This window comes from Perognathus longimembris, chromosome 2 (genome assembly GCF_023159225.1).
Source record: "Perognathus longimembris pacificus isolate PPM17 chromosome 2, ASM2315922v1, whole genome shotgun sequence".
NCBI classification, from domain to species: domain Eukaryota; kingdom Metazoa; phylum Chordata; class Mammalia; order Rodentia; family Heteromyidae; genus Perognathus; species Perognathus longimembris.
Genome location: NC_063162.1, coordinates 122,926,566 through 123,192,198, shown reverse-complemented (window position 1 = coordinate 123,192,198; position 265,633 = coordinate 122,926,566). Strand labels below are relative to the sequence as shown.

General features: G+C 36.8%; 2 protein-coding genes, 1 non-coding gene and 1 pseudogene across 4 annotated transcripts; 3 read left to right on the top strand and 1 right to left on the bottom strand.

The window, feature by feature from the left end:
- The first annotated feature begins 11,672 nt into the window (after nt 1–11,672).
- On the top strand, nt 11,673–11,773 carry LOC125347409 (annotated as a pseudogene).
- A 10,334-nt stretch (nt 11,774–22,107) lies between these two features.
- On the bottom strand, nt 22,108–148,155 carry Phf14 (PHD finger protein 14). Of its 2 annotated transcripts, none has more exons than XM_048340085.1 (18): nt 148,031–148,155; nt 147,452–147,562; nt 138,618–139,399; nt 129,710–129,854; nt 122,802–122,961; nt 117,489–117,600; nt 113,734–113,871; nt 107,825–107,971; nt 106,907–107,177; nt 106,488–106,594; nt 104,982–105,077; nt 102,912–103,015; nt 101,817–101,948; nt 97,528–97,696; nt 90,685–90,735; nt 90,446–90,567; nt 57,244–57,361; nt 22,108–22,310 (listed from the first exon to the last, which is right to left on the bottom strand). In XM_048340085.1, coding segments are annotated over exons 1-18 (2,841 nt in total). In that variant the 5' UTR covers nt 148,032–148,155; the 3' UTR covers nt 22,108–22,235. The 2 variants fall into 2 exon arrangements, with proteins under 2 accessions (XP_048196042.1, XP_048196041.1); XM_048340084.1 differs by lacking the exon at nt 148,031–148,155 and adding an exon at nt 147,718–147,952.
- Nucleotides 70,289–70,412, top strand: LOC125347469. The gene has a single exon (XR_007210238.1). It is a non-coding gene; the product is annotated as a U6atac minor spliceosomal RNA (small nuclear RNA).
- A 17,063-nt stretch (nt 148,156–165,218) lies between the features above and the next one.
- On the top strand, nt 165,219–171,525 carry Ndufa4 (NDUFA4 mitochondrial complex associated). Its single transcript, XM_048340083.1, has 4 exons — nt 165,219–165,381; nt 166,537–166,625; nt 167,756–167,816; nt 171,308–171,525. The coding sequence occupies exons 1-4, from the start codon at nt 165,340–165,342 to the stop codon at nt 171,362–171,364; spliced, it is 249 nt and encodes an 82-aa protein (XP_048196040.1). The 5' UTR covers nt 165,219–165,339; the 3' UTR covers nt 171,365–171,525.
- The last annotated feature ends 94,108 nt before the right edge of the window (nt 171,526–265,633 follow it).

The window sequence follows — 265,633 nt, the reverse complement described above, 5'->3', positions numbered from 1 at the left end:
CTCAAGAGATATAGTGCTAGCCTTGAGCAAAAGGAAGCCAGGGACGGTGTTCAGGCCCTGAGTCCCAGGCCCCACGCCTGGCAAAAAAAAAAAAAAAAAAAAAAAAAAAAAACACAACGAAATACATAGTCTAGTCTTAAACATGCAAGAGGAAGTATACAAAATGCAGAGAGAAAAGTAAGAATTAATGCCAAGAGTTATGTAATTCTTAGTTGGCAATAAAATTAGTATTGTCTTTAGTTTCCTCTACAAAGAGGAGTTGAAGCATGTCAGGCTAATTTCCACATCCCCCCGGGGAGACGCCAAGCCTCCAATTGTGGGGGACACTCGGCTCTGCGCACTGCTCCTGCCGGCGGGAGGGCAGAGCGTGTCCTGGTCAGGCTAAGCTGAGCTGGGATAGGGCTGCCGAAATCCCCGCGTGTCCCTGTAAGAGGGAGGTCAGATCTGGCCAGTGCCATCATTAGCTGTGGAGGAACTTCAGGTTGACTCCACCTCAGATAAGAGCAGAAGCCAACTCCATCTCAACTAAGCCCTCCCCCACCCTATTCAGGGAAGCTCCCCTTTATTATGATAAGTTATGTAAATTGACCACCTGAGGCCTGGGAGCTTCAAGGGAACCTGTGCCCTCCTATGAATAGGTGTATCCACCTGCATCATGTGAGCCCTGCCAAATCCATGTGCCAATTCTAACTAGAATGATAGGTTGGGTCAAATAGATACTATGAGACAGACTGTAACTCTATTGGCCACCTTCGTGCGACCTAGCGTGCTTCATAAGTGCTGTATCCTGCATGGGGCAAGTTTGATTGTGATGTTGCCTTACAACCAGGCTGGAAGGCCACACGTACCTGCGGTTCCAGCTCCCGAATCTGGGCTGCACACGTGCGGGCGGCTCCAGCTCCTGAGTCTGGGCCCTGACCCTGCACACATGGTCAGGAGTTTTGGCTCCTGAGTCTGGGCTGCGACCAAGGCCGGTCGGTTCACTTTTTGTTCACTTTTTACCTCCCCAATAAATCTGTCTTTTTGTCATCTTGTAGCTGGAGACTGTGTGGTGGACTCTTGGAGGAACCAGGAATCCCCTCCCTTGGGGGACCCCGTTTCATTGTAGCAAACCCCCACTCTACTTCAGTCCCCAGCCTCCTTTACGTTTAAGAGACGACACTCAACATGGAGATTCCTGGGGGAGCCGCCCAATGGTCTACCAGCTTCCAAAGGATTTTATTCAAGGGAGGGGTTTATATAACAGTAATGGCAGCAGGAAGAGGAGGGACTAAGTGGGTATTAACGATTGGCTAATGAACTGTCCATCATGGTGATGTTGAAGTGCCAGACTTTGAAGTCAGGCCCCACTTTACCACGTGAACCCCACTTTACCATGTGAACCTGAGATAAGCAAGCCCTGTGAGCAGACCCAGGACAAACTTATTAGGGCCCAGCCAGTCTAGAACTCTAACCGCTGGGAATGCTTAACTCTAACTGCCCCCAGAATGCCTCGAGCCCTGAGCCAATCAGATTTGCACTCATGTCCTGGTCTTGCTTGCTTGAACACCTGATTGCTGTAACTTTGTTTTTGTCTTGCTTGAACACTGGATGGTTGTAACTTTGTTTTTGTCTTGCTTGAACACCTGATGGCTGTAACTTTGTTTTTTGGCCTTTATAAGCCCTGTGTAAACACAGCTCAGGGCTCCCTCCTAACCTCCGCTGTGCCGGTGGGGAGGACGAGGCCTGAGTTGCAGCTCGCTTAAATAAAACCTTGCCTTGCTTTTGCATTTCAGAACGTCTGAGTCTCGGTGGCCTTCTTGGTGGTCGTCTCGCGACTTGGCACAACGTCACGGAACTTCCTCTATGGGCGGAGACCACAGTCCCCCAAGCCTGCCAAGCCAGCCGGCAGTGAACAGGAATCCTGACTGAGGGTGGCGAGGATTAAGGAAAAGGAAAAATAAGGCAAGAGAAAAAAGACAAGAGACAAAGATGGGGTATGGGAGGTCTGCAGCCGTAAGGTTGAAACTCAAGACTGCAGACATGTTTATTCTTAAATTCCAGCTTATATACAGTTTGACAACCAGGAAATAGCATAGGATTAACTAAGGTTTAAGAAAACAGGAAGGCCCTGAAATTGGTAAATAACAACACAAAGTAAAACAAGATATGGTTGAATGGTTTACATAACAGACTCTTATTGACATAATAAAACATCTCGGGATTAGTACTGTCCTTCAAGTAAACCATGTCCTTGCATGTCCTTGAGATAACAACATAGCCAGAGGTTAGGATGAACTTTGTTGTTGGCTCCCTAAGCCATGACCTTGCACGCCCTTGAGAGTAAGCCAGAAGTCAGGGTGAATTTCGCTGTTGGCTCCCGACACCCAAGGACCGGGCCACTGGGGTCTCCGGCGCCATTAGGAGACATGTGCTCGAAGATGAGAGGGTGGGGCTGGTTTGGCATCTCTTCCGGTAGAACCCGGAGGGAGAAGGGAGTGGCCAGCAGCCAGGTCTTAAAGGTAAAGCCATCCCCTACAGAAGCGAAAAAGTTTCTAACATGCAATTGCAAGTCAGTGAGGGCCTACCTTTATGAGAAATATCAGTGGTCATCTATTGGAACCAATTGTGGATTGATTACTCTATAGACACAAATAAGATCCTGGAGCAGTTGAATGAGGTGACCATGCCCTTCCCTTGCTACCTGCTGTGGTGAAGGTAATTCCACTCAATTGCCCCCATTTCTTTCTTTTAGGCTCTCTCTATGTGTGTTGCATATTGTCTTTTGTGATTTAAAGAAAAGAATCTTCCAGGTAGCTGTCTCTTCTATGGCCTGCAATCCATCAGGACTGTGCTTAAATCCTATACTGACATGGGTTTACTCAAGCTGAATCTTCCTTCAAAAAGATGTAATGACAAATGTCCATCAATGAGTGACTGGTTAAATAACCTATAGTAACATTTCCAAAGGAACCATTTAGCAGGAATAAAGGAGGAGGCTAATATCACCCAATAAAAGGCCACCAGAATGCCTTATTTTGTGAAAGAAGCAAGATACAGTTGAAATCGTATGTTAGCTTTGGGTAAGAAGAAAATAAGATGTGCAGACATATTATTTGTATACATTTATTGTATATATAAAGATGCATTGCATGATTTCCAAGAAATTGTTTTAAATAGTTATAGCCCTAGGAGTGGGTGAGCCCAGAAAGGGAAGAAAAAAGTGAGATGAGAGCATTCTTCTTCTTTTTTTTTCTTTGCCAGTCATGGGCTTGCATTCAGGGCCTGAGTACTGTCCTTGGCTTCTTTTTGCTCAAGGCTAGCACTCTGCCACTTGAGCCACAGCACCACTTCTGGCCATTTTCTATATATGTGGTGCTAGAGAATCGAACCCAGGGCTTCATGTATACAAGGCAAGCACTCTTGCCACTAGGCCATAACCCCAGCCCCAGATGAGAACATTCTTGTGAATATATATACTTGCATTGTTTTGAGTATGAACAATGTGAACATATCTATATTTAATATGTTTAAAGTCAAAAGAAATTTGACACATATTTGCTAGGTAATATTAGGTGCTATGGCAAATAAATCACAAAACTCAGACTAAAGTTCATAGCCATTCAGGCACCCAGGACCATTTTGGAATAGGTCTCCTGGTCCCATGTGCTTTGGAGTGTTCTGCATCTAGCTGGTGGGGGCAGAGAAGGGCACATGAAAGTGATTCCACCACTATGTCCACTTGATTTGACCAGAATTCAACCACTCCTGATTACAAAAGAAATAAACTTGGTGAATAGGCTACCTATCTCTGACACCAGTGGAGTGAAGGCTACCTGTTCCATTTATGTATCCAAGGAAGTGTGAAGAAGACCATCATTCACTTCAAACTGTTCCCCAAATAATCACACCAGTGAGGTGTCTGGGATGGCAGTCATATTTACTTAGGGAATTCCCAACACGAAAATGAGATTATTCCACTGAATCGCTAATTGAAATCTGTGAGTCCTAGAGAGGTGCATTTCCAGAGATAACTGATTCTAATCTTTCATTACCTATGAGCAAATGAGAGTCGATGGCAAATCCAATCCTGTCAATCTGCAGACCGGCAAATGAATTGTCTGGTGGGAGGAGAGCCCTCTTCTTTCATAAAAAAAAAAAAAAAAACACTTTGGGGTCCATTTGAAAATTCATTTCAATGTTCCTGATGTATATGAATGCATTTTCCTCTGGATTCTCATCCAAACCAGTTATAATACCTGCTTGGATTCCTTTTTACCTATGAATTAAATAAAATATGCATTTATTTTCCATCTGTATAAAAGTCATACTACCCTCACTTGGAACATATCTAATAATATCAGTAATTGCTGAGGATTTGTGTGTCTGACTCTTGTAATGCTGGGTTTTTTTTTCTTTCCTTATTTCTTTTCTTATTTGTTCTGTTTTCTCTTTAGGTTATGCCTATTATCAGAAAAGTTGTTATGTCATACAGTATAAAAATCAGGCAATGAAACAATTTACTATCTTCCCCCTCCACCCTCACCCCAACTATGAGGGGGCTCTGGCTGCATAATATCATCAGAAAGTCTGTTTTGCTGACATTTCAGGCTCCCACAGAAAATGCTATGGATCTTCCGGCAAGGTCTTATTTGCAAGATTTGCTCAACAAAGGGTTTGGATAAGCATCTTGGATTAAACCTTCAAAGCAGCAGGCTTTTGGTTACTTTTCCCCATTTAACCTGGAACACTTTGAAAGCTTCTTCCTTATCATATTTTTGAAACCTCTGGTTTTCATGACAAACACTTGTATAAACATGTTTTTATATATTTCCTTCTAATTAGCAGTCCCTTTATTTTGCACAAAAAAATTCCATAGTAAGCTTTATCTGTAAGGGATATTTAGTGTAAAGTATTAAAGAATTAGGCAGCTAATGGAAAATACATTTTTCCTACTGATAACATATCACAATCAGTTAGTCTATCCATTAATTTCTAGCTGCTTAGCCTCCAGGAAGCTCAGAACCAAATTTGCAACTTGACTTTAACAACTCAGTAGGACTTGCTTGTCTGCATTTTACTATTTTCTCATCTTGGCTTTCTATCCTAATTCATATTACCTGTTCCTTCTTTTACTTATTGATGCTTATTTCTTTCTAATTTGTTTGTATCCATTGGATAAGCTATCCCTTCTTTTTGAGGGAATTGGCCATATATAAAGAGTAAATTTGCATAGATAGGTTATATATGCCTCTGTAATGAGAAATTCCTGGGAAGCTAACAACTTTGTTCTTTCCTGCTGTATTTCATACAATCAATGAAGCATTCACACTTAGGTATCTTATGTAACTCCGTGGTGTGCTGTATACCCACTTTAGGAATAAAAACACGATCAAACTAAAATTAATCCATCTCTCAGTTTTAAAAGTAATTAACATTGTTTATTATATTTTCAGTGACTTGGGTGTGGTGATATACATCAATAACCTTGGCACTCAGAGAGAATGAGACAAGAAGATTGTAAGTTCAGGACAAGTCTGGCCTACAGAGTGACACTGTCTCAAAAAATAATGCAATTTCAGTTTTCATAAATATTTACCAGCATATTATCATTTATTACAAAAATACTTCTAGAATCCCATAAGTTGTGGTGTTTTTTATAAGCCTCTCCTGGGGCATAGTCTGTCATTATGTTTATAGGTTAAGAATGCAATTGAACAGGCTCACATCTGAAAGACTTGGGTAGAATCTAAATCCGGCTAGGAACCTAATGTTCTGCACATTGTAATAAACAAGTGAATCTCATAAAAAGAACCTGAAGTGTTGTCTTACAAGAGACAGCATTGGTTTCGTGCTGCCTTCTGCTGTAGTGGGAAACAGTCAGTTGATGCTATGGCATGGAAAACACTCGGGACATAAGAGCCTAAATCTGGGTTCAAGTTCAAGTTTTGCAACTCATTAAAGGGCACCTTATCATACTTATCAACAATACCTTAACTTTAGGCTGACTGTGAGCTTTAGTTTCTATGTTTGGCATGGCAACTGGGTTAACTCATCATCTGTTCCCTTTCTGCTTTGCAATACAAATTAACTAAAAGTATGCATGAACCCCAGGACTTATCAAGTCTCTTTCCCTGTGATTGACTGCCACACTCAGGCAGTCATTAGCAACCAAGCACAGGGCTTTATATTTTACATTCCTGGGAATGTGCCTAGCTGTATGCTTTGACATAATTTATTTTGTCTTAGCAATTTATGAAGAGATGTTCATCTATGCATATATTTGCCCATTTGAGGTAGATTGTATTCCAAAAATGGCCACATCAACCCCCTTCCTCCCTGTAAGATATTCTGCTAAGTACAAGAACAAGAATAAGTAAAGAATAGGAACTCTACTTGATGAAAGAATTTTATAGTCTTTCACTTCCTCATATGGACTCTAGAACTTCACGTTGTGTTTTTGATTGTCACTTACAGGCATACTAGGGATAGAAAGGAAAGGTGTCTTACTTTTTTTTTCTTATTTATTGTCAAAGTGATGTACAGAGAGGTTACAGTTTCATACATTAGGCATTGGATACATTTCTTGTATTGTTTGTTACCTCCTCCCTCATTCCCCCCTCCCCCTTCCCATTTCTCTCTCCCCCATGAGTTGTTCAGTTGGTTTACACCAAACAGTTTTGCAGGTATTGCTTTTGTAGTTGTTTGTCTTTTTATCCTGTGAAAGGTATCTTACTTTGATGAACAAAAGTAGGAATGGAAAATCACCTTGGAGTCTACTCCCTTAGAATATCCTCTTGTAGATTAGATTAGTCTGGCAATGAGAATACAAGGAAGCTGAGCTTCTGGAGTTTGGTTCCCTTATGACGGCCTGGGCAAGTACCTGTTTTAGATAGCACTTTACCTTGGAGGAGGTGGAAATGCATTTCAAAAGGTGATTACTCTTTACAACCACCTCTTGGGTATGACCATTTGAAAACCAGTCTTAGATGATATTACCTGAAGTTATGACATCAAAATCAGGCTGGGAGCCTATACTGGTTAATCTTGCCTCTCAACTTCATTGGGTTGAGAGTTGCCAAGGAGATAAGTAAGCATTCACTAGCAAGGGTCTGTAAGGATGTTTCCAGATTGAATAAACTCAAAGTTTGAGTAGACTGTTGGGAGGTGGTAGAACTGTGGAAGGTAGGGTCTAGTAGCCAGAAGTGGGTCATTTGTGGTATGTTTTGTTTTTCTGCTACAACAAAAGAAACTTTATTTAAAAATACTTTTTTTAACAGACACTGGTGCTTTGAAAAAGCTCTTTAGTTAAATTGTGTATGGAAATGAAAAAATTAATAAATAGCATTAGTATAACAGACCTCTAAACATTAATACATTGGCAAAACAAAATGGACTTCAAATGAAAATCTTAAAGCTCTGCTATTTGTTTTTGTTTTTGTTTTTGCCAGTCCTGGCACTTGGACTCAGGGCCTGAGCACTGTCCCTTGCTTCTTTTTGCTCAAGGCTAGCACTCTGAGCCACAGCGCCTCTTCTGGCCATTTTCTATATATGTGGTGTTGAGGAATCGAACTCAGGGCTTTATGCATAGGAGGCAAGCATTCTTGCCACGAGGCCATATTCCCAGCCCCTGTGATTTGTTTTTTAATGGGTTTCTTGCCCTTATTGTTGTTACTCCTTTGTTTCTTTCCTCTGACATGAGGAAAGCAGCTTTAGTTGGCCACACCTTTCCTCCATCATGTTTCTGCCTTTCTACAGGCCTGAGAACAATGCAGCCAGCTAACCATGGACTGGAACCTTTGAAGCATGAGCCAAAATAATTCTTTCTTCCGTTAAATTGTTCCTCTCAGGTATCTGTCACTGTGAGATAAAGTCTAACAGCTTAGTAATGGGAAAGAATTGGGGCAACTCTGGTCTGACAGTTTCTTCATTGTATTTGTCAAAAGGCACTGCATTTAAAGGAGACTTAAGGGAGTGGAGAAGTATAAAGTGCAACATTTTATTTCATGAGATTTAAAACTTTCTTTTAAAAAAATGAAGCATGATATGGTTATAGCATTCAATTAACATGCTTTTGTAAACACCAACCATTTTAGCTGTCTATTGCTATAAACAAATTGCCACCAACTTAGCCAAAAAAAAAAAAGCACAATTATGTAACACTGTGGGAGGATCAAGAACTTGTGTACCACTTAGCTTGGTCCTCTATAGTGCTGTAATCACAGTGCGGTAATCACAGTGCCACCCGAGGGAAGCATTTCATCCGAATGCTCAACTGGGAAAGGATTCCTTCCAAGTTCAAGTAGGTTGTTGGCAGAATTTATTTCCTCCTAGTTGTAGAACTGAAAGTCTGTTGTTTGATTGGCTGTTGGCTGTGAGCTATCTTCAGTTCCACCAATCGCCTTCATTTATTTATCTATTGGATGTTCTTTCATCAAAGCCAGCAAGTGAGCACAGTTTTGTAAACAACAGGAATTGATTTCTTTATAGTTCTTCAGGCTGCAGTTAAAGATCAAAGGATCTAACTGATTCAGTGACTGTTGAAGACCCACTCTGATCCACAGGTCTTCTCCCTATGTCCTTAAATGGCAAGGCAGTTCTTTGGGGGCTCTTTTGCAAGGGCACTAATCCCATTTATTTGGGACCCAAATTCTCATGACTTAATCACTTCCCAGCACTCTTGGATACTAATATCACTTTGGGTGTTAGGATTTCAACTTCCAAATTTGAGGAGGACCCAACATGCAGACTTTAACAAATCCTTTTACTAGATGGATTGTGTGAACATGGAATAGTGTTCACTCTCTCATTTTAATCATAATTGGTTGGTTAGAAGCAAGTGATAGGTCTTTGCCCATAATGAAAGAAAAGGGGTTGGGGGAGGGAAAAAAAGACAAATATGAGGAAGTATGAAGCGTAGAGTTAAGAACTGTGGAATTCTAAACATAAACACTCTACGTTCTATCAGAGGATAGGACCCAAAGTTTGATAAACACTAGTTTTTAAATGCAGGTAGTCTAATTATATTAGGTGACATCATCTCCCTATAGTATCCTTCAGTACCTTTCTTTTTAGCAGTAGAATTGTGTACTGTTTCCACTAGAGTGTCTCTGTCTCTCTGTCTCTGTCTCTGTCTCTCTGTCTCTGTCTCTGTCTCTCTGTCTTTCTGTCTGTCTGTCTGTCTGTCTGTCTCTCTCTCTCTCTCTCTCTCTCTCTCTCTCTCTCTCTCTCTCTCTCTCTGCATCAGCCTGCACAAAATTTTTCTTGCCACCTTTAACAAATGTCTCCTTGAGCTGGGGACCAGTGGCTCATGCTTGTACTCATAGCTACTCAGGAGGTTGAAATCTGAGATGGAGAGTCGAAGTTAGATGAGGAAGGAAAGTCCATGACACTTTTATCTTCAATTAATCACAGAAAAAGCCAGAAGTGGTACTGTAGCAAAAGGAGCCCAGGGACAGCACCTGGGCCCAGAGTTCAAGCCGCAGGAACAAAAAAAAAAAAAAAAAAAAAAAAAAAGGTGGTCATCATTGTGTTCTTCATTCTGACTCAGTCTAATTCAGTGTCAATGAGCATGTATAGATGCTATATTTCTAAAATGGGTCTTCTTCCATAATGGACATATTCCTGAAGAGTAGTATGTGTATATTTAATAAATTAACAAAATTTAAAACCAGAGAACTTTCATCTTAAAAATTAACCACAGTTAGAGATCTACAGATAAAGAAAATTAACCTAGGGGTAGGTCTGAATCTGTCTCACAGTATACCATGTTGGTTAACAGATGGACACAAATTCTCTTGGTGGAGAGGTGTGGTTACATTTTGGCACTTCACAATGATGACTAGATCTCAGATTCTCTCATTTTACTTAGAGAAACTAAGTAAAAGTTGAATAACATATCATTAACCAAGCCCTCTAAAACTGCATAGCATTCATTAATTCTTCCTGAGCAAGGAAATGCTTCATTCACCCAGCTCAAGCCAGAACTTGAACGGCCACTGAAGTACCAAAAAGGCCTAAAACATGGTTTATGTAAGAAATTAGCTTGTCTGGCAGAAGCACACACAATTTGCAGATTGTTATTTGTGTCCTCCTGTTAAAACAAAAACAAAAACAAAACAACTTCTCCAAGGCAGTGTTGGACCAGGAGTGCCAACAGCATATGTGTCCTTTCAGATGATTGCCCAGACCACAGTCTAGCCAAAAGCAGGGCCTGCTTCTGAAGGCTTCTCCTAAGGAGATCTCTCAGAGGGCCAGTTTCTCAGCTTGCTACCCAAGATTGTCCTTGCAGCTCAGTTCTCAGAGTGTGATTTGTGGGTCGTGATGCCCTAAGCCAGTAGGAGAAAGACATAGACGAAAGGTGAATGAGTGCACAACAAGAGGTTTCCGTTAATGGATGTATTTTGTTATATTTTATAAGGGAGGCTAGGAGCTATTTTATTCCACAATATATTGTAATATAAACTATGGATACTATGTGCTGATATTTCCCTTTGACATTTTGTCAGTTCAGTGAGCTGCAGAGAAATGAAAGCCTTTATAAACTAGAGAAATATATCCTCCCTGGATGTGTTTAGAATACTTAGAGACTAATTGTTGCCTAACTTTTCCTTCCTCAAAGTTTTAGAAAGTGCATGTACTTGATTTTGTCTATGTAAAAGAAATTTACTGGTAACAGATTCTGTGAGGGCATTTTGAACCAGTAATTCCTTAGTTTGTGTTATATTTAGTATTCTTCACTCTAACAATTCTGTCATAGTATTCTTAGCTTTGTAGGCTAATATTATTGAAATCTACAATAGGCCTAAAGTAAAATTAAATTCTACATCAATTTTGCCTTCTATTTTGTATTAAAGTTCTTTTCTTCTCTAATACTTGTGCCTAGTTTTTTGAGAGAATGGCTTCCAGCAAGTGAAAATAGACATTTCATTAAGAAGAAGCAACTTGTTTTAGAAAGAATGGCTGTCAAGAGAAAGAAATTTTGATTATTTTAACAGAAGAGCAATTGACTGCCAAAGTCATAAATAGGAAAAAACAAAATAGTTCTGGAAGAATGGCTCAGTGGTACTGTGTCTTTCTAGCAGTTGGGAGGGTTTGAGTTCAAACTTTATTAGCACTTAATAAAAGCTTTATCCAAGTTCTAGTGGCTCACACTTAATTCTAGCTACGTAAGAGGCTAATAGCCATGGGATCATTATTCGTAGCTATCCAGGGCAGAAAAGTTCGTGAAACTCCGTCTCCATTAACAAGTATAAAGCCAGGCTGGAGTGCTTGCCAGAGTAGCCCATATAATAACTTTGGAAAGACATAGAAAAGATTAGCATGGGGCTGGGAATGTGGCTTAGCAGTAGAGTGCTTGCCTTGAATGCATGAAGCCCTAGGTTCAATTCCTCAGCAATATATATATATATATATATGCCAGAAATGGTGCTGTGGCTCAAGTGGCAGAGTGCTAGCCTTGAGCAAAATAGAAGCCAGGGACAGTGCTCAGGCCCTGAGTTCAAGCCCCAGGACTGGCAAAAAAATTAAAATTAAAAAAAAAAAGTTTGGGGGGAGGGAGGAATGAAGGAGGAGGTAACAAACAGAACAAGAAATGTGCCCAAGGCCTAACGTATGAAACTCTAACCTCTCTTTACATCACTTTGACGATAAATAAGAAAAAAAAAGAAAATGCAAATAAAAAAAAGAACCTAGATCTCTCTTAAATCAGCAAAAAAAAAGAAAAATTAAAGAAAAGATTAGCATGGCCCCGCCCAAAGATGACATACAAATTCATGAAGCACTCCATAGTTTTGTATTCATAAACTGCTTTGTTGAATAGAGACCTCTTTGTACAACTACTTAGAAATATTTTTTAATGCCAGGCTACATGTGTTCTTTATGTGGTAGAGTAACAGCTATGAGCAAAAATGGCAAGTGTGAGAAAAATGCCCTAAGTTCAAGCTCTGGTACAAGCACAAGGTGGGGGAGACAAAAATGAAACCAAATTCTGGTGATAGTAGCTTCTAAGGATGTAGACATACATGCATAGTGGAAGTGTCTTACATGGTTAACAATACTTAATAGTAATAAGCTAGCAATCACACATCTAGGCACACAATCAAGAAAAACAAAAATTATATGCTCAGAAAAACTCTTTCACAAATGCTTATAAATGTATCCATAACTGCTTAAAAAAAAAGCAAACCACTCAGATACATCTCAGTTGTTTAATGAAAAAACTGATAGAGCTATACAGTTGAATACTACTCACAAATAAAAGGAAATGAAGTCTTGGTATGTGGAATGACATAGATGGCTTACTAAAGGGGAGGAAACCATACTCAGAAGGCTGTATACTATACTGTATGATCCTGTTTATCCCATGTTGTGAAAAAGCCTGGAACAGAAAATGATTCATGATTGCTAGAAGCAGTGAGTAGGGAGGAGGCACTGACAGGATAGTATACCGACAGCAGGGTACTTGGGAGAATTCTAGAACGATTTGCTTATTTTGGGTATATTAGTTAACTGTGTTTTGCCAAAAATGCACAAACCTGTACATGAGACATGTGAATCTTATCAAAACCGCAGCTTTGGCAACAAAGAGGAAAATAAAGGAGGTTTCTTGTCTGAGTGACAGTTGAGGAGTGATTTTAATGAAGAAGCTAATCTAAGCAGCACACGGGAAACAGTAGCTTCTGCCTCAGGAAATAGAATGTGAAGCAGGATGCAGGTAGCTCGTAATTGAAATCCTAGTGATGCAGAAGGCTAGGATCTGAAGATTGAGGTTCCAAGTCAGCCCAGGAAGGAAAGTCCATGAGACCATAAAAAAAAAAAACAAAAAAAACCCCATCAATTAACCAGCAATAAAAGCTGGAAGTAAAGCTGTGGATTGCCTTGAGCAAAAAAGAAAACTCAGGTACAGTGGACAAGCCTGAGTTCAAATCCAAGTACTGGCAAAACAAGGGAAGGAAGGAAGAAGGAAGGAAGGAAGGAAAGAAGGAAGGAAGGAAAGAAGGAAGGAAGGAAGGAAGGAAGAAACCCATGAAGTGAGTACAACTGAGGCAATTGGATTCAGTATGCATTCCGTTGTATGAATGCCCCAGAGTGTATTTTCCATTTGCCTTTTGAGGTGCATTTGACTTGTTTACAGGATTTGACTACAAACAAGGTCTCTGTCATTGACATCGTGTGGCTCCTCAGTATTCAAACAGAAAACCCAAAGATCCATTTTCCACTCAACTGATGAAGATTCCCTAAGTGCGCACCTGATGGAGTTATTCCCTGCTATGGTCTGTATGGCCTCCAATACTGACTCTGCAGCGTGGCTGTGCATGACACACAGGATGCTCAGTGCTCTGTCCACATCCAAGAATTCTGAGGTAACTGACAGAAAGGAAGCCTGAACATCAGGTTTTTTTTTAAAGCTGCCCGTAGATTTCATTATTTCTGATTTAATATTTGAAAACCATACCATTGAAGTTGAGCAGTGGCCCACATCTTATAAAATAAGGGAATCCTATCATACGGATAAACCTTGAGGAAATTATATATAAGCTGTAATAAAGTCACACACACACACACACACACACACACACAAGAAAACCTGCACGACTATTCACGCAAAGTATTTAAGGTACACTATGTCTTACAGGGTTGATGATGTTTTCCAGAGAGTAGAGAAGGAAAAAAATGATCTTTTATTCAATGGTAAAGACTTTCAGATTTTCAGGATGAAACACTCTATGGATCTATTGCACAACAATGTGCACAACTGAAACTCTTTAACATTGAGAGAAACTTGACTTCTTTCTTCCTGAAATGCCTGGAAACCATCATCTCCCCTTTTGTTTCTGAGTACTGTACTGCATACATGAAACAGTGCTGATGAGTTTTATGTTATGCTATTTTGACCATATGTGTTTTTTTTTCTTTGCCAGTCCTGGGACTTGGACTCAGGGTCTGAGCACTATCCCCTGGCTTCTTTTTGCTCAAGGCTAGCACTCTACCTCTTGAGCCACGGCACCACTTCTGCCTTTTTCTGTATATGTGGTGTTGAGAAATCGAATCCAGGGTCTCATGCATGCTAGTCAAGCATCTACCACAAAGCTACATTCCCAGCCCCTGACCACAAATTTTTAAAGGAGAAATGCATGACCTCTGCAAGAGGTAGAATGTTTTCTGCCTAAATGGTTGTGTAACATAAGAAGTGTCATTTTAAGGGTAGCTGCCATTTTATAAAAAGTTATTTTAGGAGCTGGAAATATGGCCTAGTGGCAAGGGTGCTTGCCTCATATATATGAACCCTGGGTTCAATTCCTCAGCACTGCATATATAGAAAGGGCCAGAAGTGGCGCTGTGGCTCAAGTGGTAGAGTGCTAGCCTTGAGCAAAAAGAAGCAAGGGACAGTGCTCAGGCCCTGAGTCTAAGCCCCAGAACTGGCCAAAAAAAAAAAAAAAAAAACCCACTTATTTTAGTTTAGCCACATTTTGTCAGAAAAATTGTTTTTCTGGGGGGCTGGAGGTATGGCTCAATGGTAGAATACCAGCTGAATAAGAAGTGCTTTCCTGACAAGTTCCTACTTTAGTTAAGTATCATTTGATTCCTCAGGTAAAGGCTAAAAGCCTTATAAGCTAGACAATTGTGCAAAATTGTGATCCTCCCTTCTGAACAATCAAAATGCAGGGCAGTAAATGTGTCAAGGATAGAACTTGGAAATACTTCCCACGCAGTAGGCTCTTATACTTGTCTTTTATACATGTCCTTCTGCAGAAACAAACTTTGCATTCCCCAATTCCTTTCAAGTCAGTATCTGTTCTTATGTCACAGCCCTGTACCCTGAGACATTTCCAGCACCTCTGGCTCATAGCTATGAAATGAAGGCCCAGGAATATGAAAATGAATGGAGGCATATTTAAAGTTCTGTATTTAACAACACTGCTCCTTGCAGGGCTCAGAACCAAGACTGTCTTATCTTTCTCTTTTTGGTTGGCCATGTGAGTAATTTCTCACCACTAGCCATGTGAGTGGAGACGCACAGAAGAAGCATTGGAATGTGAGTTGATTCTGTTGACTGTCCATTCTCTCACTCTCTTCCTTCCGGGTACCAATGATCTGGGCAAAGAACATGCAAATGGTGATTATGCCAGGAATCATGGAGACAGTTTTCCAAACTGCCACACAAAGAGCCACCTGATCTCTATGAGGCAGTGATGCTTCTGAGAAGTAAAGTTTTGTTAGCTGAAGCCACTGAGATTGTTTCCATGGTGTTTCCTCCATCGTACATGACTGAGAATCTATCATAGTCATCAGATGGTTTCTTGGAAGATAGAACTGAAAGAAGGGCTGTAGGGAGAAAGAGAGTTTCATTTTAAAAGAGCCTAAGAAAGATACAGGTGGGAAAGACAAGTTTTGAGCTAAGTTTTTTCTCCAGAGAAGGTAGACTGAGATGAGATGAAGGAAGGAAGTAGCAATTCCAAAACTAGATATGCTCAGGGACATTGAAGGCAAATACCATACTGAAACCCTTTCCATAAGATTATTCTTGGTAATTACAAATGGTGATGCTTGCCTGGGAATATGGCCTAATAATAAAGTGCTTGTCTCGAATACATGAAGCCTTGGGTTCTATTTCTTAGCACCACATATATAGAAACAGCCAGAAGTGGGGCTGAGGCTCAAGTGGTAGAGTGCTAGCCTTGAGCAAAAAGAAGCCAGTGGCAGTGCTCAGGCCCAGAATTCAAGCCCCAGAACCGGCTTTGAGAAATAGATAAAATCAAATAGATATCTCAAAATCAATACAGATCAAAAAGACACAGTCTCCCCCTACCAGGAGAAAAAAAAGTCCTAACCCTAAACAAGTGTTGTTCATTTGTTAATTCAATTTTTACCAACAACATGCCCTTTCTGAAGCCATTGCTCCCTGCACCAGTCTTGTCCCTTATTAATATATTCAGAAAACTATCTCAGTTCAACAATGCAGCTTCAAATAGTTCTATTTTCCTGCCTAAAGTAAAAGAAAATGCAAATATGAACTGAAAATTTGTGTAATTCTGCTTCTTATAGCATCACCATTAAAAATCCAAACAATTGGGGGCTGGGGATATGGCCTAGTGGCAAGAGCGCTTGCCTCGTATACATGAGGCCCTGGGTTCAATTCCCCAGCACCACATATACAGAAAATGGCCAGAAATGGCACTGTGGCTCAAGCGGCAGAGTGCTAGCCTTGAGCAAAAAGAAGCCGGGGACAGTGTTCAGGCCCTGAGTCCAAAGCCCCAGGACTGGCCAAAAAAAAAAAAAAAAAAAAAATCCAAACAATTGGGACAATTGGGGCTGGGGATATGGCCTAGTGGCACGAGTGCTTGCCTCGTATACATGAGGCCCTGGGTTCAATTCCACAGCACCACATATACAGAAAATGGCCAGAAGTGGCGCTGTGGCTCAAGTGGCAGAGTGCTAGCCTTGAGCAAAAAGAAGCCAGGAACAGTGCTCACGCCCTGAGTCCAAGCCCCAGGACTGGCAAAAGAAAAAAAAAAAAAATCCAAACAATTATCTCCCTTTGAGTCTCACTAATAATGCAGCCTGATGTGCATGAGACAGAATATCCTGTTATCCAGTTTTCTATTAACACATTAATCTACTAACTGCCATACACGTAAAAATAAAATATTTCTGATAGAAAAATATTAAATATATATAATTGCAAATTAATTTCTAGGAGCATAGAAACAGATATTTTTTAAAATAAAAGCAGTCTGGAATTTTCTTAAAGAAAGTCTGCTAGGATGAGGGGAAAAGGGATAAAGAGACAAAACAGACTTGACAAATAATTGTTGAATCTTATTGCACTCTACTCTGCTTATGTCTGAAATAATAAATAGCAAAGGACTTTAAGTTACAGATAAAATACCTTAGAATATTTTCACAAATTTAATGATATTGCCTAATGTCAAAAATAATAATATTTGGCAACTAACAGGTTTCCTTGTTTACAGCTCTTTACCATGTATTATTTCAGCATGAGACATGGAATGACAGACTCCTGCAGTGACAATTTACTCTTTCTGATCATTAGGTAATAAGCTGCCTTGCTCAGTTGTCTCCAATCTAAATGTCCTGAAGTAACTTATCTATTTTTTAATGCAACAATAATTTCATGTCACTGCACAAATTAGACTGTTAAAAAAAAACAATAGCTGGAATAGAAATGCAACACAAAGAAAGATGCACATTCTCTTTCCCTTATGTATGAACCATGAAATGATCATAGTCAGACTTGTACATACATCTGATTCAATCATGCATTGATTTTGGAAGCTGTTTCTTTCAGTAGAACTTGAACAAAATGGATAGGAAAATGGTGACTTCTTTTTTAAACCCCATTGATATTAGTATGAGAAACGTGTAACTGACTTTCTAGAGAGATATTTAGCATATGTAGGTGTAAATGAGTGATGTAAAATAGGAGAAAAAAGTACACCTTTCAAACATTAATGCAATATTCATTGTGTTGTTATGAGCTTAATGAAATCTAGTGCACACAAGAACACATAGGGATCATGCTGAGAAACCAATGATCTAGCGCTCATCTTTGACTGCAGGCAACAAACATCTCATCAAAGCTATAAATTTCATGAGTGTGTTCTCAAATTTAAAGCCCTTAAGGAAAATGGCTTTCATGGCTCAACAGTTTTAAAGGGTTGTTCTTACTAGACTTTATAACTAGGAAATTAATAGTTTCCCTCAAACAAATCAGAATAATACCATAGTTGCTTGCATTTTTATTCTCTTGCTCTTGGCACTTCAAGTTTTCTCCAGATAGCAAAGGGATGAATTCCATAATAAATTCATGATGAGAAAAGATGATACTCTAGGACTGAGACACGGATGAAATTTGCTCAGTCATAGTTATGCAAAACGTTATTTTCTTTTGGTTACATAAAATGGGCATTTTCTAAGCATCTTTTACCATTAGTGAGACTCTTATTTAACTTATCAGGGTAAATTGCTTCCATCTCAAACAATGTTAGCACTCAACCAATAAAAAGGCTCAGAGACTTCAGGGAACTCAAGGCACTGGAGAGGTATCAAAGCAATTCATTGAATTCATTTTTTCTTTCTCAATAAGCCTTGGAATAAATCTGATGTAGCCATGTGAGGAATGTGTTGGTAGAAAGTTTCTATTTTGTTCTGTATACGTCCCATTTAAAGAGCAAGAGTTTGTGTTAGCTGGGAATCAAGACAAATTACAATGGATGTAGGAGAAGGTAGATACAGCTAATACAGCTAACAGTCCAGGCATTCAGGAAAACCATTAGTGATGGTTTCACAGATATGTACACAATCATGTATATGTACATACGCACAATGCTTTTTGAAAAATATTAGAAATGTAAAACCACCTCGATTCACCTCACTTCACCAGGATAATCAAAAAGTTATGTGTGAAAAACTATTACCACCAAATGAGAGCACATCTCATTTGGTATAGTGTAGATGAAAAAGAAACTCAAAGCATTTATAAATACATAATGTGGAGCCTTTTCTTTCCCTTGAGCTTCTCAAGCTGATAGAATTTACTAAAAGACAAGGCCATGATTTAAATTTTTTTTAATTCTATTTAAATGGTTTTTTGTTTGTTTGGGGTGGGGGCTGTCTTGGTGCTTGAACTCAGGGCTTGGACACTATCTTTGAACTTTTCTGCTCAAAGCTAGAACTCTACCACTTGAGCCACAGCTCCACTTCTGGCTTTTTGGTGGTTCATTGGAGATAAGGGTCTCATGGTCTTTCCTGCCTGGCTTAGAACCCTGATCCTCAGATCTCAGCCTCCTGAACAATTAGGAAGCTAAATGTGTTTTTCACTAATAAAAGCAACCAAAAATCATTAAAACTGAACCTGAAATCATTAAAATGTTTTATCTTTTTGTTTTGCCAGTCCTGGGGCTTGAACTCAGGGCCTGAGCACTGCCCCTGGCTTCTTTTTTGCTCAAGGCTAGCACTCTACCACTTGAGCCACAGCGACCCTTCTGGCTTATATATATATATATATATATATATATATATATATATATGTATGTATATGTATGTATATATATATACATACATATATATATGTGGTGGTGAGGAATCAAACCCAGGGCTTCATGTGTATGAGGCAAGCACGTTGCCATTAGGCCATATTCCCAGCCACATTAAAATGTTTTAACTAAATTGAATGCTTCAAGTGAGGTGTACTGTTGGTATTTGTGAATGCTAGATTTTTAAATTTTTGGACTGCATTGATTTCTTTTTAATCATTCATTAGCATTTTCATAGGCAGTGATTATTTCCTGTGCATTATTATTACAAATGTGAGAATTAAAACCTAATTTAGTTGCTCACACTACAGTTTAGCATGGCAAGTGGTTTCTGAAAATAAAAATAACCAATATGAAGTATGATTATTTTTGTAAATGCAAAAAATAACGGTTTCACATTTGCTTCTATTATTAATATAACTGTTAAAATGTTTCCTGTACAAGCCAGGTGCCAGTGGCTCACACTGTAATTGTAGCTATTCAGGATGCTGAGATCTGAGGATCATGGTTCCAAGCCAGCCTGGGCAGAAAAGTCCACGGAGACTCCTGTATCTAATAAACTACCAGAAGCTGGAAGTGCAGCTGTGGCTCAAATGGTAGAGCACTAGCCTTGATAAAAAACAAACAAACAAACAACAAAAAAAAAAAACAAACAGGAATCCTATGTGGTTACTGTATATGATTTTGGTACACTGGGTATTGTATATATGCCTACCTGATCTAGAGAAGGAAAAGAAAAACGAGGGTGTAAGATATCACAAGAAATGTACTCATTGCCTTATTATGTAACTGTACCCCTTTTGCATACACCTTGTCAACAAAATTTAATTAATTAAAAAAATATATATATAAAGAGCCAGCACCCAGGCCCTCCATCCAAGCTTCAGGACCAACACACACACACGCACACACACACACACACACACACACACACACACAAATAAATGAAAAGAATCATGTACAAATCTTTGAGTATTTTTTCATCTCTCTTATGTTATTATGGCTCATATACTATCTGGCTTAACTTACCAAATTAATTTCCATAATGGCTTATTATTTTACGGTTCTGACAATAATGTTAAGTTTCCATTGCTAACATGTCAGAGAAGTCCAAAAGACTCCCTCTCCAAAATAACCAACTCCACCCCCCCCCCAACTAGGCTAAAGATGTAGCTCAAGTACAGTTCTAGCTGAGCAAGGAAGCTAAACAATTATGCTCTGAGTTGAAATACTGGTACGGCCAAAAACAGTCATAGAAAAGGTAAAAATTAAAATATATAGGAGAGGCAGTGGGAGATCAATGAGACAATGTAAGAAAGGCTGACGTTTTCAGAGAGATAAAAAAATATGGTATTAATAGATATTACAAAATGAATAAAGATGACATTCTGGTATAACATCATTGGGTTTAAACTCTTTTCTGCCAACTCCAAGTTGAATAACATTAGTTAACTTATTTTCCCTAATCCTCATATTGATCATTTCTAAGAAGCAATGTTATTAATCTTCTTATTGTGTAGGGACAATTATGTAGCATATTACATGCTAATACATAATGCATTTGACATAGTGCATAACAATGGTAGCTGTGCATCATGAATTACTTTCTTCCAAAAGTGTCACTACTGACATAATACCAATCTGTGCAAATCTGAATATTTGAAAAAAGATTGATGTAGGGAAAGTGTTCTCTTATTTATAAATTTGCTTATTCCAAGGAACCTCTCTGCAGGTTCTAAACTGCCTTTTTAGCCTTCTCTTTGACTCTAAGTCTTTGAACCAAAATTTTTCCAGGGAGCCTGTTCTGTGGGTTATTGTTGCTTTCCTCATCTCCATAATTAACTATTAGAGGCTATCCTTCAATGAATTCCCTGCGTTACCTACCTACTCATAGCTTTTCTCTTTCAGCTCACTATATCACAGCGGCTTGCACATCCTACTATCACACATTTATTGAGCTTGTCAGATGCATGTGATAAAAATATGGCTCTAGGCAAATACACTGATTCCATTCTCACAGTGAGGAAGTTGTATGCTGGCACTCTCTAACAAGTCTCCCAAAATTTCTGCTTCTCATTTGAAGAAACTTCAATGATCAAACAAAGACATCTGCCCAAAACATTTGGCTCTGCAAATAGCAAGTAGATTCATCACTTCTCCTGTAGTTGGCAAATGATAACTTAGGAATTCAAACAGGAACGGTGAAATGGCTGATTATTTTTTAATTCGAATAAAGATAAATATCAGAGGAATTCTGGAAAATTCCTAAGCCCCAAGATCAGATACAGATGCTGTTCTTGAAACATCTGGGGGAAATGTGTAGAGTACTGCACTCCATAGGTCCTTAGTAAATATTTTACAAGTTAAAATCACCTCTATCATGGAGAATGTTAATCTGTCATTCTTCTTCCTTTCCCCTTCATTTTAGAGCATCAGGTGGCAATAAGTTAATGAAGTTAGAAACTGGTATTTCATCTTGCAGCACTGAATGGTTTTAAGTGTTTCCATGCATAAGCATTCTCTGTTCATTTCTCAACTGGAGCCTTTTCTCATTATTGACAAAATTATGGTGAGACATGTAGACAATAGAGACTATTAGGAAAATGTAAGACTCTCAGAATTTTCTTTTAAATTACTCAGATTGTTAACATGTTACAGACAAAAGAACATGCCATGCTTTCAAATTTCAGTAAGGTATTTTTTTCTTAAAAAAAAAATTACAGGGAAGGTGCCAGTAGCCCATACTTGTAATTCTAGCTACTCATGAGGCTGAGATCTGAGAATTATGGTTCAAAGACAGCCTGAGCAGGAAAGGCCTTGAGACTCTTATCTCCAGTTAACTACCAGAAAACCAGAAGTGGCACTATAGCTCAAGTGGAAGAGTATTTGCATTGACCTGAAGAGCTAGCTAGGGACAATGCCCAGGCAGAGTTCAACCCCCATGACCAAAAAACAAAAACAAAAAAAACAAAAACAAACAAACAAACAAACAAACAAAATTGCAAAGATCAAGGATTGAAATAAAAGTTGAAGTGTTCTAAATAAAAGAATACTCATTTGAAATGCAAGCTCCTATTTCAATGACTTTATTGAGAACATTTTTGCAAATTAAATTTTACAATTCATCACTTTACAAATTAGAAATTTCATCTGCTACTAGATAAACTGCAAACTTTTCAAAACACTAAAGAAAGTCAGTTATTTCTTTGGATTTTTCAGTTCCATGTTGAGCTCCTGAGATACATTTTTCCTTTCAGCTTCATTTTCATCTTCCTATAAAACAAATTTTAGAAAAAAAACATTAAAATATAAACATAAACGTAGCTTTTTAGCCTTACTTCAACTACACATTTCAGCTGTACTTTATTTGCAAGACTATAATCATCAGTAAGTCCCAGAATTGTAAAGATCATGAATACATAGAAAATTCTGTAACATTTAATTATAATGTGTGCTATTTTATCTCACATGTTAGCTTGTATTTACTATGTGACTTTAAACACAATCCATTTATCAATGTCCTAAGAATTATCTTTAAAAATATCTGCTACTGAAAAGTGTTCAATGTAGGAGTGAACCAGATAATTTTACTTCACTGTTTGATACAAAACAATAAATTTAACTCCTTAGACACTTTATGTGCTCAGCATGGTATTTTGGTCCCATCTAGCATACTTTCTTGACAGGTCTGTCAATTTTCCAATTACTTCCACCACCATATGTTATCTGAAGATCAGTCAGGTCTAAAATAGGAAACATGGGCATGGCAGGCTGAAGAACGCTTACAGTCATCTACAGGTTCCATTCTAAGCAGTGGCCTCATAATTCACACCATGTTCCTAAGAAACATGGAGAGTAAATTAAGTGACATCATAATGCCTGCTACTATAAGTATGAAATGCATCTCATGTTTAATATGAACTGGTGACCTTCAAAGTATAAAGAATGGCAGCCCAGGAAAATTTTTCATCTTACACTTTGTAAACTGCCTCATTATACATAGTTCTTCAACAATGTCCAAGTACAAAGCAGTCTTGTTATTACTTCTGGCTTATCACACAAAATCTTTCATTTTTATTAACAAATAAAAGGCATTGTCTAACTTATCTGAGTTAATTAAACCATGAGCAGAAATTTAAGTATCTCTAGATAATAGTAATAAGATCAGCTATCAACAACATATCATGCTGTATGTCTTTATTTTGTAAAACCAAATTCAATTGAATTAAATAACTGGAGCCCTGCTTAATGAAGTGATTTTATTAGGATATGCTAATCAAGACTTACTTTTCTATGAAAAAAAACACAACCTTCACCTATAATCAGCAAAATGGAGAAATATTACTTTGTGTGCTTTGTCTCTTTAAACTCAACAGCATCTGTGATTTAGAATTTGTTGACATTAGTCAACATAATTATCAAGAGGATTTTTAATATCTTTTTGCAATGTAACTTTATGTACTTTTCCAAGCATAAAAGCCACTATAGGTCAATTAGCTTTTTCCAATATATCTCTAGCGAGTAGACGTACTGATTATGTTCAATACCTTCCTGAAGATGTCTTAACAATAGGTAGCTTCCATATTAGACAAAAGTTCCCAGAGATTACCTTTTAAGTATAACTTTAGCTATAAACTTTTAACTATAAATTTACTATAACTATAGCACTGTATTTGTCAGGATCTTTCTGAAAATAAGTTTTCATCTTCTTTACCCTATATTCCTTCCATTTAGTATCCATTTAGCATTCTTAGTATACAGTTGGAGTCTAATTTTTGGAGGCTAATTAATAATTTTCAACTATGTGAAATAGAGTAAAAAAAAGTCTGAACTAATGAGTAACTTGAAAATCATTGTTCCTATGCAATGCCATATTTTCAGCAACCTTGACTCAATGTAACAGCACTAAAACCAGAAGTAAGCAACAATGTGTGGTGATACATGACAATGCAGTCACGATGGAGCTTGAAGCCCTTGCTCCTGATAGAGAATCTCTATTCCAGGCATGCTTTTCCCAGGGATGACTTCTCCATTTAACAAGTTTTATCCTGTCACTTCTTTTTCCCCAGTAACGTTTAATGCCACCCATCATAACTCAAAAATGCAAAGGCTTGAGAATAAACCTGAGAATTACAACACCAGTATTATGAAGCAAACTACAGTGCTACACTGTTAAGTGAAACAAAATGTTGTAGTTAATTTGAATATAGTACTAAAATAAAATGTTGTGATTAACTTTAAAAATTAAGATATGGGGACTGGGAATGTAGCTTAGTGGTAGAGTGCTTACCTAGTATTCATGAAGCTCTGGGTTCGATTCCCCAGCATCATATAGACTGAAAAAGTTGGAAGTGGCACTGAGCCTCAAGTGGTAGAGTGCTAGTCTTGAGCAACAAGAGGCTCAGGGACAGTGTCCAGCCCTTGAGTTTAATCCCCAAGACTGGTGAATGAAAGAAAGGGAAGGAGGAAGGGAGAGGAGGAGGAAGGGAGGGAGGGAGGGAGGGAGGGAGGGAGGAAGGAAGGAAGGAAGGAAGGAAGGAAGGAAGGAAGGAAGGAAGGAAGGAAGGAAGGAAGGAAGGAAGGAAGGAAGGAAAAGAAACACACTGCATAAATGTGTGTCTCTTCTAGCATTATCTCCTGTTTGGGACAGGGATGTAACTGTTTCATACCATTAATTACATTGAGGACCTAAAGCATTTGTCTATGCTTTCTTTTTACTTTTAATAGTACTGGGAATTTCAACCAGAACCTTGAGCATCTAAGCAAGAACTCTACCACTTGAGAACTTCCCAGGTTTCCATTAAGTCGCTTGCATGACTAATAATAGTCAATCTATTGCTTCTTTTGTATAAGGGCAGTTAATCTAGATGTAGAATGTTGTATCCTGGTCACCTAGGACTCAAACTCAAATCACCAGCACCTCAGTGCCGGGGGTGCGAGGTCACCATCACAATCCTGGGGCTGAGGATAAAGCAATCTCTCGGTGGCTTCCCCCTATGACTGGAAGGGTTTTCCCCTGCCCCAGGTTCCCAGGGCCAAGGCCTGAGGCTGCCATCTCACTGGACACTCCAAGAAATGCAGAATCGTGGCAACCCAGGACTCACACCCACGACAAGAAAGTCACCAGCACTCAGTGGATGGGGCTAGGAATTTTTATTTAGCTGTGCACAGCGTCTGCTCTCCACCTTCCGGATGGTAAAGAGCAGGGCTGGGTTTTTAACGGTAGAAGCTACTCATTCTACAGCAGGTGGTTCTTGTAGCACAGACACAGGGGGTCAACGCAGGAGAGGTAGAGCAAGTCACAAACGGGTTTCTCTTGTACTCCCTGTGGCTGTACCCTGGATACCACTGTATCACATCTGAGTACCCTGGATACTGTTTATATGGGTATTAGAACTGGGGAAGGGAGAGGGAATACCAAAATCGAGAGACAAAGAACAAAAAGACTAACCATTCAAAAAACAACACTTACAAAACCATTTGGTGTAAATCAACTGCACAACTCTTGGGGGGGAGAGGGGAAGGAGGAGGGGGGAGGGGGGAATGAGGGAGGAGGTAACAAGTAGAACATGAAATGTACTCACTGCCTTTCATATGAATCTGTAACCCCTCTGTATCACACTTTTGACAATAAAGAAAAAAATGAAGAAAAAAAAGCTGTTTACAGAAGCAGAATTTCACAGTCAGGCTGACCTAATATCAGCTTTATTTTAACAACTGTTCCATGTTCCCCTAATATCAACTAAGCAAGCATGAGCAGGCTAAAACAATCCAGTACTCAATCATAAGTGAACCAACCTGACAGTCTCTAAGGCATTTCTGTAACTACTACTATGGTTGCTACCTAGATACAGAGAGGAACCAGGGCTACACATATTTTTAAATGTCGAACTATGAGGAACTAGTCTTATTGGTGGAGGTGTAGCTCTCTAGCATGGAGTCACCAAAATGGAGTTACAGAGCTAAGAGTAAACTCGAAGACAGTGAAATTTTACAAGTCCTATTGTTTCCAGGATTGGTTTTCACATAGAAAATGATTATGAAGTGGAATACAAGGCAATCAACTCTAACTAGGAATAACATAAAAGTGCTATGGCATAAGATGTAAAATATTTTGAAAAAACACATTCGAATTATATTACATGGTAAACTCCTGAAGGAATCTTTTAGGAAGTATGCAAATGTTTGCATTTAATATCATGGGACATTTTTTTAAACAAACTTTATAATTCATAATTAACAATTCAGTTCAGCAGGTAAATCTAATATTAATGATAAATGACTGCATAAGAAATAAAGCAAAGAAAAGAAGCTTTTTCTTCCCAAGCATTTTTTTCACTATAGGACATTAAAGGCAAGCCAAAAAAAATTTTAATAAATGGCAATCTTTTTTTTTGCTCTTAGCTAAGATAAGACATCTGTTTGTTTCCCAATGAAAGACCCTGGTTACATGGATCATTTTCTCAGTGACAGCCCTGACAAGTTTGACATTTGTCTCATGAAGTGCTCTGAGAAAATCAGTAAGAAAATATACCTTTTGAGGGTGTGGGAAGCAGACAGCTTACCTCTCATGTCAGTTTGTTCAGACTCCAGAAAACATGCTGATTCTAACAGCCTCATGGACCTGCTAGCTATGTGTGAAATTTCAGGAATAAATATTCGTGTAACAACATGCCTGATATGAAGTAACTACATGTAGTTGCTTCACCTTTTCATTCCTTTTTACTGTGGCAGAATGACAGTAAAGAAAATGGTCATTTCTAGGGACACATGAGGCATTGTAATAACGATCTAATGCTCCGGGTGGCAGTACAATGCTATCAGAGCTATATTCACACACAAAAATAAATTTTTTTTTAAGTTGCCACATTTGTCTAAGGTTAATCCTTCCACTGAATTAGACTTAAAAGATTTTGCTTAAATGTTACTCAACTTGCCATCAACTTTTTGATTAAGGACACCTTCTATGTTTCCTCATTTACAAATATGGAAATAATAGTTCACATAGTACTAGTAGGTCAAAGAATGGAGGGCAATTAATAAAACCTATTCATCTCTCTTTTCTATTACAAGGAAATTAAACCTAAGCATAAGGGGCAATTATGGTAGCACCACAATTTCAATTGTTCTGGTAGTATTTGGACTCAAACTATAGCTTCTAAATAAACATGATTTCGTGTTAACTTTGTAAACTGTTGAGTTTTAAAGGATTTCTTTTAAAGGTAAGATCACAATAATAGGCAATGTTGCATGTTGCGCCTTTACATGTCTGGAAATAGCTATATAAGGAATCTATAGTACCTTAACCAAAGAATCAAGGTTAACCTCACCAGTAATTTATGAGATGCATTAACATTGCATCAACATTGGTCAGTAGTAGTAACTTTTCCCAGCATATAATATCAATTTAATCATTAGAAAAGCATGTAATAAGGATCTATAAAATACTTGAACAGTAGTCCCCAAAAGTGTAAAGGTCATAAATGGGAAGATTTGGAGTTGTCACAAAATGGAGCAGATGAAAGCAACTTCACACCTGGCAAATATGCTTTTTGTTCATTGAGTCCCTTTTAACTCTGGCTCCGAGAACTATTTCCAGTAATAACCCAGTGATGGGGATCTATGTTCACAAGGGGAATGATGTCAGCTGCTTTTACTTTACCAAGCTTGCCAATCATTGCAAAGACACCTGATACTACAACACTAAGATGATTAGGATAGAAATAAAATCTAGGCTAAATGGTTTCTATGTTCTTTGTTTATTTATTTGTTTATTGTCAAAGTAATGTACAGAGGGGGTTACAGTTTCATGCTGGTTTCTATATTAAGATACTAAAAGGTTTTTTTTAATATATATTCCTTTCATTCAGGAAAGAAGCTCTTTAATTTGGATTTAAATTAACAGCCAAAAATATCTGTATGTTTTAAGAATGGTCTTTTAAAAAAAATAAGTAAGTACTTGTATCTTTAGGGAAACTATGTAGATAAAATCTATTATAAATGTTGGTAGTTACAGAACAAGCATAGAAAAGCAATATTGCTTCAATCTGTGCTCAAATTACCTTCTTTTGCTCACTGAAAACACATCGGCTATAACTCTCAACAGTATTTAAGACTGCTTCAGTACAGAAAATATGCTAGTGCTGCACAATGAGGAAAAATTTATCTTAATAACTGGAAAAATACTGATGATAATGAAAATGTTTTAGGCAAAATGAGCACATTGCATGCTTCAGACTAAAATTAATTAGACTTTTTAACGTTTTACAATTCCACCATAATTCTTTAAATGGTGCATTTACTTCATAGTAATAAACACTTGGATCATTAAGTAAAGTGCAGAATGTGTGTGATGTGCTACATTTAACAACCTTTGGCCTTTCTTCCTGTATTTCTGCATTCAGTTTTCCAATGCATTGAATAAGCAATGGAAGACCACAATTAAATTTCCTGACATTGCATATTTGAGGTTCTTATTTCACTTAATACAAAAGGCAATTAATCTACCATTTTACAACTGAATTCCAACTTTAGTGGGGCATGGCAGATACTGAAATGAACTTACAAGAAATGCTTAATTAAATTCATTGTAAAAAAAAAGTATATGAATTTTTTCTTGCATATTTAATTACAAATTTTAGGGCTATAATCAAACCTAAGGGGGCATTCCAAGTCAACACAGCTCAAATGTAAGTGTTGTTAAATAGAGTGAGGGGCTAGAGGTAAGAATGGGCCAGAGGGCTTGGCTAGCAGGTGCTATGCCTTGTGTTCCATCCCCAGCAAGATGTCACCACACACGCACACACACAGAAGCACTGTGGAGCTAGTTTACCATTTTTATTTGCTTAGTAAGAAATGAAAGAAATCTTTTAATTTTTTTGCTTCCAGCTTTAAGAAACACACATAAGAAAATTTATTTTATATTATAAAGTTATAACCTTTATTTTAGCAGAAAGTAAAATAGGAAAAGAAAGTGATATATTCCTAATTTCTGTATGAAGATGCATGAATATCTAACTTTTCTTTGCACTCTCATCTCTGTCTTTATGTATTATTTTGGAACAGAACTAGTAAAGCAAATTTGCTTTTCTATGTACAACTCCTCTCACATTTTATTTCTTTACGATGGTTTCAGGTAGCATAAAACTGAGAGAGCTAAAAATAACCCTTGGGATTTTTCACTGATGATTTGGGATCACAAATGAGTGTGACTGGTTAAGAAAGTCCTCAAGAATTGAGTTCAAGCTGCACAACTGACCAAAAACAACAACAACAAAATGGCATGACCATCAAGGGAGGCACAATTAGATTAGAGAATCACAAGCAGTAAGTAGAAGGAGTGAATGTGAGATAATAAGTAGGAAAACAAGAAAGCAAATGAAATGATGGTAATCACATCACAGTGAGCAAGGGTATTGTCTTTTCTATTATTATTATCTTTAACGTAGTTGTACAAAGGAGTTGCCACTTAACAAAGCAGTTTATGAATACAATGCATCTTGATCAATGTCACCGTATTCAACATTTGACCCCATCCCTCCCAACCCACTCCTTCCCTTACTTTTAATTTTATAGTAGTACATTAAGGCATTGTCTTAATGAGCCAAAAAAAAAATAAAACAATTCTAGAAGCTTCTATCTTCCATTAAGAAAAATCACGTAAGTTTTCAGGTATCTAAGATATAGTGCTAACCCCCATGGGCTACAAATATTACAGTTTTTTCCTTCTTCAAACAGATGAGTTCTTATATAATGAATATGTCTGATAACCCAAGGAGCTTTAAAATAGAAAATTCTCTCTGATAGACATCCACTATGGGGAAATTAGCTATGTGAAAAATGACTGCATTGGTAACTTTCATGTATAATGATTTTGTTTGGTTTTACAAAGAAATATTACCTTCTTGGGAAGTTCTAAGGTTTCCAAGTTCTTATATGGTCAGTACCGATTACAGGAAACATAAAAACAAACTTCAAATTCATAATGGTTCAACAGAAATTTATTTTCAAATATGAATGGCACATGTTCACTATATATTCATTAAAAGCTTATGGTAGTCTAGACATGGTGGTTCATGCCTGTAATTGAAGCTATGTGGCAGATAGAGAGTGAGAAGATCATGGTTCAAGGCCAGCCTGTATAAAACCTTGAGATCCTGTTTGCAAATAACCTAAAAGCTAAATACACTGCAACATAGCACAAGTAATGAAGTATATATGCCTAGCAATCTCAAGGCTATGATTTCAAACCCCAGTACCACCAAAGGAAAAAAAAATGTTTATGGTATATTGTGAATATGGTTTGAAGAAGTTCTTTGAAATATTGTTACAGAAATGTATGTAATGTTTAAAAATCTCAAATGTATCAATATTTAAATGTATAAAATACATATAAACTACTTCTTTTCTGATACTTAAGCATAATAGACATTTCTAAACTCAGGTTGTTTGAATTTTTTATCCTATTCATGGAGGTTTCAATTCCCAGAAGTAAAAAAACAAAATTCTATGAAATTAATATGAGGCAAAATAATATTCAAGAAAGTCTAGATGATCAGTGAAATTATAGCTCCATAGCCAAGAAATTTTAACGTTGGATAAAAATTACTGAGAGGTTCATGAAAAATTTCAGATCCATATGTTGTTTTGCATGAGCAGAAATTACTCAACAATAACTAGATTCATTACACAAATGAGAAAATACTTTAAAGCCACCAATTAGTTACTAATATTAGCCCTTACCATGACAGTGGAGTTGCCAACAGGAAAAGCAATAGCTTCTAATATGATACTTTATTTGCCTTTCACAGGACAATTAGCATTTTAGTATAATATAATTTGAAAATTGCAGTATAGATTTTAAAATATTTTCTTTTTGATTAGGCTCTGATTTTACTGTTTTATCCAAGCTATACTTTAACTCGTACACTTCCCCCAGAAAAAAAATCAGCCATAATTTTAGCTATTCTAGTTGATAACACAATTAGAAATAAGACACTGAAATACTTTGATTTCTTTACTAAATGTTGTACATCAAGAACAGTTAAGTACATATAAAGCACATCCATCAAACTGAATATATATGCACTAATATAATAATCTCAATGTCACTTCAAAAACTAAAATGTAGCAGGGCCGTGGCTCAATCCTAGCTATTCAGGAATTTGGGATCTAAAGACTACATAGTGGTTCAAAACCAGCCGGGGCAGAAAAGTCCACAATGAGACTCTTAGGTCCAATTACCCTTCAGAAAACTGGGAGTGGATCTGTGGCTCAAAATGGTAGAGCACTAGCCTTGAGCCTCAGAACAGAACCCAGGCACTGAGTTCAAACCCCACAACTGACCCCTCCCCGCACCAAAAAAACTCTAAAATGTACATTATATTTATTTAATGGAAATTAGGTTGTGTACATAGTAACTTACTTTCACTGACTCAAAAGCATAACTGCAACCAACAAATGATCTATAAATTCAAGATGTGTAAATATGGCTGTTATTTTTGACATTGATAATAAAGTATCATTATTGGGAATTTTTTCATACATAATTTTCTAAAATTGTATTTTTTTTAATTTTCTTGAAACAGAATTCGCTTTTCTTAATCCATGAAAAATTAATGTGCCATTGGAGACATGTTACTTGGGTGTCTAATGAGCTATTAATTTTCAATGAAACAATGAAGATTAGTGGATTCACTGTGAGGAAAATAGTATTCAGCTTCAAATAGCATATTTGAGACAATTTAGTATGTTCACTTGGGAATAAAGTTTTAAAATTCAGTTCCTAATAAGTTTATTTCTGATATATGTAGTCATTGGTGTTAAGATTTAGTCCTTCATGTTAAGATAGAGGATCCATTTATTTTACATGGAAAAACAATATGTTTGAAGATTCATGATACTAATCTTTGGATAGAGGAAAGATATATTATTTTGATGTCATACCTCAATACTATAGAGTATTAATGAATAAAAATAAATATTCCTTATATAATGCCATGTCTATATTTCTGCATCACACTCCTATACCTATACCTAAGTACTTTAGTATATACTTTTTGCTTGTCACTATAATGACTTGTGTGCCTGTCCACCAGATTGGGACATAAGGATTTGAAAGTCTTAAGATACTTTGCTCATCTTTGATATGGTAGCCACACTTTGCTCTGTAAATGACACACAACCATCCTTCAGATAAGAAGGATTCTAGGACTCAAATAAGCTACTTTAAAGAGTATATAGCACCTCAATGGCTAGGTACCAGTGGCTCTTGTCTACAAATCCTAGCTATTACTAAATAGTTTACCTTACTTGCTTTAAATTGTTCTTATAATGAAAGCCATCTATTGGCATGTACTTAAAAGATTTCCAAAATCACTTAGAAAGCTTGCCTGACAACCCACTCATTTAACCAATGTTTAAGAAGTAAAACAAGGTAACAAACAGTACAAGAAATGTATCCAATGCCTAACGTATGAAACTGTAACCTCTCTGTACATCAGTTTGATAATAAAAATTTGAAAAAAAAAGAAGTAAAACAGTACAAGAAATGTATCCAAGGCCTAACATATGAAACTGTAACCTCTCTGTACATCACTTTGACAATAAATAAGAAAAAAAAAAGTAAATACCAGAAAAAAAGAAGTAAATGATTTGGTTAACATAAAGTATTTACAAACAATTAATAATCTAGGATGTAAGACTATTAGGAAAATATTATTTCATGCAATGTCATTTTAAAATATACTATTTTAAAAAATATATACAGCAAGGTATATAAACCATCAATATAGGCCCCTCGAGCACCAACCATATGTGACACTGGAATAGATGCTTTTATATAACTAGGGCTAGTAAGTTAGTGAATACAATCTTCTTAGGTGGAAAATGATTGTCAAATTAAATAAAACCCAATTCTAATTAAGTCCTCAAAATTGAAACATAAGCCTTTGAGTAGAAAGGTTTGCTATTTTTGTTGTTGTTGTTTCCTGGTGTCACTGGGGCTTGAATTCAGGGCCTTATATTTACTAGTTTGGCATAATGCCATTGAGCCACACTTCCAGACTCTATCTTTCTACCAAGTCATGTGCCTAAGCCCCAGTCCATCTACTTTGAGGCTTCCTATTGCCCCTGGCACACACTATCAAGCCCAGCTATGGCTAAAGCTTTTCTGTCTGAGTTGGCCTGAGAAGCTCCTGTTCTTAGCCTCCAAAATAACATAAGCATAAGCCACGGGCACATGGCTGACTAGCAGTATTTTATTTCTTTTATTAATTGTTATTGTAAAGGTGAGGTACAGAGGGGTTGCAGTTATATAAGTCAGGTAATGAGTACATTTCTTTTTGAACAATGTCACCCTTCCCTAGTTTTCCCCCAGTATTTCTGTCCTATCCCCACCCACAAGTTATACAGTTCATTTTCTACATAGTGGCTAGTGAATATCACTGCTGCATTTGTTTACCCTTTGCCCCACCATTTCTGTGCTCCTCCTAGTCCTCCCCAAAATACATAAACTTACAAACAAGACAAAAGGTACAAAAAAAAAAAACAACAACAACAAAGGAAAAAAATGAGATATCCCTCTTGTTTCCATTTCTTGGAGTTCATTTTGATTAATATTGTTTTATATGATTATACGTACAAAGCTACTGAGCCTTTGTGATTCTCTCCTAAGAATATCATCCTTTGGCCACTGAGTAAATGTCTAGACTCCTGCATCATTTATCATGTCCAGGTGTATTTTTTTTTGTCTTTTACTATGCAATGTGTTACTTGTAGATTTATAGACACATTCTAGTTACTACAAACGAGGAAAGCCATCTACCCTATGTTTCTTTGGGTCTGGCTTAATTTTTTTTTCCAAGTTTTTCCATTTCCTTATGAATGGGGCAATGCCATTCTTTCTGATTGAAGTATACAATTCCAATACACACACAATATTACATATTATATACGTATAAAATGGTACAGTGAACATGGTTGTGCTGGTAGTTTTAGTGCAGCCTGGTTTGTAGTCTATTTGGATAAATGCACAGGAGTGGGATTGCTGGGTCATAGGGAAGCTTTATTTTTAGTCCTTTCCAGAACCTCCATACTGCTTTCTAGAGTGGCTGAACAAGTTTACAACTCCATCAACAATAATAGTGTTCCCTTTTAGCCACATCCCTGCCAGCATCTTTTATTGCTGATTTTCTTGATAATGGCCGTCCTAACTGGCATGAGGTGGAATCTCAATGTTGTTTTGATTTGTATTGTTGTTTTGATTTGATTTGCCAGAGATGTTAACATTTCTCCATGTGTCTATTGGTCATTGTTACTTCTGAAAAGACTCTTTAAATCGTTAGCCCTTTTATTAATTGGGTTGTTGTTTCTTTGAGGATTTATTTTTGAGGACTTTAATTTTTTTTTAGTATAACTAGCAGGTTTCTTTTTTACTTCCCTATCCTTTTCTCTTCTCCTTCATCCTCTCTTTCTCTTCTTTCTTTCCTTCCTCCTTTCTTTCTGTCTTTCTCTCTCCTTCCTTCCTTCTTTCTCTTTCTTTCTTTATTTCTTTCTAGCAGTCTTAACTGAAGTTTCTACCAGAGTTTTTCTGTACTCTGTCTAATATTGTTTCTAAAGATGAATATAAACTAATGATTTCTTCCTCTTTGAGTAAAACAGCACTCTTAGTTTCCTAGTTCAAATGGAAACAATCTAGGTAGGACCAATATACAAAAACAATAATGATTTTTTGTATAATTTGAAAAAAAATATGGTTTATAGAATTAAGATTCTTTCAAGAACCCAGTTACTAAAAAGGATATAATTATAATTATAAAGCTGAAAAGCATTCTTAGATCAACAAAATAATACTGCATAAAAATTTAAAATAATTTACCTTCCTGAAGAAAATGCTTAAAATTTGAGATTCTTACATATATAAATGTCCTAGTATGTAGGCATATTCAAATGAACACTATTTCAAATGGTGGAGATCTACAAAATATATGAAAACTGTGATAGATACACCATCTTTGCAGTTTTTCCAAGAACAGTAGCCCCCTTAATTCACAGGCGATGCTTTTCAGCACACTAGCTAACACATATTGTACATAGTCCTGAACACTTTATATCCAGACCAAAGTATACTTCCTGTACATATCTACTCATTATAAAGGTTCATTTAGAAACAATAATAAAATGGAACACTCTAACAATATACTGAAATGAGAGTTATGGGAATATTGACTCTTTTTCTCTCTCAAAACATCTGATTTTGCCAGACTCCTCTTCTCCATGTGATGGTGTGAGAGGACAAATGCCTGCGTTATGAGATCAAATTGCCTCTGCCAATTGGAAAGAGTCTATTACTCAAGTATTATGAATACTGTCACAAGGAGATTTGAAAACCAAGATAGTTACTAATTAATGGATGGGTGGTCTACAGTGTGGGTACCAAGTAATTATTCCTATCTCTGACAAGATGAGATGAAATGATGCAAGATTGCCTTCACCATTCTGAAGAATGTGCATTTTAAATTGTATGTATTGTTCATTTCTAGAATGTTCCATATTTGCACTTCAGGTAATTGAAACTGAAGATTGAAATTGAGAGGTTGCTGTATTCTGAGGATAGTTAGGATTTTCTGTAAAAGATTTCCTAACTCTCATAAAGCTAGAGAAACAAGAGAAAAAATATATATACTGGAAATAAAACGTTGCAAGGATCAACTTCTGAGCAACATAACATTCTGTCTTTATCTTGAGATGACTTCTCTGAGGTCCTAAAAATAAGCTCATATAAAAAAGATTTACTACCAGGGTCTCAATTTTTCTCAATTCTTTGACAGCTACTAATACAAAAGTTCACTTTTCAAAAGAAAAAAACAGCTTCTGTACATAAGAAGATTCATAAGTCTAAATAGAGTTATAACCACTCCAGACTCTATGGAATATTAGCAGTTCAAATACAAGGGGCTTAAGAGAAAAATCCAGTACACAATTAATTGCATATAAAACTGATGTAATACTTTACAAAAAATGAAGTTACGTATTTAAATATATAAAATGGAGAAAGGTCAAATGTTAATGAACTATATTGCATATATATGGAAATGTCACAATGAAACCATCCTTCTACAACTAATGCATGCGAAGAAAAATTTTAACAGGAGAAAAGACATAAAATGAATGATTTCATACTAAAAGTAAGTGGCAATCTCCCTGTCTAATTAAAAATACATTGAAGGTTTTAAAGGTGTGATTTTTTTTCTCATAATGGTGACGATCAACAATTATTCCAAAAAATAAAATTTATAATCTTTCATTGACTTATGGGACTCTTTTCCTAAAATTTAACTTATTTTTAAAATTACCAGTCTATTGTTTGCCACAGACTGAAGATATATAAAGAGAATATGTTCCTCTAATTTTCTTTTAAAATAGAAAACTGTATTTGAATGTTAACCTTCCAACATTCCTTAAAATGACTCCTTGTCTTCCAGAATTCAAAAGATTGATTAACGCAAATACATTTGAGGAAGAATAAATATTTTGAACTGTGATATTATTTTGTTCCCTCTGAACCTAAGCAGTTAGGTCTCAGGGTTCAAGGAGTCAGCTTTAAAACCACTCTGTCTTGCATGTTTCACACGTACCACAAACAATACAACAAAGATTTAATAGTATGTTAATTTCTGTCAGAGAAAGCTGGGCAACACACTTGCCTTCAGTTTATATGTTGGCATCACACACTGAAAACACTACAGCTAAAGACAAGAGCATAAAAAAATAGAGCATAGTCAATACAACCAAAAAAGAGAAGCACATGTGTTTTCTCCATTCCTATTTGATATATACTTAGAATTTTCAAAATAATTAGTTGAAACACTGTTACAAATAAAATTTGAGAACTTCAATTTATAACACAAAGAAAATCAAAATTGTGGCAGACTTTTCTTAGGCAAGGGCTAGTGGGGTAAGATCCTCCATGCAAGAAGTAACATTTGAACTAAGACTTAAGTGATTGGAAGAAACCAGGCACACACTAATCCAAGGGTAAGACTGTGCAGGCATGGGATACAAGGGTTAAGGCTCCAATACAAGAAATGAGCTCAGAAATGAACACCTGAAAGGTCAGGATATCTGGCATGAGATGAAATTCAGGACTGACTACACAAGCCAATACAGGTTATTCAAGGCGCGGTAAGTCATTGAACAGATTAAGAAACTAAAATGTTGAGATTTGAAATTTCAGGGTTATTCTTGCCACATGACAACAGGGTAGACCATAGATGAGAATATAAATATGGAAATTGGGAAGGAGGCTGATGGTGACTGTGAAGTAGTGAGATGGGAAGAAACATGGTGTACTTTAGAATTAGGGCAGCAGATAGCAGATGTGGGAGAATGAACAAAGGAGAGTAATTAGGAATAATTCCTCTCTTTCTGACCCCACAAAATAATGGAATTTTTCTGGGGAAAATTAAGAAAAAGGTACCTTGTGATGAGAGAGAAAAGGAAATAAGAAATTCAGAATTCTATTTTGTAAGCATTAAACCTGAGCTAATTTTTCAAAGGAAATATTAGGCTAAATTTGAATGTCTCTATTTAGATTTTAGGAGATGAGTTCCAGAATGGTTCTGAAACTTTGGAAATCTCCAACACATATTCTGAAACTAAAGGCAGTCCTCAAGAGATATATGTGAAAAGAAAAAAAAAAAACACACAGACTAAGCGCAAATAGTAACAAGTTGAACATAAATGAAAAGTTCAGCTAAGAAGACTAAGAAGGAGCTGCTAGTTTTTAATAAAGAAAACCAAGAGAAGAAAGGTCATAGAAATCAGGAAAAGAAAAAAAAATTCAAAAACGAAGGGATGATCAATGCTACTAAATGACATCTAAGTATGAATCAGACAAAGGCATAAATACTGTTTGACAAGAGAGATATTAAGGAATATTAATAAGAAGAACCAGTATTTTGTTTAAATAGTTTGAAAAGAGCTACTACTTCGTACATAACTCTTCCTTTTAAAGTTCAGGAATATGAGTAGAATGATCGGAGTCACAGTGGCCATCTTTGATCCATAATGGAAAAGTCAAAAGCCTCAGAGTGAAACAGTACACCAGCATGACCTCTGAGCTTTTGGCTAAGGGTTATGCTTAATATCTTTGACCTTAAATCTAACTTTTCCTCAGTATGAAAATCAGCCTCCTCTCCCAACAACATTTACAAGTGCTCTATTCTTATCTTGCAGCTTTCAGTCTGAATAAGCAATGCCAACAAAAAGCTGACGGATTAATTTGTATAAACTTAAGTACATTTACTATAAACAAAACATAATTCAGCATCTTATTTAATGATTATAAGTCATATGGCAGATTATATGGAGCTAAATGTATAGAGGCTGAATTCTATAAACACTTTTGGAAAATAATACATGCTTCCTTATATCTACAATCATAAGTAGAAGACAGGCTAGGAATGTGGCTTAGCGGTAGAGTGCTTTCTAGCATTCATGAAGCCTTGGGTTCGATTCCTTAGCACCACATAAACAGAAAAATCCCGAAGTGGCACTGTGGCTCAAGTGGCAGAGTTTTAGACTTGAGCAAAAAGAAGCCAGGGACCGTGCTCAGGCCCTGAGTTAAAGACCCAGGACTGGCAAACCGAAACAAAAAAAAAAAGGAGTAGACAGACACATAGACAAGTCCAAATTTTTTCTCAACTTCAGTCTAGCCATGTAAGAATTTCCTCATAATTATAAACAGGAAGTATATAATATTTCGTATTCGTTTAGTCAAAACATATTCAATTTAGGAGAAAAAGGAGAAGAGATGAGCCAGTGCATGTCTTGGAAAACCTTGTTCAAGTCTTCATGAACAACAGCATAGTATATTAATCCAGCAATAGCAAGTGAAGGAGAACAGATGAGTTTCTCTGAAAGAATGGGACCTAAGACAACACACCAGTCAGGAACAGTATCGTGAAGGTAAGGAGATTCCTTTTACAGGAGCAAAGTAATTTACCATCTGATACCCTTGTGGTGACAGTCTCAGACATGAAGTCGTAGATCCTATTAAAATTATTTTACTTTAAAACACTAACATGAAAATAAATATTCTATTGTAGGAGGCCTCACATTTTAACAATAGTCCAATGAAAACTGCCACAAAGCAGATGGCCATAAGCCTAGTGTTTCTACTAAAACATTTAATAATGTAAGTAATATAATTAATAATTTTATGATGAAAAACTCAGCTCAACACACTCAAGGGCTTATCTACTATTGTTTTAAAATAATTTGAATATGAAATATGCTTCCACATTATCCTTAGTTCACTCACTAATATTAATCCAACAAGTTTAGAATAAGGTAATTTCAGATGCATACAATGGAAATAAAAGAGAAAAAGATTAACATGCTTAGTCTTCTATGATGTTAATTTACTATTTTAATTAAATAGGATTATAGTAATATCCCACATATCTATAGTACATGTTACTTTTCATGTTCTTTTGTATTTCATTATTGCACAAAGCATAGACTTATTTGATTAGAAAAGTTGTTGTTCAAATAATTTGATGGAATTAAGTTTATTTACATAAATTATTGTAACAAAATTGCTATGTATGTAACTATGTTAAGGGCTTTAGGCAACAATAGTGTTGAAACTAGAAAAACAGTTCCACAAATTATAACAATTGAATCAGAAAGTTTATACTGCCATAAAATAATTTGGCAATGTTAATGTTTTTGCCTGCCTCTAGTGAAGTTACTGGCTAATCGACATTTGTACCTTTTCAACCTATTTGACTTTATAGGTACCAAAAAAAATATAGCTATCATAAAGATACCAATGTAACTTCTCACTAAAAATGGGAAGTTTTTCAGACATAAAGACTATATACACACAAGAGTCATTTTTCCTCTTTCAGTCTTACTGAAACAGCCAAATGAATTTTGAAAACAAGGTTTGGGGACAAAACGCAAGGACATGTATCTTTGCTATTCCTAGAATCAAGTAAGATTACTACCACATTCTAAGTATACCAGGGATATTTGATGGGAACTATCAAAGTAGATTAATAGCTTTAACAGAACTTTGGATTCTTCTTTTATAGCTTTCATGTCCATACATACTTGACAGACATCAAGAGGACAGGGGCATGACCTAATCTAAGCTAAAAAAAGAAAGCCTGCAGAATGGGAGAAGATCTTTGCCAATTATATATCTGACAAGAGTTTTCTAATCGGAGTATACAAGGAGTTCAAAAGTCTAAAACCCCCAAAGGATGAATAATCATACTAATAAGAGGCTTACAATTGTGAGAGCATATTAAAGAAAAAATCTAAGCTGGGCACTGGTGTTTCATGCCCATAATTCTAGCTATTCAGTAGGCTGCGACCTAAGGATCCAAGTTCAAAGCTAGCCCAAGCAGGAAAATCTGGTAAGACTCTTATCCCTAATTAATCTCCAGAAAACCAGATATGGTGCTGTGACTCAAGGCAATAGAGCAATAGACTTGAGCAAAAAAGCTCATGGAGTGTGCTCAAGATAGAATTCAAGCCCCATAACCAAAAACAACAACAAAAATCTTAATTTTTCAAATCCATACAACAGATAAACTTTCATGATAGACAACTAACCATTAACTCATTAAAGCAATGTTATCAATGGATACTGAATAGAATAACATTCTGTTGTGAGATCTTAAGTAGAAAACTCTTAACTATTAACATAATAATTATTTCAGTTACATTCTACCTTTTAGATGTTGCACAAGAACTTTCCAATTGAACACAAGACTAAATCAAAATCGTACCATATTTTATTCCCTACCAAATATACCAAGTCCTTCTTCACGCTGAGTTTGTGGTGATGATAGGTTAAATTTGTCACAAAGATTTTTAATAAAATACTTCCTTTCCACTTTAATATATGGAAGATACATCTTCAAGGAGGAAAATAATGATCTTATCTTGGTTATAAGCTTGCTGGTAAAATGATTTAGATAGTTTTCTTTTCCACACTGTATCATTATAAGGCTTTCCTTTTCAAGCAATGAATTATAGCAGATACTTCAAACCTATCCTATCTGAATCTTCTACTCCTGAAAAATGAAGAAACATACATATTTATTCTATATAAGCAGAACAGATACTGATACAGATAAAAATGATCCATTATAAAATCCTGAATAATCACTACGCATATCACAACAAGAACACAAAAGGTCATGGAGTATTTCTACTTCTTTAAACTCTTGGATGACTAATGTGTCTAAGAAAAGAGGAAACCACAGTTTTGTGCATTGAGTAATATGTATTTGAGTTTCATTATTTTCATTAGTAATAAATTTAACATCATTGTACACAGGACATTTTGGAGAAAATTCAGTAAAATTATTTGCACCTGCATTAAAACTCTCCTCCCCCTCCCCCAAAAAATGTCAGAAAAAAACTAACCTAAAAATAAAAACTAGCAAATATTTGTTTAATTATTTTATTTTTAAATTTCTGGTAATAAGTACCAGAAATTCAGCCACTTATAATTTTCCCAGTAATTAATTCTCATAGTCTGACCATTTGAGGAGAAAACACTAATACATTTTTCCTTTCATGAAGCATTTTTTTTTGTTTTGTTTTGTTGTTGTTTTGTCAAATGTGGGAGATGAACTCAGGGCCAGGGAGCTGTCCCTGAGCTATTTTGTTCAAGGCTAGTGCTCTACCACTTTGAGCCACAGCCCACTTCCAGTTTTCTGGAGGTTAATTACAGTTAAGAGTCTCACAGTTTTTTCTGCCCAGGCTGGCTTCAAGCTGTGATCTTCAGATCCCAGCCTCCTTTGTAGCTAGAGTTACAGTGGCGAGACCCCAGCATCTGGCTTTATGAAGCAGTACTTTTTAACTCTGGCACATAACATGGTAAGAAACTGTAATAAGTAGGACTAAAAATAACTACATCAACAATAAAGATATAAAAAGTATATAGGTCTTGCAAATAAACCAGTTAAAATAAGGTTTAAAAAATAAGTACAAAGGGCTGGGAGTGTGGCTTAGTGGTAGAGTGCTTGCCTAGCATGCAAGAAGCCCTGGGTTCGATTCCTCGGCTGGAAGGGGCACTGTGGCTCCCGAGGTAGAATGCTAGCTAGCCTTGAGCAAAAAGAAGCCAAGGATAGTATTCAGGCCCTGAGTCCCAAGCACCTGGACTGGGAAAAATAATATTAATTATAAAAAATAAGCACAAAAAATAATAATTAGAGATTCATATACTACAATGATGCAACATGAAACTAAAATAATAAAGTATGCATATGTGGGAGTCATGTATCAAATCAAGTTTTAGGTAAAAAGCAAACTATCACAAGGACAATTTCAAGGTAACTTATTACATATCAAACCAATGAGATTTTTTTCCTAACTTTCTTTGCATACTAAAAAGTAAAAGTAAAATGAACTGGCATAATCATGGAGCTGGCACAGTATTTGAAACTAATGGCACTCTAAGAGATTTAACTACAAATGTGTGTCATGAACACTGGACACTAGAACTATACAGGGGGAAAAAATTTAGACGCAAAAAGTCACATCTGTATCTGGTTTTGAGGACCACTTATTATGGTTCTAACCACTGCACAGACCCATCCTAAACTCTGACTGTCATTAACTGTAGGGATGAACTTGAGGAAACCAAGATTGACTTAATTAGGAGATCCATAATTTACTTCTAGATACAAATTCTAAAATTCCAACTATGCTAAAGAAATGAGTAATATAGTTTTGATTATATTTCTTCTTATAAGCTTGGAGAAATAATTATGATGAAGAAATTTAATCTTACAAGGACAAAGGAGTTGGCCAGGAATGGTACACCTACTAAGTGAAGAGTATATACTCATCTAAGAGCATCTCATAACCTCACAATCCTCAAGCTTTCACATCATTTCAATTTTACTGTGGCCACAATCAAGAAATTATATATATATATATATATATATATATATATATATATATATATATTTTTTTTTTTTTTTTTTTGGCCAGTCCTGGGGCTTGGACTCAGGGCCTGAGCACTGTCCCTGGCTTCTTTTTGCTCAAGGCTAGCACTCTGATATTTGAGCCACAGCGCCACTTCTGGCCATTTTCTGTATATGTGGTGCTAGGGAATTGAACCCAGAGCCTCATGTATATGAGGCAAGCACTCGTGCCACTAGGCCATATCCCCAGCCCCTAAATTTTATTTTTAATTCTTCTAAAAGTTTCTAAAATTCTTAGGACCTTATTTACCTACACATGAGAATAACTAAATACCTAGGTAGGTTTCACTGAAGAAACAAAATGGCTTTGTTTCCTCCTAATAGCATCTTACATTCAAACACACTCATTTATTCACATTTATTTTTAGCTAAGATATACAGAATATTTGCAGTGTACAACCTGTAGTACAAATACTGGAGAATGACACATGCAATTCTTTAATTTCCTACATTTTCTAAGATATGGCAGAAGATATGACACCTGCTGTCTTTTTTGTTGTTGTTGGTTATTAGGGCTTTTACTCTGGGTTTGGATGCTATCTCTGAGCTTTTCAGCTCAAGGCTAGTGCTGTACCACTTGAGCCACAGTGCCACTTCGAGTTTTCTGGTGGTTGACTGGAGATAGGAGTCTCCCGGACTTTCCTGCAAGGGCTGACTTTGAATTGTGATCCTCAGATCTCATACACCTGAATAGCTAGAATTACAGGCATGGGCCACTAGCACCCAGCACCTGCTGTCTTTTTTAAGGTTAAAAAAAAAGTAATAACCATGGAACACACAAAAAAAGTTAAATGCAATCCCTTTTTTTTTTAACATGTGAATGTTTACAGAATTTCTTTAAAAACCTGGACTCTCATAGTACAGAATACTAGGGCAAGTTGCTTTATTTGTGTAACTTGCTTTATTTCTGCATTAAAAAGGATCAAGGATGTTAGAATAAAGAGACAAAAGTAGCCTGCAAAGCAAAAAAGACCTAATACTGATTTTTCAGCTCATACAAATATGAGGAGCTCCAAGTCCTTTCAGCTCACCCCTTGAAAAGGATTAATTGTAATTAAAATGCTGACAGACCAAAACTATTTAGCAGCTGCTCTGCCACAATGGCATAGAATAGATTTGGCACTGTGGAAGTCACAACAGCTGCTAATTTATCAAGACTAGCACTGACCCTAGTGTGGTGAAAAATGAAGGATTTCCATCGAGATATAAGTGATGAAAACACCACAGATTTTACAAAGAAACATTTAGGCTACTATTAATTGTGTCATTTATGTAAAACAGCATCTTAACTTTTTCTGCCATTTTTTCTATATTTTTATTTATATCAGTTGCCTTTAACAAGACATCTTTGAATGTACATAAGTTAATTCTTTATCACTTTTTACACATCATCTTTTACCTTGATCGGCCAGCTGAAAATTATGTAAGCTATAAATTAGGTTTAAACAAGCTCTCAATCAGGTTGGAACTGGTTTTCAAATTAAAGAACCTTCAGTATATTACAAGGTGCTGTCATTTTATTACCCCAATCAATTCTGTATGGCCTGAGGTGAAAAGAAAATGATTTCTGTCTTCATTTGCAATGGGTTTATCTCCTACAGCAGGCTCTGAAACATAACTGCAGCAATGAATCGAAAGCTAAAGTTGCATTTAACACTGCCAGTAAAACTGGAGTCTCAATGGAAAGAACAGAAACATTTCTGTGAAAAATATATGAAAATGAAAACTTGTTTAAACTTAAATGTAAAATAACAAGCATTTCCAATCATTATAGTTAGGTATTTAGATAATTTTAAATGACATTCAAATAAAAAGTGAAAGTACAAGAGGATGTACTATTCTCAGTACTTCAGAGGTATTAAACTTGATGGTAGAGATAAAGTGAGTAAGTTCAAACAAATCTTTTTTGTTTTTAAAATCTTTTTTTTTTTTGGTCTTTTCTTTTTTGGTACTGGGAATAAAACCCAGGTCATTGTGCTTGCTTTGCCACTAAGCTACATCCTCATCGCCCCCACACAAATCTTCTAAGTGAGACTTAGATTAAGACCTGTTTTTAATTCTGACTCATGACAAGGTGAGGAAAGAAACAAGCCCCCACTCCCACCCCTCCCTGCCCTTTTCCTGGGCACTGTGTAATTTTAGACAAAGAGGTAAGTAGCAAGGCTAGCTTGTCACTTCTTCATCCTATTTAGTATCTCCCACTGAAGGGGGGTGGGGGTAGGGGAGTTGGGGAGGAGTAAAAGTGGGAGAAAAATGAGAGAGGAGGTAACAAATTTGATAAGAAATGTACTTACTATCTTACCTGTGGTAACTGTAAACCCTCTGTACATCATCTTGACAATAATTTTTAAAACTCCATATTTCAAAATTATTTCACAAGCACATCTATTATTAAAACATTTCTTTTTAAACTGTTTTTGTATAGCTGTTATACAAGGTGGTTACTGTTACATGAATCAAATACAATAAATACAGTTCTTTTTGAGCCATGTCTCCCCTTCCATCACTCTCCCAATCTTCCCCTTCTGTCCCCAACAGTAAGATCTCCAGTTTATTTTCCACGTAGTGTCCAATAAGTATCACTGTTGTATTATCCTTCTTAAAGTGAATTAGAAGTTTTTGTTTAAAGGTGTCAGATTCAGACTGCAAGATTTTTGTTTTCATATTGCTACCAAGGGTTTGAAAAATATAACTAACCCTCTTTACCCCTATTTGGGAGGTTCTGACCTCAGGAAAGACTATTACTGATAAAGGGGGAAAAAAGTGACAAATATATAGAGCTTCAAGTTGCCAAATGCTGTTTTGAAATGCAAAATATGAGAGAGAGGGAGGGAGGGAGGGAGGGAGGGAGGGAGGAAGGAAGGAAGGAAGGAAGGAAGGAAGGAAGGAAGGAAGGAAGGAAGGAAGGAAGGAAGGAAGGAAGGAAGGAAGGAAAGAAGGAAGGAAGGAAGGAAGGAAGGAAGGCAAGAAAAATTTGGAAATTTTGGAAGTTCATTTCATGAAAAAAGAAAGCTTATCTCATTGAAAAAGTCAGATACAAATTTGAGGGAACTCAGAAATAAAGGAATGGTTAAGATGATATTTATTATTCTTTTTAGCACAGTCATTAAGTTTTAAACACATTAAGAGTGACAACTCACAGAGATTCGAATGAAGAATAAGGGCAGCATAGCACTTTACCTTTTTATAAAAGATTACAAAATGTTTTCTAAAAATAAATATTCCATTCATATTCCTACAGTAACTTCCAGTGGGGAAATTAATTAATAATAATTAAGGTAATGATTAGATAATAAGGAAAATTTTAAACTGAGTTATTAAGCAACAGTGTGCTGCTGTAGATTATTGAAACTGCTCCATTAAATTAACAAAATGCAGTAATGTTGAAATATATTATTCTCTTGAGTAGTTTTAATCAATCTATACTTATTGGAAACTTATCTATTAATATATCTGATCATGTAAATTTATAAATATGAGCTTAGATATAGAATGTAAAGAAAACTCATCTTTAAAATCGAGACTGGTCCCCCCTTCTAGAACACAAAGTAAATGTACTGCTGACAAAAATGCCTTCATTCCTCTTGAACTTCTCAAAGGGATTCTGAAAGTTTTTAACCTCTAGATGCATACTCAATAAGTGTTTTCAAACCAATGAAGCAGATAATCATTTTAGCCATTACTGAGGGTACATTTAACAAAAAAAATAAAAAAAAAAAACTAACTCCAATAAAGATTCAAAACTAAAACATAAACCTTTAAGAAACCTTCAGGAGGGGCTGGGGATATAGCCTAGTGGCAAGAGTGCCTGCCTCGGATACACGAGGCCCTAGGTTCGATTCCCCAGCACCACATATACAGAAAACGGCCAGAAGCGGCGCTGTGGCTCAAGTGGCAGAGTGCTAGCCTTGAGCGGGAAGAAGCCAGGGACAGTGCTCAGGCCCTGAGTCCAAGGCCCAGGACTGGCAAAAAAAAAAAAAAAAAAAAGAAACCTTCAGGAAAAAAAAAGAACATTAAAATAGGTTGCTTCTTAGATGATCAAAGATTAGATTTAACATATAAATATAGCCCAAAGGCAAATAAATAATGTATGTAATGTACAACAACTTATAGAAATCTGAAATTACAAAAGAAAGTGTCTAAGCTAAGTTAAAATGAAAAAAGAAATGGAAACAGCATAAGAACAGTCAGCAGGGTGAGGCTGAGATCTGAGGGTAAGGAGTGGAAGCCAGCCAACACAGGGAAAGCCCAGGAAACTGTTATCTTCAACTAACTACCACAAAAGCAAAAAGAAAAAAGCCAAATGTGGAGCTCTGAGTCAAGTGGTAGGGTATTAACCTTAAGCTCTGAGTTCAATCCCCAGGACCAGCACCAAAACAAACAACAACAGCAACTATACTTTTAATATTTTGTAGATGAGGTAATAATTTCATACTATCTGTTGATTGTCTAAATGGTATTGTGTTTAGCACTGGCCCAAATTAAAGTTTCTATTAAGAGATTTTTACTGCAAAGGAATGTAGATAATGATAACAAAAAGCAGCCAAAAAAAAAAAAAAGCTAATTACTTATTGTAGATGATACTATACAACTCAAAATACATTAGACTATCTTTGCAAAGATATTGAATATGGCTAGATATCATTTCTTATCACAATATGGATTTTTCAAACAATTCATAACAAACATTGAACGGTAAGGTTTGACCCAGCTAAAATACATCTACTATTTGGCCAAAGAAATTCATTTTTAGATCCTTCCCCCATACCCCCATTTACGCTCTGCTGTGTATACATAAATCATCCTTGTTGTCAGGTGACACCTCCCTTAACATAGAAAGAAAGAAACTTAACTAATTATTTCATTTCCTACATCTATCACTCCTATATTCCATCACTTTAGGAACATTTTTACTCAATTTATTTGCTTTAGAAATAATCTCTACTGGGGTTGGAAATATGGCCTAGTGGTTGAGTGCTTGCCTCATATACATGAAGCCCTGGGTTCAATTCCTCAGTACCACATATCTAGAAAAGGCCAGAAGTGGTAATGTGTCTCAAGTGGTAGAGTGCTATCCTTGAGAAAAAAGAAGCCAGGGACAGTGCCCAGGCTCCAGGACTGAGAGTTCATGTCCCAATACTGGCACACAAAAAAAAGAAAGAAAGGAAGGAAGGGAGACAGATGGGCGGGGGGAGAGAGAGAGGGGGGGGGACAAAAGTAGATCCCACTTAATAATAAAGACATTCTCCCTTTCCCTATACTACTTGCATTTTTAATAATAGAAGAATCATATGATTTTTCACAATATGAAAATCTAAAATAGTTTTAGGATAAAATCCAAGCTGAGAATCTCTGTAATAGTGAACTGAAGATAACTATTTTAACACATAATCAAAGCTTAGTTTCCAAAATATAGGATCTGAAATCAGGCAAATCTGGATTTGAATCACTATATACCACCTTTAGCACTGTAACACTTAACTTCCTAAACCTCTTATTTTCATTTATACAAAAGATATCAAAAGAACAACTACCATAGTGGTGCACTACTGATTGCATGGGATTATACATTGCCAGTACATAGATAATGGTGGCACATAGTGGTCCTCAATACATGTTAGCTGGTATTTTCTATGGTAGCATGATATTTTCTTATTTTATATATTCAATTTCTGGTTATAAAATACAGTACAGCATTTAAAATTTAGGTTAGAAGACAATATCTAACATCATGGAAAAGAGTTACATATGTAATTATGTAGAGGGAAACTGTTGTCATATAGAAAGTATGACATGACTACAATTTTTTTTTAATGTAGGTAGGAAGCCAGTTGCTGCTGGCACACACTGTGCTCTGTACTCCTAACTACCTGTGGAAGCTGAGATCTGAGAATAGCAGTCCATAGCCAGCCCAGACAGGAAAAGTCCATGAGATTTTTCTGCATCAAAAATCTAAATATCACTTTGTTCTATTTAGTGTAAAACTCTGAGACATGAAATATTTTACTTGCTATGTACATATGTATGCACATATGCATGTATATATGTTCATATACACATATATTTTCATATATAAAAATTAAGACAAAATTGCTCCTCAGATTATTGATCAAAAACATATTCTATTTGGAAATCAGAACATTGTCACTAATCTTGAACTTTTCTCTCAGACTAAAATGATTTACTAAGGGCCTTTAATGTGTGATGTTCTACCATGAAACATTACAAACAATCAGAAGTTCACCAAACTGCAGCAACTTGCGGATGGTCACATGCATTGTAAAAGGGCAGGATCTGAATGCTGTTAGTTTTTCTCAAGCTCACGAAGCTTTTTTCTCTACACTACATGGCATCTTTGACTTTCTATATAATTTACTCCATTTCTTAGAACTATACAATGTCTCAGTTTATAAGAGCTCCATTAAGCCACATGCCAGTGGCTGATGCCTGTAATCCAGCTACCCAGTGGGCTGAGATCTGAGGATTAAGTTTGAAGCCATCCAGGGCAGGAAAGTCGGTGAGATTCTTTTCTCCAATAAACCACCCAGAAAAAGTCTGAAATAGTGCTGTGTTCAAGTGGTAGAGCACTAGTCTTGAGCAAAATAAGGACCAACACACACACACACACACACACACACACACACACACACACACACACCAACCACTACCAATTTAACAAATTTAATGTCAATTTTTTGTGGAAAACCAATTATTGACATTTGAAAATAGAAACTATTTACAGATATATATCCTAATTTCAGAACTGCCCCACCGTAAATATATTAAAACTTCAGTTCCTGGGTAGAAATGTTTGCAACCTATAGCTGGGCTCAGGGATGTGCTCTTGTCCTTCCACAGTACATGGGATGAAATTAGGAAGATCATGATTCCTGGCCACCCTAGACAGAAAATTTCCAAGACTATGTCTCATTAAAACAAACAAATTAAGAGAGAGCAAGGAAGGCAGTGACATTTTTCAAAAAGAAATATACTCACTATCTGACTTATGTAACTGCAACCCCTCGACACATTACTATTATAACAATTAAAAAACTAAAATAAAACAAAAACCATAAGTACTATAAATCATAGTATATCTTAGTACTATTAATCTTACTAATAATGTCTTATTAATCTTAATAAAAAGCCTGTTAAAATGAAGAATATTTACAATTTGATATCAGAACTCAAAAACTGTCCATTCTTTGAGCTTTGTTAAATTAGACTTGAAAATTAAAGACACCTGTCTTAATTTAAGAGCAAGAACATATCTTCTCAAAGCAAAATATATGTTAGAAAAAATAAGTTGTATATAGCTGTACACAATGATAAAATAATGAAATTAGAGGAAACAACTTACTCTATGCTTTTGTAGTCATTTGTCTTTTTACCCTGTGTCTCTCAATTTTGGTATTCCTTTTCAGTTTCCTAGTTCTAATACCAGTATACACGGTTTCCAATGTACTCAGTTAAGATACAGAGATAGTGCAGGTACAACCACAGGAAGGGGATACAAGAGGATCATCAATAATAGAAGCTACGGTTTCACATGGCATGTTGAAAGTAATTACAACAGTGATATAACACTTGTTTCCATAACATGGAGTTCATTTCATTTAGCCTCATCTTATGTGTTCATAAGGGTATAGCTATTGGGCTCTTGTGTTACTCTGTGGTGACTAGTTTAAACCTGTGCTAATTATTCCCTATGAGGGAAACCATAGAGTCCATGTTTCTTTGGGTCTGGCCCATTTCACATAGTATAATTTTTTCCAAGTCCTTCCATTTCCTTACAAATGGGGCAATGTCATTGTGTATATGTACCACATTTTCCTGATCCATTCGTCTACTGAGGGGCATGTGGATTGGTTCCATATTCTAGCTATGGCAAATTGTGCTGCGATGAACATTGTTATGCTGGTGGCTTTAATGTGTCCTTGTTTGTGGTCTTTTGGGTAGATGCCCAAAAGTGTGGCTGCTGGGTCATAGGGGAGCTGTATGTTTAGCCTTCTGAGGAATCTCCATACCACTTTTCAGAGTGGCTGAATGACTACAAAAGCAATACTTTCAAAACTGTTTGGTGTAAATGAACTGAACAACTCATGGGGGGAAAGGGAAAGGGGGAGGGGGGAATGAGGAAGGAGGTAACAAACAGTACAAGAAATGTATCCAATACCTAACGTATGAAACTGTAACTGCTCTGGACATCAGTTTGACAATAAAATTTTTTAAAATATATAAATAAATAAATAACTTACTCTATGCATACATAAGATATATGAAATCTTGTTCTGATTCTCAAAATTAGAATTTAAATCATTCTACTATTCAAGTGTTAATTTCGTGACTTTCAGATTGGGCTACTTTATGTCAACTATGAACAACCACGTCTTCACAGTGCACATCTCTTTTACTCATGCTATATATACATACAGAAATAACAACATTATATGTGTGCTATATTCCATAATACTTTTGTATTTTGCAACATATGACCTACAATATATTGGATTATTATATAAATCAATTTTAGTTTTTCAAGTAGTGAGTGAATAAGGCTTCCAGAAGCTATAATATTATATTCTTTTGCTTACCTCTCAATTATGTGGTAACATTCTAAAATAATTTTTAAAAAACAAGAATATGAAATATGGTTTTAAGCTAAAGGACACTGGGAAGTTGGTGACTTCTAAAAGCATTTCTATGTGAGGCACCCCACTGTACTTTGATTAATTATCTCAGTTATGACTTAGTTCTTGTCACATATGGTATTCCACAGCATGCTACAAAAAACATCAGGACCACATGCTATCTAACTTAGAAAATGTCTTGGTTTTTCAAGTTTGTAATTAAGTACAACTTAGAAAGTCATTTAGTATTTAAATTCTGCTTTATAATAGATTTAGAAACCATTTATCTGTAGGTTTTAGAATCTTCATTTCTCTGTAAGTATGAAACAGAAATATATAATGAATGTTTACAAATTTTACATGCAAGAAGTTTTATTTTCAAAAGAATATATAAGAAATCTCTGGCCATTAATTACTGAAGTGCACATTGAATGTATACATTAGTATAGTTCTCAGGAAACTACCTCAAGATGTATAACTGAACATATCAGTCCTCATTCCAATTCTACTATAAAAAGTAGCCAGTAGACAATATTTTGTGCTGACCATTGTTATTTGATAAAAAATATTGCCTAAGGATATTTATTAAAGATGTTTACATCAAGTAAAACATGGCAATAATAATAAATAGTAATAAATATTAACAATAGATTAATTATATTAATTAATTAACAATATTGATAATAATAGATAAATTAGTTTGAAATAAATGTTCTGCTTAAATAATAATACTTTTTTTGTTCTAGTTTTGTTGTTCTAGTTTTTAGGAAGGAGTGTTTTGTTTTATTTTTGTGAGATGGGGTGTTACTCTTTGTCCTTGTTGGTCTTGAACTTCCTCCCACCTCCGGAGGGCTAGGATTACATATGTGTACCAGCTTTTACTGTTTTAAAGGCTATCACTACCTATATTTACTGGGGTCATTAATGGAAAATCATTTCTAATGTCCCAACATACCATGCCAGCAGAAATTAGAAGGTAAACGGCATTAATACAAACAGCATCATTTCCCAAGCAAAACTAAATAAATAAATGAAGAGAATAATCAAAAGCAGACTAAACTTCAATTGGCCAAATCAACTAGAAATATGTGAGCTGAACTCTACCTGCAAACAAGAAATTCAAAGGTTCAATACAAAACTATAATCATCACCAAAGATAACCATACCACAGACTTGATTTTCAGACTTTTAGCAAGTTTACTAAATACCACAAATTTATTTTGTGGAATTCCAATGCAGGAAATAGTACTTCTGACTTTTATATATTTATCAGTAAAAGGGCAAAGTAAAACTCAGTAAAGTTTAGCAAAGCATGTTCTTCTAAGCTCTACCACTTGTTATACTAGAAGAGTACTGAGTTGGGGCAGTTGAGTGCTAAACATTTTATCTGAAAATTATTCATCTGTCAAACATGAAGAACTCAAAAACTTAAAGCTGAACCTAATGTCACATAAAATCCCAGAGGTCAAATGAATAGTTAAAGTGTTAAAAAAAATCTTTTTATGGGCCAGTTATATGCTTCAAATTTAAAAGAACTTTAAAGGATAATTTATTCTAATTGTATATTTTTCATAAATCTTCACAATACATAAAATTCAGACATTCAATTTCCAATATTACCAGATTTCAATTAAATGTGCTTGTTTAATGTATTGTGGCAAGATACTCCTTAGGGAGATAGTTCTGTTCAGTTCGTAAAGAGACAAAAGTCACAGTGATAAGATACTTGAAATATGTATATATACCTGTATACATACACATTTAAACATCACTTTTTTACATTGACTAAAAATTCTATTGCTCAATGCACACAATATGTATAATTTCTTTAATTAAGCTACATTTCTCCTACTCAAGAGTTTCTAATACAAATGACTATGGAGAACTATCACTTGCCTCATGCTTTGGTAATTCAAGAAAATCTTCCATAAGAGAGTTACATGGGATTTCTAAGGATGTGAATCCACAGTTTATTACTGCTCAAAATGTGTAGTATACTAGAAAGGGCAAATAAGAATAAGCCAAATTGAAATCTTCAAATTAAGACAGCTCATCTTGTAGTACTTGGATAATGGCCTATCATGTACATTATACAGCTTCCCATAAAACAGCTGAAACAAGGGTGAAAAAATAGAACATCAGTAACTAGCACCATCTCAATAAAGCACATGATGTACACTTAAGGCCCCAACTGTAGCCTGTAAATATATATGAGGTAGACAAAGCACTTTTTAAAGAATGTCTACATGTGTTCACTTAATCATGCTAAGACAGTATTATTTGGAGGGGTTCAGTGGACACAAGTTATTAAGAGCTATATGAAGTTTAGCCTAGAAAAACACTGAATAATGAAGTATACCTTTTCTTATTTGTTTGTTTTGGGGTTTTTTTGCCTGTCCTGGGGCTTGAACTCAGGGCCTGAGCACTGTCCCTGGCTTTTTTTTGCTCAAGGCTAGCACTCTACCACTTGAGCCACAGCGCCACTTCCGGCTTTTTCTGTATATATGGGGTTGAAGAATCGAACCCAAGGCTTCATGTATACAAGGCAAGCACTTTACTACTAGGCCATATTCCCAGCCCCTGAAGTATATACTCTTTTTAAACAAATAATACAATACTAAGTATACTTTACTCCTTATATTTAATGCTAAAATGTCACAATGTTTACTTGGCTTACGTTATATGCATTGTTACATATTTGTTTTTAAAACTTTTAAAAGTTAATTTTAAGTTTTGAATAAAGTGAAGATTTTATAAAATAGGTAAAATATGCTATGCATGATAACTCATAAAATCACTTATGAGCCATGTAAAATATATAAATACCCACCCCCATTCTTTCTATCCACCTTCTGAACATTTCAAACAGGGCCCATGTGATGAACAGGTAGCATATAACAAGAAACTGTTTCTAAATGAGACGAGTAAACATCTAGGAATATATGTTCATGGAAACTAGAGCCAGTTTTCTGTCAAAGGAGTTACAAAGATAAAAAGGTAGAAAACTAATCTTTCTTCAGTATCTAAAAGGGCAAGTATAGATATAAATGTGCATGCCTAGGAATCTATCTGCATACATCTAGTCCTTGTCTTTATCTACTAAGAAACATCATTCAGGCCAGGCACCAGTGGCTCGTGCCTAGCTACTCAGGAAGCTGAGATTTGACAATCAAGGTTAATAGCTAGCCTAGACAGAAAAGTCCCCATGAGACTCTTATCTTTTTTTTTTTAACCACTCAAAAACTGGTAGTGGATCTGTGGCTCAAAGTAGTAGAGCCTCACAACCACCACCAACAACAACAAAAAGAATATCATTCTAGTATCAAACAGCTCATCAGACTTTGGCTACCAAACACTATTCTCCATTAGAAGGAAATTTCTTTGAAGAGCTAAAATGATTCCAAGAATAAGAATAGAAAAGCATAAGTCAAGTTAGAAACAATTTGACCATCAAAATAATGATAATAACTGGTATAACCTACCAAATACAAAAAAAAGTAATAATTTGATAAATTGGACATTTACATAGTTTCAGGTTTCATCACCACAAATAACTTACTCATTACAAAGAGAAAATAGAAAAATTAGCCAATCAATAAATTAAAGTTAACACCATTACCAATCAAAATCACATGTAGGTAGAATACACACAGCATTATATCTGTAGTTTAATAAGAAAAAGAAAAAACTTACAGAGGGCCTCTTTGTTAAACCAGAGCAAATCATTTTAGTGAGCAATAGAGCATATTTTCAATGCCATGATCTAAAGAGAATTCTATATTAAGCTTAATTACTCTAAAACCAAAAAAAAAAGCATTTAAGTGGCACTGAAGAAAATTTCATGTATATACTACTATAGACTTTAACCTTCACTGAATTTTCTTTTCTCTTTTCTTTTTCTTTCTTTCCTTCCTTCCTTCCTTCCTTCCTGTCTTTCTTTCTTTCTTTTCCTTCCTTCCTTCCTTCCTTCCTTCCTTCCTTCCTTCTTTTCTTTCTTTCTTTCTTTCTTTCCCTCTTTCTTTTTTTTTTTTTTGTGGCTTTGGGGATTGAACCCATGATCTCCCATTTGAACTTGAGTTATGTCCTTAGCCTTTTCTTTGGTCACTGTTTTTTGAGATATGGTCTCACAAACATTGCCTAGGCTATCCTTGAACTCATAATCCTGCTTCTGGATCTGGAACAGCTGAGATTACAATCTTGTGACCACACCTGGTCTCCATTCCTTTTTTTTTTTTAAGGGAGGACAATTTCATTAACCTATTGATGACCATAATTTATTCATTCAAATTTACTCAATATTTTTGGTAAAAAAAAAAACTCAAGAATCTAGCTATTCTTTCACAAATCTTAAATAAATATGCATAGTCTTAAACTACAGGTTTCTACACTTTTTAAATCGTCAGCCTTTAGGCTGACTTAAATGTTAAAAATTATTTCTTGTTTTTTCTTAGGTACAAGATCAAGAGTCAAACCCATAACATACTTTTATAAAGCTAGTGCTCTACCAACTAAACACCTCTTCAAACCCTAAAGATTTATTATATGAAAATCCCTTTTTTAAAGAACAGACCTTATAAACATATCCACAATATAGTCTCTATATTTTAAGATGAACACCCATAAAGTAAAATTAAATTTCACTCATTAGCCTGTTGGCTAAAATAATTTCTCATGAGTGAGGATACAATTTTTCTGCCAGACTCTATGTCACACAGTAGCAGAAAATGACTTTGTCTACTAGGACACTATAGAATATGCTACAATAATATGGAGACTACACAAAACAGCTAAAATTCCATTATGGAAATGTATACCTTTACTAGAGTTTGAGGGTTTTCCTCCTTAATTTAAGGGCAACAACATCACTGTATACTTAAAACAATCGTCATTCATATTCCACTTGTTTTTAAAGCAATGAAGCTAGAGCTCTGATAGGGAAAAGCTGACAGTGAATAGAACAAATCCTTTTTCTTACAGACTTTTTGAGTGTGTTCCCCCACCCCCACCCCCACCCCCAGCTTTCATTTTTTAAAAAAAAGTCTCTTGGGTCTGGGAATATGGCCTAGTGGTAGTGCGTGCCTCATCATACACATGAAGCCTTGGGTCTGATTCCTCAGCACCACATACACAGGAAAAGCCAGAAGTGGCGCTGTGGCTCAAGTGGTAGAGTGCTAGCCTTGAGCATAAAGAAGCCAGGGACAGTGCTCAGGCACTGAGTTCAAGCCCCAGGACTGGTGAAAAAAAAAAAAAACACAACAAAAAACATTGTCTCTTAAGTAGATGTACAAAGGGGTTTAATTCAATATGTCAATCTGAGTATGATGCATCTTGCTCAATGTCATCCATTTCATCAGTCTCCCCATCTTTCTCAACCCCATCCATCCCTTCAAATTACCTGGCTCCATTTTCCTTTATATATATTTTGATTACTCCCACCCTTCCTCTCTTCATACATCTCCCCTCTCCCCTTGACTTCATGCCCTCCCCCCGCCAACACATACCTCAAATTCCACCTTCCTGGAGTTCATTTTGTTAGACATCTTACAGAAATTTCTGCCTTACCTTGGAAGATGAAGAATCACATTCCTGACATATCCATCCATAGCCTGTTTGTTTAGGGGACTTTTTCAAAGGAGGATCCAAACAGCCAAAATGGTAACAAAGTCTGCATTCATCACACCTGCAACATAAACAGATTTATAGAATTTCTAAACAATTTAAAAACATTTCAAAGACAAAAAAAATCACTGTGTATACATTTCAACTTTACATTTCAACTGTTCTACCCTTTGCTCATGATTATTACATTAATATGTATGACAAAAACAATCTAAACCTGTAATAAACTTTTAGGGAAAATAATGAAACCATAATAAATTGACAAAATAAGTTTCATTCAAAAAATTTTGATATTAGAAATATGGGTATATGAATGGATGTATATATAAAATATAATCACATGTGCTAAAAACTAAGAACCATAACTATTTCAATTTAAAGCTGAATTATTTGTCCTTTAGACAGTTTGAAAACATATACTAATATAAGATATAAATAATTCAAGGTTATTAATTCAAATGAACACATTGTAATTATTTTTAAAGTTTTGGAACTTTACAGACTTCTAAACTGCAATTGATGTTATATAATTTATGCCTTAATTCTCTCCTCCAGTTAGATTATAAATGCACTTTTAAGTTTTGATGCATTCTAACAGCAAATGAATACAATCTTTCCATGTTAAGCATTTTTTAAGTAAGAGAATATTTAAGTTTATAAAGAGATTAAAAAAACCACTGAGAATCTAAATCTACTCGCAAGATTATCTATCAGTCTTTCTGTGCTTTTCATTTTTCAATGTACTTCCTAGCACATTTGAAAACTTACTAGGAAATGTTATGATAGTGTCGTGTCTCCTATAATGTACAAAATCTAAGAAAACTATCATACCTATTCTTCGTTTCAGACAATCTCATCCTGCTGACAATGAAGAAAAATCTGTATTATTTCAGTGTTGTGTAAAATGAATTTTGCATCAATTGGAATAACAAGACCAAAATTAACAACAAATAACAAAAATGTTTACACTTTATAGAAAGGATCATATTCCTTATTTTCTTTGTGCTGTCTTACAAATTGGAAAATCATTTCTTAATCCATCAGATTCTTTATTTCTTATTTACTGATGTAAAACTTTTAAAGTCAAAAATCAACAGAAATTTTACAAAACATGTTATTTATAAAATACAAAATTATTCAATAGTCTTTATTATGCAAATAGAAGGAGTTATTTGTATGTGAATACCACACAAAGAAAATCAATAGGCTTTAAAAATCATCACAATAAAGAAAACTAGGAATCTACGTTCATACTAAAATGTCTACCATGTTGTTAAAGCCTAACCTCCCAAGGAGTAAAGAGATGCAGAAAATTAAGCAATTTCGCCAAGTGACTCAGATTAAAAATTTATGGCAAAAATAATGGCACTGTCATGTCATCATTTTTTTCTCTATAGTTCTTCCAACAACTTTTACCTTTCAGTAGCCAATATTCCAATTACATTAAATGGGAAGGCATAAACCTTCAGTGGAAAAGCATTTCTGACTTAATGAGAAGGTTGCATCTACATCCATAACTGAAAGTATGCAGCTTCCTTCAAATATGAAAATTATTATTTCAAAAATCCCTGATAAGAAATCTTACAAGAAACACATTATTTGTTTCATTGAGGGGTTATATTAAATGCAGTCCATTCTCTTTAGATCACCTGAAGGCCAGCAATGTGAAGTACAGTTGCTCCTACATATATATCAAGGGTGGATGGTTAGCAATACAGTTAATCTGTTGTTTGGTTTGAATTCTTTTTTTGGGGGGGGAGGGGAAGGGAAGGGGGGTTTGATCCTTTGCTTTGACTCAGGGCCTGAGCTCTTCCCCTGTGTTTCTTTTGCTCAAGGCTAGTGATCTACCACTTGAGCCACAGTACCACTTCCAGCTTTTTCTGAGTAGTTTATTGGAGATAAGATTCTCATAGCATCTCCTGCCCGAGTTGGCTTTGAACTACAATCCTCAGAATTCAGCCTTCTGAGTAACTAGGATTATAACCATGAGAAACCAGCAACCAGCTTGGTTTGAATTCTTATGTTCAACTACTCCAGGTCTACACAGTCCTCACTTGCTTAAAAACTGCTGACCATTACTTCATGATACTATCAGTGTGTTGAAGTATGATTTTTCCTATCAATAATTGTTGACTCAGAAATCAGACTACTGAAACTATTAAGAGTATGCAAACTGACAGTACAAAGACAAGAAATTGATCATTTCTGTTATGTTAAGCAAATGGGTTCAACTTTGGTTGTCAACTATATTTTTTCCTTCACTGCAAGGTTTTTAGGCAAAAATGTTTTATGATTCAGACAGCCAGTGATCCTAGTTCTTCACTAGCAAAGAGAGTGACAATATTAATATTTTTTTAGTTCATACTGAATAACAAAGTAATTTATTTTACAACAGCATTCTAATTTGGAAATTATTTTAGTGTACAATCAAAGGTAATAATATGATAAATGTAGAAGTAAATCATAATTATTATTTTCATCTACATATAGAAAAGTGATATTTACTAATACCCAACTTATAAATGAAGGACAAGTTTGTTACACTTATATAGTTCCAGTCTGTTCCAGTTTCAACTATGTGTTTGTACAATAAAGTTATCTTTATCTTTAGCTTAAGAACTATCAGAAAGGGAAAATGAGAAGTTTAATGTCCTCATTAAGAAAAACAACTGAGTCTGGGGCTGGTGACCTATGCCTATAATCCTAGTTACTCAGGAAGCTGAGATCTGAAAATCACGGTTCTAAGCCAGGCTGAGCAGGAAACTTCATGAGACGCTTACCTCCAATTTACCACCAGAAACCCCTTAGTGATGTTGTGGCTCAAAATGTTAGAGAATTAGCCTTAAGCAAAACAGCCCAGGGACAGTGCCCAGGCTCCAAGTTCAAGCCCCAAACCAACCAAAAAATAAATAAATCTGAATTACATGATATTTTTTAATGATCATATCCTATTCATTGATTACTTCATTGTTTTACCTTTCAGAAAGTCTTAGGGGACATGTAAAACACTAATATATTTTTTTATGATTTCAGGGAACTAATGATGATAGGGCAGTTCTCTAACATTCTAGCTTACTCATCACTGAGTAAAAATGCAACTATAAGGCTAAAAAGAAAAAAGGAGTACTTAATGTTCATATCTTTTGCCAAAATCCGAGAGACAATTAAAAAGAAAAAGGAAAGCAAATAGCCTAGTCTTGTAAGTCAACTACTGATAGACAAATATACAAACAAGGTCATTTTAGAGATCTCTAAAATTATTTCCATGTGTAAAAGATCTCACTACAAAATTAACAAAAGTATGGGAAGAGGTGGGTCGAAGTGGGGTGAGAATGTTGTAAAGGGAGACACTGATCAAGGTACATAGTATTCAGAAACTGCTTGGTTAAATGGCAACTCCACAAGAAAATAATTTTTTTTAATAAAAGAGAAGGTCTCACTGTTTCTACCTTAGAAGATGGTGAAAAAAAATCCACAGCTTTGTTTTCCATTAACAATAATGTCCTGAATAACACAAGTGAACGCTACGTGAAACTGTAAGAATTAATATACAATGAACAAACTAAGAGATACCAATGAGAACCCTTGAAATCAAAGAGCTATGTAGAGATGATCCAAATACTAGATCATTTACTTCATACAAACATGAACATAACACTCTGTAGTTTATCAAATCTTCTTAGCCAACAAATTCTGGCTGTGTTTCAACCTATGACTTAAAAAAACTAAAGAATCCATATTCTTATATAAGCCTATAATCATCTGCTACCTTAAGGCTGTCACAGAGTTAGTTATTAATTTTAACTATGATTTCTGTATCTAATTTATGCTTAACACTAACTAAATTGTAGCACTGGCTATAACATATGTATATCAAAAATAGCAAATAAAGCATTTTTAAAAGCTTACAAAAAGAGTCACTGGCCCACAAAGTATAGTGCTATTATGCAATATAGTTTATTATTAAACAACACAAATATCTATGTACTTATTATAATACATTATTATGCCAATAGTACATTATGAAATAGATAGTGCTTTAAAAATACTAATGAGAATATAAAACTAACCTAAAAAGAAACATTTGATTTTTTAAAATAAAATGTAAACTGGAGTGTTCAGGAAGTTTCTTTAAAACTTCTAATAAACATTGTGTACTACATTATCACTATTGAAATCAAATGACTCTTATCTATAAGATTAAACAAAATCTGACTGTTTATACTCTTACAAAACACAACTCCCTATATAGTATATTAATGTTGGATACAGATACAAATAATGAAGCAGTTCTATATGGCCTCCTACACAGTGAGTTCATAAAAGGCAGTGACCACATACACATAGTTTGATATGTATTTGAAATACTTACTTAGCATTATGATTAATTATAGCACCCTAGACAAAGGAGAGGAAGAGAATGATTTATCTTCATATGTGATATAATCATACAACAAGAATTCTGTCAGGTGCTTACTATTACTAACAATTTGTCAACAAACAAAAAAGAAACAGCTGATGCATTTCTTTAACTTCTGATTTCCAAATGATAACCTCATTAGGGAAGTAACTAATGAGTAAGCAACTACTTTTTAAAAAGTGAAACAGTTCAGTGGAATTCCTATGCAAATAATTTATATCCAGATGATAAACTGAACATGGGGAAGAAACTTTAGCACAGACTTCAAAAAGGGTATACATTTTTTTTACCAAGTTGATGTTGATACGTATGGTTATTTTTATGTCATTTTACTTCAATTCACTCCAAGTCTACACAAGCTAAATCAAGAATTCACTCGAAAAATGTATACCATCTTACTTGCTTACCTAAAAAATAAGTATCAACAGAACTGATGGGTTGAATTTTTTGACATTTTGTCACATATATATATATATATATATATATATAGAATTCATAAAATAAAAATTTAAAAATTAAGTATTGAGTATTGATTACCATTACCTAAAAACCTCACTAGCAGCTCAAACATAGAAATCTAATAACTAGTAGTGATAGATTGCTTCACTGAACAGTGGCCAGTATTTCCAATGAACATCTTAATAGATGAATAAAATTTGAATTATGGCCAATTATCTAGGTCACTTTTAAAATAATTCAAGCTTTCACAAAATTCTACATTCTGATAATACTATAATACTGTTAATAAATACAACATTTTATTCCTTACAATTTACAGTTATAGTGCAAACCACATTTTTCATACAAAATAATCAGAAACAAGACTAAAGTAGAAGACCTGAACATATTTCATTAATGCCACTATTGATTTCTACAACAGGCAATAATGAAGCAAAACAGATGAAAATTTCTTTACACATGAAGGTATATTAATTTGAGAAATATTTGGCTATTATCAAAATTCAAACCCATTTAGAATCTGTTCAGTTATCTGCATCTGCAGCAGCCCAGTTACAAGATTAAAAATGAAATTAAAAAATAAGCCATTAAACAAAGCAACTCAGAAGAAAATATACAATAAGGTCAACTATCTCTTCACAGCATGAGAGAATGATTCGACATTTTCATACCTGAAATTTGTCTGCTTTGTTCTTTTATAAACTGATCTCCATCTGCTCATGCCCTTGGACACTTTTCAGCAGAACAACCTGCTGTGTTCAAGCTCCATATAACTTGGTATTTCCTTGTTCATAATTAACTAATTAAGCTCTAATCAATAGTGTAGGTCCTGATTTTCAAGGTAAATCAGATAAATGAGATAACGGCTAGGGGTCAATCTCATTTTATTTAGGAAGCCCAGCATGAGCCTCCAATTTCATTACATCTTATGTACCTGAACAGCAGTAAATCTTGTCTGCAGGCCTACAGAAAATCCAGCAGTGAGCACTAAGTCTTACATTTTTGTAAAGAAGTATTTACAAAGCATACCTGTCTCCAATCACAACCCTTTATGCTATGTGCATTTACAAAGTGATGAATCCGACAGGTTAAGAAAAAAATTCTGCCATCACATGCATGCAATTCTAAGTTAAATTTTTTGAAACAGTTTTAACTGTCAAGAGTGGTTTCACAAAATGAAAATTCAGTTTGACATAATGTAGGTATTCTACTCTGCTGCAGAGTCCATTTGCATTTTTAACAGACCTTACTGAAAAATTCATAAAATATTTCCATGTTATGAATCCAGTAAAAAAAAAAAAAGTGAGTTAAGTAAGTAACTTTAAATGTTTGAAGACAGTGGTGTTATCTCACAGGGGATAGACAGCTCAGTAGTATACTATTGCTTAGCATTCATAGGCCCTGGCTTTGAATCCTAGAACCTACAAGGATTTCATTAAATAGTCAGATATAAGAATAAGAAAACAGGATAATGAATGTAATATTTTCCTTATTTTTTAGCAATCTATTTTTAATGTAAATATAGTCAAATAAACACTCAAGAAACAAATGATTGACACATAAATGGTGCAAAACTATAATTTCTAAGCTTAAAGTAAATAAAGGCTAAGATTAAATTCTGTTTCCATGTTGAAATATAACACTATGCCATTGGCAAATTCGGGTAAATGCTATGTGTCCTGATTGTTTTCCATATCTAAAACAATGCTGTTCTCATTTAAAAATAAACATTTAACTATTAAAAATAAAGAAGTGGGGCTGGGAATATGGCCTAGTGGCAAGAGTGCTTGCCTCATATACATGAAGCCCTGGGTTCGATTCCCCAGCACCACACATATAGAAAATGGCCAGAGGTGGCGCTGTGGCTCAAGTGGCAGAGTGCTAGCCTTGAGCAAAAAGAAGCCAGGGACAGTGCTCAGGCCCTGAGTCCAAACCCAGGACTGGCAAAAAAAAAAAAAAAAAAAAAAAAAAAAAAAAAAAATGAAGAAAGAAAGAAGTTATACTTAAAGTGTTATAGAGGAAACTACTATAAGCCTTATGGTCTAAAAACAACTATTTCTGAAAATCTCAGGGTTCTTTTAAGGAGACTTATTATTAATGAATGATGAGTACAACCCGGTAATTTTTTTTTAATACTATATAAATGGTACTTGATGCTGTGTCCTTGGCCATAAAAATCAGCATCATCTGGGAATTTGTTATAAAGGATAATTTTTAGTCCTCATCTCAGACCTGTAGTCAGAAACTCCAGGGAGAGAGGAAGATATATAATAAGCAGAAGGTGGCCAGGTGCTAGTGCCTCATGCCAGTAATCCTAGCTACTCAGGAGGCTGAGATCTGAGAATTGGACTTCAGAGTCACAGCCTGGTCAGGAAAGTCTCCATGAGACTGTTATCTCCAATTAACCACTCAAAAACTGGAAGTGGTGCTATGGCTCAAAGTGATAGAAAGCTAGCCTTGAGCAAAATAGCTCAGGGACAATGCCCAGGCACTGCATTCAAGCACCACGCCCAACCAAAAGTGAGAGAGACAGAGACAGAGACAGAGAGACAGAAAGAGTAAGAGAGGGAGAGAGGACAAGGAAGGGCACAGGACACCCATGAGTTTCAAAAAAAAAGGCTTCCTGTGATAGTGATGCATGATAAAATCTGAGAATCATTACTATTTATTATTAATTATATCATCATTTTGGCATTTCAAAGATGTAACAGTTCCTGATTATGTCCGTGTTTCTTCCTTTCCCTACTCTGCACCAAATAACTATCAGACACCTGATATGCCATTATATTTTCTCTTATGTTTATGAAATAAAAGTAATTAAGTAGTATTAGCTTAAACACAGTAAATAAATGGCAATGGATCAATTATGGATGGGTTAATTTTATATTGTAGAAAAGCTGCTGTGTTTAGGAGATTATTTGGAGAAATTCTCCTCCCTTCATAAGTGATACAGTTTTGCAGATGTTATGGGCTTATAAATTAGGCAGCCGATATTTGCAATGTGTAGCATAGATTCTTAGGACTAGGATCAAACATAAAAGAGCATATCCACCACACTGAAAGTTTCAAGACAGAGCATTGCCATGCTATCTGTCAAGGAGTATTTTAAGTAGAATCTAGGTGAAAAGGTTTTCGATTGACAGTGACACCAAAACCACAATAGCCTAAAAGCTCAAAAAAAGAAAAAAAAAAGAGAGAAGAAAAGAGGAAGAGGAGGGAAGGAAGGGAAGTGGAAGTAGGAAAGGAAGGATGAAACAGGGGAAACAGAGAAAGAAAGATCAATGGAAAGTAAAATAACCATCAGTACTTCCTCATCATATACTACAAGGGAGTCAAGACCTAATACATTAATGTAGTTCACTCAGAAAATATTGTCATAGTTCTTAATATTAGATGGAGTTTAGGCATAACAATAAATAACAACTTTTCTTTAAACTTAATCTTTTTATATGCTTAAAAAGAGCTTACTAATTTTTGCTAATGAGAACTAATCATTATTAATATTTTCTCCAATGTGTGTGAAACAACTTCAGACATGTATGACTTTATTAGACATCTTAACCAACCATATAGTCCCTATAGCTATAGGTTACTAATATACAGAAACTTTATAATTACATTTGTGTTTGGTTATCAATAACATTGACTACTCTATTACTACAGTTTAAATTACTTCCAGTTTTCCAGTATAACTGGAAAGAGATCCAAAATCACATTTACAAATCAGGAAATTCCAACAGACATGTTGACAATTTACATGTATATTTGCATTTCAATTTCACCAGAGTCTTTTCTAAATCAGTTCAAGATTGAGTGATGGAATATTCAATATATTTCTGTCGTTGACTTAAGACTGGCTGATTAAAGCTTGAAGATCAAATTTTAATTGTGTAAACTTCTGGAAAGATACTGATGTTGATGAAGATCTTTCAGCTGGACGGTTGTATAATCAAGCTTTGTAATTCCCACACTCCCCTCCCAATCATAACTTCATAATTATGGTTGAAAGATAATTATACTGAACACATAACATTCATATTTAAAAAAACAATAAGAATTAAACTGAGGTATTTCTAAAAATATCTAGAGACTAACACAGATATATTTGTATTTATAAGCCTAAAATCTAACATAAAAATTTCATGCTAATATAAGTGCTTTCACACTGTGAGTCCAAAGTAAAATGTCACATATTTCACAAGTCTTTCACTTTTGCTGAAATTGTATGTAGAAATAAGGTTTGCTATAGGAGTCTATATTTGTTCCCCAATGCAGCAGCATTTTATATATGAATATATAGAGTAAGGAGGGTAAAACCGATTAGCACATTAATGGAAAGCATTGTCTCTCTTGTTTGTTACTGGTACTGTTCAACAACAGCAAGAGCATAGAGCATTTATGTGCCACAGGTTTCTACAACTCTTCAGTGAGTCCAAACACTGTATAGCATTTGCCAAAAAAGCAAGAGGGAAAGACATTTACTTAATAGGACAATTCTGACAAGATATTTCTCCAATACTTTTCAGCAACGCACATATCAAATATTTCTGATTAGTGCAAAAATATTTCTGATTAGTGGGGGAGGAAACCAACCCCCCCACAAAAAAAAATCCATACCAGTAAATTAAGTGCCTTGTCAGCCCAAGTAACAAACCAAGCACATTCTATCCAAACCTGACAAGCAAAAGCAACTTTTTGTAGTGATAAACTTATGGGAAGGACAAGATAGCTGTTCTCCTTTAGTTTATGTACTCAATTGAGAGTACACTTATCCACTTTTTTTTTTTTAAATCACACTTATAAAAGTGGTTTCCGGGATTGCCTCCGAGGACGAGCTGTGGCAGAGTTGGGTCTCATGAAGGGTATCTACACAGTAAAGTGATAAGAAAAGAACATTAACATTGAAAGATCATAGCAACTCTGCACTATGTCTTAAGAAACATACTAATAATACCACAGTAGATTCAAAATAACATATGATTGGTCCAAAGACATAGAGAACATAAATCTAAATGCCATGATCTTGTATAGGCTCTCTCTGTTTAAAACTGAACTATGTCTTTTGAAACTCTGAGTTGCCTCCTCTTGTATTATTATTATTAGTTTTGGTTATCAAAATAAATCTATTTTACTAAAACAACAACAAATAAACAGATTAAGGGCTTACGTTTCTAAAGTTAAATATAAAATTGATCAGTAAAATTGCAATTTGCTTTTTTTCCCCTCAAAATATGGCAATTTAACAATGCTTGAGTACACAGCATGCAATTATGCTGGAGAGCAAAACAAAAACAAAAACCTAACTTCTATAATGCAGTGCTAGCTATACTCAAATACAGTCTCAAGGAGGAAATATTCCTTATTCTTACACTCCTTTTTTTAAAACAAGACTTTATTAAAAAATATTTTGTTATCACCATTTACTACCTTAGTATCTTTATTTTCAGAGGAGAAATCTTATAGGGGCTTTGACTAGAAGTAAAATTTGTGATAAACATTAATACGTACATTTTCTTTCAAATATTTAGATCTGTATAGATAACATGCATCTGCCAAGGAGTCAAACATCATACGATGTGTCTGCTTTAATATTTAAATATTGGAGCGATGTGTTTAATGCTTCTAAGTTCCATTGAGAAAAAGAAAGTGAAAAGTGGCACACAGAAAAGCAAAGCACTATGAAGACCTGTCATGCCAAACTGAGTAACTTCCAAAGAAAGTGAAAACAAAATTATAAAGAATTACAAAGAAAAAAGAATATAAGGTGAAACAACTTCCAGAGAAATGATTTACAAACATATGAGAAATAATACAAAGAGCTGAATTTTCATGTTGAGTAGTATAAAATGTGCTAATTTTTCTCAGCACTTCAGCCTACAAATGAAGAGGTCAGAGCATATTCTGAACCTGATACTTTCCCAAGCCCTTTGTCTTCTGGTGAAACATTACTGAAAAAGCATAATGCAAGAGGAAGCAACCATGTAATTTATTATAATACCATAATAAACTTAATTTTATGCACATATAATGAAAAAGTATTTCTATTTGACTTTGATATTCATCTGAATATGAATAAATTTATTATGAAAGCTTGCTTTAAACTTTAAATCCAAGTAGAATATGAGCTGGGAGAAAGCTAAATAACCATTGCTAAATTCTTCCAACCCAAATTTCATTTAATATTTCAAAACTTTGCTAATACCAGAATGAACATTGTACCTCATGTTGGCTCCTCTACTGCTAGAACAAAAGTCTATAGTATTTTAATTTAAAAACAAACAAACAAACAAGTTCTGGCTTTGCATTTACTCAGTATGTACCTAAAAACTTACTTACAGATTTGTTTAAAGAAAGAAAAAAATTCATTATTTTTCAAGTCTTCACTGATGCATACATCACTAGCTACACCAAAGTATTTTGCACATAGTATTTCTGGAATTACTGCCAAAAGAAGCATCCATGTCACCTGCCCCATCAGAGTCAAATATGTTAAAGTACATGTAAATAATGTAAACAGTTCAAATATGCTGAAGCCATATGTCTTATGCTAGAGCCAAGGTATTATGCCTAACAGTTTGTACATGGGATGTATAGTGAAGATTGCCTAAAATCAATCTCTGGCTTTGCGCATTTCTAGATATATGATCTTAGGAAAGTAATTCTCAGGTTCCTCATCCAAAGAAAAAGAATCAGGACAAAATCAGTTATCTATTTTTTAAGGTTGTAGGGTGAACGCTAGATGATGGAACGCACTAGAACATCATAGTCTTTAAACATCCCTGGCTAACTAATAGGAAGAAGGCCAAAAGATTAGTCAAATCCCTCAGTTCTGTTCTTGTAAAAAAAAGAAGTTCTGCTCTATGTGAGAATTTACAAAATGTAGTTTTAATATATACTTGGAACAATTTATTTTCATGTTAAATGCTCAGTGTCTAGGTATCTCAGTTACCCTATATCTAAAATGGAGAAAGAACTGAATGAGGTAGCACATCTTGTAGATAAGAGTTTGGGACATAAAGAAAATTATATATAGAAATGTTGTATATCCCATGCCAAAAAGACTTTTCAAATGACAATTATCTGAGGTTGAATTACAAAAGTTTTAAAAATATGTGAGATTCTTACACATTATACCACAGATTCCAAATATATTATTAACTCTCAAACTTGTATCTAATCTTACATTCAAATAAATCTTATCTTTTATTTCATTAATATTATGTGTTCCATACATCCAACTCAATACAAAACACAATAATCCAGAACCCCATTGCAGGAGTAATATATGAAACAGGATACTCAAGTAAAGTAATGAAAGGAAGAAGGAAGGAAGGGAGAGAGGGAGAAAAGAGAAGGTGAATGGGGGAAGGGAGGGAAGGAAAATATAGTTTATTTCTATTAGCAGTTACTTATACCTGCTCCATTTTAATATGAGTGTTGAAATTTTTACAGAAAAAAACACTAGCTCACTTTGAGACAGAAACTCAATTTGTAACAAGAACTGCTTCAAAATGCAGAGGACTTACACCTCTGTTTCTGGTAGAAGCCTGTGCTCTCTCTCCTGCTTAGTAATAATGCTGGGTAGATAATTCAAGCACTGGATTAATGGGGGAGAGTATAGACTCAAGATCATTTTCAGAATTGGAGGTTGATTACTTTAGAATTCCCCAGTTATAAAAGTTATAAAAAGGAAGTAAAACTCCTTTATTTTACAAATGAGAAAATTTTATGTGTAACTTGGTTCAAAATCATTCATCGAGTCCACAGCAGAAATGGGGCCATAGTCTTAGTCCACTGAAATAATCAATATAATTATTAATGCCTTAAAAAATCTTTCTTTTGTATAAGCAATGTTAACACGCTGCAATGGAAAAATGTTTTAAAATTTCAAGAAGTGTGTTTTACTGAGAAATAAATTAAAAGAGAAATATTTCCCTGCTATGTGTACTTGAATTTTAAATGTTTAATTCCCTAAAACCAATTACCCCAGAAATACAACACTTCACTATGTAACATATACCAAGTTCAGAATTCTGCTTTCTCTACATACTAATTATGTGTCCATTCTGCACTGAAATAGAAAAAGAAGTTTTAAATACTCAAATAGCTGTGTTGTATGACAGGAGAGAAGGTTAGCACTTCCCCTGATAAGGATGTCGAAGAGGCCCTTGGGCCTGACAACACACATATGGTTAAGGCATTGTCAGCTACTGGCATCTAAACATCATTTCTTTGAAGGACTTAGAAAAAAAACATATTAAATGAAGTGAGCCAGACCCCCAGAGACTCTATGGTTTCCCTCATTGGAAATAATTAGTACACATCTAGGATAACCCTAGCAGACGATCACAATAGCTCAATAGTTATGTCCATATGAACACATACAATGATGCTAAGAGAAATGAACTCCAAGTGATGGAAAAAACCAATGCAACAACAATACTTACAAAACTATATGGTGTAAACCAACTGTACAACTCATGGGAGAGAGGGAAATGGGGGGGGAGAGGGGAAATGAGGGAGGAGGTAATAACTTGGATAAGAAATGTATACACTGCCTTAAGTATGAAACTGTAAACCATCTGTACAACACTTTAACAATAAGGAAATGAAAATGAAAAAAAAATACTCAAATAGCTATAGTACCTAGCAAACACATTTGTGAAATACTCACAGTTACTTAACTGTTTAGTGCTTTGATAAAGATTTGAAAGTCAAGGTCATTCAGTATGAGGCAGCTTAACATTTCACAAATCTACCAAAATCATCAAATCAGTTTAGTTATAGGAGAAAAGGAATAACAAATAAATATCTGCTTTTTTAGTCACTTTCAGAACATCAAATTAATAACAAATATTCAATGATGGCTGGACTATCTTCATTATCTACATATGAATATCTTGAAAATTAAACATCTCTTTTTGAACTTTACTAATAGAAGCATGAAGAAATGTGCAGTATTTCTGGCCATAAAAAAATGCAATCTAAAACAACAATTTTTCATTATCTCACCTTACTTAGAATGGCCATTATTTTTTTTAAAAACTAACAATAACTTATTGGTGGGGTTGTGGTCAAAACAGAAGCCACTACACTGCTGGTAGGAATGCAACCTTCTTCAACCACTTTGGAAAGCACTATGGAGGTTCCTTAAAAGACTACACATAGAGCTTCCCTATGACCCAATAATTATACTCCTGGGCATTTATCCAATAAATCACAAACAAGTACACATTAAAACTCCCAGCACAACCATGTTCACTGCAGCCTTGTTTACCATATCTGAGATATGGAATCAACCCAAATGCCCCTCAATGGACAAATGGATCAAGAAAGTGTGGTATATGATGTACACAATGGAATTCTATGCTTGCATCAGAAAGAATGACATTGCCCCTTTCATAAGGAAATAGAAAGACTTGGAAAAAATTATGTTAAGCGAAGTAAGCCAAGACCAAAGAAACATAGGTTGCATGGTTTTCCCTCATTTTTGTAATTAGAATGTGTCTATAAATTCATAAGTAAACACAATGGACGGTAAAAGACAAAAATTACTCTTTTACATGATAAATTATACAGGACACTAAACATTCACACAATGAGACCAAACGAGTATAATCTCAGGAAAGGATCACAAAGGCTCAACAGCTATATGCATACAACTATACAAAATTATGGTTATTTGGAATGAATTCCAAGAAATGGAAATACAAGGTTTTTTGTTATTTTGCCTTGTGTTTTTATGTTTGTTTCTTTGTGTTTTCCCCTTTGTTGCTGTTTTTTATTTCTGTACCTTTAGTCTTGTACAAAACTTTATTGGCTTGGGGGAGGGAGGATAAGGGGCAGGGACAAAGTATGAACAAGTTGGGGCACCAGTGGCTCATGCTTGTAATCCTAGCTAATCAAGAGGCTGAGATCTGAGAAACGCATTTCAAAGCCAATCTGTGGGCTGGGAATATGGCCTAGTGGCAAGAGTGCTTGCCTTGTATACATGAAGCCCTGGGTTTGATTCCTCAGCACCACATATATAGAAAATGGCCAGAAGTGGCGCTGTGGCTCAAGTGGTAGAGTGCTAGCCTTGAGAAAAAAACGAAGCCAGTGACAGTGCTCAGGCCCTGAGTCTAAGCCCCAGGACTGACAAAAAAAAAAAAGGCAGTCTGTGAGACTCTTATCTCCAATTAATCACCAGAAATTCAGAAGTGGTATTGTGGCTCAAGTGCTAGAGCTTTAGCCTTGAGCTGAAGAACTCAGGGAAAGAGCCCAGGCCCAAAGTTCAAGCCCCTCGACTGAAAAAAAAAAAAAAAGTGTGAACAAATAAAGCAGTGATATTCACTAGACACTATGTTAAAATGAACTATATAACTTGTGGGAGAAGGGGGCTGGGAAGGAAAAACTGGGAGAAAAGTAAGGGAAGAAGTGACACTGTTCAAAAAAGAAATGTACTCATTACCTTACTTACATAACTGTAATCCCTCTGCATATGACCTTTACAACAATTAAACTCAGCTTACTTTCTAATTCTTTCTTATAAACTTATTTTTATGATGAGCAAAGCCTGATGTGTGTGCAGAACCTAACCTAGGGTCCCGTGTGCTTATTTATGCTTGTTCGTTACTTTTCATGAACAGTGAGCTGGCTGTTCTTGAAATATTTTTAAATTACCAAACTTTGCTTTATAGGAAAATTATGCATTATAGGAAAATTAAGCAGATTCAGAAATATTGCCCCCGAACAGAACAACACCAGCACATCTCCATTTAAATTTAAAAGTTAAAGTCTTCATTTTCCACATGTTTTTTCAACCAAAGAATAAAGAAAGGTGACGAGAACAGAAATAGAAGAGACAAGCATACTATGTTTGGGAGTGCATCCACTTCATTGACTTTCATTCAGTGCAATCATACCAAAGGAGTCACTGAGCTAGATACGGCTCATAAACAGTGAACTTTAAGAATTTGAATGGCAAGGGTGATTCTGATCAGGATGCACTGTACACCTAAATGGACATATTAAATTGAAATCCCCTGTACAGTTAGTTGAAGACAGTGTGAAGGGAAGGTCAACTTTCAGCCTTTAGCATTATGCATATTTATAATGTATTCAAACAAAAACTGAAGAACAGTGGTAGGATTATTAATCAAAAGGTTCAAAAGGCAGGCTAAGTTTGAGAATAGCTCAATCACCCATATTTTTTCCTAGCCTAAAATTTCTAATTCAACAAAAAATTAAACTGGAATTTCAAATAAGGTCCACGACACCTAATTATAATTCAAACTGGTAACTTGGAGATTGCACTATAGATTTTTTTTTACATGTCTAAGATAAAGCTTAATTTAGAAATTAGGCATAGTAAGAGATGAATAACAATAGCAACAATAATAAAGTAACTGTAACAATGTTTTGTAATGAAAATTACATAAGTATCATCTCTCTCAAAATATCTCATTGTCCTTTTCCTTCTTTTTTTTAAATTTATTTGTTTATTAATTGAACACAAATTTTTTGACAAGGTGTTGTGCAAAAAGGGTACAGTTACATAGTAGAGCAGTGTGTACATTTCTTGTGATATCTTACGTCCTGTTTTTCTATCTCTTCTCTAGGTCAGGTAGACATATATACAATATACAATATATCAAGAACATATACAGTAGCCACGTGGCCACGCCCAAGAAAATTCGCCTAGGGCTTTAAATGTAATGTCGTTATTAGACCATATGTCGACAGTAGTCTTATATGAACGTACATACCTAGCTTTTGAACTATTGTATTCCCCTGAGAGGTCAATTTTTGACCTTTATATGTTGAGTAATTGTTTGGTTTTAGTTACATACTGTTGGGTCGCTGCCCCAATCCTGTGGGGAATACTATTTGACAAGCAGTTTTTGGTTTCACAGACTTGGTCTCTACTGTCTCTCCGTCTCCTTTTGTTAACAGTCATATATCAGGGAGATCATGCCCCTTTGTTTTCTGTGTTCTAGGCTTGTCTCGATCAACATTATTTGTTTGAGTTCTGACCATTTCCCTGCGAATAACAATATTTCACCATTCCTAATCGCTATGTAGTATTCCATTGTGTATAAGTACCATATTTTTTGGATCCATTCGTCTGTGGAGGGGCATCTGGGTTGTTTCCATGTTTTGGCTATTGTGAATTTGCACTATAGATTTTTATAAAAGATAAAGTTCCTAATTAAGTATAATGCTAAAACTACCAACATTTGCATTTATTGATTAAAAAGATATCTATTATAATTGTTAAAATAATTCTTGATAGCTATAATATAGTAGTATAAATAAAATAATAGGTTAAAATATTCTGGTCTACTATTTTGGGGGCAAAAATTTATCAATGAAATAGATAGCTACCTACCAAGATGAACGCTACAGAGGGCCAGGTGTGGTAAATCAGTCTTTAGTTTACAGAAAAAATTCTCCCATTCTCCCTACTCTGTCTCTCCCTGCCTCCTTACTTCACTTTCCCTTCTCCTCATTTCCTGTGAGCATCCTAACTTGCATAACTTGATTCAATGCTTGGCTTCATGAGGTAAATGACAGAATATCTATCCCTTGAAAAGGCCACATTTGTTATTTATTTTATTTTATTTTTTTAGACTTTTAATGTAGTAAAGTTGGTTTCTGATTGCTCAGGCTTTTCTTTTGCCAGAGTTTTATTTATCTCTATATTTATACTCTCATAGTTTTTTAAAGTGTTCTCTGTAAATTTCTAGCTCAACAGGCCTAAATGCAAACTTCATAATCTTCTGTGACAACATTCACCTTGAATTTCAGAAATAAAACATGTCTCACCTTTCTGTTACTGATCTAGCATCCTCTCAAATTATTCAGCTTAATAAGCAGTCTGTTTGATTTAACACTGCTCTTTCTTCTTTACTCCTTCATTTTCATTAATTATCTCCTGTTAAGACTACACATCAGTTTGACAATAAAAAAAATTTTTTTAAAAAGACTACTGTTCTCTGGAATGCTCTAATCCTTTTCATTTCTACTTCTATGAGGTTCCCAGCCATCAAACTGGTCTATTGCTAAAGCCAATTGCTTTATCTCATAAGCCCCTACAATATCAATCCTCTAAAGTGCTATCTTCTGGATCACCATAAACAGAAAAAGCCAGATGTGGTGCTGGGGCTCAAGTGGTAGAGCACTTCAGCACAAAGAAGCTCAGGGACAGGGCCCAGGCCCTGAGTCCAAGCCCCAGGGAAAAAAAAAAAAAAAGTCAGTTTGTGTTTTCAGTGCTGGGGATTGGACTAGTTTGCTAGGCAAGGCATTTTACAACTTGACCAATAGGCTCTCTCTGTCTCTGTCTCTGTCTCTCTCTGTGTCTCTCTCTTTGCGTCTCTGTCTGCATCTCTGTGTCTCTGTGTTTCTGTCTGTCTGTCTCTCTCTCTCTCATCAATCATAAGACTTGAACTCAAGGCTTGGACACTGTCCCTGAGCTTTTCCCACTCGAAACCAGCACTCTGTCACTTTGAGCCACAATGCCACTTCTGGTTTTCCGGTGGTTAACTGGAGATAAGTCTCATAGAGTTTCCTAATTGGGTTAGTCTCCCCAGTAGCTAGGATTAGAGGAGTGAGCCACCAATGCCCAGCTTTCTGTTTGTGATTTTCAAAGGTCTGTTTTACATGTCTAAGCTTGTCTGGGCTCTGATCCTACTTTGGTTTCCCAGTATCAATGGTGGTAACAGGCTCAGGTAATGTTTTCCTCATACCTGAGATACCAAGAAAGTGCCACACACCCCATCATACCCTAATCTCTACTTTTACAGGTCTGAGGCAGTTTTAGCTCTTTTTTTTTTTTTTTTTGGCCAGTCCTGGGGCTTTGACTCAGGGCCTGAGCACTGTCCCTGGATTCTTTTCATTCAAGGTTATCACTCCACCTCTAGAGCCACAGTGCCACTTCTGCCATTTACTGTTTATATGGTGCTGAGGAATTGAAACCAGAGCTTCATACATGCTAGGCAAGCACTCTACCACTAAGCCAGATTCCCAGCCCCTTGAGCCAGATTTATTTACAATTTCTTCAATGCAATCTGCCCTCTTCTCTTAACACTCAAACTATTAAACATCTGTGTATGCTACTAACTTTTCTAAACCAATGTTTTTGGCTAGAAAGGATGTATTTATTACTTTTAAAATTTAATGAAAACACACCAAAGATCTTAAGTTAGATAAAAAGTAATTGTGTTGCTGGACTCCAGTGGCTCACACCTATAATCCTAGCTGCTCAGTAGACTAAGATCTGAGGATCATGGTTCAAAGCCAGCCCAGGCCAGAAAAGTCTATGAGATTCTTATCTACAATTAGCCACCAGAAGTGGCAGTGGCCATGGCTCCAACTTGGTAGAGCACTAGCTTTGAGCAAAAAAGCTCAGGGAGAGTTGCACCCAGACCCTCAGTTAAAAAACAAACACATAAACAACAAACAAACAAAAACAAAATCCTAATATTGCATCAAGGATTTCCAAATAGGATGACATAATATTCTTTGTAACAGTGAAATAAGTGACAAGAAAACAAGTTTATAGTATATGTAATTCACCTACTATTCTCTAATACTAGGTATTTCCGTTGGTCCCATATGTTTCACTATTACTGAGTATAATGAAGAACATTCTTAAAAAACCCGTGCTGATTTCTAAATATTCCTATGGAAATATGCCTACAAGTGCTGTCCCTTTAGAATGAATATTCTCATATTTAACTTAAATGCCTTTGATTCATAGTTAAACTGTTCTTCAAAAATGTTATACCACATTAATTTTCTATTATGCAGGCACTAGAGTACTTTGAACTTCTTATGGGCTCATCTCATTTTCCAAACAAGAATGATAATTTTCTTACCACTCTTATATTTTCTACTATCACCCTAGGCTAAATTACTAGCAGCTGTCTGGGATCTCTTAGATTCTTATCACTTTGGAAGCACTATTGACAGAAAGAACAGGTAACAATAAGTAGTTATTTAATGAGATAAATGAATGGAAACATATTGCCCAGCTCTTTTGAAATTCCCTAGGAATTCAAAATTTTCTTTGTTCTTGAAGGTCCCCTAATGTATTTGGCTCAGCAGGGCTCACTTTAATCATATCACTAACAAAGTATCTCTTGTGATTTGTAGTTGAAAGCATGAGGATATTTAGTCCTAATGAGTTCTTTTAATCTATATAACTATTGTCTGAAATATATTAAATGAAATAAAAGAAAATTAAAAAGGGCTAAAGAGAATATAAACTTTTGGTTGAAATAGTTGGGAGAAAAATAAAGACAAAGTTCATCAAAAATCAAATTCTAATTCTACTGACTGGAAGAATAATAAAGCTTCTCATTAAAAATGCTACTCCATTGGATGTAAAGGAACATTTAATGACATAGTGATTGAGAAATTAGACTTGTTTTTCATTGAAACTAACAGTTTCATGAATATTCATATATTCTGAGAAGAAAAAATACATAGTCAAACATAGTATGATGGTGTGTGTGTGTGTGTGTGTGTGTGTGTGTGTATGAGGGACAGAGAGAGGGAGAGAGAGAGACAGAGACACGGTCCTGCGATAGAAATCAGGACGTAGGGGCTATCCCTAAGCTTTTGTGTTCAAAGATGGCCCTCCACCACTTGAGCCACAGCTCTGTTATTGAAGATAATAGTCTCATATACTTCCCTGCCTGGCTAGCTTCAAACCACAATCCTATCAGCCTCTTGAATAGGATTGTAGTTGAAAGCCATATACACCCAACTCTGATAGACATTTTTAAATGAATTGCCTACTAAATATTAATGTGTAAAATAAATTCTCAAGTTTTTTTAAATAACTGTGTGATAAAGCTCAGACCTAAGTATATTATAGATCACATCATATTAGTGATTAAACTAAATATTTAATGTTGTACAAGTCTTATAAATTGTATTTTGGCAAGTTATTTTCTCTAACTACACTTAGTATGTTTTCATAGATACAAATATTTTCTGAAGATACATTGTATTAATCTAAAGTGAAAAATCTGAAGCAAGAACTTTCTGCAGTATTTATAAGTTAGGTCTACATACTAATTAAAGCTTTCCTGATGGCAACAACAAATGCTGAAGGGGGTGCGGAGAAAGAGGAACCCTTCTCCATTGTTGGTGGGAGTGCAAATTAGTACAACCACTTTGGAGAACAGTATGGGGGTTTCTCAAAAAGCTCAACATAGACCTACCCTATGACTCAGCCATACACTCCTAGGCATCTATCATGAACAACAGGTCCCAAGATATCAAAAAGACATTTGCACTTCCATGTTTATCACTGCACAATTCACAATAGCCAAAATATGGAAACAACCCAGATGCCCCTCCACCGATAAATGGATCCAAAAAATATGGTACCTGTACACAATGGAATACTACATAGCGATTAGAAATGGTGAAATATTGGTATTCGCAGGGAAATGGTCAGAACTTGAACAAATAATGTTGAGTGAGACAAGCCTAGAACACAGAAAACAAAGGGGCATGATCTCCTTGATAGATGACTGTTAAGGGGGGGGTGGGGGGGGGAGACAGTAGAGACCAGGTCTGCGAAACCAAAAACTTCTTGTCAAATGGTATATCCCACAGGTTTGGGTCAGCGACCCTACATTACGTATCCAAAACTAAACAACTACTTAACATATAAAGGTCAAAAATAGACCTCTCAGTGGATCACAATAGCTCAAAAGCTATGTATGTACGTTCATATAGGACTATATTTGACATATAGCCTACTGTTGACATTACACTTAAAGCCCTAGGCGAATTTTCTTTGGCATACGTAGGCCACGTGACTACTGTATATGCTCTTGGTTCATTGTGTATTGTATATATGTCTACCTGACCTAGGGAAGGGAAAGAAAAACAGGGTGTAAGATATCACAAGAAATATACACACTGCCCTACTATGTAACTGTACCCCTTGTGCACAATACCTTGTCAAAATTTTTTGTTTAATTATTAAATAAATTTTTTAAAAAAGCTTTCCTGATGTATTGGCTTCATTTTCATTTACAATCAAAGGTTACTAGAAAGAAAGGATGAGGAAAAATAACTTGAAAGAACTAAAGTCATTTTTGATAATATAACTGAACCTAGTAATTTTGTACATTACAGTTAACATACAATATAATGAAGGGGGAACCAGACTTTAAGAATATTTGTATTAACTTATTTTGAAAATAGATTCTTATAGAATTCAGTGCTTGGTCACTCTTCCTTACATTTCTATCCTAACTTGGGTTTCTTTTTAATAAAAAAAAAAGGGGGGGGGAAGACAGCAAAACAAAATGCCACCATTAAATCATTCTGCAACATTTTGTGTCAAAAATGTAATGGAAAATGCACACATCAGGGAAAGGTTACTTTTCTTCCCAAAAATATTTTAACTTAGTGCATGGCTCATCCTTCGATATAACTGTGCAGGCACTGCTGATAGTTTTCTCTCTCCATTCAATGTGGCATTTGAAGGATTATGGCATTTTCAAGCAATCACAGGGCAATGGTTTGAGTGGTTATCCAGCTGAAAGTGATGATGTGGTTAAAAGAAACTGCTGTTGATGATGTACAGTGGTAAAAGCTAGCTACCAAGCCATCTGGTGTCAACCTAATCTTGATTATGTATTTTAATAGAACGTTAAATCTTTCTAGAGAAACAGAATAGCATTAGAGAAAACTTTTTGTGAAAAGGAACCTGCTGTATATACACAGTATATTTAGTTCTAAATGTTATTGATGACATTATAATACAAAGGGTTAATTCAGAAACTGATTACATCACTTCAGTTTATGATAAATGTAATTGCACCTGCACCCTGAAACTGTATAAGCATTAAGACTTTTTTAAAAAGCAACCTGCATCATCCATGCAAAAAGTTATTAGTTATTTACAGAATGAAAAATGTGATAAACACTTACCTAGCTAACGTAAGTCATGTTTATCTAGCTTTTATTTTATTTTATTTTTTTGCCAGTCCTGGAGCTTGAACTCAGGGCCTGAGCACTGTCCCTGGCTTCTTTTTTGCTCAAGGCTAGCACTCTGCCACTTGAGCCACAGCGCCACTTCTGGCTTTTTCTGTATATGTGGTGCTGAGGAATTGAACCCAGGGCTTCATGTATACGAGGTAAGCACTCTTGTCACTAGGCCATATTCCCAGCCCCACGTCATGTTTATGTGAGTAACATAACTATTTTACATAATTTTGACTGGTTATGATACATAATATGTACAATTAAAATCAAATTAGAAAAATAAGTTTTAAAAATAAACTAAGATGATTGTGCTGTGAATTATTCAAAATACCTTATACTTGCATATTTAATATTTCAAAGTTTATTTCTCTTTCTACCCTCTATACTATTTCAAACTAATGGAATGTGAGAAAACAAAAAAAATTCAACATGATACTTATATCATTGTGCATTTTATAAATGAGATAACTAGTTCCCACAGAGATTGTCTACATTCATCATAATTACACACATTTACTACAGAGCTTGAACAAAAATTTCCAACATCAAATTGATTGATGAACTGATTGATTGCAGCTCTGGGGACTAAAAGGCAGAAACGTGCACAAGGGTGCTACAACTGAGTTAAGAAAATGATCACTCAAATTTTACCAGTCAGTATACTAGTGCATACATATAAACATTATTAACAGAAAGATTGTATTATTCACAAAATAAATGAACAAGATGAAATGCAAAGGGAAAAATAGGTTTGAGTATTTTCCTACCCTTAATGAAAAAAACATAAATGTGAAGGCATTCTTGTTCAAATGTCACAGCTTAACAGAAATACCCCTCTCTCTCTCTCGCTCTCTCTCTCTCTCTCTCACACACACATACACACACACACACACACACACACACACACACAAACACACATATTTGAACCCCAGAACCTCAAGTTATTCTAAGGGTATATAATTGTGAGGTTATATCGCTTGAGAGTTAAAATCTCTCATTCATCCTTGGTGAAGACAGAACCAGTCTAATAGTGTAAAACTTCTCAACTGAAAATCCAACTGACACTTATTTTATGAAGAAAAAGACAATGATTTTATTTTCTAGGCTTACTAAGTTCCACAAGACTACAAATCTTCATCTACTATCTTTCACTGTTCCACTCATTTAAATAATTCTTGCTCGATAATAATACCATTTGGTCACAAGTAATCAAGAAATGGAGACTAAGTGAGGTAAACTTGTTATAAAAACATCATCCACAAAAGGCAAAGATACTGTGCTTGTAATATGGTGCACTTTATCCACAAGCAGTGGTTAATTCAAGTACTCACCTCTCTAAAGTGTCACATCTTAATGCCTATATATTCTGAGATTTTTAATCTATAATTAGAGCAATAATGTATCATTCTTCATGACAAGATAAAAAATCTACAGCAGTAGTTAGTAAAAAGATGACCACCTTTAAAAGTCCTAATGATCAGAATTAGCTTCACAGATTTTCCTAAATGGCAACTTCAAGATAAGGAATTGCATATATGTGTGTGAAACATGTGTGTGTGTGTCATTTTATAGGTACAAGCATAACATAAGTGCAGTAAAATAATTCATAAGTACTGAAATAAGAATGTAATTTAAAATCATCTATAACGGTTATAATCCTGCCAAATGTCACATATTCCAGAGACAAGTTTCTACAGATGTCCAGTTATATTATAATTGCTATGACCCTCCTTAACTACAAAATGTAAACAATTCATTGATATCTAAAGTTTAAAATTATAATTAGAATATTATAATAAATGTGCCTAGTTAAAATCAAATAGCATGTCAGAGGATAAAAATATAGTGCTAAAGGCTCAATAAATTATCAAATATATCTAGAAGGCCATCAAGTTTTAAAAATACATTAGTTTGGATGCTGAAAAGGACACCATTATTCAGCCTATAACAAATACATTTATCAAACACATCTTTCTCAACCAAAGAACAAAATGATAAATTATGCTGAGACTGTCAAGTTTGGAGCCATTTACTAACCACTGTGGCAATCCTTTACTAGTATATTCATTTAATCTTCCAGATAACCTAGTGAATTGGTGCTATAGTTTATGCTATTTTAAAAGTTAAGAAATTAAACTTCAGGAAGATGAACATAGAATTTACAAGTAATGAACATGGATTTCAAATCCAGAAGGATAAGTCCTCAGTCTTAATAATTTATCATCTAACACTGCGTTTCCCATAATACAAAATATTTCTTTGAAATTTAATAAAATCTAGAGTATTAATATAAAAAGATAAGTAGGATTATTATTTTATTTTATTTGGTGCTGCATCTAGAGCTTGAACTCGGGCCCAGTGAGCTCTCCTTTGAGTTTTGCTCCATAACATTTGAGCCACAGCTCCACTTTCTGTTTTGTCATGGTTAATTGGAGATTAAAGTCTCATTAACTTTCCTGATCTGGCTGGTTTTTACCTGTGAGTCTCAGATCTCAGCCTCCTGAGAAGCTAGGATTACAAGCAAAAGGCACGAGTACCCAGCCCTCCTTCTTTTTTTAATCTAACCTTCAAAATAATGAGAAGGCTGAGATCTGAGGATCAAGGTTCTAAACTACCTCAGGCAGGAAAGTCTTTCAGACTCATTCTTCTAATTAGCAAATAAAAGGCCAGAAGTGGTGCTGTGGCTCAAGTAGTAAGATACTAGCCTTGAGCAAAAAAATTCAGGGTACTTATTTAATGACCAGTTCCCTAGAAGAATAAAGCTATTGGGGGGCAAGGCGAGGAGAAATGTAATTCATGCATAATTGGAGGCATTTCTACATTATAAATGGAAGGCAACATCAACTATTAGGAAGAAAAGAGTGGTCATAAAGGGACGAGGTTGCAAGGAACCAGTGAGAGGGGACAACAGAGGGGATGCTGACACTGGAGATGAAAAAATACTAGCACAGCATTTTGTAAAGTGATGGAAATATTATGAAGCTTGCATTGTAGGAATACTCAAACAATTTTATAAACTTACTGAAAGTCCTTAAGCATGACAATTAAGATGGGTACAATTTTAGGAGATGAAAATTAGATCCCAATGGTTGTTGCAAAAACAAAATTTCTTTTTTTTTTTTTTTTTTTTTTTGCCATCCTGGTGCTTGAATTCAGTGCCTGAGCACTGTCCCTGGCTTCTTCTTTTGCTCAAGGGTAGCACTCTATCACTTGAGCCACAGCACCACTTCTGGCCTTTTCTATATATGTGTTGCTGAGGAAACAAATCCAGAGCTTCATGTATATGAGGCAAGCAATCTGCCACTAGGCCACATTCCTAGCCCCAAAACAATTTCTTATAAGTAATTGCTTTGCAAATGTTTGTTTTCTCCTATATCTAAATGACAGGCAGGGCAACTAGGAAATGGGTTTGCATTCTAAGAAAGTTAATCAAGAGAAATAATTCAAGTAATTGAATTATTATGTAAGAAAGTTTATGGGAAGTGTGTTTTGAATTTAAGTGCTTACAACCAAGTATAAACAATAATTTAACACAGCACATACTCTATGAATATAAAGTTCCTATGTTATTCCTCAAACATGATTTAATATAAAACTCTCAACTAAAATAAGAAAATTGAACCACAGAGATTAAGTATAATGCTCACTGAAGTAAACAACTATTATAAAAATAAGAAATGGGGGCTGGGAATGTAGATTAGTAGTAGAGTGCTTGCCTAGCATGCATGAAGCCCTGGATTTGATTCCTTGGCACCACATAAATAGAAAAAGCCAGAAGTGGTGCTGTGGCTCAAGTGATAGAATGCCAGTAGTGAGCAAAAGAAGCCAGGGACAGCGCCCAGGCCCTGAATTCAAGCCCCAGGACCGAAAGGGAGGGAGGGAGGGAGGGAGGGAGGGAAGGAGGGAAGGAAGGAAGGAAGGAAGGAGGGAAGGAGGGAAGGAAGGAAGGAAGGAAGGAAGGAAGGAAGGAAGGAAGGAAGGAAGGAAGGAAGGAAAGAATTTTAATGCATATGAAAATTTTAGGAAACAAAATCTTTTTAAGACCTCTTTTTGTTCCTTAGTTTTATTTTAAGAGTCCAAACAATACATATATGTGTGTGTATATATATATGTACATATCAACATTTCCTGATTACATGATTCTCCTGCAAAAATATATACACATCTGCCAGAATACCCATGGTTTACACATATAATCTTAGCTGCTTAAAACACTGAGATCTGAGGATCATAGTTCAAAGCAAGTCTGGGCAGGAAAGTCTGTGAGACTCTTGTCAACAATTAGTCACCAAAAAGCTGGAAGTGGAGCTGTGGTTCAAGGGGTAGAGCACAAGCCTTAAGCATAAAAAGCTCAGGGACAGTGTACAGGCTCTGAGGTAAAGCGCCAATACAAGCACAAAAGGGGGGGGGAAGGCGCTTCATTACCATTAAGAGTGATTATTATATCAACTTTCTTGCTCATGACTGGCACTTTAACATTTGAGCTACACTTCCAGTCCAGCATTTTGCTGGTTAATTGAAGATGGAATCTCACAGACTTTTATCCTCCAGTTGATTCCTGTTCTCCATGATACTCCAGGTGTCAGACTCCTAAAGATATGACTGCAATCAAGAGATTAATTACGTTTTTAAATAATTTAAGTAATTCATTGTTACTCAAATGAAGTTCTATCAAAATAGTGACTAAATTATCAGTCTTAGCTTCTCAGAGAGAAAACCCTTTCAATATGACAAGCAATTTACAAGATTCCATGCTAGTTGGACCAGAAAGTCAATTAAATATTTTTAAGCAGTCAGTGCCAGCTCACATCTGCAATCCTAGGCTGAGATCTGAGGATCAAGGTTGAAAGTCCCTGAGACTGTTATCTCTGATTAAACTACTTAGAAAAAGCTGGACGTGGCACTAAAGCTCAAGTGGTACAGTCACTAGAGGCTCAGGGACACCATTCATACCCTGAGTTCAAGCCCCAGGACCAGCAAAAAATACATACATACATACATATATAGCTATTAATCACATTAATCAGGCAGACTTGAAATATATACATATATATGTATATATACATATTCCATGCTGTTGTTCCTAATAATATGACAACATTAAGTTTATTTGTGGAGTAACATTAATGAGCTATATGTCTGAAGTGTGAAACAGATAAAAAGTGGTAGCAATTCTGCTTAGAAAACAAACTGCCATCCTAATCTTGTGTCTAAAATAGCTCAATATCTATATAATTTTCCAAATACTCAAATAAGGGGAATCTAGCAAGCATTTGATAGTGTAGAATTACCTGCAAAGTTATTAGCTTCATAGATCATTTCCTATTCTCCATGCTTGAAAATAATGCCATAATACAAAATAAAACTAAAGGTACTATGTAAGATGACTTCCAAATTATAATATAAGATTTTTAATTCATTGAGAATATTTGCTCTTTTTCCTCCCATTGAAATGTTTCAGACTGAGTTTAGGTTACATAAAATTTGAAGCTTAAAAGTTTAGTCTTTCTGATAGAGGCATAAATTCAGAAAGAATGACATTGTTCCATTTGTAAGGAAATGGAAGGACTTGGAAAAAGTTATACTAAGTGAAGTGAGCCAGACCCAAAGAAACATGGACTCTATGGCCTCCCTTATTGGGAATAATTAGTACAGGTTTAGGCAAGCCATAGCAGAGCATCACAAGGCCCAATAGCTATACCCTTAGGAACACATAAGATGATGCTAAGTGAAATGAACTCCATGTTATGGAAACAAGTGATATATCACAGTTGTAACTACTTTCAACGTCCTATATGTATGTGTAGTTTCTATTATTGATGATGTTCTTGTATCACCTTCCTATGGTTGTACCTACACTATCTCTGTAATCTTATCTGAGTATATTGGAAACCGTGTTTACTGGTATTGGAAGTAGGAAATTCAAAGGGAATACCAAATTTGAGAGACACAGGGTAAAAAAAGAGAAATAACTACAAAAGCAATACTTGCAAAACTGTTTGGTGTAAGTGAACTGAACACCTGGGGGGGGGGGGAGGGAGGGGGGCATGAGGGACAAGGCAACAAACAGTACAAGAAATGTATCCAATGCCCAACGTATGATACTGTAACCTCTCTGTACATCAGTTTGATAATAAAAATTTGAGGAAAAAAAAGTTTAGTCTTATTCCAATTTGATAATATTAAAAACATACAAACATGTTCAATGTGAATAGTTACTTCATTGTTAGTTTCGCATAGGTACATCAACTAATCTCAAATTGGAAGTTATTATTGCCTCACCTAATACATTTTACAAACAAAATATTCCACTATAAGAAACTGACATAAAGTAATCTTCCACTGTTAAGACTTCTAAACATCAATATTAAACACTTATTTAGTGATTCAATTTGTCCTCAGATTACATTATAATAGACAAAGTCTAATTAACTCAGCAAAAGAATTAATGAGCCATTAACTTATCTGAAGTTTACTTATTAAGCATTTATCAAGCATTTAATGAGCATTACACATGGGAACAAATATAAATGAGGAACTACTAAGTGGACAAGTACAATAAAGATCTCTTCGAAAATAGATAAAGGCCTAACAAGGATCTCAAATTTTCAACAGTTTTGATTTGGTCCTTAGCATTTCAATGGCACATTTACGAATAACATAAATAAAGGAAAATAAGAAATTTTCAGTTAAGGTTATAAAGTGGATGGCAAAAGGGAAACACTATTAAAACATCTGTTAAGATACTATAAATCATCTTTTCCTTTAAGACTTTGCTTGCTAATTCTTATTTTCTGTAGCTGATAGAAATAGCTTAAGCTGATACTTTCACAGACATGTAATAACAAATTCCAAATTTCATTTTGCCCCTGTAATTTAGAAATAATTATATACTCAAACAGGATATACACTTCTTTTCTGAGAAGTAAAAAGTAAGTATTACAGTCCTATATCAACATAAATATATAATTTCTTTGTGAGGGTAAATAATACAACTCTTAATATTTTGTATAGAAAGGATTTCATCATTCACAATTATTTACAAGATACTTAATTGATCAAAGTAAGATTTTGATCTTGTACAGTAAGGTATAAACTGAGGAACAGCAATACTAATCATTTGCTAAACATCTAGGGAAAAATTGCAGGAAAAGCAGAAAATATCAACTGGAAACTGATAATTACAGTTTACAGATGAATTGAATGTGAATTCCCAATGATATGAAGAATATATACATGTAACTTCATATAAAAACATACAAATAAAAGCAACTAAAATAATTAAGAAGAGATTTCCTATATAGCCTGAATTACATAGAGAAGTATGTTTTCCAAATCAAAGCTGCTTAAACTGCAGGCTAAACAGAGTTATGGATATTAGTTCAAAAGACTTGGGAAAACAAGCACAGTATATTCAGTAAATTTATAAAGTTTAGCTTTATAGGAGAACCCAATAGGCACACAAATGAGAACAATGCATTTCTGACCAAGCACTGAAATATGTATTTGTAGAGAATATAGCCTTATTAAAAAATAACATAAAATGAAATTTAAATTTAAAAATCAGCATGAATATTCATATGATACAACATAATCATAAAAATGTAGATTCCTGACAGAGGTGTCCAATTCCAAAATAAATATTAGAAAAAATGGAAAATATTAGCTGTAGAATTTTTATTAAAACAATGAATTCCTATATAAAGTTATTCTTTAATCCTAGAGCACCAGTGCTTAAACTCAATTTTTAACAGAAAGATAGTGTTATAAATATGAGATATTTTACAATACTGTATATTGAAACATTATTCAAATATTTTAGGAAGTTGAAGATGGATGAATCCTACTTTTTCTCTAGACAAATAAATATGAGAAGCTAGAAATGCCCCACTACAAAGTGGTCATTTTTTTCTCCTTTCTTTTCCCTATGGCTGAAATGAGGGTCTCATGTAGGTTTGGCAGGTGCTTTACCACCTGTGTCACACCTCTAGACCTTTTTGTTTTGGTTATTTGTGAAATAGGCTTTTAGCCTGGACTGTCCTAGACTGTACACATCTTATTTATGCTTCCTGCATGGCTGAGATGACAGGCGCACACCACATCAACCAGCTCTTAACATGTTGACACGGGGGATTATGAACTTCTTGCCCAGCCTGGCCCTGAACAGTGATCTTCCCAGTCTCAGCTAAGAATTTAGGTGTGAGCCGCCTAACGTCATTTCTAAAAGAAAAATCATATTTCTTTCCTGGGTTATGTAAAAAATAAACAAAACTTGGTAAAAAAAAATGTGTAACTCCCATAACAAAAAGGCCTGAATCAATCCAGTATCTAAAAATGCAGTAAGATGGTACAAGAGCATATAGATTCATATAACTTAAGAAAGATCAGCAGTTCTATAAATGTCAAACTACTATTTGATACAAATGCTTTCAACACTGAAATTCCCATGGACTGAACTTTGTTTATTATATAAGATTATTTTAATTTGTTTTGGGTTTTTTGTTTGTTTTTTGCCAGTCCTGGGCCGTGGACTCAGGGCCTGAGCACTGTCCCTGGCTTCTTTTTGCTCAAGGCTACCACTCTGCCACTTGAGCCACAGCACCACTTCTGGCCATTTTCTATATATGTGGTGCTGGGGAATCGAACCCAGGGCTTCATTTATATGAGGCAAGTACTCTTACCACTAGGCCATATTCCCAGCCCTAATTTGTTTTTATACTTTCATATATTCCATTCAAATATGTTCAAGCCTGGTATTTCACTACTAACATACTTCAAAAATGACCCAATGAACAGATGTGCTCATATGTCATCTAAATCTGGAACTACTTCCCTCTAAATTTTAATAAACTTATTCTTCAGGACAGCTCCCAGAGACTCTACATAAATTACTTCAAAGAACATTAGCCTAATATTACAGACATTGTTAGCTTAGTTAATGTATTTTGTATTTCTACTTTGGGGCCATATTTTAACTTTATCCTTATCTTCTAAATAATACAATTTTTAAAATAGTATGTTTAAAACTGCATGCCATCCTTTGAAACTATGTTCCTAATTATGTTCTTTTTTTCTTTTTTTTCTTTTTTATTTGTTTTGTTTTTGTGGCCAGTCCTAGGGCGTAGACTCAGGGCCTGAGCACTGTCCCTGGCTTCTTTTTGCTCAAGGCTATTACTGCACCTCTTGAGCCACAGCTCCACTTCCAGCTTTTTTCTATATATGTGGTGCTGAGGAATCGAACCCAGGGCTTCATGTATATGAGGCCACCACTTTACCACTAGGCCATATTCCCAGCCTCCTAATTATGTTCTTAATTACTAAAATAAGTGAAATCATTTTCAAAATAAGTATTTAAATACAATAGTAATAATTTGTTTTATTAATATAAGATTTTTCTTTTTGAAACATCTGACTTCTTTGTCATCAGTTAATAGGGCATTACTACAGACAAACTTTGAAAGAAAGCACACTATAAGAACCTTGTGAAACTGCCTTTGAAAGTCTAGTGCCTCTTTGAACAACCTGTTTTGTTAAACAACTACTCCCCCATCTCACTAGGCACCTTGAGTAATGTTTCCATTCCAGCAAATAAGCACATGGCTAACATTAGAAGGCTCTCACCTTCAGGAATAGCCACTGTGCACCATCCCAGAGATTTGAGTAGTGTCATGTTTGATTTTTTTTTAAGAAAGAAAAGTACCAAAACAAAACAAAGAAACAATGAAGAAAGAAAAAAACAAAAACCAAAATCCACCTACGCCATCTTTTCACCTTTCTTTATTTCACAAGAAAGAAGCATTTAACACATTTATTTGGGTAAGCAATAAGAAAGTGTTAATAGAGCCCCTGTCAGTAAAAGGTCCACCTTACCATCACTGTTACTACTTCATCTTTTGTAATATACTAACACAGTTAATTAACTATGGTTTTATGAGATGAACATAATAAACAATACATACAGGAGTCTAGATTAAATTATTGTTTGGGGCCTCTATATAAAGCATTGTCAACTTTTTTTGCAAAGAGAAAACTAAATTCTCATGTGTTCAAAAGTGAGATTATCACTTATATACATGTAAATCCAGAGTATAACCACACGTGGCAGGTTAGTGAGTGATGAAAATCTGTTTCTGAGGTACTGTCCTCACTGAATAAGATATTTATAAAGGTTCCAAGCTGTATTTGGGTTGTTTTTCCCATTTTATCTGTGATAAGAAAATGATGAGTGTGGGACTTGAATCCCTACAGGCGGGGTCTCAGCATTCCACTTACCTGACAAGATTCTCATTGTCTCCAGTTCCTTTGCAAGTTGCACATTCAGTTCTTAAATCTTCAGCCTTGGGCTTCTTTTGTAACACAGACTGTCTTTGTCTTCTTTCTCTAGGAACTCTTTCCTGCCACAAAAGGGAGAATAGAGCAAAACAAAATTAGGCTATCAGGGAAACAGAAATAAGCTTAAACAAGAAAGTTTCTCAAGCTCAGACTATAAAAAGTGCTTAACTTATTCCAACCTCATGCTTTTCTTCCTCAGGAACAAAGCTTCGTTTTCGTCCTCTTGTTCTCTAAAAGAAATGCACAAAAATACTTAATGTTTAAATAATGGTAAAAACAAACTTTCTCTGTTAATGTTACAGAGAAAGTAATACTTAGAAAATTAGAATTTCTAATTAGTATTGTGCTGCTTCATTGCATTTTGCTACATTTCACATCATAAAAAAGCACAACAAATGGAAAACACTTGACAGTACTTTACTCTGAAATAAACAAATACCTATAATTATGTACGCTATTAAATTATCACTTTAAGATGAACTTGTATATTTTTAATTATTTATAACAGCTATTTTAATTAAGTTCATTTACTACCAAATGGTAATCAATGCCAAATATTTGTAGTAACATAACACAAGAAACATAATTTCCTGGTGGAAAAGTAAGAATATAAAGTGATGGTATCTCAGAGATCTGAAGAAGGAATCTACAAAAATGACCTGTTGGTGTCATACCATGAGAGGTGATCCTGAAACCAGTATCTCAGTTCTTAAAATGAGTTATTATTCTTGCAAGTTAAATCCAAAGTTAACAATTTAATCCCAAGGAGAGATGAGTAAAATTACGGAATGAACAATAACATCATAAAACTCCATAAAGATTCCTTACAATTGAAAATATTACAGGATTATACCCAGTGAGATAAAATTCCAATTAGTACACTAATTTCATATATATATATGTATGTATCCATATATAGTATGTTATCAAAAGTAAATAATAGCATACTTCCTTAGTGTTTTATCAAATTAGTACACTTTTGGAAAATGGCTTAATTCCTAACACAACCATTCAAATTCACCAGTTTTCAAGCCAGAGAAATTTTGAAAGCTATGGATTTATTTCTATTTTTAAGGACATAACAACAACTACAAGCATTAAAAACGCAAAAGAATCCATTTGAAAATTTGCCTAAGCAAAGTATTTCAAATTCAATGTCTTTGAATAAATCATAAATATCAAAATTTGTAAGAGAGATATGGGTTAGGGTATGAAACAAAAAGCAAAGGTAAAACAATTGGATTATATAATAAATTATAATTAATGAAGGGTTTGCCTCATCTTAAATATATACAAGAAGCCATAAGGAGACCATTTTCTATTATATTTTATGAACATAAACTATAAACAAAATTAATAAAGCAATATGAAGACAGCATGTGGAAGAAGGAAGAACTTAAGTAAACCCTTAAGGATGCACAGAAGTATAAAATGATTGATCAATTCAGGCCTCAATTCCAAATTACACTACATTTTGTAAGTAATTATTAATAAAAGCAAATGAAATTATAAAATATACTTAGTGCTAGAGGGGTTACCATTTCGTAAGTCAGGTAATCAGTACAGAAATTAGTTAAAAAATCAGTAATAAATATTGATTTTATTTTTTGCTGTGTTATTTTTAAACAAATACATTTGGGGAGAATAATTAGATCATCTTGTTCTTAATCTGTCTGTGCTACTTTTATCTGAAAAGAGGAAATAAAAACAGGGGCAAAGACACTGGACTAGTGTTGGATACAATGTATCTAAAAATTAAAAATAAAATATTTTAATGTCCTTTCTAAAATAATAACCTAAAAGAAATACATCACCATATAAAATAATAAAGTTTTAAGCCATGCTGCTTTACTTATTGTACTTACTTTTCAAAATCATGAAATATATAAAACACAAAAAAAATATGTAATAAGGGAGAAAGAACCCAGAACTTCAAAGAAAACAGAAGATAAGGCTGTGTGAGCATATAACACTGCAAAGAGAGGTCCTAACAAGTCCTTTGGCACTTGCATAAAAGATGAAAAGTCACCAGATGACACCAAATGTAAAGAAAATGAAAAGAAAAATTTGAAAGCTTTCAAGTTACATTAAAGTTATTACAAAATATGCCCAAAAGTACAAACATCAATTTTAAAATAACTTCAAAAAGGACATGGACAAGCTAATTTATATTTTCTTCAAAGTAATTTTCTTGCCAAAAAGGAGAAAAACGTTTCCACATAAAAAACAATGCAGAGAAAATGTCTCAAAACAAGGTACTTAAACAGAGGTATGGCACGCTTTCTGTATGGTAATTTTACAATTTCCCCAGAGCCAAATGACAGATACACAGTAGAATGGGATTGACTCCTTGGTAATGGACAGGGAAGTTCCAGAGTTAAAGAACCCAGCCAATTGGCATCAATTAATAACTATACAAATACTAAGAATAAAAATGCTCATAATTCAACCTATATGCAAAAGCCAATATGCTAATTATCAAAATTTCCTTCAAAGAGAAATAATTTGAAGAAAACAAGCTCATCTAAAAATATTCACAATTATTTATATTAGAAATAAGATGGTTGAAGTTGGGTATGATGGTACATGCCTAATAATGACATACTGGGCTTCCTCAAATACTGCCACATGTGAAGGCCTTCCTGTCCTTTACACACCCAATGTTATCAGACATAACATGAAGTAACACTGTTAATATCATGTATCATAAGGACCATTTTTAAAATTTGTTAACATCACACAATCCATGATGTTGTCCACAAATACCTGATGTTATTTTTAAATGAAAATATGCAGTAAAATATGGGAGAATAGTATTGGGAAAGAAAACAACTCAATAATAGAGCTTGAGAGCTGGAGATGTAACTTGATGATGAACCTCCCTAACTTACCTAGTATGTATGAGGCCTGAATCTAATCCCAGCAATGCAACACATACACACACACACACACACACACGCCCAGTAGTTCAAAAAATGAAGCTTAAAAAAAGAAGCTTCAATGTAAAGCATCTCAGACAATTTTGCATTTCTAATGGTTTCTAAACAATTCCTCAGAAGCAAGACTTTCAATAAGAGACATACAACTAAATTTGCTAAAAGGTCTGGACCTTTTAAAATACCAAGTCCCAGATAATATTCATTATTAAAACGAAAGAACATTCATTTTCTGTAACATCAAATAACCTAAAACTATTTTTAAATAACCTGAACCAAATTTTAGCCTAAAGTCTGTGATTCAAGGGAATTGGACATAAATTTTAGAATTTTAAATGATCATTTTTAAAATTTTTTCTATTGTTATTATAACAGTGAGGTACAGAAGGATTACAATTATATAAGTCAGGTAAAGAGTACATTTCTCTTTTTTGTTGTTTTTTGTTGTTGTTGTTGTTGTTTTTGGCGGTTGTGGGACTTGAACTCAGGGCTTGGACGGTATCCCTGAGCTCTTTTACTCAAGATTAGCACACTCTACCACTTTGAGTCACAGCCCAGCTTCCAGTTTTTGAATGGTTAATTGGATATAAGTCTCATGGAGACTTTTTGCCTGGGCCGGCTTTGAATCACAATCCTCAGATCTCAGCCTCCTGAGCAGTTAGGATTACAGGCCTGAGCCACTGGTTCCTGGAAAAAGTACATTTCTTTTTGAAGAATGCCACCCCTTCATTAGCTCTCTCCCAGTTTTTGTCTCCCATCCCCAACCCCAGTTGTATAGTTCATTTTCAACATAGTGCCAGTGAGCACAATTGCTGCATTTGTTCATTTAAAAAGTCCAGAGTCGCATATCTCTGAAATGAAAGCTTGAAGCTTAACATTATCCTGTTACATCATGAAGGTAAAATTTTCTTTAAATTTTTGAGAGAAAAAAAGATTAGCATAAAAACAAGCTGCATTTTTATCCATATGGTCAAGAAGATGAAAAATTGACAATAATCTATAATATTTAAAGACAGATTATCTAAAACCATGCTAAAATAAAAAGCATAGGGAGGAGAATAGGAGGAACAACAGTTATGTAAAAATGTAACAAAGAGGAAGGTAAGTACAAGGGTTCTTAAATAACATGTTAACATTTATGTGCCTGGATTCCCTCAAGTAATCCTAAATGTTAAAATTTATTGTACATTGCGCCTATTGCCTTATTTCACTTACATTTATATTGAATGCATATTTGAATTATTATAGTTTGATTAAAAAATCAATAGTTAGCATGGACTCCTATCTTTGGTTTTCTAAAAAAGCTTAAAAACCTTTAAACAAGAAAAGGAGAGTGCGGGAAGGGGAGATATTTCTAAAATGAAATGTTTTTTGTTTTTTGTTTTTGGCTTGGACTCAGGGCCTGAGCACTATCCCTGGCTTCTTTTTGCTCAGGGCTAGTACTCTACTACTTGAGCCAAAGTGCCACTTCTGACTTTTTCTGTTTATATGGTGCTGAGGAATCCAACCTAGAGCTTTGTGCATGTTAGGCAAGCACTCCACTGCTAAGCCACATTCCCAGCCCCTGAAATGTACTCTTTATCTGACTTATTTAATCACAACCCTTTTATATATCACCTTTGCAAAAAGAATTGGACTACTAAGAAAATGTAAATGCATAGTTATAACTACATTAAAAGCAAACTGGTAATGGTGAGGAAAAATACTAAGTTTAAAAAGGGTCTGCTTTCATCTTACATAACACTGAATAGTGAGCACACAAATATCATAATATTATCACAATATACACAGTTTCTTTCTGTATTATAATTCTAAAACTAAAGATAAGACTGTAAAAGACATTTCTCTAACAATAGGCAAAATGGAAAAATATTTCATAGGAGGTAGTCTTAGTAGACAAGGGAATACAAAGTAATAGTGCTTTACTCTAAGATCTTAAAAATAGCTGTAGATATGAGCATCAATTACAGAGAATATTTTAGGAATAGGAACTCACAGGTTTGTTTTTAAAATAAGCATTCTGTTTAGTTCCTTTTTTGTTTTTGTTTGTGTTTTTTTGCCAGTCCTGGGACTTGGGACTCAAGGCCTGAGTGAGCACTGTCCCTGGCTTCTTTTTGCTCAAGGCTAGCACTCTGTTGTTTTAAAGAAGGTTCAGTGGTGTGGTGGCTTAAGTGGTAAAGCACTAGCCTTGAGCTGAAGGGCTCAGGGAGAGCAGCACCCAGGCCCAGAGTTCAAGCCCCACTACCAACACAACAACAACAAAAAGAATGTTCAATAAAATGCAATGGTTTAAAAAAAGTGATAATAAGTAGCCTAAAAATATCTGTAGATAGCTCCCTTAAGGAGAGTCATGCTTTTTAAAGAGTTCTGGTCTTGGCTCAAGGCAATAAAATTTAACTTCAAGCTAGCCACTATGGGTTCTGAACAGATTTGTAGAGTACTAATATGAGAGAAAAAACAAACACCAAACTTTTATTTAAAATAGTCTCAGCTTGGTAGGATTATAGATACATAAGTAATAAGAACCATAAACGCTTTCTGAAAAATTCTTTTTTTTGTTTGTTTGTTTGTTGTTTTTTTTGGCCAGTCCTGGGCCTTGGACTCAGGGCCTGAGCACTGTCCCTGGCTTCTTCCCGCTCAAGGCTAGCACTCTGCCACTTGAGCCACAGCGCCGCTTCTGGCCGTTTTCTGTATATGTGGTGCTGGGGAATCGAACCTAGGGCCTCGTGTATCCGAGGCAGGCACTCTTGCCACTAGGCTATATCCCCAGCCCTCTGAAAAATTCTTGAAAGAATTTTCAATAAGACAGAAATATCAACAAAAGATTTACATATACATTTACAAGAAAAAATATATAATTAACCAAAACCTTACAAATAAATTATCAAAAAACTAGTACTGAGGGAATGCAAATTTAAAACATAATGTACATTTTTTACATGCACCATTTTGGAAAGCATAAAAACAGAAACACCATCTGTTGCTTCAATAAGTACATGCAGAAAACAAATGGATGAAGAAGCAAAACTGTAAAATGCAAATAGCCTGTAACTCTGCAAATCTATATCCTGTCACCACAGTACAGGAGACACAGGAATATATAAAACTCAGTTATCAACAGTAGAAAGACAAGAAAAAACCTGCTAATAAAAAGAACAAAACACGGGCTGGGGATAAGGCCTAGTGGCAAGAGTGCCTGCCTCATATACATGAGGCCCTGGGTTCGATTCCCCAGCACCACATATACAGAAAATGGCCAGAAGTGGCGCTGTGGCTCAAGTGGCAGAGTCCTAGCCTTGAGCGGGAAGAAGTCAGGGACAGTGCTCAGGCCCAGAGTCCAAGCCCCAGGACTGGCCAAAAAAAAAAAAAAAAAAAAGAACAAAACAAAGTCAAATGCTAAATTCTCTAAATAGAAAACTATATATTAGTGAAAATAAATAAACTACAACTAAATGGACCAATAGATATGAACCTAATCAAAATAATGTTGGTCAACATATCATCTTAGGAGGAAAAAAGGTTGACCCCTTTCATACAAGACTTAAAATCGAAACACTAAACTATATATTACTTTTGAATACATAGAGTTAAAATTACCTATTAGAATAAAAAATATAATAAATAACTAGAGAATAATAAATATAAAGTTGAGAAGTAACCTCTGTGCTAGGCAAGTAGGACTGTGATGATTTCACAGGAGGCATCCAATGCTCTTTTAACCTTCAAGGTGAAAAAGGTTAGGAATGTAACTCAGAGAAAGAGCATGTGCCTAGCATATGCAAGGCCCTGAGTCCCATTCCTGGAACTCTCAAGCAGAGAAAAATAAACATATATTGCAGTAAGCTGAAGAGTAGATATAGAGTGGAATATATACTGGATGGTAGATATATACCCATTATTTCTATTATGCTTTCAGCTGATCACACAAACTATAAACCCAGGTAGATATATTTCATAATATAGAAAAAGAAATTACAACTACGAATACAGATGGTTCTTTGGCTTTGTGTATAGGTTTGCCCTCTATATCTCTCACTTTTTGCCTGAGAACATTATGATGATTATGGTAAATATAGAATAAATTACCGTGTTTCTTATTGGAATCTTCTTGGGCTCTGGAGGCACATCCTGTGGAACAAATTTCACAGGTTCCTTAATCTGCCTCCTGGACCGCTTGGTTCCATCAGGTAAGGTTTCCATGGCCATGTCTGCTTCCATGTCACTGCTCCCTGCCTGGTCACATTCTGAGCACTGCCTGCAAATATGAAGAAATAAGGTCATATTTTTATTATCTTCCAGCTTAAGTTGCAGTTTCATAAACAAACATATACATGGATATATGTGAAGAATATAAACACACAGGTAGTGTGATAACATACAGGAAAACATATATTCCTCTCAGAATGACTAGAATGAATAATATATACAACAATTTGAAATATATCCTAAGAATTAAAAGAACACATGTGACAATGCTATGTGTTTCTGATTCAACAGCAATTAAGAACTGATTAAATGATGATGTTTCCTTGAGTGACACATACTCATAGTAGATATCTGAAAATTATAATCCTTTGTGGACTTTGATTCTCTGCCATATCACAGTTGACATGGCTTTGAACAGTAGGTTAATGACAAACTGTGCTGAAGAAAGTCCACAAAAACTTTAGAAGCTGCTGAAAAATAAGTGGCAACTTATATATTAGCAATATTTATGTTGTTAATTATTAATGGCCATTCAGAAGCTTACAACCAGTTTTTAAAAATAAATTTATATTCATATTCTTTCTTCAGTTTTGAGGGAATGAGAAATTAATTTTCTAAGTCTAATTTGAGTATTCTTTAAGAAAATATATATATACAAGTTTATTTGTTTAACATAAATATGTGTTTATATTAGTACCATTGACTGTAACGTATAATTCATTAAACACTCTACTCTCTAGAAACTTCCTTACCCACTTGATCTTGTTAACTGCTTTACTTATTTCTATCTCCAACTTAAAAACATATAGTTCCCCCTCTTCTCCTAAGCAGATGATACAATTTTTAAAAAACCAAATGATCATAACACTTATTCACTGAACATTCTGCTATATAGTATCATCAAATCAGGTATCTCGGATACTTTTACCACAGTAGGTGTTACAAACTACCTGCTCTTTCCCAAGCCCCCATCACCCTCCAGGTCATTTCCTTCAATAGTCTCAACAGACTTCTATTTCATTAGAATAAATGTGCATATCTAATATGAACTCACTCCCCTTCCTTTCCCTATGCTGGCAATTCCTTCTGTATTTTATACCCGTTTTTGCCTGTCAATATGTCTCAAATCAACCCAGCCAAAAAGCACAGATTATGGAGGGATATACTCAACAAAAAGAGAGAGAGAACACCAAGAAATGGAGACAAGAAGTTGCTCTCCACCCCCAGATGGTAAAGAATAGCAATGAGCCACTGTAGGGCTGGGTTTTTAAAGGTAGAAGTTATGCATTCTACAGCAGGTAGTCACATAGCACAAACACAGGGGGCCAACCCAGGGGTTCAGAGTAAGTCACAAATGGGTTAAGCGAGCCATTTACAGAAGCAGAATTTCTTGGTCAGGTTGACCTAATATCAACTTTAACAATTGTTACCATGTTTCCCTAATATCATCTAGGAAAGCATAAGCGGGCTAAATAATCCAGTACTCAATCATAAGTGAACTAACCTGACAGTCGCCATGGCACTTCTGTAACTACTACCATGATTATTTCTATAATATATTTACTATGATCATTTTTACAATCCATTACTATGGTTGCTACCTAGATACAGAGAGGGACAAGGGCTACACATATTTTTAAATGTTAAACTAAAAGGAACTAGTCTCCTGGGTGAAGGTGAAGCCCTCTAGCATGGGGTCACCAAAATGGAGTTACAGAAGCTAAGAGTAAACTCTACGACAGTGAAATTTTACAAGTCTTATTATTTCTAGGAGCTTGGGGGCTACACTTTGCCTTGGTTTTCACAAGTTTATCTCAGTTGGGAAGGGGAAGGGGAGGCACAGAAATGGTGGGATAAAGGGTGAACTAACTCAGCAGTGATACTAACTAGATGTTATGTTGAAAATAAACTATACAACTTGTGAAGGCGGAGATTGGAAGGGAAACAACTGAAAGAAAAGGAGGAAAGAGGTAATATTGTTCAAAAAGAAATATACTTATTTCCTGACTTATATAACTCTAACCCCTCTTTACCTTCTCTTTACAATAAGAATTAAAAAAAAAAAGAATGATATCCTTAAGCCTTAAATTAAGACATTTCTTCCTGACAAGTAGGTTTGTATTTTCAGTATATGGGGTTAATTTTTATATTAATAAATACTTTACTTTTACAGATCTTAAAAAAATAACAAAGAAATTTTGAGCTAACATCTCTATAAGTCAGAGCTCATTATTGGAAGAAGCATCCAGATAGCAAGTTCTAAAAACCAATAGTTAAGAAGAATATGGGATCTGAGACTTAAGACAAGTGATGCTGTAGCAATTCTGGCTAGAGTGCGCAAAATAGAAATTTGGTAGTGAGAGTGTCACCACAATCTTGTAGAAAAAACAGCCAACAAAAAAAAAAAAAAAGGTCGTAACATTTTAAAATATAAACTTATGGTACTTCTGGGAGCTTTAACCAAAAACTGGGAGAGTCACCAGAACTAGGAAGCAGCTACAACAGTGACCACATCAGTGATGTGCACTGAAATGTCTAACATCTGGGTGTACTAGGGGGAGGAAGAAAACTCCACTCATTACATTTTCTAATTTCATGGTATTAATAGCTCCACACCTGGCAACTTCAAGTTACCACCTTGGAATCACAGAATATGGAGTAGGGAAAGGATGAGTAATAGGCTCATGATTCCATTTTCCACTATATTAATACAGCAGACTTAAAGACACAATTTGGGCTTGGAATATGGTCTAGTGGTAGTGCTTGCCTGGTATACATGAACCCCTGGGTTCGATTTCTCAGCACCACATATACAGAAAAATCCAGAAGTGGTGCTGTGTCTCAAGTGGTAGAGTACTAGCCTTGATCAAAATAAGCTAAGGCCCTGAGTTCACACCCCAAGCCTGGCAAAAAACAAACAAACGAACAAGAATTAGGTGGGTGCTGGTGACTCACACCAGTAATCCTGGCTACTCAGGAAGCTAATATCTGAGGATCCAGGTACAAAGCCAGCCTAGGCAGAAAAGTTCATGAGACTGTTATCTCTAAGAAACTGCTCAGCAAAAACTAGAACTGGAGCTGTAGCTCAAATGGTAGAGTGACAGCCTTGAGCAAAAGAAGCTGAGGTATAGCACACAGGCCCTCAATTCAAGCCCCAGGACAGGCACAAAAAAAAAAAAAAAAAGAGAGAGAGAGAGAGAGAGAGAGAAGTAGTCATATTTTAATGTCCTTCAGGAAAATGTAACATTCTGAATAGATGGCAATTGAAAGGTGTGGAATTTGCTTTTTTCTATAACTGTATGTGTTTAATGTAAAAACAATACTTATGGTGGGTGTTGGTGGTTCATATCTGTAATCCTAGCTATCCAAAAGGCTAAGATTTTAGAATCATGGTTCAAAACCAGTGCAGGAAGGAAAGTCCCATGAGATTCTTACTTCCAATATACCAGCAAAAAGCCAGAAGTAAAGCTGTAGCTCCAGTGGTACAGCACCAGCTATGATGAAAAAATTAAGAAAAGAATAACCTGGCCCCAGTACCACCACCACCCCCTGCCACACACACACAATGCTCATACTTTCTCATGTTGTTCCTTATAAAAATCAATCAAATAAAATTTGAATATCTGTTTCTTTTTAACTAAAAGGAGTTATTAAACATCTGTAGTGTTTCAATACGGTTAATTCAATGAACAAATAATTCAATTTTTTTCTCAAATAGTTCTAGATATCTCAAAGAATGGACTGGTTAATTAAAAATCAATCAACTAACAATAAAAGATAAAGCATCTGAGAAATAGCTAATTACAAAGAAAATTGCAAACACACCCCACAGAATTCATGCCTTAAAAATTAACCCACTTGTAAGATACCAAACTCAATTGAAAATATACTTCTTAGAAAAAAATACATATATACATGTACATAAATATCATGCTAAAGTACAATTTGTTACAGTTTAAAACACAATGTTACTACAGAGTAAAATGCATATATTCCAATGAAAATGCAAAGAAAGCCTTGTTACATTTGTAATAAAACTGTCATATAATTATCATATATATTTATAAAAATATGAATACAAAACATTCTAAACACTTTTTTATGAACCAGTATAATACTTCTTGTAGTGCTAGAGTAACCCAGCTCTAAGCCCCCTCCATCTTACTTACCAATAACTGTTTTTGGTCTTTCTGGGCATTCTAGTTAGAGGAGGATCTAGACATCCAAGATGGTAATGAAGTTTACAGGTATCACACAATAAGAGAAGATGTTGGTCATGGTTCTTCTTACAAATTCCACAACTTAGAATAAAAGCAGCAAATGAGGATTAGATTGTCATTGTGAAACACCATTAGCTATAACATCTTTAAACTTTGTAAATTGTCATCCAGATTATATACTATTTCTATTTCAATAAATTATATATCTCATAGCAAAGATCTTTTCATAATAGCTGAAACAGTTCAGAATTCTTTGAGATATTTAAAAATAGTGTGAATACATGTATATGTATGCACATATAAACATAACAGCTTTCCCTAAACTCTCCTTTCTTGATGTAATTGATAAACTTTACATGAAAAAATGAGGTATTAATTTTTATATACAAAAAGAAATGAGACTTTTACTTAGAGTTGGAAAAAAATACTATGTCAGCTTACTCTAACAAGTGAACACTGTTACGAGCACAGAAAGTAAAGAATAAAAATATTTCTAAAAACAAAATTACTGTGTCTGGACATAAAGATAAGGTCATACAGACTCAAATCTAAAATTCATCCTCTGTACACACTACCTACAAAAATTCATGGGTGTATATAAGCTATCCATTATTACTTTCAAACAAGCAAAACTTTATAACTCACTCAAGTATAAGATATAAATGTTCAGTCTTTTTTTTTGTTGGCTAGCATTATTAAAAATGGGTGATTACTAATTATAAGAAATGTTAAGTAAATGTAAATAATTAAATTTAAGATAGTAATCACATTTTAAAGTAGGTCCAGTTCCCTGAGTAAAACTGCTCATCATGCCTTGAAACTTATACTTAAATGTCTCTAGTTACTTATAGACAAAAGTCATTTGTCTTATTAACTACCAACAAAACTCTCCTCTGCCATTTACTCTAAAATACCACTTGATAAAATGAGCCAAAAAGTGATTTTCACTTAAATTCAATTTGGACAAATTAAATTTAAGGTATCTTCTTACTGTTAAGCATTAGTTTTAAAAAAATCCCGTTCTATCACAATTTAATTACTTGCCTATAAAGTACAGTAGGAAGAATAGATGTCTTTTGTGTGCCTCCTTCTTTTTTACTTGGCTTTCTCTCCTTGGGTGCTCGCAAAATTGCTGGTATGTTCAGTTTCTATTGATTTGAACAAATGCAGTATATATTGTAAGGATAAAATATAAAGCAATACTTTCCTATATTTGGCACTCCAGCCACCTAAATATTCTAGGATTTTGAGAGGTAAACCTGCCTTACCAGTTTCTATAATGGCAAAGATAGAATAAAGTTTTGTTAAGCAGTTACTTCCATTAGAAACCTATAATTACATACTTTCATCAATTTTTCATGACATATTACAACATAATAAAACTGAAATTACTTTAGCTTTAAAAAGAGAAAGATGAGGACAAGCAAAAAGGCAGCCTGAAAAAAATAACACAGTACATTTGACAAAAAGAATATTGAGGCCATTTATTTTCCTCAGCCTCCCAGCCATATTGGTGCTCCATAGGTTAATTAGAAAAATTATCTTATTGGACCAAGCTCTCCAACAAAGTGGGTGAGATTCTCTTTGGGTTTCCACTAATCTGTAGTATGTTGGCTTCTCAGACAACAGCCATCTATTAAAGTCATTTCTCAGTGGCCCAGTGGGCCCACAGCTGCTCAGCCAACTGAAAAAAAGTGTCATGCAAACAGTACAAATGAATTCTACCTGTATTGTGCATTTTGCACTTTCACAAGAAAATTTGCAAACCTCTGCAAAAATCATTTTATAAATGGAATCTTTTATAATAGGTAATATTTTACATTATATAAAAGGTTCTTATGAAACAAATTTGAAAATTAGGCTAAAAGGTAATATTAAATAGGCAAATAAATTAAAATGTTGTACTCAATATTATCTTCACTAAATATCAAATATAAATACTATACCATTCCAAAAATCCATCAATATCTTATTAATAGAAATAAAACTTGATTTTACCAGACACAAATCTTCATTCTCACTTTTAACATTAATTATCCTGTTCACTCTGTTCAGAGTTATCTTAAAAGCTTACATGGCTTTATAAAATTATGTATAGGCTGTATCGTGAATTTGACTCTGCAAACCTCTGAAACAAATACAGTGCAAACTAACTTTAAAAAGCCTCCTCCACAGCTAGATGCTGGTGGCTCAGGTCTGTAATACTAGCTATTCAGGATTCCAAGATCTAAGAAGTGTGGTTCAAAGCCAGGAAAGAAAGGCCATGAGACTCGTATCTTCAATTAACCATCAGAAAACTGAAAGTGGCACTGTGGCTCAAAGTAGTAGAGCACTATCTTGACAGAAAAGCTTAGGGACAGTGCCCAGGCCTAAGTTCAAGCCCCAAAACTGACAAAAAAAAAAAAAAAAGCCTCCTTCAAAAATGAAGCTACTTTTATAGAAAAAGAAACACAGACTGTGTCAACCACATTAAAATATATATGTACATGTATTTGAAATTATGTGAAGAAAATCTTTATCAATTATACATTAATAAAAAGGCATTAAAATTCCACTTGGCAGCACACATTTTTTCAACACCAAGAATTTTAGGAAACTGAAAGTGTCTATGGATAAAAGGTGAAACTATACTTTGTAATATTTTAGTTTTAAAAAAAACTTTTACACACCTCAACCAAATTAATACAAAATCAGTCTTCCTAATTTGTCTTGTAAGTTTTTAAACCAAATAAAACTTAAAAAGCAAATATAGTAAAATAATAGGAAAAGAAACCTGTGAAGAAGAGCCTAAACTTGCTAAATTAAAGGAAAGTACCAGAAAGTACCAGAAACTCATGCTTCAAGTCTAGGCTTATCACAAGTGACAGTCAATCAGTTAGAGCAAATGAAAAATCCTGCAAACAAGATAGCTGCTGAAACAACCAAATTAAGCTCCAGGTTCCCAGTAGGCAGCTTGCAATGCTCTAGATATATTTCAGGCAGAAATAATTATCCCAGAAGATCAGGCCCTGATCAAACACAATTCTTCAGTGAACAAAGTGACAGTTGTATCAAAATCTGAATTTTAAAAATCATACAGTAAGAATTTAAGAGAGTAATCGGAAATAAACTAACCTGCCCTGTGATTCGGCCTAGCAAGGCCCAAATTCCTTGCCCTTCACTTCGAAGTTTGCCATTCAGATTTTGTAGTTCTTCTAATGATTCACACAGCTACAAAGAGTAAGTCAAATTATTAAACTTTTTAGGTAGAAATGTGTAAGGAATTTATACATAAATACCCAAAAATATTCACATTAATACCCCATACATTTTAATATATTCATATTGCAAACTACTGAGGAAAAAAATACACAAATGTCTAGTAGGACTAAGCATTCCATTTTATGTTAGCATTTTCACTAATGATGATCCCTACAAATTTATACATTTTATTACAGTTTGCTACACAAGTTCACACACATTCTATTTTTTATACTTCCAATAAGATGCATTTCCCTCATTTTTCCCATAACTAAACAAAACTCACAGGGTTTTCTGATTCGGCCCAGATCACAGAACTACCAAGAATCTCCAGGAAACCTAAATCTGGTTCAAGTAGAGGATTTTTACCAGCATATGGCTAGTACTTCAATTTATAGCCTAAAGTTCTACCACTCAAATCTGTTTTTCTAATAATAATGTAATACCCAAATAACAGTTCTTTGTTTTTTGCTGATTCTAGAGCTTGAATTCAGGGTCTGGGTGCTGTCCCTGAGCTTTTGTGCTTAATGTTAGCACTCTTCCACTTAAGCCACAGCTCTACTTCCAGCATTTTTTTTTTTGGGGGGGGGGGGGAGGCTGGGGGGAGGGTGTCTCACAGACATTACTGCATGGGCTAACCTTGAACCATGATCCTCAGATCTCAGCCTTCAGATGTGAGCCAATACTAACTTTAAATGTTCATTTTTCTTAGAATGTAGAATTTTAGTTTTATCCTGTTCTTATGTACTAAATATAAAGATGTAAGTTATAACTAGAAGGCATAGACCAGGTAGTAAAATGTATGCCTAGGTCTTGTGTTCAATACACACTAAAACACACAAAATAATAAATAAATAAGTTATTTTTTAAGAAAAGATGACAATAAATAATAAATTAGGAAATAGATTTAATTGAAAATAGCATTATAATACAATTTAAGACTTTTTGAACTTTAAAAATCAACTTGGAGATTTTCTATCAGGTTAAAATGAGAAGCTCTGTAACATTAACTATAGGTTAAGAATAAAAACCAAAGTTATTCTTATCAGCCTCATACCCAAACTCTGTGACTAGACAATGATAAGGGGCAATTTACATAATCTCTTCAGAACTTACCTCCCCGCCCCAAATTGGGTCAATAAACACACCTACATTATAAAGTTAAGGAGTGGAGTAAACAACTTACTTTTTGAAAGATAAGACAATTATGCCCAGCACATACAAAGAAATAGTGTTGATAATAAAGATAGTAAAGGAATTAGAAAAGAGACTGGAAGCATTAAAATTAGAAAATGAAAAAGTGCAAATGCCATAAAAATTACAAAAAGCATCATAAATAAGATGCACCATATTATTCTGTATACAGTGTAGCCAACATACCTTATTATATTCTACATGAAGCTTTTCTTGCTCATTCTCTAATTTATCCTTTATATTCTTTTGCTCCGCCATGTTCTCCTGAATTTGAATCATGCGCATATTTCTCTCTATTTAAATTAAATAGCCAAGTTTACTTTAGGTGCAACTAAAAGCCAACAAAAAAATAAACAAAGAAACTACCTGTAGAGATAGATGGGCAAAGTCCCATTGTATAAAACTTCTATATATACTAAAAGAAACACTATAAATCCGTTTTTTTCCAAAAAATACCTCCAACTTTGGAAAACAAGCATGCTTTTTTAACATCTGTAATTTGGCTAATAATTTTCACACAAAAATAAATAACTGCACAATAGATATGTTCATTAACACATTATTTCCAGTTTTTTTAAAGTATGTGTACCATTATCTATACTGACCAAAATAATAATTCACAAAATCAGCAGTGAGAGCAGGCTGTTTATGTTTTCTCCTTCCATCCACACTAGAACTAGTATCTGAATTGTCCACTGGAAAGATATCTGTACTGATCCCCATTAGTTCGGCTTTCCGCATCAATTTACGAATAGCTGAAGCACTACTAGTAAGGGGTCTGGGTAGTTTTTCCCGAGGAACCCAGGCCTGAGGTCTGGTAGAGCGAGCCAATTCTGCCTTTGCACGATATTGCTGAAGCCGAGCATTAATTCTTGCCTATAAAAGAAATGCACACAAATTTTAAAAGATAATAACATGGAACACATGCTTTATATTTTCACTAGGAGAAAGAAAAGACAGCAAGAATCCCCTATTGAGTACAAAGAATATGTATCAGTGGCCCTAAAGATACACTGCACAACTCAAGATTTACAATAAACTAAGTCTACTCCTAGAAACAACTGTCCTAATTTATGATTAGAGTAGTAAGAAAGTGATTTGATTAAGCTGTAGTTGCTCTTCTCAATAACTGTAATATTCTCATATATTTACTTAATGTGCATGTAAGAATACTTTGAATGACAGGCAAACTGATCAAATTCTCTGGATAAATAAACATTAAAACCAACTGAAAGACAAAGCTCTACTGAGCACATTTCAGTTTCCCTACCGTCCCACTTTACAAGGTGGAAATATACTTTATAATTGGCTACTCTGTTTGCTAGATGAGGACTAATATCTTAAAAGTCTACTAACCATTTGCCTTAAAAACAAATCACTTCCATTAGTTAACTAATCAAATGCCATAATTATATTGCATATGGCCAGATCAGAAGGTCACATCTCATTGGCAAAAACACTAAATTCTGAAATCTATAATCTGGAAAAAGAAAAATCAACAAGTGTTGGCATGATTCTCATACCTGTGCTTCTGGTGACAGTTGTTTCTCTCTCTCTTGAAGAGACATTTTACAATAGGATTGCAGAGCCAAGTAGTTTTTTCTCTTCCACTTCCTGTCTAACCTATCTGCATGTTGCTTACAATAAGCAAAAAATGGATCTGCTATGTCCTATACAAAAAAAGGAGGTAAAGTGAATAATTTTATTACATTGACTCATAGAAATCCTACTGCAGAATGATTATCTTTTTTAAAAGTTTCCTAGTATTGATTACCTTCCTAATAAATTGTAAATGTAATTTTCATACACTATGATAAAGATAACTGCTTTTGAAACATAACCTTATATATTGGCTTCCAATTAGGAACTTCAGATTAGTAATAGTTTTCTTTCTAAGGCCTTGTGGAAGAAATGTAGGGGTATACCTCAAAGTTACAGCATTTGCTTGGCATGCTCAAGGATCTGGGTTTTATCCCCAGTACTATAAAGAGATAAAATTACAAGTAAGTATTACAGAAATGGATAGAGGAAACACAGGGCTTCTCAACACAGCTTGAAACTTTCTAAGAAAAGATCCAGAACAACAAAAAATTCAATGATGGATAGATGGGATTGCATCAGATTTAAATTTTTTCTGCATGACAAAGTCCAAAGCTAAAAATCTAAATGGAAAGCCCATAGAAGGGGAGATTTTTACCGGCTACACATCAGAGAAGAGCCTTCCAGAAAAATCCTAAAAAGTTAAAACCTCAAGAAAAAGTGACTCCATTAATAAATGGAGACTTAAGAAACTAAAGACTTAAGAAAGATTTCTCAGAGAAGTAAAAATGGCCAAGAGACACATGAAGAAATGCTTAACATTTCTGGCTAGCCAAAAAGGAAATGTGAAACAAAATAACAGTGAGATTCCATGTTATTCCAGTTACAATGGCCACTATCCAGAAAACAAGCAACAAATGCTGGTGGCCAAAAGGGAACTCAAATATACTGATGGTGAGACTGTAAACTTGTTAGACCACTCTAGAAAGCAGTATGGAGGTTCCTCAAAAGGCTAAACAAAGAGCTTCCCGATGACCTAGCAATTCTACTCCCGAGCATTCATGTTTACTCAAACACTATTTACAGAATCAAGATAAGGAACTCCACCTATGTGACATTCAAGAGATAAATGGGTGAAGGAAATGTGGTTTGCACACATATGGAGTATTATTCAGCCATAAGGAAGATTTGAATTATGTCGTTTGCAAGAAAATGACTGCGTCTGAACTTCATTCCTCCAGGTCTCAGGCTTCTGAGAATCTAAAATTATAGGCATGAAGCACTAGGGCCCAACTATTTTTTCCTCTTCATTCTGTCTCAGTTTCTTCCTTCTGCACTTTAACGACTGCTATATAGATTCACTTAATTTGGTGTACATTCCTGGACAGGTAACAGTGAATGGAAATAAACTGGCAGCTTCTTAAGCTGGCTGTGGCAAGCAATCAAGTTGCTCACTTACTTCCCAATTATTCTCTTCCCACAGGTCCTGTTTTGCAGAGCTCCTTTTCTTTGAGATAAACTGAAAGTAGCAGATTTGACTTTCCCAGCTCTTTCACTGGTAAGAGTGACCACAACGACTCTTTTGGCATGTAAGATGATCAGAAACTCTCCTGGGAGTAGATATATGAGAAAAGCTTTCACTCCTAATAATAAAAAATGCCCCTGAATGGTAAATAGAGTAGGTGAGGATTAGAGCTATAGCTTCTAGAGGCTTCCCAAGAACTGGTATTCATCTGGCTGAGAATATTCAAGAAAGTTCACTTGAGTCTTCTATGCATGGGCTAGCTTAGGTAGCCTTGAGACTAAGTACACATGCCTGGCCTATGAAGCCATCCTAGCCAAGTGCCACTTTATCTGCTCAATAGTGGGACATTATGCTGTTATAACTTGGGAATTATATAGTTAGAGTCAGGGGCTGGGAGACAGAATGTGAACCTGTGAAGAGAATAAGGCTGGTGTTCTTATGTAGTCTTTGAGTCTACGCTGTGATAGGCCAATACACAGTATGTGTTAGCATTTCCCTAACCTCAGGTCCTCAGCTCCTCCCTCTAGCCCCCCAGACCCACCCATAGCTAATGAGCCACTCCTACTCACTACCTACCTACTTCCCCTTTACCACCAGAGAGAGAAGCTGCCACCTGGATAAGGTGCAGACTCCATGTAGCTCACTCTCCCGGGGGAACTATGGCCCCACTAATAAACCTCCTTATGAACCATCTTCTCCTGTCTGTGATTATCTCCGCATGGTCCCCTGAGATGGCTGGGACATATCCTTTCATTGGTGCTGAACCCGGGATAGGTTTCCCAGTGAATTTGCTCTCCCATTTCTGGGGGGTCCAAGCTGCCCCCGGGACATATTCTGCTGTCCTAAGCCCACCCAGAGGACCACTGAGGTAACTTCTCCTGACCAAGCGCTCTACTTCTATCCACCACAACAACAAGAGATTTGAAACGCCAACCACGGTGAGTGACCATTAGCCAGGGGCTCAGATCCGATTTTCCATCAGGCCACTGGGCCACCATCTTGGCTCCAACTTCCAAGCCCCACTCCCAGGGAAGGCCACTGGGCCGCCGACCTTAAGCCACTGGGCTAGGTCAAGGGGATCAGCAATTTTGGGTGTTTGGAGTCAACTGATCTCTAGTTTAGCTCCACTGGTCACTCATCAAGTGGGGGACAGTCTAAAACACTTTAGGAAAGCTGCTCAAGTTTGAGCCCAATCTTACAAATTTGTAATATTTTACAGGACTTACATAACTTCTATGAGCACTCGGACAAATGGAATTTTCTCTCTCTTTATGCATCTCTAAACTCTGCCTGCCTGCCTGCCTGTGATATAGGATGGGCTGGTACAAGCTTCTAAAGGTACTAATATTTGTTTAACATCTGCTTTGAAAAACAAAAAGAAAGGTTTTCTGTTCTTGTTATTGATATTAATCTTGGAGATTCGGTTAAATTCTGCTTGTTGTTGGCTAAATCCTAAGTTTTCTCTAGCATTGGCCACGTGGTAGACAATAGAATTTGATTTGATGGCACATGGATCTCATTCAGTCTGCTATTCTCTAAGTGTTACAGCAGAACTCTGGCAAGTATTTGTTGGTCAATTCTCAACAAGTTACAGGTAAGCTCTACTCCTATTGTTCTCCTGTTGCTCTAATTGGAAATAAAAAGGGCTTTTATGGATAAATCTCCTTGGATTGCAGTTTGAAGCCAGCCCAGGCAGAAAAAAAAAAAATCCCTCTAAAACTCCATCTAACTCCAACTAACCAGCAAAGAGCCAGACTGGAAGCTTGGCTCAAGAGAATCAGCCAAATGCTGAAAATGTCACCTTGGTTCAAGTGGTAGAGCACTAGCCTCGAGCAGAAGTGCTCAGGGACAGTGCTCCGGCCTTGAGTTCAAACCCTGTGAATGCCAACTGGGACAAGCTATCCAAGCAATGAGCACCTAGACCTTCAGGGCGAGATCAATCCTGACAATGAGGAACCATGGAGAGGAGTAAGAGGAGATGAAATCTCATCTTAAATGGAGTCAATTTAAACTTGCCCTTCCAAAATTAATCAGAGCCAGGAGATGAAGAGGAATAGTTGTTTACCCAACTAATGTCCATACCTGTCCATTTTCCATCTGGACTGAAACTTGCATTCTTGCCTTTGTTACTTGCTATTTGTGTGTGTATATACATATATAAATATAAATATATATAAATATATAAATATAAATGTATTTTTATATAAATAAGTATAAATAAATATATACATATATATATATTAGCCTCTGACTGGTTACTCCCAACAGTCCACTATCCCTAAACATAATGGTTTTCAATAATAATAGTGTAAGAAACATATCAGAAAGAAAGGAAAACTCTGCCAAAGAGTTTAAACAAGAGAATGACAGAATTGGACTTAAACCTTAATGAAATTGTACTGTCTATGCAAAACATAGCAATAAGACTTAGCAAAATACAACCTGGTAGCCAAAACATGCTCTACCTGTTTTTATGAATAAAGTTGGGGATCATTATGGCCTGGGAAAGACTGCCCTTCCACCAGCCTTGGGACAATAGAAGTCCCTCCCACCTTCTGACCTCCACCCCTTGGGAGGTGAACACGTGCGTGCCACCATGATGGGGTTGTCCCGCCCACAAAGGGAAGTTTCGTGATGTCACTTGATGAACGTGACCCCTAGCCTATGACTGACCCTTTGGCCAGCCCCCTTTCTTTCCCGCCATTACTTCTATATAAGTGCCCTTCCATATTAAAGTCTTTGAGACGCCTTCCACCACCGCAGCGTGTCCCTGATGCCTTCCTTTTCGCCTCCGCCCTCGGTAACATGGGGGGGGAATGGGGGGAGGGGAAGCTTCAGCAACCCGTCCTCAACTTAGCGCTTGCCCATGTGAGCACGCCTTTGGCCTTCCGCTGGCGGAGGGCCAGGCTGAGTGCTCTTTCATAGAGTTTGTGGTTACCATTCTCCCCGTGGGGGGAGAAAGGGGGTGTCCAGAACCCCAACAATGTAGGTATTTCATTCATTTAATTTTCTGTGGCTGTTTTCATGCTACAATGTTAAAGTGCATAAGACATAAATCAGAAGCCAATAAAGTCTAAAATATTTACTACCTAGCTCTAAATAGCGGCAGAATTTAATCTCTGCTCTACAAAAGCTAAAGGAAGAAGACTAAAATTATCATATTAATCCAGAAAACAAAGGATGACTTGGACTATATCACAGTAATAAGTTTCTAAGGAGGCACCATAATCTGAAAATACTGTTTAGAGGATGTAGCATGTGAGAGAAAATAGTCTGAGTTAAGGACTGTCCGGTTAATGTAGAATAATTTAAAATGTAAAAGAAATTATCACATGCTTATTAGGCAGGGTCTTATAGAAGCTCCTAAAATTCCCATGTAAATTTACTAAGTATGTTATTTGATAAACTTATTCAAAATTATGTGATCCACCAAGAGCTCATTGTGGTCAGTCCTGATTCTCCTAGCAATACTTATGTATCCATACAATAGCAAAAGATCTCATTGGAGCCCTTTAAATTTAATCCATGAATGATTCAGCCTTCTATATCAAGGTTGCAAAAAAAGAAAAAACAATCGATAAAATCTATAAATAATCTTACTCTGTGATATCATTTGAAAGAGAATTTTCTAAGTAACAGTATAATGTCTAGTAGTTCTGTGATTCATTTTTGTGTGTGGGTGTGCCAATCCTAGGGCTTGAATACAAGGCCTGAGCACTGTCCTTGAATGTCTTTTGCTCAAGTTTAGTGCTCTACCACCTGAGCCCCAACTCCACTTCCAGCTTTTGGATAGTCAACTGGAGATAAGAGTCTCATAGACTTTCTTACTGGGGCTGGCCTCAAACTATGACCCTCAGATCTCAGCCTCCTCAGTAGCTATGATTATGATTATAGTCATGAGCAACTGGTGCCCAGTTGTGATTACTATTAATCAGAATAAACTACCATGCAGGATTAGACCTACTGATACAAAACATAACAGTGAGTCCTATTCCTCATAGCTATAAGGAAGCTATAAGTCCTATTCCTCAGCTATAAGGATTCAAAGAGTTAAGCAAAATCATGTACCAATCCACTCAGTTTTTAATTGGTTAAACTGAGGTTTCATTAACTTTTTGCTCATTCTGACCTTGAAACCCAGTACTAAGAAAAAAAAAGCGATTAGTAAGATTTCCAAAAGTCTAACTAGTTTGAAGACTGACAAAACTCATACCTATTTACTTCTGAAGTTCTAGATCAGTGACGAAGAAAAAGATTTTAAGAATAAGCTTTAAGTTTTCTTTTATGCTTTACACCTGGTACATAACTAAACAAACTCATGAGAAGTCTGATGAACATATTCACCAGCTGTGAGTTACATGAACTTACCTCTTCTGCTGCTGCCTCTGAAAGTAGACCTTCCTTCTGTGCACAGGTCACATGAAAATAGGCTCTGCACATGCCAGCATCACAGCTAATGCAAACCCCAGTCCTAGCAAAGCGAGGGTCTTCACAAAAGCTACATTCCTATGAAAGAATAATGAGAAAATGCTCAGGGCAAAAAAATTTGCCCAAAGACCGTATCTAACCTGCAGCATCCACTAAATATTTAAAATGCTAAAGAAGTGAACCAATTGGGTACCAATACAAACTGTAGGCAAGCCAAGTAGTTTCAGGAAAATGGAAATTCTTTATATAGTTCTAATAAGCCAAAACTCAACTGGTGTAATAGTGATAATAACCATTAATATTACTTCAATTTTGTGTGCCAGGTACTAGTCCAAGCACTTTACATATATTCATAAGTGTAAGGTTTTTATATGTATTTAACCCAATCATTATGTCAATGAAATGCTATTATAATTCCCATTTTACACATGAGAAAATAGAGGTGGAGATGAGTTAACATACCTGCTCAAAATAGCAAAGAAAGTTATAGGGAGTGAAGCTACAAGCCAGCACTGTGTGACTAGAAAATTAAAGAGAACATCCACACAAAACTCTAGGTATTGCAACCAAACAAACTGTCCCTTTTCAAGAACACCTTGAAAAGCTGAGCACTGGTGGCTCACACCTATAATCCTAGCTCTTCAGTAGGCTGAGATCTGAGGATCGCACTTCAAAGCCAGACCAGGCTTTGAGAGTCTCATAGAGACTCTGATCTCCAATTAACTACCCAAAAAACAGAACAGGTGTGGTGCTATGGTTCAAAGTGGTTGAGCACTAGCCTTGAGTGAAAAAACTCAGGGACAGTGCCCAGGACCTGAGTTCAAACCCCACGACCACTGTTGTAATACTATATAGTTAGCATACTGGTGAACAGCACCAGACCAGACAGCAATTTCAAAAAATGACCCAAGCACAACTCTGAGAATTAATGTGAAAACATTCCCAAATACTGATATTCTACTGTCTCTCTAAGGTTCTTTTTCCTAAAACAGCAGAACATGTATAGTTTAAAACACTACCCAGGGGGCTGGGAATATGGCCTTGTGGTAAAGTGCTTGCCTTATATACATGCAGCCCTGGGTTCGATTCCTCAGCACCACATACATATATAGAAAAAGCCGGAAGTGGCACTGTGGCTCAAGTGGAAGAGTGCTAGCCTTGAGCAAAAAGAAGCCAGGGACAGTGCTCAGGCCGAGTTCAAGCCCCAGAACTGGCAAAAAACAAAACAAAACAATAAAATAACAAATAGCAATCTAAAACTGAGACCAAAAATAAGAGAAGAACAGACACAGAGAAAGAGGAAGAAAGAAAAAAAGAAAGATTAAAAGTATTTCAAGGGCGGGGCTGGGGATGTGGCCTAGTGGCAAGAGTGCTTGCCTCGTATACATGAGGCCCTGGGTTCGATTCCCCAGCACCACATATACACAAAATGGCCAGAAGGAGCACTGTGGCTCAAGTGGCAGAGTGCTAGCCTTGAGCAAGAAGAAGCCAGGGACAGTGCTCAGGCCCTGAGTCCAAGCCCCAGGACTGGCCAAAAAAAAGTATTTCAAGGGTGTCAATATCAAAAACAGAGACAAATGCAATAGGATCCGTCTCTGAATGGTATCGACATATTATGATGAAATAAAGCAAGAGGTTTCACCATGAACATATAGAAAATTTCCTGGCAAGGGTCTCTCATTGAACAGTAGAGGCTATGGACCAGTCTATTAAAAACCTAGGTTCTTCCTCAATTGCCTAAACTACTTAAAATGATAAGTTACTAGCATCTGATTAAATCAGGAGTAGGGGGAGAATATTCCCTCGAGAACCCGAAAAAAACATTTCCTTTTAATTAGAGCTTAGGGCCTGGGAATGTGGCTGGTAGAGTGCTTGCCTAGCATGAATGAAACCCTGGATTTGATTCCTCAGCACCACATAAACAGAAAAAGCCAGAAGTGGCACTGTGGCTCAAGTAGTAGAGTGCTACTCTTGAGCAAAAGCTGCTCAGGGACAGTGCTCAGGCCCTGAGTCCCAAGCCCCAGGACTGGCAAAAAGAAAAAAAGAGCTTAAAGGTATCAGAGGTAACATGACAATGTCAAGGTAACATAACTATGTACAGAGTTACCTGATCAGGAACTTAATTTCATGGTCTAGGGCTTTAATTAATTCTGGAGAGAAGAATCTGAAGTTATTAAATTATTTTAATTACCAAAAATGAAGCATGGGAGAATTTAGCAGTAGAGATAGAGGACAAAGAGGGAAGATTATAAGGAATGGTTAGAAATAGACAACATTTCAGATATGAGAAACCTTATAGCTTCTGAATCTTCCATATTACAATTTTCCAGTAGAACTAAGTTCTCTATCATATATGTCTGAATATTGGTTTCCTTTCAAAAGTTATATATAGAAACCTAGTGCCCCATATGACAACACTAAAGGTTGGAAGGTCTTCTGACAAGTAAATAAGTTATAAGGAATCTGCCCAACACATTTATATAAAAGCTTGCCTCTTTCCGCTACATGAGGATGTGGGAAAAGGAGCCATATTTGAGGAAGAGAACCCAGATATCACCTCTGATACCACCTTGATGCTGGACTCTCCCATCTTAATAAACAAGAAGTTTTTTTTAATAAATTAGCATAAACAGCATTTGTTGCCCAACAGTGGCTCACACCCATACTCCTAGCCACTCAGGCGGCTGACATATGAAGATCAAGATTGAAAACCAGCCTAGGCAAGCAAGAGTTTTCCTGCTGGTAATGTGGCTTAGTGATAGAGTGCTTGCCTCATATACATGAAGTCCTGGGTTCAATTCCTCAGCACCACATAAAGAGAAAAAGCCTGAAGTAGTGCTGTGGCTCAAGAGGTAGCGTGCTAGCCTTGAGCAAAAAGAAGCCAGGGACAGTGCTCAGGCCCTGAGTCCCAGGCCCCACCACTGGCAATAAAAAAAGAAATAGAAAAATGAGTTTTCCTTCCCAATTTCTTAAAATATAGTAGAGAAAAGAATGAATGTCTATCTAGCTTTAGTGGTTTTTGGCTGCTTGAAGCACTTATATACTTAGATTTACGGTAATATGTGGTACTTACAGTTATTTTCAATCCAGCCAGGGATTGATAAACTATCAAGGCTAAGAATCCATTACTAGGCAGAAGTTCTGAATAAGATAAAAATTTTTTAAAAAAGTACTCCTTACACTCGTGTGTGTGTGTGTGTGTGTGTGTGTATAAGTTTGATAGATTATACTGCAAAAGTCAAAATCTAGGACTGAACTGAGTATGGTAACACAGCCTTTACTCCCAGTACTTGAAAGGTAGAGGTAGAAGAATCATGAGACTAAGGCAGCCTGGACTACAAGGGGAAATCCTGTTAAAAGACAAAGTAAAATTTTAAAAAATTAGGATTAAATTTGATCCAACTGGTTATATAAAGACTCAGCTCTATGTATTTGATAGTGTGTCACAAGCCAGTAAAAAAGCATTAATTTCAACTATCATTTTACTAAATTAAGAACGCGTGGAAGAATTCATGCATGATTAGCTTTCTAGGAAATCTACTCTTAATAAAAATGATGTAGTATTACAGACTCAACAAAGAGCATGATCATTAATAAGCATATCTCTAATCAATAATGATACTAATAAAAGCCATATGTGCTAAAAGTAAAAAAAAAAAATTCTGTTAAGATGATCACAAATGTTTTTGTCTTACCTTGGCACCATATTTGGAATAGTTCATTTCTGTAAGCGTTACCGGTCTCAATTTGTCAATATCTCCAAAGGCTACCCCAGGAACGTAGAGGGCGCAAACAATGTGAACCCATCTAGTGGAGAGAAGATATGGTTTTACTATCAGTTCTTTCATGAGATTCCCACATGGGAAACAAACACAAAAAAAAAATGTGCCATCTTAAAATACTACTGAAAGAATTCTGTGCTCTCATGTTAAATATTCAATTTCAGTTACTTAAGTGAAGAATATGCAACATCTATAGAATAATAGCAGTTATACAAAAAAATGCAGCTTAGCCAAAATGGAGATTTAGATTTCACTTAAAATTCAATACACGTTATTCTTGTTCTTAAATATTTGCATGAAAGTACAATTCCAATGAAATAAAGTATCATTTTCAAATGCATAGAAGAGTATTCACATTCATTTTTTATAAGAACTTCCAAAATGAAGGATCCTAAATTAAGAACTGTGAAGTCAATCTGTGATCATTAGGTATAATTGCTCATAGTTGTTAATTCTTTTCCAAAAACTGAAGCTGTTGCATAATCATTGAAAACTTATTTTAACAGTTTTAATGTAGAGTTTGACCTTCTTCCCAGGTAAAAGTATTTTTCTGGAAGAAGGTATGGGACAAATTTTAATAATTACTCATCTGAGCTGGGTGCTGATGGTTCACAACGGTAATCCTAGCTACTCAGTAAGCTCAGATATGAGGATCACCATTCAAAGCCAGCTGGGGCAGGAACATCCAGAGAGACTCTTATCTCCAATTTACCACCAGAAAAAGTGGTAGAGCACTAGGCTTAAGCAGAAAAGCTTCAGGGATAGCATCTAAGCCTTGAGTTCAAGTCCCATGATTGACAAAAAATAAAAGTTATTCATCTGTTCACCATACAGCCTATGTATTAAAATTTATATGCCTTACATGCATATAAATATAATCCTAAAGTCTGAATAATGCTGTAGCAATATATGAAATGTTCATTATACTGAAAAAAAATGAGTTGGTTAGGATTTTTTTTTTTAATTGGGAATATGGCATAGTGGTAATGTGCTTGCCTAGCATGCATGAAGACCTGGGTTCGATTCCTTAGCACCATATAAATAGAAAAAGCCAGAAGTGGTGCTGTGGATAAAGTGGTGACAGAGTGCTAGCCTTGAGCAAGAAGAAGCTCGGGGACAGTGCTCACATCCTGAGTTCAAAAACAAGTAAAAAAAGAAGCCAGGGACAGTGCTCAGGCCCTGAGTTCAAGCCCCAGGACTGGTACAAAAAACAAAAAAAAAGTTAAAAGGGCTCTGAATACTATATGATTCTGATGTCATGATACACTATGAGTTTTAATGGACTACAGAATCATTTGCTACTGAAGAAAACAGTTATAAATCTTTAAAACATACTATTAATTTTTACTAGAAAAAAAGTCTAAGGTTTTGAGATTTTCTTGATAGAGCATTTTAATCCAACATCCCAAATGTATCCTGTGGAGTTCAATATAAAGATACACATCTTCAACAAGCAGCTGCTTTCTCAATTTAATTTGCGCAGTTTCTTCATGCTCCACTGATGTATTAAATGTCGCTGTACTCTGTAGGAGTTTATCTTTGATAAACCCAACAGCTGGCTGCTTCCTTCATACTGACCTTCTTAAAATGCTTGAGAACAAGTCACAAAAGTAGTGCAGATTTAAACTGCCATTTCAGAGTGATTGGCACATCAGTATATCACTTCACCCACCCACTCATGTGAGAAATCAAGGTGAGTCCTTATTAAAATACATATCAAAGTGAAGACAAAACAAAATCATTACTAATATTATTTTGGCCCACTTTCGTACCAGTAAATGGTCTTTTGTTCATATGTTTAGCATGAACACACTTTAGAATTTTGTAATTAAGAAAAGTTGGGAAATCAAAACAAGACAAGAAATCTCCCTTGTTATTTTACCATCCAGTTTGCTCAGCATTGATGTTGCTTGGGAAAAAGAGTGAAAAGAAAGCATCTTATGAACCACCAAAAAGTTGCAATTGTCATCCTGGCATAGAAACCATTTAATATATCCTTTTAAATGTATGTACCTTAATAAAGCAAACTAATACTAGTACTATATTTTGCATAAGACTCTCATTTTAGAATAGAAATTATATTAATAAATCAAATTGTAATGAGTACTTAAAATTGCTTTTGCTAAAAAGCACTGAATAGTTAACTTGCGCCTACAAATTAAATCAAGCCAGGGGAAAAGCAAATCATCTCAGTCTCTTGCATTTTGTATCTCTGTGTTTTGCCCTAAGCCATTCTCTCCTGCATATACTTCAGAGCCATGTTGAAAGCCAAGAAGGAGCTTATAGAAGGCTGGACAACCTGCCAGGTATCAATAACACTTACTTGTAACAAAGCCTAAAACATAGTCAGATCACCTCTGTCACCACCTCTGACAATTTGAACAAAGCCATCTCTGACCACAAAGACACCTGTCACTGGGACTATATTACTATAAATCTTTTGCCCTCTGCCCTTAGTTAGTTCTGTCTATTCAAACCTACACCTCAAGTCTGTGCCATAAAGATGGCTGACAATATGCCAACAAAGTGTCCTTTTATAAATCTCCTTTCTCTACTCTACCACATGTCTGTATTTGACATATAGAAGCCAAGTGTGTGGGTCTATAATACAAACTACAAATTTATGTTAACATAATAAATCACTTATCTATTTATGTTTTCTTTTTAGATGAAGGAGAGGTAAATTTTTCAGCCCTTTAGCTCAGAGCCCTATGTCATTTCTCAAATTACAGGAAATTTGTCAAGGATATAAAGAAATAGGATCTGTTTATGGTTTCCACAATCAGGTCTACAGGATCACTTGGATGAAGTAAAATACCTCCACCAAAAAAAATGAGATTAAAAGTGCAGTAAACAAGAGGCCCTAATGGCTTTCCCACATCATATATCAGATCATTTTATGTAGAATTGTGGTTCCCATTAAACATAGAGAGGGAAGGATCTAATTAAGCCCATATGCTACAAGTCAAATTTCAATACCTTTTTCATTATCTACATACATTACTCTTTCTTGTCCCCTCATTTCCATTTAAAGATGGAATACTACAAGTCTTCATCAAATTTTCTTGGCTTCCTATACTGCTTGTTCAAGTTTGTTTTATATGCTGCAAAATATGTATAAAGCATATAATTTCTGTTACAGGCTATATCTCAGCTATGAACATCAACATAAAGTGTTCAAGTAATACATAAAATAATTTTTGCCTGTATACACATCAACAGGTGTGTGTGTCTGTGTATGTAATACTCACAATACCTAATACAAATTTCTTAGTAAATCTCAATGGTTAAAGAAGCTTTTCTTTACTGAATTCAGAAACATATTTACAAGTTGATTTATGGATCATAATAGCATGAAAAGAGAGCTTTTCAATAAACTTTCAAATCATTAACAAGAAAAATGTAAATGACAAATTCTATTCCCCAAAAGGAAGCTCTGTGTTTTTCAGTGTTGCTTTAGTTATCCATCACAATTTATTGCCATAAATCTGTAATCCCAAGATTAAAGGGGCTACCAGAAAGAATTTCTGCAGTAGCTCATTACCTTTTATAAAGAGAGCCATGCTGCTAAGAAGAAATCACAAGAAGCAGTAATATTACAAAAGGGCCAGAGGACAATTATTGACTAATACCTGTGCTCCAGAAACTGTAATGTTTTATATGAATCACATCATTGAATGCCCTCAGTAGTGCTAAGGAATTTGAGACAAAAAACTAAGGCACTTGCCAAAAATCACAGTTAAAAAAAAAATGACCAGAATCCAAGTAGAGGCAATCCAGTATGACATTTTATGCTTAGAACTCCTTTATTCTACAGCAGTCTAAACATAAAATAATACCTGTGTCTATGTTACAGAACAGAAATGCACATGAATTATAAATTATGTATCTATTTTACTTTAATTTTTAGAAAGAAAAGGTAAGATATTTTCAGCCTTTGTTTTCTGGACTTAAATTCATATTACCCAATAATCCATGGTATATTCTGTGCCATCTCATATGCTATCTCATATGTAGCTAGGTGTCTCAATGCTCTATCCATTATTTGAAGGAGAACCATAAATTCAAATATGAGCATTTATCAGTTTATGGTGCTGAGTCAATAATAAAAATATATGTAAATGATCTGAGTTTCAGCCACTCTTCCTAAGATTTGGTAAACTACCACTTGTTTCTCCACAGGGTCATTATTAAAATTAGATGAGATAAGAATGTAAACACTTTTGGGCACTACCCAAAAAACTACAAACAAGAATACACTAAAGCCACCAGCACAACAATGTTCATCATAGCACAATTTGTCATTGCTAAAGTATGGAACCAACCCAGATGCCCCTCAGTAGACAAGTGGATCAGGAAAATGTGGTACATCTACACAATGGAATTTTATGCTTCTACAGAAAGAATGACACTGCCCCATTCATAAGGAAATGGAAGGACTTGGAAAAAATTATACTAAGTGAAGTAAGCCAGACCCAAAGAAACATGGACTCTATGGTTTCCCTCATAGGGAATAATTAGTACATGTTTAGGCTAGTCATAGCAGAAGATCACAAGAGCCCAATAGCTATGCCCTTATGAACACATAAGAGGATGCTAAGTGAAATGAACTCCATGTTATGAAAATGAGGGCTATATCACTGTTATAATTATTTTCAACATGCCATGTGAAACCATAGCGTTTTGTTGTTGTTGTTGATCCTCTTGTATCCCCTTCCTATGGTTGTCCCCACGCTATCACTGTATCTCATCTGAGCACCCTGGATACTGTATATACTTTATTAGAACTAGGGAAGGGAAAGGGAATATCAAAACCAAGAGACAAAGGATAAAAAGACAAATGACTCCAAAAACAATACTTATAAAACCATTTGGTGTAAACCAACTGAACAACTCATGGGGGGAGAGGGAAAATGGGGGGAGGGGGGAAATGAGGGAGGAGGTAACAAATTGTACAAGAAATACATCCACTGCCTTACATATGAAAATGTAACCCCTCTGTACATCATTTTGACAATAAATAAATAATTATTCAGGAAAAAAAAGAATGTAAACATAAATGTAAGTACTCAATAAATGATATTCCTCCCTTTACCTATAGCCTACTGGCTATTTATTCCACTGTAAGAAGACTCAAAGAAGCAGTTCAAAAATCATAAAAGAAAGGATTAAAAGCAGACATGTTATATAATAGGAATATGAATCAAACAAAATTAAGACATCAACCTTCCAGCATCTGTCTCCTTGAAAATTCCATCCTGATTTGGACACAGCTCACAGCTAGGAGAAACACCACATTTACAGGCATCACAAAACCAAGGTTCAGTGGAGTTTTCAGAAGCTGAACTCATAATGGAGTCACTCTCTCCATCAACTCCATAACAACCTAAAAAAGAAATAGTTATGATTAAATATTTTTAAACATCTTTTCATTTTGTAAAACTGCTTTTCATGCTGAGTACTATTTATGAAGTTGAGATCTGAGGATCTCAGTTTGCAGCCAGTTCAGGCAGAAAGGTCAGTAAGATTCTTTTCTCCAATTAATCATCAAAAAGCTGGAAGTAGAAGTATAGCTCAAATGGCAGAACACTAGCCTCGAGTGAAAATGCCATGTGAAAGCATGAGAGTCTGAGTTCCAACCCCAAAACCAGCACAAAAAAAACAAAAGCAAACAAGCAAAACAAAAAACTTCACCAAAAAGAATTAATAAATCAAATTACATTTTAAAAATAGTTTTAGTACTATAGAAAAAGCATTAAAGAAATGGAAAACTTTTGGAATTTTTTATTTTAATTGTTAAGGAATACATGAAAATATGAAGTACTATTTATAAGAAACTAGATTAACTGTCCAGTAGTAAAAATTTATTGAAATCCCTTTGTATCCACATTAGAATTTACATGAGATAAAATTCAGCAAAAAAGTAACAAAAACAATTTTGAAAAAAGCAGATTATAATATAAACTCATAGGACTATAATGTAAAATTTTATTAAAAGAGAAATAATACAGAAACATACATGCACACATAATTAGAGCTACAGAACAATTTGAAAAAAAATCAAATTAGAGGTAGACATGATGAGTTCCATTCTCAAGTCAACCTCTGAGGTATTCAAGAGTGAAGTATTTACTCTTTAAAATTATGTAATTCTGTCTTCTGTGAATATTTATTCATAACTGAAATAGATGAAAAGAAGAGGTATAGGTCAATATGTATTTTATTCACCACTACTATTACAAAACACAGGATAATTAAAATAGTCTAACATATAGCTAAAAGACTGGCTTCCAACTTATGACTTGCACTGTCTCATGCAAATCCTTAATAACTATTATTCTCATCCTATTAGAAAGTTTTGCAGCAGTGAACTTTGGCAGTGAATTTGGCAGGAATGCCAAATTTCAGATTCGAAAGAAACTACATTGTTACATGCAAGATACCAGAGGATTCAAAACTCACTAATTTCTTTAATATCTGGTAGTAATTGGCAATCACTGTCTTTATCACTACCATTTAGGTATGAATATTGTAAATGGGAAATAATGAAATTAAAAGATGTGTCACTTCCTTCTTGGGAACAGTAATTGTCACCAATATAAGCTAAAATATAAACATGTTTAATCTATTTTCTCACGGTATATACCATGCCACAAGAAAATACAATTGTATTTTCTTAATACAATGTTTCTCTAGACCAAACTACTTCAAACTAGATAAAGTCCATCTATATTCACAGAAAATAGGCAATTACCAAGTCAATAAAGCTCCCAAGGAGCCATCCAATTTATTAACTTCATTCAGTAAAATCAGAACAAATCACAGCAGTTCACTTTGAATAAACCAAAATCCCATTTTTTTTAAAGATATACTACATGCATGGTATACATTTCCACAGTCTTAAAACTCTTACAAATAACCTTAGGATGATTTCTTAGCTCCAGTCTATGGCATTCTTCCTTTGTAAAGGAAAATCGTGATAATTTATGCAAGCTCAAAGAATGGCACCAAGTACGAATTTATTCTTCAGCTTCACTGCCCCATGAAAAAGTAACTACACTACTATCTAATAGCTCTTTATCTGCCATTTTCACCTGCCACTGGCTCCATATTCCTCCACCACCACTGGGAGTTTATTAATCCCTAAAAGAAAGTTCCAGTACTTTACATCCACTGCTTTCTTTTCTTCCACACAAAACACTGAGCACAGAAAACAGATATTTTTCCATATGGGTAAAAAATGAACTGTAAATAATACATAAGTATACATGGTAACTGTTTTCAAATGAGTAAACACAGAAAACTTATTTCTGTATAATCACATACAACCTATGAATAACATATGCGACAAATACAAATTTAAGGAAATAATCATGTAAACTAAGGTATGGTCAATCTGCTTCAAAAGTTTTCCCCACTCACAAGAGACCAAAGCTCTGCAGTCCTCTGCCTTCTACTTTCCTAACTTTGAACAAACTGACTCTCTAAAGCATAGAAACTGCGCCTGTAATACATATTTAATGTTATTTAATATATCTCAAAATGTTAGGGGAAAAAAGGACACAAAAGGTATCTACTTAAAAATTTGCAACACATGAATGATGAAAAGGGTGACATGGATCAAGATGCATTGTACTCATAAGTTGAAATGTTTCATTGAAACCCCTTGTATAATTACTTCCTTATAACCAAAGAGTAAAAATATATTTCTGGTATTTGACCTCTTAACAGAGGAAAGGAATGGAAACACAGTGGAGATGAACCTGACCTGGGTGCACTATATGCATGTGTGGAAAAATAGCAATCAACCACCTCACACTATAAATGTATATTAAAACAAAAATAAAATAATTAACAATCACTAGGGTTTTGATGAGAAAACCAATCTGAAGTGAGTAATACTGCTTAAATTACCTGTGATGTGCACTATTCCCGTCACAAAGATTTCCTAAAGCCTAAAAGAACATATTCTACTACCTAGAGTCATAAGGGCTGGGGATGTGGCTTAGTGGTAGAGTGCTTGCCTAGCATGCATAAAGCCCTGGGTTCAGTTCCTCAGTACCACATACACAGAAAAAGCCTGAAGTAGTGCTGTGGCTCAAAGATAGCCTTTAACAAAAGAAGCTCAGGGATAGTGCCCAGGCCCTGAGTTCAAGCCCCAAAACTGGCAAAAAAAAAAAAAAAGAATACAAGATCATTTTCTGTATACTCTAAGAAGTAAAAATGGCATAGAGCTAGGCTAACAGAACATTAGAAAACAAACAAACAAATGGGAAGACAACATTTAATGCAGAGCAACTCAATATAAAGACAACTGGGTAAGTGCGCTGCCTAACATTCTGTCACCATTATGACATACACCCAACACTGTTTGTCAGACACACTGCAATCAGCATATCAGGATAAGTGATATCACACTCAAGCGAAGCCTCTTAAGATTCACTTACAAGATCTTCTCACAAGTGTGTTTACAGTAAGTGACAAAGTGCAGCGCTCAAATTTCAAAGAAAAAATAAGATTTCTCTACATTTGGATGGAGTGTGTTCTCTACCAAATAGTTACAGTTATGTAGTTAACATGCAACATTTGGAATATTATTTGTTATCAAAATTTCAAACTAATGCTGGATGCCAGTGACTCACATCTATAATCCTAGCTGAGAGCTAAGGATCACGGTTCAAAGCCAGCTCCAGCAGGAAGCTCGAGGACAATCTTACCTTCCATACACTACTCAAAAAACCTGGAAGTGGCACTGCCGCTCAAATGGTAGAGTATGAGCCTTGAGCACAAAAGCTCAGGGAAAATGCCCAGGCCCAGAGTTCAAGCCCTAGGACTAGCAAAAAAGTAAATAAATAAATAAATATTAAAAATTAGGGGCTGGGGATATAGCCTAGTGGCAAGAGTGCCTGCCTCGGATACACGAGGCCCTAGGTTCGATTCCCCAGCACCACATATACAGAAAAAACGGCCAGAAGCAGCGCTGTGGCTCAAGTGGCAGAGTGCTAGCCTTGAGGGGGAAGAAGCCAGGGACAGTGCTCAGGCCCTAAGTCCAAGGCCCAGGACTGGCCAAAAAAAAAAAAAAAAAAATTAAAAATTAAAATTAAAAAATAAAAACCTAGATAGATTTTTAATATCTAATTTCTACAATCAAATATCTAATTAGATTTTTAGATATCTAATTGTTAAAAAAAAAAAAAGGAAAAGACAGGCACAGGTGGCTCACTCCTGTAATCCTAGCTATTCAAGCAGTTGAGATCTGAGGATGGCAGTTTGAAGCCAGCCCCAGAAGGAACAACTGTGAGACTCTTATCTCCAAAAAACTACTCAAAAAAGCTGTAAGTGGCACTGTGGCTTGAGCACTCGCCTTGAGCAAAAGAAGCTTAGGGACAGTGCCCAGGCCCTGAGAGATGAAGGAAGGAAGGAAGGAAAAAAGGAAGGAAGGGAGGGAGGGAGAGAGGGAGGGAGGGAGGGAGGGAGGGAGGGAGGGAGGGAGGGAGGGAGGGAGGGAGGGAGGGGCAAAAGAAAATGCACCTAAGCACTATGATTGTATAAATACTACGACTACAATCACTCCTTGACTTAATGATTATTTGACTTTCAACATTTCCACCTTGCAAAAGCCATGCATTTATTTGAAACCATTCTTCAACTGTCTGACAATGATCTTTTTCCAGGGTAGCAAACCAATGCTTTATAGAATACTATGTTGCTAAGCTATGATGTTCAATGGACAGAATTTTCAATCAACAGTGCTTTATTAGGGAAGTAACCCCATGATAACTAGAATAACTGTATATTGTAAAAATGGTTCTTTCTATTCTGCTCTTTAATACAGCTATTTTATGAAGGTTAAAAAGATTTCCCTCTATGCCTCTATCAGAAAGAATGACATTGTACCATTTATAAGGAAATGGAAGGACTGGGAAAAATTATACTAAGTGAAGTAAGCCAGACCCAAAGAAACATGGACTCTATGGTTTCCCTCATAGGGAATAATTAGTACATGTTTAGGCTAGTTATAGCAGAAGATCACAAGAGCCCAATAGCTATGCCCTTATGAACACATAAGAGGATGCTAAGAGAAATGAACTCCATGTTATGGAAACAAGTGTTATATCATTGTTGTAATTATTTTCAACATGCCATGTGAAACCGTAGCTTTTTGTTGTTGTTTCTCTTGTATTCCCTTCCTGTGGTTGAACCCCCGCTATCACTGTATCTCATCCAAGTACCCTGTATACTGTATATATGTGTACTAGAACTAGGGAAAGGAAAGGGAATAACAAAATCAAAAGACAAAGGATAAAAAGACAAATGATTCCAAAAGCAATACGTAAAAAACCATTTGGTGTAAACCAACTGTACAACTCATCGGAGGGAGAGGGAAAGAGGGAGGGGGAAGGTGGGGGAAAACTGAGGGAGGAGGTAACAAGTTTAACAAGAAATATACCCACTGCCTTATGTATGAAACTGTAACCCCTCTGTACATCACTTTGACAATAAATAAATATTAAAAAAGAAAGATTTCTCTCTAAAGCATTCAAGAAGTTCATATTTAGAGCTTGGAATATGGCTTTGTGGTAGAGTGCTTGCCTAGCATGCATGAAGCCCAAGGTTCAATTCCTCAGTACCACATAAACAGAAAAGGCCAGACAGAAGTAGTGTTGTGGCCCAGATGGTAGAGTACTAGCCTTGAGCAAAAGAAGCTCAAGGACAGTGTGCCCAGGCCCTGAGTTCAAGCCCCAGGACTGGCAAAAATAAAAATAAAATTCATATTTAATAATCATGAGGCTGTGGCAGATTAGCTAAAAGGTAAGAATGGTGAAACCAATCACCTCACCTAGTCACACAGTGGGAAACACTTTCTTCTTCCTAGTATCTCCCAAGGCCACTCCCCCTTCAAAAACTGAAATTCTTAACATACCAACAATTCTCTTGAACCATCTATCTCCAACCCATCATTTTTACTTACAGTGTTTTAGCTATTTCTTTCTCTCTATTAAACCCTTTGCTGTACCATTGTGTGTGTGCGTGTGTGCGTGTGTGTGTGTGTGTGTGTGTGTGTGTGTGTGTGTATGTGTGGGTTGAGTTCATTCTTTTTGCTGTTGTTGTTGTTGTTGTAAATTGCAGGGCTTGAATTCAGGGCCTGGGAGCTGTTCCTGATGAAGTTTTGCTCAAGGCTAGTGTTCTACCACTTTGAACCACTTCCAGTTTTTGAGTGGTAAATTGGAGATAAGAGTCTCATAAACTTTCCTACCCAGGCTGGCATTGAAGCACAATCCTCAGATCTCAGCCTCCTAAGTAGCTAGGATTACAGGCATGAGCCACCAATGCCTGGCTTATCATCACCATTGAGCCCATTCATTCCCAAAGAGGCATTTTTTTAACTTGTATGTCTGAAGTACATTATGAAAGTTTGTCACTGTGAGGATTAGGACTTAAAAACAAAACCCTAGTAATACTATTTCTTTTTATTTTCCTTTTCTCAGGATTAATATTTAATGAAAATCCATACTGAAAGTCTTTTTGTAGTCAGGGAATTTTTTTCTTTTAGGTAGGTGTTCTAACACTTAAAATACAGTTCCACTTCTGAATTTTTGCTGGTTAATTGGAGATAAATTACAGACTTGAGATAAATCACAGATTTTTCTTTCTGGGCTGCCTTTCAACTGCAATCCTCAAATTTCAGCCCCCTCAGTAACTAGTATTTCAGACATAAGCCAACAGAACTAATATCCGTTTTGGGTTTTTTTTTGTTTTTTGTGTGTTGTTTTTTTTTTTTTTTTTTTTTGCCAGTCCTGGGCCTTGGACTCAGGGCCTGAGCACTGTCCCTGTTTTCTTTTTGCTCAAGGCTAGCACTCTGCCACTTGAGCCACAGTGCCACTTCTGGCCGTTTTCTGTATATGTGGTGCTGGGGAATCGAACCCAGGGCTTCATGTATACAAGGCAAGTACTCTTGCCACTAGGCCACATTCCTGGCCACTAATATCCATTTTGAAACTTCAATTAAAATATCATATCATGGAACACTGATAAACCTTGATACTGATCAAATAAAGAAAATGGTTGCTTGTAATTATTTAAATAGTGTCAACCAGTTATTTCTAAAAGGAGAAAAAACAAAATCAAGTTACCTTCATGGACTGTAATGCCACAATTGTCACACTGAATTATTTCATCTGCATCTTCACTATTATCACCAAGACACACACAGCAAATCAGAATATGATCCATTTTTTGAGAACTCCAGTTTTGACTCTTCTCAAGAATCAGCGAGTCCTAACATCAAAATACATCAGAAAGTGACATTTCAATTAAAAAGAAATTTTAATCAAACTCCTGAACTATTTTAAATGTTACATGTGACTTTCCAACTTATGCTGCATTCCCAAGTCTTTTTAGCAATTTCAGAGTTTGTCTACATTTGGGAAGTGTACCTGCTTCACAGAATCCTCTAAGTGCCCTCTCACTCATTTTTCATGTGTTGGAAAGTCCTATACATTTTCTTCTCTAAAATTAAACCAAATATGCAAACTAGACATGTTAATTTATTTGATCATTCTACTTTACAACTTTAACTAAAATAAAAAGGAATAATTAATCCACAAATAACTACTAATCCTACATATGGATTCTAAAAGTAAAAGTTCCTATACTTCAGGAATTTTCAATCCTATCTGGAAAAAGCAAGACATACATATGTTAAATAAGAAAAATAACTTCAAGATAACATATTGGTAAGTTCATGTGACATTCTATACAGTATAAGTGTAAATTAAATATATATATATATATATATTTTTTTTTTTTTTGCCAGTCCTGGGCCTTGGACTCAGGGCCTGAGCACTGTCACTGGCTTCTTTTTGCTCAAGGCTAGCACTCTACTGCTTGAGCCACAGCACCACTTCCAGCTTTTTTCTACATATGTGGTGCTGAGGAATAGAACCCAGGGCTTCATGTATACAAGGCAAGCACTCTACCACTAGGCCACATTCCCAGCATATATATATATATATATATATATATATATATATATATATATATATATATATATTCTAAAGAAGGAGATCCAGGACTGGGAATGTGGCTTAGCATTCATGAAGCCCTCAGTTTGATTCCTCAGCACCATATAAACAGAAAAGGCCAGAAGTGGTGTTGTAGAGGTAGAGTGCTAGCCTTGAGCAAGAAGAAGCCAGCGACAGTGCCCAGGCCCCGAGTTTAAGCCCTAGGACTGGCAAAAAAAAATAAATAAATAAATAAATAAAAATAAGAGCAAAAGAAGATTCTGTTTGTTTTAATTTAAATCTCCTGAATTATAGATTCAACTTTAAGTTTTAATAAGAAATGGATTTAAAAACAAGGCATGACTCTATGGTCTCCCTTATTGGGAATAATTAGCACAGGTTTAGGCAAGTCACAGCAGAGGATCACAAGAGCCCAATAGCTATACCCTTATGATCACATAAGATGATGCTAAGTGAAATGAACTCCATTTTATGGAAATGAATGTTATATCACAGTTGTAAATACTTTCAACATCCCATGTGTATCTGTAGCTTCTACTATTGATGATGTTCTTGCATCACCTTCTTGTGATTGTATCTACACTATCTCTGTATCTTATCTGAGTATATTGGAAACCATGTATACTGGTATTAGAACTAGGAAATTGAAAGGGAATACCAAAATTGAGAGACACAGGGTAAAAAAAAGAGAAACAACTACAAAAGCAATACTTGCAAAACTGTTTGGTGTAAGTGAACTGAACACCTCAAGGGGGGAAAGGGTAAGGGGGAGGGGGGAGGGGGGTATGAGGGACAAGGTAACAAACAGTACAAGAAATGTATCCAATGCCAACATATGAAACTGTAACCTATCGGTACATCAGTTTTATAATAAAAGCTTAAAAAAAAACAAAAACAAGGCATGATAGCTTGTGACTATATTCTCTGGATTTAGGAGCCATACATAGTAACTCACAATTATAGTCACAGGAGGTGAAGAAAGGGAAGATCCTGGATCAAGGTTGTCTAAAGGAAAAAGTTAGCTAGACACTACCTCAACCAAGCATGCTGGTAGTATGTGCTGTAACCAAAGGAATACAGGAGGACATAGTTAGAGGACTGCAGTCTGAAACCAGTCCCAGGAACAAACACAAGACCATATCCAAAAACAACAATAATATTAGTAACTAATGCAAAAGGTGCTGTGTGTCTTAAGTATTCAAACATTTGCTCAGTTATACCAAGTTCAAACCACAGTACTGTCAACAAATAAATGAAAAAGAAGATTCAAGCAAAGCATTGTGATTCACAACAATAATCCCTGCTGTAATCCTTTACTGGGGAGGGGTAGATTAGAGAATCAGGAAATGCTATCAAAAACAACAAAAAAAGCAAAAGTACTGGGAGTGTGGACCTAGTGGTAGAGTGGCTTGCTTAGCAAGCACTAGGCTCTGAATTCCATTCTCAGTAACACCTAAAAGAAGAGAAGAAAACTATTAAATCTAGCACAGGGGCTCATGACTGAAAGCTGAGAACAAAAGGAACCTGTACCTAGGAACTGGTGACCAGCCTGAGCAACAAGATAAAAGTTTATCTCAAAGAAATCAAAACAAAAGAAAAAAAAAAAAAGAGCTCTTACCATATTTAATAAACTGGGCCAAACATCACATGTAATAAAAAATAACACTTTGGCCAATGCATTTTCATTTACAATTGAATCATACCCAAAACAAAAATGAATAAATTGGTTCCATAGAAGATATTCCCAAAATATAGTTCATATTAATTGTTCATATTTTTATAATCTTTAAGTCCAACAACATTCAAAAGTAACATTTGGAGTTGGGCACTGGTGGCGCACACCTGTAATCTTAGCTCCTCAGAAGACTGAGATCTGAGGATCACACTTCAATGCCAGCCCAGGTAGGAAAGTCCGTGAGACTCTTACCTCCAATTAACCACCAGAAAAACAGGAGTGGTGCTGTGTCTCAAGTGGTAAAATACTAGCCTTGAGCTGAAGAGCTCAGGGACAGCTCTCAGGCACAGAGTTCAAGCCCCACAACTGACGAAAAAATTTTAAAAAAGCAAAAGTAACATTTGGGTCCATTATTTCAATATCTATAAACTGCATTTGTAAACTGTATTTGAAAGTCACAATAAGTTATTCTTTCAATATATATTGCATATAACATCTAAAACTGCAGCTAACCTACATACAGAGCAAATAAGAATGCAAAAGTCATCAAGGAGAAAAAGATCTTTCCCTTGAGAATTGTAGCACTTCCAAGTTTGTATTTTATTGTTCTTTAAAACTTAGCAAAATACTTTGCAGTTAGTGGCTACCAAAAAAAGGGGGGGTGGAATCCTATATGGAAAGCTCATGTATTTTATCCTTCATTGGTACAGAAAACAAGTAAAAATCTGTCCAGATTTTCTTACAGTCATATTTCAAAAGAAATGGCATTTAACTTAAACTAAAAAATTCTTGGGTTTCACGATCCTTTTCAATAGCCATTGAACCTTAAAGGTAGAAGTTTCTCATTTGTAAAATGTCTACGATAAAAAATAAGCCACATGTCATAAAGTTTTGGTAAGACATGGCAAGAAACAAAGTACATAGCAAGAATGCTCTGTCATATATTAGGCACAATAACTATCTGCACTTGTCAATAGTGCAAAAGGAGAAATATGAACTGATAATTATGATACTGGCACAAGGAAGATGTTGCAGGGGGGTGATGGGGGGGGGGGGAGGGGGTGATCCTGGTTAGAGCTTCCAAAGAAAAGTACAATCCTTATTAAGGACTCCTAATTTAAGTATCATCCCCATGGTAAGCCCCAAAAGATCTTTATTTTAGAATGATCATATCTAGGTTAAAAACCAAAAGCACAGTACACACTAGGAAACAGCCTCATGAACAAACATATTAAAAGGATTCTCATGTTAATGGACTCTACTAGTGCTCTTGTCGAATTACAACTGAATAGCCCTGGAAACATGGGTTGTGCATGAGAAACAAAATCTTTTTTTTTTTTTTTTTTTTTGGCCAGTCCTGGGCCTTGGACTCAGGGCCTGAGCACTGTCCCTGGCTTCTTCCCGCTCAAGGCTAGCACTCTGCCACTTGAGCCACAGCGCCACTTCTGGCCGTTTTCGGTATATGTGGTGCTGGGGAATCGAACCTAGGGCCTCGTGTATCCGAGGCAGGCACTCTAGCCACTAGGCTATATCCCCAGCCCCTCTTTTTTTTTTTTTTTAGCCAGTCCTGGGGCTTGGACTGAGAGCCTGAGCACTGTCCCTGGCTTCTTCTTGCTCAAGGCTAGCAGTCTGCCACTTGAGCCACAGCGCCCCTTCTGGCCATTTTCTGTATATGTGGTGCTGGGGAATCAAACCCAGGGCCTCATGTATAGGAGGCAAGCACTCTTGCCACTAGGCCATATCCCCAGCCCCGAGATACAAATTCTATGGATCAGCAAAACATTTGTGGGGAATTGTAATTTTTCTACTTTCTGAGTTTCCTCACAAAAAAGTGAATGACTAAACATGTCAACAACAATTTCTCTATACACGTGTGATATTTATAGGCAGAGAAGATTAAACTAAGTGAAATTTCTCCTGTTCTGATTAAATTAGTGCTAGAAATGTAATACAAAGGAGAAACGGGAAGAAACTACAGCCCTACATAATCCTTAAATGGCTAGATTACTAGGCAATGTGTCAATAGGAAAATATGAACAAATAATCTAAGTTTTCTTTAGTAGATAAAACGTAAGGCTGGGACTGTGGCTTAGTGGTAGAATGCTTGCCTACCATGCATGAAGCCCTGGGTTCAATTCCTCAGTACCACATAAACGGGGGGGGGGGGAAAAAGCCAGAAGTGGTGCTGTGCCTCAAGCGAGCAAAGAGGCTTAGGGACAGCATCCAGGCCCTGAGTCCCAGCCCCAGGATTGGCAAAAATAAAAATAAATAAATAATAGTAATAATAATAGATACAACATAAGTTTAAGCATTGTTAACAAATAAATAAAAAGGCAAATACATTACTCATTTTGGCTATGTATCTTCTGTAATAACTCTAATACTACAGAACAGTTTAATGGAATCTAATGTAATTTCTATATAAGGAATATATTGGATACTAGATAACCAGTGAACAACTATTTTTATCTTGAAATTTAAAATTGATCCCTCAACCCATAATATTACCTCATATTAGAATTAAATTTCTATATACCTCTGGCAAAACCAGAATTAAAGAGATGAGAGGGGCTGGGAATGTGGCTTAGTGATAGAGTGCTTGCCTAGCATACACAAAACCCTAGGTTCAATTCCTCAGTACCACTTAAACAGAAAAAGCCGGAAGTAGCACTATGATTCAAAAGGTAGAGCCTTGAGATCAGAGAGGCTCAGAGACAGAGCCCAGGCCCTGAACTCAAGCCCCAAAACTAGAAAGAGAGAGAGAGAGAGAGAGAGAGAGAGAGAGAGAGAGAGAGAGAGAGAGTTTCACCAATAATTATTTCTAACTTTTAATTTCTAAGTTCTAATTATCTCTAAGTTTTAATCGAAAGTGAAATTTATCAGAATCTCAAATAATACTTGAACAATGTTACAAAACTGCCACGTTGGGGGAAAGGATGCTTAGGGAAAATGTTTTGTGCATGCACACGCGCACCAGTCCCAGGGCTTGAACTCAGGGCCTGAGTGCAGTCCTAGAGCTTTTTTTCCTCAAGGCTAGCACTCTAAACACTTGAGCCACAGCTATACTTCTGGCTTTTTTAAAAATGCTAATTAATTGGAGATAAGTGTTTCAATAACTTTCCTTCCTAAACTAGCTTACAATTGCCATCCTCAGATCTTAGCCACCTAAGTAAAAAAGACAACAGGTAAGTAAATTATGCATCTAAACAGAAGTAGCTATTTATAAATAGTGCCAAATATTTTAACTACCTGCACTTGTAGATGGTTCTATTGACATGATTTCTGTTATGTATAAATTTTCTTTCAAATTTTCAGGTACAAAGTCATAAAAATGAGAGACATTTTCTAAAAAACTACACTGACCTCCTCAAAAACCTGCCCCTTAGTCCAAAGGGCAAAACAGTGAGTCTTGAATGCATCAGTATAAAAGGTTGAACAAGATACAACCATATTACCAGAGCATTTACTAGAGTACACTACACTTAAAAATACATTCATTTGGAGATAGTGTGTCCATCTGCAGAAAAAACACTTATCAAATACTGGATTTTACAGCAGGAAATTCTATCAGAGGATCCAACTGGTGCAGCCTATGTTCATAAAAACTGCCCTTTCTTTCCTCACTTGTTAGCTCATGGGGGTGGGAAGTTTTCCAAAAGCTTCAGGAAGATAACTAATACTAATGGGATAACTTGTCTGCTTCTAGTAGGTCTTGCTTTTTGACATTTCTAAGTTTTATTTTGAAATTTAAATATCAACAGATAATCGACATCAATAATAACAGGGGAACTATTTAATTCTGAAGAGTTTAAAGGGTCCTGGGGCCAAAATGTTTGAAAGCAATAGCTATAAAGGACCCTACTCAAAAACATTTTAATTTCCCTAAAAAACTTCAAACTTTCTTTAGATAGAACATTTCTCTACAAATCCACCTGACAATAGCCAGGAAACGTTTACTTTCTTAGAAACTAAATATTGCTTTGTATTTCTAAAGCTTTAGTAGTGCCATCTCTATTACAAAGTTGTATCTAAAAACTTAAAAGTAAAAGCAATAAAAATATAATACTTCAAATACAATCACCTATCTATATATTAATCTAATGAATATTTAGCAATTATCACTATCTAAGATAACTAGAAAGATTAAGTAAAACACTGGCCACAGGGCAGCAAGGATTAATTTTAATCATCTTTCTTCTAATATGAAGATAATAAAAATAGACAATTTATTTAAAAAATGATCCAAATTGATTACCTTTTAATTAGAATTTAATATTAACTAGTTTGAGAGACATAAATAGAGCTAGAATGATCACAAAATATTGAAGAGTCTGAATAATACATCTAAGAAACCGTTAGGTAGAACATTTTCTGAGAGAAATGTAAATCCTTCCTCATTCCTGAAATGACTTTGGGATAATTAGCATATAAATTCAAGGTCCTAGTATTTACTACAATCTCTTTCACAAAGAAAAAAACTAAATATCCCAAGTGATTTTAAATGAATTTAAAATTTCCTGGTCTAAGCTGGTGCCAGGGGATCACACTCATAATCCTATCCAGTCAGGAGGCTGTGGATTATGGTTTGAAGCATGCTCTGGCAAGAAAGTATGGAAGATTCTTCTCTCTCATTCATCACCAAAAAGCCAGAAGTGGAGCTGTGCATCAAGTAAAAGCACACTAGCTTTGAGCAAAAACAGCTCAGGGACAGCACTCAGGCTCTGAGTTCAAGCCTCAAGACCAACACAATAATAATAAATTAATAATAAATTAAAAAGTTTGTGAGCTAAAAAGCCTCAAGTACTGCTATGCATTGTAGTTTTATTAGTTGGTAATATACACGTTACATTTCTGAACATATTCAAGTTATCCCCAACACCTTAGCCTAAATCTTATCCACACTCCCTCCTTCCTTACCCAGACTACTTTTTTGAATATCAGTATAATATAAATGAAGCAATATATATGGTAGAAACTGAATGCATGACTAAATGAAATATTAACAGATTTCCAAATTTCTACTTCCTGAAGATAGCATTAATAATATGAAACAGCTTCTGCTGTATCGTTTTAAAAAATACAGCACAATATCCCAAATGAGTTTTCCTTTACCTAAAGATAAAAATTAGGATAACATCTGAGGCAGGCAACATTTGTCATTAAAAAAAAGTGAGCAACTTGGGGACATTAATCATTATTTATAATTCAACGTGTTAAGCTGCTGTTTTATCTCCACTCACATATAACCCCCAACAACTTGCTATACATTGTTTTGGCAAGAAAAAAAGGTCACCAAATTCTGTAAGAAACCTAATTAAATAATTGCTGCTAAGTAAAATTTGTAAGGAGAAAAATATGGAAGAACAAATAAAGCATAAGAAGGAAAAAGTATCTATTAAAGCTATTTTAATGACATGGAAAATAAACCAAAAAAAGTGGTAAAGAAGCAATTTTTAGTGACTTATTATAACCACATTAACAAAAAATGACAGAATTTTTATAGTTCTACATGTGATGTAATAGGTACATCTACATGAAAGACAACAACTCAAGCTTTCCTTTGAAGAAAAACATATACATAAACACACAGACAAGAGACAGATTATGTGTTTGACTGAAGAGTCTTGACTGTTGTTGCATCTCTGGACCCAATGGATAAGCCTAACTTTCAGTAGTAGAACTTCAAGAGGAAGAACTGAGTCATTACTGTAGTTTTATGATAGAAATATTTGTTTATGATGGAATGTTTGCTTTTTCTTTCATTTCTTTGCAGAAAGAATTTGTTCACTAAATAAATGTAAAAGTAGTCCATATTTACTCCCGTATACACAAAGCAAAGGTTGGTGACTATAATGATGATTGATGTTACAGCTGCTTAAGGACTTAATCTTTAAATTTCTCAAAGTCTGAGACAGTAATAAAACTGTTTGCTGTCCCTTTCAACAGAATTGTAAAGCCCTACATATGTCTGTGAATATGAACTAAGCTAAGTGGAAAGAAAAGTGAACTGCTCTCATAATCCACTCAGCACAATTTAGCAATCTTATGAACATCAGAGAGAAGGAGAAAAAAGGGGAAATGAAACTATCAGTGTCCAAGGCTACTGATATAAAAATATTTATCTTTTGCTCCTTGAGGATAGAAATTATGAACTCCTTGAGTATAACAAATAGTTGATAATAAAAGTTTGTTGACCAAATTAATAAATGTAACTTTCAGAGTTCTCATTGACTAACATAGCTAAATAAAATTCAAGGAAGCCACTCAAGAAAATGAGTAAAATGATTTAAAGAATTCCCTTTCCCCAGACAGACAGATATCATAAAAATTGGGTTAATCTACCTCATTACTCTTGCTTTGAGATAGTGTCAGGCTATCATTGGTCAGTTCCTCATCATCAGCACTGTTTCTGCTAAGAACTTTACTCTTCTTCTTCTTGCAACCCACTTCACTAGCAGGGCTGCTATGGTCTTCATCATTGCCTTCATCGTTCTCATCCTCATCACTCCCACTTCCTTCATCTTCATCATCCTCATTGTCTCCATCACTTCCTTCCTTCTGAGATGATGATCTCCCTTTTCTCTTCACTGCGGTAGGCCGCCAGTCATTGTCATCCTCACTGTCATAATCATCCATGTCATTCAGCTCTTCCATGGATACAAAATCCAACAGGGGTCGGTTTCGACGAAGGTTCCACTTTTTGGGCTCACTGACTTGTTCCTCTGTGGTGCTTGCTGTAGTGGGTGCAGAAGGGGATGTATTTACTGTGGGAGGGCTTGTGGCTGGTGTGGTGGCAGCAGCAGAAACAGCCACACTATCAGATCCAGCTGCTTTTTCTTTTTCCTTCTCTTTCTCCTTTTCTTTCTCTTTCTCTTTTTCTTTCTCTTTTTCCTTTTTCTTTCTAGGTCTCTCTCCATTTTCTTCTTCCTCTTTCTTTTCTATTTTAATTAATGGTTTGTCAGATGACAGTATTTCTTCCCCTGTAGAATGTTTAAGTTCTTCTTCCTTAACCTTAACATCTTCATTCAGTTCTTCCTCTAAAATATTTTCTTCAGAATCACTACAGGAACCTTCTCCACTGTCTTTTGAAGGATCTTCACTTCCATTACCACTCCCTTCAGAATCTGTTAAAAATATGAGAAAAAAACCACACATATGTAGATACATACACACACACACACACAACACTGACACAAAATGAAACCACCAAAACTTGTGAATAACTTGCAAAACAATATAAACAAATCTAAGTCAAAGAATGATAGACATTCCCAACCAGATTAAATAATAAATCAATGAAGTTGGTATAATGGTTTTAATTCAATATAGCATTAGTGAAGATGAGTATATGAACTTTGTGTTACACTATATAAAACTGGATGTTAACTGTATAAAAAGCAGCACTCATTTGTGTCATCTTAGTTCATTTAGTATCCTAGAAACAATACTTTTCTAAAATTAATTTTTAATGAGTACTTGTTTTAGTTTAATAGGAAAAAAAATTTGTTTCTTTTAAAAACAATATATACACAAAACAAAAAGTTTAAAACAAGATAAATCTCATCCCAAAACCCATTTCATTTATTTTTTCTTTATCCAGAATGGCCATAACTATTTATAAGTCAACTTGCACAACCCTAATACATCAGATTAATTTTTAGATCAAAATCTACTGATAAAGGGACAATAGCAATGCCATAAGAATGGAAGATGCAAGAGAAGTTTTTATATTCTTGCCTATTAGAATATTGTTCATATCATAATATGGAGATCTGTGGATCCTGGTTTGAAGCCAGTCTGAGCAAAAACCTCCTGGAAACCCCCATCTCTAACTAACCAGCAAAAAGCCAGAAATAGAAGCATGCTTCAAGTGGTAGAGCACTAGCTTTAAGTAGAAGGGAAAAAATGCCAAGCAAGAGCAAAAGACCCCGAGTTCAAGAGCCCATACCAGCACCAAAAGAAATCTACTTTGATTTCTAAATTTCACAGATTTCAAACAACTTCTTTCAGTTCAAAGTTTCTACAATCATTAAGAAAAAAATATTTTTTTTAAATCACACACAAATTCAACTGACAAAAATCACCTCTGGTAAAATTTTTATACATTTTTAAATAAAAATCTACAAAATAAACAGTTTTGACTGGGCACTTAAAAGGTAGAAAACGAGCTCTTAGGAACAATGACTAAAGAAAACTGAAATGTTGTAAAAATAATGCCACAATTAAAAGTGCTAGAAGATGAAGATAAAAAGATTCTGTTCTGGGCTGGGGATATGGCGTAGTGGCAAGAGTGCCTGCCTCTTATACATGAAGCCCTGGGTTCCATTCCCCAGCACCACATATACAGAAAATGGCCAGAAGTGGTGCTGTGGCTCAAGTGGCAGAGTGCTAGCCTTGAGCAAAAAGAAGCCAGGGACAGTACTCAGGCCCTGAGTCCAAGCCCCAGGACTCTCAATAAATAAATAAATAAATAAATAAAATACATTTTAAAAAACAAAAAAGATTCTGTTCTTCTAACTCAATATTCTAAAAGGCCTTTTACTAATAAAAACTTAATAGATACAAATTAGGACTATCGCAACTTTGGCAAGAATTTTATGGCTTTATTTTGGTTATCGCTATTAATATCTAATGTAGAGGTAAACTGCTACCCTTGGTTCTGTTTTAAATTTTTGCATGAATATATAAGTTTTTGAAGAGATTCAAGTATGTTATATTTGTGAATATATTGCTAGAAGAATCTGAAATTTTCCCACAAATCCTAGTAGTTTGTCCAACCCTTCATGTACCAAATAGGATATATTACTCACACTCGAACTGCAAAGACTACAATATATCAAATTTGACCAGGTAAATCAAATTATTTCTTTAATTTCTATATGGTCAATCATCACTTGTTGTTACATGCGCACCATAGGATGGAAATATTATTTTTGGTAGGTAACATTGACAATAAAAAAAAAATTAGGTCCTCGACTGCCTATTATTTTACAGTCTGCAAAGAAAAAAAAATCTGAAGAGATTTTCTCTTTAAAAAATAAATCCTTGGGCTGGGGATATAGCCTAGTGGCAAGAGTGCCTGCCTCGGATACACGAGGCCCTAGGTTCGATTCTCCAGCACCACATATACAGAAAACGGCCAGAAGCGGCGCTGTGGCTCAAGTGGCAGAGTGCTAGCCTTGAGCGGGAAGAAGCCAGGGACAGTGCTCAGGCCCTGAGTCCAAGGCCCAGGACTGGCAAAAAATAAATAAATAAATAAATAAATAAATAAAAATAAATAAATCCTGTTACTTCAAAGTCAAAGACCCATTCTGTGCCACATTTCAAATCTAACATTCGTAAGCCTCCGTTCCAGCTGCACCTGTGAGGGCACCACAGACAACGCGGCCCAGGATTGTGGCTGTAAGGACGCGCTGCTGGATACCAGCCTGCTGGACCAGGAACTTGAGCTTCCTGCCCCTCCTGAACCTCCAGCCCATTCCTGGGCCTGATGACATATTAATACCCTGTCCATCCCTAAGCCTGAGGCCCAGGATACCTGAGCCTTCTGGGCTGCTCAGCTCCATTGGAGAAGCCCTCGAAAGTTTACCCTGAGACCTCGAGATTCCCTCTAAAGTCAAAGTCAGGGAACTAAGCCCCTACACTGCAGGCAAGTAGAGGTCTGTCTGTTAAACCTTGACAAACTCCATGAAGCCAAACTACTCACTTCTTTTGTGCTAGTCCTGGGACGTGAACTCGGGCCTGGCCATTGTACCAAAGTTTGTTTTGCTCAAGGCTTGCACTCACCCACCTTAACCACACCTCCACTTCTGGTTTTTGGGATGGTTAATTGGATAGGAGTCTCATGGTCACTTTCCTGACCAGGATGGCTTTGAACCATTAGCCTCAGGTCTGAGCTTTCTGAGTAGTTAAGGATTACAGGCTTGAGCCACGGGTCCCAGTCCCATCCATTTTGGCCAGCCTCCATCTCTGAGTGGACCTGGCATTGTGCTATAGCCCAAAAATTCTTTGTTTCTTTGCAAAGCTGGTCACGAGCTACCTGTGCAAAGCGATGGCCTTCCTGTGCCCTGCCGTCCAAAAGAGGTGTGTGTGCCTCTCCTGGGCATGTCTTAAGGATAAAACTAAATGTAATGATGGCTTAAATAAATGGTTCAGATTTTTAAAAGTAAAGAAGAAAAAAGAGTGGCTGGCAATATGGCCTAGTGGCAAGAGCGCTTGCCTCCTACACATGAAGCTCTCCGTTCGATTCCCCAGCACCACATATATGGAAAACGGCCAGAAGGGGCGCTGTGGCTCAGGTGGCAGAGTGCTAGCCTTGAGCAGGAAGAAGCCAGGGAAGGTGCTCAGGCCCTGAGTCCAAGGCCCAGGACTAGCAAAAAAAAAAAAAAAAAAAAAAAAAAAGAAGAAGAAGAAAGAGGAAGGGAATAATATATAATATAGTGAAGTGAGCTAGAAATTTCAAATAAAGCTATCATAGGCAAAGTCCAGAGTTAATCCCAAATCTATTAAAAATATTTTAACATTAAAAAAAATCTTTAAAACTGAAATCCTATTTCCCATTTATTTAAATAAAAAGTCATATTTTTCAAGTATACAACACATGTCAGAATCTCATGAAATAGTAATTTCAACTAACAGTCAGGGAATTTTTCTACAGTTAGAGAATTAAAAAGCCAGCTTTTCAAGAATCCCTTCACAATATTCAATAATAAAATAAAAATTAATATAACCATCAATATTATTATAACCAAGCTTTACCATGATAAATGTTAAACAAATAAAAGTATTGTGACTCAATTCAGCTTTACCTTAACTTTGCAATATAATATAGCTTCAATAATTTCATCAATCTTAGTCTATTCATTGATACAGTACAAAATGATTAGTACAAAAATATATACAAGAGCCAGGCTCTGGTGCCTCAGGCCTGTAAATCTTAGTTACTTAACAGGCTTATATCTGAGGATTGAAGTTCAAAGCCAACCCAGGCAAGAAAGGCCTTGAGATTCTTATCTCCAATTAACCACAAGAAAAAGAGAAGTGGGACTGTGGGTCAAGTGGTAGAGTGCTGACTTGAGTTGAAGAGCTCAGGGACAGCACCCAGACTCGAAGTTCAAGCCCCACTATATGTGTGTGTGTATGTGTGTATGTACATATGTATTTATGTATATATGATCACATAAATACATAATGATCACTAGTTAAATGGTTAATTGTGAGTTATCAACTTGGCTTCATCTTTGACTAATTCTGAGTCACTCTTGACCAAAGCCAGTCAACACAACTCATTCTTGACTTCTGACACTATGTACAGTTGTGTCTTATGTTTTCTGAATAGATCTAAATCATTCATTCTCTAGTGAGGGCAAATACTCCCCCAGAGGATAAACTTCAGCTTCAAGGAAGAATGTTTGTCACAAGATGGGGCTTTAGGAAGAGAAGGTAAGGAAGAGTAGAGGACAAGGATGTGGTGAGACATCCTGTAATGTACAGGAGATTCTTCCTCAACAAAGAATTATCCAACACAGAATGCCAATAGTACTGACAATGAAAACCATCATTTAGAATATCGTCAAAGTGATTTGTGTACATGTATGAAAACAGAACAATGGAACCTGTTAAAATTGTTTTAAAAAGCAGGAAGCCACTGGGCACTGATGGCTCACAGATCGGCGGCCTGTACAATCCTAGCTACTCAGGAGGTTGAGATCTGAGAATCATAGTTCAAAGCCAGCCTGGACAGTTAAGTCCATACGATTCTTATCACCAATTAGCCACCAGAAAACTGGAAGTAGTGCTGTGGCTCAAAGAGGCAGAGTCCTAGCCTTGAGCGGAAGAGCTCTAGCCTGAACTGAAGAGCTCAGGAACAGCACCCAGGAACAGAGTTCAAGCCCACGACCACCATCAACAACATCAAAAAAGAGAAGTGAGGGCTGGGGATATAGCCTAGTGGCAAGAGTGCCTGCCTCGGATACATGAGGCCCTAGGTTCGATTCCCCAGCACCACATATACAGAAAACGGCCAGAAGTGGCGCTGTGGCTCAAGTGGCAGAGTGCTAGCCTTGAGCGGGAAGAAGCCAGGGACAGTGCTCAGGCCCTGAGTCCAAGGCCCAGGACTGGCCAAAAAAAAAAAAAAAACAGAAGTGATACTGTGGCTGGTAGAGCACGAGCTTTGAGTACAGACGCTCAGAGACAGCTCCCAGGCCAGGAGTTCAAGACCTACAACCTACCAAAAAAAAAAAAAAAAAAAAAAAAAAAGGTAGGGAGCAGAAGGCAAGTAGGACTGAAGAGAACAAAGGGAGGGAGTTTGATCTGGATACATTGTGTACCTGAATACATTGTGTACCTGGATACATTGTGTACTTGCACGAAAATGTTACAATTAACCCCTCCTTTTGCAACTAATGTATAGTAATTTTTTTTAAAGTAAAGCAAAAAACCTTCCAATATATTAACCTAAAGTCTCTATTTGACATAGTTCTACTTTTCCAGACTTATTTCTTTTGGGCACCCAGTAATGTTTAACCTTGTCAAGAATTACTTGTTAGCTATTCAGGAGGCCAAGATCTGAAGAGTCTGGTTGGAAGACAGTTCATGCAGGAAAGTCCATGAGACTCTGATCTCCAATAAACTACTCAGAAAAATCCAAAAGTGGAACTGTGATTTAAGTGGATCAGTACTAGCTTTGAACAAAAGATGCTCAAAAACAGCACCCAGGTCCTAAGTTCAAGCCTCCAAGCCTCAGGACCAACACACACACAAAAGAATTACTTTCTTGCTTATCTTATTGGGAGGGCTTTTTTTTTTTTTTAAGCAATTTTTGTTTCTTTTCTACCTTGCCATCTGAAAAGCACATAATTAAAACTGTTTTTATCTCCTAGGATAATGGTAATACTGTTTGGGTGTTTTTTATACTTAGAGACATAAAATGATCTTAAGATGATTTTTTTTAAATGACACACAGAATAGGGTAAATGAAAAATTATGCAAGCCAATCTAAGCATGTTACTTAAAAATGTCAAATGTAAATAAATCAAAAGGGAGCTGCTTAGAAGTGAAAGTTAACAGTTAATCAAGATAAACATATCAACTTTTGATTGTTGAGAGTGATAAATTAGAAACCACAATAACCATGTCATTTTAATTTAAAATAACCATTCATTTTTAGTACCTACTAGAGAAAAGACTAGTAAGATAACTAGTAAAATCTGGAGTCGAAACTATTAGAAGCATTACTGCCTGAGTAAACTCATTATTCAATAACCCAGTGACCTGTAAAAGAAAAAAAAAGTATCTCCTCCATTGAGTTACTGTAGAAGTTAATTGAGATTATAAAACCAAAAATTTTCAGCAAATCACGATGCAAATCCAACTTGCTGATACTATTATAAGTAATCAACATGAACACAAATCTCCCAAATCTCATCCCTCTTACCATCTCTAGGAGGCAGGCACACACACACACACACACACACACACACACACACACACACACACCCAGAAGAAAGGTGCAAGTTATCTCAAAGCAAAACAAGCTCTCTGGAAGGATACTTAAGAACTTCTAGAGGGATCAGACATACAGCTCATTGGTACTCATAGGCACCTGCCTAACATATGGAAGTCCCTGGGTCTGATCCACTAAAGCTCAAGGAAAAAAGAAAATTGGAAAGGTTCTTATTTTATTTCTCATTAATCTAAGTTTCTATCAAAAAGAGGTAGAAATATAATTTTATTGCTCATTTTTTCATATAAAATACTTCATATAATTGTTTCTCAGACTCCTTCAGTTAAAATTTTATTAAGTAAATGAGGTACACTGAACAAAAGATACAAAGAAAAACACACTTCTGTTTGTATTTCAATTTCGTACTCTGTGTGAATGATTCTCAAACTGTTTCTATATCATATACAATTCATGCATCACACCTCAAATGTTTCCAAAAAGCAGAATCTATGAGGTACAGCTCCTATTATAATTTAAAATACAAGTTTTTTTTTCTTGTTTCTGTTGTTGTTCTTGTTGGTGTAGGCATTTTTTTTTTTTATGAGCAAAGTGTTTCACACCTATAATTCCAGCTATTCAGGAAGCAGAGATCTGGAGGAGCTTGCTCAAGAACATTCCCCACAAAAGTTAGCAAAATTCCATTTTAACAAATAAACTGGAATCTACACCTGCAGTTTCAGCTGCATTGGAGGCATAGGTAGGAGGATTATGTTTTCAGGCCTATGGGGGACACAAAACAGTGAGACATTATCTGAAAAATAATTTACACTTAAAAAGGACTGGAAACCTCTCTGAAATAGTGAAGCACTAGCCTAGCAGTGAGGAGGTTCTAAATTCAAACTCCACTGCCACCAATAAATAAATAAATGTATAATTTTCACTGTGCTCAACTTTATTGTAGTAAGAGACCTAACAGAAAGCAAAACTCGAGCCTGGGAATAGGGCCTAGTGGTAAAGTGTTTGCCTCATATGCATGAAGCTCTGGGTTTGATTCCTCAGCACCACATACATAGAAAAAGCCAAAAGTGGTGCTGTGGCTCAAAGAGTAGAATACTAGCCTTGAGCAAAAAGAAGCCAAGGACAGTGCTCTGGCTCTGAGTTCAAGCCCCAGGACTGGCAGGAAGGAAGAAAGGAAGGAAGGAAGGAAGGAAGGAAGGAAGGAAGGAAGGAAGGAAGGAAGGAAGGAAGGAAGGAAGGAAAGAAGGCAGGAAGGAAAGAAGGCAGGAAGGCAGGAAGGCAGGAAGGCAGACCTCTCCACAGAGGGTGCCACATGATAGGAAAGAGAACTTTGTTCAGAGTTATTCATAATCTACATTACTCTTGGGGGATGTTCTACTTTAAGGACGCTCTACTTTTTCCTCTTTCCATGAAATAAGCATAAACAGTGTAAAGTGTAGAGTACTGGAGATATGTTTGTGACTTGGGACAAAGTCCTTCCTGCCATCCAGTTATCTCTGAGGAAGTATCAAAGGAAAACAGAAGCAATGGCAGGACCTACTGACAGGCTCTTAGGGAAATGCAGAAAACCTACGGAACAAAATAAACGAAGTTTATGTTCTCCCCATTTTAATCAAAGCTGATTCTGTCTCACAAAGGCTACCAAAAAATAAATAAAGAAAGTAAGCCCCACTCTAGGAAAGGTGAGCCAAGGGGAGAGAAAGGAAACATTTACCTGAGGCATCTCCAACTTTAAAATCACTGTCATCTGAACTATCATAATCGAGAGCTTCTAGGAGAGAAGCTGCCAAAGGCTTCACCTGCCTCCTCTTGGAGCTGCGATCCACTATTAAGAAAAAAAAAAAATGACATGGTCATTCACAATCACACCGGATACCAGGGAGAGTGGGGTTGCGGAGGGAAAAAATCAAGAGGCTCTTTTGTCTTCAGTTGTCGCAGAAGGCTGGGGTGGGGGCTGGGGTGAGGGAGAAGGTTGGATACCTCCATGGTCAATTTCAGGGTCCCTGGGAGAGGCAAAAATCCCACTGCCCCCCTCCTTGCACATCTCATGGAGATGCTCCTGCGACTGCCTCGGGTCTTTCCTATGGACAACTCAACAGTCACTAGAAAACGCAAGCCCCAGGAGAGAAAGCAGCCCACGGAGAGATTAGCAACATACACCCGGGGACCGGACCGGCACTCCAGGACTGGCCCAGCACCCCGGGACCGGCCTGGCACACCCTGCTCCCCGAGCCCTGCCTTCCACCAGAGCCCAAACGGCCCTCGCTCCCCACAAGGCCTCGGATGCACTTACTAAGGAATCGGCGAGGTGGTCGTTTGGAGAGACCTAGGAAAAAGTGCGGGGGGCCCGGGGCCGCGGAGGCAAGTCCAGAGGATGCTAGCCGACCTCACCGGGCGCCCCCAGGTGCGGCCCTCCCCCACCCCCCGTCACTCCGACCCCCGCCCCGACCCCCGCCCGGCCCCCGATGCTCGCGCCCCGTCCCCCGGCGCCCCACCCCGGCCAGAGACGCCCGCAGGTCCGGGCAGCCAGGTCAGCCCGGAGGGCCCCGGGAAGTTAATTGTCCACAGTTAAAACTAGAAGAAAAAAAAATAAAAAATAAAAACTTTATTGGCCTGCACCAGAAGCTACAAAAGACCCAGAAATTGTAGTCTGAGGTCGGCTGCCTGAGACAATAGGAAAAGCGTTGACCCGGATACGGCTCTGACAAGGAGGAAGTGAAAACCGGCTGAGTGCGGCCCTCCGAGCAGCAGCGGAGAAGAGAGCATGCGCAACAGTCGCTGCCACACGAGCCCCGCCCCTCATAGGCGAGGAACAAAGCTCCGCAGAAGTCTTAACTGAGAGGAGCTCAGCAAGCTGAGCTCAGACTCCGCCCACAACCCTGAAAGCTCCGCCCATCTATCCGAGTCTCCTCCTCCTCCTCGCCCAGTCCCGCCCCTTCGCTCAACTGTAGAGAGAGAATTGGTGTTTCAGATTTTCTGCTTTTTTTTTTTTTAATGAATTAATTTTTTGTTTTCAAATGATGGGGACCAACCCACAGCTTCATGATTACTAGGCAACAACTTTATCACTGTGCCATTAGCCCCTAGTTGTCATTTTTTAACAATTTAATTCGAATAAACTTTGCACAAAAGGACTTTTGCTCCCTTAAGTCACTTCAGAAAACCATAGCTCATATCCACAGCTAAACCCATAAATTGCATCTCTTAAAATATCTTGGAAAGTGCAAAAAATAAAATAAAAAAGGAACATCGCATTCAAGCTTGCTTAGTTGTCATTTTGAGTACTATTCTAACAGAAAAAGAATTACAGTATGCAAACTTTTCTAAGTAAAACAATACACATAGGGGAAATTTCCTTTTACAAGTGAATTTTTCTCAGACTCTCCAGAACTAAATGAAATAATGTCTTATATCTAGCTATAAAATTTATCTTTTAAAATGAATTTTTAATCCCATTAATACAAACAGGACAATATGGACACACAGATATGGTAATCTTTGAACAGTTTGAAAATCCCTATTTACTCACAAACATTAACTCATTTTAAATACAGGGATTTACTAAACAGGGATTTCGCCCCTGTTTTACTACAGTGATATGAAAGGCTGTGAAATGAAATTTTTGAGAAATGGAATCATATAAGGCAGTGTTGAAGCCATTTGTGATAGCAACCAAAAATGCACTAAGCTTGAAAATATTTAGTAAATGTTTATGTGGAGCAATTTGTGAGATATGCCTTCTGCAAAATTCTTCTTGACTTTTTTTCTCTGCCCAATAGGTAGTTACAGTTGAAGATACAACCAGGTAAATTACTGTTAGTGCTTACAAGGCTACTGTTGGGGAGAGTGTAGCTGACTCCATCGTGATTAGGGAAATATGGTAGCAATTGTTAAAATGAAGTTAAATATTATGTCAACCTGACCGCAAAATTCTGCTTCGGTAAATGGCTTGCTTAACTTGTTTGTTGCTTGCTCTACCCTCTGTGTCAACCTCCCACACCTGTGCTACACTTTTACCTTTATAAACCCCAATTTGAGGCCTGCTCAGGGTCACAGTATTAGCACCTGAGTCTGCACTGTGTCCCTGGCCAGTCAGCCCACTTTTTAGAGTCGCAGTTTCACGTCCTAAGTCTGTGCTGCATCCCTGGCTAGTCAGTCGCTTTTTGCTTCCCCAATAAATCCATCTTTTTGCTTGAGACTGTCTCTGAGTGGTGAACTCTTGGAAGGTCGTGGAATCTCTGCCCTGGAACCCTGTAACACTACCTGAGAAAAATGTGGGTCCCTTGCAAAAGGGGAAAGAAAGACTCAGGGAAGTCATTCTATATGAAATTATGTCCAGATCCAGGTAGAATGTACCTGAACTCAGTCAGGGAATCGAGGAAAGGAGACAGGGATGTTTTAAACCAAAGAAGGAATACACGTGAATGCTCAGGGCTAAACCAGCATGTTGAAACTAAGAATCTGATTGCTACCTAAGGCAGTCAAATAATGAGGAAGACAAAATGTCAACACTGAAAATTTGAAGTTTACTTAATATTATTTGGATCTACAGGCAGTGATGACCTCATTACTAATAAAAATTAAAATACGTGTAGTCCCAGCCATGCACTGGTAAAAACAATTATTTAAATTATCAAGTGATCATTGAAGTGCCAGACTTTGAAGTCAGGCCCCATTTTACCACGTGAACCCCATTTTACCACGTGAACCCCATTTTAGAATCGAACCCTGAGCCAATCAGATTTGTACCTGTGTCCTAATCTTGCTTGCTTGAACACCTGATTCTTGTAACCTTGTTCTTTGCCTTTATAAGCCCTGTGTAATCACAGCTCAAGGCTCCCTCCTAACCTCCGCTGTGTCAGTGGGTAGGACGAGGTCCGAGTTGCAGCTCGCTTAAATAAAGCCTTGTCTTGCTTTTGCATTTCGGAATGTCTGAGTCTCGGTGGTCTTCTTGGTGGTGGTTTCGTGACTTGGCACAACATCATCAGGAATTGCTTAACAAGGCCCATATTATGCAATAGAACTTTAATACAAAAATGACAAACTGAAATAGGCTAAGGTGAAAGCTCTGAAAGGCTGTGGGAAATTAGGAGAATGAAAAAAAACCAGGGTTTTTTAGCTTAAAAAAAAATGTTTGGGCTGGGGATATGGCCTAGTGGCAAGAGTGCTTGCCTCATATACATGAAGCCCTGGGTTCGATTCCCCAGCACCACATATACAGAAAATGGCCAGAAGTGGCGTTGTGGCTCACGTGGCAGAATGCTAGCCTTGAGCAAAAAAAAAAAAAAAAAAAAAAAAAAAAAGCCAGGGACAGTGCTCAGGCCCTGAGTCCAAGCCCCACTACTGCCCCCCCCCAAAAAAAAACAACAAAACAAAGTTTCAAACCAAGCACTGAAGGCTCACACCTGTAATCCTAGCTAAGGAGGCTGAGATCTGAGGACTTCCAGGTTCAAAGCCAGCAGGGGGCAAGACAGTCTGACTGTGAGACTCTTTACTTATCCACCAGAAAACACGAAGTGGTGCTGAGGCTCAAGTGGTAGAGCCCCCTAGCCCAGAGCAGAAATGTTCAGGGACAGCACCCAGACCCAGAGTTCAAGTTCCATGACAGACCAAAAAAATTCCAGAGAAAATACAAAACATACAGAGCCTCTCTGATTTTCTCAATTTAGACATTGTGAATATTTATTTTTTATTTTCAATGATGTAAACACAAAAAGCACCTAAAACTGAAAATTCTAGAAGAACCACTTCTTGCCAGGCATCTTTTCTCAAACTTGACCTTGGGCCCCCTATTCCCCACCACCACTCCTCATCTGGCCTTGCATTTAAGAGGCAGGTTTCTGAAGACATCCTGTTGACCACTGTTTTGTCCAAGGGATAGCCACAGAGTACCTTGTGAGCATAAGGGGATTGTAGTTATAAATCATCACAAAGGACTTCATTTTGCCCATGTTAGCTGTTACTTTTCAGGGATAATGATCAATTCCAGTCACCAAAGCTGTAGGGTGACCTGAGGTGCCATCGTCAATGTTCTTCATGATGACAACTTTGTGGGCATTCTGCCAGGACCCAACATCTCTTTCCTGGGGTTCATGAACTTCCCCATTTCCACAGAACCCAGCAGGCCTACAGCAAAAAGGAAGCATTGGGAATACTTTGAGATTCATTTGTTAGTGAACACATGGTGCTGAAATGAAGTTCTGTAATGTATAGGATGTTCCAGCTTTTCTGGCCTCTGCCCAACTCATCCTCATCCAAGCTGAGAAGACTAAAAATGTGTTCACACTTTGTTGCATGTCTTTTGAAGAGAACTGTTACCCACACACTCCCACTGAGAATAATTGTACTCTAAAAGGTATCATATCTCAAGAAATCATCTGATCAATGTAGTCAACAATCAGTGAATCTAAACCTATCAGCTCAGATTTCAGGCAAATGGAGAGTTTTATTAGAGAAGAATGGTATCTTGACAGTGGAATAGGAATTGCAACATTTTCAGAGCTTTCTTTCCTGGCAAGGAGGCTGTCTTATTGAAGATATTAAAATAAAATACTTAGCAAAACTACCCTGATGTCAATTTTATTGTTTCCTGTAACTAGAGTCTGATCCCATGTGCCTGAAGGGGCAAGAACAAAGTCTGACCTTAATGACAGTGTTTTCCTTTATATTAGGAATTGTAATGGGATTCCCCCAAAGGGAAAGAACCACATCCCTCCAAGAGTCCACCACTCAGAGACAGTCTCAAGTAAAAAGATGGATTTATTGGGGAAGTAAAAAGTATACTGACTGGCCAGGGTCATGGCCCAGACTCGGGAGCTGGGACCGCAACCATAAAAAGCAGGCTGGCCAGCCAGGGCCACAGCCCAGACTAGGGATCTGGGATGGCGTGCCCCAGGCCACGCTTGGGGTTGGGTTATAAAGGCAAACACCACATTGTCAAGCCTGCCACACGCAGGTGGCCAATGAGGTTACAATACTTACAGCGCATGCCAGGTCGCACGCAGGTGGACAATGGAGTTAGAATCTGCCACATAGAAACTGTTTGAACTAACCTATCATTTTAGTTAGACTTGGCACACGGATTTGGCGGGGCTCACTGATGCAGGTGGGTACGCCTACTCATGGGAGGGCACAGGTTTAACCTTGAGTGTTCTACTACTCAGGTGGTCAAGCAGTTTACACAATCTTATCACAGCGAAGGGGAACTTCCCTGGATAGGGTGAGGGAGATCTTAGTGAAGATGGAGTCGGCTTCTGTTCTCTTTAATCTGAAATGGAGTCAATCTGAGACCCCTCAACAGCCAGTGATGGCGCTGGCCAGATCTGACCTCCATATTACAGAATATTCTCCCAATGTTTGGTGGCAGCACGACTGTATTGCTATTGTTATTCTGAGGAGTTTTATATATAGAACAATGGGAATGAATAGCTGCTGTGAGATAAACAGAAGACTGTGCTAGGTTGGTCATTGGCCAACACCTTTCATTCTTATCCTGCTCAAATAAAACCTACGTTCTAAGACTCTTAGAAATGGAGTTACAGCGGGGCTCCATCGTTCATGCTTCTAATCCTAGCTACTCAAGAGGCTAAAGGCAATCTCTCAATGTTAAAAAATAGAAGGGTGGCAATCCTGAGTTGACAATCTAAATCAAGCATTTCAGACTCACATGGAAGTGGAATTTAAACTCCGCTTGCTGGTGGGTACTGATTGAAGAGCCAGACTAAAGCCATTTTGAAGTCAGGCCCCACTTTACCACGCAAACCTGAGATAAGCAGGCCCTGTGAGCAAACCCAGGACAAACTTATTAGGGCCTAGCCGGTCAAGAACTCTAACCACCCCCAAAATGCCTGAGCCAATCAGATTTGTACCCATGTCCTAATCTTGCTTGCTTGAACACCTGATTGCTGTAACTTTGATGACTGTTGTAGGGAGCAGAGCTGTCTCCATTTTGATTAGGGAAACATGGTAGGAAATGTTGGGGGGAGAAGATTAGGTCAACCTGACCCCAAAATTCTGCTTCTGTAAATGGCTTGCTTGTTTGTTGCTTCCTCTACCTCCTGCATCAACCTCCTACATCTGTGCCACTCTTGCTTGTTTGTTGCTTGCTCCATCCCCTGCGTCAAGCCCCTACATCTGTGCTACACTTTTACCTTTATAAACCCCAATTTGAGAACTGCTCGGGGTCACTGTAGCCGCTCCCCAGTCTGCACTGTGTCCCTGGCCAGTCAGGCCCTTTTTCACTGTTGCAGTTAGTTCATCTCCCGAGTGGGTACTGCAACCCTGGCTGGTCAGTTCGCTTTATGCTTCCCCAATAAATCCATCTTTTTGCTTGAGAGTGGTGGACTTTTGGAGGGATGTGGAATCTCCTCCCTCGAACCCCGTAACAATGACCAAGGAATTTTAGAAAGAGGTTTTAAGAGGAAGCTTAAATTCACCATTGATAAAGAGGAGTGTATAGTGGATAATTTGAGGAATTGGGATAAGGCAAGGTTTTCAAAGAGTAAAAAAAGACTACAAGGTGCCATGTGCCAACATTGGCTCACATCTGTAATCCTGGCTACTCAGGAGGCTGAGATCTGAAGATTTCAGTTCACAGCCAGCCCAAGGTAACCAAGTCCAGGAGACTCTTATCTTCAATTAAACACCAAAAGAGCAGAAGTGGTGCTGTCACTCAAATAGTAGAGCTCTAGGTTTGAGATAAACAATAAACAACAACAACAACAACAAAAAACCACACACACAGATGACCTACAAGTCAGTGAACAAGCTGGCACATACTTGTAATCCAAGCATTTGTGAAGTTGAGGAAGAAGGATTGGAATTTTGAAGTTCAGCCTAGGTTACATAGAAAATTTGAATACACCCTGCATTATAGAGCAAGATTCAGTATCAAAAAGAACCCCCCCCCCAAAAAAAAAAGCCCAGTCCTGCAAGATGGACAGAAAAACTGCTGCCACAGAAATTACTGTTACTTTCAAGATAAAAGTGTTTCTGAAGTAATGATTACAGAAACAGAAAACAAAACAAGAAACAATATATAATTTTCCCGTTTCAGTCTATTTCTAGTTTTTTTATTAGCAGATTTTTTAAAAAGTTAACTGTTTGAGTAGAAACCCAGTTTTCAGGGTCTCAAACATAGCACCATCAAACAAAGCAAAGTGATACAAGGGCTGGGAATGTGGCTTAGCGGTAGAATGCTTGCCTAGCATGCATGAAGCCCTGGGTTCCATTTCTCAGCACCCCATAAACACAAAAAGCTGGAAGTAGTGCTGTGGATCAAGTGGTACAGTGCTAGCCTTGAGCAAAAAGGAAGCCAAGGACAGTGCTCCTGCCTGAGTTCAAGCCCCAGGACTGGGGGAAAAAAAAAGAAAGGAAGGAAACAAGGAAAGATGGATGGAAGGAAGGAACAAAGGAATGAACAAATGAAAGAAAGAAGAGATACACTTGAAAGAAGACAAGCATGAAACTGAAAGACAATTAACAAAGAAGCAGGATACAATGGCAACATAGAAAAATCAGTTACATTTCTACACACTAGCAATGAACAATCTGAAATACAGAAAATAAGTAAACAACTCTATTTGTAATTGTATCAAAAGAACTACATAGTAGATAAAGAGTTTAAAGATATATACAAGGTATATATACTATGAAACTTTATTGCAAGAAGCAAAATGAGGGCTGGGGATATGGCCTAGTGGCAAGAGAGCTTGCCTCGTATACATGAGGCCCTGGGTTCGATTCCCCAGCACCACATATACAGAAAATGGCCAGAAGTGGCGCTGTGGCTCAAGTGGCAGAGTGCTAGCCTTGAGCAAAAAGAAGCCAGGGGGGCTGGGGATATGGCCTAGTGGCAAGAGTGCCTGCCTTGGATACACCAGGCCCTGGGTTCGATTCCCCAGCACCACATATACAGAAAACGGCCAGAAGTGGCGCTGTGGCTCAAGTGGCAGAGTGCTAGCCTTGAGCAAAAGGAAGCCAGGGACAGTGCTCAGGCCCTGAGTCCAAGGCCCAGGACTGGCCCAAAAAAAAAAAAAAAAAAAAAAGAAGCAAAATGAAAAGACAATTTGTTTATAGACTTAATATCATTACTAGTACTACTTAAGATGTCAACAGAAGTGTTGACTGGTGACTCACACCTGTAATCCTAGCTACTCAAGGCATAGAGTTCTGAGCAACCTGTTTCAAAGTGAGCCCAGGCAGTAAAGTCCTGTAGGCTCATATCTTCAATTAACCACCAGAAAATGGGAAGTTGCACTGAGACTCAAGTAGTAGAGCACTAGCCTTGAGCAAAAGAGCTCAAGGATAGAGCCCAGGTTCAGAATTCAAGCCCCAGGACTGACTAAAAAAAAAGTAAATACTACACAAATAATATACAGATTTTGAGCAATCATTCTCAAAATATGCATCTTTTTCAAGTTTATATGGAAATATAAGGGATCCTTGTTATTCAAAACAATGCTGACAATGAACAAAGTTGGACAACTGGCATTACCTGATCTTAAAATTGAAACAGTATAGAACATAGATAGACCTGAACTAATATAGAAAGACTAGGAGTAAATCTTCAGATGTAATTTTTCTATTCTTTCTTTTAAAAACATCCATTTATTATATGTGGCTTCATTAAAGTGTTATTTAAGGAAGATACTACTATCTTAATGTTTTTATCCCAAGTACTTAGCAAAATTAACAGTACTTGCCAACCACCCAATATAAGTTTAACTAATAAGCAAGTGACTGAATGGATTAAGGGATTCATAGAAAAGATAAATTAGGTGTGCTGGCTCACATCTGTAATCTCAGCATTCAAGAGGCTGATGCAAGAGGTTTAAGAGTTCAAGATCAGCTTGGGCTACATAATGCATTAGCGGTCACCCTGTAGACAGATCTTGTCTCAGACACCAAAAGAAGAAGAAAAGGGGGAAGAGGAGGAGGAGGAAGAGTACTGTAGTTTAAAATTTGAAGAGAGATAATAAATGATAATGTGGAAAGAGATAGAAAATGGGTAAACTATATGGTATAAACCAACAGTACAATTCATTTGGGGAGGGAAATGGGGAGGGGGAGGAGGAAAAATGAGGGGGAGGTAACAAGTTGGATGAGAAATGTATGCACTGCCTTACATATGAAACTGTAACCGCTCTGTACATCACTTTGATAATAAAGAAATGAATAAAAAAGAAAGAAAATAAACTGACTATAAGATGAAGATACTAGTGGTTATTGTAATATTTCAAAACACATAAACTTTTCCTAAGGTACTAGTTAGCCACAAAGTTTCAATGAAAAGAAGTACTATTATTTAAAATGGCGAGTTTCTTTGCTTTTTAATATTCATTGAATTTTGTACATTAAGTGCTTCAACTATTTAATTTGAACTGATGACAGTGAAGCATTCAGATTTATAACAGTGGAAGTAAGCACGCATAGACCACCAAGTGCTTTCATTTTTCTAATAGAAACTTTATAATTAATTATATATTATGTTAAATAATCATACTGGTAGAAAAAACTATTTGTTTTTAGATTAAGAATAGCCTCAGCGCTGGGAATATGGCCTAATGGTAGAGCACTCGTCTCATATAAATGAAGCCCTGGGTTCAATTCCTCAGCACCACATATATAGAAAAAGCCAGAAGTGGTGCTGTTGTTCAAGTGGTGAAGTGTTAGCCTTGAGCAAAAAGAAGCCAGGGACAGTGCTCAGTCCCTGAGTTCAAGCCCCAGGACTGGCAAAAAACAAAAACAAAAACAAAAAACAAAATAATAAGAATAGCCTCTAAATCTTTATTAGCAAGTAAGGTATAATTCTCATTTTTTTTTTTTTTTTTTTGCCAGTCCTAGGCTGTGAACTCAGGGCCTGAGCACTGTCCCTGGCTTCTTTTTTGCTCAAGGCTAGTGCTCTGCCACTTGAGCCACAGTGCCACTTCTGGCCATTTTCTGTATATGTGGTGCTGAGGAATTGAACCCAGGGCCTCATGTATAGGAGGCAAGCACTCTTGCCACTAGGCCATATTCCCAGCCCCTATAATTCTCATTTTTACTATCATAAAAACAACTTCAGTTGTCAATTTATCTACTGAAAAAATAATTAAAAGCCTAAATGCAAACAGAATAAAAATATAAGATTCTGACTTCAATTTATATTAAATGATTATACTCCATGGCTCAAGAATTATTTTTCTTTAAAATTAACTGTTTCTTGCTAGGTATTAGTGGCTCACACCTATAATCCTAGCAACTCAAGAGCTGAGATCTCAAAGCCAGCCTGGGAAGGAAAGTCAATGAGACTCTTTATCTCCAACCAACCACCTAAAAGATAGAAGCAGAGCTGTAGTTCAAGTGATAGAGCTTTAGCCTTGAGCAAATCAAAGCTCACGGACAGCACCCAGGCCATGAATTTAAGCCCTAGGACCAGAACAAAAAGGAAACAACTTTTATACTATCAATCATGAATATCAAAATATAATCACTGAAATGTCTTGAGGTTTCTAGGCCTGAGTCCTTGGAGAAAATATACAAGAAGAATAATGTCTCTTAGGTGGTAGTGATGGCCACTTTTAGACCTAAAATTGCATGCAATTTTCTTTAACTTGAACAACAAATATTTATGTTTTTGTATTTTAAATTTATTCACAAAATTAAATAAAACAAAGAAACAAGAAATAAAAAGGGAACCTCATGCTGAAAGACCATGCCTGTAATCCCAGCTACACAGAGGGTGAGATTGAATGATCATGGTTTAAAGCCAGCCTGGGCATGATAGTCCATGAGACTCTCATCTTCAAATGAGCACCAGAAAGCCAAAAGTGGCACTATAGGTCAAAGTGGTAGAGTGATAGGCTTGAGCAAAAGAGCACAGGAGCAATGTCCAGGTCCTGAGTTCAAACCCCACAACTGACAAAAAAGTAGAAAGAAATCAAAAGGACAGTGATTTCTGATTTGGATGGTAAAAGTTACAGTTCATTTATTAAGATCATGCATTCTGCAGTTGCTTTATTATGGGTTTGGATACAAAACTTTTCCTTTCTTAAGCATGTTTTTTGTTGTGCTTATTGTTGTTACTGTAGTTGGTTGACGTAGTTTTTGCTTTGGGGTATTTTTTGGGGAGGGGTAAAATGCATACAGAAAGCAAGTGAGGAAGGGTAAACTAATGTAATCATGCATTTGTTCATTTCACATTTATACACTATGTGAAAAATGACCTATGTTACTTCTGGGCAGTAAGTGAAACAGGACAGGAAGTGAAAACTGAGGGAAAGTGAAGGAGGGGGTGACATTGACCAAAAGAATAAATGTGATCATTCCCTGACTTATGAAATGCTAACCTCTCTTTAAAATACCTTAATAACAATAAAAGTATATTTTTAAAACTTTTTTTGTGACAGCATTAGGGTTTGAACTGAGGTCTCCAGGCTCATTACTTTTATCTAGTTGGTCTACTACTCCTTGATTCACATCTCGAACCCAACCTTTTGCCTTTTGTGGGATACTTTTGAACTGGAATCTCACAGGCACTTCTGCCAGGGTTGCCTTAGAACATTGATCTAGGTCTCAGCCTCTTTGTATGTGTTTATGGTGTGTATGGGGTGAAGGTGGGGATGGTACTGGGGCTTGGAGTCAGAGCCTAAGCTCTGTCCCTGAGTTTTGTGCCTAAGGCTGGTGCTCTACTCCTTGAGCTTCACCACCCTGGCACCCAGCTAGCATCAAGCTCATGAGTAACTATGATTATAAGCTTGCATCACTGTTTTTTTTTCCCTTTCTTTCTATGGCAGAAGGCAGGTGGCTCATATCTGTAATCCTCGCATCTCAGGATGTTGAAATCTGAGGATTGGGGTTCACAACCAGCTGTGGCAGGAAAGTCTGTGAGACTTTTATCTCAAATTAACCATTAAAAAGCTAGAAGTAGGGGCTGGGGATATGGCCTAGTGGCAAGAGTGCCTGCCTCATATACATGAGGCCCTGGGTTCGATTCCCCAGCACCACATATACAGAAAATGGCCAGAAGTGGTGCTGTGGCTCAAGTGGCAGAGTGCTAGCCTTGAGCAAAAAGAAGCCAGGGACAGTGCTCAGGCCCTGAGTCCAAGCCCCAGGACTGGCAAAAAAAAAAAAAAAAAAAAAAAAAAAAAAAGCTAGAAGTAGAGGTATGGTTCAAGTGATAGAATACTAGCCTCAAAAAAAAAAAAAAAATAACAAAAGATCAGGGACAGTATCCAAGCTGCAAGTTCAGGCTCCAAGACAAGCACAGAAAAGAAAAGAAATTATGAATCTTAATAGCTTAAAAGATAATGCTCCCAATATCAAATTCTTAATAATCTGGACTAATATTTTCAATTTGATTCCTCACACCTTCCCTCCATGCAGTCTGTGTCCCTATCACAATACCCTCAAATCGCTATGTTCTGCATACTCTGCATTTACACCGTGAATACTCCATCTCTCTGCTTTGTGCAGGATATTGATTGCATCTATAAGGAGTCCAAAGCTCCTTCATTTTGGCCCATCGGTCTTGTACAGCATCACATCTTCACTTCATTATTTCCAGATCTCACATTCTAATCCTGTGTTATTCATAATTTCTGTAGGCTCTATTTCCCAAACCAAGTCACCTGGCTAAACCTGATATCAACAGGGAAATTAAATAAAATCTGCTCCAATCAGGTACAAAGCCACTGTATTATTATTATTATTATTAATAATTATTATTTTCATTCTATCTCCTTTTCACACAGTGCTAATCCTCAGATCTAAAACTTGTCTCGACCTTCTGACTATAATAATTTTATGTCTTTGGTTTACATTTATATCTAACTTTTGTTTTTCCTCAATATATACTCACCAGGGCTGGGAATGTGGCTTAGCGGTAGAGTGCTTGCCTAGCATGCAAGAAGCCCTGGGTTCGGTTCCCCAGCACCACATATATAGAAAATGTCCAGAAGTGGCGCTGTGGCTCAAGTGGCAGAGTATTAGCCTTGAGCAAAAAGAAGCCAGAGACAGTGCTCAGGCCCTGAGTCCAAGGCCCAGGACTGGCAATAAACAAACAAACAAACAGAAAAGGCTGGAAGTGGCACTGTGGCTCAAGTGGTAGAGTGCTAATCTTGAGCAAAAGGAAGCCAGGGACAATGCTCAGACCCTGAGCTTAAGCCCCAGGACTGGCAAACAAAAAGAGAACAAACAAAAAAGATATACTCACTATTAGAAGCAACCTAGAATCCTATAGGTTATTTTTTCTAACTCCAAGTATATGATCTGTGAGAAGCTATAGTGTCTTTCTGTTTTTCTTTCCTCTCATTTTCTCAAGCCTGCTACCTAAGTTCTCTAGCTCTGAGCTATAACCCTACCTCAACTCTACCACTAAGCCACCTTAGTGGCTTACATGTCACATCTACACTAATCATACATTTATTATTATTAATTATTATTTTCATCCTATCTCTTCAGATCTCTTCTCAACCTTCTCTTGCTAAACAATCTGTGGTTAATGAGATGAAAGAGAACTTTGTTTCTTTTGTTGGTTCCAGGCCTAGAACTCTGGGCCTGGGCACTGTCCCTGAGTTGTTCAGCTCAAAGCTAGTGCTCTACCATTTGAGCCACAGCATGACTTTTGCTAAACAATCTCATTGATTTATGTAATTTATTTTACACCAAAGTCATACATTTATTATTTTTTTTTGCTGTAATGGTGATGTGCAGAGTGGCTATAGTTACATAATCAAGAAAATTAGTAAAGTTCCTGTTGAACATTTTTACTATCTCTCTCTCTCTCATTTTCCTCAGCTATCTCCCTCCTCCCCAACTCCTTTGCCCCCCATTTTGTAAAGTTCATTTCTAACATGATGTCTTATGAGTATTGCAGTTACATCGGATCACCTTTTGTCCTTTTTCTCACCATTTCTGTGATTCCCTCTCCCACCCACAAATCAGATAAACTTCTCAAAGTGGTAGAGCACTAGCTTTGAGTGAAAAGCTCAGGGACAGCACCCAGGCCTTGAGTTCAAGCCCCATTATGGACCTAAATTTATTCTTAGTCTTGTTGGGTACCAGTGGCTCACACATGTTAATATCAGTTACTCAAGAGGCAGAGACCTGTGGATAGAGATTGGAAGCCAGCTTAGGCAGGAAAGTCTGTGAGAAACTTATCTCAAATGATCTTCCAAAAAGTATAGCTGTGGCTCAAGTGGTATAGTTCTAGCTTTGAGCACAAAAACAGCCCCTAGGCCCTGAGTTCAATCCCCAGGACAATCTCTCTCTCTCTCTCTCTCTCTCTCTCTCTCTCTCTCTCTCTCTCTTTCTCTCCCTCTCTCTCCCTCTCTCCCTCTCTCTCTCTCACACACACGCATGCACACACACATATCATGTTCTTACTGTCTAGCTCTCTATTTGCCTTGTAGAAAAATCACTTTATAAATATGTATCTACTATTCTCTGACTTATTTCAATAATTGGCATCAACAATCACATAGCTAATCACGAGTGAACCTTTGGAATTATTCTTTAAAGTATGTTGATAATCATTACCTTATTCTTTTACCTTATTTTTTAAAGTGACTTTTTTTTATTATTGTAAAGTTGATGTACAGAGAGCTTACATTTTCATCAATCAGGTAACTTCTATGTTTCTTTTTGAGCAGTATCACCTCTTCCCTCATTTTCTCCCAGATTTTCCCTCCTGATCTCCTTCCTTTAAGTTGTATAGTTCATTTTTCAACATAGTGTATAGTGCATATTACTGCTACATTTGTTTACCCTTTGTCCCACCATTTCTGTGCAACCTTTTTCCCTCCCCTAGATGAAATTACATACAAGACCAAAGGTACAAAAATCAAAAGCAGCGACAAAGGAGATTTTTTTTCCCTTTTTTTGGTTGTGGGGCTTGAACGCTGGGCCTGGGTGCTGTCCCTGAGATCTTCAGCTCAAGGCTAGAGGTCTGCCACTTGAGTCACAGAGCCAGTTCCGGTTTTCTGATGGTTAATTGGAGGGTCTCTCGGATTTTCCTGCCTAGGCTAGCTTCGAACTGTAATCCTCAGATCTCAGTGTCCTGAGTAGCTAAGATTACAGGCACAAGCCACTAGGGCCCAGCAGGATAAATTTTTTTTTTAAACGCAAAATAATATAAAACTTGTTTCCATTTTTGGAGTTCATTTCAATAAACATCATTTTATATGACCATATGCCTATAGGTATTTTTTGTGATGTTCTTCTATGAATATTCTCCTTTGGTCTCACTGGGTGAATATCTAGAGTCCTGTATAATTTATCATGTCCAAGTGTGTTGTCTTTTACCACCCGGTGTGTTTTGAAATTATTATTATTATTATTTATTTATTTTTTGCCAGTCCTGGGCCTTGGACTCAGGGCCTGAGCACTGTCCCTGGCTTCTTTTTGCTCAAGGCTAGCACTCTGCCACTTGAGCCGCAGCGCCACTTCTGGCCATTTTCTGTATATGTGGTGCTGGGGAATTGAACCCAGGGCTTCATGTATACGAGGCAAGCGCTCTTGCCACTAGGCCATATCCCCAACCCCTTGAAATTATTTTTAACTTCTGATATTCAACCTTCAAATTCTATTTGAAATGTCTTTGAAGTCTTTTTTTTTCTTTCCAATTACATTCCTTGCATTATTCCAAGCTATTATTCTCACTTGCAGGGACTATTGTAATGGCCCCTTTGCAAGTAGGCCCCTCATCTTTCATGTTTATTCATCATTTCTCCATTCAAGGACAAAACAAATTATGGAAGCTTTTGTTTGATGAGCTTCCAACAGTTCTGAACATAAAGCCTTCTATAAGTGGTTCTGATCTCTGCAGGTTTCAGCCATGCTAGATTATGTCAATCATTATTGGCTCCACACATCTGTATCTGCAATTTTTCACTTAGTTATTGTCTACTCCAATCTAACTTTTTCAGAGGAACTGTTAGTCTTCTTAGCTACTGGTTCAATTGATTAAGGATTTAAGTTAAGAGATCTGCGGGGGTTCTGATTATCTGTTGTAATGTAACCTCAAGTGCCCCACAAAGCCCATTCCACAGAAAATTCTGGAAGAAATCCTCCTAGGGTAGTAGGAAAAGGTTATTTGTAGGAACAAGGCCAGTGAATGTAAAGAATGAAACTTCTGTAAAGGTAAGTGGCCACACCTAGTATCCTAACTATTAAGGCTGTCTGAAGACAGTGGAACAGAAAAGCCTGAGACTCTTAACCAGCAAAAAGCCAAAGTGGAGGGGTGGCTCAAGTGCCTAAGTGCTAGCTAGCCTTTGAAGGGGGGAATAAAGAGTTAAAGTAAACCCCATTTTCAGGCAGCCCCCGTTTTGTTGTCTGTTTAAACTATGAGCAAACCCAGGGCAAGCTTATTAGGGCCCAGCCAGTCAAGAACTCTAACCGCCTGGGAATGCTTAACTCTAACAGTCCCCAGAATGTCTTGAGCCCTGAGGCAATCATATTTGTACCCGTCGCCTAATCTTGCTTGCTTGAACACCTGATTGCTGTAACTATGTTTTTTGTCTTGCTTGAACACCTGATTGCTGTAACTTTTTGTCTTGCTTGAACACCTGATGGCTGTAACTTTGTTTTTTGCCTTTATAAGCCCTGTGCAATCGCAGCTCAGGGCTTCCTCCTAACCTCTGCTGTGTCAGTGGGTAGGATGAGGTCCAGGATGAGGTCCAGGCCCGCCTGAATAAAGCCTTGCCTTTCTTTTGCATTTCAGAACATCTGAGTCTCGGTGGTCTTGGAATGGTTCTTTTGCGACTTGGCATAATACCTTGACTGAAAAGGTGAGCGCAGGAGGCCGTGAGTTCAAATCCCATTACAGAGATTAGACAGACAGGAGGCGTTGAGTTCAAATCCCAATACAGACAGACAGACAGACACACACACAGACACAGACACACACAGACACACACACACACATCAAAAAATAATTTTTGGCCAAGAAGAAATGGTGGCATGTGCCAGTTGTTTATTAGTTCTTAACTTCCACTCTGTAAACCACAGGCTAAAACAGGAAGCAGCTGCTGTCTTCTTAAACCACAGCTGGCGGATGACCTTGGCGGCTGGAGACCCGACCTGCCCTCCAGGCGCTCGCTCTGGGCCGGCAGAGGCGCCGCGCAGCTCCCTCAGCGGCGGTCAGGGCCGCCCGGCGCGCGCCCGGCACGCGCTCCCCATTGGGCGACGGCGCGCGCGCCCCCGGCTCTCAGGCGCCGCGCGACAGGCCCCCATCCCGCGGAGCGACCCCTCAGATTTAAACACATAGGCCTCCTTGAAAAGTGCCTGTCTGGCCCATCGAACACCTTTAGTTTCAACAGCCAAGGTTACCAGTCTGGAATATTCATGGAACATGAATGAAGGATATTTCACTTTGGAATGGAATGGTTACAGGCAGGCCTGGTTAGGGCGGTTGCGTAAAGAGGTTGATCAAAACAGGCACTATTATAGACAGCCGCATCCGGGGCCTCCCGCCCGCAGGCTGCCCTAGGAGCTAGGGTCCTTCAGGTAGGTGGATCTGGGTGACATTGGTCGTCCGCACCCGCTGGGGTTCAGGTTCAGAGAAGGCGTAAGTCTCGCGCCTGGAACTTTTATTCTTTTGAACGTCAGGCCTCTGCTGCAAACATGCTCCGTCAGATCATCAACCAGGCCAAGAAACATCCAAGTGTAAGTTTCCCTGTATCCTCCTGGGTCCGTGTGTATAGTCGCGCTGTCCCAGTCCCGTGGGAGCGGCCTCCTTCCGCAGCGCCTGGGCGACCCTTCGAGTTAGATCCTGTCTGGCTTTCAGGTGCCCAGGTTAACCCAGGCCCTTGAGTCGTGTGCCCTTCTAGGCCGTGTCTTGTCGGGTTTTGCTGGCAGGCTTACGGGGAAAATAAAGTGACTGCGGAATGATTAAACTTGATGCTCCTTTGTCGGTGGGTAGGTAGAGATGGGCGTGCGCTTAGTGGCTTGGAATGTAACCAAGGTTAGGATCTCGGTATGTTTGTTATGCTACTTATATGGGGAAGATGTATTCCTCCCGCATTGCACCACTAGGCCTCCCTAAGTGTAAGGGGCCCTTGAACTTGGACTCTTCACTTTGGATGGATGGATGCCTTGACATTGAGGAACTTGCAATTACACTATTTTAATTTAATTTAAATTTTTGTGATGTCTCATTCCCCACCCCCCCACGTCAATGTGCAAACAAACAAAAAAAGCCCTCAGCTGTATATCTGTTAATCTTTGTCTTAAACCCAGTTTCCCGAATACTTAATATTTGAGTTGGTTAAAGCGTTTTCACTTTCTGATTAAAGTAAATATGGGCAATAGGCTTGTTTCTACTTATTCACACTCTCTTCACAGACGTTATATTTTTCATGCATTCTTTCGGAGGCACAAATAAATAATTTCCAGAAAACTTTCCCCCTCAGCTTTGACATAAAGGACGCTGTGAAATTTAGCAGGAATTATTATGTGAGATGTAATAGCCTAGATGACATATAGCTGATGTGGGGATCAAGAAAATGGGGTATAAATTGTTTGAAATTTAAAATGCCCATAAAACTTGCTCCATGTAATACATTAGATACTTGAGCCAGGATCACTTTATCATCCTTTGAAAACTCCATTTCATTAGAAAAGTAATTATAAATCTTCTGTTACATTAATCTTATAAGAAATCTTCTATTATGGTTACTTAAATTGTAAAACAAGTTAACAAAGAAGCAGTTTTGATATTTGGAAGTTAATCTGCAGAAGCTATTGTAACCTCTCATTTAATCAATACGAGGAAATTGGAAGTTGTTTCTTAATTCTTGTCCATTTTATCTTTGGTTCCAGTTGATCCCCCTCTTTGTGTTTATTGGAGCGGGAGGTACTGGAGCAGCACTGTATGTGACTCGCCTGGCCCTGTTCAATCCAGATGTAAGGTAAGTACTTAAAATGTTTAAACTTTCTTGGTGCCTCATGCCTGAAATCCTAGCTAATCTGTTTTTTTTTGCCAGTCCTTGAGCTTGGACTCAGGGCCTGAGCACTGTCCCTGGCTTCCTTTTTTTTTTTTTTTTTTTTTGCTCAAGGCTAGCACTCTACTACTTGAGCCTCAGCACCATTTCCAGCCTTTTCTGTTTATATGGTGCTGAAGAATCGAACCCAGGGCTTCATGCATTTGAGGCCAGCACTCTACCACTAAGCCATATTCCCAGCCCCAAATCCTAGCTCATTTGGAGGCTGAGATCTGAGGATCACAGTTCAAAGCCAGATCTGGCAGGAAAGTCTGTGAGACTCTTTATCTCCAGTTAATCACTAGAAAAACTGGAAGTGTCATTGTGGCTCAGAGTGTGGTAGAGTGCTAGCTGTAAGCACAAAAGCTCAGGGACAGTGCCCAGGCCCTGCGTTCAAGACCCACAACGAACAAAAACAAAAGTTTTTAAAACCTTGATGGTTTGTCAAACTGGTTATGAATTAGTCTTTTTAGGGTAGATTAACGGCGTAGTTACCTGACTTTTGTAGCCAGACAGGAAGTTCAGATCTTTGGCTCTTGTCATTTATTGTTTTTCTGATTTTTGAAACTAATCTATTTTCTTATTGGTATAATAGGATTGCTAATACCATATTTTATGATGGCTGATTCCTCAAGCCATCATAAAATATAGTACTAGCAATTCTATGGTATTTGTTCTGTATAAAGCATTTATTCATGATTTAGGAATAGATTTGACTACTTTTCCACAATAGGTAATATTGACAAACAATAAATCAGCATCCCTATCACTTCAGTGATAAAATGAAAAGCCTTTGTAGACGCCATCATCTTTATCCTGTGATGATGATAGGGATAGAATAGCTTCCTCCCAAAGTTCTGTGTTTTACTTTTCATTACTTGATTATGTGAGATTGTTTACTACAGACTCTGTCTCCACTTTAACTCTACAATAAAAGTATCCTATTCCACATGGTGGGATGAAATTGACCTATTCACACTATCAATTTAATAAGTATAGAACATCATTCTAAAAAGTATGTCAATATTATGACAATTATAATTTTTCATTCATTTTAGTTGGGACAGGAAGAATAACCCAGAACCCTGGAACAAACTGGGTCCCAATGATCAGTACAAGGTAAGGTACAACATTTCAGAATCAATTGGCCATGGGTAATTTATCTTGAAATTGGAAATACAATTAAGTTTTTGTTATAATGAACTTTGTCCAATGTAGACTGTTCTGTGAAATCGAAACGAGTAGTTTTACTAATTTCTTTCCAGCTTTTAGACTCTGGGTGTGATCAGGCCCTTAGTTCAATTCACTGCTGCAAACATGCATGCACACACATATATGCAGTACTGCTCTAGTTGAAACAAGCCAGTATATGAATACATTGTCCCCAAAAATGATCAGTAGATAGTCTGATATTTTTTCTTTTTCATATTAGTGCTTGTCTTGAGGCTTGAACTTGGTTTGGGAACTATCCCAGAGCTCTTATGCTTTACCACTTGAGCCATAACCCCTGCCTGCCAAGGCTGGCTTCAAATTGTGATCCTCAAATCTCGGCCTCCAGAGTAGCTAGGATTATAGGCATGAACTACCAGTGCCCAGTCTGATTTTCTTTGGATCTTATGAATTTCAATGGTTCATTTCAGAACAAAGTTGCTACATTTAAGAAACAGTAAAAAGGGCTGGGAATATGGACTAGTGGTAAAGTGCTCACCTTGTATACATGAAGCCCTGGGTTCGATTCCTCAGCACCACATATATAGAAAAAGCCAGAAGTGGCGCTGTGGCTCAAGTGGCAGAGTGCTAGCCTTGAGCAAAAAGAAGCCAGAGACAGTGCTCAGATCCTGAGTTCAAGCCCCAGGACTGGCAAAAAACAAAACAAAGAAACAGTGAAAAACAACAACAAAAAAACAAAAAGAGTCCTTGATCTTTTCACCTAACAGCATACTGGATTATCTTTGTATACAGAGTTCAGAAAACATGCTAAATGATGCTGGTAAAGAAGCTAGTAATCAGAGCTTTGGAATATAGTAATACATATCAATATGAGACTTAATGAACTGGAAGTGGAATAACACTACCAAAAACCTAATGTGTGGCATAGAGTAGCTATAGTACTGATAGAGACTGGAGAATCGAAGAGACATATAACTGTAAAAATAACAAAACTAAATGTAGAAATGTGTAAACTAGGGGTTAGTAAAATTTTACAACTACATTTAAACACAAACACTAAAGTCAACTACATTATTCTCATCATTAACTGTCTGACCTACGAGAATTTGTTTTTCTGGCCCAACGACATGCTGGCGTCAGGTTTGGCCATAGGATTTTCCCTAGGAAATCATGAGTAGGGGGGAGTGTTATCTGCCCTTCTGAACCAATGTGTTTCCTCCATGTTCTTTTCCATTTCTCATGAGAGCACAATTGACAGATAAGGGCTGTTCAGCATGGACTTCCAGTGAAGAAAAGGAGAACAATGGGCTTATGAGGGACTTAACAATTTTACTATAAGCCACTAAGATTTGAGTTGGCTGTGACAAGGTACTTCATAGATGACCTAAACAACAGAAATTTCTCACAGTTCTGGAGGTTGAGAAGTCTAAGATCAAGGTGCCAGATGAATGTCCTATTATGTCTTCCCAAAGTTGTTAGAATGAATGAATCATGTTTCCAACTTAAAAAGGAAGTAATCTAATGACATACTTAGTTTCCTGAAATCCCAATTCCTCAATACCATCATTATGTTAGAGATGAGGTTTTCAACATGAATTTTAGGAAGATGTAAGTATTCACTTCCCAACAGAGGGTTATATGTTGATAAATATGAAAAACTAATGCAAACAATAAGAGATAGGACCAAAATAGAATGTAATCATTACAGACACAGCAACAAATTAGGTAATAAAATATCTCAGGTTCCAGATTGGAAATAGTTATTCTAGGGGCTCTCAAGTTAGCCACCATTAAGCTGAGAAAAAGGACAGGGACATAAAAGTAAAAGATAGTACAGATACCTGAAAATTTGCCATGTGAACATACATATATATATATATACATATATATATATATGTATATATATATATATATATATATATATATATATATATATACCTGCGAAACAAATGCATTGGAAGTCTGTTTAGTTTGGAGAAAATTGAAAATGATATCCTCAGCTGTCCACTCTGCATGGGCATAGGAGATTTATCTTGCTTTTTTTTTTTTTTTAAACCCGTTCTGGGCCTTGAACTCGGCCTGAGCACTGTCCCTAGCTTCTTCTTACTCAAGGCTAGCACTCTGCCACTTGAGCCACAGCGCCACTTCTGGCTGATTTCTTTATATGGTGCTGAGCAATGGAACCCAGGGCTTCAAGTATACGACCAGGCAAGCACTCTTGCCACTAGGCCATATTCCCAGCCCCTGATCTTGCTGTTACTCTGTGTTTTCTAAGTCATAACTTCACCAAGTCATAACTTCATCTTCATCTGCCTTTAAATTAAAAAAAAATGGAAAAGGTCATATGATTAAGATATAAGCATATACAGAATGTAGATCTGTGCATGACATCGTATTTTGTTTGGTTTTGTTTTTGTTGCCAGTCCTGGGGCTTGAATTCAGGGCCTGAGCACTGTCCCTGGCTTCTTTTTGCTCAACGCTAGCACTGCCACTTGAGTGAGCCACAGCGCCACTTCCAGCTTTTTCTATATATGTGGTGCTGAGGAATCGAGCCCAGGGCTTCATGTATACGAGATGAGCACTTTACCACTAGGCCATATTCCCAGCCCCTGTGCATGACATCTTACAAGATCTTTAAAACATAGATTTTGTTGTCTTTACCCTTCTGTAATTTTTTTTTTTAATATTCTGTTGGACCTGTTGGAGAATATCATGTCTTCATTTTTCTTTTAAAGTCCCATTGTCCTGGTTAGCTGCTTCTTAACAATATAAACTAAGGATTCTTCTATGGTCTAGTCTTAACCTTCGTGATATGATTGTGTCAGTTTGGTATATATATACAGTCTGGATTAGGAAATAAGTAAATCCCTGTGACAGGAAGAAGCCACTGAGGAAAGCCAGGTGTTTTGTTTTTTTTTTTTGTGTGTGTGTGTGTGTAGGTCTTCATGCTGGAACTCAGGACTTGGGTTCTGTCTCTTACCTGGCTTTTTTTTTTTGTCTAGTGGAGATAAGTGTCTCATAGACTTCCTTTCTCAGGCTGACTTCGATTCACAGTCCTCAGATCTCAGCCTCCTGAGTCGTTAGGATTACAGGCATGAGCCACCAGCAAGCACCTGCTGCAAGTCAGTTTTTGTCTGAAAAAGTTGCATAAACCACAAATGACACATTTTTAGCTTCTCTTGAGATTTTTTTCCATCAAGATTTGTAACTCAGTGTACACTAATGGTACTCTTTTGAGACAGTTCTTAATTTACTCCAAAATCATTGAAGTACTGCAATTTTAGGCTATAGTATCCTCCTATGAATGTTTTTATTTTGTTAAACATTAATTCATTCATTTCTGTAATTATAAATACATAAAACTAAAAAGAACTCTAAAATGTCTATGCCATTTCTCTGTATTTGATAGATTATCTAAAATATCATTTTCTCTTTTCAAGTTCTACTCTGTGAATGTGGACTACAGCAAACTGAAGAAAGAAGGCCCAGACTTCTAAATTAAAAAATCCCTCACAATAAAGCTGCTTAAAATGAAGGTCTTTCAGAAGCCATCCGCACAATTTTCCACTTCACCAGGAAATAACTCCTGCAAATGCATGACATAATTATGTTTGTTTGTTGGATTTATTATACTGATTAATAAATCGCTGAAACTTGATGTGTGTCACTATTTAATGCTGTGAATACCCTGGACCTTTATAACTAGTATATAGAAAAATATTAAGCTATTTGAATTTGAAGAATTTCTTAAGTGAAGAATTTCTTAAGTATGTCTAATTGAAAATGAGACTTTTAGCTGCTTAAATAAATTTTCATCTATTGTGCAACCATTCATAACTTTAGTAGAGTATTTAATAATTAAAGATGGAAATTATGCAGAAAATTATTAGGAAGAATATTCAAGCCTTTGTGACTTCCGCAATTTGGAGACCTGGATCTTTTGTTACAGAGGTATTCAGTTTTACCTCACATATGGGATATAAATGAGCACACCACAGGGGAGCTGGGAGGAGGGCACAGAATGAGTGCAAAGTGGGTGAAAAAAATAATACAGCATCGGGGCCCCACAGCTACATTGGACATTGATGGAAATGAACAAAGCAAGTCATGGGTGGTGATGGGAAAGAGGGAACAGATGTTACTAAACAAAAGGAAAGTAATATAGGTTTTACCCAAACTGGAAGAAATGGCTATATGGTTAAAGTTCATAGAGTTGGTAAGCTATTTAGAGTAGAATGATTTTCATCATTGTGCAGCTTAAGATGTGTACTGTGAAATATATGTAGAAACTTAATAAAAAAAATTAGGAATGAGTAAAAACAATACTCAGTTTTTAGTTTTTTTATTTTATTTTTTACCTTGGCATTATCTTTGCTGAAGATTTCCAAGGTTATTAGTTGTTCTGGTATCAGGATTATAAATTGGACTCAGTCTGTCATAGCTAACAGTGGGAGCTAGTAACCAAAAGATCTTGAAAATTTCTTCTTTTGAATCTTGGCATACCTTGAAAGGCATAGAAATAAATCAGAAAAGTTTAGGAAGGGGATATGTGAATGGGTGACCTTTTTAAAAAGCAGGCTAGGGAATTGGAATTAGCCTTAAGACTTAACGTGTTTTTTGTCACCAAAAGGCAGTTCAAATCCTTTCATGGAGTCAGACGGTCTGATGAGCAGAGAATTTCAGTGATGGCTAATGAAGAATTAACCATATTTTCTATGTCTGGTTTCACATGGGGTAGAAGTTATATAAGAAACAGTGAGATGATTTTGACGTAAGTAAAAAACTTGTTCATAAGATAAGAATCTTTAACCTATAAGGTACTGAACTAGTAAGCATTTGGATAATCTCAAAATATAAAAAGCTGAAGAAATTTAAGTTGAATCAGATCTTTAGAAACCATTAGTGTCTAATGATTTGGGGAGCAGAATTGCTTAGTGTTACCATTATTGAATTTTTCAACCAATTATTTTACTGGACAATTCTATATTGTATGTTTAGCAGAGAGACCCTCACCTTTACCACTGAAGATCAGAAGCACTTATTCCTCTTATACCATTTGTGTGAAAGGCAGAAATTATTATAGGCTAATATAAAACCCTCAATTACTCTTTGTGTAATAATATCTTCCCAATATAGCCAGATTTACTTTTAACACATAGAGCATGGTGCTGGAGTCAACTTCCCATCTATTCCAGGTTATCCTTCATTGCCCTAAAAGGCCTTTAGCATTGTAATCCTGGGTCCTCAAATGGCCTTGGACAAAATAGTACTGTCTGACTTGTACTTAATACTCCCACATACCTAGGGAGGCGAGGACCTCATTCTGGTGCTTGTTCTCCCACTTCTTGGCTGCTCCTCTGGCAGGTTTTCCCCTTCACTGACTTCTTGATTTCACACGGAAGGAACTCAAAGTGTGCCCTGGGAAGGGTGTAGCCTGCTTGTCCAGCTCTGCACACAACCAGACATTCGAGGATTAGAGTGAGCTCCAGACCCCTAGGACTTCCAAGCAGCACACTACACATTCCCTAAGATGAGAGCACAGGCTCTGCTGTGATGTGGGGACCACTATAATGGGCTTTACCTTGCTTTCTCAAAGCAGAGGCTCCTTACCCTGCTCTGAGAACAAAAGAATTGATTCCCACTACTGGCATTCTCAGTGGTAAAGGCAGTTGATTCTCTGAGTAATGCACTGATCCCAGAGGCACTGATTTTAGGGCCAGGCACAGCAAGCAGGGGAACAGTGTTTTCCCCTGCAACTAAAAGGTGCCTAGCTTTATGAATCTTTGGGGGTCATCCCAGAGTCTCTTCTGCCATCTTCACCCTGTCTCCCGTGTGAGAGCTTCCCCTTGGGGAAGATAGAATTGGATTTGTTAATGCCCCTCTCACTAATTCTGAGGTAAAAATCAAGAAGCTGCAACCTCTCCAGAGGACCCCTTTAGAGTCTGAGCAAGTCAGTTTCTGGGTCCATAGCTATATACTTGAGTTGTCTTCTACTTTGCTCTCCCTTAGAAAATAAAGGGGCGGAGGAGGGTTGATTTTCCTGTTCACCCTCATCAACCTGATAATTATGTGCTGATCAAGACCTATAAAAAAGCTTGAGCCAGCCTGGGAGGGACCTTTTCTGCTCTTAAGCACAGACACTGCTGAAAAGGATTGGGCCCATCATGTTTGAATAAAGGAAACTGACTCTAACTCCAGACTAGAGAACACTGGGCTGTCATCTCACACCCAGGAAGCACCAAGTTAACTATAAAAATTGTATTTGTATCCTGTCTGATTCTTCAAGTAGTATCTCTAATCCCATGGTAGGGACCTAAAATCCCAGTTCAATGGCTCAGGTCCCCTTAGTAATTAATATTACTAATATTACATGCTCACATGTGCGCGCGCGCACACACACACACACACACACACTCCAGAAAATCAGAGAGGTTACTCATTCGACAATAGGCATGCCCTGAGTGCGCAGTGTTTATATATTAAGTGAAGGTTACATTACCTAGAATGACATTAGGTGGGCCACTGAACATGATAGTTGGACACAGTGACAACTCAGGAAGATGATTGAATTGTTAAAAGTCTAAAATAAAAAATCACCTTTACCCTTGGGTGATCTGGACCTTACTGTCAAAAATTTGCATGTAATCCTGTAAGATCAACTGTTGAGTTATATCCAAAAACTATCCACTTGCAAAATGACTTTAGCACCCTAGGAAGAATGTATGAGATTGGGATAGGTATAACTGGAAAGGATTTCAACAGCCAGGCAAAACGGTAGGTTCACATTCTTGGTGGGCAAAGCCAATGTCTGGTGGTATTGTGGAAGACCTATACTTGAGACTCTTCTGGAAAACTAGGCAAATACCTGTGTTTTAGCACAGTTGGCAAATTGTATCCTGGCATTCAGGTTCCCAACCCACACCATAGGGATGTCACTCAAAAAAGAAGGGATATAAGTGCTGTGGAGATTTTCTGTGCATATGGTTCCTGAGTCAGAGCCACCCACCGGGAAGACATTTCTTTGCTGCCTACTTGTGTGGTTTGTGCTATTGGGTTTTCCTCTTGGTTCACATGCAACTGAAAGGAGGTTTTGAAAGTAGTTGTGTTTGTGTTAAAAAAAAATTTTTTTTTGTAGTTCTAGTCAAGAAGTGCATTCATCTCAGAATGTTTCTTATGTATGTTGTGCCCCCCCCCCCCCCCCCCGCCATGCTCCCAGGCTAGGTGGTGTTTATCACACTGTTCTGCCAGGGCTACCACTTGAAACCCTTTCAGGCAAGAAAAGTGAGATACAGGGAGCTGGGTGGTGTCTGTGGGGCCAGTGCGCCGGGGAGAGAGAGAGTGGGATGCTGATCTCCTGGAGGCAGCGTCCCTCAGAGGGCACTGTGACCTTTGGGGACTTCCTGCGGCAGGATATGCATTGAATTTTTTGACTGCATTATCTCCTCTCTTCTTTTTATCTGCCGGACCCCGCCCCCCCGCCCCGCTTGTGACTATGTGTTTGCTGCTGTTTATTTTGTTGGATTGTGAGTTAACCTTTCTGAAGAATCACCCAATTTATGTCTCTGAATCTACCATACTTCATTAATGTACGTCTGTATATTCAGGCTACCACCTGAAGCGTTTACTTATATATGTCAGGGCGCTGGAGGGCTCACAGGTGCCAAGAAAACCACCAGATTTCAGGCCGCTGGACCGCTTACAGGTGCCGGGAATAAACCACACCTTCCTATCGGGAAACAGCATCTGCATCAGCCCTTCTGGAACCACCCAGACTTGCAGAACAAGCCACGTGCTAACTACCACCGCTGACTGAACCTCCTTTTGCCCCTGCCATATAAACCCTGCCTGAGCCAGGCCCAGGCATGACCTCTCTGATCCCGACCAGAGGGGAGCCGGAGAGTGTACCCCAATAAACTCTCAATCACATCTACTTCTCTCTGCGTGCTCTCTCCTCGCCTAAAACCTTTCAATATATTTATCAATTAATTCTAGGTTCCATATATGGGAGAAAACATGCATCCTTTGTCTCTCTGGGCCTGACTTAATTAAACATAATTTTTTTTTTTTTTTTTGGCCAGTCCTGGGGCTTGCACTCAGGATCTAAGCACTGTCCCTGGCTTCCTTTTACTGAGGCTAGTGTTCTACCACTTGAGCCACAGGGCCACTTCTGGCTTTTTCTATATATGTGGTGCTGAGGAATTGAACCCAGGGCTTCACGTATATGAGGCAAGCACTCTACCACTAGGCTACATTCCCAGCCTTAAACATGATTTTTTTTGCCCTATGTCCTTCTATTTCTTTTCAAGTGATGCAATATCATTCTTTCTAACACACACACACACACACACACACACACACACACACACACACATTGGAAAAGTTCAACCATTTAATTTATTTTCCTGAGTTGAGGGATCCATATTAACCAATATGGTTTTGAAAGCTATTATTTTAGAAATTTCCTTTGGAAATTCATTATTTTATTTAAAATGGAAGTCTGGCTCATACCTGTATTCCTAGCAACCCCAGAAGTCGAGATCTGAAGATCTCAGTTTGAAGCTTTGCCCTGGCAGGAAAGTTTGTGAAACTCCAAACAATAGCCAGCAGCAATAACAACAAAACCCCAAACCCAGAAGTGGAGCTGTGGATCAAGTGGTAGAGCATCAGAACTGAATATCATAAAAAGCTCAGGGACAGTGTCCAGCTCCAGGATGGCAGCAAAAAACAACTGAAAAAATGTTTGAAAGAGTACCACCTTAAAGAAAAATGCTTGGCTCAAGTGGAAGAGTGCCTGTCTAGCAAGCACCAAGTTCTGAGTTCAACCCTCAGTTCTGTCAAAACAAACAAACAAATGCTTGCCTTAATATTATCCAAATAAATAGTTTAAGAGATGAGATCATCATGTATATGAGGATTTTGAAATACCTTTCATGCACCCCCCCTTCACTGAGGCTAGGGTAAGAAGGAGGTCACAAAGTTAAGTAATGTGTTGGGTTTCAAAAATTCAAAATTTAGTGTTAGCCGAGCTCTTCCAGGCAAGCAGCAGGGGCCTGCAGAGAGGAATTCTTCTGTACTTGAAAAGGCTCTCATCGGAGCTGAGAAATCAAATATTTTGGACCAAAAGATAGAAAGGGATGAGAATCAGTGTAGATTTCATTCACATCGTGAATGGTAATAATGTCTTCTTCGATCATTTGTGTTCAGCTTTGTTCACTTTAGTAGAGCACTGACTGCTCATTCATTAGTTATAGACTATTTTTGAGGAACATTTAACATATGTGGAATATGATATTAGACCATGAATTTAGGTTGCTTGTTTTGTTTTGTTTTGTGTTTCTCTCTGCAGTGCTGAGGATAACATTTTGGGCTGGGCTTGCCAGCCAAATACTCCATCCTAGCTTCAATTAATTTTTTTTAATATATATATTTTTATTATCAACTGAATTACAGAGAGGTTACAGTTTCATACATTAGGCATTGGATACATTTCTTGTACTGTTTGTTCTCAATTAATTTTTTTTTTTTTTGGCCAGTCCTGGGGCTTAGACTCAGGGCCTGAGCACTATCCCTGGCTTCTTTTTGCTCAAGGCTAGCACTCTGCCACTTGAGCCACAGCACCATTTCTGGCCATTTTCTGTATATGTGGTGCTGGGGAATCCCAGGGCCTCATGTATACGAGGCAAACATTCTTGCCACTAGGCCATATCCCCAGCCCTCAATTAATTTTTATCTTTAGATAGTTAAGAGTTACTAGAATGTGTATCTTTTTTATTATCCTGTCCTAAAAGCTTGGCACAGGACACATCAAGGTGGATTGCCATTAAGTTCTACTGTGAGGTTCAGGCCTGAAGTCTCATCGTAGTTCTGCTGCTCACACTGGCTGTTGTGGTTGAGGAAACATACTGGCCCCAGCTGGATACCGCTCATGTGGCTAGGACTGTTGTCTTATAGTGACCCCAGACAACTGCCAGGCTTCAGGAGGACCAGCTAGGAGGGTGTTGTGTCATTTTTCTCTCTACCACATATTAGGGATAGAATCCATCCTAAGGGAGACTAGGCTACTGTTAGGCCTTTGAGCTCTAGTCCCAGCTCACGAGGAAGATTTTGGAGAAGGCTTGTAAAGAAAGCCTTGGGATCACATTTGCAGAAGATGATTTCTATTGTGTAATGCTACTTCACAAGTAGCCAGCAAGCACAGGGACAGCGCCAAGACCCAGAGTTCAAGCCCCAGGACCAGGAATAAAAGAGATAATGATGAAAATAATTTTAAATTTCCTTTTCTAGGTGATTTAAACTTTTCTAGTGTTTCTGGCTTGTTTTCAGGCATGCTTTATAAATTAAAGTGTAAATCGACATGAAGATCAGTACCTACAGCTAGGATGCCCTCTGGTGCAGCTGTGGTGACAACTGTCTGAAACTTTGTCAACATATATTTTGGGGGTTGGGGAGAAGCCTTGAACTCAGGCCCCCAAGCTCTAGCTTAGCTTTTTCACTCTAGGCTTGAGCTCTATCCCTTGGCTTTCATTGTTCCAGAACAAGTGTGTAGCTGTCCTAAGGGGAATGATGTTCATGTAAGATATGGATTTCTGGAGCTGGGTAAAAACGCCTTTGAAAGGGGACTTGCAGGAACCAAACAGAAATTCTGACCCAACCAAAAAATTGCGTTTTTTGATATTTTAAACATTAGTTTTCAGGTGTTTATTGTTTATTTTTGCCATATTTTATAAATTATGGGCACTTTGCATTGATAGCAAAATGTTACCATTTGTGTCTGTTACCAGTGAATAAGATAAAAATATAAACTTATTTAAATAAAAATACTTTTAATTTTAATACCTAGTACATATAATTTCAATGTCTTTTTCCTTCATTTAGTTGACAACCTATTCTGAAAAGGCCTATGTGGCTCCATCTTAAAAATCTAAGCTTGCTCTCCCCTTAATCAGGAAGTTACACAGAAAACCTGCACAACATTTTTTGAGAAAAACTGCTGAATGTCTCAAACGGAGGATGTATGTGTTAGATATAAACAGAGATTGAAGTTTAACTTTAGGAATGCGGTTTAGCCCGCTATTAACCAAGTTTAACTATAGCCCTCTGCTAACAGAGTTAACTATGGCCCTCTGCTAACAAAGCTAACTATAGATAAGATTAGCCTATTTCCCTCTGCTTGCTTAGTGTGATGTGTTGTTAATCAAACATATGCCTGACTGTGTGGAAGTTTCCCCAGATTGCTTAAGAGTTGTTTGTTTCATGATATAAAAAGACTGCTAGATTGTGACTCGAGGCCTCTGAGTGTCATCAGCGGAGGAGCTAGCTTAGAGGAGCTAGCTCGCAATAAATGCCTCTTTGCTGTTTACCTGAACGGGAGCATAACAATTCATCTTTGTTTGGGTGGAGGGCAGAGTTGTGGAGCCCGAGTTGAGGGCATAGGCACTGTCCCCGAAAGCCCTCTCCTTGAAAGCCCTTTGATGTGGGCTTTGATCTCTCTTTGATAGCTCCTTCAAGTAGGCTTTGACCTCTCCTTGAAAATACATGCAATTTACAAGGTGCCACAGTGTCAAGGGTTTCCCTGCCTCTAGAGGACTTTGTGGTCTAAGCTTGTATGTATCAATGATAACAGAGCTGTCCCTGGCTACTGGCAGCAGAATCTGGTAAAGGTGCCTTTTTCAAGTGTTTTTAAACTTCTTTCTTTTTCTAAAGAAAAAAATAATTTTATTTCATCTTTAAGTAGTTATACAAAGAAGTTGCCAATCATCATAGTACATGAACAAAGCGAAACTTGATCAAAGCCGCCCCTTTCATTATTCTACTCCACCCCTCCTAACTCCCAGTTTCCCTCAATTTTCTTAATTTTGCAGAATATGCATTGAATTATTTGTGTGTGTGTGTGTGTGTGTGCGTGCGTGCGTGCACGCGCCAGTTCTGAGCCTTGAACTCGGGGCCTGGGTGCTGTCTCTGAGCTTTTTTTGCTCAAGGCTAGTGCTCTACCACTTGTGTCACAGCTCTCCTGACTTTTTGGTGGTTAATTCAAGAGAAGAGTCTCATGGACTTTTCTGCTTAAGCTGGCTTTGAACCTCAGTCCTAAAACTTCAGCATCTCAACTATTTAGGATTTTTGGTGTGAGCCTTTTTCCTTTATGATCCTTTTTCCTCTATGGGCCGGTTGCTGTGTTCTTTCTACCGTGCCTAGCCAGGTGTTTGACCTGATGAGCTGAAGTTGAAATGGCAAACTAATTTATCACCCAGGGCCCACGGGGTCAGCATCTTGGCCTAGCTGGTTGAAACCAAGTGCAAATGAGGCCTTGTAATGAACTCTTTGCTTCTGACCTTCCCTGGACCCTTCAACATTCGGTACTCTTCTAGAGTCCATAACCTTCTCATGACCCTGGGGTGAGGCTTTGCAGAAAAAAAAGCCCATAACAACCAATCAGAATGCTGTTACCTTCCACCATAAAAACCTGTCAAAATGCTGTTACCTTCTAACCCGCCAATTTCTGATAAGGGGCAAACCAATCAGAACATAGTTTAGGTTTTAAGAACTCCTAACCTCAGAGACAAGCAGGCTCACCACGTGAAGATGTCCTGTTACTGGGTTGTATGCAGTCTTAGCGATTGGTAATGTGGAATCAAAGTTGTTAGGCTTGGGCTGGGGATATGGCCTAGTGGCAAGAGTGGCCTCATATACATGAAGCCCTGGGTTCAATTCCCTAGGACCACATATACAGAAAATGGCCAGAAGTGGCTCAAGTGGCAGAGTGCTAGCCTTGAGCAAAAAAAGAAGCCAGGAACAGTGCTCAGGCCCTGAGTCCAAGCCCCAGGACTGGCCAAAAAAAAACCAAAGACAAAGTCGTTAGGCTTGTCTTTCTCCATGATGTCTGTTGGGGCTAGAGGGATCTAGATTTTCAGTTGACCTGCTGGTCATATTCCTGCATTTGAGAGCACAGGGGAGATGTCCTACCTGGTTGCTCAAGGTGGAATGGAGCATGGTGTATTATTTGTAGTAGAGGAGGAGTCAGATAGAAGCATAAAGGAGGGAAAGGAATTGGCAGTATATGTTGTGACAGCATCCTGAGTGTGGTGGTATTGTGTTGGGAATAAAGCAGAAAGGTGTTTCTTGGGAACCATCTTTCAGGCATTTCTGGATAAGTATGTTCCATTTTTCAAAGAAATGACATGTTTACTCTAGGATTATTCGGTCTCATACCACTGGATTTTTCTGTACACATTTTCTAGATTCATACTTGAAGAGAATGACAGTAGGATTTGTACCTAGTAAGGGCTGAGTAAGACTGAGATGATTCCAAATGAAAATTATTTTTGTTTTGTTTTTTTGCAAGTCCTGGGGCTTGAACTTAGGGCCTGAGCTCTGTCCCTGGCTTCTTTTCATACAAGGCTAACACTCTACGACTTGAGCCACAATGCCACTTCTGGCTTTTTCTATATATGTGGTGCCGAGGAATCGAACCCAGGGCATTATGTATATGAGGTGCATACCCTACCACTAGGTCATATTCCCAGGCCCCCAATGAAAATTATTTTTATAGCTAGCTGTGGTTAAATATTACGTTGAGGCCATTGCACACTATTCCATCTTGTTCCAAGGGCAGATTAATGTCCTTTGCTAAGAAACAGCTAGATCAGATTCCAAATGATTGTTTACCAGGAATTACTTGAGGTTATATCTTTTTCACAATACATGTTATTTTTTAATCTTCATTTTCTATTTTTTATTCATTTCTGCATATCCTTGGCTTTTGTTTCTGTTTAGGAGAGGATAACTGATATGAAAATTTGTCCATTTATCTAGTGATATATATATCCATTTCTTTAATTATGGAAATATATTCAGACATAGAAATCTTTATTTTGATAGGATAGAGCTCTCTTTGAACTATTTCCACAGATACAAGAAGTCTAAGCATCATTCATAGCCTACTGAAGATAGATTGTCATGGTCAGACATTCGTAGTATCTCACCGATCAGCCCAATTTGGCTTCAAACTCTTGATCCACCTGTCTTAGCCTACTCTGTCTTGGCTTATAGGCATTCCCACAATGGCCCACTCAGGGAAAAAACAAACACCACACTGTTCACTTCCTGGGGTGTTAATGCTTAGGGAATAGCCTTCAAGGGGGTTGAGTCTAGAGGACTGTAATTTTGAAAATAGCCTGCACAACCTGTTTACAGATTATATCAATAGAAAACAATTGTGGTCCACTCTTCAAGCTATGAGGAATTAATTGTATATCACTAATAGTGCCTTTAAATAGACATTCATCCATTGTGCCTATGATATATCAATTCTATATGGGACTGCAGAATTGAAAAACGAGGAAGACTTAATTTCCCCCCTCAAATCCAGTGTGGTAAGAGTCATAGTAAGTATTCTGAAACTAATGTAATGAGTTATTAAAGATTAATAGGAGAGTAGATTAGTAGGAAAGCACCATAAGTCAGACAATATGTTACCCTGGGTGTTATTTGTTTTGGAATTTCAAAATGAGATTTTGACTATGAAGATAGAGCTACCTTTAGTGAGTGAAGTTTCGGTGCTATGGGTATTGATGGGAATACATTACCAGTCTTTTTTTCCTTGGCTAGACCATAGATCCAAAACAACTAGACTATCAAACACTTCTGTGGTAGTGGGATTCAGACTCTCTTGACCCTGATTGTCTGTAATTTATCCATTCTGGAGTTATTGCTGTTGATATGAAAAAGGAGCAGAGACCATTCATGTGGAAGGTAGTGGTAGCAATGTCACTTTCCAGTTCTGGGCTGTGATTTGTCTGTGCATTTACCTTCAAAGTTCCTTATCTGCCATGTTTTAATGCCTTTTGAGGTGAGAGAAGTTGGCGAGTGCTGCAATCCATAGTGATAGCCTCCAGAGCTTGGCAGTTTAGTAGCACCAGATACTGTTCCTCTACTTACAGATCATTTCAGGTCAATCATAAATTCATCTGGAAGGAAGATTTTAGAATGAAACATGAATAGAAAGATTCTGTTTGGAACTTGAATCTAAATAGAAACAGTGTCCTAAAACGAGGGTATGGTGGTTCCTGTGGACACATGGGAGCCAGACTCTTGGTCCACAAGAGACTGCATTGTCCTCATTTGTAAAGCAGACACTAAGTTCTTACCCTCCTCCACCCTTGCCTTCACCTTGCTGCTTCTCCTTCCAAAAATTGGTTAAGGAAATTGTTTTTTGTTGTTTACAGTTTTGATTAGGAAATGATAGGTCATTCTTTAGCTCGTTTTGCTATTTTCACTATCCTTTATAGTTTTGTATTTTGCTGCCCCAATGTAGCAATATCTGAGATCTCATAAATATTTTGTCTGTCTTATCTTTTAAAACCATTTTAAAGTCTTTTTTTTTGCTTATATTCATGTTTCCTTCAGGTTCTCCATGAACAGATGAACTTGTCACCTTCCAGTGTTGATACAGAAGGATTCTTGGATGCCAGCCATACATTGTCATCTCCACTCCAAGGTGAATGTTCCTATCCAGTATCATCAGTATTTCTTAACATATTTTAATCCCCAAATGAACTTGGTTTTAAAATGTAATCTATTTCTTTTTCTAATCTTATTTTTTTAAGCAATAAGGTTAGATATAAGTGTGATCTTCTCCTCCTCCTCCTCCTTCTTCTTCATTTTTACTATAATTCCTGGTATTTAAAATCTCATAGTTAATATTGCATATATTGATGATTGTATTATTTGTTCTTGATGTCTATCTTTCTGTCCAAATGGATGAACTCATAGGATGTTCCTTCTCACCCTATAGCCAATGCTGCTGTGATGGAGTTTAATCCTCAGAGACAGAAAAAAATGTGTTTGTTTAGAATATCCTTACATGTTTTTATGTTTTATGATATAATTTTTGATGACTTACCCTCATTTTACTGTTGTATAAACTTCTTTAGTTAAAAGGATATTATAAGGGGCTGGGGATATGGCCTAGTAGCAAGAGTGCCTGCCTCATATACATGAGGCCCTGGGTTCGATTCCCCAGCACCACATATACAGAAAATGGCCAGAAGTGGCGCTGTGGCTCAAGTGGCAGAGTGCTAGCCTTGAGCAAAAAAGAAGCCAGGGACAGTGCTCAGCCCCAGAGTCCAAGCCCCAGGACTGGCCAAAAAAAAAAAAAAAAAAAAAAAAAAAAATTAAAAAAAAGGATATTATAAGATATTTTTTGTTTATAACTTCTTATTTTGAGTGGCACATTGGATGGAAATCAACCCTTCTAGATAGGTGTTGAACTTTTTGACATATGCCTGTAGGCTTTTTTGTTTTAACTCTCTTTGAGGGTCTCATATTGTATCTGGTTGGCATGGACAATGATTGTGCTATTTAAATTCTCCATATAAGTTGGAGTGATAGGTATGTACTACCCTGTGCTGACTCTTCAGTTGAGTTGGGTCCTCTTGACTTGTTTTTCCCCCAGTATGGTCTCTAAACTTAATCCTTCTTAATACCATTCTCCCACTCTTAGCTAGAAATGCAGGTATATTACCTTCTAGGTATAGAAACTGATTTTTAAAATTAAAATCCCCAAATAGTGTTTCTAATTGTTGCTACTACATTTTGACACTTCACCAGGTTCTAGATGAGCAGATGACCAGAACTTCCAACAGCAGCAGACGGAGCACTGAAGAAATTTTGGCCCATATTCTTTTCTTCCACCTCTAGAATGTACCTTTACCCTTGTCGCCTATATGTACTTATCTAATACATATAACCCCAAAACATTGATGACTTATAATCTTTTTGAAATTGATGTTATGTTTGAAACAATAAATCATTTTAAGCACACTGCTATTTGTATTTTTAAGTGATATTTCCTGAAATATTGAGTGTCTCATCATTTGAGAATCATAAATATTATACTGTTATAAAATATGATTCATACTCAACAGTTATTTCAAGATGTTGATTAAATGTTAGGTTTAGGTTTATAGCCAGGCACTATTGTCTCTTGCCTACAACAGTAGCTACTTAGGAGACTGAGACGTGAGGATCATGGTTTGAATGGTTTAAAGCCTTCATGAAAAGAAAAAGTCCCTGAGATTTTTTTTTATCACTAATTAACTATCAACAATTCAAAATTGGACCTGTGAATAAAGTTGTAGAGCACTAGCCTTGAGTATAAAGGGTGCTTTACTGTACTTCAAGTCTTGTACACACCCAAATGTTAAGTTTAGAATCTTGTACAATAGGCAATGATTCTGAGAATGTTCATAAGTGCAACAGAAGATTTTAGTTATAGGAAATCTGTCATCTACTAAGCTATAGGTATTAACATTTGTATGTGTTATGATTTGAAGTTATAATGTCCTCTAGAGGGTTATATAATGAAATATTTGGTTGTTTGCTGATTGGACATTGTGCTTCACTGTGAGTTGTTTTAGCGAGTAATTAAATCTGAGGAAACCATGAACATCCTTACATAGAAATTATAGATAACTGCTCAGAAGTGCCAGAGGCTTGGGGACCCTGGAACTGATAGATTGTTCCTGTGATGAATGTTTGCTGTCAACCTCAGAGATCTCACTGAGTTACCATTAGCACATGGCAAATAAGGACTCAAATGCCAACTTAGATTCCCAGGCCTCAGACGGTTTATATTTTTTCGATTCTAATGAAATAAAAGTAAACAAGTTATCCATACCTTATCTGATTTGAATCTACTCAATGTTATGGATGGATTTGGCATATCTTAGCTCTCAAGAGTCATATGTTTTCAACCTTTGGTTAGGTATTCATTTTTTATTGCTAAAACTAATAGTCATAATTTACAATTTTCATTCTTGTCTGTTTTAGCCTCTACCATTTAGCAGTATACTTTTTTATTTCTTTGAAGATCCTACCCCTGAATTCTAACTTGTTCCTTCTTTTCCTACTGATTGGAATGCATATTGGTTTATAATTTACCTTTATTTACATAGTAATTCTGTCAAAATTAATAAGTAATAGAAACACCAGAAAATAAGTAGTCAGTCAATTTCTTTCACTTATTAAAAATGTCCTTGTTCTTTATTTTCTTGTTCTGTTTTTCTCTATGTCTGTGTGTATTAGAATGAGGGAAAGCACTTGTGTTTATTTATCTAAACATTATAATACAAAACTGTATATTCCTAGCATCACTAATTGTGTAATTCACATATACTTTACTTTTGTTGAGAAAATTAATTGATTTTTAAAAATTTCCGTCTCCAAGTATTACTAATTTTCTTATATTACAGGGTGTTGAGCTCAGGGTCTCCCAATCATTAAGCAGGTGCTGTATGTTTTTTTTTTTTTTTTTGCCAGTCCTGGGCCTTGGACTCAGGGCCTGAGCACTGTCCCTGGCTTCGCCACTTCTGGCCATTTTCTGTATATATGGTGCTGGGGAATCAAACCGAGGGCTTCTTGTATACGAGGCAAGCGCTCTTGCCACTAGGCCATATCCCCAGCCCCGGTGCTGTATGCTTGAGCAACATTTTGAACTCCATTTGCTTTAATTTTTCAGATAGGATTTTTCTGTTACATCCAAGGATAGCTGCAGACTATGATCTTCACATCCCAGTAACCTGCATAGCTGAGCTTTCAGATGTGTGTCATTGTCACTGTTTTCTATGATGGAATCTCACTAACATTTTATCCTGGCTGGCATCCATCCTCAAAACTATTTACTTACCCCTCCTACATAACTTTGATTATTGCATATGCCCCCTTGTTTGGAAAAAAAAGAAATCCCTAATGTTCCTTTCTTTCTTCCTTCCTTCCTTTCTTTCTTTCTTTCTTTTTTTTTTTTTTGGCAGTCCTGGGTCTTGGACTCAGGGCCTGAGCACTGTCCCTGGCTTCCTTTTGCTCAAGGCTAGCACGCTGCCACTTGAGCCACAGCACCACTTCTGGCCGTTTTCTATATATGTGGTGCTTGGGAATCGAATCCAGGGGTTCATGTATACGAGGCAAGCACTCTTGCCATTAGGCCATATTCCCAGCTGAATGTTCCTTATTTCTATCACTAACTTATAATCTTGGAATTTTTAATATTCTCATGTAGCTATTTTTTGTATATTTGCTGGATATTCACCCTAAACTAAAACTGGCATTGTTAAGATTCTATTATCTATCTGCACATACACATATTTACATGTTGTACAAAATCTCAATCAAAACTGTTGCAATGTTAGGTATAACTCAATGGAACTCTTAGGTTTCTTGGGTTAGAAACAGTACTTTAGTAGAAAAATAACACATTTTAGGCTAGAAAAAAAAAAGATTTTCTCTTTCAACCCTAAAATATCACACATGTTGCATAAAGGTGTAGGTGGGATGAAGGGGATAAATGAACTGGATAATATGTCCTGTATCTTTTAGAGAAAGTAGAGCTTAACTTTTATCTTGTCTGAATTTTCTATTTCCCTTTGGGTCTTTTAAAACATATGGTCATAGACTGACTATTTATGATGCCCAAGAACATTTGTTCGTAAATCTTACATCTCCATTACATACATATTTAATGAAGGACTTATGTCTTCAGTACATTTGTGAGAGTGGAATCTAGTTCTGTCTTGTTCAATAGTTGTATATTCAGGTGTAGACATGATCTAGTATATGAAAAGCTTATGTATTCACTGATTGAGTATATCAAACACGATATGATTTTGTAAGCTTTTGATGTATAGACCTTTTCTTAGTGTAATTTAATTTGCAGATGATAGCTGAATTTTGAATGATTGTTTGGAAATGTATACTCAAGTGCTTATAGGTCAATAAAATGAAAATAACACATAGTAAATTGTTTTTATAAGCACCTACAAGATTATATATAAAACAGTAGTGAAATAGCTGCTGACAGGACTGTAGGTTAGATTTTACTATGTAACCATAGTACCAATGAGCCATGTTTCTAAATAGAAGCTATTAATTTGAATATCTCTAGGAAAATAACATATGCAGATACTTAATAGTTTATAATGTAGTATAAAACTCTTTGTTTCTTCAATTTCCACAGTGTTTACTCACTAACAATAAATTTATAGAATTGTTTTTCGTATTGAAGTAAAATGATTCTGCAGCATTCCCTTTCTTTAGTTCCTTACTATAGGCTAGAAAAAACAAATGCCCAAATGGATTAGCAGAATAAGTTCTATCTTAGTTAAAGATTCTATTCATTTTTAGTTTCAGAAACAAAAACATTATTGGCTGATATTGGTACAAAAAGAATTGATTCTACTTTTAAACTGACATTTCATTAAGTGATGTTTCAATTCAAATGAATGGTGATAGGAGGCAAAAATGATTATGGGAATTATTGGTGCATCAATATCTTGCAAGAGGTAGAATATAAGTGTAGGAAATAGTGAAATGTGTCAGAATGCTGTTAGAATTAGTTCACTGGTAAGAAAATATCAGGAAATTGTAGCTATCATATATTGTTCTTTTTTTTAAAAGCACAAACATCCTATGATACACCACAGTGAAATAAATGCTTAGAAAGCAAAGAAAATAGGGAAAATTGAATAACTAGTATGCAAGGTATCACAAATGAAGTTTAAGGAAATAGGAGATTAGTTTTGCTCTTTTTTTATGTAATCGATTGGAAGGGAAGAGTCGGGCTTTGTATAGTACCTTTCTTCCTATTCATTCTGTTGTATTTATTTCTAGATAGCAAAAATATTCATAGTTATTCTATGTGCTGAAAAGTGCAGATAGTTGTATCCAAATCAACACTGTTTCACCTCCATTCTATTTCTTCTCTGGGAAGATTCAACCTTTTTGCCCACAGATTTGCTTGGAGAGTTGTCAGTTATTTTGAGTCCTAACAGTTTTGTTTTTCCCACATTTTCTGGCTTTATTAATTTACTCCATTGTGCTGTATTATGCTTTTTTTCATTAACTGTGGGCTGTTTTTAATCAATATTTCAACATTTGAGGGGACTGGAACCTTGAGGTTAAATAACTTACCCTTGATTACCTAAGACACAAATTGATCAACTGAGATTTGGATCCAGGATAGGTAATTCCATATTACACTCATGTAACCACTGTACTAAAATGTCAAGCATCCTACAGGAAGAAATATAATTCTTCCTCTCTAGTACAGATGTTATCTCCTCATGATTTATGTACTTCCAGAAATGTAGTTGAAGAGGTATGATTATTTGTGAGCTGGGAGAGAAGGAAACTCAAGTCCCGTTACATAATTTTTTACCCATCAGCTTTCTTCATGGCCCACTTACACTTTATGGTTATGTTAGGGAAAAAGAGTTTTTATCCTAAATGAAAGATATATTTAAGAAGTAGTTAATAGGGACAAAAAGTGTACAAAGTACATGGTATTTAGCAAAGGTATATAAGCTTGTAGCAAGAGGTGGAATAATTTCTCATAGTACATTAAAAATAACAACAACCTTGAAAAACCTTTCGTTGCCACAGCGGCTGCCAGCATTTGCTCAACTTTGTCTTCTTAAGCAGGCTACCTAAATATTTCCCCTCTGGCCCAAATCTCTGAACTATGGCTCACTTGATGTGATTCTCTAACTGTGGACTTTTCGCTGGAATAGTAAAACTGGGTTCTTGGAGACAGCTCGATTCCTGCCCCGCTGCCTCTCTGCCATCTTCCAGGCACCCCTCTCACCTTAATGATTCTGATGAAACTATGGTAGTTTTCCTAGCGTGGTGGCAATGAACGTGGAGGTGGCGCTAAAGATGGATCTTCAGATACAGTATGAAATGAACAAAGCCAGACTTAATAATAGATGCAAGTGGGAAAGGAAGAATATTTCTACCTTCTGAATTACACACTGAATAGTAGTTCACATTACTCAGCTATGGACAAACAAAATGAATGGGAAAACTCAAGAATTCTTTGTAGGTAGTTTGCTATACTTATTAAACATTCAAGTTATACTATCACATCAGTAGTCACTATGGTATGTGTACCTTGCACCCTGGATCCAGGACCAGACTGGAGAGATAATGACAAGACATCAATATATTGAAACATACAAAGGTAGAGAGGTGTTTACGATAACCCAGGGATAAAATACAGATATATCAAAGAAGAACGTTCCAGATAGACCTAGATGAGTTCCAACATTTACAGTTTTTGTAAAGAAAGAGAAACAAGGAGACTGAGAACAGGCTGATTGCAAGGGATGGTATGATGTGATCCACTCCAAATGAGATTATTTGAAGAAAATATAGACATGGTGGACAATTATAGTTTTGTTGCTAAATTGTCCAATAAGGGAAGATGCCAGTTCATGAGAACAGCAGTGTCTGTAGTGGGGGTTTCAGAGTGAGTGAGGACTATGAAAATGGAGTCAGCAAATATAGATAACAGTCTCCAGACATAAACTAATCATATTTAAATGTAAACAGTTGTAACATAATTGAATTTAAGCTTAATAAACTAGAGTAAATGGAAAATTTACCAATTCATAATTAGACTACTTATCTTTAGATGGAAATTAATTAGCAGGAGATGATAGTGCACATGAAACATAGAAATGGAAGGCCAAAGTCTATGAATCCAATGCTGCTTAAATAACAGCATTGGACTATTTTCATGGTTAGGGAGCTGGTTACTGAAGTGAGAGAACTGATTTCTTCAGATTCACAACTGTTTTAACAAAAACATAAAGAATATCCATTTCTCTTTGATTTCTTGCTTGTCTAATAACCTTCTAAATAACAATCCAGTGTCTTGACAGTGAAGGAAAATGAACAGTGGGAAGGTTAAAAAAAAGAAAGGACTTTCAATGAGAAGTATGGAATGATGACCTAGGTGGAATGATTACTTTGGAGATTAGCAGGTTATTGTGAAACTGTAAACTCCTGTTGTACAAAGTGTTGGCAAACCTTTGCTGCCAAGGTGGAATTCATTAGTCCAGGTTATTTGAACACAATGTTTTCCCCTTACAGTCTTTTTTTTTTTTTTTTTTTTTTGGCCAGTCCTGGGGCTTGGACTCAGGGCCTGAGCACTGTCCCTGGCTTCTTCTTGCTCAAGGCTAGCACTCTGCCACTTGAGCCACAGCGCCACTTCTGGCCATTTTCTGTATATGTGGTGCTGGGGAATCGAACCCAGGGCCTCATGTATACGAGGCAAGCACTCTTGCCACTAGGCCATATCCCCAGCCCCATCCCCTTACAGTCTTATAGGCTAGACATTCAAGGCTATGGTATTAACACACTTTGTACTTAGGCTACTTTTGTGGCTTTGTAGAGTGTCGCTAAATTATATTTATGAAAAATTTGATTTTATTTCCATAATCATTTCATATAACATTTTTGTGTTACAAGGTTTTGAACTCAGAGACTAACAATCAGTAGGCAAGTACTTTACTTCTTGAGCCAATCCTTAAGTTAATGATTCTTTTTAATATGGGGAATTTTCTTCCTTGGAATTGCCATATATAATTTCTGATTAAAAGAGCTGGATGAAGTACCTTTAAAACATTAATCATCACTATAATGAGAAATGTTATACACATATCCATGTAATAAAATTTTAAAGCAAATTCTTTTGGATGATTTATTTTACAAAAATTGAAATTAGTTTCAAAGTCTTTTCTTTGCAAATACCTTTAAAAAGTTTATCATTGTCCATCAAGGGGAAGATTTTTAAAAAGTATTTGTTTTTGATATATAGTTAAAGTATATTATTTGATACTTTTGAATTTATTTACATTACTTGGTCCATCCAGTGTGAATGCTAAGACATAATTTCTAGAAATGAAGAGAGCTAGTTTGTAAGCTGATACTCTCTTCCTTCTCTCTGCCTTGGAACATAAATTTGGAGGATTTCCTGATATATGTCAAGAACCCCAGTTGACCTGCTGTAAACTGTAGTAAGAGTACAGTTGTATCACTCATCTATCCTGATACAACAGTCCTAAATTTGGTGTTTCTTGGAATTCCTTCTACCAGATGTCTTGTCCGCCTTTAATCACTGAACCTAGGTCCTTACTCATGCCTGGCAAGTGCTCTTCCACTGAGCTATACCTCAGACCCCAGTCTTGATTATATAAACATTAATCTCATTCTTTTTACAAGTGTTAACTGCTCACACAAAATTCTTTACACTTTCAGGGCATGGCCAAGCCTATAATCTCAGAAATCATGAGGCAGAGGGTGGAGAATCACATGCTAAAGGCCAGCCTAGGCAATAAATGAGACCCTATCTGAAAAAGACAAAGGAGTATGTGCTATATTTATTATATTTTCTGTAGTAGATACTTTGGACACATTTGAAATAATATGGTTGTGAACCTCTTGGATGTAGTTTCTGAAGTGTTAGCTGACTATCCTTATCCCACCACTCACTTTGTGCTTTCCTGTCTCAACTGGGTTTGGCATGAATCAGATCTGAGGGAATTGCAATTTTTTTTTCCATGTGACTATGTAAGAACATTAGTTTCAAGTAGGAGTAGCTTTACAATACAAGAGTCACAATGAGACTAGAGATAAGTTATCATGTTAATAGAAAATAAAAGCAAACCATGTAACACTTATGTATTTCAACAATTAATAGGATTTAAATATAAATTTATATGGATCACTTAGGTACTCTATGCTTCAAAATTCTCTGGCATTCATTGAAGTAACATTTATATTAGATACTTTATATAGAATAAAATTCCACTATCCTTACTATGTAAATTAGTCCAATGCAACTTGGTTATTCCTCTCAGCTATGAACAGAGATGACAAATTCTAGCTGATTTGGGAAATTATTTAATCAGTGAGAGACAAGATGTGTGTAAACACAAATGAAAAGTTATTTGGTACAAATCAATTTGAAACTGAAATAATATGATTGTATATATGAATGAGTTTCCTATAAATAACAGCAATGCAAAATGTAAGCCACATTTTTACCTTTATATCAGACTATGAGCTAGTAAGACTATGATATATAAGACTATGATATTAATTTCCAACTGTATGCTAATGCTAGTTGCTTACAGTGCGAGTTTATGTGTAAAATTTAAAAAAATGATCCTTGGGACAATAGTTTACAAGATTATACATTGTACCTTATTTAAGTTAAATTACATATACAAAAAATAAAAGCTAACATTTATGTGTTTAGCACCAAATGCTAAGTGCTTTATTGATTTTATTCTCTTTGCATAGAGAATCTTCTTAGTTTTGTTTTGTTTTATTTTTTGCCAGTCCTGGGGCTTGAACTCAGCATGTAAGCACTGTCCATGGCATCTTTTTGCTCAAGGCTAGCATTCTACCACTTGAGCTACAGTGCCACTTCTGGCTTTTTCTATATATGTGGTGTTGAGGAATCGAACCCAGGGCTTCATGTATATGAGGTGAGCACTTTACCATAGGCCATATTCCCAGCCCCGAGAATCTTCTTTATGCTATCACTGAGTATATCTGTGCCCACTATCTGGCTTGATGTGATTGCACACTTTGTTTGATCATCAGCTGACAGATCATCTACAACTGAAGACATTGTTGATTCATTGCACAAAGGTATTGAGATTCGTTTATAGACCAGATACTGCTGAAATGGTAGAATTATGCAGTAAAAATAACAGATAAATCCATAAATGCTACCACCATCACTGTGTCAACAATAGCATCAACCAACACATCAAATATTCACAAGTGTCTGCGAAATAATGGAAAAGAGCATAAGGAAGACTGAGTAAATTAAAAATTTTATTCATTTATTATGCACGCAGTTTCTATCCTCTAGAACAAAATGCAAGACTAGAATAATAAACTTCTCTTTTCATGATCTGTTTTATGTTAAATTGTCATAGGTTTTTAGTAATCTGTGTCAACAAGGACTTTTTTTCTGCATAACATAATAGCACCATCACAATTAGCAAGTTAACACTGATTTTTTTCCATCTCATCCAATTTCAGAAGTCTTCTCAATAAAGTTCTTAATAACAAAAAGCATTCTAAACTGGAAACATGAATTGCATTAAAATGTCTTTATAAAGTGTTCTTTAATTTAAACAACTTTTTCAGAGCTGGAAATACAGTTTATCCATAGTGCATATGCCTAGCATATGCAAGGTCCTGTGTTTAATCTTCAACATCCAAATAAAACCTGCCTAGCTCACCTCTACCTCTGATCCGTCAGGTCTCAGCCTCTTGACATGAGTTACTGGCATCTGCCTGAAAGTGGAATTTTTAATACTTTCAAAATCTACTATTGAGAAGGCATTTTGCTATGGATTTAAGTAATTTCTGATGTGCAGAAATTAGCTTGTTTTGGTCCTTTTCCTTTTGAATTAGTCCTTAGCCTGGGTTTAACATTTGAAGATAGGAGATTTAAAAAAAATTGATGTGTTGGACAAAAACAATTAGAAATGTATACATATAGAAGGAAATTCCATGTATAGACTGTATTGTTAGGGTTTTTTTCAGCTTTTTTTTTGAGGTAAGGTCTTGCTTTCTATCCCAGACTAGTTTGGAACTGGCCATGTAATGTAGGCTGGCCTTGAACTTGTGAATCTCATTTCAGACTCCCATAGCAAGCAGTTGCAATTATTCCTAACTTATAGCTTTAACTTTAAAATTGAGTCCTAAATCATACCTTGGCCCAGAGAAACCACAGAAAAGTAGCATTGGTGTCACCACAGGTATTTACTTTTACTTGTATGAAGCCAAAACAACCTATCCAGTAGCTCAATTCAAGGAATATGACTTTCTTACTTCAAATTCTGTCATGCTACTAATGGTTGCTAGAGGGCAGTAGAGGAACAGGCAGGGGAAACATAAACTGAATAGCTGCATTGCTCTTTGCTGACCTGGAAACCATCTGTTAGGGGACAGAAAGACAAGTTTGAGTTCAAGGAGTCTGCAATAAAGATTCTACTCAGTAACTCGTGAGTCCAGCGGAACAAATGAGGTACAGGGATGCAATTAAGGTTTAAGTGTGTGACATGCACTTTCCTCAGACCTTTAGGGGATTGAAACAAATGAAGAAAGAAAGAATCACCAAGTTTAGACCAAAAGGCTTGAGTAACTAGGAACCTACATGAAGAAGAGGGCAGAGTTAATGCTGTGTGGCAGTTGAAAACAGTTGTGTTATCTAAGCAAGATATCTTTCCAAGAATTTTGGATGTTAGAGGGAAGTGAGAATATACCTGATAGATAAGCAGACCCTCTATTAAAAGAGGCCACTTGCAAGAGTAACAAATGAAATTCAATTAGGAAGGGGACAGAAACATGGCAAGATTGGAAGTTGTACAGTGGAGGCAACATTTTAGTAAAATGGCTTCTGACTTTTTGTAGTAAAATAACACTTGATCAAGAGACCTAGGAGTTGGATTACAAGCTCCCCGCCTCCCCCCCCCCAACTCCTACCAATAGTCCTAAGATCATAAGTAATTCATTTACATTTATTGGACTTTTGGTTTCTCATGGACAAATTGGGGATTGCATACTGGATACAATATGAAATTTTTGAAATTCAAGGACTGCGTTGATGGTGCCTTGCCCACACAATCACCAGCAACACTGTGTAGACAAACGGAGACAAGAATCTGACATAATCCTTCTGTAGTCTTTGCTCTTGTCTGGTGTGGCTAGCATGACAGTGTTGCAAGCCTACCATTCCTCTGTGTGTGAAGAACAGAAGCCAGCATACTTGACATTTCATACTGAGCGTTTGCGTAAAAGGAAGAGAAAGAACAAGGTTTCCTGTGATTCTTTGATTCTGTTTTAAATAGACTGACGTGGGTCTTTGTAAAATCTTTAAAGAATTTGTAGAAGAATGCATTAAAATTCCCTAGAACAGCTTAAACATTTGAGTTGCTAACAATTTGGGTCATGGAGTCAGGAAGACTTTAATAGATAATAAAGATAGTTCAGATTTCTATAACCAGAGCTGATGCTTCTGAATTTCAAGTAATGAATAATGATAACTGCAATGTCAAAATGCCCATCATTTCCCTTTTCCTAACAATCAGTACATGACTCAATATGACTTTTGTTTTCAGAGGTCTTTTAAATTATGTGTAATGTTATCTCAAAATGGAAGTTACTGCCATGTCATTGGCATACCTTTGTGGAAAACTGTAGTGAATGCATATGTCTAAGGAGGCTATTTGGAATTATAAGAGTATAGTGTTTTTTTTTATATCTTATTCTCATATGAAGATTTTCTTGTAACATGTAGATATTTAAAATTATCAAGCAACTTTAAAACTGTATAGCAACAGAAATCTGAACTTCCTTTGAAATATAATTTAATACAAAAATGTATAAGGTTTAGAATGATGCAGAGTCAAATTGATTTATAAAGCTGCAAGATACCACAGCCATTGTCTGATCCAAGTGGTCCGACCTTTTCCCTGCAAAGCAATATTTTCATTGTCTTCTCTCTGTGATTCAACATTTTGAAATATTTAACTTGCTTCTTCCCCCAAACACTTTTCCAATGATGATTAGCTTTTCTATTTTAAGTTAATTGGAAACACACATAACTACTGAACTCTGTAACCTAGCTGTAGCAAAAATACCATGGTCAGGTAATGATTTTCAACAAAACTAAACAAAAAGAAAAGAAACTCTACCTTTTAGCTTTTCCTTTTTAGTTTTGAATTCAAGTTTACTGTGAACACACACATCAATTATGACATAGTGTTGGAAATTTGAAAATATCTTTTGGTCTCTTATACACAGATGATTCTAGAGAAACATATATACTTACTTAGTTGCATATGTATTTTGTATGCAGATGTATTTATCAGAAGCTAAGTCCATAGCAAGTCTGGCAGCATCTGTACTTTCCCACAACTCTCATAGTGATGCAAGCCTGTGCTTTCATTAGAGTACTGGCTTTGCCCTCTTTTGGAAGACTGTTCATTAAAATTTATGGTCATGAATGAAGTCCAGTTCATATATCTTATAAAAGGTGAATCTAGACAGTTGGGTTGATTGATTTTTTTTCTTTCCAACTAAGATGGCATTTAAACTAAACAGAAGTTTAGGAGATAGCCCAGGTATCATATTCATAGAATTAAATTCTAGATATTTTCTCAAAAAATAATTTCAAAGTAATGTTCTCTATTGTTTTGTTGAATCATTTGAAATTGAAAATTGTTTTGCTTTGTGAGTTTGTCAAATATGACTGTCAACAAGTGAAGGTTATTACTTGAATTTTATTACACAGGAACTGGTAAATTTACTAATTTCTTATTCTATACAAGCCAGATAGTAACATTGTATTTGTGTGCTTGTTGATTTCATAAGAAGCTCCTCCTTCCCTAGCCTATAAACATTGTATTCAAATCGTGGGTTTTTAGAATTAAAAGAGAAAATCTATTTCGACCATCTTTAAAATACCAGAGTAGTTGACCTACTCTTTTATTCAGGAAATAGTATTTGACTTTGTCATTCTTAGTGGTATACAAAATAAAATAGCTCTTACTATTCCTGCAAAGATGCTGGGATCTCTTTATCAAAAATATATATTTTTTAAATGAAAGTATGTCACATTGGTGGGCAAATGCAATGATTTGTAATTAGCACAATCAAATCCATATGATCTATTTTGTTGGCCAGGTTACCTAGTAGAGAATAGAGATGAGAAATAAGAAAGATAAAATTTGGAAAAGTAGTGAGATGAACAGTGGGATCCAGGACACCCATGTGACAAGTTAGAACCACGAGATTTTTCTGGGAAGTCACCAGGAGCCTGGAGTTGTTGGCATGATAATGTAATGACTCTGACAACAATTTAGCAAATAATTCTACTTAGGAGAGTTTTCTAATAGTATTTGCATTTTGAGGAAAACCATGTCCTTAAGGATGGATGTTATTATGAAGTGCCATATTTTATTCCTGCTACAGACTTTAGCTTTTAATATTGCAGTCATCATTACAGGAAAATTTAAATTTAAATTTGTATTTCTTAAGAATAAGTAATGAAAGAATCTTTATATTTTCATTTCATGTTCCCATCCAAAGACTGTTTAGAGGGCTGGGAATGTGGCTTAGTGGTAGAGTGCTTGCCTAATATGCTTGAAACCCTGTGTTCGACTCCTCAGTACCACATAAACAGAAAAAGCTGGAAATGGTGCCGTGGCTCAGTGGTAATGTGCTATTGAGAAAAAGAGCTCAGGGACAGCATCCAGGCCCTGAGTTCAAGCCCTCGGACTGGCAAAGCAAAAAACCCCCCAAAACAACAAAAAAAAGACTATTTAGAGAATATCCTTTTCTAAAACAAAAAATAAAATAGTCTTTCTTAGGCAACAGGATTTTACAGGACTTTTAAGGAATGCTGCAGCTTATTCAGAGTCAGCTAGTGATAAAATCTGGCCCAGAAGCAAGTTTCCTGTTTCTTCTCAGATGCTTCCTGAAAAACTAACCTCTAATAATGGGAACTCTGTCCCCCATTTCTTTGTCAAAGGCTTTTCATGAGTCAGGTGTATTCATGCCTCAACTACAGATTTTAAGGTGATGCCAACTGTCACCAAGAGATCGAATTATACAGTAGTTATGGGTACTGGTCGGAATCACCCAGAAGTGCAGCTGGATTCAAGCTCCATAGTTCCTTTTTAGTGGCAGGATAAGCTTGGCTTCTTTATCTGTATGCTGTAGATAGGATGTGACATTAGAGATTGGAGTGGGAGGTTATAGAAATATTGGCCAAAGACTATAACATTTTTGTTAAAAAGAATTAGTTCAATATAGCAATGTGTTATATTTTTGGAAATGATTGAGAGTAAGTTTTAAGTTTCATCATCATAAAAATGTACACTGGGTTATATATATATATATGTATATATATATGTCTGATTTAGCTGTCCCACAATACACACATATTTTAAAACATAATGTTGTATGTGATGACTAAATACGTACTGTTCTATAAATTGAAATGAAAATATCTAGACAAAGACTAAATACCTATAGATTGCTATGAGTGGTAAAGAAAAGGAGCATGTGACAGTTGGAATGGCCACCTCTGTCTGCTCGACTGTGGGGTAATACTGGCCTTATCCTGTGGGTTGGGCCAGCTGACCATGAAGAACTTTTTGGAGCATCAACATTAGACTTCTCTGAGATGAATGAGACAACTGAGATGAATCAAAACAATAGTAATACTACTCAATAATCATGTCTGAACGCAGACAAAAATAAAACACAAGCTCTACACACTAAAATGACCAAACACTATTCTCTTATGACTAAAACAAGCTCTTATAATTTCTTCTTCTTTTTTATTAACTTTTTTTGTCAGCTGGTTGTGGGGCTTGAACTCAGGGTGATACCCCTGAACACTCTTTAACTCAAAGCTAGCACATTACCACTTTGAGCCACAGCTCAACTTCCAAATGCCAATAATTTTGTTATCATTTACACATCTAGTCTTCTTATACTCTTCCTGCTTTCTAGATAATAATTATTAGAGGGGCTGGGGATATGGCCTAGTGGCAAGAGTGCTTGCCTTGTGTACATGAGGCCCTGGGTTCAATTCCCCAGCACCACATATACAGAAAACAGCCAAAAGTGGCGCTGTGGCTCAAGTGGCAGAGTGCTAGCCTTGAGCAAAAAGAAGCCAGGGACAGTGCTCAGGCCCTGAGTCCAAGCCTCAGGACTGGTCAAAAAAAAAAATAATTATTAGAAAAATCACCTCAATTTTCTACCACTTTCACTTCTGGATGAACATTTCACTTCTGTGAATTTCCCCCCAACCATTGAAACATGAGCCTGCACCCAGTCCTTGCTTACCTTCACTAGTTGTGATGTCACACACTTCTCAATCATTCATAGTCTTCTATATCTTAACAATCTATTACACCTGATCTAACTTAGCTAAAGCCATGACGGTATTTGTCTAGAGGGCATAAACATGAGGAATGAGCTAATTGGTTTATGTTTTAATGCCATTGAGTCTTATATAGTCAGCCTTCAGAGTTCAGTAGAGGGAGATAAGGAAACTCAGCAGTTATGCAAACTGGGGAGGTAGTTCGGGTTTGCTTTCTGTGCTCTGTAGCCCATTCGCTACTACAACACATTGCTCTGCTTGGATTCACCTCTGTTTCTCTTCCCTCCCTGTTTTTAGGAGGTAACTTTATTTGCTCCTGGGATTCTGATTCAGCCTTGATCTATGTTTAAATAAAAATTCCTTTCCTTTAGGCAGTATTAAAAAATCAATTGTTAATCTTTTTCATTTATGTAGAGACTTGTTAGGTGAAAGACCTTTAAATTTTCTTTCTTTAGTCTTTTGATCATGGTAAAATTTTCTTTAATCCTTTGAAGTATCATTGACTGAAAGACTATGATAAAGAATATTAACTTAGATCTTTTACAAGATAAGAAACAAACTACAATTCCAAGCTAGCCCCAGGGCAGAGATGTGTGAAAATGTGAGACAGGTTTCAGCCTCATGTTGAAACCATTCATTCAACTGCTCAAAACTTTAAGGAAGGACAACATTGACATCCTTTTGGATGCCAGAGCATTCTTGTACAGATTGTTAGATTTATTAAGTATATTCTACTATATACAATGATTTAACCAGTCTCTATTCCATAGACAGTTGAGTGATTTTAAATGATAGTCTAAAACAAAATAAACTTTTCTTTGTTAGTCTGGGCTTAGGCACTGTCCCTGAGCTCTTCAGCTCAAGGCTAGTACTCTACCACTAGAGCCACCGTGCCTCTTCTGGTTTTCTGATGGTTAATTGGGGAAAAGAGTCTTATGGATTTTTCTGCCCAGGCTGGCTTTGAACCATAGTCCGCAGATCTCAGTGTTCTGCAAAGCTAGGATTACAGGCATGAGTCACCATTGCCCAGCTTAAAAAACAAACAAACAAAAAACTTTTAAATATTAGTCTTGTAATGGTAGAGTTTTGCCTTGATATTACTACTTTTACACATATTTTCAATTTTAATTGACTTTTAAAAATAACTTCAAAAGACTTTTGACTTTCTACTTGGTTTATATAAATATGTTCAGGATTATGTATTCATTACATGACTTATGTAACTGTAACCCCTCTGTGCATCACAGTTGCAATAACATTTAAATTAGAAAAAAATGTTCAGGTATTTAGAACACTGAGTTTTCAAAACTTGTTTTAGAAGTGGTAGGCTTACACAAACCCAACAGTAGTTTTTAGTAAAGTTCTCTGAATTTTATTCTTGCCAATAAGCTCCATTTTTATATTCATTATAATCTAATATTAACCTCATACTATCAATCTAAGATTATGTTTTACAGCTTTTAAGATGTTCACTTTTAAACTGAGTCAAAACCCATTTGTTGGGGCTGGGAATATGGCCTAGTGGTAGAGTGCTTGCCTTTGTATACATGAAGCCCTGGGTTTGATTCCTCAGCACCACATATATAGAAAAAGCCCGAAGTGGTGCTGTGGCTCAAGTGGCAGAGTGCTAGCCTTGAGCAAGAAGAAGCCAGGGACAGTGCTCAAGCCCTGAGTTCAAGCCCCAGGACTGGCAAAAAAACAAAACAAAACAAAAACCCATTTTTCATGGTTTACTGTTTGAAAGTGGTGCAATATGACTGTATATTTGGTTGATTTCTTCCTATACAAATGAGTCACAAATAATATAAATGAGCTTTGATTAGATCAGATATGACGAGGATTAAAGAGTGATGAGATGCACACAAAATTAGTGATTAGTATTGCTCTTGCTGTATGATGAATTACACTATTTCACCCAGTGAAACAATGGATTGTCCTTCAAGATATCAGAGTTTTAGCAAATAACATGATGATAAATATATAATCCTTTATCTTTTAGCAAACTGTGAGACTGACATCACAATGTTGAGAATTATTTTCCAATCTCAAAGAACATCTTGGTGCCAGCATTTGATGAGAATATACTCACCTTATTCTTGGTAACAGAGACTGTGTATTTTATTGTTCTTTTAGTCTCCAGTACAGTTCTATGATGACACACAAGCAGTTTTGATCTCTGAGTACTTAGTTTAAAGTGGACCAGGAATTCTTCTACCCTTGGGGGTATTCATAGGATTCTAATGGTTCTGTTTGATCTATCATGTTAAACACAAATGAAATGAATCATAAGAAATACACATAGTGAGTATATCAAAGAGTTATTTCTACTTCTGGGCATAAGGCAGTTGCTAAGCAACCTGTGTCAGACTTTATGGTCATCTGTTAGGAGAGACACAAATTCAATGTGCACTCAAGACACATAACATTGTAAATGTGCGAAAAAAATAAAAGAAAAGAATAAAACACCTGCAGTGGACTCAAGGAAAAGCTGTTTGGATAAAAGCATAATGCGTAAAAGAAATGAGGCATTTATTTGCATAGGGGAGCAAAAAAACTTCCCCCCAAATCATGCATATTCATGACCAGGTAGGCTGAGATCTAACAGAAGATAAATAAGATGTTGCACAAGTTGTCTCTGTATCTCAGGATGTGCCTTCCAAGCATTGTGACTATCTATGGACGGAGGTGGCCGCAATGGCCCTGTTGCAAACTTTCCAACAGCTGTGTAATTCACAGCTTTGAAATTCACAGTTTTATTGGTTTCCAAGATTCTTTCATGTCTGCATTCAATATCTTAAGACATGAAGGCTGAAAATTAGAAGAATTTTTTTAATGGATGAGAAAAATTTGGGATTGGTTCCAGGCTGAGTTTAAGAAAGCACCTCCATGCACAATGTGTGAAGGATATTATGGTTTTTGCTGTGTAGAAGCCATATATTGAGTATCCAAAATGAATTGAAGGCTCCTCTTCCTTTCTCAGGATACCAGTTTATTTTCTGGCCGAGGAAATTGTTGAAATTGTAAATCACTGGCCTAGTGAGAGGAGACCTTGAGTTTAAACTATAGCACCTCCACCATCACCAATACCAAAAAAGAAGTTGCTATTTACAATAATGAAAAAATACTTTAAAAATTGATGGTATTAGAATATCTCTTGCCTGATTTTTTTTTCCCATCTGAACTCGGGGTCTGGGTACTGTGTCTGAGCTTCTTTTGCTCAAAGCTAGCACTCTGCACTTGAGCCATAGTGCCATTTCTGGCTTTTCCTATATATGTGGTACTGAGGAATTGAACCCAGGGGCTTTATGCATACCAGGTAAGAACTCTACCACTAAGCCAATTCCCAGCCCATCCTGCCTGATTTTACAATGTCATTCTGCTTTATTCTCCAGATTGGTGTTCAGTCACTAGGTTTTTGTAACTGCCATTTGCAAGCCACTTGACCACAGACAAAATTTGTTGTCTTCTATGAACCTCAGGTTTCCTAAAAAAAACAAAACAAAACAAAACAAAAACAAGACATCTAGGATAGTCCCAGCAGATGATCACAATAGCTCAATAGCTATGTACATATGATCACATAAGATGAAGGTAAGCAAAACAAACTCCAAGTTATGGAAACAAGTGGTTTATCATTGTTGTTGTTATTTCTAAGGCACTATGTGAAATTATTTCTTTTTTCTTTTGTTTCTCTTCCATGTTTCTCTTCCCCTCTAGTCACTGTATTTGATTTTGGTACCCTGGGTATTGTATATATGTTTGTCTGAATCAGGGAAGGGAAGGGGAACATCAAAATGGTGAGACAATGGATAAGTGGTGAACCAATGCAACAGCAATACTGACAAGACAATATGTTATAAACTAATTGTACAACTCTGGTGGGGATTGGGAAGAGGGAAGGTGGGAGAAATATGAGGGGGAAAGCAACAAGTTTGACAAGAAGTGTACTCAGTACCATACCTTATATATGTAACTGTAACCCCTCTGTATATCACCTTGATAATAAAAAGTTGAAAAATAGTAATCTCACAGAATTGTGGGTATCTAATAAAATTACATTTATAAATGTCTAGTAGATACTATGTGTTTGGTGATAATTATCACTATTTTAGAGAGAAGGTTATTAAGACCTAGTTTTCTTAGTAGAAGTATTGTAGTTTCCCTACTAAACACATAGAAAGCAGTTTTAAAGGAGAAAGTATATTACTTTATGATTTTTATTTGTTATTTCCTTTTGAGAAATTAGTTACATTCAGTTAGGATTCAGGTCATTATTACATCCAATTTTTAGAAGTATTATGTTTATTTGTGAAGTATAGATGGTAGCCTGAATTATGAAGAGTTGTCTAGAGAAACGGAACCCATAGAATATATATATATATATATATATATATATATATATTGTGTGTGTGTGTGTGTGTGTGTGTGTGTGTGTGCATGAACTTTGAAGGCTTAAGGAGGAGTGAGCTCAGGGCAAGTGGTTTAATTCTGTATAGAACCCAAAGACCTGAGAAGCAGGAATACTAGTGCTTGTGGTGGGTCAGAGAAGATGGATGTCTCAGCTCAATCTCCACCCTTTTGTCTTTCCTACATCTTTTTGTTCTATTCATTTCTCAACAAACTGGAAGATTGCCACTGGCAATGATAAGAGTAGTTTTTATTTAGTTGACCAATCCAAAATAATCCCTTCTAGAAATACACTCACAGACACTTCCAAAAATTGAAAAAAAAAAGAGAAGACTTTATTAGCCACCATTTACCTTTCTTTTTCTTTTACTTGTTCCTGCAACAAATATAGAGGGCCAAAAATTTGTAAGTTTTTTGATGTTGTTTTCAAATTTTTCAGTAATGCAATTGGAATGTATTGGTATAAGGATGATACAAAATCCTCATCATTACTCTGTCCACTCTTACAGACTCAGAGAGGTACTTATTAGCAGAACCCAATATTTTCATTTTCTAGCAAGAATTCCTGGGTTCATGTTTGGCAACCAGTTAAAAGACCATTTTTTTCCCCCATGATTCTGCTTGAGTAATTTCGGAGAACACCATTTTGATGAGGTGGATACTCCAGGATTCTTGAGAAGTTAAGGCTCATGTTTTTCAGGGGACTAGTTGTGTCTAGATGCTCTCTCTATTTGTTCAGTAGCAGATATCTACTATGCAGTAGGCACTAAGGTGTTGGGAACTGTGGGGGAGCGTATTATACTTGACCTTGGCCCTCTCTTCTGGAACAATGGGAGAAATAGATAAAGTGGTAAGTGCCTTGAAAGAAATGAATGGTATAGGGGTAAAAACGTTGCTCCTGAGCTGGGTGAGTGAAGAGAGCTGAAGCAGGAAAGATCTCTCAGCAGAGAGATGTGCTCGTAAATGACCTTTTCCTTTCATGACCTTTTCCTTCAGAGAAATACTAGGACTTTTGACTGTGAATAATCTAAGGTTGTCTTTCATTCCCTGTTTCCTTTATGGAGACACTTAGATTTTATGTTTACTTTCTGAGACAATTGTTTCATTTTACTGATATAGATGTTATGTCATCCTATAGTGAGCCAGTACTTTCATTTTATGAGGAGTGTGTTCTTCTACATGTTTTCATTTCAACCTTCCCCCTTTATTTCCTTCCCCCCCTTTATTGTCAAAGTGAAGTACAGAGGGGTTAACCTGTGTCTCTTTATATAAGTGATGAACTCCTTAAAATTAAGCACACATTATCTGTTGGTACAGATCATGGAGGAGCAGCAATGCACAAATGAGACTGTAATTGTGCACTTTAGCATGTTGGTTTTATTCTATCTTGATTGCAAGCTTCTCAAAAACAATTGAGTAATGGTTAAAAAGGAATTTTTGAGGTTATTTATGTAGTGCAATTCATTCTGTTTTCATCAAATTTGAACAATATAAAGTAATTACATTATGTGTATTTAAATACAAGGCCCTGGTTTCACAGCAATAATAAATGCATTCTTGCATTGGCAGGTCAGGAGTTTTCAATGTGATTAGCTTCAGAACACCTGTGAGTTATAACAGTAGGACTTTATTAATCTATCTAATTTAAACATTAATAGATTAACACTCATGTTTATACACTTACACGAGTAAATCCTAAATTTCACCATCTCTATTTTGATTTGGGGTTTTAAAAAATTTTAATCAGCACTGAACAAAAGCTGGAAAGATATTGTGCGAAAAATAGGTAAACTATGGGAAAGGTAAAACAAAATGTTATATCACATCATCTGTACCCCATATTTTGTCTGCTCAGTGCTAAATGCATTACCCGTGAGCCAATTAAAATTTACCTAGGAGGGAGGCCAAGGTCAATCAGATGTCCATGTGAAAGAAATGATCAGCCTTTGTTTTTCCTAAAGATCTTTTATTGCTCACCTTTAATTACAAAGCAAGGTGTAACTGTAACCTCTCTGTTGTTAGCATTTTCAAATAAAAATATAAACAATATGATTAATCTTTTTAGTAATATTTTCTATTTATAAAGACTACACAGTGCTAGGAATATGGCCTAGTGTTAAAGTGCTTGCCTCATATACATGAAGCCCTGGGTTCGATTCCTCAACACCACATATATAGAAAAAGCTGGTAGTGGTGCTGTGGCTCAAGTGACAGAGTGCTAGCCTTGAGCAAAAAGAAGCCAGGGACAGTGCTCAGGCCCTGAGTTCAAGCCCCAGGACTAGAAAAAAAAAAGAGGATTGAAAAATAAATGTTCAGATCACAAATTCTTATATTTTCCAGACTCTATGTATTTGTAAAACATAATGTATTAGTTACCGTAAACACTCATAAATCCTCTTTTACATTCTTTTTATTTATACTTACATGGAAGTATTTATAAATGGGTAAATATATAACTACATATGTAAATACACTGAAGCAATCATAAAAAGAATAATGTAATTTATAGAATGAAAATTTTAAGATAAAATAAAATATTTAAGGGAATTTTCTTGTGGTTTTGTTGGCATTTTGGCTATGATTGTAAGATTTGGACTTAGAGCAGTAATTTAATTACATTTGATTAAAGGGCTATAATTATCTTTGACTGACAAGGAGGATCACGAAATACTGATCTGTTCAACTTGACTCTCTTATTGATCCAAACTAATTATTCCAAATATATTTCTTTGTAGTCAGCTCATTAATAGTCCAGTGGAGGTACACTCATTTTTCTAGGAATAAGGCTAGCTTTATTTAAAAAAGAATATGTCTCTGTTTAATGAATTCATTAAAATATCCTGCCCTCATTTTAAGAGAAGAAGCCCTTCCCAATTGTGGTGTAGACTCTATTGCTTGAAGTCTCCTCAGTTTCACTTAGGTGTAATATTGGATGAGTGTAATGGAAAAATCTGACTTGATAACTCTGGTAAGTTTTTTTTTTTTTTTGCCAGTCCTGGGCCTTGGACTCAGGGCCTGAGCACTGTCCCTGGATTCTTTTTGCTTAAGGCTAGCATTCTGCCACTTGAGCCACAGCGCCACTTCTGGCCATTTTCTATATATGTGGTGCTGGGGAATTGAACCCTGGGTTTCATGTATACAAGGCAAGCACCCTTGCCACTAGGCCATATTCTCAGCCCCCTCTTGTAAGTTTTTTTCTTTGTTTCTTTTGTGGGAGCACACATCTTCACAGTTTGAACTTTGGAGCACTAGGAATCAATATTTAAATCTATATAGGAGAAAACATAAATGATAGTGTTTATTTTCTCTCTTCTTTCTCCACAGTTTCAAAGTCATGAAAAAAATATCACAATGTTATAACTATGTAGCCTGTTTCCTTGAAGTGAACGGAGTTAATAGGTGGTAATTACTTAATGATTTAAGTATTTGCTCCTTTTTGTGTATTTCTGAGTCTCCTTTATTTGCTCAAAGAGTAAGTATATAAATATGCATAGTTTACTTGTGTGTAATTTTTAAGTATGAATCCTTTCACATCAGGGCACTTGTTAGTAGCTACTGTCTAGACAGCTGGAGTTGAATAGTCTTGAGAGGTTACAGGTAAGTGAGAGTCTGACCACTTTTCCTGCCATTTTGACCATTAAAGGAAAGGGAGCCAATAGGGACAGTAGGAGTTGGGATTGGGGAGATTTTTCTTTATTGAAATTGCTGCTTACATTCATGGAAACGTGAGTATCTGTTATTGAAAACAATTACAGCATTGTCCAAATTCCTATTGGTATAGTCATTCTTTTTTTTTTTTTTTTTTTTTTTTTTTGGCCAGTCCTGGGCCTTGGACTCAGGGCCTGAGCACTGTCCCTGGCTTCCTTTTTGCTCAAGGCTAGCACTCTGCCACTTGAGCCACAGCGCCACTTCTGGCCGTTTTCTGTATATGCGGTGCTGGGGAATCGAACCCAGGGCCTCATGTATACGAGGCAGGCACTCTTGCCACTAGGCCATATCCCCAACCCCTAGTCATTCTTTTTTTGATTCTATTAAAAATTATTTTTTAAGTTTTTTATTCTATTTTACTTTTCACCAAAACACAACTTATGGCAGTTCATAGGGAGTTGGTGGGAAGGAGATTTTGGAAGACAGGTGTGCTGAATTCTGTGCTGGATTTCTTAAACTACGTATGCTCTGTTCTCATTTCTGTGGTTTTGTTAAATATTCCACACTAGATGTTCTTCAAATGGATTGGAAGGTGAGCAGGAGGTGGATCTGCTCCATTTCTCACTCCTGTTTCTACCTGAGCCCCATTAGAGGGATTCAGATTCTCAGCTTCCTTGCTCATTTCCCAAACTTTGTTTCTTCTGTAGCCTCCTCAAACTTCCCCATCAAACATCCATCAGCTCACAACTCTCTTCTCCAATCTGAGAGTAGTAGGAGAGGACTCAGATTCCCTGATTCATTGGTTCTTGGGACAGTGGTGGGAAGGAGTTAGGCACCTCCCTATAACATGCCATGTGAAACCGTAGCTTCTATTGTTGATGACACTCTTGTATCCCCTTCTTGTGGTTGTACCCGCACTATCACTGTATCTTATCTGAGTACATTGGATACTCTATATACTGGTATTAGGACTAGGAAATTGAAAGGGAATATCAAAATCGAGAGACAAAGGATAAAAAGACAAATGACTCCAAAAGCAATACTTGTAAAACCATTTGGTGTAAACCAACTAAACAACTGGGGGAGTGGGAGGGAGAAGGGAAAAGGGAGGGGGGAAGGGGGAATGAGGGAGGAGGTAACAAACAGCACAAGAAATGTACCCAAGGCCTAACATATGAAACTGTTATCTCTCTGTACATCACTTTGACAATAAATAAGAGAAAAAAATAGCATTTCTCATTTTACTCCAAAGTCTCATCTTTTTCTCTCTCTTGGTGTCCAGTTTTTGAACTCCTTCATGTTGCTTTGTCGTTGTTGCTGGATATGTTTTGCTTGTTTGATCCACTGCATTGCAGGATGGGAGAGGAAATATTGTGCACCAGTTTTTTTTCACTACTTTATCTCAGAAGTCCCCCAAGTTCTCTGTTAGCCAGAAAATATCACTACTCATTGTACAGAAAATTTTCCTAATTTTCAAAGAGAAGATTGGGTAGGATACATTATCATGTGAACAAATATTTAATTACATTGGAGATGCAAATATTTTTGGAAATTATACTTTTGCAAACAAGGCGATCTTGTTATAATGGAGGATTTGTGAGAACTGCAGTGTAAAGGAGCCTCAGAGGAAAAATTAAGAAAATGAAGTGTGCAAACTATTGTCTGAGTTAGTTGTATGCATAAAATATAATAGATATCAAAGAGTATGGGTAAATTCACAACATGGTTCATTCTGTAACAATTCCTTTAAATGTCTAGCTTACTTTTCATTTTTCTGAACTGAAGAAACATTGTCCCAGACTGACATACTTTGGAATGTTTTAAATCTCTGACAATCAAAAGCACACTTGGTAGAGAACTAATTTCACACCTGAGGCATTAAAACCCAGAGTCTGTATTCATTGTTTATTTTACATAATGTAAAACAGCACGAAGCATGATGTATTATACTATGGATGAATGGGGATTGTAGAAAACAGGGAATCATTTTACATTCACACCTGGGGGATGACATTTTATCTATTAGAAGTTGTTCTGATATGTAAAATGTAATGATTCTTTTTCATTCAACTGAATTTTTGTCACTAGCATCCATTATGGAATAAAAGATTTGCATTGTTTGATTGTATTTTTCGACAGTGTGATGGTGATGTTATGAGTCATTGTGATATCAATGCGGATGCCTAATAAACCAACCGTTGTTTTAAATATGGAATGCATAAAAGTTAGATATAACCATAAAAATCCTGATTTATAAAATGCCAGTAGATTTACCAACATCTTGGGACAATTAAAAATAAGCTGCCAGCAATATAATGATTCATTTCTTTCTTTCTTTCTTTTTTTTTTTTTTTTTTTGCCAGTCCTGGGGCTTGGACTCAGGGCCTGAGCACTGTCCCTGGCTCCTTTTTGCTCAAGGCTAGCACTCTACCACTTAAGCCACAGCGCCACTTCTGACCATTTTCTACATTTGTGGTGTTGGGGAATCAAACCTAGGGCTTCATGTATGCAAGGCAAGCATTCTTGCCACTAGGCCATATTCCCAGCCCCTAATGATTCATTTCCTATTATAAAACTTTGATATCATTGGTAATTGCTGGTTTAATTGCTGGAAGTAAATATGCACTGGTATTGCTCAATTTAAATGCTTTCATATATTAGTAAATTAGTATCAGTGGAATAGTTATAGTTCGATATTTTTTTGATTCATGAGGAGGAAACCTCTCTGTCTGCTCTTCTGATAAAGGCCATGTGTATAGAGTCATTACTTTTAACCCAAAGTGGGTAGCATGTTGGTTCATCATAGGAATTCTGGATTTGAGTTCACTGGGATTGGCCATCTTGTGGAGCTGCTGTTTCAGGTGAACTGCTCTGTTTTCATGGAGTTAAGAAATTGTTGGAAGCTCAGCTGGAAGATGAAAGTTTCTGCTAAGTTTTGGAATCCTCAGCTTTAAGTAACAATTTGCAGTAAGGAAGTTAAATGTGGGCAGAAAGGAGAGAATGGATGCTGAAAAGCCAGAGGAGCAAAGCAATCTCTTTGTTGTTGTTGTTTATATGTTAGTTTTGGCTGCTCTTGATTCTATTCCTGCTTTTTCCTTATCTTATGCTGTATCTCCAAAGGCAAATTGTATTTTCTAGGCTCTTTTGACAGGCAGCTTCCAGTTAAGTTTAGCCAATGTGAGGCACTTATGGGAGACAGAAAGTGACAAAAACAGAGTAGCCTCTGCTCTGGGGCATTGCAAGATAGCAGAAGGCAGTTGCTAGGCTCTCTCAGTGAGACAACTGGACCCCCTGCTTGCATTGGTAAGTGAAGGATGCTGTGGGTTTTGATGGCTCAGGCAGTGGTGGTAGAGGTTTCAGTGGTGCCATAGTCTTTGACAGTGTCAGAAGTCAATTTTTTCTGAGATTCTGGTATTCTTGCTACATCTGGTTTCTTATTCTAGTTCAAGGGATGATAGTAGTTTTCAATATTCTTATGCTGTGTTTTAGATGGCTTTACCTAAGTCTTTTCAAGTCTTTCAGTCTTTTGATCAGTTTATAAATGTCCCTTGTAGTAAATTTCCTGGGCTTGAAATACTTTGTGCAGTTTATGTTTTCCCAATAAGACCTCATTGAACCTGTACAGTAGTATCTTTTCAATGTGAAATGATTTGAAATGGCCTACTGGAGTCTGCAGTGGGCATTGTTGTTCAGTCTGTGTGGCTGTTGATCTCTTGGATGAGGGACAAGTATCAGAGGGTCTCTGTGGCTGTCTTTATAAACATGATGTGATGTATATATTATTGCATTGACAAGTGTTGGCATTTCCCGAGACCTGCATGCATTAGCAAAACCCATTCTTAAAGGGAGGGCAGACAATAACACAAGACTTGTGTGCATTGCACACATGGCCTTTTCTGTTTACCACAGTATCTGCAGAGGACCCATCATGGCACTTTGCAAATCAGGATTGTAACTGTCTTCCCTGTCTGCATCTTTCCAGTGGACGGCAAGCTTCATTAGGAAAGATACCACATCTCTCCTTTATAAAGTATCATATATCTACTCGTCTACTTTCTTATTTTGTTAGCATTTATAATATACAGAAGAGGATTATTTGTGCTAATTCCATGTGTGCATATACTGTACTTCCATCAGATTCACTCCCCTCATTAGTCTTCCTTGTTCCATTTCTATCATATTTGCTACTATGTCTATCGCACTTAGAGAGTACTGAGTATATAATCACTTCTCCCCAGAAAGTACTTAGGATGTGGTAACTTCTCCCGAGGTAGTAAAATGAATTAATGAAAACTTTGTTCAGTGTGTGTGTGTGTGTGTGTGTGTGTGTGTGTGTGTGTGTGCACAGGTGCATATACAGGCTTGCTTATGCATGTTTTTGGGGCAAAAGGTGAGGAGATATAATGTACAACTTTGTAACCCTGATTTCTTTTTTGTTGTTGATCTCTCAATTTTATTTATTTTATATCAGTTTTTGCTTCATAGTTATAACATAAGATACTTTAGGTTTCTACTATCTTAATCTTCTACTCTTAGATATTAGGTGTTTTTTTTAATTGTTTAACTCACTCCCCATTTTTTATATTTTCTCTCTTCCTCCTTTAGTTAGAATGATGTAGTTTCATTTATTTCTGTCTCTTTGTCTTTAAAATCCTGGGCTCATTACAAAGTATAAATTGAATTTCCAGTTTTTCCATACTTATTGCTTAGAATGCTTTAAATTACACCATACGTGCACAGAAGTTATATAGTTGAATTTAACTTAGTAACAGTTTTTTGAGTAAAAAAAGGATTTCAAATTTATACCAATATTTACATGATATTTTCAAAAGCTTTTTATTATGGGAAATTTTAAACATGAATATTTTTTGATACCACTGTAATAAACTCTTTTATGTTGGTTTTTAGTTTCAATGATTACTGTTATAATAAAAAGACAAATGTTACTTTATCTTTAAAATACTTCCCATAGGAAACAACTTCTTTTCTTTTCTTTTTATTCTGTGGTTCTGGGGATCAAACCAAGAACATTTCTCATGCCAGGCCACTCTCTTCAACTGAACTACATTTCCAGATGAATTTACTAATTAGGCTATTTTAGTGTTTGTAATAAATGGTAAAGATTCTTACCAATACATTTGAGATGCTGTTATTACTCCTGAAAATTTATTTAATGTCACCAAATATTCAATACAGTATTCAAAAATTTCTAATGATTTTTTCTAAATTTTTTGTTTAAATTAGCATCTAAATGAGGTTCAAAATCACAATTAAGAGTATCTTAAACATTTTAATTGAAATTTTACTTTTCTGCCTTTTTTTTCCCCTATTGGCATTTATTATGTAAAATTTCCTACAATTAAATTTTGCTGATTGCCCCCTTTTTGTTCCCTTTGACTCACTTCTATTTTTCTTTTATTTTATGTATTAGTATAGTTAGATGTTGTTGAGATTTATTTTTTTCATAGGAAAATTTTATTAGGCTATTTCATAGATAGCACGTGATATCAGCTTACCTTTCTTCTGTGGTTAGTAGCAGCCATCGATGAGTACAGATATGTTATATGAGAAATGGCAAAATGATGATGTCCTAACCCTGCATTTAAATTTCATTAACAATCCATTAGCTAAAATATTTTTAAAAGAGAAACTTGCCTTAAAGAACTATTTTAATAAGCCCCAAATGCTGAGTTCATTCAAATGAGTGAGGATTTATTAACTTCCAAAGTAATGAATTGTGTTCCTAAGATTTCCTTAAGATAAGCAATAATTTTGAACTATCATTAAATACTCATAAATTTTGTAATGTTTGATTTTCCAATCCATGTGGTTATTCTTATTGATTCTGACATAGATTCCTCTTGAATCTTTTGTATTTATTCGGAGTAGTCTTCGATAACTTTTTTTGGTTTTTAGCTTGACAAAGTGTTCCAGACCCATGTTCTATATTTTCTGCTGTAGTATTGGAGACATCTGATTTTCAAGATACTCTTGTTGTTTCCTGGGGAAAACAACACTTAGAAAGAACATGCTAGTTTTTTAGGCACACTTTTCCTTTTTAGTGGACAGAGGTGAGCTCTGCCAAAGAGAAGTAAAAAAACACCTAATTTATGTTGATGCTTTCATTTCAAATTTAAGAACACAGATTTTACTTAATATCTTCCCTACTATATTTATTATTATTATTATTATTATTATTATTATTATTATTATTATTGACAGTCCTGGGGCTTGAACTCAGGGCCTGAGCTTCTGGCTTTTTCTGTTTATGTGGTACTGATGAATTCAACCCAGGGCTTCATGCATGCTAGGTAAGCACTCTACCACTAAGCCATATTCCTAGCCTTATTAATTTTGTTTCTTCTTTGATCTTGGAAAAATTTCTCATAAACACCACAAGATTTTCCTAATTGGACAATATTCACCATAATATACCAATGGCCAATAACATTATAAGAATTACAGGATTATAGGAAACAATTTAAAATCTTTTTGTTTTGCAGCATTTAAAAACATGTATATTTGTAGCTCTTTAAACTCTGCATATATTTTTGTTAAATGTGCGGGATGTTGTATTTTAAAATCACTTGAAATAATGCAACTACTTATAACCTGTCAATCTTATTTTATTAATTTTTTTGCTTTTTCTTTCTATCAATGGTTTAAAATTTTATGATTAATAAAATATTTCTATAGACTCAACATGAAATGCACAAAGTAAAGTGTATTATGAAAATATAACTTTAATCTTATTTCCTTTTGTTGTCACTTTTCCTGTATTTAAACTACTTTTGTTTGCTTTGTATTGATTTACTTTTTTTACATTTCAAGGAAAGTATATGAAAATATGTTTTCTTCTTCTTAGTTACTATAGTATCATACTAATTTTTCCCTAATTTACTTATTTTAGTCTTGTGAGTTGATGACCACTCTATTCTAGTGTTTGGAGATTTTTTTTTTGTTTGTTTTCTGCTTTCTATATTTATGTATGCTCCATTGTGCAAATGTAACTTTATTTAATTAGTCTGCTTTAACAGTTTTTTCTTTATTGTCAAAGTGTGACACAGAGGGGTTACAGATTTATGTGAAAGGCAGTGAGTACATTTCTTGTTCTACTTGTTACTTCCTTCCTCATTCCCTCTCTCCCCTCTTCTCTCCCCTCTCCCCCAAAGAGTTGTTCAGTTGGTTTACACCAAATAGTTTTGCAAGTATTGCTTTTGGAGTCGTTTGTCTTTTTATCCTTTGTCTCTAGATTTTGGTATTTTCTCTCCCTTCCCCAGTTCTATTACCCATATCGACAATATCCAGGGTACTTGGATGTAATACAGTGGTAGGGAGGGTTACAGCCACAGGAAGGGACTACAAGAGAAACAAAACTAGACAAACCACTCAGTCAAACAAACAGAGAAGGAAAAAGAGAAAAAAAGTAGTACGAGTTCACATGGCACATTAAGAATAATTACAACAGTGGTATAACTCTTGTTTCTGTAACATGGAGTTCATTTCACTTGGTATCTTATGTGGTCATATGGGTGTAGCTATTGGGGTATTTTGCTCTTCTACCATGACTAGCCTATTCCTGTACTAGCTATTCCCTATGAGGGACACCATAGGGTTTATGTTTCTTTTGGTCTGGGTCACTTCACTTAGTATGATTTTTTTTGAATTGTATGTATCATCAATAGTTTTGAAAAAATAGCTTTGTGCATGAGTTTTGGTAGATTTTTAACAGTTTGTATTTGGCTTAGATTCTTCAAGCTTGGTTTTCTAATTAAAGGATGTATTTTTTTTCTGCTGTATTGTTAAATCTTTGTATAGAGTTTGCACTATTTTGCTCCCCATCCAGCAATATTCTTTCTTTTTTTTATTTTTTTTATTTTTTTAATTTTTTTTAATTTATTTTATTTTATTTTTTTTATTAATTGGACATAATTTTTTTTACAAGGTGTTGTGCAAAGAGGGTGCAGTTACATAGTAGGGCAGTGTGTACATTTCTTATGATATCTTACAACCTGTTTTTCTATCCCTTGTCTAGGTCAGGTTGACATATATGCAATATACAATGTATCAAGAACATATACAGTATTCACAGACTTGGTCTCTACTGTCTCTCCGTCTCCTTTGTTAACAGTCATATATCAGGGAGATCATGCCCCTTTGTTTTCTGTGTTCTAGGCTTGTCTCACTCAACATTATTTGTTCGAGTTCCGACCATTTCCCTGCAAATAACAATATTTCACCATTCCTAATCGCTATGTAGTATTCCATTGTGTATAAGTACCATATTTTTTGGATCCATTCGTCTGTGGAGGGGCATCTGGGTTGTTTCCATATTTTAGCTATTGTGAATTGTGCCGCGATAAACATGGTAGTACAAATGCCTTTTTGATATCTTGGATTTTGCTGTTTAGGATAGATGCCTAGGAGTGGTATGGCTGGGTCATAGGGTAGGTCTATATTGAGCTTTTTGAGAAACCTCCATACTGTTCTCCAAAGTGGTTGTACTAATTTGCACTCCCACCAACAATGGAGAAGGGTTCCTCTTTCCCCACAGCCCCTCCAGCATTTGTTGTTTCCTGAGTTCAGAGTATAGGCCATTCTAACTGGGGTGAGGTGGTATCTCAGGGTTGTTTTTATTTGCATTTCCTTTACTAGCAGGGATGTTGAGCATTTCCTCATATGTTTCTTTGCCATTTTTATATCTTCTCTTGTGAAGTCTCTCTTTAGCTCTTTTGCCCATTTCCTAATAGGTTTATTGGGCTTGGAGGGGCTTAGTTTTTTGAGTTCTCTGTAGATGACCGATATCAGGCCTTTGTCTGTTGCTGTGCTGGTAAATATCCTTTCCCATATCGTTGGCTGTCTTTCTATTTTGGTGGCTATGTCCTTAGCTGTGCAGAAACTTTTTAATTTGTAGTAGTCCCATTTGTCGAGTCTTTCTCCTATTTGTTGTGCCCCTGGGACTCTATTCAGGAAGTTCCTTCCTGTGCCTATAAGTTCTAGTGTCTTTCCTACTCTGTCCTTCAGTAGTTTCAAGGATTCAGGTCTGATGTTGAGGTCCTTGATCCATTTTGAGTTGATCTTGGTGCATGGTGATAGGCTTGGGTCTACTTTGAGTTTTCTGCATATGGCTGCCCAGTTCTCCCAGCACCAGTAGTTGAAGAGGCTATGTTTATTCCATTGTATATCTTTAGCTCCTTTGTCGAATATCAGTTGGCTGTAAGAGTGCGGTTTTATTTCTGGGTCTTCAGTTCTAATCCATTGGTCTTCCGATCTGTTTTTATACCAGTACCATGCTGTTTTTGTTATGATGGCCTTGTAGTAGATCTTGAAGTCAGGTATTGTGATACCTCCTGCATTGCTTTTTTTGCCTAGAATTGCTTTGGCTATTCTAGGTTTTTTGCTGTTCCATATGAATTTATGGATTGGTTTCTCTATTTCAGTGAAGAATGTGGCTGGGATTTTGATAGGTATTGCATTGAATTTGTATAACAATTTGGGCAATATGGCCATTTTCACTATATTGATTCTGCCTACCCATGAGCATGGGAGGTCTTTCCATCTCCTTGTGTCTTCTTTGATTTCCCTTATTAGATTTTTGTAGTTTTCATTGAATAGGTCCGTCACGTCCTTGGTTAAGTTGATCCCTAGGTACTTTATTCTTTTTTTGGCTACTGTAAATGGAATTGTTTCCATAATTTCCTTTTCTGTTTGTCTATTGCTGATGTACAGAAAAGCTGCTGACTTTTGTGGGTTGATTTTGTATCCTGCTACTTTGCCAAATTGGTTTATTAGGTGTAGGAGTTTGGGTACTGAGGTTTTTGGGTCCTTCAGATACAAGATCATGTCGTCTGCAAATAGGGATAACTTGATTTCTTCCTTGCCGATGTGGATCCCTTTGATGTCCTCCTCTTGCCTTATTGCTATGGCTAGGGATTCCAGCACTATGTTGAACAGAAGTGGGGAGAGTGGGCATCCTTGTCTTGTTCCTGATTTTAGGGGGAATGACTTAAGTTTCTCTCCATTTAATATGATATTAGCAGTTGGTCTGTTGTATATGGCTTTTATTGTTTTGAGGAATGTTCCATCTATTCCTGTTCTCTCCAAAGCTTTTAATAGGTATGGATGTTGTATTTTGTCAAAGGCTTTTTGGGCATCGACTGAGATAACAATGTGATTCTTGATTTTAGTTCTGTTTATGTGGTGAATTACGTTGATTGATTTACGGATGTTGAACCATCCTTGTGACTGAGGGATGAAGCCTACTTGGTCATGATGTATGATATTCTTGATCACTTTCTGGATCCTATTAGCTAATATTTTATTGAGGAGCTTTGCATCTGTGTTCATTAGTGATATTGGTCTGTAGTTCTCTTTTTTTGTTGGGTCTTTGCCTGGTTTGGGAATTAGTATGATATTAGCTTCGTAGAAAGAGTTTGGGATTTCTCCCTCCATTTCTATTTCGCGGAAGAGTTTGAGGAGTATTGGAATTAGCTCCTCACTAAAGGTTTTGTAGAATTCGTTGGTGAATCCATCTGGGCCTGGGCTTTTCTTAGCAGGGAGGTTCTTGATTACCTCCTGTATCTCACCGTAAGTTATTGGTTTATTTAGCTGATTTATTTCTTCTTGGTTCAGTTTGGGCAGTTTGTACTTCTGTAAGAATTGATCCATTTCTGTAGAATTATTGTTTTTTGCTGAGTAGAGGTTTTGGAAATAGCTCCTTATGATTGTTTGAATATCATGTGTACTTGTTGTAATTTTTCCTGTGGAGTCCCTGATTTTACGAATATGAGTCTCTTCTCTTCTTTTTTTTGTAAGTCTTGCAAGGGGTCTGTCAATTTTGTTTATTTTCTCAAAGAACCAGCTTTTAGTCTTATTTATTTGTTGAATGGTCTTTCTATTTTCAATCAGATTTATCTCTTCTTTAATCTTTGTGATCTCTCCCCTCCTAGTCGTTTTAGATTCTGTCATTTCTTGTTTCTCCAGTTGTTTTAGTTTCATCGTGAGGGTATTCACCTGCTCTGCTTCCATTCTTTTAATGTGGGTGCTGAGTGCAATGATCTTGCCCCTCAGTACTGCCTTAGCTGTGTCCCATAGGTTTCTTTGTGATGTGTTTTCTTTGTCATTGTGGCTTATGAATTCATTGATTTCATCTTTAATTTGATCTGTAGCCCAAGTGTTGGATAGCAGCGTGGGGTTTAGCCTCCAAGAGTGTGTATAGGCTCTGTGGTATCCTTTGTTGTTGAGGGTTACCTTTAATCCACTGTGATCAGATATAATACATGGGATGACGTCAATACTTTTGTATTTGCTGAGGTTCTTTGTGTGGGCTATGACGTGGTCTATTTTGGAATATGATCCATGGGCTGCTGAAAAGAAGGTATATTGGGTCTCTGTGGGGTGAAAGGTTCTATATAGGTCTGTTAGATCCATTTGGGAAATGGTGTTATTTAGGTCCTCAGCTCCCTTACTAATCCTCTGGGTGTTGGATCTGTCTCTTGGAGAGAGAGGAGTATTAAAGTCACCCACTATGATTGTGTTTGCGTCTATCTTGCTCTGTAATTCTTTGAGAATTTGCTTGACATATGTCGGGCCTCTTTTGTTTGGTGAGTATACATTTATCACCGTGATTTCTTGATTCTGTATTTTTCCTTGTATTAATATGTAGTGTCCTTCTTTGTCTTTTTGAGTGGACTTTAAAGAGAAGTCAAGCTTGTCTGAGATCAGGATGGCTACACCTGCCGTTTTGGTGGATGCATTTGCTTGGTAGATCTTGCTCCATCCTTTCACTCGAAGCCTGTTTTTGTCCCTTGTTGTAAGGTGGGTCTCTTGTAGACAGCAGATGTCAACTTTTTGTTTGCGAATCCATTCTGCCAGTCTGCTCCTCTTTATCGGGGAGTTTAAACCATTTATATTTAAAGAGATCAAGGATAAGGGTGTTTTTTCTCCTTCCATTTTCTTGGTGGGCTGTTTTTTCTTCTTCTTTTTTTTTTCTTCTTCTTGTCTTTAGTGAGCTTGTGTTTCTGCTGGACTTTGGCTATTGAAGTTTCTTTCTGATTCTGTCTGTGTGTCTTTTACGATCTCTGTTGGGTGGGGTTCCCCTCTTAATATTCGCTGTAGGGCTGGTTTTTTATTCACATACTCCTTTAGCTCCTCTTTGGTGTGGAAAGATCTGGTTCTCCCTTCGAATGTGAACTCCAATTTCGCTGGATATTTGATCCGAGGTTGTAAATTGTTATTCTGGAGTACTTGGATGGTGTTCTTCCACTCACTTCGAGCTTGGTAAGTTTGTGTGGATAAGTCGGATGTTATTCGAATCCTCTTCCCATTGAAAAAAGTTTCCTTCTTCGCTTTGGCTGAATTCAGAATTTGCTCTTTAATCTTGAGGTCTGTAGTCTTGAATATTATGTGCCTTGGGGTGGCTTTCCTGGGGTCTGGCCTGCCAGGTGTCCTATAGGCTTCGGTTACCTGGATGGGGTCCCCTGTGAGATTGGGGAAGTTTTCTGCAATAACTTTATTGAGAACATGATTAAGCCCTCTGCTCTGGTATTCGGCTCCTTCTTCTATTCCAATTATGCGCAGATTATATCTCTTGTCTTTGTCCATTAGTTCCTGGATTAGTCTTCCCTGAAGCTTCACCTTTTCTTGGAGTGTGGTCATTTTCTGGTTGTTGTCAGCTGCTTCATCGTCCAGGCGAGAGATTCTGGATTCTATGTGGTCTACTCTTTGTGTTATGGTTTCAATTGCAGAGTTTATGGATGTCAGAGAGCTATTTATGGTTGTCATATCAGCTCTGATCGTGGAGATTTCTTCCTTTAAAGTGTTGTATTTTAAATCTATTTTTTCATGCATTTCAATTCTTAGGATATGGAGATTTTCTTTAAAGGCAACTTGCATTGTATCCATTTTTGCTTCCATTTCTTTAAAGCAGGTTTGCATTGTATCCAGTTTTGCTTCCATTTCTTTCTTGGCTTCCTGGGTGTCCTTCCAGATTTCCGCTCTAAATTCCTGGAATTGTTTTCTGATTTCATTTCTGACGCTTTCGATCATTCCTGTTAACATGGCCTCATTTGCTTTTTTATTCTCCATCTCCTCTTCAGTCGTGCTGCTTTTTGGAGCTGGCGAGTTGGCTTGCCCTTTGATGAACTGAGTTATGTTTCTTTGTGATTTGCGCATCTGGAGTTCTGGATGGCTTCTCAGGTTTGGTTTGTAGCTCCTCCCTCCCTCCTGTGTAGGCGTGTCTACGGCAGCAGGTGCTGTCGCTGTGTCCCCGCCCACCAGTGCAGGGTACGCCTACCAGAGCGGGCGCTGTCGCCGGGGGCCCCGCCCTCCTGTGCGCTGTGCGTTCAGTGCAACAGGCACTTCGGCGGGATATGCCTCCCAGAGCAAGTCCTGGGTTGTTGGGTTGTGCTTGCGCCCTCCCACGAGTCCGTTGGGGGGGGGTACGTGTGGGGCCCAGTGGGGTCGACTGTCCGGGTGTGGCTTGGCACCTTCAGACCTCACCTCCGCTGTGAGGAGGGGGGACGTGATCAGGCTCAAGTGACCCTGCTGGGCTGGTATTGCCCACCAGCGCCTGTGGTTTTAGTTGTAAGAGTCTGCGAGGTCCAGGCGCCTCAGGTGGGGTTTGCACAACCGGCTGTCTCCCAGCCCCTGTTGGGAAGGGGGCGGGGCCGGTTCTGCCAGTTCAGGAACCTGTGGGGTGTTGGTGCTGCTGGGCCCTTCCCCTGCTAAACTGACTTCCCAGCGCCTGATGGGAGCTTCCCCGCCTGATTTGTGGGTTCTTTGTTCCCTCAGGGGTGGGGGAGGGGGAGGGGAGGGCACTCACTTTTGCTGCTTTGTGTGTGTGTCCCTCACAGCCGTTGGCCCTCCAGGGGTTGGCTAAGTGTCGTGGTGGCTTCCCTGGTTCCCGATTTCTGCCGCGCTGGGTTCCCTTGTCCAAACCCGGTGTGGACCCGAACTTCTCGTCGCTGCCGGTGTGTCTTGGTCCGTACCCTGCCTTGTGTCCGTGGGGTCTCCCCCTATATGAATTCTGCGCTCCTGGCAGCCTGTCTGCCGATCGCCGGGTTCCCCTTTCCCAGCCTGACCCTGTTTGGGCCAGGGTCGGCTGGAGGGGGGAGGGTGCCCCGGTTGATCTCCGGCTCCGTGTAGGTTTTCGGTTCTTCTTTTTTGCTCCTTTTTGTTTTCCTGCGTTTCTCCACTGCTTCTGGCTGCTGGTTTTGCTGGGTTCTTGATGGGGTGTTGGGTGTTGGGGTTCCCAGCTCACTATGCCGTTGGAGCGAGTCGGGGTGCCTCCCTATTCCATCGGCGCCATCTTTCTCGCAATATTCTTTCTTGATCCATCTATCCACTGAGGGGCATCTGGATTGATTGCATATGTTAGCTATGGTAAAAAATGCTGCAATGAACATGGTTGTACTGATGGCATTAGTGCAGGCTTATTTGTGGTCATTTGGGTAAATTCTGATCACAAGATTTTGTAGTTTCCTTTTTCTGGGAATGAGACCCCCAAATATCTGCTTTTGTAGAGGAAGCCTTGGCTATTCCTTTGCACCTTTACTCATTGTCTCAGTGTGGAACTCTGAGCTTCTGCTTATTGAAGGACCTTGTTGTACTGGGTTTGAGTGTATGGCTGTAATAAGAATTCATGTTTTTCTGCTCTAGTTTAGAATCATAGCAATGCTTATCTTGATATGGTATGTTCATTGTTAATGTTTACAGAAAACATGAGCATTCCAAACCTGAGTTCATTGTTCACCTGTCCCTCTTTGAATATGTGAACCTCTAGTAGTGGAGGAGATGATAGAATTATTTCACTATACTGGGCACCTTGGCCATTCCTTAACATCAACAACCCATTACCCTTATTTGTTTTCCTGTCCACTAGGATGAGTTGATTTGATGCTTCCCTTTCCATAATTCATTCTTTCAGCAAATATTTACTTATATTAGTATATTTTCAATGTTTTCAGTATCAGGCTCACAAATGTGAGTAAGAATAGCCTTGGGTTTTCTGAAACTCCAGCTCTAGTGGTTAAGACAAATGTTAAAAAAGTAATCTCGTAAAGAATGGCCCCCTGTGGTAAGAGCTGTGAATAAAAATATGGGGATTTTTGATTGTTTATAACAAGATAAGCTATAATCCAACATTCCCGCAAAAGGAGCTTATTGGAAAGACATTGTGTATCTACCAGCTTTCATGGAAGTCAGGAGTACTAGGCATGAGAAATGATTTCTAGGAGCCATGTTTCAAATCCTTCCTGGAACTCTGATAAGAATACCAGGACAGAACATCATGTACCACACTAGTGGTGCTGCAGCTTTGGTGCCCACTCTTTATTTACCACAACTGTACCCCTATACCCTTTCTTTGTCCATCCTGGCCTTACAACCTCTCTTAGTGAATGGTATCTGTATACACTGTGAATGAGACTCAGATATGTTTGGATGGACTACCAGAGCCTGACATTTTCTCTATTAGATACTGGGTGTCTGAGTGTCTGACACTTTCAGCTTTTGTGAGGGAATAAAGTTTTGCCTTTGGTCAAGATAATAACTAACTCCTCCATAAAGATAAAGGAGTTCATATTTTCATTCAATATCTGATTCTTTGCATTTTTAGCACTTTCAATAGTGGGAACATATAAGGAATAACAAATAATTGGATTTAAAATGAATAAGAATTATTTTAAGAACGGCTTAGAGTAATTCAGACAAAAACATTCCATTTCATTTTGGTTGTTTAAAAACCGATTGCTAGATGGTTATGTATTATTACATTTTACTTAGTAAACTAACCTTAATGAGTAATTCTATTCAGAATAGAATATTATAGCATATACTATAATACACATTAAAATAATGTATTTAAGAAACCAATGACCTTGTATTTCATATTTGAAGGATCTAAAGCATGTTTCAGTATCCAGAATGTTTCAAATATTTTATTTAAAGAAAATGTTTTTTTTTGTGCCAGAGCTTTCTAACATTAAACAGATAAATAATATTTGACATTTCCTGTTGTTCCTTGGTGTATTTTTGTCCTAGGACTTATTTCACATTCCATCAGTCCCATTCAGATTGATGGAGTGCAATCATTTAGCATTTTTCTTGTCATTTTCTTTTGTTACTGCTAAAGTTTAACTTTCTCTCACAAATTTGAAAAAAATGTAAAAAAATACTACATTGTTATAAGCTATAAATAAACACAAATATTCTAGTTGACTATTATTCAATGTTAATTCTGTGTAGTGAGAAAAATATTAGTAAATTCAGAAGAGTAATCTGATTTAGTCATTTCCCTTTAAGGTGTTAAAAATCAGACAATTTTACTTGCTTATCTCCATTTCTATTACAACCTCCTAATTTTTACCTTTACAGTGAAAAAAGACTTGATTTTTTACTATGCTTTTTTTTTTACTCTTCCTTGATGCTAATGATTGCATTTCTTTGTTCCTTCCTTTTCTCTCTTTTCACTCTTCTGTCTGTTTACTTTCCTCTCTTCTTCCTCATTCTTGTCTGTCTTTCTCCATCTGTCTCTTACACAGAGAATGCTGGAGATTGAAACAAGGGCCAGTACGAATATACTCTATCACATTAGCTACACCCTTAATCCCTGACTTTTTTTCTTTCTATGACAAAATTGTTATTAAGAGAGATGTGCTATAAATACAATACAGGCTCCTTGTGCATTTTAAGCCAAACACATTTTTGGTGGTTTTTCCTGTGTCAGCCATGTGAGGAACCACATGTGTTTTAACATTCCCCCTTGTGTAATTTTAGGCTAGTGTTGACCCGAAGGGCTTTGGTAAGATTTAGAAGGCAGAAGTGAAGTAAGAACCACCATCCAAGAAGGTGGCATGATTAGATATGACAAACAAGTACAAAAGTGCTAGGAGATGCCAGTTATTCCTTGCTGAGCACCTAATCTTTCCTCTTGACTGACAGCCCAGGTAAATCAGTAGTTTCAAACTCACCTCCAGGCTCTGTAGATGGACTCACAGCAAGGATGGCTGCACTTTCCTCCCACTTCCCACAAGCCTTCCTTTCATGGTTTCAACTCAGTGGCTCTATGTGCCTAGCTTCTCAGATGAGAGGGATGGTGACTTTTCCTGATTGTGCACCTTGCCTTCTAGAGTACTCACTCATTTCCTTGAATGTGTAAGTCTGACTCCTACAAGAAATCATTGGCTCATGGTAGATTGGCTACCTGGGAGAATCCTAACCAACTCAGCTCTTCGTGCCGAAACTCATTTATCATGAATTGTATTCTTGTTCATTTTCATTCATTACTATTTATGTTTTAAATTTGATAAAGCTTTTCCAATCTACTCAAATTTGATTCCTATTATTATCAAGATGTCTAAATTAATTTTCTTGAGTTATTCAGTGTTCACATTCCAAAGTAGTCGGCATGTAACCCAAAGTATAATCATAACTCCTATTGTTAGAAGTACTATGCTGAAGACCTTGAGCAAAACCTTCATCTGAACGTATTCTAATACAGCACACTTCTTTTTTTTTTTAAAGAAATAATTACTTATTTATTGTCAGAGTGATGTAGAGAGGGGTTACAGTTTCATACGTAAGGCTATGGGTACATTTCTTGTACTATTTGTTACCTTCTCCCTCATTCCCCCCTCCCCCTTCTCCTCTCCCCCAAGGAGTTGTTCAGTTGGTTTACACCAAATGGTTTTGCAAGTATTGCTTTTGGAGTCGTTTGTCTTTTCATCCTTTGTCTCTCGATTTTGATATTCCCTTTCACTTCCCTAGTTCGAATACAAGTATATACAGTATCCAGGGTACTCAGATGAGATACAGTGATAGTGGGGGACAACCACAGGAAGGGGATACAAGAGGGCCATCAAAAAAAGAAGCTACAGTTTCACATGGCATGTTGAAAGTAATTACAACAGTGATATAACATTCGTTTCCAAAACATGGAGTTCATTTCACTTAGCATCCTCTTATGTGTTCATAAGGGCATAGCTATTGGGCTCTTGTGATCCTCTTACAGCACACGTCTTATTAAGGCTAAATTCCTCAAAATGTGTCTGCGTATGTAAACAGTTTGCAGTTGACCTTATGCTCTTTCAGATCCTGGGTGACAGTTTTGAGGCATGGCTTTGGTTCATTTACTTATAATGGATGATGATGTACATAGTTGATCTGAGAATCATAAAATACAAACAACTGATGAATTTAGGACCTTGTTGTAGCTAACCAAGTGCTCTACCATGTGAGCTATTTCCCTAGTCCCTTTCTTCTCTAGGTTAGTTTTTAGATCTTATGCTTTTTTTAGGTCTTATGCTTTCACCCAGGACTTACCTTAGACCAAAAGCCACCTAGGTATGAAATATCACACTTGCTTGTTCGTGGAGATGGAGGTTTTCCTATCTTTTGCTATGGCTAACTTTGAACCATAGTTCCCCTCAGATGTCCTAAGTAGTTGTAATCATAGGCCACTGAACCTGGCTGAATTTTAAAATTTAATTATTGAACCTATGATAGTTTTAATATTCCTATCACCCTCAGAGTTTTAGAGCTTAGAAAATTGAGGTATAGTAGGGAAGAGTAATTTATGCAAGATGTCAGAGAGCTTAAGGCAGAGCAGGCTCTTGAGTTGAGCCTGCAGGACTAAGGACTCATGCTCTGAACAATCTAGCCTCCAGCTTCCTGTCAAGACCAGCCTGGTGAAAAGAGGAAGCTTTGTGGAGTCAGAAAGATGTGAGATAAAATATGAAAGAGTCCCATGGCTTACTAATTATTTGAGCATGACTAGGTCACTTAAGCTCATTTATCCACTTTAAAAAGGGCAACATTACATTATATTACACAAACACTAGTTGTAGTTGTCCACAATGTTGATAAATTGTAAAGGACAGTATAATTGGTAGTTTAATCTCTCTTTACTTGTAAAATTTCTGTATACTGTCCCTAGTAATAGAAAAGGTGCTTAATAGGGCTGGGGATATAGCCTAGTGGCAAGAGTGCCTGCCTTGGATACACGAGGCCCTAGGTTCGATTCCCCAGCACCACATATACAGAAAACGGCCAGAAGTGGCGCTGTGGCTCAAGTGGCGGAGTGCTAGCCTTGAGCGGGAAGAAGCCAGGGACAGTGCTCAGGCCCTGAGTCCAAGGCCCAGGACTGGCCCCCCAAAAAAAAAAAAAAAAGAAAAGGTGCTTAATAGGAGAATTAGTGGGATGCCTTAGTCAATGTTTCTAGATGGAAGGGATATTGCTTATTTAGACCTTAAAAGATGATCAAGTAAGCAAGATGGCTCTTTGCTGTAATCCTAGCTACTTGGAAGGCTGACACCAGGAATTTCAGTTTAAAGACTGTCCAGGAATGAAAGTTCTCAGGACTCTATCTCAACGAGTGGCTACATGCAATGCATGTCTGTCATTCCCAGTGATGAAGAATGGCACAAACCACACATATAGCAGTCCAGCTGGTCTAGCATGAAACAAGATCCTGTCTTGAAAACAACCAGTTCAAAAATGGACTGTGCCTGCTCAGTAAGTATGAGGCCCAAGTTCCAGCGTCAATATCATCCACCCCACTAATGAAGTTGAAGTAATAAACAATTTAAAGTAATATGCAAACAGTAATGTGAATTAATGATATTTGTAAAGTAAAAATTTAGACACTGGTCTATCACACAACAGACAAAATCTGGAAAATATTTTAAAATATTCTCCAGGAATGTTACAAATCCTTTAAAATGTTTATGAAGAGTTTATAATGTGGGAAATATTTAAATTTTAATAGACATGTAACATAACAGAATACTATATGTAAATACATAAAAACTGGTGTGAAATACTTTCAAATATTAATAATAGTGGAACAAGAAATATTTCCTGAATTGGCATTAACTTCAAAATGAAACACAATGTTTGTTTAAGAAATTATTGGCTTTGATCTAGAATGCTAATCTGGGGTTGGGAATATGGCTTAGTAGTAGAGTACTTACCTAGCATGCATGAAGCCCTGAGTTTGATTCCAAAGTACCACATAAACAGAAAGAGCCAGAAGAGGCACTGTAGCTCAAGTGGTAGAGTGCTAGCCTTGAGCACAGAGAGGCTTGGGACAGTGCTCAGGCTCTCTGAGTTCAAACCCCAGGACTGGCAAAAAAAAAAAAAAATGCTACTTTGCTGTTACATTCTTGGGTGTGAGCTGTGGAACAAAATAATGGTGACATTAATAAACTATTTTATTTCACTGGTAAAACTAAAGCAGTATGCAAGACAACTCCTTTTTATTATTTATTTATTTATTTATTTATTTATTTATTTTTGGCCAGTCCTGGGGCTTGGACTCTGGGCCTGAGCACTGTCCCTGGCTTCTTTTTGCTCAAGGCTAGCACTCTGCCACTTGAGCCACAGTGCCACTTCTGGCCATTTTCTGTATATGTGGTGCTGGGGAATCGAACCCAGGGCCTCATGTATATGAGGCAGGCACTCCTGCCACTAGGCCATATCCCCAGCCCCGAGACAACTCCTTTTTAAAAACGTGATTGGCATAGATTTTCTTTTATTTTTTCTTACAATTATTACTGTGTGTAAAGGTGCTTGCATTAGCATGACATTTCATTTTCTGCAGAAGGGTGCATGCAGTATTTATGTCTTATATATCATTACTTTGAAGTCAGTTTATGACAAAGAGAGCCAGAACTCTTCAACGGGGCCACTTCTTTCTGTGTAGACAGCCTTTCATTGGATTGTAGTAATGGCGTAGTACTTTAGCAAATAGCTATAAAACATGAAAATGTCCTCTTTTCTCATATGAATCCATCAGGAAGCTTTCAGGGATTCTTCTTGTCTAAAATATTCATAGGCAGAAAAATGTCCTGAATGCCCTACAGAATTTGTGCAGAGCTAGCCAGATGATTGATTGTGAAGTTCGGATCTGAGTCACTCACAGTGTGTCATTCTATTTGTCTTGCCAAGTATGGGAGGACAGGCAACTCACAGGTTACAGACACCACATTTCCTTATGGTTAAAAAAGAACTTGATGTCTCCTCTTCATTGTACTTCAGTGAATCTAGAAAAAAATATTAAATAAAATAAAAAGCAGGTGAACAAACAATTATTTGTGGAGTAATGTAAAGTTTTACTAGTCAGCTGTTATTTATTGGAGTGTACATTTCTCTTTGCATATTTCTACTTGCATGGCACATCTTAAGCAAATGCTATATAAAAGTTACCTAGTTAAGGAAAATCCAGTTAGGCTACTACAAGAAGGTTCAGTGTAAACGTTGAAAATGGCCCTTAATGATGAAAGTTTCCGTCTTCCAGTGGTTTGGGATATTCTTAAGATACTATTCAGTTTCTACTAAGTTGATGTTAAAACTGAAATTCTGTTGCAGTTTATCTCCTAGAGTCAGGTAATGTAATAGATGGACAGTTAGTGATACTGTTCCTGCTATCTGGATTTAACACATTGAACCACTTTATTTCCTGTGGCCATGATTCTTTCATTTGCACTTGGCCTCCAATCTCTGAGTTTTGGCTGAGTCAGGATCTCAGGAGCAGGTCTAAGGGATTTGTTTTTGCCTTATATGCATCAGTGTATCAAGTATCTTTGTCTGTGGCAACTGCTGTATACCTAAAATGAATTGCAATGTACAGGTAAGATAGAATATTTGCACTACTTAGATTTTTTCTTTCTGTAGTGAAATACTGTTTCCTAGAAATACAGGAATAGCATCATTATAAATAAAATGATACATTACTGTTCAATCAGTTGGGGTTTCCTACCTGTAGGAGGAAGGGTTTATCCCACTGATAGATACATGTGCTTAATTTGGTTGACTATATTCAGTTAAGGGCAGGTACTATATTTCAATGTGATTCAACATTAGATCACATACATCACCTTGAACATAGTAGGAAACCAATGAATGTTGCAATACCATAAAAATTTATAAAGGTCTTAGCTTGCAGGCAGTAATCATTAGGGTAAAATTACCAGCTGACGATTTTTCATAGACCTTGAAGTTTGAATATCACTGTGGCCAGTTGCTTTATGTTTCTCATTGAGTTCTTTTCCTACAATATTTTCATAATTTAGCCCATTCCTTAAATGTCTTTCTTCCTAGAATAATCAGCTAATCTTTGAGACAGTCAGAAATTTGACCAGTAGGCTAAGGGAAACATTTGCTTACACGAGTGAGCAAAGATATTTACATAATCTATCATATTCTGAAAAATATTTTCTGAGTTATTGTAATTTGTTGAGAATTCTTATACCCCTTTCACTGAAGTCAAGGACCAGAAGGTAGGAGAATTGAAGAGATGATTTAAGGGTTCAAACTTTAATTTGAGATGAATAAGTTCTGATAGATAACGCATATCATGATGACTACAGTTAATAATAATGCACTGTATACTTATATTTTACTTAGAGAATAAATCCCAAGTATTCTTATTGTATACATAGTAAAATGGTAACATACTGAGATAATTCACATGCAAATTGATTGTAGTTACCTTTATATGGAAGTATACTGATAAAAATGCCACGTTATATATCTTAACTATATATAACTTTTTATTTGTAAATCATATTTCAATAAACTTGAAAAATATAAATAGCATAAGCAGGAAATTTATAGAGCTCCTTGATTATTTCAAAAGTATTTATTGAAATTCTATTCTGTATATTTTTTCCATTGGCCATGAGGCACAACAGATAAAAGAGAGCTGGTCCCTCATACTAATGAAGAAAGGAGAGAATTACTGCAATTTCTGGTCACTACTTTAATGGGAATAAAGAGTGGCTGCTTATGGATGATATTAGCAAGAGGCTCTGTGCATGTGTTCAGTAGTTCGGATAAGCAATCATGGGGGTTGTGACATTTAGGTGAGCCTTAATGATGTAGTCAGTCTAGCATGCCACGGGCCAGAGGAAACCTATTCCAAAGAAGAGTGAATAATGCAAAGGTAGACAGAACAAAAGAACATAAAGAGGGCTTGTTCCTCAAAACAACCTTGTAGGCTTTGCTAAACAGTTTAAAATTTATTCTAAGAACAGTGTAAATCACTGCAGGGTTTTAACCATAAGAAAAATCTGATCAGATTTAAATTTCACTGGTATCACCCTCTTATGTAGGGGATATCTAAGGGGTTTGGGAAAATATAAATGGAAAAAATAAGATAAATTGGGCTGCAGTAATCCATGAAAGGGACAGTGTTTGCTGAGATTAAAGTCTGGGCAGTGGAGTTGGACAGTAGTGAACTGATTCAGGAATATTTGGAGGTAGAACTGACAGATTTTAATGGTGGATTGAAGTGAGAATTGTGATGCAAAAGATGCCACAAAGTTTATACAGTGTTGAAATATGCCCTAACTTAAGTACATTCAAGTTGACAATATAGACGGAGATTGACCTTAGTAGACATGAACTTATTTGGTGATCTATTTGACCAAGAAGGCAATAAATTCAGTTGTTTTAAGTTTAGGCTTAGGATGAGGAATTCCAGGGTTTCATCGCCTTAGTTATATAAAGGATGAGGAATTCCAGGGTTTCATCGCCTTAGTTATATGACCTGGGGAAGGTTTCATTTCTGAAATATCTTTTTTGGAGAAAAGGATGAAAACTGTATTTACTTGAGAGTTACAATACAAAAATAAATCAGTTCACCTGTAGTACTTTGTATACTATGGCACAAGCAATGCTCAACTTCAGCTATTATTATAATTTTTAAATAAAATTGGCAGTTCAAAGCACCCATATAGGTACTGGAATAACAAGAAAAGGCCCCCATTTCCTAGTTGATATTTACTTGGATCAAATTCTTTATTTTATTGTCATTCAAGATAAAACTTTTAAGTTATTCATGCCTTTTGTAGAAAGGAATATCTATCTATCTATCTTTTTTTTTTTTGGCCAGTCCTGGGACTTGTATTCAGGGCCTGAGTACTGTCACTGGCTTCTTTTCGCTCAAGGGCAGCATTTTACCTCTTGAGCCACAACACCACTTCTGACCTTTTCTGTTTATGTAGTGCTAAGGAATTGAACCCAGGGCTTTGTGCATGTTAGGCAAGTTCCCTACCACTAAGCCATATTCCCAACTGAGGAATATCTATTGTTAGACTATGCTGTTCACACATAAAATTTAAACAACATAGACATATTGTTTGCTTTACAAGTGTTAAATGTACCATAGAAAATTTGAATTTTTTTCAAGTCTAAACTAAAATGTTTGCAAATCACCAGTGGTCCTAGCATGGTCTACCATAAGATCCACCATAGAGTAATGTTTATTTTGTCTCTAGTTATTTCATTAACTCTTATTTCCCTGAAGAGTTTCATTCCCTATCATGCCATGAGCTGACAACATGGACTTAAAGACAGGATGATCAGGCATCTTTTTTTTTTTTTTTTAATTGATGCTGCCACATGGAGCCTCTGGCAATGGAATGGGTCATTTCTGTCTGTCTTTGTGACTGTCCCTCCGAGGGGTACTTTGGAGTAGGAGCCATATCGATAGGAGGCAGCCTCATTAGTGCTGCAGGCCTCATCAATTAAAACTCATCCTTGGCAAGGATCGTCCCCCTTCCCTCCTGTTCATCTGCGGAGCAAGTATCTGGTTTTAAAGGATAACTTGATTTGGCTCCCTTTTTTCAGGTTGACAGAGGAACAGATAGAATAATATTTTTAACAATAATAAAACATAGCAACACAGCACTCACTGAGGGCTTCTCTGTGTTGTGATCAACATTACATATTCAATGTTTATGAATTGTGAAAAAAATGAAGAACAATTGCTTATTTCAAAGAGTAACTAGTATATTTCTAGTCTGTTTTGCTCACTTGCTAAGTTTTTATTTCCTTTTGTTTTGTGCCTAAGAACTCAGAAAATGTTCTGTACACACAGCTGGGGGATTGGGTTTGGGTTTTGGATTGAGAAAAGGAGAAGTTGGAGAAAGAATGGGCATGTTTAGACAGGAGGCACTATCTAGACAGAAGGCTCTAGAGAAATGTGTGGAGTGTGTATGCAGTCCTATATTTGTTCAATGGAAACAATTTTGCATTCCATGTCCAAGTTGGACTTATGTTCTGAACCTAGCTTAAGGCTGAACAGTAAAGCAGCACCAGGACAGTCTGTAGCTTGAATCTACTCTGTGGTATCATGGTTCCAGTGTGATATTCCTTTTTTCTAAATTGAGAATTTATGGTCATAGATACATTTACTCAGCCAAATGATGGGATAAACAACTGCTCGAGTCATTAGTTTAAGTGACTAGGGTTCCAATGAGAATACACACACACACACACACACACACACACACACACACACACACGTATGTATAAAGTGAATTCAAAAATGGAAGGCTGCCTGGCAACTTATGCTTCATTAATAGGAAGGTATTTAAATGCTACTGGGCTTAGTTTTGTGAGCTGGGTATATCAGCTGGAGGATTTTGATCATCTGGTAAAATGGGAAAATAGAAGACAGGCATGAAGAGTCTATGAGAGTATTTTTCACTTGTGATGTAATATAACTTATACTGTATGTCTCTGCTGTCAGAAATTCAGTTGGGATGGGTGCTGGTGGCTCATACCTATAATCCTAGCTACTTAGGAGGTTGAGATCAGAGGATGGAGGTTCAAAGCCAGCCTGGACAGGAAAGTCAGTAAGACTCTTATATCCAATTAACCATCAGGAAACGGGAAGCACTTGAAGAGTGCGAGCCTTGAGCAGAAAAAGCTTAGGGACAGCACCCATGCCCTGAGTTCAAGTGTCATGACTGACAAAAGAAACCAACTAGAAGATTTGGAGCTGTATATGCTCTTCATTTTTGGCATCTTGTGCACTAGGCAAGTTGAAGGAGTACAGGACAAGAATGAGGATTGTGAAGCTTTTTTCACATACATAGCTTACATGGTTAAGGAAAGGGATGTAGTTCTATTCTACAGAGAACCACCAAGTCCTACTTACTGATTGGCTCTTGCCTTTCCAAGCTTGACATGTAGATAGTCCAGAAATATTCACTCAACAAACTTCTCCATTTGATAAACAATGAAGAGAAGTCAGCTGAAGAGTGGATAATAGTCTTCATTATTTTGTTCACTTTGAGCAAGTGAAGTACTTGAAAGGTATGTGTATGTGTGTTTAAAATTATGCAAGATCTGTGCAAAAATTCTTTTTGTGATTTAAGAATAAAACCAGGAAGTCAATATATTGGTAGAATTGGGCCTTTAAAATTACTTTTATTTGGTTTCTTAAGCCTACCCTTTCTTTTTACATTGAAGGAACCTGTTAGGCTATGGTTGCAATGGTGGGTTGAAAAAAAAGATTTTTGGCTAAAACAGGGAAGAATTAAGCCCACATAAGCTGCATATTGATTAAGACAGACTTCTTTGAAGACTATGCGATGATTTGTGGTGTGTATTTGTTCATGTTCTAGTGGGTTTTATTTTCTCCAAAGGTTTTCCTCACAAATGAAAAGAAAGAGGAATGTAGTAGGCTTTCCCTTCTCTTTTTTCATTTTTTTCCTTCATTTTCATTTTGGCAACATTGATGAAATAAATAGATTAGAACCTAGTTGACTTATTAATTTAAACCTGATCAATATAGATTGCTGAAGGACTAGTTAAGCTAATGAGGAAAGTGACCAAAATAAATAGACTTTGAATAGCCAAATCTATATCGACCTGAGCACAAAAACTTTTGTTTGTTTCAGGCTGTCAATTTGGCAATCATGCAGGTAATCTTAAAGGGCAAAATCCTTTCTTTTAGTTTCTAAGACATTCCAATTTGAATTCCAAGATACACTGTTATTTGAAATGTATCATCTCATAAGATAAAAATATTGGAGCCAACATAAACATGTTTTATGTTTTAACTCAACAAAGTTTTAGCAGACAATATATTTTTTAAAAAATATGAAGTTTTTACAATAATGTATGAGTATAAATATTTTGTTTGCCAATGTTACGATTTTATGTGAGAAATGTGCCATGTGTGTATGACTGCATATGTATGTCTATATGTATGAAGTATTTAGATACATGCTAAAACAATTCAAAATAACAATGATTTGAAAACAGTAATGTGGCAAAGAAAAATTCTTTTTTTTTTTTGGCCAGTCCTGGGCCTTGGACTCAGGGCCTGAGCACTGTCCCTGGTTTCTTCCCGCTCAAGGCTAGCACTCTGCCACTTGAGCCACAGCGCCGCTTCTGGCCGTTTTCTGTATATGTGGTGCTGGGGAATTGAACCCAGGGCCTCGTGTATCCGAGGCAGGCACTCTTGCCACTAGGCCATATCCCCAGCCCAGAAAAATTCTTCATGTGATGTATTAATACAGCAAAATTCACTCCTTTGAAATTGTAGCAATCAGAAGCGAAATTTTATGAATTTATCTTGTGTGGATGTTTTCTACTTCTGAGGGTGGTGTCCTACAGATAGCATTTAACTGTCCTTTCATGTTTCTCTCCTTCTACAAACAGTTTGTTACTATTTTGTCTGATTCATGTTAAGAATTGAGAGATATATTTTCACCTTCTCCCCAGGGAGAACAATTATCTCTTAGCAACTCTTCTGTTGGTACAACACAAAGAAACTTACCACATTTATTTTCTAGATGATTCATTTTACAAAGCAGTCTGCTAGCATTTAGTAGCTGAAAAGAATCAAACAGAAGGAATGCATTTGTGAAAGCATTTCTCCCTTTCCAAGAAAAGGGATCTCATATTTTGATAGTATGCAGTGTTCTCTGGGATCATGATACAGCAGCATAGACACTTGTGGGTGCTTGTCTTCGCAGTGTACACATATGTTCCTTCTAGGAAAAGATGAGAGACTTGATACTGGAAACTGGCATGTATCTTGATATTTGAAGAATGTTGGGAGCTGTAGAAATAAATTGAGGAACTAATTTTTATAGCCATCCCCCCAAAATACCAGGTTGAAAAACAGGCCCGGCAATGTGCTGTGAAGTGGTAGATTCACCACAGGGAATCTCAAGGACCCGCAAGGAGAAAGGATGTTACTCTCCTAGAAGATTCAACACTAGTGATAATGTAGATAATATCTGAGCTAAAAGCAGATTGAAGCATGTGGGGAACTACAACTCCATAAAATTATTTGGTACAGGATGAAACGTATATGATTGATTCTCATTGGCTACCCATGTTGATAAGCATTTGATCCCTCAAATGATGTTATAAATATCTAAATGGCCCTTGGCTGAAAAAACTTCTTCACCACGTTGCTCTCAATGTTATTGAACTTTGGCCAGACTAGCTTGTTATAGGCTTCCTTAAAAAGTAGGGGCCTTAAATGGGAAATTAACTGATGAAATCACCCTTTTTACTCTTACAAGTTGTCTATTTTTATCTCTGGTAATACTCTTAAATGTCTGTTTTATCTGATAACACTATAGGAACTCCAATCTCCTAATGCTTGTATTTTTGCATGGTTTATCTTTCCCTATCTATTTCCTTTCAATCTACTGTCTTTCTATTAAGATATGTTTTGTAGGTCTTGCTTTTGTATCTATCCTGACAATTTATGGCTTTGAATAAGGGTGTCTAGTGCACTACCATCATTTTCTGTTTGATTGAAGGTATAGTTTTTATTATTTTTTTCACACACACAATTATTTTCTAATATTTGCTTGCAACATCCATAATGCTTAATAGTTCGTTTAAAGTTTTATAGAACCAGGAACATAAATCATTTTAAGAAACTTTAAAAGAAAATCAAATACATGGTCTATAAAGGGTTTCTGTTTGTTGCTTTTTGTTTTTAGTAAGGTTTAGACAATACAGTTTAAGTATGTAGACTTTACTAGTCTGAACTCATAAAAGAATAAAATTAAACTGTTTAGAAAATGGCTTTACTCTCAAAATCTGCCAGATACAATATTATCTGCTCTATGGACTGTGTCCTTGTTTATCTCAGTTGCCACCAGCAACTCAAAGCTCACTAGTATTAGGGGTTGCATACTAATAGGTCTCTGGTCTAGCTTCTCAGCTGGATTCCATCTCTCCCCTGTCCCACCCCTTAAAATCCATCTCTTAGTAGGGCATTGGTGGCTCATGCCCGTACCCAGCTACTCAGGAGGCTGAGATATAAGGATTGTGATTTGAATCAGCCTAGACAGGAAAGCCTGTGAGACTGCCAATTGAGCAAAAAACCAGAAATAGTGCTGTGGCTCTGGTAGCAGAGTATGTGTCTTGAGTGAAAAAGCTAAAGGACAGCACCCAAGGCCCTGAGGTCAAAACCCAGTACCATGATGAGAAAGAAATACATCTCTTCTGTCTTCTAGAATACATTTGTTATAAGCAAATCTACAGCTTCTGCACAGCAAAGGACATAGCTCGCAAGATAAACAGCAAGCCCACAAACTGGGAGAAGATCTTTACCGGCCATTCAACAGACAAAGGCCTCATCTCTAAAATATATGCAGAACTAAAAAAATTACCTTCCTCCAGAACAAAACCACAAAGAACCAATAGCCCCCTCATCAAGTGGGCTAAAGACTTACAAAGAGACTTCTCTGATGAGGAAATGAGAATGGCCAAGAGACATGAAAAAGTGCTCTACATAAGAAATGTAAATCCAAACAACATTGAGATTCCATCTCACCCCAGTAAGAATGTCATATATCAAGAAAACTAACAATAACAATTGTTGGAGGGGATGTGGCCAAAAGGGAACCCTTCTTCATTGTTGGTGGGAATGTAAACTGGTTCAGCCACTCTGGCAAGCAGTATGGAGATTCCTCAGAAGGTTAAATATAGAACTCCTCGATGACCCAGCAGCCCCACTTTTGGGTATCTATCCAAAAGACCACAAACAAAATCACAGTAAAGCCACCAGCACAACAATGTTCATCGCAGCGCAATTTGTCATAGCTAGAATCTGGAACCAACCCAGATGCCCCTCAGTAGACGAATGGATCAGGAAAATGTGGTACATATACACAATGGAATTTGAAGCCTCTATCAGAAAGAATGACATTGTCCCATTTGTAAGGAAATGGAAGGACTTGGAAAAAATTATACTAAGTGAAGTGAGCCAGACCCAAAGAAACATGGACTCTGTGGTCTCCCTTATTGGGAATAATTAGTACAGGTTTAGGCAAGTCACAGCAGAGGATCACAAGAGCCCAATAGCTATACCCTTATGAACTCATAAGATGATGCTAAGTGAAATGAACTCCATGTTATGTAAATGATTGTTATATCACAGTTGTATCTACTTTCAACGTCCCATGTGTATCTGTAGCTTCTATTATTGATGATGTTCTTGTATCACCTTCCTGTGGTTGTACCTACACTATCTCTGTAATCTTATCTGAGTATATTGGAAACCGTCTATACTGGTATTAGAACTAGGAAATTGAAAGGGAATACCAAAATCGAGAGACACAGGGTAAAAAAAGACAAACAACTACAAAAGCAATACTTGCAAAACTGTTTGGTGTAAGTGAACTGAACACCTCATAGGGGAAAGGGAAAGAGGGAGGAGAGAGAGGGGTATGAAGGACGAGGTAACAAACAGTACAAGAAATGTATCCAATGCCTAACGTATGAAACTGTAACCTCTCTGTACATCAGTTTGATAATAAAATTTGAAAAAAATAAAATAAAATGTAAAAAAAGCAAATCTACATTAATTCAGTTTTCTTCTTTCTTATTCTTAATTAAATTCAACCTTTAAAGGATATTTTGTACCTGTTTAGGTGACTGCTTTCTTTGAACTTCCAGGTTCTAAGTAATATAATTGTTGTCAACAATTTTCTTTCTCACTTCCTTCCTCTAAAAGACCATAGTTCTACAACTCCTATGTCCATGTTACAATACCCATTTGTTTCACTTGCATAATAATTTTTAGCATTTAAGTTGCTTTTTAATTCTTGAAAAATTTCAATATGTGGATGAAATTTTTACTCTCTGTATCACTTCATTCATAATTTCTCCCACCCCCCAGTATGGAGGCTTGAAGTCAAGACTTGGGGGGCTTCGGCACTGTCCCTTTGTTCTTTGGTTCAAAGCTCTGCCACTGGAGCCACTTCTCCCTTCTGGCTTTCTGGTGGTTAATAGGAAATAAGAGTCTCACACATTTTCTTTCCTGGACTGGCTTGCAATAGTGTTCCTCTGATGAATCTGAGATTCCTAAAGAGCTAGGATTATTGGCATGAGTTACTGGTGCCTGGTATAAAGCAGCAAATTTCCTTTATGTCTCTGTCTTCTTGATTTTTTTTTCTAGTCTGATGGTTTCTTCTTTGACTTAGGATATTTATTCCAATAATCTGTTTCCAAAACTTCACCTATTGAGACTCAGAGTTCTTTGAGTCAATCATGTTTTAATTATCTCTTGCTGAGGTGGTCATGAGAATGCACCTTGCAAACTTTCTACTATACAGAGTGAATTGACAATGGACCTCTGTGGCTGAATTTTGGGTTCATTGCCACATTTAAACTGAGGCCAACATCTGAGTGTTGTACTCATTCTTGGGTGATATGTCTGGGGCTTTCCAGACTTTCATCACCTCTCTACACTTTGTAGACACAGAATCTTACTAACTTTTTCCCAGCATGGTCTTGACCCATGATCCTCCTAATCTCTGCCTTCTAAATAGCTGGTGTTATATGAGGTACCATGTCTAATTTATGTATTTTATAGTGAATCAGTTCATAATAATTTTTGACAGCAGTAACAATAGACATAATAAAAGCAAGATTTTTTTCTTTTCACTTCTATCAGATTGCTACCCAAATAAGTTGAGCTTAGCAATCATAAATAGCCATTCCCTTCACTCTTGGCATGCACTAGTACCTTGTCCAAATAATTTTTTAATAATTGCCACTGTCTCATATATAACATTGCCAGTTTATTAATTGTTTATTTTCCTTACTGAGAAGTATAGTAGGACTTGGCATTGTTGTCAGATATATAGAAGAGTACATAGAAGAGTGTGGGTACATAATAAAAACCCAGTACATATAGCATGCGAATTAAATAGACACATGGCATACCCCATAGGGAATTTCCCATTGATAACTTTATTTGTGCTTTGGAGTGTTGTTGCTTTTTTTTTTTTTTTATTGTTACAAAGACTCTTCCCAGAAGTTAAAGAGCAGAGTAGAGGCTTTTTTTTTTTTTCTGGCCAGTCCTGGGCCTTGAACTCAGGGCCTGAGCACTGCCCCTGGCTTCTTTTTGCTCAAGGCTAGCACTCTGCCACTTGAGCCACAGCGCCACTTCTGGCTGTTTTCTGTATATGTGGTGCTGGGGAATCGAACCCAGGGCCTCATGTGTATGAGGCAGGCACTCTTGCCACTAGGCCATATCCCCAGCCCCAGAGTAGAGGCTTTTGTTGTTGTTATTACTGTTTATAATCTGGAAAAGCTGTAAGAAATGCCAGGAACATTCCTGTGGCTTGTTTAATCCTGAGAAGTCTTGAAATGTGTTCATAAGATCTATCTTGCTGCAAGTATCTACTCATGCTATTGAATGGTGTGATTTACTTATATTTTGTTTTAAACCATTAAATTTTTGGAGACTTGAATCAGAAAGCTAATAATTTTAGCTTATCTTCTAGTTAGCTGTTAGAATACTTCCATGTTTGCAATAATTAGAAGTCAGGATCAATTGTTTTGTTGGCAATATAAAGCACTTGAAAGGTTTTAAAGACAATGCTGGCAATTCATAAAATGGATTTTTGGCAGATTAGGAAAAGATTACAAAAGGAATGAAGAGGGGGTTGGGAGTGTGGCTTAGTGGTATAGTGCTTGCCTAGCATGCATGAAGACCTGGGTTAGATTTTTCAGTACCATGTAAACAGGTAAAGCCAGAAATGGTGCTGTGGCTCAAGTGGTAGAGTGCTAGCACTAAGCAAAAGAAGCTCAGGGACAGTGCTTATGACCTGAGTTCAAGCCCAATAAATACACACATACATGAAAGATTATACAGATGATTTCAAATTTAGGTGAAAATACCATAAGTATCTGGAATACTCATGGCAGTTAGGAAACAAGGGATGTTGTAGAGAAGAAAAAGACAGTATAGATACAGAATCTACAGTATTTGATGCTGTAGAATGTGGCCTTACAAAGAGTAAAGGATTAAGAAAAACAAATTAAATTGATTCAAAACTGTGGTCCTGGGTAACTGAGAGTTTTATAAGCAAACAAAAAATATCAGGCCACAGGAGGAAAAGAAAAGTTGGTATATAAAAAGATTACTCATTTAGAAATCTGTATCGTCTTATTTGCTACATGGCTAACATAGGGATGTTCATGTTTTCTTCAAAATACCTTTATGATTCATGAATTACTCTTATTGAATTGATGCATTGTCATAAAACCTATCGGCCCAAGATACAATTGTATGGCCAGATTCCAACACAAGGGTACCTGTAGTTAGATAATTTACATTGTATTGAAGAATTCTAGGAAAAATATATTGATCATCCTCACTTTGTAAAATTAAACATTAGCTGCCTTCAGTTTGCATTGTTTCCTTACTTTAAAAGACAAATTTCTTTTGATCCCCTATATTTTCTTCATTCTTGGAGGGACCAAATCCAAATACTGTTGAATGAAATTATTTTAGTAACTTTGGCACAGTTTTGTACGGCCTAAAGGTTAGAATATCACAACATTTCCACACATTTGGCACAACTCTTTAGGAAAGCCTTTTATACAAAAGGCCAAAATTAGCATAGGGAAAAATGAAAAATATAACATATTCTCTTTTTGTACTCAAGACTTCAACCTATTCTAAATATTAAAGCCAAAAGCTTTCTTCTGGGGAATGAGAGTATAGCTTAACGTAATTTTTCTTTAAAACATTCTCTTACCTTGAATATAAGTGAATATTATTTCCTGCTACTACTGTCAGAAAATGGTTTGGTACACAGAGTAAGACATGAAGCTGATTGTGTATTAGAGGTCTCCTTTCCAATGTGTTATTATTGGATCACTACATTTTAAATACCAATTTACAAATAAAATGTGGCAAACAATTTGGGGGCATTTGGGATATTCTTTTGTTTCATAGAGAGAGCATGCTGAAATCAAAAGGACATAGAATTTGACATCAGAAAAATCTGAATTGGGATAAGCATTTCCAGGTCCAACCAGTGTCATCATTTTAGTTTGCTTATCTTGGACATGAAGATAGCACTTCTCCGTTATCGGGCTGCAATAATTAAATGAGGTAGTAGATAGGAAGTATGAAGAATTATTGTCACAGTAGAGGTACATTTTGGATAGGATGTAGAGGATGAGTTGATAGGTTATTTTTTCTTTAATTAATAGAAACATTTCAATATGCAAAACAAGTTTTTTTTTTTTTTACAAAGGACACAGAGTTTCAGAGTACAAATACATTCCTTTCTGCTTTTAAAACTTCATATCTTTATTATTTGGAAGGATGTCACTTACAGTGAGGCTTCTGGGTCTTCAGAGCCCTGTTACTGTTTGATTTGGCTCTATTATGAAACAGCTTTGATTGCATGGGCAAAGGTAAGAACACAGGTGGCTGCTCAGATATTCTCAAAGCACCATAAGGGGTGAGAAAATACCACAAACTGCTGCCATCCTACTTGCCTTAGGATCCTGGAGACATCTGTCGGTTATGTTGTTGGAAATAAAAATCTGCTCTTCCATGACAGTGGGAACATTTCAAGCAGCCACTGGAGCATTAAGGGAGGCAATGTCCCTCAGAGACTGATAATAGGTCATTATATCAACCTTATTTGGGAGCTGCCTTCTTGCAAAGTTTTGTTCTGTGTCCTGGGTTGAGGTGGGACAAATTCTTAGAGGGAAGAGGGAAGAGGGAAGTTGGACAAGAAAATGTACTCACTACCTAATGTATGTAATTGTCAACCCTCTGTACTTCACCTTGACAATAAAAATTAAAAAAAAAGTTTATAAGGAAAAAAATGAAGAAACAATCAAAGTAGACTTTTAAGATACCACTGAAAATGGAGGCTCAATACTCTGCCCATAGGCGGTTTCTCCATCCAGGAAAACAGCAAGACTCTCACTACTAGTGTACAACAGCAGCTTCTTGGCTGGCACATGGAAAACTCCCCAGAATAGGGGAGCAATAGGCTGCTGTGTTGACTTGGTTTAAGATTTTTTTTGGGGGGCCAGTCCTGAGCCTTGGACTCAGGGCCTGAGCACTGTCCCTGGCTTCTTTTTTGCTCAAGGCTAGCATTCTGCCACTTGAGCCACAGCACCACTTCTGGCTGTTTTCTGCATATGTGGTGCTGGGGAATCGAACCCAGGGCCTCATGTATACGAGGCAAGCGCTCTTGCCACTAGGCCATATCCCCAGCCCCTTGGTTTAAGATTTTTACACTAACTTATTTTGATGGTGCTGTTTTACCCACACAACTCAAAGGTCCTGGGTTTGTATGGAAATTTTCCATTTTTTAAAAAAAACTCTTGTATTCAGTTTCTCTTGGTAGAATTGGGATGTATGCAATATGTGTCAAGGGTTTTTAGCCTCCCATGCTCTCCTGTCCTGCAGGAGAGACCAGAAAGCACGCAGCACACGGACAGGGCCAAGAAGAGGAAAGGGCCGACAAACTGCCACCCCAGCCCTCCTTTTGTCGCAGGACCCACAGACAGTCCGGGAACAAAGTCAGAGCTAAGACTTGTTTAATGGCGCCAATGAGCTGTTCTTTTAAAGGAGTTGGAGGGTGGCAGAAGGGGAGGGGCACGTGCACCTACATAGGGGCTGTGATTGGATGCCTGAGTTGTCCATCAGGGTGGAGCTCCGAGGGACCTCCCTAAGGGGCCGCCTACATCTATGTCACAGTCCACAGGACTGCCTCTGGGCTCACCACCCACAGCCATCTTGGCACACACGTGGTTAGAGCTAGCTTTCTGGTTCCAGACCCGAAAGGCAGGCTGGGCTACAAGCCACTCGGCCCCAGGGCTGGGAAAAGAGGCAGTGCCAGCTAGAACTGCCCCATAATGATGCAAGGTGTCTGGGCAGAAGTGCCCCACAATATACTTAAAATGTACCATATGGATCTAAAAGTAAACATTCCTAAGCACTTGAATGCAATTGTGATGTAACAAAATCATATTGAAATTACAATGGAATTCAGTTTTTTAAAACTAAACTGTGCCTGGCTTCTCAAAAGGCTGAGACCTGGAGAATCAAGGTTTCCAGTGAGCTCAGTCAGAAAAGTCCTTGAGGTGCTATTTCTGATTACCTAGCCAAAAGCCAAGCTGGAGACATGGCTCCCTTAATAGAGCACTGGCTGTAACCAAGAAATCCATGTGGGACTTCCAGATCTCTGAGTTCAAGCCCAGTACTTGTAAAAAAAAATGTATATTCATATCTCTACTTATCTGTGTGTATCAAGAAATTTCTCTATTTGAATCACCTGGGACCCACTTGAGTCCAATTGTAATGCATCAAATGCTTTCAGAAAGCCTAATTTTGTTTGATTTCTCATTGTTTTGTTTTTAATCTTAGTTGAAAGAACATGAACTTTAAAGTTCCACCTGGTTTTAAATTCCAGCTCCTTTAGCTTTTAGATCTGTGGGTTTGTGTAAGGTACTTTTACTTCCTGGTTTATTGCTTCAGAGTTAGTTTAGATATAATAGAAGAAGGACAAAGTAATTGGAGAAGATCTTTACCAGCCATAAAATGGACAAAGTCCTCATATCTAAAATATATGTAGAACTTAAAAAAATAAATTCTTCCAAAACAAATCTTCAAAGAACCAGCGGCCCCCTCAACAAATGGTCTAAAGACCTGAAAAGAGACTCCTCTGAAGAGGAAATGAAAATGGCTAAGAGACACATGAAGTGCTCTACATCACTGGCTATAAAAGAAATGCAAATCAAAACAACATTGAGATTCCACCTCACCCAAGCAAGAATGTCCATTATCAGGAAAACTAATAATAACCAATGCTGGAAGGGATGTAGCCAAAAGGAAACCCCACTACACTGTTGGTGGGAGTGTATGCTTGTTCAACCACTATGGAAAGCAGTATGGAGGTTCCTCCGAAGGCGAAATATAGAGCTTCCTTATGACCCAGCAGCCCCACTTTTGGGCATTTACCCAAATGAATACAAGCAAGACCACACTAAAGCCACCAGCACAACTATCTTCATCGCAACACAATTTGTCATCGTTAAATATGGAACCAACCCAGATGCCTCTCAGTAGATGAGTGGATTAAGAAAATGTGGTACATATACACAATGAAATTCTATGCCTATATTAGAAAGAATGGCATTGCCCCATTTGTAAAGAAATGGAAGGACTTGGAAAAAATCATAGTAAGTAAAGTGAGCCAGACCCAAAGAAACATGGACTCTATGGTTTCCCATCATTGGGAATAATTAGTACATGTCTAGGATAATCCAAGCAGATAACAATACCTCAAATGCTATGTCCGTATGAACACATTCGTAAGGTCATGCTAAGTGAAATAAACTCTAAGTTATAGAAACAAGTGGTATATTGTTTTTGTTTCTATTTTCAACAGGCCATGTAAAATTATGCCCTTTTTCTTTTGTATTTCTTTTTTTTTCTTCAAATTTTTATTATCAAACTGATGTACACAGAGGTTACAGTTTCATACGTTAGGCATTGGATACATTTCTTGTACTGTTTGTTACCTTGTCCCTCATACCCCCCTCTTTCCTCCCCCTTTCCCTCCCCCCTCCCTGGAGGTGTTAAGTTCACTTACACCAAACAGTTTTGCAAGTATTGCTTTTGTAGTTGTTTCTCTTTTTTTACCCTGTGTCTGTCAAATTTGGTATTCCCTTTCAATTTCTTACTTCTAATACCAGTATACTCGGTTTCCAATATACTCAGATAAGATTACAGAGATAGTGTAAGTACAACCACAGGAAGGTGATGCAAGAACATCATCAATAATAGAAGCTACAGATACACTTGGGACGTTGAAAGTAGTTTCTTTTGTATTTCTTTCCAGTGGTTTTACCCCTGATATTACTGTAACTGATTTTAGTACCCTGGATATTGTATATACATGTATTGGAACTAAGGAAGGGAAAGGGAATACCAAAATTGAGAGACAAAGGATTAAAACACAAACCAATGCAACATCAATACTTATAAAACTCTATGGTGTAACCCAACGTACAACACATGGAGGGGAGAGGGAAATGAGGAGGGGGCAATTGGGGGAGAATGAGGAAGGAGGTAACAAGTTGGATAAGAAATGTACTCACTGCTTTATGTATGAAGCTGTAACCCCTCTGAACATCACTTTGACAATAAAATTTTTTTTAAAAAAGGACAGAGTATTGATCCACACACCATACCTAAAGCACAGAACCCATCTATAGCTGTTGCTCCCAACTTGTAGTTGTCTGCTTGCTTTTGCTTAAAGTTATGTGATTTAACCCAACAAGGCTAAAGCTCCTAATTTAAAATCAACTGGTATTTTAGCATGAGCACTGTGTTCCTGTGTGTGTGTTTGTGTGTGGGGCCCAGGGGTTTAAAAAAAACATTGTTGTTTATGGAAACAGCCCAGATGTCCTATAGATAGATGAGTGGATCAAATTAATGTGGTACCTATTCACAGTGGACTTTTACACAGTCATTAGAAAGAATAATATTATGTCATTTGTAAGGAAATGGATGGATCCATAACAAATCATGTTAAGTGAGGTAAGCCAAGCTCAGAAAGACAAACAGCACATATTTTTCTCTCATATATAGAAGCTAGATCTAAAAGATACTGGGACATGATAAATTATGCAGGACTCTAGGCATTCACACAGAGTGAGACTAAGGAAGTATATCTTTAGGGAGGAACACAAAGGCACAATACCTACATGAATATATAAAATAATATTTATTGAGATGAACTCCAGAAAAGGGAAACAAAAGTTCTTTCTTTCTTTCTTTCTTTCTTTCTTTCTTTCTTTCTTTCTTTCTTTCTTTCTTTCTTTCTTTCTTTCTCTTTCTCTCTCTCTATGTCTGTCTGTCTGTCTGTCTGTCTTTCTCTCTTTTACTTTTTTATCACTCCTGGGGCTTGGACTCAGGGCACTGTCCCTGGCTTCTTTTTGCTCAAGGCTGTCATTCTACCTCTTGAGCCACAGTTCCACTTCTGCCTTTTTCTGTTTATTGAACCCAGGAATTGAACCCAGGGCTTCATGCATGCTAGGCAATCATTCTACCACTAAGTCACATTCCCAGCTCAAGGATTTTCTTTATTGCTGTTTTTGTTTGCTTTTCTTTTTGTCTTGTTTGTTTATTTATCTGTCTTTGGGAGAGTAGAGGAGGCAAAGAAATGGAGGGACAAAAAGTGAACAAATGCAGCAATGGTTCTCACTAGAAATTATGTTGACAATGAACTATACAACTTATGGGTGGGGTGGGAGGCAAAAACTGTGAGGGAGGAGGGAAGAGGTGACACTGTTCAAAAAGAAATGTACTCATTACCTGATTTACATAACTGTAACCTCTCTGTACATTACCTTTACAGCAACAATGAAGAAAACCATTATTGTAGAGATTTATGGGATAGATTTGATACACAACAGAGATGTACCTAATTCAAAGGAAATTCTCTTTCTAAGAACTCTGTGGCTCTTATGGGTCTGGAGGGGATTACCTGTATGAAAGGTGTATGTTAGGTATACAAATGACAAGAAATGATATTCAGTTGGCATTGCCAACAAATTTTCCTTTGAGCCGTATCCATATCTCAGTGTGTTAGAAAATATAAAATGAAAAGCATTTTCTACTATATAATATTACCATCTTTTATGATCTTGTGTGACATTGTCTTATGAATGATCATATATAATATCAGCTTTTTAGTTCATTTTCCTTTAAACTCTATTTCCTTTAAACTCTAAACACTTACATAAAACGAACATATTTAGCACATTATCTATTTTAGATTCTTCTCTGTGGTCTGCCTTCAACATAATGTGTTCCTTGATTCTGTCAATGTCTGTTATGTGGAAATAAAGAACTAGAAACATGCTAGGTAAAAATAAGTATAAGTTCCTTTGATGTAAATGGCCCTGTAACATTAAAATAACGTAAAGAAAGTTATTCTAAGCAGAAAGGAATGCTTAATTTTGGGAGAAGAGGGCATTTGCCTTTCTCACTAATAAGTATTTCTCAACAATAATAATAACAACAACAAAAATAATGAAAAGTACTAGACTATTTTAATGAGAATTTCAGTTTGTGATATTGTGATATTTCTTTGTAGAATTGTGATATTTCTTTCTTGGTCAATTTTTTTTCTTTGCCTTTCTTTGACATAGATTGTCATAACCCTAAGGCTGGGTAATTCATTCTCTTCTTGAACTCAAGCAATGTGTGTTTCAAAGCCAACTATTAAAAATACCATGTTCAGGGAAGAAGATATAAACAAAGGCAACGATCTTTTTATTTTTTTCAAGGAGTCTGTAATGGCTTCACTACCACAGGGGGAAAAAAATTCCGAGCTATATTTGCAGAACACCAGAGAGCTTCCTGCGAGAGTTGGCAAATGCATCAAGGCATTGTTTGTAGATATTACTTTTGATAGGTTTGATATACAGCATAGTTTCCTGAGCCAATGGAATATTGTCTTCTTACAAATCTCATCAGGCCAGCAGTGCTGCAGCTACCGGCTGGCTTATCAGCTCCCGCCAGAGTGGGCTGCACTTGCACGCACCTCTGTAGCCTGAGAGGAAAATAAATTGTACCCAAGCAGTTAATAAGAAAGAATTATTGTGAGTGAGATGCATGACATTAGAAGCAAGAGTCGTGTTTTGCAGACTAAATGTTTTTCGGCTGGAGGGGAAGAAGACAGCCCTTTCTAAACATAAAATGACTAATTTTTATGTTAGAATTTTTTTTTTAAAATTTAAATGTATATGCATGTCTGTTAGTTCAAATGTAAACTTTACCTTACTTGGAAGTGCTTTTTGGGTATACTATTGAAGAGTTAATTTCCAGTTTTTGGTGTGCTTTTCTAATGACTATTTTTTATTCATTCCAACTGTTTAGTGAAACATCTGCTTCTTTCTTTCCTCTTTTTAAAAGTAAGTATATAGTACCAATAGGTACATCAAATATGTGATCTTATTTAACAGTATGAAACATAAGAACATAATCTTGATGTTATGATAGAGTTACTGATGGGGTGTTTGGGTTTCTTATTAACTTTTGCAACTGTTTGGGTTAACATTTCCAGTGCTGAAGGATATGTACTTGAAAAGCATGAATAGTAGAATTTAAGAGGTATTAGCTATTTGTTTAAAGTATGACTTTGAGACACAGAGAGAAAAAAAGGATAGTCTGTCTTAGTCCTTTGCTTTAATCAGTCAGACATGAAGAATTTGTTAATACGTGATCATAAAAAGATGCAATAACATCTTTTGTGCTACTTGGGACCCATGCTAGCTAGGCAGGTTCTCCACCACTGAGGCTCTAGAGATTTTTGTGCTGCTTATTTTTGAGATGTGTCTGGCTTCCCAGCCGGAAGCCTTATAGATTGAAATATGCCAGTTTGAGGTTTCTCTTTGTAGGACAGATGACAGGTGCATGGAACCATGCCCAGCTTCATCTGTTGACATGGAGTCTGATGTACTTTTTGGCCTGTGGGTGGCCTCAAACTGTGATCCTCCTCATCTCAGCTGCAAGTAGCCAGGATTGCAAATATGAACCTGTGGTATTGCACATGGTGAAATAATTTGGAATTATTATGTGGAGAAAGTAGATTTTAGGTGGACAGCTGAAGTTCAACATATAAGAAAAAATATATTTTAAAAATTATTTTTGGTACTGGATTTTGTTTGTTTGTTTGTTTGTTTTTTGCCAGTTCCAGGGCTTGAACTCAGGGCCTGAGGACTGTCCATGGCTTCTTTTTGCTCAAGGCTAGCACTCTACCTCTTGAGCCACAATGCCACTTCTGGCTTTTTCTATATATATGTGATGCTGAGGAATTGAACCCAGGGCTTCATGTATTTGAGGCAAGCACTTTACCAGTAGGCCAGATTCCCAGCCCTTGGTACTGGATTTTGAACTTAGGGTCTTACACTTGCTAGCAAGTCACTGTACCACCTGAATGACACCACCAGCATTTTTTGGCTTCAGTTATTTTTCAGATAGTGTCTTGTGCTTTGGACAAGGATCCTGATCCTCCTACCATTTTTCCCTCATAGTTGGAATGTCATGTACTCACTACCATACCTATCTTAATTGAGATGGCAATCTCGTTTATTTTCCTTAGGTTGGCCTTGAAATGTGATGTCTACCTAACAAGTACCTAGGATTATAGGCATAGTCTCCACAACCATGTGAGAAAATGAATACCTTGATTTTTTTTTAAAGGCAGATAGAACAAGTTTATATGAAAATGAAAGGAAGACAGTACAACAGACTCTCATAGAAAGGAACAATAGACCTGAGGATCTCATACATTAAATTTTCTTCATCTATGATGGGAAATAGAAGAAACCAGGTATATGGTAACACAGTACTATTACCTGTGGGAAATTAATCTGATAGATTTTAGTAGCTTAGCCCAATAAAAATATGAATTTTGTCTCTTAAGAATCTGGTATGATTAATTAAAAAAGAATCTGGCATGGATCTTTGTTGCACACAGGAAGTTTTCTTCCTTGTGATTCTAGGGGCCAATGTCCTTTTCTTTGTATCCACCATCTTTTCAGGTCTCACAGTTCCTAATATTCATTTGGAAGTTTGGAGAGAGGTACTAGAAAAGAGTGCCTAACTTTAAAATCCCTGTCCTGGAAGAGACCCACACCGTCTTTGGATAATATTCTGTTGGTAATATCTAAAGGCAATCTGAGTGCAGTAGGAACCTGCTCAGGATTTCCATCATCTAGCTCATTTATGACCATCTTCAAATGCCATGTCTTCATGGCTGAAGACAGGATTGTCACCTAGAAAATGGACAGAAGTCTGTCTAGCAGTGCAGAACGTGCCCAGATTGCCTGGCACATCTAGCGAAACTTCAAGGTCATGTGGGAACATGTTGAAGACATTTCCTTCTCTTATTATTCACTTAATAACCAAAATATGAAAGGAATATTTCTACCAAATTAAGAAAGCAACAAAAAAAGAAAAAAATTCTGGCTGAGAGCCTTTTATGGCAATGATTCTTAGTGTTTAGCAGGAATGAAATTTAATAGGGGGTCTTGTAAAGGAGATTTAAATACACACACAGACACACAATGATGCTAAGTGATTCAACTGGGAGATACAAGTGGAACATTGCTAATTTGAATAATCCAAAATCCAAATAATTTCTGGACCCCACCATTCAAATAAGAGTTACTAAAACCTGTGATACAGAGGTCAAACTTTAAGAGAAAAAAAACTTCTTTAGTTTAACATATATCATACATAAAATATATTTGATCTATGTAATATACATTACACATGCCACATATATGATACATGTAGCATATGTGCAACAAAGATAATTTGTGCAAAATACCTATAAGTGACAAAACCACTTGATTGACATATATCATACATAACACATAGATGATATATGACTACACATGCTGCTTATAAGAGACCCATGACATGCATGTTACATATATGACACACAACACACAGGTGATACACAAGACACATAACACACGTGATGCACATGATGTGACACATATATGGCACTTGCAACACTTATATGCAACATACATGACAAGCATGCCTCATACGGTAAGTATGACATATGTGTCACACATGCCACATTTATGTCACATGCCATGTATGTCACATGATGCACTTGACACATGACATACATGGTACTCACGATGTGTGCAACATACATGTTGAATTGCCACACGTGACACATGCAACACACATGCTTTATGCACATGCACCATGCATGACATCTGTCACAGACATACTTAATGCAACATGTATGATATATGGCATATGTGATATATGTGGCACATGTTATACATATGTGATACATGTGACAAATATGCTGCATGTATGCTACATATATGATAGATGAGACATTTGTGTCACACATATATGTCACATATATCACATTATATATCATTTATTCTATATGATATGTTACATAAGCACCATATATGTTACATATAATATATTATATAGATATAGATGTAACATTTTATCTGTATCTCTAGATGTACATAACATATCCCATTTCACACATATATATCACATGTATGTTGTATATGTATATATGGTAAACTTATATGTATACATATTTACATGTAGTTAAGGGAAAATGGCTGTTAGCTATAAAACAATTAGAGGAAGATATTTATTTTCAAGGTAAAAGTTTAGAGAGTGTCTAGATTAGGGGCCAGGGAGTCTGCTCAAGGGATTCTAGAGTGTGTGGATTTAGGATCCTCTGCCCTAGGGCTATGGTATTTCTGTGAAACAAGCTTAAACATTTCCAATTTCCAGAATTTAACAAGCCTGACTACTGAAAACTCATCTGAAATAAAGTCACCTGAATGCTGGGACTGTATATTGTTGGCGGGAACATGAGAATATTGTTGCCTTCCTAGACATATCTGAACACGTGCCCTCCCCGACTCCGCCTTTTCTGTTCAACCTGAGAGCAGTATGGCTTTTCTTAATTTGTGTAGATAATAAGGAATATGCTTTTGTTTTTGTAGAAAGCTGCTTTTTTCCCCTTGAACCTTCCTAAAAGCATTAACGCTCACCATGTAATGAAATATGCTTTTATTTGAAGACAGAAAATGAAGGAAAGAAACAAACAATAATTAAATTCCCTAAATAATGTGAGCTTTGCAGTTAAATCTCCATGCAACTCCTTGAAAATTTAATAAGGGAATAAAGGCTGTTTTCCATTTGTGCAATACAGTGCCACATTTCTCTTCTCTGTGAAATTGTCTCTGGCTAAAGTGTGCCTCACAATTTAGGTTGCTGAGTATCTAGCTTGAGCGGATTTTATGCATCTATTTTTTAACTCAAGTCACTCATGTACAACCATATTATCTCACATCAAAGTAGGATATAAAACCAGGGACTAGGTGAGGGGGAAAAAGTCAGGGATGAATGTCATATTATACGATGCAATTACACACAGTCCCTGACTTACATATGCCTGACTTAGGAATGTCCTTGCATTTACAAATGGGCTCTCCAGAGAGGGTCAGCAGATTTCTCCTCTATTTCCCTCCTTCCCTTGCCCCTCATTCACAGGTTGAGCACCTTCCAGGCTGTGACAATCTGTAACTCTATTTCTCATTGTTCTCTCCATCTTCACACTTGACAATTTTTGTTTAAAATTGTTATTATTAGTGTATATTATTGTACAAAGTGAGAGATTCCATGGTGAATTTTTCTACCTATGCATATGTTTTGAATGTATTTACCCTATTACTTTTTCTTTATATCTATATCTTTCCCTCTTTTTAACCTTACGAAGTTTTAAAAATGATCTTCATTATGTCCTTTTTATGTAGGGGTATCATATAATTAGGAAAATAGTAAGAAGTAGGAAAATAAAGCAAAACCTTAGGGAAAAGATGAATTCAAATTTCATTTAAATATTTCATTAAATATTATTATTCTCTCTTCTTCATGAGCTCTCATGTGCCTTTTAATTTAAAAATTGAAAAACAGTATCCACTTTTGCTCACTCACTGCATCTTGTGATTTTCCCTCTCCCCAGGTCCTCTCTCTCAGAGCAGGGAGTGTTTGGTGACTTTTTGTCCAGAGTTGAATATGTGCTATTGCTGGATAAGGAACCTTGGGTAAGGAAAGGGTATTGTTGTTGTTTCCCTGGGAAAAATTAAAATCTACTTTTCTACAGAATCACTGATTTAGATGATAATAGTTTTCCATCCTATTGATATTACTTTGAGTAAAATTCTGATTTTAACTTGATTTTAATTTCTTTCTTTTACTGTGCTTAATTAACATCCCAAGCAATTAATATCCATATTGTTTTTCCTCTACAGAAAAATTCAAATGACTTACATATGAATAGATGTTTGGGCATATATATTAAGGATATTGACTATTAGGCTAGACAAGACTATCTATTATTTGGTTTGTGTGCACCCTCAATGCTTAGTGATGGGCTGTGGTCCATATGAGACCTTAGCTGAGTGGTCAGGGTTTTTTTTGCCTCTCTCTCTCTCTCTCTCTCTCACTCTCTTTTTCTCTTTCTCTCTTTTTTCTCTCTTGAACTCAGGGCCTGGCACTGTCCCTGAGCCTCCATGTGCTCAAGGCTAGTGCTCTACCATTGGAGCCACCGCACCCGTTCTGCCTTTTTCCCCCCCAGTAATTTATTGGAGATAAAAGCCTCATGGGGACTTTTCTGCCCAGACTGGCTTCAAACTGAGATCCTCAGATTTCAGACTCCTGAGTAGCTAGGATTACAGGCTTAAGCCACAAGTGCCAGGCTAGTGCAGTCAGTTTTTTTTTTTTTTAACAACCAATCCACAGGCTGACCAAGGGAGATGACATAACACAATGTAAGAGACTTTTAATAAGCTAGATGGAATAAGACATTCAGATTGTTTTATCATACAAATTTAAACTTAGTACTCACTGCTTATCAGTGGAGGCAGTTGAAGGTAAGGGGCATGGGGTAAAGTTAAAGTAAGCAACTTGTATGTGTGTGAGATCTCACCAGGGTGAGATTTTTTAAAGGGTTTGCTGAGATTGCAGAGGATAGAGTAGATACAACAGTAGAGTGGAACAGAAGCAGGACATCATGGTTGCTGAGACTCCAACAGTGTTAGTTCAGGACATTCTAATTCCTAGTTCCTGTGTGTCTGAGACTTAGCTACATTTTGTTTCTATCTTTGGATCAAGAACTCCTGTTCTCTTTCCCCCCACTGCTGTTCTTTCACTCAAGCATCATTTTCTCTCAGTCTAACACTCTTCATGGAGGCTCCAGGTAGCATAACTTTTACATTTGTAAAGAGAGTATAGCTCCTGAATACATACTAATAGTGCCATTGATGTAATGTCTAAGGTCAAAGTTAGACTTCAATAAAAACACATCTATATATTCATCTCTAACTCCCTTTGAAATTATGCCTGGTTACTCTCGTTCATTTCATATTTCTAGAGCCTACTGGTTTTTATAAACCTAGCAAAAACCTGCTTGTTTGTCCTCTTAAACTGTTGTAGAACATCTTTTGTTTTGTTTTATTTTAATTAATTAACTTTTTTTTTGCCAGTCCTGGGGCTTGAACTCAGGGCCTCAGTACTGTCCTTGGCTTCTTTTTACTCAGGCTAGCACTCTACCACTTGAGCCACAGCACCACTTCTGGCTTTTCTATATATGTGGTACTGAGGAATCGAACCCAGGGCTTCATACATGCTAGGCAAGCACTCTACCGCTAAGCCACATCCCCATCCCCAAGTAAAGCATCTTTTAAGTAGATTATGAAAGGAAACTTGGACTACAGTTGGTAAAATGATGTGAAGAAACTCAAACATGTAATGCAATTGAATGAATAAGAACTAAAACCATTTTCTAAGCACATTGGATGTTAGCTTTTATATGGTTATCATTAAAGTGGAAAAGGTTAACTTACTTCATATCTCTCCATTTCTTCATAGGTTTGTTTTATCTTGAATGCCCTGCTGGATCACTAAGCAATAAATTGGTTTTTAAGGCGATAGCTTTTTCTAGAGACTGTGGAGGTAAGGCATGAATATGAACTCACGTTGATCACTTTCAGGTGTTACAAGGGTCTCTCACTAATTTAGTTACTTATGAGCATCAAGCTTTTGTTTCTGTGTGTGTAAGTGTCGGGGTCTCTAGCCTCCCACACTCTCCTGACCTGCGGGAGAGATGGGGAAACACGCCCCGACCGACCAGGTGAGCCAAGAAAAGGAAAGGGTCGACAGACCACCTGCACCCAGCTCTCCCTCACCGGAGGACAACAGACATGTCCAGGAGCTAAGTAAGTGCAAAGTCTCGTTTATTGAGGTAGATCCTTCTATTAAATAAGGCACAGTAGCCAATCAGGTCAAAGATTGGCAGGAAGGGGAGGGGTGAAAGTGCACCTAAGGACTGTGAGGGGAGGCCTGAGCTGTCTGTCAAGGGAGGAGGGCCAAGGGACCAATTTTAAGAGGCGGCCTTATTTTTCGGGGCCAGCTAATTGCCTCTTTCTCATGTAACAAGCCCCGGCATGTCCCACATGTAAGCATACAATTTTCTTCTTAGCTGGATTTTTAGGAATTATGAAATGAATACATACTTGTTATAGTTGTCATAAAAGTATAGAGGTATATAAACCATTGTCATTGTTACCCTTCTCTTCCAGTCCTGCCATTCTAGTTAATATTCCTTCGATGAACATGCAGATAGCCTAGTGTCACAGCACATCTTGATAGCTCAATGTCTTTGTTGAATGAATAAAATAAGTTGTATATCCATTAAATATAGTGTTTCTCCCTTATAAACAAAATGTGATAGTGCAAATTATTCTGTGATATTTTACAGCTGTGACTTCTGACTTCTGAATGCTAACTTTCTTTTCTCTTTTCTTTCTTTTTTTGTAGTACAGGGATTTTTTTTTTTAAACTAGGCGCAACACTCTACTTCTTAAACCACATACTTTTCTAAGATTATTTTTGAAACAGAATCTTACTGTTTGCTTCAGCCAGTCTGGATCATGATCACCTATTTGTGTTTTACTAGAGTTGCGCACTTAAAAAAAAATCCTGACAGATCTGGAAGCATGGGCCTCAGAATTCCAGTTGTTGGTTGAAATAAGATATCATAAGTGTGTTGTCTGGGCTGGCCTTGAGCCATGATCCTTCTGATCTCTGCCTTCCCAGTGGCTAGGATTAAGGACATAAACTGTCAGCATCTAGTTGTTTAACATGCCTCTCAAATCAATGCTACAATAAACTTTGTGTGAACAAGGTTGTATGCTGGGACAGCAGTTTTTTCAACGATGCTGTCCCAAACAAAATAGCTATGTATAGTTGGTCTCTAGGTCTGTAGTGATTTAAAATTTTTTTAAAATTTGATTTTATTTTCAAGGTGAAGTACAGAGGGGTTAGACAGGAAATGTACTCACTACCTTATGTATATAACCATAACTCCTCTGTACTTTAAAGCTTTGAAAAGATATTATAGGTTATTTTCAAAAACTAGATGCAGTAATTCACATTCATCAATGCGTGGGCTTCTTGGTTATTAACATGAGAATATCAGCACAGAATCATTACAGGATTGTCAAGAATTTTTTTTTTTTTGTCAAGAAGATTTAATTAGTCATTTACTTCGCCACTTTCTCCATAGATAGTGTACCTGGTCTACAGTTGTAGTTTTTTTTATTCTCCTTCATTTTCCATATTGCTGGATATTTCTCATACAATCTTCTGGGTATATCTCATAAAATTATTGTTTCTGTACTTCTTATTTGATTGCCAGAAGGAATGTGAAACTGGTAGGAAATCTGACAAACTACAGTTTAAATAGTTTTTTGCATAAGTGACTCTTTGGGCTAACTTTAAAAAGGAGTGGAAGAGCTTTCTGTTAGTGAAAAAAAAAACCCAAAGGCTAGGTGAGTGTACCTATCAATTTGTCTGGCACAGCTTCTGTTTTTGTTTGCGACAGTCATTTATATTTAGTACTTCTTTTCCTTTCAAGAATGCTCCAGTTTATGTTGGCTGCATTCTTAAAAATCATCTATTAAGCCAGAAGAATAAGAGGCATACTTCCATTTACAGATGAAATTTAGGGGGAAACAGCCAAAGACTTTACCATGGAGATCTGAATGACCCAGTAGGCAGCAAGCCTTGAAAAACCTAAAATATTACAAAAGAAGAAAATGGAAGTGATCAATTAAACATTTCTTCTTTTGCCTCGATGAGGGAAAATAAAAGCTTCCAGTTGAGTATGTCTGAGAGATTATCCTAGCTAATGTTAGGATGAAGATTTATATAGTATGCACATTATTGCTTTGCCTTGGGAGTCCGACATGTGGAGTGCTTATTAAGTAGGCTCTGTTTTTGTTGAACAGGTATTCTTTTTTTCTCTTGCGACTTGGTTTCACTCTATGATCACATTTCTTTGCATAATTTGTATTTGATATATGTATGAGTCCTCATTTGAACAGACCATATGGAAAGCACCATGAGTGCCCAGGGAACTGGGGGTGTGCGGTGATTAACCATGGGTTCTGCTATTTCTGCAGCAGATGAGTGGAGCTGTGAAATAAAAGGCATCACACAATTGTTTCATTGCCCTTATTTCGTCCTTTGTTTGGTGATGCTTTACGAAGGATGAGAAAGTAAAATAAAGTAAGAAGTCCCAGGCAAGCAAAGAACAGAAATGGCCTAAAGTGGTTGAGAATAAAATGGAAGAAAGTAGTGTCTTTGTTGCATGGATTTGACATCCTGAAGAGCAAACTGCTTTGTGGACATGAATCTAAAAATAAGGCTGTTAGTTTCTCAGGAACCTCAAAGAACTTTGGCTGAACAGGCCTTCTCAATGAACTCTTTTTACAATGTATTTATTTAATGTTTATTTTGTATATACAAGTTGTTTGGAGGATGATTAAGGGGGTATTTAAAAAAACACACTGCATATTCTATAATACCCTCTGTGGAAACTCTCTGACCCAGGAAGTTTTTATCTAGGTGAAATAGTAAGTCAAAAATAAATCCCTACAAATATTATATCAAGATACCCATTTCAAAATTCAATATTTGAAATGTAAAGTTGCCTATCACTTTGTAACCAAACTATTAATAAGCATATAATACAAATGCAATAAGTGTCATAGGCTTTGTAAAACATCTTTACCTTGTTCATCCAGGATTATAAAACTTGCCTAGTTTCCACTAAATATTAAAATGTAGCCAAACCTGAAAAGCAAACCTGGCCCTTTATTTACAAGTATCTGCCAGTGTCCTGAGATTTCAGGGCAAGAAAAGGGATAAGACTATGCTTGAGAAATTTAAGAACTCATGACATATTATTCTTTCATTAGTCTTCCTTTATATGTACACAGATTCTCTAAATCGTGTATAAATCAAAACTTACTATTAAGAATCTGCTCCCATATCACTCAGATTATCCAATTTTATGATAATCTGAGCTATTATTCAGAAAAGGAAGTTTTGGGATTATCATAATGTAGAGAGCTTCATCTTTCCTCATAATAGCTCCTTTGAACTTCTTACCTTTCCTTTGTACAGGTTGGACAAATGTGTCGACAAATCACAATTCACCACTGTGAAAGCTCATGGTATATGCAGGGCTCCTTGATTTTGAATTTATTCCTATAAGACAATTGTGCCTGCAGAGCAATGGAAAAGAAGTGACTGTGGCATTTTTGCAGACAGATGCTCTCTATGCTGTGTTGGGGTAGGACACTTGCAGTACTTGCAGGGCCCCTGCAAATGTGTGGTGAGGGATGCTCCATTTACAGACACAGGGCATTTTCCATGTTACTCCCCTTAAACATGTTCTGTCTTTCCCCTCCCCACCCCTCTCTACACAGCATCAGTTGATGGTATCTATTCATATTTACCTTTCATCTGGGTGCTATACATTTACACCTGCAATTTCATTTGGTACCCACAGTCCTACTCATTGATGGCTTTGCTGGCACCCAGGACTCTGGGCCCTACTCTTTCAGATTATCCTCCACTTCCCTCCATTTCATTCATCCATTTGGAAGACTGTAAGGCTTCCCGCTTGATCTGAGCAGGAGTTACTCTGACTCTTAGCCAAAGAGTCATTCAAATCTTATGCTGTGTACAGAACACAGAATGTGTTCAATAAACATTTGCTGAATGATTAAGTAGGATGAAGTCTATGTGACGTATTATTCAAAACCATTGCTTGATTCACATCATTAGAGAGCCAAATAATATTGAACACTGAGTGAGATTTTGTATTTAAATATTTTTTTACCTTTTTGTACTTCTGCAGTCATCTTTGTAGTGATGCATTTAAAAATAATTATATATTTCATTTTGGTGATTATTACTGCATTTTCATTTGAGCAAAACAAGGTAATTGAGAAATAAAATATCAAGGAGATAGCTAGAGAAAACCATTCTAATATAGTCTCAATGATAAAGTGAATAAGATTAAGAACTAGGTCTATAGTTACTAAGTAGAGTACAGATTTTAGTATAAAAGCAACAAAGAGGGAAGAAAGGAAAAAAATGTAAAAAACAAGTGTAGTGGACTAGAAGATGATTTAATTGGGAAAGTGGAAGTTATAGTCTTTTACTTGTTGCATTTGGATTCAAACTCAAGACTTTGTACTTGTTAAGTGTGCATTGCATCACTTGAGATATGTCTTTCCCCTCCCTTTTTTCTTTAGTTATTTTCAAGTAGATTCTTGTGGTTTTTGATCATTCTTAACCTCAGAATATGATACTCCTCTCCGACCTATGTTTCCCATGTACCTGAGATTACAAGCTTGAACATGCCCATCTTGTTGGTTAAAATAGGACTTGCTTTAGCTCACCTTGGACTTCGATTCTCTATTTTCATTTCCCAAGTAGTTGGGCTTACAAATGTGATCCACCACACCCAGAAATAGTAACCAAGATCTGGAATTAAATATATTTTGGAGGAATAGGCAGCTATGCCCCTACTTTCTATTAATGGCTGAATGTACAACTGACTCAGCTGCACAGAAAATTCTTAAGGTTGATGACTAAACAAAGAAACAACAGTTGTTAACTCTCAGTGGGGAAATAACTTATAACATAAGTGGTACGAGGGCCTATTCAACCAGTAGTAAGGGACCGTTTTAAAAATAATTACCTGTACCTAAGGTTAGAATTTAATTTGGCTACATCACCGAATTACTTCAACAACCTCTGAATAAAGGTCATTTATGACATTGAGAATGTGTAAATTGCTAATTAATACTTTATGTTGAAATTGAGTTACTTAAGATTTTGAAGAAATATTTGATGGAATAGTAATTGATATTAAGATTTCAAATTACCTTAATTTCAAATGATATTAAGTCTAAAGAAGAAACTTTAACTGCTGACTTTAAAAATTCTGTTTTTGAGAGAATAGCAAATGTGAATTACATGAAATTTCTCATTTTTAGAAGGACACTCTTGGATTAAATATGAAGAACTTAAAACTCGATGCTGGCATACTGGTCTTTGCAGGTAGAGTGAAGGACACCTATGCTGGCACCGGACACTGAAGCATGGTGTGTGCTATTGGCCTGGGTTAATCATTTGGGTTCCAGAGGCTGGGATTGAAGAGAAACTGTTTTGTGGTTCCAGCTCCAGGGAAAGCTAGGTACACAGAAAAGAGAACTACAGAGAGAAGAAGAAAGAAAACCCAGCCTTTGCTGATGTCTATGCCCATCTCTTGGACACCCGCTCCCGAGATGCTTTGGATTTATTCCCTCAGTCATCCTCAAAGGTGAGTGAGGAGGTTATGTCTATGACTCAGAGACATGCGGGTCACATTTCATGAGTGTGAGTGCTGAACCAATGCTCAAGTGAACCAGGTCCAGATGTGCATTCAGGGTTATATAAAGTCCATGTCATTTCCCTAGGTATTGTTCTGCTTAAGAAGAGGTAATTTGAATATGACCAATCAACAGTTGGAAGTTAAAACTGTAAATTTCCCATCCATTCAGCAACTCTGCACTTATTGAATGTTTTCTGTGAAGTAGGCCCAGTGTTAAGCCCTGGGTAAACAAAACAAGTAGAATCCTCATCTAACTAATAATATTTCTGACAGGAGGAATCTACAGCACAGCACATACTCATGTATAATGGAAAGGCATAAGAAAGCAAATGCTAGCTGTTGGGTTTTTAAAACTTGGGTTTTTAGATGATTGCAATCATTAGATACCAACTTAAGAATTCCATTGATTGTAATCTATGATTTGTTTATTTTAATTTAAGCTAGCTGAGATTTAATTACTAAATGATATTAAAGCCAGATTCTCATTTCCTACATTAGGCAGGTCTATGAATTCCATAAACAAACTAAAACAAAACAAAAAACAATCTCTTCTGTGTGTGTAACAAAAGTGCATCACTCAAGGGCTCACAAGTACTCATTGATATTCTACTTCAGTAATATCTTCAGTTTAAAAGCAGTTGATGATTACAAGTCTTCCCAAATATGAACATATGCATTCTTTACATTTTTTGCCAATTCGTTCAGTTTGCTTGTACTGTCTTCTCTGCCATATTTATTTCCCCAAATGTCTTTGTGGGTTTCCTAGAGGCTCACCATCCTAACTCTGATTTAGTGATGTCTTACCTTGGATAGAGAACTAAAGGCTTATTCTCTTGACTCTCTCCTTTCCTACTGAGATTTTAAGAGGTTTGTTAGAAAATCATACATTAAGTAAAATGGCCAAAGTGATCTCAGAGTGAGGATGAAATAATCCCAGATAGGTAGCAAATCAAGAAAATAAATATTTGTCAACTCCCTAGTACTGAAACTAACTGAAGAATGTGACTCATTATTGGGAGTTTGGCAATCAACAAAGGACCCTTAGCAGTGATCTCTTCCCTGCCTGTCCATGGTAAGGAACCCAAGATAAAAACAGCTGGAAGAAACAATAATCTTCATTTTTGAGATGTGCAGACGTGAAGACTATGTTCTGATTAGACAGCATCAGAAATGTATCATCCAGGCGATACCATGATGAGGTAGCCATCTATCAACTGCCTACACCAACCAGCTCTAAGTCAGTTTTTCAGCAACATAGCCTTTGTGAGAAGGGTTATCTACCTTCTTTTCTGGCTGGGTTTGTAAATAATTAATCTCTTGTTCCTCAATGCTTTGTTTCTTAGCTAAATTGGCCTATCTTGAAGGGAGACACTGAACTTGGTCTGATAGAAGTACTTTCAGGTTATTATATTAAAGTTACCCATAATAATCTACTGGAGGCAAGCAATAAGCGCAGCTAAAGTTGTGCAGAGTAAGATAGATTTCAAATGATTAATTTGAAAACACTTGAAGTGGACAAGTTCAAAAAGGAAATTTTCACATATGTGAGCAAAGACATGGCCTACTGCAACATCTGACACAGCCTTTTATTTTATGGTGGCCTTGGAATATGCTTCCACTTAGGCAATATCATAAATAACCAAGCATAAGCAACCAGGTTGTGCTGAATATCATGTAGAAGGAGAAATAAATATCTTGAAGGACATCTTTAAGTCTTTTGCTGCTATATGATTTGTAATGTTTTTTTTTAATGTGAAAACTTCCTACACAAATATTCAACCCTTCTATAAGAACTTAAATAAAGAGGAAAAATAGGCAAACAAATCCTGTGTGACTAGTTTAGATTTTAATGACTGTTACTAATGCTTTGATGAACTCAGAGTATCTAATTAGAGATTTCTAATTACATTGAATGACTTGCTAAAAGGCTAGGGTGTGGTTCAAGTGGTAGTTCCTTGCCTAGCAATTGTGAGGCCCTAAATTAAATCCTCAATACTGAAGTAGGGAGACTGCGTCTGGCTGGTGCCATATTGGTGACGTGGTGAATAGTAGAGTCTGGCATCTTGTCTTCATGGTGGAGGAAGGTGAAGTCACCCTCCCTAGGTGATGGCCATGCCTGAATTCTTAGAGGAAGAGAATTCCCACCTCCAGGTCATAGGCATGCCTGAATCCCTGGAGATAAAGGTGGGCAGTTGGCCTATAGGTTACTGAATCTGTCAGTCCAGTATTTGTGACTGGGAGCTTCCTATGACCCTGACCTGAGCCTATTTAAGCCTGGATGAGTTTAGGGGCCATTACACCATGTCATGTGTTTCTCTGTATTCCTGTCCTGTCTCCTTTCTCCTGGCTATTCACTCTGGTCAAATTCAGCTCTGAATTGGAACTCTATTGGTTTGTTGGTATTGTTTTTATTCCTTCTTTCCTCTCTGGCCTATTTCCTAGATGTATTCCAATAAACACTCTTTTGACATCTTTGACCATGCCTCTGTGGACTTCCAGGTTATTTCAGCACTAGAAACCACAAACAACCCTCAAAATTGTTGAAAAATAGAGTACAAAAATATCTTAAATGATTCTATAGAGAAATTATAAAAGCACTTTTTAAAATTCTTGATATTAAAAATCATTACAATATGTAGCCTTTTCAGATTACCTTCTTTCACTTATGCAATTCAATTTCCTCTGTCTCTCTCTCCTTTTTTTAAATTGTGTTTTGTGCTAGTCCTGGGACTTAAACTCCAGGGTGCTGTACCTGAGCTTTTGTGTTTAAGACTAGTGCTCTACCACTTGAGCCATAGCTCCACTTCTGATTTTTCAGTGGTTAATTTTTTTTGTTGGTTGTGGGGCCGGAACTCTGGGCCTGGGTGCTGTCTCTGAGCTCTTCAGCTCAAGGCTAGACCTCTACCCCTTGAACCATAGCCCCACTTCCGTTTTTTTGGGTGGTTAATTGGAGATAAGAGTCTCATAGTCTTTTCTGCCTGGGCTGGCTTTTAAATGTGATCCTTAGATCTCAGCCTCCTGAGTAGCTAGGATTACAGGCGAGAGCCACCAGCTCCAAGCTTTAGTGGCTAATTTGGAATGAGTCTTGAGGACTTTTCTTCCTGAAGTGTCTTCAAACCATGATCCCCAGATCTCAGTGTCCTAAGTAGCTAAAATTATAGACATCAGCCACCTGTGCCTGATTCCATTATCTCTTTTAGTGGTATGATAGTGCACTTCTTTTCAATATTCAATAATATTCCCATAGCTGAATTTTTGTGATGGCATGTTTTCAACTTCTTTGGATAAATACCAAGGTGTGTGATTGGTCACTCATATGGTAAGAGTTTGTTTACTTTATAGAAAAGTGACAGTCAAACTGCTCCAAGGCCCTATCAGTTTCCATTTTTTTCACCAGGAATCAATAAAAGTTTGGTTTCTTATTAAAAATAATTTAATGTTTATAGTTAAATTTTGTCTTGTAATTATTTGGATTTTCTTTTGTTAAACCAATGGACACTAAACGCCTTGAGGACAAATTCTAGTTTTATCACCTCGGTTTATTTTATTGATGGTAATCCTTTGATAAATGATATACCAAATGAGTTTAGAAATGAATTCTTCATGTTTTTATATAGAATTCAATGTACTATTAAACTTCTGACTTTATTTTATTGGAAAGATATGACTCTTGGCTATTAGTGTAAGTTTCTACTGTGTCCTGTCCTTTCCCCTTAAAACTCACCAGAAAGTTTTGCATATTACTTTTGTCTGATAGATATGTAAGATCAGAAATGATTTTTAGCTCCTTTTTTCTTTTTTCTGAGAGAGGAGGAAATTCTTGGTCCCATTAATATTCAGTGAAATATATTTATTGATATCATCATAAATGTTCTTATTTAAAACTTGATTTTTAAGTATTAAGGAGCTTCCAAAGAGTCAGTTTTTTTTTAAATGGACAATTGAGGGCTGGGAATATGGGTTAGTGGTAAAGTGCTTGCCTTGCATGCTTGAAGCCCTGGGTTCACTTCCTCAGCACCACATAAACAGAAAAAAATCTGGAAGTGGCACTGAGGCTCAAGTGGTCTAGTAGTAGCCTTGAGCACAAAAAGAAGCCAGGGACAATGCTTAGGCCCTGAGTCCAAGCCTCAGGACTGGCAAACAAAAAACCGACAATTGAGACTATTAAATCTCTCAAATCTTAGTTTGGATAGGATATAGTATCACTGCTTTTTGTAAATACCATGATAATACTCTGGCCTCTGGGATACTCAGGCCTGGTAAGTGAAAGAAAAGTGAACCTAAAACATAATTAAGAAAGCCAACATTCCAGAGCTTTGAAGTTCTAGACGGGTTAAAGACAGATACAACATTTTTCTTGTCTCAAGTATGAAATCACAGGCTAATTTGACCTCTTTACGACAGTACCTACAGACATCCCTTGCCTTTCAGTCAGTTGTACTTCCTTCAGAGAAATGTTTTCCTTCCTAGTTCTCTTCAGATACATGGGTCAAATAGAAGAGAAAAGAAATGGTTTGGTTTTGTAATTTCATTTTCCCCTCCTCTTTTGAGAACCTGTGATA

Excerpts from the sequence above, each read along its gene's own strand:
- Phf14 (XM_048340084.1), bottom strand. The coding sequence starts at position 147,781 with ATGTGCAAGGAGGGGGGCAGTGGGATTTTTGCCTCTCCCAGGGACCCT. Across the intron at positions 101,949-102,911 it reads CTTCCTACTGTACTTTATAG|TTGTGGAATTTGTAAGAAGA; the intron begins GCAAGTAATTAA and ends TTTTATTCTAAG. Across the intron at positions 57,362-90,445 it reads GACAATGAGAATCTTGTCAG|GTGTGATGAATGCAGACTTT; the intron begins GTAAGTGGAATG and ends TTTATGTTGCAG.
- Ndufa4 (XM_048340083.1), top strand. The coding sequence starts at position 165,340 with ATGCTCCGTCAGATCATCAACCAGGCCAAGAAACATCCAAGT. Across the intron at positions 165,382-166,536 it reads AGGCCAAGAAACATCCAAGT|TTGATCCCCCTCTTTGTGTT; the intron begins GTAAGTTTCCCT and ends CTTTGGTTCCAG. Across the intron at positions 167,817-171,307 it reads GTCCCAATGATCAGTACAAG|TTCTACTCTGTGAATGTGGA; the intron begins GTAAGGTACAAC and ends TCTCTTTTCAAG.